Source organism: Rhineura floridana, chromosome 5 (genome assembly GCF_030035675.1).
Source record: "Rhineura floridana isolate rRhiFlo1 chromosome 5, rRhiFlo1.hap2, whole genome shotgun sequence".
NCBI lineage: Eukaryota > Metazoa > Chordata > Lepidosauria > Squamata > Rhineuridae > Rhineura > Rhineura floridana.
Genome location: NC_084484.1, coordinates 157,733,216 through 158,021,573, shown reverse-complemented (window position 1 = coordinate 158,021,573; position 288,358 = coordinate 157,733,216). Strand labels below are relative to the sequence as shown.

Below are 288,358 nucleotides of genomic sequence, written 5' to 3'. Positions count from 1 at the left end.
AACTAACAAACATTAATTAATATTATATAATAAAACAAGAGGAGATACATTACTTGATCAATAGCTTATAAAACACAGAAAACTCCACCTTAGCACCCACCCAGTCTAGACATGAATATCCGGTAAAATGCCAGAATGAACAACCATGCTTTCAGCTATACCTCAGAGGGAAGGCTGCATTCCTAATGTGATGTTCCTGTAGGTTAAGCATCTGTAAATATGGTAAGTGTGGGTCTATTAGGTGATGTATGGTAATTGACTGAGAGAGAAAGGGGGAGTACATGGGTGAGAAGCTGAAGTATGCTGGATGATGATTGGCTGAGTGGCTGGCTGGCTGAAGGTATAAATGGAGGTTTGTGAGTGATGAGGGGGGAGAAGTTGTTGAGTTGGTTGGAGTGAGGTTGTTTGGTGAGGGTTGGTTGGCAGAGTTCTGAGGGAAGTTTGGATTGTATTTGGCTGATATTTAAAGAGTATATATATATGAACAGAAACATAAAGAGTGACCATATATGAAACCATACGCTTGTGAAACATTCCTAAAGTAATCTTGTTATTTCCTGTTGTTAGTAAATAAATACTTATTTGGTTTACGAAAGGCCTGACCCTTGGCTGGGGGAATATACAGACCAGAAGGGAGGGCAAGGTAATTACCAAGGCTGAACAGAAACTGTATCTAATGGTGGCAGCGGTGAAGGGACATATTGTAACAAGTCAAGTATTCAGAGCAACCCAGAGTTGTATGCTTTATGTATAAAGATACAAAGGGGTTGGGAACAGCATAGGCACACAGTCACAAAGTAAAAAGCTATAGAGTGACTGAGGCAAGGTCTCTGGGAGTATTGGTTACAGGAAGTGACTGGTGGTGCTGCCTAGCAGTGGGATCTAGTGAGATCTGTGCTAGAGCGGAGTGAGAAACCATATAAAGGACGGTCCTGACTGGTGGTGTCCCTGGTGGTGCCTAGTGAAAGGCAATAGCCACAAGCAGGTGGGAACCTGACAGGGAAAACCAGGGAAGGACGTCACATGTGGTGGTAGTGGTGGGATATGAACAAAAAGAGAGGTAGGATACAAACAAAAGGAGAGTCCAGAATCAAATAAAAGAGAGTCCCTAAACAGTGGTGTGGCTGGAAAGAAATAACAAATAAAGATTACTTGTGAGTGTGTGGCAAAGAGTGAGTGAACTCTGAGAAACATGGCTGAGTTCATAAAGATGAGAAAAGAGGAGCTGGTGGGAAAATGTATAGAGTACCATTTACCACATGAGGGTAAAGGGGTGGATGAATTGAGAGTGGCATTAATAACATATATGACAATCCAAACCAAAGAACCTGCAAGAGAAGAAACCACAGAAGGATGTTTAAGTAATCCTGCTTATGTGGAGTATTTAAGAGAGAAGTTAAAATTGGAGGCTGAGAAATTGAGAAAGGAAACTGAGGAAAAAGATAAGGACAGAGAGATTGCAATGGTGAAAGTGAGAGTGGAGGTGGAAAGATTTAAAATGAAGGTGGAGGAAAAGGTAAAGCAACGTGTGATGGAGGCTGAAAGATTGAGACTGGAGGTGGAGGAAAAGGAAAGCAGCGAATGTTGGAGATGGAAAGGTTGAGAATGGATATTATTATTATTTTATTTTTTATTATTTATTAGATTTATATACCGCCCGACTAGCAATAGCTCTCTGGGCGGTGAACATAAATATGATACTGAGATACAAGTGGAAAGATTAAAATTGGATAGAGAGAAATTTCACTCTGAGGAGACAAGGAAAGAGAGAGTATGGAGCAAAAATAAAAATTACTCCAAAGGACTTTGCTGTCTATGAGCCTGGTCAAGATCCTCAAATTTACCTCACAACGTTTGAAAAGGCAGCTCAGATGTGGGGGCTACCTGAAGATAAATACATGCAGTATTTATCAAATCTGATTAAAGGGGAATTGGCTGAAGTTTATCAGTACTTCCACTCAGACAGGCCAGTAACATATGCTGAATTCAAAGAAGCAGTGTTTAAAAGATTCAGACTGGGGCCTGATTATTTTAGAAAGCTTTTCAGAAACTGCCAGATACAGACAGGGAGGTCTTTCATGGAGCTGGGGGCAAAACTGATGGATATATTTGGGAAATGGCTGACAAGTGCCAAAGCTCAGTCTGTGGAAGAGGTGAAAAGCCTCATGATATTGGATCAGTTGTACCATCAATTGCCGCCCAAAATTAGGTAGCTGGTGAAAGATCGTTCCCCTAAATCTGTAACAGAAGCAGCGGAGCTGGCAGATCATTTTGCCTCAAACAGAACTGGGTGGATGGCAAAACCACAAAGAGATTTTAAAGCTAGACCAAATAACAATGGCAGAAAAGATGTGGCACCACAGAGAGTAAACCCTCAAATAAAATCAGAACAGCACAAGACACCTCAGTTTGGGTCTGTGTTCCCTAAAACAGAGGAAAAAGTTTGCTACCCATGTGGGAAGCCAGGCCATCTGCATTTTCAATGTGAGAGTGTAAACCCCCTCAGTAATCCTGTTCAAGGAAGGACAGTAAAGAGTGAACTGAGAGAGGGAGAACTGAAAAAGATACAGTTCTGTCAAATAAGCTGGACTCAAGCTTGAGAGAAGAAGTGTGTGTGCAAGGGGCAAAATATTGGGCTTTGCTAGATACTGATGCTGCTCAAACCTTACTGAGGCCAGATTTAATAAGATCTGAAGAAATTTTACCTCAGGAAAAGCTGGTAATCCAAGGAGTGAGAGGCGAACCAGAAAGCATTCCCATGGCCCTAATAAAACTAAAATAGAGGGGAAAGGAGGAAACTTACAAAGTGGGTATCAATGCTCAGCAAGAAGAACCTGTGATTTTGGGCAGAGATGTTATGGGGGCAGGAGGAAAAATTTATGTGGTGACCAGACAACAACTTGGCAAAGCAGCAGAAGCCATTTTGTCAGAGGCTGAAGAAAACAGGGTGGAACCTGTGATCGAGCCTGAGGTTGCCATAACAACTGCTAGTATGCCTAGAGTGAATGAAACATTGTTACAAATGGGGTCTGCCACAGAGACACAGCAGTTCAGAGAGGAGCTGAAAAATGATAGCAGTTCGAATGTAATGAAGGAAAAAGCCCTCCAAAACAGAATCCCCTTTACAGAAACTCTGAGGGATCAAACTGTGTGGGAGAATGGTGTGGTGTACAGGCTGTGGTTGCCTAATGAACGGGAGAACCACTGTGAACCAGTGAAACAATTGGTGGTACCTAGCAAATTTAGAGCCAGATTGCTAGAGGTAGCCCATGATGTCCCATGTTCAGGGCATCTTGGAATAAAGAAGACCAAGAAAAGATTGGCTGCACACTATTATTGGCCAAATATTTCTAAAGACGTTAAACAATATTGTTTATCTTGCAACATATGCCAAAAGGTGGGGAAAAGTGGAGTAAAGACAAAAGCACCATGGAAGCCCCTTCCTATAATAGGACAACCCTTCTATGGAGTGGGAATAGATTTGGTGGGCCCTTTTTCCAAACCCACAAGGCATGGCAAGAAATACCTATTGGTGGTGGTGGATTTTGCCACCAGATACCCAGACGCTGAAGCACTAAGTTCCGTGGAAGCCCCTGTAGTGGCAGAGGCTTTATTAAAAATCTTTATGAAACTGGGTTTCCCTCATGAAGTGTTGACGGATCAAGGCAGTGTATTCATGGGAAAAGTGATGCAATGTATGTGGAGGTGTTGTGGACTAAAACATTTAAAGACAACTACTTACCATCCAGCAACTAATGGGTTAACTGAAAGATTTAATGGCGTTCTGAAGGGAATGATAAGAAGCTATGTTCAAGATCACCCACAAGACTGGGATGAACGTTTGGGATGCTTCTTATTTGCATACAGAGAAGTACCTCAGGAGTCTACAGGGTTCTCACCCTTTGAATTGATGTTTGCTAGAAAAGTGAGGGGACCTCTGGAACTGTTAAGAAATTCATGGGAAGGGACCCTGGGAGAGTACAAAACATCTGTGGTCGATTTTGTATTAGACTTCTGCAACAAATTAGCATCAATGATGGAAGTTGTGCAAAAGAATTTAAGTCAAGCTCAGCAGAAGCAATGTTACTGGTATGATAGAACAGCCAGAGAGCGTGTGTATGATGTGGGAGATATGGTTATGGCATTCATACCCAGGAAACACGATAAATTACAGGCCAACTGGGACCATATACCATAAGGGAAAAACTTGACACAGTGACTTATGTGATAACCACAGACCAATTAAAAAAGCATAAAGTGGTTCATGTAAATATGTTGAAACCTTATCACACCAGGGATGCAAAGGTGTTGCAAGTTACCTTATTCCCTGAAGGAAGTGGGCCTGATTTACCAGAATTAGTTCAAGAAAGTAAAGCAGAAAATGGGTTGGATCAGTTGGAATGGTCGGGGGAAGTCGATGGAAAAGTCCAAGAAGAAATAATGAGTGTGTTGTATAAATACAGGGAACTTTTCAGTAACAGACCTGGAAGAACTAGTGTGGCAAGGCATAGTATTGACACTGGAAATCATCCCCCTATTAGATCTGCCCCTTACAGAGTGAATGGGAAAGTGTTGGATGAGATACGAAAGGAAGTACGAAAAAAACAAGTGAGAGCATTTTTAGGTATGGCTGGTTTTTTTTTTCTCCAATTAATTTTTATTCCAATTTTCAAAACCAAAATAATACAAAAAGAAAACAACACAAATCAATAACTAATACAATACAAAAAAAATACATATATATATATAAATATTGACTTCCGATTTGTCATAGTTCAGCTATAAATCTATAACATATAACAAACCTATCTCTTAATAGATTATAAAATCACCTTCCTCCAGCGGTTATCTTAGTTGGTTTCAAATCTCATTAACATCATATCATTTTAATCTTCCACAAAAAGTCAAAGAGAAGTTTCCAATCCTTGAGATATATGTCAATCAATTTTTTTTCTAAATAAACATGTCAATTAATCCAACTCATCAAATCTACTAAATCCAGTAATTTCAAAACACTATAATTCAACTATAAATCTATAATATATAACAGACCTATCTCTTAATAGATTATAAAATCACCTTCCTCCAGCAGTTATCTTAGTTGGTTTCAAATCTCATTAACATCATATCATTTTAATCTTCCACAAAAAGTCAAAGAGAAGTTTCCAATCCTTGAGATATATGTCAATCAATTTTTTTTTCTAAATAAACATGTCAATTAATCCAACTCATCAAATCTACTGAGTCCAGTAGTTTCAAATCGTTCTTCTGTCATTATCCATATTGGGTCCATCTTCCATCTTTACGCACCCAAAAATCTTGCTGTCATAGTCATATAATAAAAGTCTGATAGGAATTTCCTCCATCACAGATATTTTCTTACCATCAAATCCAAACGTAACACTGAAGTATTGTTTCAAAGCCTCATCTCTGCTCCTCTTTTCCACATGATACACTAGTACATTTCTTGAAGGTTTTTCCATTGACACAAAACAGGGATTAATTCTATTAACTTTCTCCATTTCAAGTTCCATCAAATCCTTCCAGTCCAGGAATTTTTTTGAACCGATAATATCTTTATCTCCAATCTCTTCAATTCCTTCAGAGACAGCGCTGTATTCCAAACTGTAATATTTATCTCCAGGATCCGTCACAACCAGGAAATCCAAATCTTTTTTCATGTCCATATTTAAGCCAATCTCCATAGATTGAACCTTGCCTTTAATTTCTCTTTCATCCTTTTTTTGTTTTCCAGATCTATCTTTATTCTCCTTTCTCATAGAATCCTGAATTTCTTTCAGCTCCTGTCTCATTTCATGAAATTCAGTTCTCCACGCTTGTCTATTATTTCTCAGTTCTTGTTTTATTGAGTTAATCCCATCCATTATTTTCTGAAGCATGTCTAGAAATAAAGTCCCTTCTTGTACATCCATGATCTTCTTAATTGCCATTCTTAAAACCAAAAGAACAAAACTCCTTCAATTTTCAATGTCCCAAGCAAAGAGCAGTTTATTTCTTTATCCAGTTACAGTTAATCTTTCCAACCAACTAACGTCACACGCTAGACAGTCCTTATCTCTTAAATGTCCAGAAGCGCAAAAACAGCTTTTAGTTCACAGCGTTCAAATAACTAGTAGCAGAGAGAATGAGCTGATTCGTCAACAACAACAACAAAAAAGTAGATCAGAAAAAATAGTCCCTTATATATATTACACAAAAGTCTTGTAAATCAAAAAGATTTCTTATCTCTCCCAATCAGAAAGCTCTCATCCGTTGTAATCTTTAAAACGCAATTTTCCATGTCAGCTTTTTGCAATAAATAAATAAAAAAAGATAAGCTATTTATATTTTCTTCCCCCTTAGTTCCGTAAATAAAGAAGGAAAGTCTTACCTCATCTAGGTTATCTTAATTGCTGTTACTTTGACAAATCTCTTTAGCTATATAGATAAGAAAATAATAAATGTAGACAGGAGGTTTGCCTGCTAGTCCGTTAAAAAAAAACGGGTCACTTATCCAGCTGAGCTAGCATAAAATCCTCGCTCTGTCTGAACTGCTGGAAGACAGACAATTCTGACGAATTCCAGGCTCCAACAATCAAAACAAAACTATGTGGCAGATCTCACGCTTCTTCCTTATCCGGAAGAAATCATCCCCAGTCAGAAAAAACCCTTCTGACTGAATTTAAAACTAGATAAGTTTCATCCAAGACGGGAGCCCGTCTCAGAGGCAGCACAGGCGGAGGGATCCTCCTGGGAAGTCCAGGTATGGCTGGTTTTTACAGAAAGTTTATAAAGGGGTTTGGTGAGATAGCAACCCCACTGCATGAGTTAACGCAGAAAAAGTGCACTGAGTGTGTGAGATGGGATGAACGGTGCCAAAAGGCTTTCGACCAACTGAAGCAAGCGCTGTGTCAGGGTCCGATATTGATAGCTCAGGACTTTGAACAACCGTTTATAGTGGCAACAGATGCATCTGATTTGGCTCTTGGAGTTGTGCTGATGCAAGAGAGGGAAGGCATCAAGCACCCCATTGCCTACTTAAGTCGTAAACTGTCGTCAAGGGAAAGAAACTACTCTTCGGTCCAGAAGGAGTGCCTGGCAGTCGTGTGGGGCCTGGGAAAGCTGAGACCCTATGTCTGGGAAAGGAAGTGCACAGTCATCACAGATCATTGTGCATTGCTGTGGCTGGACACTATGAAAAATAGCAACACCATGCTGCAAAGGTGGTCCTGGGCTCTGCAGGAGTACCAGATAGACTTTGTTTACATCAAGGGAAAGGACAACGTGTTGGCAGATGGACTTTCGAGGCAGATGGCAGATACTGCAATCAAGTGAGCAAGATGTAACATATAAAGGACACTTTACCCCAAAGTGATGGGCACTTGTATATAAACGCGACATATTAGTCCTGGGTACAGGAGAAATACTCTGCTGTTATTTAAGGGGGGGGATGTGATGTTCCTGTAGGTTAAGCATCTGTAAATATGGTAAGTGTGGGTCTATTAGGTGATGTACGGTAATTCACTGAGAGAGAAAGGGGGAGTACTTGGGTGAGAAGCTGAAGTATGCTGGATGATGATTGGCTAGTGGCTGGCTGGCTGAAGGTATAAATGGAGGTTTGTGAGTGATGAGGGGGGAGAAGTTGTTGAGTTGGTTGGAGTGAGGTCGTTTGGTGAGGGTTGGTTGGCAGAGTTCTGAGGGAAGTTTGGATTGTATTTGGCTGATATTTAAAGAGTATATATATGAACAGAAACATAAAGAGTGACCATATATGAAACCATACGCTTGTGAAACATTCCTAAAGTAATCTTGTTATTTCCTGTTGTTAGTAAATGAATACTTATTTGGTTTACGAAAGGCCTGACCCTTGGCTGGGGGAATATACAGACCAGAAGGGAGGGCAAGGTAATTACCAAGGCTGAACAGAAACTGTATCTAATGGTGGCAGCGGTGAAGGGACATATTGTAACAAGTCAAGTATTCAGAGCAACCCAGAGTTGTATGCTTTATATATAAAGATACAAAGGGGTTGGGAACAGCATAGGCACACAGTCACGAAGTAACAAGCTATAGAGAGACTGAGGCAAGGTCTCTGGGAATATTGGTTACAGGAAGTGACTGGTGGTGCTGCCTAGCAGTGGGATCTAGTGAGATCTGTGCTAGAGCGGAGTGAGAAACCATATAAAGGACGGTCCTGACTGGTGGTGTCCCTGGTGGTGCCTAGTGAAAGGCAGTAGCCAGAAGCAGGTGGGAACCTGACAGGGAGAACCAGGGAAGGACGTCACACCTGTCTCCACCCATTAAGTGAGTTTGCTATTAGAGGGAGTGATAGCTAAATATATATTTAGAGGTATGTTGCCTCTGAACTATCAGCTGGTGAGAGACAAAGAGTGTTGTTTACCTTCATGCCCTACTGCATAGAAACATCTGGCTGGCCACTGTTGGAAGATGTATCCAATAGTTCTGATCCAGCATGGCTATCATGCTCTGATATGTAACTATAATGTAACTACAATTTCATGTTTAAAATACTGTTACTGTGAAATTCTCCAAATACAATTAAATATGTATTTTTAATTGGATGGAGACCTTTTGAGTGCTTTGTCCGGAGAACAAAGTCGTATTTTATTGCAACTACAGGGTTTCCTTTTCTTGGCAATTTATGTTTCTCCAGTTAAATATTAGTCAATAAGTAAATATTTCCTTTTTCAGATTTGCTTCATAGTATACTCTTGCTCTCAAAATCATTGTACTTTAGGGATCACAGGACCTTGGAACTACAAAAAAAATAGAATGTAACCTTAATTGGAAGGAGACTACTCTTAACAATATTTTCTGTTCTAAATACAAGGAAGAGACCAGGCAGAATAATTAGAGGGTTTTAACCCAAACATGCATTTGGGAGCCTATTTCTTAATTTTTTTAAAACATGCATTTGTACAGTGCTGCTGCTGTTGTTGTGATCCACCTTAGATTAGGCCATGACTTGCTAGTGGGTCCTGACCAGATGAAGACCAGTGATAATGGTCAAGCTGAATTTAGCTAAGCTCTGGACAGTGGACATCTCTTATCTTTCCACAGTGATATGCAGTATGTTCAACTTTTCACGGGCAGGCAAGAAATTGGAAGGTTGAGCAGGGTCGACTAGCTTTTTATTTGTACCCATTATTTTAAATAGCAATGTTTAAATAAATGTTTTACAAAGTAGCATAATTCTCTAAATCTTATTTTATTCCATTCTCAGGGAAAAGATATGCTACTTCTACACACAACAAAAAAATATTTATTTATTTATATTTATTATTTGATTTATATCCCAGCCTTCCTTCCAGCAGGAGCCAGGGCGGCAATTTGCTCATGCATATATGTCATGTGATTTTATTATCTCATTTTAGGTTCAAACTCTAGCTGTCCCAAGCGGGTTGAGTTAGAACAGGTAAGAATCAATAGTATGGTGATGGTAATTATACAGCTACAAGAGTGGCTGTATACTATAGCCAGTGTGGATTTTTCACATTCCACAATGTTAAATTGAAAATACCCCCTATGCTCATTTCAAAACAAAACTTATAGTCCTGAACTCAGAAATGCTTGCTTAACAACCCTCTCAATTTTAATGGTGATACACAAAACAGTCAGAAAGAATCGAGAGTTCGAAATCTAAAGAGAGAGAGAAAAAACCAGAGCACTTTTGGACTTTTTTTATCTCAGAGTTCTCATAATCTGTTGAAATTAATTAAAAATCAGCCATGTTCACAGAGTACCTGTAATGCTGTTACTGACCTTGCCCTATACTTTGACCTTCATCTTCTGCAGTTTAAAAGTTTTAAAAATGCCTGGCTGATTTTTAATTAATTTAATAAATTTTGCATTGAACTGAATGATAATGTCAGGCATGCTCAGTAAGAACCAACTATCAGTGTTCCAAAAGCCAAACTCACAGCTGCTTGGCTTGCCTAATCAGGGGGCTATAGCCACACCAGTCTTGATTTCACGTGAGACAGTCGTGGCTTTTCTGAGAAGTGTAGTTTGTGAAGGGTGCTGAGAGGAGACTTCTACAGTAGGGCCTCGCTTACTGGCGCTTCACATTCCAGCATTCCGCTAATGCAGAGGCTTTCAATTAGGGGAATTCCCGTTTTAAAGCCGTTTTTACGCTTTTGCAGCATTTTGCGGCATTTTTGCGCGATGCGCTCCATTATACTCAATGGGTTCTACTTTATGTCGATTTCTGCTTTACAGCGGCAGTCCAGAACGGAACCTGCCGTGTAAGCGGGGCCCACCTATATTCCCCTGAGAGAGCTCCAGTGGCCAGAGTGGTTTAACAGTCAGCTCAGAGGCACGTGTTACCAAATTCTTCCAAGCTACACAGGAAGTGGATTGGACTGTGAAAGACGAACCCAAATTGTGTTCGCATTTTGACAAATTTGTAGAGCAGTACAATATCTCAGAGAGGAGGTCAGGTCTCCTGCTCCCGTGGTACATTCACTATAGCTGCCCAATTTCCCTGCTTTTTAAAGTTTGATAGAAATATCTGTGGGCTAGAGGTACATTCTTAAACTGCAAGGTTTTTTGCCTGTTAGTATATATGATCTCCATTAAAATCTTGGTAGCTAGAGTGCAAACTACTTGTGCAACCAGCTTGCTAAATAATCATTTCCTAGTGATGAGAAAATAAAAAAGAGAGCAGGGATCCCATTTTTATTCATTAACTAAAGTGAATCTCTTCCACCACCTACTCTTCAGTTTTCTTTACCATCACCTTCCCCCACATCATAAAGAACACACATCATGTTTCAAGATGGCCATTTTCTTAAAATGTACTTCCAACAGTATTTCCAAAGTGAAAGATTTCCAGACTAGGTTTCTAAACGTTTGCCATGATCTCCTCCCTCTTCTATGTGCCTTTTATTTTCATAGGGTATAAGATCAGATTTTAAATACTTGGAATATGAGGTTGGAAGAAAAAGAGAAAAGTCTCTTATAACTTGAATGCCTGTGTATAACCTTTGCCCTTCTTTCCTCTTTACACCCTGCTAACCTTTGTCTGATTAATCCTCAGTGTAATGTCTTGTCAAATCCAGTTTCTGCAGTTTTCAGATGGGATTACATCCAGTTTACCTCTTTCTTCCGTACAGAAATACTTTGAGAATTGCATGTTATTTTTTAAAAATTAATACATTATTTTCAATTAGTACAATAAAGATATAAATGCAGATACAAAATGACAAGACAATAAATGAGGGATACTTCAAATCAATAGGATAAGGCAGTAGCCATAGTAAAGATTGTGCATTTGAAAAGTTTAATATACCATTATTATTGTACACCTAGTCATATGAAACTGAAGACTGTATCAGTGTTAGAAACTAAATTTCTGCACTTGACAAATGTTAACCCTACATACACCATTTTTAAAAATAAATGGTAGCATACTACAGACAAGCCATGGGGCAAATATTTGGAGGATAAAAGTTGAATTTCTATTAATAGTTCATTCATTGTGGGAAAGATGGAAATTATATGGAGGGAAAATACTGTATAAAAAAACATAGTGTGCATAATCCAGTCAAAATTAAACATTTTCACTTAGTGGCTTTGCTTGGATCATGTTTGCTATGTTTGATTTATGTAAACCTAATAATCTTTCTATAGCAGAGCTTATTCTATAGACTATATAATCTATAGAATCCTTGTGATTCTATATCTTACATGCATATCACTTCAGTGTAGGAAATCCACATGCAGGCTGCATGTAGATTGCTGCACCTGACATGTGCAGACATAGTTATTTTGATATATGTACATGCAGTGGAAAGCACTACAGCTTCTGAATGTATTCCACTGTACTCAGAGTCCAGACTCAGGAAAGTAAACATAAATATCCATCACATCTGGAACAGTACATGCAGTGTGCACTGATTTGTGAAGAAACACATAACATTCCTACCATGCAAAACATCCATATCTAAGACACACTAAATGACCAGAAAACCAACACTGGCACACCTCACTCTCTTTAAACCTTTGTTACATAAATTATTAACCTGTGAAAATAACTTCTCCCTGTCATCCAGGTGATAGTCATAATGGATAGGAGCGGATGCATTACTGAACAGAACAGGAGAGGTTTGGCAACATGGAGATCTTTCAGCGATGTCAACACCTTGTATAATCCTCATGGCTTCAATTCTGTCTAATGGTATTTGGAGAGATTCTGAATGTTTCATGTCTTTCCTTCATGGACTTACAAGTTTAGTGACAAGCTCAGAAACTGCAGAAGGCAAAGCTGTGCCTTAAGAACTGGAATAATAATATAAACTCTTCCATTTGGGACCATAGTTAGGAAACAGCAGAAGCGCAGTTTAGGCAACACTGGGAGCTTTTTGTGATTAATCTTCTGAATGCCACTGATGATTATGAATCCTCTTTAGTATATAACTTTTTTAAGACACAAACCTAGTTGTGAGATTAGTTGGATTTACTATGATATGCTTTCAAGCACTTGAAGGGAAAAGGCTGCAAGGCCTCTACAACAGCTATAAAGGCTCTACAAGGCTGTAAACTACACAGTATGGTGAGGGTTGCCATCTTTTTTCTTTAAAGGAGCTTCAGATTCCTAATAGAAGTGTGCAGTTGCTTTCTCTGTCAGTACTTCTTTCCACAGCAAAGGAGGAGGAGTGAAGTTGGGAATACCAAACTAATTGTCAAAGGAGAGTTCCATTGCTATCACTGTTTATTATGCACTGCAATTTTATGTAGGGTGCCATCTGCTGACTGAAAAGTAATAGAGTTTAGTTTACTACTGCATCTATTGTTGCTGTCACTAATTATAAGCATGCAATGATATACTGAGTACTTCAAGTTTGGGAATTATGAATAATGGCCAGAGACTGTTCAAAATGCAGTTGAGTTATGCAAATTCCCCAACGTGTGTTGGAGATTATGTACTGGGAAATGTGAAAAATGCCCTCAGATTATGTGCACATTCTCCATGAGGCCTAGCAAATGTGCACAGTGACTGGTTGTTATGCACATTAACCACTCAACTTACATTACTCCCAGCATATATCTCATATTGAAAAAAATTACAGGCCTCTCATAAATATATTTCAGACTGGTTTCCTATCTGGGCACCACAGGGGAATTATTCTGGTGTCACAAGCAGAGACAATTATTCAAATGCTGAAGATTCAAATGAAAAACTAATGTCATAGCAATGTAATCCTATATAGGTTTATTCGAAAGGAATTCTCACTGTGTTCAATGAGGTTTTAGAGCATTTAGGCCTGCACCTGAATCAGTGGATAATTTACATCTTGAAATCTTGAACTTTATAAATATCCTTTTTTCTTACTTAAAGTAAATAAAGCTTCTGTCTGGTACCATGATTTTGAGTATATATACTTAGAGATATAGATGGATGAATCTGTCCATTTTATTTAATTTATATATTTATTATTAAATTTATATCCCACCCTTCATTCTCTATTTCTATCTTAAATTGAAGTTGTCACATTTCTGCATCATCGTGATTATTTTTAAGTCCTCATCTAATTTGCACATTTTGTATGCTATTTTGCCTAATTACATATTTTTGCAATCAATTTCCCCTAATATAATGAATTCTGTATCTTATTTTTACTAATGTATGCATTTTATGTAGACTTTTGTTGTTGTTGGAGAAGTGCATTGCAAAATTCGGACAAGTATGAATTGTTTATTTATATCCCACCTTTCCTCCAAGGAGCTCAAGGCAGCATACAAACATGGTTCTCCCCTTCCCAATATTATTCTCACAACAACCTTGTGAGGTAGATTAGGCTGAGAGACAGTGACTGACCCAAGGTCACCCAATGTGAAGACAGTTGCATTTCAGTTCACATATTGTTCTGGGAAATGCAAATTAGGTAGGTGCACATTAAAATGTGAACTGAGTCAAATTTCTCCTCCTGCTGGAGGTATATCTCATTGACTTTAATTTGTATTGCACAATTTTGCCCTATTCATAAAATGCTTCTCCACACCCTGGACCTATTCAGATAAATAATCCCCTCCCCCTGAATTCCATTCAAATGAAAGGAGGATTGGTAGTAGATCTTGGTTTTGCAAGGTCTCTTCCTTGCTCCTCCATTTCCCTTTTCCACACTCAACACAGGAAGAAGTTGCCAAGTGGGCAGATCTTGCATTTATTTGAATGAAATATCTCCTTGATCCTGCAGGCAAGAACCTTCTTTTGTAGTGGGCACTGTCTTGTGGCATCAGGAAATATATATACTGTGGCATTGAGCAAGTACTTTCTAAGAGTAAAAAAAGAGGAAAATTTAACTGGTTGAAATTATACTTGTTTTGTAATGTTTTATTTTATTGTTAGCTGTTCAAAACTTTGAAACATAGAGTGGGATATAAACGTTTATTTGCATAAATAAGAAAATCCAGTACCACTGTTGAGTAAAAAACAATTCCATCCATAAGTCTAGAGTATAGTCATTATGGTCTATAGCAGTGGTTCCCTACCTTTATGAGTATGGGACCCGCTTTGTAAGCTCAAAAAAAATTCATGACCCCCCCCCATGTTAATTGCAATTTTAGTCTCTGTTAATTGAAAAACTGGTGCATGGCAAAATCACATCTCCAAATATCCCTTTCCATTAAAAGCTCCCTGTAGACAGGGAGGAGTTGCTCTGTTTTCTTAATGCAAAGGTACAATCAAATTGGTATCCCCCCCCCAGTCTGAAGAAGTACAGTCCTGTCTCCCAACACCAGTGGGTTACAGCATTGGACTAAGAACCAGGTTCAAATCCCCAACCAGCCACGAAGCCCACTGCATGACCTTGGACCAAACACAGTCTCTCAGCCTGACCTATCTCACAGGGTTGGTGTAAGGATAAAATGGAAAGTGAGGGAACCATGTGCACCACTTTGAGCAACTTGGAGGAAAGGTTGAATATAAATGCAATAATAATAAATTAATTAAATACATTTCTGCTGCAATACCAGAACCGTAGCCTCAGCCAACCTGCTGAGCTTTTTTCTTTTTCTTTTTTTTAAATAATAATCAAGAAACAGCAATGTGTTGGTGATGGGGATGCTAGATTGTGCACTGCAGACAACAAGGTGCACAGATTGAGGAGGGGGGTTAGTGCTTTTAGGCCTTGGACTGATGACTTGGTTAGCATGCACTTGGAGAATGAAAGCGGAGCAGAAGACAGATCAGCGCATGCACACACACATTTTATTGTGATACTCTGTATTTTAATCTTTTTGTACACCGCCCAGAGAGCCACTCGCTATGGGCGGCTTAAAAATGAAAGAAATAAAATAAATAAATAAAACACATCTGCCCCTCCTGCAAGCATCTGCGGGCATGCATGCACTTGGGCAGATGAGAGGGGGGAAGCCCTCAACTGCTGTAGCATCTTAGGAGTGTGTGATTGGGGGGGCGGAGTGTAGGTAGAAGAAAGGAGGGGTGCTGGCACACATACTTAGCCTCAGAAATGGAGGGTGAGCAAGCCCTGCGCTTCCTCACTGCTTCTTGGCTCTGTCTGGGCTGAAGGCAAGATCTGGGTGGCCTCGCAAATAAGAATGATTTTTAAAAGGAGGTGGCAGTGAAGCAGAAGCCAAGAAAGGTAGGCAGGCTGGCTGCCGGGAAGAAAGGAGGAAAACAGCCTTTCGTTGCAGCCTTTCTTCTTTTTGCTTCACGAAAAGCCTTCTCCTCTTGTTCTGAGCAAGGGGATTGTCAGCAGTGGCAGTGTGAGGAGATGGGAGTTGGCGATAGTAATTCCCTCTTCTTCCTGGTATCTCCGCCCTCAACCTCCTTCAGCATCTGCCATGTGTTTTATATTGATTTATTGATTTATTGTGTTTGTATACCACCCTATAACCGAAGCTCTCTGGGTGGTTTACAACAATATAGGCAGACACCTGCCCTTGGTGCACCTGAAAGACACTCTGCTGCTTCAGCAAAAGTCCTCCCCTCTTGTTTGGAGCAAGAAGGTGGTGTTGTCTGCAGCAGCCATCTGCAGGGAGGGAAGACTTTTTAAAAATAAATATATAAATAATACATTTCTTTACTGGTTGCAGCCAGCCCAGATTACTCCCAGGTTGGGAACCATTGGTCTACAGTATCTTCATTATGGTCTACATATGGTCTATAGTAATGCAAGCATTTAAAACAGATTGATATTATCAGTAGTACTTGTTACACATACTGTTTACTTCTTTAATTTTCAATTGGAAATTTTTCTATCTAAGCATTTTCCTTTCCAGTTCACAAAATGCTTATGCTGCTGTTCTTGTTAATAGAAGCTAATAAGGTGTCTGTTATCCTGGACTAAAAATAGCAGCAAGAGAGAGAGACTGAATGAAATCTCAAATTCTTTAACAGAAAACTGCACTTTGTACTGGTTTAGTATGGACACACCAAAGATATAGTAATAATGAAGTGATTCTTAAGTCACTTACATGAAGCTTTTAATATATTTTCATGTTGTTTGTGGCACTTAATTTGCTAATGCGAGAAAGCAGGAAACATGGAACAAGATCATGACAGTGTATAGGTAGACGGTTAGTTCTAATTTTTTCTTCGGACGGAATTTAATGCATTATCTACACTACTGTTCCTTTGTATAACATGAAATCAGGTCTGCAAGTGCAAGAGCTTCTCTCTTGGGCCACATGACTTCAAGATATGAACATATTTCTCTATATTCTAGAGTTTAGGTTATTTCAACCATCTCTTCTTCTGAAGATGAAGATCTCATAGTGCAATATCCCTGTAGCCTACTTAACTTTATTCACTTAACATAAGAACATAAGAAGAGCCTGCTGGATCAGGCCAGTGGCCCAGCTAGTCCAGCATCCTGTTCTCACAGTGGCCAACCAGGTGCCTGGGGGAAGCCCGCAAGCAGGACCCAAGTGCAAGAACACTCTCCCCTCCTGAGGCTTCCGGCAACTGGTTTTCAGAAGCATGCTGCCTCTGACTAGGGTGGCACAGCACAGCCATCACGGCTAGTAGCCATTGATAGCCCTGTCCTCCATGAATTTGTCTAATCTTCTTTTAAAGCCATCCAAGCTGGTGGCCATTACTGCATCTTGTGGGAGCAAATTCCATAGTTTAACTATGCGCTGAGTAAAGAAGTACTTCCTTTTGTCTGTCCTGAATCTTCCAACATTCAGCTTCTTTGAATGTCCACAAGTGCTAGTATTATGAGAGAGGGAGAAGAACTTTTCTCTATCCACTTTCTCAATGCCATGCATAATTTTATACACTTCTATCATGTCTCCTCTGACCCGCCTTTTCTCTAAACTAAAAAGCCCCAAATGCTGCAACATTTCCTCATAAGGGCTCCATCCCCTTGATCATTCTGGTTGCCCTCTTCTGAACCTTTTCCAACTCTATAATATCCTTTTTGAGATGAGGCGACCAGAACTGTACACAGTATTCCAAATGCAGCCGCACCATAGATTTATACAACGACATTATGATATCGGCTGTTTTATTTTCAATACCTTTCCTAATTATCCCTAGCATGGAATTTGCCTTTTTCACAGCTGCCGCACACTGGGTCAACATTTTCATCGTGCTGTCCACTACAACCCTGAGGTCTCTCTCCTGGTCGGTCACCGCCAGTTCAGACCCCACGAGCATATATGTGAAATTCAGATTTTTTGTTCCAATATGCATAATTTTACACTTGTTTATATTGAATTGCATTTGCCATTTTTCCGCCCACTCACTCAGTTTGGAGAGGTCTTTTTGGAGCTCTTTGCAATCCCTTTTTGTTTTAACAACCCTGAACAATTTAGTGTCGTCAGCAAACTTGGCCACTTCACTGCTCACTCCTAATTCTAGGTCATTAACGAACAAGTTGAAAAGTACAGGTCCCAATACCGATCCTTGAGGGACTCTACTTTCTAAAGCCCTCCACTGGGAGAACTGTCATTTATTCCTACTCTCTGCTTTCTGCTTCTTAACCAATTCTATATCCATAAGAGGACCTCTCCTCATTCCATGACTGCTAAGCTTCCTCAGAAGTCTTTGGTGAGGTACCTTGTCAAACGCTTTTTGAAAGTCTAAGTACACTATGTCCACTGGATCACCTCTATCTATATGCTTGTTGACACTCTCAAAGAATTCTAATAGGTTACTGAGACAGGACTTTCCCTTGCAGAAGCCATGCTGGCTCTGCTTCAGCAAAGCTTGTTCTTCTATGTGCTTAGTTAATCTAGCTTTAATAATACTTTCTACCAGTTTTCCAGGGACAGAAATTAAGCTAACTGGCCTGTAATTTCTGGGATCCCCTCTGGATCCCTTTTTGAAGATTGGCGTTACATTTGCCACTTTCCAGTCCTCAGGCACGAAGAGCACCCGAGGGACAAGTTACATACTTTAGTTACCAGATCAGCAATTTCACATTTGAGTTCTTTGAGAACTCTAGGGTGGATGCCATCCAGGCCTGGTGATTTGTCAGTTTTTATATTGTCCATTAAGCTTAGAACTTCCTCTCTCGTTACCACTATTTGTCTCAGTTCCTCAGAATCCCTTCCTGCAAATGTTAGTTCAGGTTCAGGGATCTGCCCTATATCTTCCACTGTGAAGACAGATGCAAAGAATTCATTTAGCTTCTCTGCAATCTCCTTATCGTTCTTTAGTACACCTTTGACTCCCTTATCATCCAAGGGTCCAATCGCCTCCCTAGATGGTCTCCTGCTTTGAATGTATTTATAGAATTTTTTGTTGTTGGTTTTTATGTTCTTAGCAATGTGCTCCTCAAATTCTTTTTTAGCATCCCTTATTGTCTTCTTGCATTTCTTTTGCCAGAGTTTGTGTTCTTTTTTATTTTCTTCATTCGGACAAGACTTCCATTTTCTGAAGGAAGACTTTTTGCCTCTAAGAGCTTCCTTGACTTTGCTCGTTAACCATGCTGGCATCTTCTTGGCCCTGGCGGTACCTTTTCTGATCTGCGGTATGCACTCCAGTTGAGCTTCTAATATAGTGTTTTTAAACAACTTCCAAGCATTTTCGAGTGATGTGACCCTCTGGACTTTGTTTTTCAGCTTTCTTTTTACCAATCCCCTCATTTTTGTGAAGTTTCCTCTTTTGAAGTCAAATGTGACCGTGTTGGATTTTCTTGGCAATTGGCCATTTACATGTATGTTTAATTTAATAGCACTGTGGTCACTGCTCCCAATCGGTTCAACAACACTTACATCTTGCAGATACAACAACACTGCGGAGCACCTAATTGCATCTTTTTCTAAAATGTAACAAATTCTATGTCCTTTTCATTGTTTTTACAGTAGCTATAACCCATCTGCAGCAGCTATCCTTTCAAATAATCCTTTCCTTTTCTTACACTAAAAGCTGCATTTGTGAAAATGCAGGTATATCACCAACACTTGTTATCAGCTGAAAGCTTAAACTTTAAAGAAAACCACATAACATCTTAAACCAGCAAATTTCCATTTTATGAAAGGATGGGGGGGGGGAACTAGCTTTGTTCCATGCTGTTCCTGTTGTCATGACCCCTCCAGTTCCACATACATAGAACAAAACAGGAATACAACCTTTCAACAGTTCTCTGGCGATAAAAGTTGCACTAACAGAAGGCATCTGCTCCTTTGAAATGATTACTTCATCTTCTACAATTGATAGGCAGACTTTACAAAACACAGTCTTAGGCACTTCTCAACAAAGAAAATATTTATTATTATAAGGATTTTACTCCACCCTTCAATCAAACAAGTTTAGACACTACCATTCCTGTTACATCTACTAGCCCCTGCATCTCTCCCTGACCCAGAACTATCCAATATTTTCTTCCTTGTTCTTGAAATGCTTTGTCGCTTTCATCATGATGTCTTTCTTCCTACCCATCATCGCTATATGGATGAATGATAAAGTAGTCTGGATCACTGTCTGGATGAATTATATTCTGGATAACAAAGCAAATTTTCCCAGGCATTGGTCATGTAGCACTGACCATTGTCTTGGAAGCAGAAATGAATTCAACACACTTGCCCCAAAAACCACATTTCTTTTACAGGTAATTTTGTCAATACTTTGTTCTTTCATAGGGATAAGTACAGGAGTTGATAAGTGGATTCCACACAAGAAATAGGAATATTCCCAGGCTATGGACTGAAGGCACATGAGACCTCCCACTTGCTGAAGCTAGCAGGTCTGGGTCTGGTCGGTGCTTGGATGGGAGACTGCCTGGGGACCACATCTATACTGCCTTGGGTTCCATGTTGAAAGAAAGGCGGGGTATAAATGTAATAAATAATATTCAAAGAACATGGGAGATTTTTAATGAATATTAACAAAGAACACAATCCAGCAAAAGCTAAGCTCTCAGATCTCCAGTTGCTGTTATTAAATGCCAGATCGGTATATAATAAAACCTCCCTCGTCCACGATTTGATTGTGGATGAGGCAGCCGATCTGGCATGTATAACCGAGGCCTGGGTGGGTGAGCAGGGAGGAGTTGGTCTCTCTCAGCTCTGCCCACCGGGGTACTTGGTTCAGCATCATGGTAGATCTGAGGGTCGGGGAGGTGGGGTTGCTGTCGTCTATAAGAGTTCCATCTCACTCACCAAGCACCATGTTCATTCAGTTACTGGCCTGGAGTGTTTGCACCTTGTGTTGGGCCAGAGGGACAGGCTGGGAATCCTTTTGGTGTACCACCCACCTTGCTGCCCAATGGCTTCCTTAACTGAGCTGGCGGAAGTGGTCTCGGATATATTGTTGAGGTCCCCCAGACTAATAGTACTGGGGGATTTCAACATTCATGCCGAGACCACTTTGTCTGGCGCGGCTCAGGACTTCATGGCTTCCATGACAGCCATGGGGCTGTCTCAATATGTTAGTGGTCCAACACATGTATCGGGGCACACTCTAGACCTTGTTTTTGCTACTGAGCATGGGGAAAGTGATCTGGATGTGGGGAGTTTTACAACACTCCCTTTGTCATGGACAGACCACTGCTTGCTGAAGTTTAGACTTTCAGTAACCTCTTCCCTCTGCAAGGGTGGGGGACCTATTAAAATGGTCCGCCCCGGAGACTAATGGATCCTGAAGGTTTTCAAAGGGCTCTGGGGGATTTTCCGGCTGATAGGACTGGCGCTCCTGCTGAAGCCCTGGTCGCTCTGTGGAATACGGAGATGACCCGGGCTGTAAACACGATCGCTCTTGCACGCCCTCTCCTGTGTAGAGCTCATACAGCTCCATGGTATACTCTGGAGCTGAGAGCGATGAAGCAAGATAGGAGGAGGCTTGAGCGGAAATGGAGACGAACTCCCGACGGATACAATTATGTGCTGGTTAGTGCTTCGACTAAGCTCTATGTAGGAGCAGTGAAGGCAGCTAAAAAATATCATTTTGCTGCCACTATTAAATCATCTCTTTGCCGCCCAGCGGAGCTCTTTCGAGTTGTCCGGGGGCTTCTCCATTCAAACCCTCCGGACACGGTGGAATCATCGGAGGCCCGCTGTAATCAGTTTGCCGATCACTTCCAGAATAAGATCTCATGTATCCGCCGGGACCTAGACTCTCAAGTTATAGCAGTAGATCCTAGTGAGATGTCCAGAGCACAGTCTTGTCCTGTTTTGTTGGATGAGCTTCAGTTGGTTCAACTCGAGGACGTGGACAAGGTGCTTGGACAGGTACGTGCAACCACTTCGGTACTGGATCCTTGCCCCTCCTGGCTGATAAAAACTAGTAGGAATGGAACAGGTAGCTGGGCCAAGGAAGTGATAAATGCCTCTTTACGAGAGGGAGTGGTCCCGGGCTGTCTGAAAGAGGCAGTGGTGAGACCACTCCTGAAAAAGCCTTCCTTGGACCCAGACAATTTTAACAGCTACAGGCCAGTGGCGAATGTTCCATTCCTGGGCAAGGTCTTGGAACGGGTGGTTGCTGGCCAGCTCCAGGCGCTATTGGATGAAACTGATTATCTAGATCCATTTCAATCGGGTTTTAGGCCCGGTTTTGGCACTGAGACAGCCTTGGTCGCCCTGTACGATGACCTATGTCGGGAAAGAGACAGAGGGAGTGTAACTCTGTTGATTCTCCTTGATCTCTCAGTGGCTTTTGATACCATCGACCATGGTATCCTTCTGGAGAGGCTCGCGGAGTTGGGAGTTGGAGGTACTGCTTGGCAGTGGTTCCGCTCCTACTTGGCGGGTCGTCTCCAGAAGGTAGTGCTTGGGGAACATTGCTCAACACCGCGGGCTCTCCAATATGGGGTCCCGCAGGGGTCAGTTTTGTCCCCCCTGCTTTTTAATATCTACATGAAGCCGTTGGGAGAGGTCATCAGGAGTTTTGGAGTGCGTTGTCATCAGTATGCTGATGACACGCAGCTCTATTTCTCCTTTTCATCTTCTTCAGGTGAGGCTGTCGATTTGCTGAACCGTTGCCTGGCCTCGACAATGGACTGGATGAGAGTTAACAAACTGAAGCTCAATCCAGACAAGACTGAGATGCTGTTGGTGGACGGGTTCTCTGATCGGATGGTGGATATATACCCTGTCCTGGACGGGGTTACACTCCCCCTAAAGGACCGGGTTCGTAGTCTGGGAGTCTTTTTAGACTCTTCCCTCTCACTTGAGGCTCAAGTAGCCTCGGTGGTTAGGAATGCGTTTTACCAACTTCGGTTGGTAGCCCAGCTACGTCCCTATTTGAGTAAAGAGGACCTTACATCAGTGGTACATGCTCTGGTAACCTCACGTTTGGATTACTGTAATGCGCTTTACGTAGGGCTACCTTTGAAGACAGTTCGGAAGCTACAACTAGTGCAAAATGCAGCGGCCAGATTGCTGACAAGGACCAAGCGGTCCGAGCATATAACACCTGTTCTGGCCAGCTTGCACTGGTTGCCAATATGTTTCCGGGCTAGATTCAAAGTGTTGGTATTAACCTATAAAGCCTTATACGGTGCGGGACCACGATACCTTGCGGAACGCCTCTCCCGATATGAACCGGCCCGTGCACTACGTTCTGCTACGAAGGCCCTCCTCCGGGTTCCAACTCACAGGGAGGCCCGGAGGGTGATGACAAGATCTAGGGCCTTCTCAGTGGTGGCCCCCGAACTATGGAACAGTCTCCCTGAGGAAGTACGCCTGGCGCCGACTCTGCTCTCCTTCCGGCGCCAGGTCAAAACCTTCCTATTCTCTGAAGCATTTTAAGTTACACTGATTTAATTTTAAAAATGTTTATTGTATTGGATTGTTGATTGTATTTTAGTATTATTTTGTTATTCATTGTATTTTTATGCTATTTTATGTTCACCGCCCACAGAGCTATTGCTAGTCGGGCGGTATATAAATTTAATAAATAATAATAATAATAAGTATTTCTATTAAGCGTCATTGAATGGAGTGTATGCTTGAATTTGTCAGATTGCAATCAGAGAGCATCAAAGTACTTGTCATTGTTGTACATATTTCCTCTTGCCACAGTTATCTCTAAACCTTGAGTCACAGACAAGAATTCTCAATTAATGGTATTTGCTTTATACATCTGGATATAATGTTTTATACCATCCAATGGACATGAATTGCCTTGCATACCATATAACTGAACCCCTAGAGTGGTTTAACAATCAACCCCTCTTCCCTGGAAACTCTGGAATTGTAGCTCTGAGCAATAGGGTTCTTCTAACAACTCTGAGTACCCAGGATTCTTTGAGGGAAGCCATGCATATTCAAAGGAGTATAATACTGCTTTAAATGTATATCAGAGATGGGGTCTAGACTTTTGGAATGCATTCTACATGGAGCTGCCTTCTGGTGGTACAGAATGCTGTAGCCCAAACACTTGTAAGGGTAAAGAGGACAAAACAAATGGCATCTGTACTGTACAAGCTATATTTGCCCAATCTAAATTCTTCATGACAAGAAGAATTATTATTGAATAAGAGTAAAACTACCACCACTGCTGCATTGATATTTATTCTTATTGCATTTCTTCTCCAAGCCATGAATCCATTGCAAGAAGTCAATCTACTGAGTAAATTCCGGTATTAAAACACTGCCTCAGCATTCAAGTTCATAGTGGGGGTTTTCATACCCACCCTTTCCACCCACCATGTTAACCAGAATTCAGGGGCGTTTTTCACAGTAATGGAAGAGTTAGTTAACTTTCTAAACTTAATCTCGAATTCTTCTCTTGTGTAGATATACATGTTAACAAAGTCCCACAGAGTTTAGCCAATGTTGTTGTTGTTATGTGTCTTCAAGTCGATTACGACATATGGTGAACCTATGAATCAGTGACCTCCAAGAGCATCTGTCATGAACCACCCTGTTCAGATCTTGTAAGTTCAGGACTGTGGGTTCTTTTATGGAATCAATCCAACTCATCTTTGGCCTTCCTCTTTTTCTACTCCCTTCTGTTTTTCCCAGCATTATGGTCATTTCTAATGAAGCCTGTCTTCTCATGTGTCCAAAGTATGATAACCTCAGTTTCATCATTTTGGCTTCTAGTGAGAGTTCTGGTTTAATTTGTTCTAACACCCAATTATTTGTCTTTTTCTCAGTCCATGGTATCTGCAAAGCTCTCCTCCACCACCACATTTCAAAGGAGTGGGTTTTTCTCTTACCCGCTTTTTTCACTATCCAACTCCATACATAGAGATTGGGAATACCATGGTCTGAATGATCCTGACTTTAGTGTTCAGTGATACATCTTTGCATTTGAGGACCTTTTCTAATTCTCTCATAGCTGCCCTCCACAGTCGTAGCCTTCTTCTGATTTCTTGACTATTGTCTCCATTTTGGTTAATAACTGTGCCAAGGTATTGATAATCCTTGACAAGTTCAATGTCCTCACTGTCAACTTTAAAGTTACATAAATCTTCTGTTGTCATTACTTTAGTCTTTTTGAGGTTCAGCTGTAGTCCTACTTTTGTGCTTTCTTCTTTAACTTTCATCAGCATTCGTTTCAAATCATTACTGGTTTCTGCTAGTAGTATGCTATCATATGCATATCTTAAATTATTGATATTTCTCCCTCCAATTTTCACACCTCCATCTTGGACCAATCCTGCTTTTTGTATGTTATGTTCTGCGTATTTTGTTGTTTTTATGTGCCTCCAAGTCGACTACGACATATGGCGACCCTATGAATCAGTGACCTCCAAGAGCATCTGTCATGAACCACCCTGTTCAGATCTTGTAAGTTCAGGTCTGTGGCTTCCTTTATGGAATCAATCCATCTCTTGTTTGGCCTTCCTCTTTTTCTACTCCCTGCTGTTTTTTCCAGCATTATTGTCTTTTCTAGTGAATCATGTTTCCTTGTGAATCATGTCATTATGTGTCCAAAGTATGATAACCTCAGTTTCATCAGTTTAGCTTATAGTGACAGTTCTGGTTTAATTTGTTCTAACACCCAATTATTTGTCTTTTTCGCAGTCCATGGTATGCGCAAAACTCTCCTCCAGCACCACATTTCAAATGAGTTGATTTTTTCTTATCCGCCTTTTTCACTGTCCAACTTTCACATCCATACATAGAGATCGGGAATACCATAGTCTGAATTATCCTGACTTTGGTGTTCAGTGATACATCTTTGCATTTGAGCACCTTTTCTAGTTCTCTCACAGCTGCCCTCCCCAGTCCTAGCCTTCTTCTGATTTCTTGACTATTGTCTCCATTTTGGTTAATGACTGTGCCGAGGTATTGATAATCCTTGACAAGTTCAATGTCCTTATTGTCAACTGTTAAAGTTACATAAATCTTCTGTTGTCATTACTTTAGTCTTCTTGACGTTGAGCTGTAGTCCTGCTTTTGTGCTTTCCTCTTTATGCTATTGTTTAATTGACTGTAAAAATACTTCAAGTAAGGGACACCCCAAATGGCTTTGCATCATACCCCTTTACAGTACCAGCTCTGTCAAAACAATGTACAATTGTGATTAAAGGGTGGAATCTAAAGGGTTGCAGAGTTGTCACATCTGAGAGATGAACAATAACTCTAATCTGTAACATTAACAATGGTCTTGTACATCACATACTAACTAGTATGGTTTCCACATAACACTAAGTCATGGTTTGTTTAACAAACCACAAGTTAATCATGAGTTGTCTGACAGAAGATCAAACAAATCATTGTGCATTTTTGTTTTCCAGGCCTTTGTAGCTCAGTAAGTGTCTGGGTGGGGTGACCAAATAAATCATGGGTTAAGGAAGGGAGCTGTGTTTGCACATAATGCCAAGCCATAGTTAAAACAAACAAAAGTTTATAAGCCAAAAAAAACAAGGCTTCAGATAATGGTTTGTTGGCAGTTAAAAAAAGATAGATAAATTGCTTGGCAGGGTTTCATTTGTACACTAAGCCATGCGCAAATCATGCCACAGTAAGTTACTTGGATCACTTAAGAGTATGTGTGAGCCAGCTGCAACTTTCTGCATTGATTTTTTAAAATTATTATTATTATTATTATTTATTGCACTTGTATACCGCCCCATAGCCGAAGCTCTCTGGGCAGTTTACAGCAATCAAAAACATTAAAACAAATATTCAATTTAAAACATTTTAAAAACAGTTTAAAAAACAATTTTAAAATTTAAAACAATATAAAAACAATTTAAAACACATGCTAAAATGCCTGGGAGAAGAGGAAAGTCTTGACCTGGCGCCGAAAAGATAACAGTGTTGGCGCCAGGTGCACCTCATCAGAAATATCATTTCATAATTTTGGGGCCACCACTGAGAAGGCCCTCTTCCCTTGTTGCCACCCTCCGAGCTTCCCTTGGAGTAGGCACCTGGAGGAGGGCCTTTGATTTTGAATGTAGTGTACGGGTGGGTTCGTATCGGGAGAGGCGTTCTATCAGGTATTGTGGTCCCAAGCCGTGTAAGGCTTTATAGGTCAAAACCAGCACCTTGAATTGAGCTCGGAAACATAGAGACAGCCAGTGCAAGCGGGCCAGAATCAGTTTGATATGTTCGGACCGTCTGGTCCCTGTTACCAATCTGGCTGCTGCATTTTGCACAAGCTTCAGTTTCCGAACCGTCTTCAAAGGCAGCCCCACGTAGAGTGCATTGCAGTAATCTAATTTGGAGGTTACCAGAGCATGGACAACTGAAGCCAGGTTATCCCTGTCCAGATAGGGACGTAGTTGGGCCACCAACCGAAGTTGCTAAAAGGCACTCCGTGCCACCAAGGCTACCTGAGCCTCAAGTGACAGAGATGGTTCTAGGAGAACCCCAAGCTACAAACCTGCTCCTTCAGGGGGAGTGCAACCCCATCTAGAAGAGGTTGGACATCCACCATCTGGTCAGAAGAACCACCCATTAGCAGCATCTCAGTCTTGTCTGGATTGAGCCTCAGTTTATCAGCCCTCATCCAGTCCATTGTCGCAGCCAGGCACCGGTTCAGCACATTGGCAGCCTCACCTGAAGAAGATGAAAAGGAGAAAGAGAGCTGCGTGTCATCAGCATACTGATGGCAACGCACTCCAAAGCTCCGGATGACCGCACCCAGTGGTTTCATGTAGATGTTGAACAGCATGGGGGACAGAACTGACCCCTGCGGAACCCCATACTGGAGAGTCCAGGGTGCCGAGTAATGTTCCCCAAGCACTACCTTCTGAAGGCGACCTGCCAAGTAGGAATGGAACCATCGCAATGCAGTACCTCCCACTCCCAACTCAGCTAGTCTTCCCAGAAGGATACCATGGTCGATGGTATCAAAAGCCACTGAGAGATCAAGGAGAATCAACAGAGTCACACTCCCCCGTCTCTCTCCCGACAAAGGTCATCATACAGGGCGACCAAGGCTGTTTCCATGCCAAAACCAGGCCTGAAACCCGACTGAAATGGATCCAGATAATCAGTCTCATCGAAGAGTGTCTGGAGCTGGCCTGCAACCACTCGTTCCGGGACCTTGCCCAGGAATGGAACATTTGCTACCCGCCTATGGTTATTAAGATTTTCTGGGTCCAGGGAGGGCCTCTTCAGGAATGGTCTCACTACTGCCTCTTTGAGGCAGCCAGGGACCACCCCTTCTCGCAGAGAGGCATTAATCACTTCCCTGGCCCAGCTGGCTGAGCTGAGGTAGTGCCTGTAGGAAGCTGACTATTGTCTGCTCATTTATTTATTTATTTATTATTTGATTTATATCCTGCCATTCCTCCCAGCAGGAGCCCAGGGGGGCAATGGAACAAAGCAAACAAAAACAAAAGCCATTACAGAACAATCCAATATTTAATTCACTCTCACTAGGTCAAAGGAGAAAGGCACCAGAGATTCTGTAGTTGTGACCCTTAGCTCTACACATTTGAGAGTAACCTATGAAGTAACATGTGTCAAAATATTTTTGGAGGCTTATTGTATGCATACATGCAAATGAATACTTCTCTGAAGATATTTATTGTCTTTAATATTACATTAAAGCACTAGACTAATATTAGACCGTACATAAGCCAGAACTAATTTTAAATTAACCTGCCCATTGCTGTGCATTGTACATACAAATTTCTCTCAAAAGTCTTAATTGTGTAGGTCCATTTCTTTTCTGTTCAGACACCATGGAGAACATAAAGGGAAAGAAAAGTCTTTTTTAATGATGAAGTCACTTTTGAACAACCAAACTAGGCAGTCTGCTAAGGATGTGTTCTAATCAGCACTATATTTTCTAGAGACATTTCCCAGGAGCTGTCATGAGCCCTGTTGAGAACTCCTGGCAAAGTGGGCAGGATGAGGACCCAGGGGAGAAGTTGAATGGGTTATCTGGACAGGAGGCTGAGGCTGGGGAGGATAGCAGCAGTTTGGTTAGGGACACTCCACCCCAGAGACTCCAATCACGCTGAAGACATGGAGCCAAACAAAGGGCTGCCGCTCTAAATGTCCCTCGACTCCATCCTACCCCCTGAGCTGCCTGCTCAGGCAGAGTCATCCCTATCGACTGGGGGGAGGAGTCTAGGGTGGAACCAGAGGCAAGGGAGGAGGTTCTGAAGGAGCTGTTCCATCCCCTTCACCAAGGATGTGATGGCAGCTGCGCAGACATGAACAGAGTGAGCCTTACCCCCAACCCCTGCAAAGGAGTGCCATTTGCTTGCCTAGTCCTGATCTGGGAGACAGTTCCAGAACAAGCAGAGATCCTACCCGGAGCCTACTTAAGTGGTCTCAGGTGGCATGTCAAGTTGCTGTGACGTCTCAGCTTGAGTAGCCATGCCTGGCAATGCTGTGTAGTGTCACAGACATCTGTGTGTTCTGTAAGCTATTCCATGAAATGTCTTAAGCTTAAATTTCTTATTAAACATAATGGATAATGACACACCAATGAATCCAAGTCTGAATCAAACAAAATTAGCCAGGACAGGAACAAAGGTAGTGCAAATGCACCCTTAAGAAAACTGTACACTTATGATTAAGCTAAATTCTATATGTAAGCTACCAGTGTCAGCTTGTGTATAAACTGCCTATGCTTGGTAATTATCACACAGTAAAATCTGAGTGAATTATCCCTTACATACCCAGTCGATCACTGCACTCTGCAGGTGAAGGCCTCCTGCAGATACCATCTTATCAGGTTCGTTCTGCACAATATAGGAAACGGACCTTTAGTGTGGCAGCACCTACCCTGTGGAATTCCCTCCCTTTGAATATCAGGCAGGCACCATCTCTGCTATCTTTTCGGCGCCTTTTGAAGACTTTCCTCTTTCAACAAGCCTTTTAGGTTAAGACCTATCCCAGTCTGTGTCTGTGTTAGAATTGCTTAATATGTTTTTAAATAATGTTTTTAACCCTTTTAAAAAGTTTTTTTAAATGTTTTTAACGCAATTTTGTTTTAATGTATTTTAAGATCTGTTTTTATGGTGTTTTAAAGTGTTTTTAGCGCTTTGTTTGCCGCCCTGGGCTCCTGCTGGGAGGAAGAGCGGGATACAAATTAAATAACAAATAAATAAATAAATAAAAAATAATCCGTCTGAATATTACATCAAACTGCAGTTTCAGATTCAACTGTGCCCAAAATAGAAATAGAGCATAACCTCCAGTTTGAAACAAAAAAGGCTATCTTCACCATCATATGACATCGACCAATAAAAAAGCTTTGAAATTAATAAAAATAAATTTGACACAGATTTCTACGATGACTCATGAGAGAAATATAATTTTCTAGGTTAAACTCTCTGTAGAAACAGTAGTAACACAGAAAAGCAAGGTAAGAAGAACACCAAGAAACATAAAAAATGTAATTCTCCATCTTTGGAGATGGCAGGTGTTGCCACCACTCACCATATGCTCAGAGGCACATGTTACCAAATTCTTCTAAGCTCCACAGGAAGTGGATTGGACTGTGAAAGACCAACCCAAATTGTGTTTGCATTTTGACAAATTTGTAGGGCATTCACTCTAGCTGGCCAATTTCCCTGCTTTTTAAAGTTTGATAGAAATATCTGTTGGCTATAGGTACATTCTTAAACCGTAAGGGTTTTTGCCTATTAATGAATCTTATTCTTTTCTTGTCTCCTACTGCCAAATATATGCTGCCCTGGGCTCCTGGTGGGAGGGAGGGATATAAAGCAAATAATAAATAAAAAAAGATGTAGTCCTCACTTCTTTTTCTGACTTTTAAAGTCCTATATTAAATTAAATTAAAATTCCCATATGTTTTCCAGTTGTATTATGATTGGAGTTAGGTTAAATAGCTACTGATGGCTGTGCTGTTTAGCTTACACAAATTAAGTAATGTAATTACTTAAAGACTCAGACTTTAACTCACTAGCATCTGTTCTTATCAAGTAAGGACAGAGCTAAAAAATAATAGAGTCTTTCTGGAAATTATTACACAAATAAATAGTGCAACCTGAAATCCTGGAAGTTATTTCACTAAAAAAAATCAAGGATGACATTTTGTTGTTATTTCACTGGGATTTTTATTGTATTGAATTTGATTTTTGTTATATATAAAATTGTTTTATATATATTTTATAGTTGATGTTATTGTTAAATCACTTTGATATTCATAAATGGAAAATTATGAAGTGATTCATACATGGAAATTAATAAAATAATCTCTCATCCAGTCATGCATGCCTGTCCTGGAACATAGTTCTTACCTTTCTGGCTATTGAACTTAAATATGATGTTTGGAAAATAGACTCATAACTGCTATTTAATAAAAATTAATAGGGTTTATATCCTGTCCCTATATTAATATATATAATAATACTTAGCTAGAAACAAATTATATGTTTATTTGATTATCTGTTTTTCTTTAATGTCCTGGTGTCAGACTTTTTTATTCCTGCAGTTATGTTCCTGTCATAAATGCTTATTTTGGTTAAATTACTGAAGTTCTGTTCTGGCTTGTTCTGTAATATATTATCCTATTCTACAGTAGCCTTTGTGTTTGGGCTTAAAATAGTAGTGCAGAACTCTGAGGGAGTAGGCTGGGAAAAGTTGGACTTCACTATGTTAAATGAAGAAGAGGGATTTATGCTTCTTGCCAGATTCCAGAAGACACCTAGTGATGTCTACAGAAGCTGGTATTTTCTAATAATTAGTGTGTGGTGGTAGAATCTGCCGTTCAGATTTGCTGGTATTAAAAATATTACTGTAGATTTGGTCCATAATAATTCATTGTGGGACTATGTCCAAGTGAGAGGAATTACCTTATCAGCACAACCCACTAACACACTCACAACTTGCTTGTCAGCATAGTTTAATCAAAATATTTGGATTTAAGGGAGTGTTACTTGTCAGGACCCTTCCTGTCAGGATCCCACCTCAGGCACCACCTGCTAGGATCCCGCCTGTGGTCACCGCCTTGTCACAGTCCCACCTCAGGGTCCTGGTCTTTAGGCTCTAGCAAAGATCTCTCAAGATCCCACTGCTAGGCAGCAGCACCAGACACTCCCTGTAAAACAATATTGCCTTGAGACTGTGCCTTAGTCTCCTCCTGGCTTATTGATACTTTGTGTCTGGGTGCACTTGCAGGCCACAACCCTCCTGTATCTTTGTGCCTATAAAGACTACAGCCCTGGATTGCTCTGGATACCTGATGATGTTACACTATCTCTTCACCGCTGCCACCATTGGTACTGTTTCCCAACCTTGGTATATGCCCTGCCCACCTTTCTGGTCTGTGTAAACCCAGCCAAGGATCAGGAGTTAGGTAAACCAAGAAATATTTATTTATATACATAGGGAATAACAAGGTTACTTAAAGGTATTGTTAACAAGCGTGTGGTTTCATAAGTTGCGTTACTCTTTATATTTCTAGCCATCAATAACCTGCCTCACTACCCGCCTAATCCAATCCAACCCACAAAACCAATTCCAACCTGCCTCAGAACTCCCACCAACAGAACTCTCTCCCCCTCCCTTCTCAACTGTCATCCTCTCATTTATACCTTCAGACACTCAAACACTCAGCCAATCATAATACAACATTCTCCAGCATTCCGGCCCGTGTACTCCCCCCTCTCACTCAGTCCACTTACCATATATACTCTAATAAACGCACTTACCATATTTATAGTAATATACAGAGCTTGGAAAAGTTACTTTTTTGAACTACAACTCCCATCAGCCCCAGCCAGCATGGCCATTGGATTGGGCTGATGGGAGTTGTAGTTCAAAAAAGTAACTTTTCCAAGCTCTGGTAATATATATACAGGGACATCACATTTCCCCCCTCCTTAAGTAAAAGCATAATATTATTTCCTGTATCCAGGAATAATACGTCGCGTTATACCGAAGTTCATGTCACACAGGGGTAGAGTGTCCTTACAGTCCCACTTCCTGGTCAGGTGACTGCAGTATCTGCAACATGTCTAGAAAGTCCATCCGTTGTCCTTTCCTTTGATGATCACAAAGTCTACTTGATACTCTTGCAGCGCCCACGACCATTATTATTATTATTATTATATTATATTTATTAGTCGCCCATCTGGCTGGTTGTCCAGCCACTCTGGGCGACGTACAAGTAAAATACATTACACATTACAATATTAAAATATAAAAACCCGACAATAAAAACTTAACCCAACCCAAAGGCTTGTCTGAAAAACCAGGTCTTTAAAGTCCGGCAGAAGCTCATTATCAAAGGGGCATGGCGGAGATCATTTGGGAGAGAATTCCACAGGGTGGGGGCCACTATTGAGAAGGCCCTCCCTCTGGTCCTCACCAGTCTGGCTGTTTTAACCGGTGGGATCGAGAGAAGGTCTTCTGAGGCTGATCTTGTTGAGCAGCATCCCTGCCGATGCTGGAGGCGCTCCTTTAGATAGACTGGTCCGAAACCGTATAGGGATTTAAAGGTCAGAACCAACACCTTGAATTGGGCTCGGTAAGCAACCGGTAACCAGTGCAACTCTTTTAGCACTGGGGTGATGTGATCCTGCTGGTGGCTGCCTTTAATCAGACGAGCCGCTGCATTCTGTACCAGTTGCAGCTTCCGGACCATTTTCAAGGGTAACCCCACGTAGAGCTCATTACAGTAGTCTAGTCTCTGAAGCATGGTGGTGTTGTTCTTCATAGTGTCCAGCCACATCAGTGCACAATGGTCTGTGATTATGGTGAATCTTCTTCCCCACACGTAGGGACGTAGCTTGCTCAGTCCCCACACGACTGCCAAACACTCCTGCTGCACTGACAAGTAGTTTTGTTCCCTCGCTGTCAGCTTATGGCTCAAGTAGGCAATAGGATGCTTGATGCCTTCCCTTTCCTGCATCAGTACAACCCCGAGACCCAGGTCAGAAGCGTCTGTTTTCACAATGAAAGGCTGTTCATAGTCTGGAGCTATTAACACTGGACTCTTGCACAGTGCTTGCTTTAACTGGTCAAAAGCTTTTTGACACCTTTCACTCCACATCACTCTCTCAGCATACTTCTTTTGTGTTAGTTCATGCAATGGGGTTGCTATTTCCCCAAACCCCTTGATGAACCTTCTATAAAACCCAGCCATACCCAGGAATGCTGTCACTTGCTTTCTGATCACATCTAGCACTCTTTCATTCACACAATAGGGGGTAGATATTGGAGGATGATTGCCAGTGTCTATAGTGTGTTTCGCAACACTGGTTCTACCAGGTCTAGTATTAAAGAGTTCCTCATGTTTGCTCAGAACACTCAGGATTCCCTCTTTGACCTTCTCATCCACCTCCTCTGACCCCTCCAATTGATCTAAACCACCCTCTGCTTTGCTCCCTTGCACCAAGTCTGGGAAATAGCTCTGTTTTTGTTGAGATTGGCTCATATTCTTTTGTACCACTTTCATCATAGTTTCAAGCTTGTTGCGGAAGTCTAGCACATAATCAACCATGGATGTTTTATATTCCACCAGGAACCCTTCCCACGAATTCCGTAACAACTGAGTGTAAATCTGTTTTGAAACAGCTCCCGATTTCCAAGTCCAAACTTATTACCTATTAAGCTTCCTTGGACATGCAATGGACAAGAAGATGCAAGAGAAACAGCCCCCCAATTAAAAAAACTACTCACAAAACAAGTGTTGAGATTAATACAATTGGTAATCAATATTTGACTCCTGCGCCTGTTGGATTTCCACTTTTTCAACTACAGCTTTAGCTGCTTTCAGGTATGGCAAATAATAACTTGTAGCTGTACAAAAATAAAATAAAATAAAGCCCAGCCATTTATGGTATTATGCAGGGTATGAGTCACTCATGTTTTGGATATCCAGAGACAAAGTAACTGCATCAGTAAGCAGCAAACACAGAAGGAAAATATCCAAAGGTACTGTAGAAAACTATATTTATTCTCAAAGTGGCTGATGGGGAACTGTTTTTCAAAGATACCATAATGAAACAGCAAAATATGCATGTTATAACATAAGAACATAAGAATATAAGAAGAGCCTGCTGGATCAGGCCAGTGGCCCAGCTAGTCCAGCATCCTGTTCTCACAGTGGCCAACCAGGTGCCTGGGGGAAGCCCGCAAGCAGGACCCAAGTGCAAGAACACTCTCCCCTCCTGAGGCTTCGGGCAACTGGTTTTCAGAAGTGTACTGCCTCTGACTAGGGTGGCAGAGCACAGCCATCATGGCTAGTAGCCATTGATAGCCCTGTCCTCCATGAATATGTCTAATCTTCTTTTAAAGCCATCCAAGCTGGTGGCCATTACTGCATCTTGTGGGAGCAAATTCCATAGTTTAACTATGCGCTGAGTAAAGAAGTACATTCAGCTTCTTTGAATGTCCACTGTTACGAGGCAGGGCCATGGAGCCTGCTAAACTACAATTCCCACCCCACACCCCACACCTAATGGTATGGCTGGTTATGCTTTCCCACGAGGTTTTGTGCGAAGAGTAACAAGGGCAGAAATTAAGATACAAACTAAAGCTACGGCATAAATGTTCTGCATAATTGTTATCTTGTTCTTTGGCAAATTTCCCTCACCCACAGTGAATCCCATTGTTTGTTAGGAGCCTTAGTTTTTCAGGGTCAGTTAGAGATACACACACACATACACAACATCACCAGACTTTCATACCCTCCTTGGCAGGAGGGGGAGAGAGGAAAAAAGTATTTTAAAACCGAGGCTTGAAGGTAGAAAGGAGGGAGGAGAGGAAGAAAGGAAAAAAGGGGGGCTGAGGAACATCAGAGCTCCGACACACGTGTACAACGCTCTCAAGGAACGCATCAAGGACTGCAGGGACAGAACCGGGGGAGACTCTGGGTCTCGGTGCAAAACCTTGAGACCAAGAGATTCCTTCCTGGTTTTGGATCAGAGCTCTTCCACATAGCTTCAGCTGTATTCAACCGCCCATTCCGGGCATAGGATAGGTAATATCTCCTACCTTTCACCTCTTATAGTAATAGGGTCCTTTGATTTCTTTAGTTTAAAGTTATGAATGGGTTAGGATATTAATGATTAATGCTGCCATGCACCCAAGTAATTCTGTAATGCTTTCCTACTCTTTCTCTAAATAAAATCAAGCTTTGCTTTATTTTGGTTTGGACCTGCATTTCTTGGGTTAAATATATACACCATTTAAGCACATTTCAGGGCAAAGCGCTTGTTTTTATCCCTAGCAAAAGATCCCCTCCTCTCAAGGAGGTGTGTTTCATGGGACATGAGGGTGGCAAATTCACACATTCAGGTTCCCAAGAGCACATGTCGTAACAGACTGGTGGAGAATCAAGCGGGCAGCAAGGGTTGCAGGAACAAAGTAACATGTGAACAGTCCTGCAATCCAGGGAAACAGGTAGCCAAGTTCTGAATGTGTCTGGAATGTGTGTGATTTCCTTTTATTTCTTACTATGTTTTGCTGTCTCTTGTTTTAAAAGTGAGTGGGGAAATGTGGTGACAACAGCTTAACTCATGAGTGACTTGATTTGGGGAATGTGGCATTTGAAGGTGGCTCATGCCTGAACTTATTCTTTCTTATTCTTTGCATTTGGCTTTTGGTGTTGGAGATTTCTAAAGTGGTAGCCATGGAGGGAATAAAACGCTTTATGAGTCCAGTAGAGTGCCTATCGAAAATAGAGAAATGGTTGATTAAGAAAGGAAGGTGTGTGTGGGATGATTATTGTTTTAAGACAGATGACCCTATGAAAACCATGACTGAGGCTTATGTGGAATATTGCAAAGAGTGCAGGCCTTCCAAATCAAAGAAAAGTGCTGCAGCCGACAGATGCTCTTGGAAGTAGCTGATTCATAGGGTCGCCATGTCATAATCGATTTGAAGGCACATAACAACAACAATTATTATAATTATTAATTACCCACCTTTCACCAGCAGGTCCCAGGGTGAGTTACAGCAGTTTAAAATTCAGTATTAAAAACAATTAAAACAAATAACAATCACAGAAATAGGGTGGGTCCTGAAAACATACAACTCAAGTGCCAAAGTCCAGCTGCATCTTTAGCATTCCCTGAAAGCTATACAATAAAAGTATATTAGAAATATTTTGTATTAACATGTATAATATTTTATGAGGAAGCCTGAGACAATCCTAAAGAGTTAAGCCCCAGCTGATAGTTGAGCCATCAGCCTCAATTAACACATCATTGGCTGGCAGCAGTAGCTGGGAGGAACCAGCCACACATATAAATTCAGAGCACCCTAGCGAGGGAGCCTGCTCCATGAGCTAGAGGGAGCCCCAGCTGATGAAGTGTCAAGGCCCCAGCTGACAAAGCGTCAAGGCGAGTTAAGCAGCAGAACGAGTTTGGCAGCAGGGCGAGGAGGCCAGGGCCCCCTACTCTGCCCGTCCGTTCCCTGACCTCAACTAAACCACAGTCCCCAACCCTTTAACGTAATAAACCTTAAACAAAACTATGCAGGTAAGAAGCCAGCAGGAGTGTGGGGGCTTTCCAGTGTTTTGCACTGCCTGCAGCATGTACGACTATCTGCCTGTTGGACAGAAGTCGTGGGTGTGCTCTCGGTGCAATGAGCTCCTGGCTCTCCGGGAACAACTTCATTTCCTTGAGGTGGCGGACCTGGAAAAGCTGAGAGAGGCAGAGAGGTGTGTGAAGGAGGCCTTCAGGGACGTTATAGCTGTGCCCCACTCCAACGATGATAGCTCTTCTGCTATCATGGAGAACAATGGTCTCGGGGAAGGAGAGCATCCAGCTGAGGAAGAGGGAAACGATCCCTTAGAAGGGACCCATTCCTTGGGGGATGAACAGCTATCCTCTTGTGCCGAGGATATATCTCCAGGGGGTGGAGGGATCCTTGTAGTGGGTGATTCGATCATTAGGAACATAGACAGTGGGGTGTGTGATGGGTGTGCAGACCGCAAGGTGTTTTGCCTGCCTGGTGCGAAGGTTGCGGATATCGCCCGTCGTTTAGATAGTTTGGTAGACAGTGCTGGGGAGGAGTCAGTGGTCGTGGTGCACGTTGGCACCAACGACATAGGGAAATGCAGCCGTGAGGTCCTGGAAGCAAAATTTAGGTTGCTAGGTAGGATGCTGAAAGCCAGGACCTCCAAGGTGGCTTTCTCTGAAATGCTACCAGTTCCACACGCAGGACCAGCCAGACAGGCACAGCTTTGCAGTCTCAATGCGTGGATGAGACGATGGTGTCGGGTGGAAGGGTTTGGATTTGTTAGGCACTGGGGAACATTTTGGGACAAGCCAGGCCTGTACAAAAGGGATGGGCTCCACTTGAACCAGAATGGAACCAGACTGCTGGCACTTAAAATTAAAAAGGTGGCAGAGCAGCTTTTAAAGTGACTGAGGGGGGAAACCCGACAGGAGCTGAGGAAGGTCCGGTTCGGAATAAACCTCCCCCCTGGGATAAAGACCAAAGAAATTATGACATTTTAAAAGGGGTAGGCCTAGAAGTAGGCATTGTGAGAGCAGGGGCACAGGATATAAATTCAGAAGGGCAAAATTACCACAGGCCAACCCACAAGTGCCAAAGACACTTGAAGAGAGACACTGCTTACAAGTGCCTTTACGCTATTGCTAGGAGCCTCCGAACCAAGGTGGGAGAACTGGAGTGCTTGGTCTTAGACAAGAGCATTGATATAGTGAGCGTAACGGAGACCTGGTGGAATGGAGAAAACCAGTGGGATACGGTTATCCCTGCATATAAACTATATCAGAAGGACAGGGAAGGACGTATCGGTGGCGGAGTCGCTCTATACGTGAAAGGAGGCATTGAATCCAGCAAGCTTGAAACCCCAAAAGAGGCGGACTCCTCCACAGAATCGTTGTGGGTGGTGATACCATGCCCCAGGAGGGATTTAATACTGGGAACAATCTATCGTCCCCCTGATCAAAATGCTCAGGGAGACCTTGAGATGAGATATGAAATTGAGGAAGCATCCAAACTAAGAAATGTGGTAGCAATGGGTGACTTCAACTACCCAGACATAGACTGGCTGCATATGTGTTCCAGTCATGACAAAGAAGCAAAATTTCTAGATATTCTAAATGACTATTCCCTAGACCAGTTGGTCATGGAACCGACCAGAGGGACGGCAACTCTGGACTTAATCCTCAGTGGGGACCGGGACCTGGTGCGAGATGTAAGTGTTATTGAACCGATTGGGAGCGGTGACCATAGTGCTATTAAATTAAACATACATGTAAATGGCCAATTGCCAAGAAAATCCAACACGGTCACATTTGACTTCAAAAGAGGAAACTTCACAAAAATGAGGGGATTGGTAAAAAGAAAGCTGAAAAACAAAGTCCAAAGGGTCACATCACTCGAAAATGCTTGGAGGTTGTTTAAAAACACTATATTAGAAGCTCAACTGGAGTGCATACCGCAGATCAGAAAAGGTACCGCCAGGGCCAAGAAGATGCCAGCATGGTTAACGAGCAAAGTCAAGGAAGCTCTTAGAGGCAAAAAGTCTTCCTTCAGAAAATGGAAGTCTTGTCCGAATGAAGAAAATAAAAAAGAACACAAACTCTGGCAAAAGAAATGCAAGAAGACAATAAGGGATGCTAAAAAAGAATTTGAGGAGCACATTGCTAAGAACATAAAAACCAACAACAAAAAATTCTATAAATACATTCAAAGCAGGAGACCATCTAGGGAGGCGATTGGACCCTTGGATGATAAGGGAGTCAAAGGTGTACTAAAGAACGATAAGGAGATTGCAGAGAAGCTAAATGAATTCTTTGCATCTGTCTTCACAGTGGAAAATACAGGGCAGATCCCTGAACCTGAATTAACATTTGCAGGAAGGGATTCTGAGGAACTGAGACAAATAGTGGCAACGAGAGAGGAAGTTCTAGGCTTAATGGACAATATAAAAACTGACAAATCACCAGGCCCGGATGGCATCCACCCGAGAGTTCTCAAAGAACTCAAAGGTGAAATTGCTGATCTGGTAACTAAAATATGTAACTTGTTCCTCGGGTCCTCCTCCGTGCCTGAGGACTGGAAAGTGGCAAATGTAACGCCAATATTCAAAAAGGGATCCAGAGGGGATCCTGGAAATTACAGGCCAGTTAGCTTAACTTCTGTCCCTGGAAAACTGGTAGAAAGTATTATTAAAGCTAGATTAACTAAGCACATAGAAGAACAAGCCTTGCTGAAGCAGAGCCAGCATGGCTTCTGCAAGGGAAAGTCCTGTCTCAGTAACCTATTAGAATTCTTTGAGAGTGTCAACAAGCATATAGATAGAGGTGATCCAGTGGACATAGTGTACTTAGACTTTCAAAAAGCGTTTGACAAGGTACCTCACCAAAGACTTCTGAGGAAGCTTAGCAGTCATGGAATTAGAGGAGAGGTCCTCTTGTGGATAAGGAATTGGTTAAGAAGCAGAAAGCAGAGAGTAGGAATAAATGACAGTTCTCCCAGTGGAGGGCTGTAGAAAGTGGAGTCCCTCAAGGATCGGTACTGGGACCTGTACTTTTCAACTTGTTCATTAATGACCTAGAATTAGAAGTGAGCAGTGAAGTGGCCACGTTTGCTGACGACACTAAATTGTTCAGGGTTGTTAAAACAAAAAGGGATTGCGAAGAGCTCCAAAAAGACCTCTCCAAACTGAGTGAATGGGGAAAAATGGCAAATGCAATTCAATATAAACAAGTGTAAAATTATGCATATTGGAGCAAAAAATCTTAATTTCACATATATGCTTCCCCCAGGCACCTGGTTGGCCACTGTGAGAACAGGATGCTGGACTAGATGGGCCACTGGCCTGACCCAGCAGGCTCTTCTTATGTTCTTATGAGCCCTACCCGTTTCCCCCACCATGTAGGTAAGTGGCAGCAACACCACTGTCAGAAGTGCACATCTGCAGTAGCACCCATCATGCCAGCATTGTGAATTCTCAGTGTAACCATTTTGCTTTTGTGTAATTAGCACTGTTTGTTTTGCATTTTTGCATTTATTTTTCCTCAGACATTTCCATTCCATTCTCACAACCATGCCTGCCTATTTAAGATTATACTTTATACATTTGATGAAAAGGACTCTGTGCCACAATACATCTGCTAGTCTTTAAGGTACCACAAGCCTCTTTGTTGTTTATCCTGTATTTAGGTTGATGGCTGTTCTGGGTTTTTTTCTATGGATATATTATTTAAAATTATGTATTATTAGGAATAGGTGTGTGTAGTTTTTTCCTAATTGTTATCATTTTAAAAGAAAAAAGAATCCAAAGACAAAAACTGAAAAGACAATTGTAGCTTTAACTAATTTTACAGTAGTGTTGACATAGTCCCATGAATTGCATTCCAATGGTTATACATGAACCATTCCCATCAGAGTGTATAGTTGCATAATGGTATTTTCCACAGTTTCATGCATTTCTTAAAAATCCGACATGGGATCTGTGGAAAAAACTAGTTGATATAATATGTGCAAAGGATGCATCATTATGCAGAATATCTGAACAGTCCAATTTATATAGAAACAGAAGTTCAGCCAGTATATCTTGCATATCATGAACCGATAAGGGAATAACAAAAAGCTAGAACCATTGGGTTGGATCCAGACTACATTATTTGAATGTAGATCTCAATGAAAAGAGTGTGAATTTCTTAGGCTGCAATCCTAAATCCACTTACCTGGGAGAATGCCCCATTTAATTCAATTGGATTTACTTTTGAGTAGACATAGTTAGAATTGCACTGTTAGTCATAGTCCCATTGGTTTCAATGGGACAGACATTCATTTATTTATTTAGATAGCTTATATACCACCCTTTGCACAAACCACAGGGCAATCTACATCAAGCAAATACAGAAAAATCCATAAAACAACAGAATCCTATAAAAGCACAAAACAAACCTTCAAGAACAATTACTAATACCAACAGCAAGGTCTCTTCTCCTTCAAGCACCCACCAAAAAATATGTGTCATAGCTAACTACCTAAAACTAAGAAATGGGGCCAGCCAGACACACCTTAGTAGGGAGGACTTCCACATGAGAAAAGGCCCTTTCCTGTGTTCCCACACCATATATCTCTTACACATATCTTTTACTGAGGAGAAGGGATGGGGGAGAAACTAGATTCAGTTCACATTTAAAGCCAAATCTATCAAGTTTGCACTATCCAAAACAACATGAGAACTGAAACACTGGCATCAGCGGCGTCACTAGCGGAAGTGCGGGTGTGTGTGCGGACTTCTGGCACGCGCCCTCCCAGGGGCATGGACAGGGATGGCTGGTCGTGCGCACACTCACCACATGCTCCAGGCTGACGGTGGAAGGCCCGTCCAGGCTTCAGCGCCAGCGAGCAGGCACCTGCTTTCGGCACGCACTGGACTGGGTGCCCGGGGCCCTTGGCAAGCCCCCAAATCTTGTTCTGAGTGCACACATGCATGCAAGGCCAGTCACCTCCATCCATGCCTCTGGGAGGGTGCACGCCGGAGGGGCACCCAGCCGGAGAAGCAGGCCTGGGAATGCTGGTGCGCCTCCCTCACCCCGCCGACGCTGCTCCCAGTCTCGCCTGCCCGCCTGCGTGCCTCTGAGGAGGAGTTGGCTGCTCCGACCGACCCGGAGTGCTTCTTGGCTCCTTTGCCGGGCAACAGCGCGGGGCGGGGCCGCTCTGGGTGTCACCCCCCTCATGGTGTCACCCGGGTGCGATCCGCACCCCCCACACCCCGGTAGTGACGCCCCTGACTGGCATCATTTGAAATTCACACCTCCAGATTTTCTGATGCAATTCTTCAACAAACCAATGTTTATAAAAATGCATATATTAGCGGGAAATGTGCATAAAAATGAATGTATCAGCAAAAATAACAAAAAAATCATATTAGGAGTAATTGCTTGCAAAAATGTGTTCATTAGTCAAAAATGCTTACAAAAATGTGTTTCTTCGGAGAAATTCACACTAGCATGCTGAAGAATTTTCATGAGGATTTTGTTAAATTGCAAATTGATGCAGAAATGTGGAGAATCAAATTTAAGAATGAAAAAATAAGAAACTGAGAACACTGAAACTGACAAATTCTTCCATCCCTACTGAGGAGAGTCCACTGGGAGGGCCTCATTTGTTGATCTTAGAGCACGAGCAGATATTTGGGTTCTAATCCTTTTAGGAATTGGGCCCAGAAAACAATGTGCAACCACTGTAGTTCAACTAATTTAATCTGGATCCTATCCATGGTCACCATTTCAAACACAGCCATAGTGCCCACAGGCATCATACCTCCAAAATCTCACAAAAATAAGGATGTGTACTTGTAATATCCCTTTCTGTAGCATCAAAGCTTCAGGTTTCCCACACATTACAGTTTTCACAATGCTCTTCTCCGCCTGCAGTACACTGTATTAATTTACTCTTCAATAAACCTTGCACTTATATCTGAAGCAGAATATCTTAGTCAAGTTATCAAAAACAGTTTGATCCACTAAATGGATCTAGTTGTTCAAGGAATATAAAGGGAGTAAGGCTGCTATCCTAACCCCATTTGCGTGGGAGTAAGCCCTACTGAATTTAATATGACTTGCTTCTGAATAGGATTACGTTGCTAGGCTGATATTTTGTGTTTCAACAAAGAAACAATAACAAACTGAGATTGGTCAGGCGTTATTTTGCTTAATGATATACTAGAAAAATATTAAATTGATATGTTATATCTAACACTTGTAAATGAACTTCACAAGCTGCAGTCCATAGAATGACAGGCCACTAGTGCCGTTATTGGGGGAGTGGGAAGAAGAATGTTACACACTGCTTTATAGCCTATAATGTGGAGTGTATGACTGACTTTAGTGTTCATGCACATGCATGTATCTGGATGCATCCTTCCCCAACTCAGGGCTAGACAATATGAGAAATCTATGCTTGCATTTCATGTCCCTTGTTTTTTAAAAAAGCAATAGCAAGTCTCAATTAACCCCCCCCTCCACCTGCCATTATATATATTGGTATAACTTTGGCTGCCTTAATTATTGAGAATGGGGCTTACAAACTATAGTTTTGCAAAACTAGACTCCTGATGGTAGACAAAATAGCTTAAAAGGCCTTAATGGCTGGAAATCTCTTTCATGTCTTGGAAAGATAATACCCACCAGCTAATGGATGGGACGGAGAGAGTCAAAGAGCAGGGAACTTTAGTTAGAGTTAGCTGCAACTGGGATGCATCCTTGGGAAAGTTGCATTTCTCTTTGGGAATATGATACAGGAATCAGTGGCTGTGCCATGTAGATAGATTAAAAAACAAGATTAAAAACATGCTGTAAAAGTAACTAGCAGAAGAAATATGAAGAACCTTTAGGGAAGATGGGCTAACTATTAACAAAAAAATATCCCTGCATAAACACATACACCTCCAAAACTAGTGATTTGCTTTGTCAAAGCAGTCCAGTGAAACTTTGCTGGCAATACTCATAAGATGCATGCCTGTGTGCCATATTCCAAGAATTTAAAGAAGCAAACACAGCACCCGTATTTTCCCACACTATACAAAGTATAAGCAGCCAGTTTTCCATATACATGGTATGGGTACTACTGTCAACTTACCAGCATTTTTTCAAGGGTTCACTTGCAGTTGCCCTCTGATTTGTTATACTGTAGTAAGAACCAGCAGAAATTGCTTAAGAGCTGGTTCATGATGATATATATGAGACACTGATAATGATCAGGTTCAGGTAAAGCAGTCTCCTCTTGGATACGACTAATGTGTTGCACACTGACATCTACTTTCCAGATATTTATGAAGCAGAAATAGTTTCCCATGGCATATTTAACATACAGATTATGTCAATATGTCTGGGGGTTTGATTCCCAGTTACTGTGTATCAGTGTGGTATAGTGGTGTGATGGACTAGGACCTGGAAGACAAGAGCTCAGATCCCCCACTCAGCCATGATGCTCACTGGGTGTCTTTGGGCCAGTCAGCCTATGTATCTCACAGAGTGGTTGTAAGGATGAAATGGGGAGGTGGAGAACCATGAAAGCCACCTTGAGATCCTTGGAGGAGAGGTGGGATATAAATAAATGAAATAATAAAATAAATAAATCCGAGACAAATATGGAGAGGCTTTTGTACATTTGACTCCATGATGTAACTGCAGGAAAACTGCAAATGTCTACATTATAGGTCAAAGGACTAGAAGACCAGACCAGAAGCACCCTTCTGTCCACGATGGGAACTCCAATACTTTATCATTCACTGACATTTATTAATAGTGAAACCTCTGTTTTAAAACCAAGTCAATAAATAGGGGAAAATCCCTTCCAATCTAACACTGTATTGTGGGGGAGGGGTTTATTTATTTATTTTATTTTATTATTTTATTTATACCCTGCCCTTCCTTCCAGCAGGAGCCCAGGGCAGCAAACAGAAACTCTAAAAACACTTTAAAACATCATAAAAAGACCTTAAAAAGCCCTAGACTGCTGCCTGGACTCGGTGGTGGGCTGGATGAGGGCCAATAGATTGTGTCTGAATCCTAGCAGGACAGAGGCGCTGTGGGTTGGTGGTTCCTGAGTTCGGATAATTGGTCAGTTACCTGCTTTGGATGGGATCGTACTCCCTCTGAAAGAGCAGGTCTGCAGCCTGGGGGTGCTCCTGGATCCATCTTTGTCACTAGAGGCCCAGGTGACCTCAGTGGCTAGGAGTGCCTTTTACCAGCTTCGGCTGGTGAGACAGCTGCAGACGTTTCTGGAGTGGGATAGCCTGGCCACTGTTGTCCACGCACTGGTAACCTCCAGCCTGGATTACTGTAATGCGCTCTATGTGGGGATGCCCTTGAGGTTGGTCCGGAAGCTGCAGCTGGTGCAAAATGCGGCAGTGAGACTGCTCACTGGAGCAGGGTGTCGCCGACATGTCACCCCGCTACTGAAAGAATTGCACTGGCTGCCCATTTGCTACCGGGCCAAGTTAAAGGTTCTAGTTTTGGTGTACAAAGCCCTATACAGCTCAGGACCAGGATACCTGAAAGACCGTCTTATCCCTTACATACCCAGTCAATCACTGTGCTCTGCAGGTGAGGGCCTCCTGCAGATACCATCTTATCAGAAGGTTCATTCTGTACAATATAGGAAACGGTCCTTTAGTGTGGCAGCACCTACCCTGTGGAATTCCCTCCCTTTGAATATTAGGCAGGTGCCATCTCTGCTATCTTTTTGGTGCCTTTTGAAGACTTTTCTTTTTCAATAAGCCTTTTAAGTTGAGAGCTATACCAGTCTGTGTCTGTGTCAGAATTGCTTAATATGTTTTTTAATAATGTTTTTAATCCTTTTTAAAAAGTTTTTTAAATGTTTTTAACGCTGTTTTGTCTTAATGTATTTTAGGATTTGTTTTTATGATGTTTTAAAGTGTTTTTAGTGCCTTGTTTGCCGCCCTGGGCTCCTGCTGGGAGGAAGGGCGGGATACAAATTAATTAAATAAATAAAATTAAATACATTAAAACAAAACGTTGTCAAAAGCCTTGCAGTATTACTTATTCTCACTCCAGCTATATAAAGAAATAAGAGCCAAATATTTGAATAGTTTGCTCTTTGTAGAGGACCATTGGTCTAATCTACAAACACAAAAACCTGAACTTCCACTAGCCAGTAGAAAGGGTTAGGTAATGGAAAAGGTGATTGTCTTTTTTATTCACAGCTGCATATGTGTGGGGGTAAAATTGTCAATGCATGTGTTGTGACATTACAATATTTTTTCTTTTTCCCATTTGATTTTCTTGTGAACACATTTGTTCTCACTTTGCTATAACCTGTGATTTAAAAAGTATTCTGATTTTGCTTGCTGACACTTTACCTCAGCTAAGTCTTATCTTCACTTATTTTGTCCATCCATCCATATAATATTTTTTTTAGACTGCCATCATGCTGTAATCACATGACGGCAGCCTTCTACATGCTGCAGGGTCATTGCAGCTGCAGGCCAGGCCCGGCCAGCAGGCAGGTTTCTGGGCAGCAGCAGCCTGGACAAGCTGCAGAGGTGGATGCAGCAGGAAAACAGGCAAGACAGGTGCGCAAGGCTAGGCGAGTGCACAAGGAGTGTAAATGGGCCAACATGAGGGGGGGGTGGGGAGAGAGAGGGTGCCTGGGACTCCTGTTCCTGTGGTTAGATGGTGAGGATGGCGTGCAAAGGGCACAGGGCTGGAAGCCCCTAGTTTATACAGTAGTGCCCCTCTCATACGGCAGGTTATGTTCTAGACCCCCGCCGAAAAGTGAAAACCGTCGAAAAGCGGAACTCATTGAATAGAATGGCGCATGATGCCCAAAAACCACCGTAAAAGCGGAACACGCGCCGTATGAGTGGGGGTTTAGTCTAATTGCATCTAATTGAGACCGCCGCATTAGCGAAGTGCCGTAAAGCGGGGCCCTACTGTATATATATGGATTTTTAGGTCACCTCAACAAACAACAAATTTAAAACCAATTCCAAAACAATTTAAAACAATGTATAAACTCATCTTGACTGGTTTTCTTATTGCAGCTTAATGTCTTTGAATACTTATTAAGGATTGCAAGGGCTGTATAGCATGATGCACGCAGTTGTGGATACATGAGTACACCTGTTGTACCTTTCAGCATTCCAGATAATGAATCCCAGGGAACACTGAACTAGATGAGCTGCTCATTGGTATTACTGGTGTTATCCAAATAAACAGGGCCCCACTGAGTAAAGTCAATTTTTAAATAAGCTGTTCACACACATTGGAAAGCAAATCAGGTGATGTAGTAACATTGAAAATCCTTCTCCTTAAATATTAGACATGCACCATCTCTGTTATCTTTTTGGTGCCTACTGAAGACTTTCCTCTTTCAACAAGCCTTTTAAGTAGAGACCTTATCCCAGTCGGCATCTGTGCTGGTATTGCTTTTTAGGGTGTTTTAAATATTTTTTAAAAAATATGTTTTTAAGATGTTTTCTTTTTAAGATGTTTTTAGTGTTTTGTCCCTTGTTTGCCACCCTTGGCTCCTTCTGGGAGGAAATGTAATAAATAAATAATATGAATAAATTGGCAAATGTTATGAAATTGGTAAAGAAATATCTGAAGGCATTATGAAATAGTTACTGAGAAAGTTTCAAGAACTGTTCTTAGAAGACTGTAGAAATTTTAAATAGAATCACTATAATGCCTTCAGAAATACATTCATTAAAATCTCTTTGCAAATTTGTGTTTAAGGTATCCCAATCCCTTTTTTGTTGTTTTTATTGTAAAAAGACTAACATAGTTACCCCCTGGAAATGGTTGTAAATTGGTGATGCAAAACTATCTAATTATTAAAGGAGATAAAACCATACACCCTTTCATTTCAAATGCATACAGAAAGAATACTTAATTATGGTGACCTGGGTAGTCTGCATTGTTGTAGTCTTAGATGTTTCTTATTTAAACTTCAGAGATAAGCACTGTTTGCTTACAAACATATTGCAAATATAAATGCTCAATGATCTTGTACATTAAAGTAAATGTGAACCCCCAAGCTACCTGGACTACTAGAAGTGGTGTGGTTAAAAAACACAGAAATAATGATGGCACCATAGCTGAGTTTTCCAGCACAGTATGTTAAGGTATGTATTGTCAATGACGTAAACTGGAAACACTGTGTATGTTGTGAAGTTCAAACCAAAATCCTGTACAGATCTAATCAAATGCCTATACTACATTCCTACACTGATCTCAAGAGTAAAATTTCTAACGATAACAGGAATTTGGCACTGGAATCAATAACTGAAAATGTTATGGACAACAATGTTTTATGTACACTATATCATGTTTCATGACGGGAGGTGTCATAGGTGGTCCACCTATTTAGTGTCGATTGTGCTTAAGGAGCGGCTCAAGTCTTATAAAAAGGCACTTCTAACAGAGTGATTATGGAAAAACTATGATAGGATTGCAGAGTTTTATTCTGAACATTTAGTATACCATTCTTCTTCCCCATGCTCAACAGATTTTCACCCTTGAATACCAGTTCTGATGTTTTGCCATCTGACCAGACGCCCCAGTAAAAAGGTTCATAGTAGTACTTGTAATATTAGGTGCAGGAAATGTATTATTAACATTAAAATATGCAACTTTTACAAGTATTAAGTAGCAATGTATTACATGTGCAACAAGAGACTAGAAGTTGAAAGAACATGAATAGAGTGCCATCTCTTAAATTTGCAAATTGTCACATCCATCAATAAATATGGAACACAGGAAGCTGCCTTATACCGAGTCAGACAATTGGTCCATCTAGCCCAGTATTGTCTACACTGACTGGCAGTAGCTCTTCAGGGTTTCAGACTGTCCCAGCCCTACCTGGAGATGCTGGGGACCAGTCATGTAGTGGCAAATTCAGAAATGCAGGGTCCCTTCATGATAGTCACAGCCACACACTCTCTACCTTTCTTTCTTTTGCTGCTGGGATGAGAATGAGATCCTTGTTAATGCCTTATCCCACCACAACAGACGCCCCTAGGATCCAATCAGCATGAAAAGGCAGAGAGTTAGCTACTGGAAAGAGTCTTCTGCATTTGTTTTGCATCCTTTATACAAGGCAGGACAATGCAATAGATTTTGAATCATGACTTTTAAAATTGGCTCTCTTGCTTGATCCACGTCAGGATAATTATATTCAACACTGTAACAATAATTTTAAGTCCCCCTTGAAGAAAAGCTATATATACCAATTCATTTTGAGAACAGTGAAGTCCTACCTCATAGATGATCTTCTCTTATGCACCTCAAGTTCAGGAAGGAGATCTCAGAAGACACAACTTTGTCTTCTTCTCAAAGGGATGGAGCAGCAATAATCAGGTTTCTCCTCCCAGAGCTCTGTCTAATGAGGGGAGGACAAAACAGTAATGGTAATCCCCTATGAATGCAACACTATCAGATGCTGCACCCAGAAGGGATTACGTGAAAACCCACCAAAAGCCAGGTTTGTCTGTTGGACGAATTGAATGTCATATAACAGGTTCTGAGTTGATCTTGCTAGTCCAATGCAAACTGCTAATACTGTTCTACTTATAGGGTGCTTCAAGGAATTAATATCTAAATAATAATTGAATTGCCCTTCAACTGCTTCACTCTTTCCCTGATATCGTTTTGCTCCACTCATGGTAATTTGTGAAATGATTTAATAAAGGGCTAAAACACTTTAAATGGGTTTGCTGCATGACTGCTACAACATTCACAATAATCTCAAAACATACATATTCAGTCCTCTGAATAGCCCTTTTTGATAGCATAAATGGAAGTCTCTCAAGCTAGAATAAAACTATCCCTCAGAATTCCAAGACAGGCATGGACTTTTTTTTTTAATGGCCATGGCAACTATCATTCCACTTCTGTGATTTGTAAAATTATGGTAACTTATTAACATGTTAGTTGCACCACTGAGCTAAAGGTAATATTGTCCAAGCTGAATCTTATGGATAGGGCAGAGTATAAATTTAAATCCGTAAATAATTATAAAAGAAAAACATTCTTAATTACCAGTTAAAGGAATTGTTCTTTTTTTTCCCATCGCAAGCAGTTTCAGGAATTACTTTAAAAAAGTTTTTTCTTTGTTTGGAATTGTTGTATACTGCTTTTTGTCAAGCATAACCTCAAAGCAGTTTACATAAAATAAAAATGAGCATTAACAATAAGATTCACAAAACCCATAGAATACAATTGAAACCGGCAAGAGCGTGTTGTTCATGTGCTGTTGTTTTACTTTGTATATTGTGAACAGTCTTGAACATAACTTTTTGTGGAAAGGTAGCACAATTTTTTGTGGAAATCTAACAAAGAAAGTTAAAAGCAACCAAGAATCCACTGAATAAGTTACATCAAATCTCACTCATTTACAGATATATGTTTGAAAAACAAACACAAAACAATCTCTCAAAGACCTTGCCCTTAAAAAAAAAAAATTAGAGTGATGATTTTGTTAAAGTGTTGCTTAGTTACAAAAATCACTGCTGTGGATTGATTGGCTTAATACATCCATTAACAAATAGGTTAGTTTAAAAGTTAAAGAAACAATGGTTTCTCCAGGTAAGACTGGGAGAGATGTCTGTCTGAAATCCTGGACCGCTGCTGCCAATCAGTGTAGACAATATTGAGCTAGATAGACCAATAATCTGACTTAGTATGAGGCTGCTTCCTATGTTCCTGCATCCTAAAGTGATTATTTGAAGGTAAAGCCACCTTTCTGAAATAAAAGGAGTAGTCGAATAACTGAGCGGGCCTAGGGCTCTGTCTGAAGGTATGCAGTACCTAGAGAAATTAGAAGCCCAGCAGAACTTTCTAAGAAGCGCAGATATAACACATGGCTTCGGATGGGAAAAGTTGATATTGTGTGAAATAGTGTTGGAGTGAAATGTGTGTAATAAAACAACTCTGGTTGGCTCAGGAACTTGTTATCGAGCTGCAAGATCCAGGGAACCATGACATTTTACTTAGGGTGTCAATATACTCAAAGCCATGTACGTTATAGAATCACAGAATAGTAGAGTTGGAAGGGGCCTATAAGGCCACCAAGTCCAACCCCCTGCTCAATGCAGGAATCCAAATCAAAGCATTCCTGACAGATGGCTGTCCAGCTGCCTCTTGAACGCCTCCAGTGTCGGAGAGCCCACTACCTCTCTAGGTAATTGGTTCCATTGTCGTATGGCTCTAACAGTTAGGATGTTTTTCCTGATGTTCAGTTGAAATCTGGCTTCCTGCAACTTGAGCCCATTATTCCGTGTCCTGCACTCTAGAACGATCGGGAAGAGATCCCAGCCCTCCTCTATGTGACAACCTTTCATGTACTTGAAGAGTGCTATCATATCTCCCCTCAGTCTTCTCCAGGCTAAACATGCCCAGCTCTTTGTCTCTTCTCATAGGGCTTTGTTTCCAGTCCCCTGATCATCCTTGTTGCCCTCCTCTGAACCTGTTCCAGTTTGTCTGCATCCTTCTTGAAGTGCGGAGACCAGAACTGGATGCAGTACTCAAGATGAGGCCTAACCAGTGCTGAATAGAGGGGAACTAATACTTCAGGCGATTCGCATTATGCCGAAGCCACATAGAACTAAAACAGCTGACCCACCTATCCTATAAAACCGTATGTTCTATATGTTCTATAAAATGTTAGGGAGTAGGTGGCTGGTTGTAATGTCCTAGTGCTTGCTTTGTTTTTAAGGATGTGCCAACTCAGTAGTGGCATCCTATCAACATTACATAATATACTAGTCTTTCTTGGTTAAATTTCTTCATTGAGTAATGTGTTTTCTGTGGTTTAACATCATCTATCCTACAATGTAGTATCTCACCTTTTTGGTCAGCATTCAGTGGAAAAACTCTGGTACTTGTTTTCCACTGCTTTGGAAGGAACCTCTTTTAGAACATTCTTGCTGGTATACTCTGTGCTGTTCTCACCACAATCACTTGTGCACTTGGTCATCAGCAACCAAAACCTTTTAAGATCAGCAGACTGTATTTGTCTCCTACATTACAGAACATATTTGTTCAGAACATTAACTACTGGTGGAATTAAATAACCACTTTTGCCTTTTTATGATAACCACATGATGGGGTGCATAAGGAGCTGAGTTATCTGCAGGGGTCCAGCATGTTATGAACTGAAATACATTTACCACTAAGCTGCAAAAATCTTCCTTGTAAAAACCACATTGGTATCAGCAGCCATCATTCAACAGAACCCTCCAGAGTCCAGGCCTACACAAGTGGTAACTTCAAAAGTAAGCTTCAAAGTGGGGAAATGCATTGTCTGAACCCATCCTAGGTTATCTCAAGCTCACATTTAATACTGGCATAAAATAACACAAACATAATGGAAACTTCATTACAGATGTTTATTGTCAAACAAAGTGCAGATATTTAACTGTGTTAAGAGAGTTTCAATATTTCAGAACAAAAGAAAGTTTAAAAAAATCACATGTAAAATGCTAATATTTAACAAAGCAGAATTAAAGTTATGGCAATTATTTATTTATAATTATTATTTATAATTCCACCATGATACAGTTTAAATAAGGAGCAGAAGTTGTCTTTCAATTAAATTTGATAATGGGGTTTTAAACATCATGGAGCTATTTGCATAATGGAACCCATCAGTTAGTGTAGTTTGTGCCTGGCAAAAAAATAGCCCCCAAAGCACCATACAATAATTAACAGAAACAACTGAAACAACACCATCATAAAAGGGTAGCACAAAAAACACCATCAGCAGCAACCAAGTATAAAACAATTATACAGGGCTGTGATTCAAGTTGAAGCTAAGCATCCAAACATAATGGTCTTCATGGATCTACAAAATGTCAAGAAAGAGGCGATGCTGGCCTCCCAAAGGAAGGAATTCCAAAGTCTGAGAGTCCCAGCTGAGCAAACCTTATCCCTAGCACCCACTAGTATACTGGAGGATGACGACCTTTGAGCAGGGTCTCCCCTGCTGAAATTTCTCTTTCATCTATAATCGTCTTAAAGCTTCATGCAGGAAAGTTAAGATACAAAGGAAACCCCAGAACCTTCCCCATGTTGCATAAATGTTATGCTGCAGGAGGCCCCCAGAGGTAACTACACTCCTCAGCTTTGTAGACTACAGGATAGCAAGCAACATCTGCAGAGGTGACTGGTGTGGTCTATAAAAGATTACTTTTGTCTCTCAGATTTTGGCTTCCAAACATTCTGGTCTCACAAAAAGATCAGCAATAGTGAAAAAAGATAATTTGTTTATTCATAGAAATCATTTAAACCTGATGTCATAATGTTTGCCAATGAGAATTTTTCTACTTCAGAGGACCAGAAATGGAAAATCTGATTTTAAAAATGCATCCCTGCATTTCTCATATGGTGCAGTGATTTATGGCTAATGTGTTTGTCTGTTGAAACTTTATAGAGGAAGAGAGACACATGACAGAGCACATGCTTTGCATTCAAAAGATCCCAGATTCAGTCTTTGGTATATCCAGGTACAAAGACTCCTGCCTGAAACTCTGGAGAGCCAGTGCCAGTCAGTGAAGACAATACTGTAGTAGATGGACCAAAGGTATGCCTTAGTATGAAATAGCTTCCTATGTTCCTATAGAATTCATTAAACAACGGTTCAGTAACCAATACACAGGCGTTAGAGGTAAAGCTTCTACACAAACTAGTGCAAGAAATGTGCCTCCAATCGATTTTGAAACTGGAATTATAGGCAACTGGACTAAACAGAAGGAGCTGATTTTTACAGAAACAGTGTTCAGCACAACAGCCTACACAGCTTATTATTTTTAAATGAGCTCCTCTTATCAGTGAACTGTATAGAACCCTGTAGATAAACCTGTTAAGTTACCAAACCAACATGGAGCCTGAATTTAGTAATCAAACACATTTTGAACAAGTAATCTAAGGCATTGTAAACCATAATTGTTTACTTGGATTTCAGGAAAGGCATTTTTAATCTCTGCAAGAATTACTGAAAGTCGTCCATTTGATTTGTCACCCAAGTGATAACCAAAGGAAGGGAGTTATGAGAAATAATTCAAGAACTGGGCTTTGCTAACCCCCCGAAGTTCCCTTACAATTGGAAAAACAGGTCAATGGAACCAGGTTAAAAACTACATCATCCTCCAGTCAATATAATTTCTTCCTGTGCAGATTTATTGCCAGTACGGACACCAATAATGCAACATACCAAAGACTATAATGTAAAGCACACTTATTTGAAAGTAAGGCCCTTTGATATTAAACAGGCTTCCAAATGCATTTCTTTATAACCTCAGTTGATTGTAAACTGTGGTGTGATGCCCATAGAAAGATAAGCAGAATTTAGCCCAGGTGAACAAACAGCCAATTCTTTTCTCCCAGCCTGATCTTGTACCCCTGCAAATACAACCACATCTTGGGCTAAATTAACCACAAAGCATGGTTATAAAAAGCATCGTAAATAATTATCATCAGTATTCTATATTGCTAACATTTAAGGAGATGCTGATAAGAAGCCATCCGACATACTTGACGTTACTTAATAATTAGTTATTTCTGGGGACGGCATAATCTGTGTAAATAGTGTTCTGAAATACAGCATGTTGCTCAAAATGAAGAAAGCCTTGCATTCCAGTTATCCAAAGCACTGAAAGCACAATCTACAACCAAATATATCCCTATTCAGATCCACTGAAATCAATGCACCTGCCCCAGGGGGTTTATGATTGTGCCTTTAAAATATCATTTAGCAAGTGGAAGTAGCTGCTGAACTTCAGATAAAAATATTCCAGCCTTAATTGACTACAGTTGTGCAGATCAGCCCGTTCTGGCATTTGACTTCCATGCTGCAACATTTGCCAGTGGAAGGGGTGCACCCATTCAAATGCCAACCTGCTGTGTATCATCAGGTTTAATTTCCTTTTTCAATTTGGACAGGCGCACAAGACACTCATCTCGCCAGTGTCTTCTGGCATTTAGGTGTTCTGGATCAGCTGGAGTTTTTTCACACATTGCCTGAAACAAAGGTAAACATTACAAGTCATGAATAGGAAAACTACAAGCAGGACCTGCAATAAAATGTTGTGCTGTTTCCTTTCACCTAAAATAAACGCTTCTGTTCAGGGTTCTAGATAGCCATTCCCACCAAACAGGACATTCCACTCCTCTACCCCATCCCTGCCCTGTGTTCCATTTTCCCCGAAACTACATCATGTAGGTACTGAACTGTCCTCATTGGGCTGTTTTTTTGCTTCCTTAGTTTATCCTTCCTCTTGTTTCTTAGTGGCCCCATCTTGGCTACACTTCTGGTAACACTCACTCCTGATTATTATGGGCTCTCAGACACTATATACGAGTGAATCTTTTGCTTTGCTTTGCCTTGCCTTGAATGGAGTTCTGTTACTTCAGTCAAAGTATCAGCCATTTTCCCACCATGTTTAAGTCTAGAACACCTGATGGGCACATGAAGGAAAATTTCTCTCATACTATGGCTACATTAAAAACCCTCTGCATGGATTTGGCTCACTTAGAGTTTAAAAAAGATTGAAGATTGGGCATGCTCAACATGAATCCTCCTTGAAAATAACGTAGGAAAGTGCAAGACAAATAGGGCAAAACAATTTCAGTTTGTTTATTTTATTTATTTATTATTTATTTATTAAATTTATATACCGCCCGACTAGCAATAGCTCTCTGGGCGGTGAACATAGAAATACAAAGCATAAAAAATACAATAAATAACACAATATGATACAAAATAACACAATCTAAATCAATGCAGTAACATTTTAAATTTAAATCAACTGGTCCTTTCCATACCAGTTCATAGAGCAACAAATGCTGAATCCAGACACCAACCATCCATCCAGTTAGGTCTACATTTTTGGAGACCTCACATATTTTCCCCTAAGTGTTACATTTTGTTACTGGAAGAATGTCACTCTTTTCCAGTTAGCACATTTGTTGTTACTGTATTATATAGAATGTGGTTGTGTCACAGATTCATATTGGATAGTGCCTGTGATATCACTAGTGATGGAGAATACAACTCATTCACCCCCAATACTTGCACCTTTTGTGAACTTTTTACGACAAATGGTTTTTTAAAATATGGCAGGCACCAATGGTGGTGTGCTTCCATCATTTGAGAAAAATATATCTTTATGCCCGTGTCTCCTGACTGATGATGCTAGCTTTTAACAGTGCTGGTACTGTAATTTTGATGTTTTACTCTTTCGTTGTTATGTTTTATTAGTACTGTTGTTATTATATTGTTGTAACGATAGCTTGGGACTTATTTTTAAATAAAATGGCATAGAAATGATTTTAAACAAAAAAGCAAGCAGGGAAACAACAAAGTTCTTGGTTGCTGTGTGCTACTATAGTACAAAGTTTTTAAAAGGATCCAGGCTATCACCACTTCATTTTTTTTAAAGTCCTTGCTAGCTGTGCTCATCCTATTAATTTTTGTTACCAGTATAACCATCTCCTTTACAACAAGACTAACCTGTCTCCATGACATGGGAACAGGATACTGGCATGGGATAGGAGAAAGCATAAATATAGTGTGGATGGCATTAGTCCTAGAGAAAGACGTTTGTGCTTGAATCATAATATGTAAACCAGTTCTAATGGCTTTAAAAATAAGATAAAGATTAGACAGAATATGATAAGCAGCCATGAGCTCTGCTTACAGGGTTGCTAGGTCTGCAATGAGGAGAGCCCTTTTGTTTCAAAGTAGGATGCAGCCATGGTTTATCCTGCTTATTCTCATCTGGCCCTGAACAGTGCGATTACCTGTTCAAACTACAAAAAAGAACTCTGACCTTGGTTTTTTAGGCAGGCAACTACACATTGGGCATTTGATCTCTTTTCTGTATCCCTGTACACGTTATAAAGCAACTTGTTTGTTTAGATGTCATTTTGAATGTATCCTTAAGTAAATTACAGAATAATGTAAGGCGAAGGAATTAAGCCACTGCTTTTGGAAGGTATAGAAAGGTTTCATTGCCTTGCAGGTTAAGAGACACTGGTGCCAGGAAGATAAGGAAAATGAGACAGGCTGTTCTCAGATTATGCATTAAGCGAATAGAATGGTGAATGTTAAATTGTCCTAGAGTAAAAAGATTTAAGTGTTTTGAAATGTATAATGATGAACTGTTCATACCATGTAAGCATTTTGCCAAATATACAACAGGATTTGCTCCATATGAAGACAGTTTACTAATTTAATGAGGTGGCTCAAATAGGTCATAGAATAATAGAGTTGGAGGGGGCCTATAAGGCCATCGAGTCCAACCCCCTGCTCAATGCAGGAATCCAGCTTAAAGCATTCCCAACTGGAGGCTGTCCAGCTGCCTCTTGAATGCATCCAGTGTTGGAGAGCCCACCACTTCCCTAGGTAATTGGTTCCATTATCGTACTGCTCTAACAGTTAGGTTTTCCTGATGTTCAGCCGACTTCTTGTAAGTTGAGCCCATTATTTTGTGTCCTGCACTCTGGGACAATCAAGAAGAGATCCTGGCCCTCCACTATGTGACAACCTTTCAAGTACTTGAAGAGTGCTATCGTATCTCCCCACAGTCTTCTCCAGGCTAAACAGGGCCAGTTCTTTCAGTCTCTCCTCAGGGCTTTGTTCCCAGTCTCCTGATCATCCTTGCTGCCATCCTCTGAACCTGTTCCAGTTTGTCCACATCCTTCTTGAAGTGTGGTGTCCAGAACTGGATGCCGTACTCAAGATGGGGCCTAATCAGTGCCAAATAGAGGGAAACTAGTACTTCATGTGATTTGGAAACTATAATTCGGTTAATTCAACCTAAAATATCATTTGGCGTTTTTGCAGCCACATTGCATTGTCGACTCATATTCCACTTGTGATCAACAATTCCTTGATTCTTCTCGCATGTAGTATTGCTGAGCCATGTATCCCCCACCTTATAACTGTGCATTTGGTTTCTTTTTCCTAGGTGTACAACTTTGTACTTATCCCTGTTAAATTTCATTTTGTTGTTTTCAATGCTCCAGTCTATCAAGATCACTTTAAATTTTGTTTCTGTCCTCCAAGGTATTAATTATTTTGTATCATATGTAAATTTGATAAGCAGTCCCTGTACCTCCTTATCCAAGTCATTAATAAATATATCACAGCTGAACATTTCAACCTATGTCTGACCAAAATAAAGTGTCAGGTATAGTAATACTTTTTTTAAATCAAGTTATCATGACTTTTGATGACAGCCATATTGACTTGCCCTTAGTGTGCATACAGTAAATGCAGAAAGAATGGCAGGTAAAAGCAGCTATGCTGGGGTGGCACCCAAAGTCGTAGCAGGCCACAACTAATTGCTCACTGAGTCATATGCCTGCAGCTCACACAAACCAGGCCCAGATTGACTCCACTGATCTCAACATCTATTAATCTGTATTAGAATTCATTAAAATTCCAACAAAGAGGCCAACTGATGTGAAAATTGCCATACCCTAAAACAATTGATATTAAATACTGCTTATGTGTTTTGTTAACTCTAAATCATGTTACTCCAATTTGCACACATACCTGATTGATTTTCTGTTCCGTTTCCCCTGCAAAATCTGGTATTGGCCCAAAGCTTCTCAAGACACGTATCATACCTTCACGGTATCTGTCACAATAGTTCAGCATGCCTGAAACAGAATTGGAGAACTCTTGTTGGTCTTTCCTAAACAGTACAATATGTATAATCGAAGAACCATAAAACCCATTGACTTTCAGACTTGAGAAGAAACTTATAGGTCATCTAGTCCAACAGTTTTGTCTGGAAAGGAGATTTCCTATATCAAAATGTTCCAAACAGTTGCCTGCTGAATCTCTTCTTGGATACCTCCAGTGAAGTTATAACTTCCTTTGAACACTCCATTTTGCTCCCCTGCTAAATGCTTCTTCTAGGTAGGACATTTTTCATAATGTTTGACATAAATCTGTTGTCTTGAAATTTAACCCAGACATGCAAACAAGTCTACATAATTTAGTAGCCCACTAAATTTTTCCTAGCCTGCCCATATACCTTTGCAATTCATGTGTGGCACTTTGAGTACCAGAAATAATGGCAAATTCTCTTTTAGTTTGTAAACCTCTGCTTAGTCAGATGAGAGCCTTACAGCACAATCATTAACACACTTACTCCTTAATAAGCTTGTTTAGGATTGAAGTCTCAGTCACCTAGGTGACCGGGCAAGGGGCTATTTTGGAAGCCTGGTTTTGCAGACCAGTCTTTAGTAGGCTGGGAAAGAAAGGTCTTACCCCGTGCTAAGCAGTATCACTTTTGAGATATTGGAAGTGATGCTCTTGTAAAAACAACCTAATATGGCCTTGGCCTTGTGTGCCACAGTATCTCATTATTGCTGTTAAAGCACTAATTTCAAGTACATAGAAGATATAATGTAAAAATCCCAAATTTCAGATAGTGATTGTATCATCTGAAGCAATCTGTTTCTCCATCGGTAGTTTGAAGGGAAGATGCATCACTGGGTAAAAGGGGGCTCAGAAATCAAAGGATTTTTGAGTTGTTCAAAGCATTAATGAATACAATATTGTCAATCTGTTAAAAGAGTCTTTCTGATTGCATTGTCCGTCAATTTAACAAGTTTCTTTTCTGTTCCTTCCCTCCCCACCCCCAAACTGTGTAGAACAGCTACATACATGGCTTGGTGAAATTCCTGTCCTTCACTTCTCTTCTCAGATTTATTGCTGAAAACAACTACTATTTCACAAGCTCAATTGTTATTTTTCAGTGGAAAATATCAGAATTCTCTGATATTTTGTACATCACACAACTGAGTGAAGAAAATAACCATTGACATGCATTAATCCCATATTTCTTGGTTTAAATAGCATTCTAAGAAGTTAACATTGTGAACATTGTTAACTTCTGTGAACATTTTTATACCATTTAGGTCCTCTCTGTTCTTCTCACTAAGCATAGAAGAGAATGCCTGAAGTAGGCGTTCCTACAGTTATTTGAATGCAGGATCTTCTCATGTGGTAGGCTGAAAAAGGGGAGCAGGGAGGGAGGAAGCACACAAGCCCAACGCTCATCCCATTTAGATTGGACAGTTCACATATGAGCTGTCCATAGAATGTGTTGAAGTTTGCAGAGGCTGCAAAAAGGGGGGGGTCTGTTGACTAGGATTGATTGAGGAATTTGTTCTTTGAATTCCGATAATAACTAATCTGCACCTCCTGGACTAATGTGCAGATCAGAATGTAGTTATCCTTTAACAGCACACTTCTTCTAATTTTGCAATGTCGTTCTCAGGTCAAAAATGTATTTTAAAAATTCAATTTTTTTAAAAAAAATCATTTTCATTTTATTAAAATATTAAAATACAGACAGCCCTTCACTGGTACAGATACCAAGACAGGGTACAATATAAAAGAAATTATTAAAATCATTAGTAAACACAAACTAAAGACAGTTCTTCAGACTATCAACAAAGACTAATCAAACAGCTAAACGGAGATTTATTATTAAAAACCTAAAAGATAGAGTAAACAGGTATACCTTCACTTGGCACCAAAACGACAACAGTTAATGCCTGATGTACCTGTATGGGGACGGCATTCCACAAACATGGCACCACCATGCAGAAAGTTTTATTATGTGTCAACATAAATGAATCTCCTGTAATAGTGGAACGCAAAGAGAAGCCCACTTATATCTTACTGATATAGGGGAAAGTGCTCAGGTTCCATGCTCTTGGGATTTAAAAGATAAGCACCAGCACCCTGAATTGGGCTCCAAAGTGAATTAGCAACCAATGCAGTGGTTTGATGATAGGGCTAATATGATCCTTCCTGGCTATATCACATTCTGCCATTGTGGCTAGGCTATCCCTACTAGTCTCTAGGCCAAGAGCCTAAAAATGGGGTGTCAGTTACCATCTGGGGTGAATAAAAGAGGCACACACACACCCTGTGCCCTTAGTTATAATTTTTAATTATTTTTTTAAAAATTTCAGCCACATTCGCTTTCACAAGTACATATGAGTGGTGCAAATGATATCTACACCTCTAGCAGAGCATCCTCTACAAAACATTATTGAATTGTGTCATACCCAACGCTTCATTTCAGCACAGGACATTATCAACAATGGAATCCCCATGCCAATAATAGCCAAAATTTGCAGCATCCACAATATACTTTAGGCCACCATAGATCATACATTTACATTGGCAGAAATGTGTTTATATATATTTTGGCAATTACTGGTGTGGTTCCAAGCATTGGCCAGTGCCCTGCACCCAAAGCACTAGACTGTACTTGACTCTGTGTCATCTCATGGAGGGCACTATCCTGGGATATATAATTTGTGCTGTCCCAAGGTTACTTTGGAGCACACTAATCCAGCTCTTGATTCTTTTCTACATAGTTTGACAATTATTGGCATTATTAAACAATTCAACATTAAATATTGTATTAAGCTATTATCAAAACACCCCAAAACTTACAGTTTGACATATTTTATGGATGTTGGTGCCATGATTCATGAGACAGATGCTACAGGAGAATGGTCAGTGGCCATTTCGGAAAATAGCTTCTGTAGACTTTTTCTGCATGTCTCAGGGCAACGTACAAAATGCATTAAAAACAGTTAAAAACAATACAGAAAATAGCAGCAGATCTTTTAAAAATACCAAATAGGCACCTATTCATCCAGCTAGGAAGGCTTCTTGAAACAAAAAGGCTTCCATTGTTTCTGGAAAATGCAGGTAGTAGATGCCTGTCTACCTCAACAGGAATGCTGTCCCACAGGACAGGGCAGGCGCATTGAAAGCCCTGCTCCGAGTTACTCTGCAGTAGACTTCTGATATCTTTGGAACTTGCAGGAGAAGCTCTCCCGCAGACCACAGTGACCTGCTGGGTTTATATGGGATAAGGCAGTCTCTCAAGTAAACTGATCCTGAGCTATATAGGGCCTTATTAATGGGGCAATTTATATATCCACACATATATAATCAGGCTCACAGAGAATCCAAAAATCTATAGAAAAAGCAGGCAAAGTAAACTTAGTTTGAACTCTTGGGTTCTTGCCAAATTGGCCAGTGCATGACTGACATTTATTAATTGGTCTATTGTTCTAATTCAAGCAACCATATAACTGGTAAGCAGTGATTAATATGATATTGGTTTTGATCCAAACAGATAGGTTTCTTGTGTAAAGCAATAATGCCATCTAGGGGAAAAATTATGAAAACATGTATTAGAAGTTATAATGAGACAAACAGTGTGATTTTACAATGATTTTAAAGTAACCCAGTGTGTTATGTTATATTTACAACTTTATAAGTGTGTTTTCATTAAGAAAAAGGTATTCTGGGGTGGCCTGCCTCCTCTATATCTGAGGCTGAAAGATACTACTTAGCCAGAGTCACCCAGTCTTTTCATGAGTCTGTGTGGCTTCAAAATGAAGCTCAAGTGTTTAAATAATCCCCTCTCTTGTATTTTATAAATAAGGAAATGGGATTTCTGAGAAAGTATAAGGACATAAGAACCCCTATGGCAAAGGAATAGAACTGGGGGTGCTCATACATTCCCAAATGCCCTAAGTTGAGGCAAACTTAACTCAGGGAACTTGTCCAAATATTTCCAGGTGTACCTGGGTCAGCCTGACTGATCAGGAACAATGGCATATGGAATGTACTGGGTATGCTTGAAGGCATATTCACAATGGTACTGGCCTGAAAATTCGTTAGTCAAGGTGGACAGCAGATCAATGGTAACATTAATGAGATGGACAGAATTTTGGAATCAGCATGGAGTTGCCTAATGCTTTCTGATTGGTTTGGAAACAATTGTAGAGGAGGAGCTGTGATGTTGGGTGGGCAGGAACTCATGAGATTGGTGAATCACTGTCACATGCTGTAACTGTACTCTATAAAAGAGCTTGCACACAGTGTCTCAGTGCAGTCTCTCCTGGAAGTTTCTGGGAGGCTGACCCTGCATATGCTTGTAAAGAATAAAGGCCTACCTTTTTGCTTCAAGCCTGTGTCTTTCAAAGTTCTTCAAGGACCCCCAGCAAAAGATCCCATGGTGAAAAATTCTCCATCATTATATATTTGTACCAACACTTTGATCTTGGCCCGGCAGCAAACTGGCAGCCAGTGCAAATTCTGCAAGCAACATGTTATATGCATATGCCAACTTGAACATGCCTACCCAATTCTTTCTCATTCCAAACTATGTCTTCTATGTCATCCAAGTGGGACTTATTGTCAGTAATGACTTTCCTACAGAAGTCTATTACAGGGACAGGGACATACAGTGGATGACTGGAAAACTAGCATCACAGTCCATTCTGGAATTGCTGTCTTGCAGATCTAAGCAGTCTTGTGAAGCACTCACATATACCCATATGAAAAATAGGTTGACATGCACAATATGCCATGTACAACTGTGACAACTAAGCTGACCAAGACAAAAAGAACTTTGAATCTGTCCTTGAAAGATAACGATGACAATGACTTTTAGGATTACTTAATACGTTTGAGGAAACATAGTTCAACTATGCTATTTTTGTAGATTTGTGAATGAAGCAACATACTGGCATAATAAAAAGCATTGTCGTGAAATAAAGTTCTCTTTCATTTTCATTGCCATATGTCACATTTGTCAAGTAGTTTTGTCATTTTATTTTATTATGTTATTTTTTATTTGCAGTAAAAAGTTCATATTGGCTTTTGTTTTGTTTTTACGCAACGAAGGTGTTTTTTCAGTGAAAGCTACTTATTACTGCCAACCATAATGGCTCATAATTTTACTAGGATCAAAGACTATAAAAAATAGTACCTAATTTGATCCCTCAAGATCTTAGTGGCCATCTGCTTTTTAGACCCACAGTTGGAACTATGCTGACTGATGAAATGCTTGTGTGGGAGTATTCCTTTACATAAGTAGTATTATCTCAACAGAGTTATGATCAATCACTGATCATAAATGAAGACAATTTTAATGTATACCAAATGTATACAGAAGATAGACCACTGCTGACTCACAGGTAGTAAAATTGCTTACTCATAATGTACAACACTAGACCAAGAGCTAAATGAAGGCTGCCATTCAATGCATGTTTACTCAGGAGTAAGCCTGAATTCATTCTGAGAGAGCATGGGTCAGGCTACAGATCTCTTCTCCTCAAATGATAGCCCTTCTGGAGGAAGGATGGGATATAAATTCAATAAATAAATAAAATAAAAATATCACAAACTAGTTGATGTAACTACATATACCACAAATATTTCTGATTAAACTTGATAACAAGAACCTATTTCAAAGTATGTTTGAATAACAAAAAAAGGTATATTAAACGGTGGTTGAAAAGGCTCTGATGGATTTGGGTTTTTTAAAAATAATTTAATTTTCAAAATAAATACATGAATGTTCAAACATCAAAGTGAAGTATCATTCTTACATAAGTTTACATCTTGTCCAACATTTGCAGTATCAACTAACAACTAAAAACCCTCAACAACAACAGATCCTCCCCACAACAACATGGTACAAGAAAAGGAAAAAAGGGGGAAGTAAAAATGGAGATGCCTGTACTGATAATGCTTGTGTAGATCCACAGGAGAAACCTTCATCATCCAGTAACAATGAGGCAAATACAAACAGCATTCATCATTCCAAATACTGGCATAGTGGTTCTTGATTGTGTTCTTTTTGATTAATAAATAGAAACAACACCGAAATAAACTTGTCTGTCTTAAATGTATATGGCTAATGTAAGTGATGAAATAATATGTTTTCTCCTTTCAAAACTACTGCTAGTGTAACATTGTACAAGGATCACAATGTCAACATATTTTTAGGGAGAAAGGAGGACCTACAGTGAATAAAATCAGAACTTTTTATATTTTTGTATTTAATTGGACGATAGCCAGCACTAGTAATACCAGAGTAGAGTCATTGAAATCAATAGATCTATTCTTACTAACAGATATCACCCATTGACATTTATTTCATTCACTATTTGAATTGTGATTCAAATTTGGAAGCATTAGCTATAAAAGGATTCATTCAGCTGGCACAAATCCTACTGAAATCTACAAAGTTTTTTGGTGGTGCAGCTGTTTGAAGCATAATATTCAAAACACCTTTTCCCCACATGTTTTGCAGCTGATTTTTATAAACTTAAAGTAATTCAGAAAGCTTGAAAACAAGCATATAATCTTACCACATAATGTGGAAACTCAAAAGATTAGGTGTGCACACAGGAGGTACTTTGTATTAAGATAATACTGTGACAGGTAAATGAGATGACTTTAGAAGCACTATATTGCTGGCAGATTTTTTCACTAAAAGGATCTGATAGCATTTCTTTTCTTTTGGGGCTCCTATGCCAAAGTTTTAAAATGTCCAGCTCTAGTATAAGAACTCGCTGAACCCGAAATCAGCATTCAGCATTATCATATTAAGTCAATTAGATATCGTTATAGTACTTCTCTTGTTAAAAAATGTTAAGGGCTTCCTTCTGTCTGTCAGCATTCAGTTCTCATGTTTCTCGCTCTCTGACTTCTCATTGACTTGCTGTTGGCATTTGTTCTGTAATTGCAAGGCTACTGGCATGGTGCCCTGCGGTCAGTTGTCTTCCTGTCTATGAAGAATTCTCATGGCAGAGCAAAGACAGCACAATCCTACACATGCCTGCTCAGAAGTAAGTCCCATTCATGGGGACAGGATGGCAGCCTTAAGCAATGTCATCGGGAGTAGCACCTAAATGGATTCATTTCCCAGCTACTGAAGTTAATGGGACAGCACAGAGAGGGAGGGCGGGAGAGAGAGAGAGAGAGAGAGGGAGGGAGGGGGAGGGAGGGAGGGAGGGGGAGGGAGAGAGAGAGAGAGAGAGAGGGAGAGATTCTTCATCAGGAAACATAAGACCTTGCAAGTGGCTATGGATTAGTATTTGCAAGTGGCTGTGGACAAAAAAAGTAGTAATGCCCACTTTATAATGGTTCATTTAGATAAATTCTAACCCTTCAGAAATGTTCTCTCTTCCAGAAGAAATAGAACAACCCAACAAGTTAATTTGTGCAGTATCCCCATAGGCTGAGGGAAGAACGAAACAGTTGGACTCTGCAAGCTTCAGAAGTCTAGTGACTAGAATGATTTTCTTTTCTCAGTCAAAGCGATGCAAGAATCCTCTTTCTTGCCTGTTCCTGGATGTGCAGCTGGAGTATATGGAAAGTACCAAAAGACTAGAACAGTCCTGCACAACTTTTGACAGCCCAAACAAGAGACAGCTCACCACAGGCTCAATATTTTTTTTGCTTTTGCTGTCTACTTAGAAATGTGAAAGTGTGTGTGTGCGCGCGCTCACTCCCTGCAGGTCACAATACATGGCTGAAAGTTTATGGTTGATTGGTGGATCAGACCTTGTCTTAGGGTGCTTCTATATGAATGGATGGTGGCACTTAAATGCTAGTCACCCAAAGCTGAATATAAACGTGGGAGATGCTGACAATCTTTACCAGAAATGAATTGGGGATAAAGCTAGAGTAATGTCAAAATAAATAATAATAGTTTAAACTCTGTGCAACAAGTGCCTTTTTAATGAAATACATCCTGTTACCAGATTTTATCGTTCATCATGGTGATGCTCGAAACAACATTTTGAAACTACCTGAAATATACAGATATTGAAGGTTGCAGTCTTATCTGATCTGTTAAACCGATATTCATGATGACTTTGTATCATGAAACTTGTGCCTTGGAAACTCCCATATTTAAATCTTAGCGGCAAAGATTACATACCTTCTGCATTCAGATGCATGGTTTCCAGAGGTCCAATAAAAGCATACCGCATTCCCAAGCCGTCAGACATTACAAGATCTAGATCAACAGGAGATATGACTCCCTCCTGCATGGCAAGAATATTATGAATGTTAAAGAACGTCACAAATTCTACTTGCTTGTTTGCTCTCTAATCCCTTTAGGGATAGAAAACATATTGAAAACAGACATGTAAAAAAATGGAAATAAACTGGTTACTATTATTAAATGAACCATTGTATTTAGATAGGTTTATTATAAACTCTAGTTAGATACAGAGTTGTCATCTTCTCATGGTACTGTTATGATCATATATAGTGTAGCATCAGTATTGTCTCTTGACAGCAGTGGTAGGGAACCAGTGATCCTCCAGATGCTGTTGGAACAACAGCTCCATAGCCAGTGGTCAGGGAAGATGGGAGTTGCAATCCAGGACCATCTGCAGGGTTCCCCACCCTTGCTATACAGAGTACAAGAAGGCAGATCCCTTCACTGAGGAGCCTACAGTCTAAACTTTGACACACGGGGAGCAATGGGAAGAGGGGAGAAGTAGAGGCAGGCGTAAGCAAGGAAGCAATATGTGGTTGTTTCAGTCACATGTAATTAGGCTTGGTTACAGGCTGAGTTACAGCAGGCTATGGGAAATGGGGGGTACCAAAGGATTCATGGAAAAAGTAAGTTTTGATGAGGAATATGAATGAAGTAAAAGAAAAGGTATTACACAGGTTTTCTGGGAGCCAATTTCAAGTATATGGGGCAGCAAGTGAGAGAGGGCAGAGTCTTTTGAGGGAGCAGGAAAAACTTGGATGGTGGTGGGTGGTGGAGCTGGAGGTGTAAAGACTATGTATGGAGATATAAGAACAAGGCAGGGAGGCAAGGTCACAGAGGACTTTGAAGGTAAGGGCAAGGAACCTTGGAACAGAGAGGAAGCCAGTTTACAGATTTAAGGATGGGTGTCACATTATCAGAGTCCCAAGAAAGTTTAATGATTTGGGCAGAATACTGGATAGGTGTGAGGAGACCAAGGTGGGACAATGGAAGATCCCAAAGGATAAAACTGTTATCTACAGGAGAGATGAATAGGACATGGACCAGAGTACTTGCCAAAGAAATGAAGAGGAAGAGCCCTATTTTTGCAATATTGTAAAGAGAGAAGCAACACAACTTGGCAATCGACTGAATATGGAGAACAAAGGAGAGGAGCCAAAAAATTAATCCAAGGCTACATGCCTGTTCAACAGGTTGACTAGTAACACTAGGGAGAGGAGGTCTTAGGGGGAAAGATGCGATGTTCAGGCTTTGATATATTGAGTTTGAGATGATAACAAAGCAGCTAAGTAAAAATATTAGAGAGGCAGCTTGGAGACGTGGGATTAGGGTGAGAGAGACCATTTGGGGTAGACAGCTGCATATGGGTGGTAACAAAAGCCATGGGATTTAATGAGGTTATCCAGTGGCAGTCTGTAGAGAGGACCAAATACAGATCAATGAGGGACTTCAACACAGAAAGGGGAAGCACTTCCACCTTGGAGGAGAGAAAGTCAACAGAACAGGAGTAAGCAGCAAGTTCCCAGAGTTTGGAGGTGAAGTGTAGGGAGAAATGGAGTAATCGTTGGAGATTTAAACACACACACACTTTGTCTCATCTTTTACATTGGCATGTTTGAATACAGTAGAGAAGAAGCCAGAGGAGAGAGGCATTGATTATGCAGAGGTGAGGAAGGACAGCAGGAGAGAAGACAAGGAGGAAGCCAGAGAGGATGGAATCACTTGGGGGGGGCATATGGAAGGGTTAGAGGACAGTAAAATAGTCAACTTATCAAGTGAGACATGGAGGGGGGAACAACTGATAGAAGGGCAGGAGCAGCAAGGTAAGAGGGAAAAGAGAGCAGAGTGCATGCTTTTGATACCAAATTGTATACTTTTGATTATTAGAATGAACATTATACGTAAGCAACTTTTCAGTTCATGAAAGTCTAAGACAATATTAGCAACAGCAGCCACTACAATGATCCAGAACTTTATTGGGCATGAGACATTATTACCATCTTTAATGCAATCCTGTGGGAGAAGGGAGACATTATAAGTAGAAATGAGTATAGCAGCAGAATTTCTGAGGATAGAGATATCAATGTTCTTGCTCCATTTTCACTTTTTATAAAACAATTTTCTTTCACCACAATACAGCATTAGAGGATGAGAACACAAGATGAGCCTGTTGGATTAGGTCGGTGGCACATCTAGTCCAGCATCCTGTTCTCACAGTGGCCAACCAGATGCCTATGTGAACCTCACAAGCAGGACCTGAGCGCAACAGTACTCTGCCCTCCTGTGGTATTCAGAAGCATACTGCCGCCAACAGTGGAGAATCTCATTGCTTTAAAACCCTTTCATCCAAGATGTTTTAAAATAAAATTCTCACTGGTATGTGTGTACGTGTGTTCATTCTAGGGTATGGCTAGAACAAGATGATTAAATACAGACAATGCAGGTGCCACACAACTGTATTAGAAATTGGTTGCATCATGCAGGCAATTAGCATGGCCTCAACATGCCCAGGTTTTCAAGTTCATTACTAGGAAACTCCCAAATCTCACATGTGGCATATATTACAAAGTGCTGTTCAAACCTCAGTTACATCCACAGTAAATCAGCACACCCTAAAAACAGGTTAGGGCAAGTTCATCATCTTGTTTGTTCTACAGGTTACTGCACATTTCTGTAAGGCTCTTCCTAATGTATTTACAAAGCTTCCCCCCCCACCACTTTTTATTCCATTCGGTCATACTGAAGTTTCTATAACATAACAAAGGAAATTATGGAAAGTCAAACCTCAGTTGCAGGTACCTCAATCCTTAGATTACAGATAGACATCACAGCTTTTTCCCTGTTCAGCTGGCAGTGCAGGATCATAACATCAAAAGTGGAAATGGCAATCCTGCATCACCAATTGAACCAACAAATAACTGCACATTCAGCCGTGTGGAATTGTGTGTCTGTAGCCATTCTGTGACTCCAGAGAAACAGAGCTGTGGTGGAAATTTCTCTAGAATTGTTATGCAAAGCACACAGCAATATATTCCTACAGAAATACAGTCCAGAAAACACAAGGTCAGTGACATATATCCATATGTATATACTCTCAGGATCATGTCATTACAACGTATTTTAAATGCCAAACGTAATGTCAGAAGTCCTTAACAGTTGTTTGGTAAAATTACAGTGAGTTATATTCTGTTCACTGACAACTTCCCTCAGTTTCTTTGCAGTTTGCAGATGTCAGGAACTCTAGAATTTTTATCATTGAGAAAATAAACTTTCCCGGCTTTCCAGCCAGTGCGTATATTGGCATGCCAAATGACAGTATGAAATTTTGCAGGTGTGATGAGCATCTGTTAGATTAGTGTCCAAACTTCGCAAGTGATGAGTAACTAAAAACTTCTTTAACTTATACATTTTATCTTTTAAAAATGTATTCTAAAGTTCTGCAAAGCTAGCACTATCGAGCTGCTTTCTTCAAAAAGCTGCACGACAATTGTCCCAATACAAGGCCACCCATTGCATGTGGTCAGAATGTTGCACTGTAGGTGCTGGATCAGGGCTAATGAAATAATAATGCTAGCTGTTCTTTCAGTTCAGGAATGGAGAACCTGTGGCCCTTCAGATATTGCTGGACTACAACTTCCATCATCCTTAAACATTTGCTGGGGCTGATGGGAATTGGAGTCCAAGGACATCTGGAGAGCCTCAGGTTCCCAATCCGTTTTAACTGTATGCAAAGTGGCATATTCTACTCCACATGTTAAAGGAAGTAACAATGTACTAATGACAGAAGGGTGTATTGTGAATGGAATTAGGAATCTACAAGTGAGACCCACAACAAAATGCCATTTCTCCTCACCCTTAAGAGAAGTGCTCTAGTTCCTAGAACTAGCCCAGCGCTAGCACACAGCCAGGCTGGGCCCTTGCTGACGGCCTCTGACGCTGCCACGAATTGTGGAGTGGGAGCTCCCAGGCACACACCCCATACAGGCAGCATGGGCTTAACTAAGCCTGCCTGCCTCACCTACCTGTCACATTAGTGTGTCAGTGTGTGCACCCCATGGAATGCGCGCTCATGCCCACCATCACCTAAGATGGCAGAAGGGGCGTCCCTAAGGGGTGCGGGGCATGCATACTGACACCAGAGGCAGGTGGGGCAGACTGGCCTATATAAGCTGTATTGGGTGTTGGGACGAATGGGGCTGCAGGCCCAGGCAGGCTGGTGCCCAGGAGCCCAGTCATGCCTGGTGTTGGCCTTGAATCCATAGTTCCTGATAGACTGGAATGGAAATCTTGTAGAGCTGTTCAGGCCTCTTGAGTGGGGATGGTGGGAGGGAAGGAGGATGGAGTTTCAGAAGTAGGGAAGGGCTGTAGGACACCTTCCTCCCTCCCTCCCTCTGGCCTGCTCCTGCTATACTAGATAGGCTAGAGGGCTGCCAGCCCCCAACTTAGCATTTTATAGCGAAATATCAGGGGACACAGTTTTAGAGATGTTCCATCTTCTGAAACAATCCTGTGTCGTGCAGGGAGCATTTTTTTTTTTTTAAAAAGTCAATGCACATCCTCTCAAACGTATTCCCCTTCTTATATTAATACTTAACATAAGCTGACAGGGGTTTGAGCAGGCCAGTTCTCACTCTTCTGCTGGCCTCCATTTAAAAATATTTTTTCTTCAACTGACACACAAACATTCCGCGTCTCAGTCACTGTCTCAACCACAGATATAACTCTAGGCTTCTTGACTGCTGCTTTCCTTCGACATGGGATAGTGTACCTCTGGCCTGCGGGCCAATCTTGGTTTGCAGAGGGGGGGATTTGGTCCAAAAGGCCATTTTTAAAAACCATGCCCATCTCAGACAGGGGTAATGCCAGTTGATTGGTGGGGCTTGATTATGCATTGACTGGTAACTAGGGGTTAAATCCTGCCCAGTTTAGCTGTGCGCATGCCTGTTCCCTAGTTGGGAACAGGCATGTGCAGCCAAAGCTCAGTGTGGGTATGTTTGAAAGTCCTTTTGCAAAAACCCTGCACTGCTCTCCAGTTTTCAGTGGTTCAAAGAGCAGCATGGGGCTGTTTGCAAAAGGGCTTTCAAACAGCCCCACACTGTGCTTTGAAGTCCTGACCGCCCCGCCAACCTGTCAAATTTGGCTCTCCAAGGGTGGGAAGATAAGGATCTGGTCTGCCAGCCAGAACAGGACTTTTCTCTCCATCCCCACCACACACATCACAGGTTCAACTACCAGGAGCATTCTGTACACTCACAAGCTCATCTGTTGTTGTTTTTTAATACCATGTTCTTTAAGTTCACAAACTTATGTACTTCTGTGTACACCTAGGGACTTCACAAAATATGTACAAGTCACCCCCTTATTTCTGGGTAGCTCTGTTTCACTTCCAAACTTATAGGCCCTCAACCTCCTGAGTTCACTATTAGAAGAAAAAAAGTACACCCTGCAACAAAATGTTGCAGTGTGTCCTCACCTCCTAGCAGGCCTGCTCCTGTTTAAGGCTCTTGCCAGCCTGCCACACTCTTTTCCAGGATACAAGAAACCCTCCCCTCCCCCACAGTTTTCCATTGTCCTTTTCCAACTGGCACTGAACATTCCATGGCTCGAACCTCACTAGGCTGTCCTTAGATTTTTTTAAAAAAGTTCTTTTTGTACTTCTGAAGCCACAGCCCTCAAGCATGCCAATTCCTCACTCTTATTTCTCAGTGGGCTCCATTTCTGTTGACACTCATCACCTGAGATCACTATTAGAGTGATGATTCAACTGTAGATTGTCACAATGTTCTAAACGTTTTTAGATTACATAATAGACAAAAGTCTATTTCTTAAATTTTGCTATAAATAGCTATTATGATTCAAAATGTTTTTTCCCTCTGTAGAACCAGGCCCTTATGTAAAAAATGCTCAAAAATCTGTAAATGGCCTTCTAATTGACATAGATGCCAGCTATTTACAAGGTCAAATTTCACATTCCCTTGGATCAGATGTTTCATTGACACACACAAGTTTTCCCCTGCTGCCAGAAGAGCACCTTTTAAAGACTACCCTTTATTCCCAATGGTTTTAGGAGTCCTTTACCAGTCTTACAACATACAAACACAAATCCTGTACAACTAATTCCCTTAGGAAGCAATCCTGCTCACATTTAGGCCACTGAAGCATCATAACAGAAAACAGCTGCTGTCAGAACGGTACCTTCCAAAGGCTCATTGAGAGCAAGAAAATAAGGGAAGAAAAAGAAGCCAGTCAGTTTCACACATTACAAAAGCAGTAGTGAACAAGGAAACTGGGGCAGCTTCTTCTTTCACCATTTCTGCTGCAATGTGGCAAGTTGGACTTATGGATCTCCTCTCCTGCAAGGTCTCTGGGGTCACAACTCACACTGTAGCAATGAGCTGCAAGTCCCATTCCCCACGTTACAGTAAAAGCAGTCCTCTTTTGCAATATCTTTGCAGTGTGGAAAGCGTCTCTCAGCCCATAGCATAACCTGGTTTTAAGATGGGTTTGGAAACTCATAGCAGAAGAGGAATCTGTAAAAGTGACTTTATTGATTTTTCAAGTTTCTTTCAATGAGGACTAACATGATAGAATTACATGAATGGATTATGTTCTTGGTTTGCTTTAATCTTATTTTGAGTGGTGCTCCACTTTTTTATTTGTACTGTTGTATGACTGGCAGTGGCTTTTGGAAAATCAATAAAGATTTGGATTTGGTAAAACTCTATGAAATAAGACTGCCCCTAACACTACAGAATGTATTCTTCATCAGGGATGAAAGCTCAGAATTACCATAAGATAGCTTTTAAAAAGTTATCTGTAGCAAGTCTTAGAACAATGCTCATATCTATTTTGCCATGTGCACATGTAGGTAGAAGCCACGGAGACTTCTTGCTGTGCATGCTTATGGTGAAATAAGACATGCATATTCAGTATATATGATAGTACTCTCAAGGAAGGTACATAGAATCTACTATAAAAAGTAAGAAATTTATCGTGAATGGTGGCTCTCATATGTTCAGGGCCAGCCCTAAGTAGCACAGTGTTCTAGAGGGTACTCTGTATTACATAGCTTGCCATACTTCTTGATTATCCTTCTTCATGATGTGGAACTAGAAACAAGTTCCCAGAAAGGTTGCTTCTTTAAGCTGGTTGACAAAGCAAGGACACGCTGGAAACAGTGTTAAGTGCTGCTCCATCAGAAGAGGGGCCTTCCACCTGTTGGGACGGAACATGCCCCCAGAGGAGTCCCCGTCACACCAGTGGAAAGCTCTGCTAGAGTAGATGTACCACTGAAGCAGGGGGTTCCATGGGCATGTTGACGGTGGCCTTCAATGAGAGGATCCAAAGCCTCATTGTTCCCTCAACATGTCCACAGGTCAGGCTCAAACCTACACCAGCTCCAGAGCTGGCCTAATCATATTTCCCTTCCCCTGCTGTTAATGGAAGGGGGAAACAATCCAGAAAAAAGGAAGAAAAAGCAATTTCCCCACCACACATGCACCCCAACTGGAAGAAGCTGGCAGAGCTTTGGTTGTGTGGAACAACCAGCATGGAATCTGCCCTGACTCCATGATAGGATTGTGGCCCTAAAATTTATCTCAGTAAGACACTAGAGTAAAGCCTTCATGATGCTCAATGAAAGAAAAGGAAAGGAAATAGACCCCTAAAGTGCCTTACATCTTGGTTTCTGCTGATCAAAATAAGGAGATTCCCCACCAGTCTAAAGAAAAATTGGAAAAATGCAGCCATTTGGCAGAGAATCCATATTACAAACAAACTTTCAGGACAGATGCCATAGTATTAAATATTCTGATACAATGTCATAAATTAAGGTAGGAAACCATGCATAACCATTTTTCCTATCTCTCTGAGGCAACAGACCACCCGTTCTTCTTGCAAGTTCTTTATGGAACACAGCACTAGGTTTCTCACAAGGAAAGACATAATTTTGCCAATATTTAGGATGCTAAGGGGACGCATTACACATTACATTTTAGTATAGGTGCAGACAAAACAATTTTTATAGAACTATAACATGAAATGTGTGGAGGTGATAAATGCATGGTTCTGGCCCTGTGCATTAAACAGGCATGTGCCAGAGAGTCAGGAGTGCTACACCATCTTGCATTCTTTTCTCTTCTACAGAAAAGCTATGGCCTTTGCCTTTGAAATTTAAGCTAATAAACAAGAACTGAGGCCTCATCTTTTTGTACAGCGATGTCGTAACTAGCACCACAGAATATGCAGCTGTGGAAAATGCTAATTTTTCACAACAGGTCATAATGAACTACAGTCCAAAAAAGCAGCAAAAAAGTATCACACAATTATCAAAGCTTGAGAGATGGGATTCCTGAAAGCTAAGCGTACTTCTGCTTAAAGGATTATTTTCACAACTATTTCATTGAGCACAAATGTTAGAAGCCAGCCCAGACAATTCTGAATGCAATCGGAAACGAAGAGAAACAACATGAAAACCAGTATTTCTCTTGCTGGCCTTTTCACCTTGTTTTCTGGCTTCAATGAAAATGGCATTGTTTTGGAGAGTTCCTCATATTACTTACTATACAACTTAGCTTCCTGTTCTTTTCTTTTTCAGGATTTGCTAGTGCACAAGCTACCACTTCTGAAAAATTTGAATACCAGTATTGATTAATGTTGTTGCATGGGGATTCTTTAGACAACAGCAGAAAAAATAAATACTTTAACACAAACTATTTCAAATAATGGAATATTTCTGATCCTATGCACCAGAAGTAAGCCCCGTTAAGCTCAGCGAGGCTGACCCCTGGTTCAGCGTGTTTCTGATTGCGTCCTAAGTGGTACGATATAGTCTACAGAACTGGAAGCATACGCAAGTCAGCTGAAGAATAAAATAATACATACACCAACAAGTCTCCATGCTTCACTAATAATTGCATACTGGAGTCGGTTCAGAACAAAACCATCTATCTCTTTTGTCAGCCTAACTGGAGATTGTCCAATCTTCTTCATCAGCGCATAGGTTCTCTCTATCGTAGAAGGTTCTGTTTCTGGGTGAGGAACCAATTCAACCAGAGGCACATAATATGGTGGATTTACCTAGATGCAAATAATATTTAAAAAGGAGAGACAGAAACATATTTATGAACAAATTGTTATGGTCAGTTAACACAATTTAAAAACAGTATTATGGAACTGAGACAAGCCTTCCTACAGTAGCAGTAGAAAATAATAATAATAATAATAATAATAATAATAATAATAATGATGTTGATGATGATGATGATGCATCATCGGTGTGCATAGCACTTTACAGAGTACAAGAGGATAGGCACCTTCCCTGATAAGCTTACAATTTAAAATTTAACACTGGAGGAAAAACAGAGGAGAGGGAAGGGTAAACAGGAAAGCAATATGCAGTTCCAGTTACACATGCCTAGGCTTGTTATAGTCTGACTTGCAGTGAGTCATCGGACCTAGGGTGGGTTTGTGCCACAGGTTTCAAGGAATAGGTGGGATCTGAATGTTGAATACACAGGGTGGAAGACCAAGTCTTTTCTGTCTTTTTCCCAAGCCCACTTTTTGTGCTTTTTTGATCTTGACAGTAGTCAAGACTAACCAAGGCCTGTCAAGCTTCTGATGGCTCCATTACTGCCAACCTCAGAGGCAGAATGCCTCTGAATGCCAATTGCTGGAGAGGGCTATTGTGCTCATGTCCAACTTTGGGGTTCCCATTTGGTTGGCCATTTTGGGAACTGAATACTGGACTAGAAAGTCCTTTAGTCTGATCCATAAGTCTGCTTCTTATGTACAATGAAACCAGCAGGGCTCCTCTTATGTAAACCTGAATTGTGTCAATACAATTGTGTCACATATAGGCTGCAATCCTATTCACTCTAATCACAAGTAAACCCCTTTTAGCACAGTGGAGTAAATATGCATAGGATTGTGCTGGTACTTTTATATCGCTTTCCAATCGTATGCCAAGGTAGCGTTGGAAGTGGGGCAAGAGCAACTCCTGTTTGGGTTCTTTTGTTTGTATTCCAAAGGGAAGATAGAGTTAGGGTCCTCCAGCTGGCCAAGCTTGCCGACCTTTACCTGTGCTGTTCTCTACCTAACTTCCTTCCGTTGTAAACTGATATGCTCATGCAGCTGACCTGCCCCTCCTTCCTTTGTCATCTTCTTCATCTGTCTGAGGAGAGAGGAGACATCTCTGTCTTTGTTCTCTCTCCTGAGCCATGAGGGCAATACTCAAGTCTGGGCATTGCACCTCCAACTTAGTTAGTTAGAACTAGGTATGCCTTTCCTATCTATTATGTATTTCCATCAATAAAAGTAGCTTTTCTTATTTTACTAAGTCTTAAGTCTCAGTGATCTAAATGCAGGATAAAAGCCTGCTACTTAGGTAAATACACACACTGGCACACACACAGCTCAAACATCTGAGTATCTCTGCATATTTCCATAACGGGTAGTTTATATAAAACTGTATCACCACAGATTTCAGGCAAAGCATCAAGCACCACCATATCAAAGTAACATCCCTTTGAAAAACTTCCATATAAATGAATAGGAGAATTCAAGACAAACAAAGCTGACCCCCACCCCAAATCCAGGCTTCAACAAAACAAAATTATCAGAGTATCTTGGTGTACTTACAGGATGTGCCACTATACACTGTTTAACGTGCTTTAGTCCAGTAAACAATTTTGTAGGTAAAAGGGTGGAGGTTGAGCTGCTTAGAATAACATCATTACCAACAATAAGGTCTAACTGGCCAAAAATCTTCTTTTTCAGTTCTAGGTTCTCGGGTGTACACTCCTAGAATACAAAAAAGTATTTATAATATTTCATTCAAACATTTATTTCCACAAATGTATTCATTTCACAACTTAATTAGCATTTTTTTTCCTTTTCAATATTTCAGTATACCAGAGTTGTATGGAGACCGCCTGGAAATCGCATGTATGCGGCCTCAGGTTCTATGATGAAAGACAGGCGGGGTGTAAATGTAATAAATAAATAATGGAAATAGCTTGATAAGGGAAGTTGTAAGTTAACACTGTACAGATCTCCAGGATCAGCACATCCAGGATGGTGAGCTTATGAAAAAACTAATACACCAGATAAGAAGGCTAGTCAAACCAGAATCTTTTTACAAATTAGCCTCCCTTTATTGCCTTTACAAAAACAATTGTTCTATACCCCCCTCATTATCAAAACATGTACCTTTTTCATCTGATGGAAGTACTATCTAGGTTGGAAGTAACAGCTATGGGTTGTATTCAATTAATCTTTACTCAAAGTAGACCCACTGATATCAATGGGCCTACGTTACTCATGGGACTGCTTTGAGTAAAAGTTAGTTGAATACAGCCCCGTGTGTGTATTTGTATGCCCTAATGATATGTAATATTTATTTAATACATTTATAAAGCACTTTGCAAGAGAAACTGTTCACAAAGCATGTACAAGTATAAAATATTTAATCTCTCTGACATTAACAATATTTTTATTTTTATTTCATCTTGTTCAATAGTCTACATCTGTACTGGAATTGCTTTTAGATGTTGAAAGGACAGGATATAAATTTAATTAATTAATTAATATATTTCTGATTATATAGAATGAAAAATCTTTTATATTATATTGTTTGTGCCTGAGCTTCATATTCCTTTGCTCAAGCACAAGTACTGTCTGGAACATAAAACATCTCCCATGAGGCCACTGATTTCCCAAAGCTTCACACCGCACATTTTTAAATGTTACCAGTTAACTGAGAAATCATTGGACTTGTGGCAAATGTTTTATGCTTCAAGAATTAACCAATCTCTCCAGATATGGGAGAAGGAGAGGAAGAGCCACTCAGGTTGGCACATAATGGAATTTTACTGAGCTTTTAAAGTCATGAAATTCTGAGTGATAAACAGGGCCATTTCAGAACAGAAGAGCAGACTGTAATACATCCCTTTATTGATGCAAAACAATGCTTTGCTCGCAATTCCTGGATCAGTTCAGTCTGCAAGGTGGTTACCTTTAAATACTTTCCTTTAGCAAAGTCACAAGGCTCAGAGAACTCTGTAGATACTTGTTCAAACTAATAAAAGAGCAGCAGTGAATAGTTTTATTGTGAGATTCTCCACCTGAAACCCAAAGCTTTCTTTGAGATCAGATGATAATCACAGAGGTGAAGCTCAACACTCTTGGAAACTCAAACCTACAATGATTATGCAAGGCCTCTGAATAGACCATTTGCTGAAGGCTTCTTTGATAGTGGCACAATTGTATTCAATTTGTTGGAATGGTGCAATAAAAGTTTCTGTCCTTGTCAAGCATGGATTTGTTTTCTGTCCTTGTCAAGCATGGATTTGTTTTCTATCCTTGTCAAGCATGGATTTGTTTTCTTGGTTAGGAAGGCTAACTCCCTGAAGAAGAGCAGGGGAATTAAGCTCTAAACCAGCTATTAATGAAGGGCTTCATCACTTACTACCAACTGAAAAGCCTCTAAAACTATTCAGATCACCCTGAGAAAAAGATCAAGCATGAAATGGATAGGGCACTGTACTGAAAAGTCAGCTCACCTCAATACAATTCCACCTGAGTGGATTTTAAAAAGACACTGTATATTCCTGTGCCCATTTCTGTTTTGGTGAGGATCACACTTCTCATCTGCACCAAAACAGTAAACCCTTATTTGAAAGCCCTAACACCTGAACGAAGGCTACTGCTGTAATCTGACTTTCAATTTAACTGACCCTTGTAAAAGCCCAATTACGACATGCCAATTGGTTGGTTTTTACACCTTACTATTGAGAGTTCCCGCTTCGTTTTTTTATATTAAAGCTCTACATGCCGTAAGCTTATTGTGTAAATGTAGACAATTCAGAGTAAAACGCATGCCAGCTGCATAAACACACACTGTCCCTAAAAGACCCAGAACTGCATCATGTGACAACTCCCACCTCAATGAACACTTGAATTGCTTCGATATCCTATGCAACACCAATAAAAAGTCTACCCTTGTTCTAACCTTTGTAAGTAGGTTTTGTACTGTACCAATTCATGTTCCCATGCCACAGCAGTCATCATCATATAGGATTCCTATCAGGGCAGTGCTTTGTATGTTGTACTCTTAACCCTGTGAATCCCCTTCCAAGGAAAGTTTGCCCTGCTTATGTCTTAAAAGCAGGAGTGGGGGATCTCAGGCCTGGGGGCCAACTGTAGTCTTCCAGGCCTCCCTTTCTGGCCCTAGGAACTCTTCTCAGGACATACCCCTCACTAACCTTGCTTCACACTCCTAGTGTTTTTGCCTGGCTGGAATGTATCTTTGAACACTGATAACGCCTCTTGCTTGTCTAGATGGAGGATGGAGAGAGGTCTAGGTACAAATTAGCATCTTGTAGAAAGGTAATATTTACACTGTTGCTCTCCCCATTTTGTCTCTGGCCCCGCCCACAACTAGCATGCGGCCCTCAGAAGATTGCCAATATAGGAATGCGGCCCATAAAAAAGGTTCCTCACCCCTGTTCTAGAGACATGGAAAAACCCTCCTCTTTAGGCCTACTTTCTGTCAGCGTAGTCCGTTTTGCTCCTCAGTTATACGTTTGAATCGGTTTTTGTCTATTTCCAATTTTCCAAGTAAAGTAAGTTTCCACTTTTGTTGACATAAAGCACTTTCGGGTTGAAACATGTAAGAAAAGTGGTACCGAAGTATTTTCATGTATGAAGAAAGAAGGTAAAAAAGAGCAGCAGCCTCTATAGAGAGCCAGTAGTAGCTAGCATAGCAGGGTGAAGCTGCTTACCTGGTCTCCCCACACATGAGTGGCTGCTGCTTACCAGGAAGGGTGAGGCAGCAACAAGGTCAGGGCGGTGCAAGCGGACTAGCAGAGCCAATCTGCTGCTCCTGCCAGGGCCTTGCACCATGCCAGCCTCCCTACCCCTCACCTTCCCAGTACACAGCAGCGACTCACCTGCCAAGAGGTCAGATAAGCATCTCTGCCCTGCCCTGCTCTGCTGTCCATTACTGGAGAGCACTCTTATGATGGTTCAGATTTTTATTTGGGGTATTGAAGGTATTTTAGGTTCCAAACATTAATAACAAATGTGCTTCAAATCAGGTTATTAATCTCAGTGGTTCCTGTAGCTCTAAATTGTCAGTAACCACATCTAGTCCCGTGCTTAGGCAAAGGAGCCAAATATTGAGAGGCAAAGTTAACCAAAGGATTAAGAAACACCATTAGATATTCTTACATTACCTAAACAGTGTAGTATAATGTTTAGAAGTAGACATGTGGCACATAAATACTTTTGCTGTTTTTAAAAATAAAACCTGGTTTGAAAATTGCTCATATATAGATCCACAGAGCTAAAGTTAGCACTCCTTTATTTCAAAAACATGTCTTTGTTTCAAGAACAATGAACTGATAAATACAGCCCTTATAAAACAAGTCTAAAGGACTCCATTTATCACAGTTCTTATAGCGGCATACACCATATTTAGAGAAGAGATTTGAAAGTGCAGTCAATTGTCTCTCTCAAGCTTCACATAGTTGAAACTGTGGATTATAACTACACATTATCTTTACACCAGTAGATTCAACTCCAAAAACATTCCTCTTAATTTTTAGGTTAGAAGAGTCTCCATCCTTAAATGTTTTAGTTCTGTGTTTTTTTAATTAATTCTCCTGTTCTTACATGTCCAATTCTCAAACAGTACTGAAAATGTAATTTAAAAGAAAAGCTATGCTTGAAGCCACAACTTGGAACTTTGATATGATCCTCTGTATCTGCTAAAGGGGAAAAAATGCACACAGATTCAGTTCTCAAACGGTGCTTACAGTGGCCCCCCTCAAATCCCTCCATGTCTCGTCTAAGAGGTATTTGCATGAAAAACATTTTTTCTGCATCGTGGCCATTTAAAACAGCTGCCTACTTGCATAGAACAACAGCAGCATGGGTCTGATCTTTCAGCTGTGAGTAGGGCTGCCTGGAGGAAGTGTAGCTTCTAAAGAGATCATTCACAAGCATACCACATTCGCACAGAGCAAATATACTTTCCTAATGCCAGAAAGTACGTCTTCAGTACAGCAGGCATGTGCTAACCCAGTGGTTCCCAACCTTTATGAGCACGGGACCCCCTTTATAAGCTGAAAATTTTTTGTGACCCCCTCCCCCCAGGGAGGCAGGCTGGCTGCAAGGAAGGAAGGGGGAAAGCAGCCTTTCTTTGCAGGCTTGCTTCTTTTTGCTTCACAAGAAGCCCTCTCCTTTCATTCTAAGGGCGTTGCCAGTAGCGGCAGTGCAAGGAGATGGGAATCAGTGATAGTAATCCCCTCTTCTTCCTGGCATCTGCCATGTATTTTATTGGCAGATGCCTGCCCTTATTGCGCCTGAAAGACGCTCTGGAGCTTCAGAAAAGGCCTCCCCTCTCATTTGGAGCAAGGGGGAGGTGTCATCTGCAGCGGCAGTGGAAAGCAGACAGTGTCGAGGGAGTGAAGACTTTTTTAAAAAAATTAATAAATAATTCATTTCTTTACTGTTCACGGCCCCCTCTGGATTACTTCGTGGCCCCCCTGGGGGTTCCGGCCCCCAGGTTGGGAACCACTGTGCTAACCTATCCATTTCAGGCCATTTTTTGTTTGTAATGCACATAATTATACTTGAAAGAATACAAGCCATGGACTTCCCGGAAGGAGTGCTGGCTGGTGGTTGTCTCTGAGGGAGCTCTGCCTCAGAGGAAGCTTTTTTCAGTTAAAAGCTGGTCAAGAGGAATCTTTGACAGGCGTAAATATTCTCCAAGATAAAGGAGAACCGAAGAGATTATCCATGAAACTTCGTTGAGCTGTAGATGGCTGGATTTGATCAGGAATCCCCTGAGATAAGAAGGCTTATCTAGCAGAGGAAGACGGAGTCCGGACTTCCAACAAGCTGTGCTGAAAATAAGTGAGACTTTTTTTTCTTTCAAAAAACGTTTTTAACAAGCGAGCCTCCTTCTGTCTAAATCTTATCATTTGACTTAAATTACTACCGTAAAAGAGACTTGTTTACGAATCAGCAATTCAGAAATCTGGGTGAGTCACACTTTTTTTCTTTCATATAAAGTTAAGGAAGAAGGGAGCAATTAAAAGAACTTGTTTTATTTTTTATGACAAAAAGCTGGTTTAAATTTGGAATTACAAAGATTAAAACGGATAAGAGGCAATTTATTAGATAAGATGATTTGATTATTTGAAGGAAATATATCTGAGACTATTTTTTTATTCCTTTTTTCTTGGACTATTTTTTTTTTGAGCGAATCTGCTGTTCGTGTATGTTACTAGCTGTTGGATGCTGAGAACTTCATTTGTTTTACATTCCTGAACGTGCTGGAGATAAGAACCGTGCTGGTTAGATCATACTAACAGGCCTGGAATATTAACTCTTTTATTGTTGGAGGAAAAAAAGAAACAGTTTGCCTCTAAGTTTGGGAACATTGACTAATAATAAAAAAGGGGTTTTTTTTCCAAGAATGACAACCAGGAAAGCAGCTAAAGTTTTAGAGCGAAGAGGTTCAATTGATACACAAGAAGGGATAGACATGTTCCAGAAAATCATGGAGGGGATTAATGATTTTAAACAAGAGATGAAACAAGAGATGAAACAGGACAGACAAGTTTTTAAAGATGAATTTCGTAATATGAAAAAGGATTTTAAAGATTTGAAAGATCATATCAAAACAGAAGTGGATCAGATTAAAGATACAATTGGGCAACTAACACAGGAAGTAAAAAATGTTAAAGACAAGGTGCAAACCTTGGAGAATAGAATAGACATTTTAAATGTGGAATTGGAAAAAAATTTGGGCTATATTGCCGTTATGGAACTCAGAGATAAACAACATTGCTTGAGATTCCGTGCAATTCCTGAGGAAACAGGTGAAGATATGAGAGAGAAAATTGTTAATGCCTTGGTAAAATCCTTGGATTGGGATGAAGACCGGATAGAATTTGAAATAGATAAAGTTTATAGAATTAATTCCAGATACGCAACAATGAAAAAAATCCCAAGAGATGTGCTTGTTTACTTTCTAAAAAAGAGGACCAGAGATATGGTTTTGCAACATCATTTTAACAATGTCTTCAAAATTGATGGTAAAGAAATACTGGTGATGAAGGAAATTCCTATTAGACTTCTACGTAAGAGAAAAGAATATGCTTTCTTCACAGAAAAACTCAAACAATGTAAAATTCAATTTAGATGGGATGTTCCAGAGGGAGTGATCTTTACATTTAGACAACAGAAGTATCGACTGAATACTGTTCAAAAAGCAAGGGATTTCTTGAGAAAAGCCTCAAAAGACATGGAAGAAGACAAATTCAAAGACATGGATACAATTCCTGGGAAACAAAGTCAACAGAAACAGGTAGAGGAAGAAAAGGATGATGATGAATTAAAGGGAGCAACAGGTACAGACTTTTCTAAAATACATGCCTAAAAATGGATTACAAATTTCTAACTTGGAATATAAATGGAGCTAATACGTCGCAGAAGAGAAAGAAAGTATTTCATTATTTGAAAAAATTAAAATTGGATATAATTTGTTTACAAGAAACTCATATTAAGAAGAAAGATTCTAAATATTTGATCTGTAAAAATGTGGGTGAAGAATTTATTTCGGCAGGATCTAAAAAAAAATGGTGTTGTTCTTTATATTAACTCACAGTTGTCTCCTAAATTGATATTATTGGATGATAGTGGCAAATTTGTGGGAGTTGAAATCACCATTCAGGGTACAAAAATTTTGATAGTGGGCATTTATGCCCCCAATGAAGATAAAACAAGGTTTTATACAGGACTCATGGAAAAATTATCAGAGTTTGCATATGATCATTGGTGTGTCATGGGTGATTGGAATGGGGTAATTTCACCAAAAATGGATAGACTTTCTGAGAAAAATATTAAAGAGACACAGGGCAAACTGCCAAAGATCTGCTTTGAATTGATGGGAAATTTAGAATTGGTGGATGCTTGGAGATATATAAATGACAATGCAAAGGAATTTACTTACTTTTCAGAAAGACATAAAACATTTTCGAGGATTGATATGATTTGGATGTCTAAAAATTTAGTGAAAGACATTTCCAAGATGGATGTATTACCAAAAACTTTTTCAGATCATAACCCTGTGATACTGACTTTAAAAAAAAAAAATCTTGGATTTAGATGGAGACTAAATGAATCTTTATTACAGAATGATAAAGTAGTGCAAGAATGTAAGAAGAAATTAAAAGAGTTTTTTGAACACAATTTATACAAAGGAACAGATGAAAATATTGTTTGGGATACAAGTAAAGCATTTATGAGGGGATATTTTATTAAATGTAATTCTGAACTAAAAAAGAAGAAACAACAGAAAATGCAATTAATTTTGGAAGAAATAAAACAGAAAGAGGAAGAATTGAAAAAGAATCCAACTAAAGTTCTCATTATAAATCAAATTAAAATGTTACAGAAACAAGTGTCAATGTTGACAGTTAGAGAAATTGAAAGGAAATTAAATTTTGCTAAACAAAGGACTTTTGAATTTGCAAATAAACCGGGGAAATGGTTGGCATATAAATTAAGAAAAGAACGACAAAAAAATCTCATTTTAAAGATACAAGAAGGAGAAGAGATGTTGACAGACAATGTAAAAATCCAAAAAGCTTTTCATCAGTATTATTCAATGTTGTACAAATGTCAGGAAATTCCTTCTGAAAAAATAGAAGAGTATATATCTAAGCAGAATTTGCCTAAAATCACAGATTTCCAGAGACAAGCTATTAATGGTCCTATTACGTTAAGAGAAATATCTGATGCAATAAGTAAAATTAAACTAGGAAAGGCACCAGGACCGGATGGATTATCGGCAGCGTACTATAAATGTTTGGAGGAGGAACTCTTGTTACCTTTACAATGTACAATGAACTCAATTTTGCAAGAGGGAAAGATACCGGATAGTTGGAAAAATGCTAATATAACATTAATACTGAAAGAGGAGCAGGACCTAACTAAAACAAAAAATTATCGGCCAATATCTTTATTGAATAATGATTACAAAATTTTTACAATGATTTTGGCAGAAAGAATGAAAATAATATTGCAACAATTTATTCAGGAAGATCAAGTGGGGTTTTTACCTAAAAGACAACTACGTGATAACGTCAGGAATGTTTTGAATGTGTTGGAATATCTAGAACAACGAAATGACATACAAGCAGCTTTGATTTTCTTGGATGCTGAGAAAGCATTTGATAATTTGAATTGGAAATTTATGTTTAAAGTTCTAGAGCAAATGGATTTTGGAGATAATTTTATAAAATGGATCAGATCGATTTATACATCACAGAAGGCACAGATAATTGTCAATGGGGATTTAACGGACTCATGTGAAATACAAAAGGGTACAAGACAGGGATGTCCACTGTCCCCTCTTTTATTTATTTTGGTTCTAGAAGTGCTGCTTAGAGACATAAGGCAAGACAAAAGGATTTCGGGAATAAAGATAAAAAAAGAGGAATATAAACTGAGAGCATTCGCTGACGACTTGATAATTGTATTAGAAAATCCCTTGGAAGGAATTAAAGTATTGATGGATAAATTAAAAGAATTTGGACCATTAGCAGGATTTAAGATCAATAACCAAAAAACAAAGATGTTGGTGAAGAATTTATCTTTAAGGGATCAAAAAGAGTTAATGGAGAAGACAGATTTTAAAATAGAAGAAAAGGTGAAATATTTAGGTATTATTATGACAAATAAAAATTCAAAGTTGTTTCATAATAATTATGAAAAATTATGGACAGAGATTAAGAAAGATTTGTTAAAATGGGATAAATTACAGTTGTCATTAATGGGTAGAATATCTGTAATAAAAATGAATGTATTGCCGAGAATGATGTTTCTATTTCAAACAATACCTGTCATATCCTCTGATTTACCTTTTAAACAATGGCAAAAAGATATTTCTAAATTTGTTTGGCAGGGGAAAAAACCAAGAGTTAAATTTAAATTATTACAAGACGCCAAAGAAAGAGGAGGACTGGGATTACCAAATTTGAGACTTTATTTTGCTGCTTGTTGCTTAGTCTGGATAAAGGAATGGAATGTATTGAGGAACAAAAGATTATTGGATTTGGAGGGCCATAATCTGAAGTGGGGATGGCATGGATATCTATGGTATGATAAAGTAAAAGTTAATGTGGATTTTAATAATCATTTTATAAGACGTCCTTTGTTGAAAATATGGAATAAATACAAAACAAGTTTTTTTTCGAAAATACCACTATGTGTTTCAAGTCAAGAAGCATTTTATAGAAGAGAAATGGCTGGAAAAGAGAAATGGTTAACTTACCAAGAACTATTAGAAAATGTGCATGGAGAATATATAATGAAAGAGAGAGAACAACTATTAAAGGAAGGATATAGTTCTCAATGGTTTGCCTATCTACAATTGTTAGAAAGATACAAATTGGATAAGAAAATGTATGGGTTTGAAATAAATAAATCTGATTTTGAAATAGGTTTGTGTACAAATGATGAATGTATAATTGCAAAAATGTATAAATTTTTATTGAAAATGGACATGGAAGAAGAACAAGTAAAAGAATGTATGGTCAAGTGGGCAAAAAATTTTGGTTATAATATACAAATGGATCAAAGGGAAAATATGTGGAAAAAAGGTTTGAAATTTACATTATGCTATAATCTTAAAGAAATTTTTTATAAAATGATGTATCGTTGGTACATGACTCCAGAAAAGTTGTCAAAAATGTATAGTAATGTTTCTAATGTATGTTGGAAATGTAAACAACAAGAAGGATCTTTTTATCATATGTGGTGGTCGTGTAAACAGGCAAAATTATTTTGGGCACAGATAGGTAGGATGATGCAAAAAATCTTAAAGATAAATATTCAGTCAAAGCCAGAATTTTTTTTATTGGGTTTTATGGATAAACAAAAGGAAAAGAAATATGGAAGAATAATATTATATATGATTACGGCAGCAAGATTATTATATGCACAAAAGTGGGAAATGGAATTAATACCAACAATGGAAGAATGGCTATTGAAATTAATGGATTTAGTTGAGATGGACAAATTGACATGCCTTCTCAGAGAAAAAACGACAGATACATTTCTTAAGGAATGGAAGCCTCTTTTGGACTTTTTGTTGAAAGAAAAAAAATGAAATGATGATAATGGGATTTGACGATTAATTAAGATAGACTATGGAAAAAAGTGAATTTCGTATGTTTTAGGGGACAGGTTTGATATATATTATATACTTATAGCTGATCTGTAACAAATCGGAAGTCAAGTTCTTCTTTTTATTTTTGTTGTATTGTTTTTGTTGTTTGATTTTGTTTGTGTTTGTTTTATGAAAATTTGAATAATAAAAAATTATTAAACACAAAAAAAGAAAGAATACAAGCCATAGAAGATGGTGCAGCTATGAAGCAGTGTAAAAAAGGGTGCTTATTTTTTTTTCCTTTTTAAAAAAGAAGGAAAAAGTTAGGAGTAGATAGTGACAGAGAGCTAGTGTCCAACAGTAGCTGAGCCCTTAGAGCAGATGATGGATGAATTGCTTGAGGACACTTTACAGCCACTTAAGTTTATTTATAAAAGTGTTTATATACTGCTGTATCTTAAATTTCCGGGCAGTATGTACGACAATAAAGTATTCAAACAGTACAAAACCATCACTAAAATCACTGGCTAATCAAAATGTTTTAAACAGCTGCATAGGCCCATCAGCGTAAAGAAGTCTTCAAGAGATGCCTGAAAACCAAAAGCGAGTATAACTGTCAAATCCCTGCAGAAAGAGAGCTCTTTACACGGCGAGTACAAAAGTGGGGCTGCCTGGAGGGACTAACCATTTATTAAAATATGACGCAGCCAAGTTTGCACAAGCAAAGTACAGTTCCCTTAACATCACAGTGTGTAAGATGTATGCAATACAGCAGACAAGTGCTGGCAAGTACAACAGACCTGAATTATCCAGTTTAGGCAACTGATGTCCTGGGGTTCTTCATCTAATGAGAAGGCACACAGAAAAAGGCCTTAGAGCACGGGTGGGGACCAGGGTCTGGATGTGGCCCTCCAGGCCTCTCTCTCCGGCCCTTGGGATTCTGCCTGGGCCACACTCCTCCCCAGCCCTACTCCATACTCTCCATGTTTTGCCTTGTTGGAACGTGTCCCTTGAACTGCAACAACATCTCTTGCTTGCCTGGATGGCGCTAATCTTGGATTTTTGCATGGCTGGAATGTGGCCTGTTGTACACATCCATTGTTCTGTCCACTCTCGCCACTGGCATATGTCCCCCAGGGGATTCTCTATGCAGGAATGTGGCCCTAAGATGAGTAACCATGGGAACTGCTGCAGGTACACGTTAGACAGCGTACGCAGAGCCCTTATTGCATTGATGCAAGCAGGCGGGACTGGAGAGGAGAACCACGATGGCCCATCCCTGTTAAATTCCCTCGCTGCCGGGAAGGATCGGATGGAGGGTCTTAAAGGAAATTGCAGGAAGGGTTCATTCCCCTCTTCCACGGGTAGGAGGGTTTCATGCAGGCTGTTCTGATGATACAAGCAAGGAGAGAAGGGAAAGAGCCCCTCCATATGTCAAGTGCCTTGCAGAAGGGGTGGCAAGAGGCTCTTAGGAACAGAGGGAACTGCCTTATACCAAGGCAGGCCATTGAGTACTAGCTCAGTACTGTCCACACTGACCAGCAGTAGCTGTCCTGGATTTCAGACAGGGTTCTCTCCCAGCCCTACCTGGAGATGTTGGGGATTGAACCAGGGACCTACAGCATGCAAGTACTCTACCACTCAGCTACAGCCCTTTTCCCATAGCTTACTACTGCTTTCATTGGCATTTCTGCCCCAGGCCTGCTACTACTTTCACTGGCCTGGACCACATTCATAGCAGATATTTATTCCGCGTTATAACAGTCACGGCTTCCCCCAAAGAATCCTGGAAAGTGTAGCTTGTGAACGGCGCTGAGAGCTGTTAGGAGACCCCTGTTCACCTCATTGACCTACAATTACCAGAGTCCTCTGGGAAGAGGGATAGACGGACTGTTAGTTATGTTTGACAGAGACTCAATTAGACTTTAGTTGTCTATTTTTAATCAGATTTATACTGATGTCAATAAAGTTAGGCATGAATACAGAGACTGTTAGTTACTAAGTAGCTACACTTTATTTACTAAATAAACCAGGGCTTTTACTAATCATGGTGAATTATCTTCTAACAAAGGCAAAGTCCAAAGAGACAACGTGTGCTTTACTTGCAAGAAAAAATTCTGACTTTCAAGACTCTTAATCTCACACTGGGGGACGGGAGTGAGTGAGTGAACATTTATATCACTTTGTAAAAGATTAAAAAAAAAAACGATCCTGCAGGTAACTAAGCATAACATCTATGTGCTCTTCTCCTATTAAACAGAACTGACGGGATGGAAGCCAATGTATTTGTACAAACCACTGCTCATAAAAACTGATATTTGAAGAGAGCATTGTTTTCAAAGACAACTGTCAAAAATTCTCTTATTTTCCCCAACGTTGTTATGACCATTGTATAAATTAACAGAATTATGATATCAAGTAGTCCATTCCTTAACAACTGAGAGCCTTTTAAAAGAGAATGAAGGCACTCCGAGATGGCCTATCTATTGACCAACAACTCAGTTTTGTTTGCAGGGAGGATAGAAGACATTACATAAAAGCCAGTTTGCTTCTGTGTTGGAATTGCTTTTTAATATGCTTTTAAACCCTTTTTTAAAAAAACAATGTTTAACCTTTTTTTAAAAAAAGTCTTCAAAGCTTTTAAAAAAATGTTTTTAAAGTTGTTTTGTTTTAATGTATTTTAATGTCTGTTTTTATGATGTTTTAAAGTGGTTTTAGTGCTTTTGTTTGCCGCCCTGGGCTCCTGCTGGGAGGAAGGGTGGGATATAAATCAAATAATAAATAAATAAGTGCATTTTCTACTACCTTTCCTTATCGCAAAAAGCCCAATCTTTTGAGGAAGCAGGTTTGTATATTTATTTGTTGTTGTTGCTGTTATGTGCCTTCAAGTCGATTACAACTTACGGCGACCCTATGAATCAACAACATCCAACAGCATCTGTCGTGAACCGCCCTGTTCAGATCTTGTAAGTTCAGGTCATAGAATCATAGAATAGTAGAGTTGGAAGGGGCCTAAGAGGCCATCGAGTCCAACCCCCTGCTCAATGCAGGAATCCAAATCAAAGCATTCCCGACAGATGCCTGTCCAGCTGCCTCTTGAACACCTCCAGTGTCGGAGAGCCCACTACCTCTCTAGGTAATTGGTTCCAATGTCGTATGGCTCTCACAGTTAGGAAGTTTTTCTTGATGTCCTGTCCAAATCTGGCTTCCTACAACTTGAGCCCATTATTCTGTGTCCTGCACTCTGGGACGATCGAGAAGAGATCACGGCCCTCCTCTATGTGACAACCTTTCATGTACTTGAAGAGTGCTATCATATCTCCCCTCAGTCTTCTCTTCTCCAGGCTAAACATGCCCAGTTCTTTCAGTCTCTCCTCATAGGACTTTGTTTCCAGTCTCCTGATCATCTTTGTTGCCCTCCTCTGAACCCGTTCCAGTTTGTTTGCATCCTTCTTGAAGTGCGGAGACCAGAACTGGATGCAGTAAACAAAATGAGGCCAAATGCTGAATAGAGGGAAACTAGTACTTCATGCGATTCAGAAACTATACTTCTGTTAATACAGCCTAATATAGCATTTGCCTTTTTTGCAGCCACATCACACTGCTGGCTCATATTCAGTTTGTGATCAACAACAATTCCAAGATCCTTCTCACATGTCGTACTGCTAACCCAAGTATCCCCCATCTTATAACTGTGCATTTGGTTTCTTTTTCCTAAGTGTAGAACTTTGCATTTATCCCTGTTGAATTTCATTCTGTTTTCAGCCCAATGCTCCAGCCTATCAAGGTCCCTTTGAATTTTGTTTCTGTCTTCCATGGTATTAGCTATGCCCTCCAATTTTGTATCATCTGCAAATTTGATAAGCATGCTTTGTACCTCCTCATCCAAGTTGTTAATAAAAATGTTAAAGAGCACTGGGCCCAGGACCGAGCCCTGTGTTACCGCCCTCGTTACTTCCGCCCAGTTTGAGTAAGGAACCATTGATAAGCACTCTTTGAGTACGATTCTGGAGCCAACTGTGGATCCATCTAATAGTTGTTCCATCCAGCCCACATTTAGCTAGCTTGCTAATCAGAATATCACAGGACACTTTGTCAAAAGCTTTGCTGAAGTCGAGATATATTATGTCCACAGCATTCCCACAGTCTACAAGGGAGGTTACCCGATCAATAAATGAGATGAGACTAGTTTGGCAGGATTTGTTCTTCATAGATCCATGTTGGCTCTTAGTAATCACTGCATTGCTTTCAAGGTACTTACAGATTGACTGCTTTATAATCTGCTCCAGAATTTTTCCAGGGATTGATGTTAGGCTGACTGGTCTGTAATTCCCCGGTTCCTCCTTCTTGCTCTTTTTGAAGATAGGGACAACATTAGCTCTCCTCCAGTCATCTGGCACTTCACCGGTCCTCCATGATTTTGCAAAGATAATAGAGAGAGGTTCTGAGAGTTCTTCAGCCAGTTCCTTCAATACTCTAGGATGCAGTTTATTGGGCCCTGCTGATTTGAACTCATTCAAAGTGATTAGGTATTCCTTGACCATTTGTCTATCAATCTCAAGGTCCAATCCTGACCCTTCTACTTCATGTTTCCCGGGAGGGTCACAGATCCTTTTTTTGGAGAAGACTGAGCCAAAGTAGGAATTGAGCACTTCTGCCTTTTCTTTGTCATCTGTTATCATTTTGCCATCCTCATTGAGTAGCTGTGCCACCGTTTATTTTCTCTGTCTTTTACCTGAAGAAAGCTTTTTTGTTGCTTTTAGCATCCCTCGCTAGCCTCAGCTCATTCTCAGCTTTAGTCTTCCTGACACCATCCTAGCAATTCTGTGATACCTGCCTGTACTCTTCCTTTGTGGCCTGGCCTTCTTTCCACTTCCTGAATGTGTCCTTTTTTGTTTTCAGGTCAGCTCTAAGCTTTTTGTGAAGCCACATTGGCTTCTTCTGTGGTTTCCCCCCCTTTTTCCTTGTTAGAATTGCTTGCCATTGTGCTTAGAATTTCCTTTTTTAGAAACTCCCACCCATCTTGTACTCCTTTTCTCATTAGGGTGGCTTGCCATGGAACTGTACTTACAGTTGTTCTGAGTTTATTGAAATCAGCTTTCCTGAAGTCCAGGGTATGCAGATGGCTACTCTCAGCTTTCGCTTCTGTTAAAATCAAGAATTCAAGTATGGTGTGGTCACTTTTCCCCAGAGTTCCCATAACTGCCACTTCATCCACCAAATCATCTCTATTGGTTAGAATCAAGTCCAGGATAGCTGATCCTCTGGTTGCTTCCTCCACTTTCTGTAGGAGGAAGTTATCTGCAACACAAGTCAGAAATTTCTTGGAGGGGCTGTGTTTGGCAGATATTGTCTCCCAACAGATATCGGGATAATTGAAACCCCCCATTACTATTACATCATGCCTCCTCGAAACATTGGCAATTTGCTTTTCAAAGTTACATTCTCATCTTCTCCTTGATTGGGTGGTCGGTAGTAGACTGCAAGCACCACATTCCTTTTGCTACTTGCCCCATTAATTTTAATCCAGATACTCTCGGTGGAGCCACCAAGCTCATCTTCCTGTATTTCTGTGCAGGGATATATATTTTTAACATATAGCGCAACTCCACCTCCCTTTTTATTCCTTCTATTCTTCTTGAACAAGGTGTATCCTTTAATTGCTCTATTCCAGTCATGGGAGTCATCCCACCAAGTTTCAGTTATACCTACCAAGTCATAATTGCCCTCCTGTATTAAGAGTTTAAGTTCGTCCTGCTTGTTTCCCATGCTCTGCGCATTATTATACAGACATTGAAGACCATGTGATTTATGGCTTGGCTTCCTTACTACATTTTTCTGAGGGTTGTTACTGGGCCCTATTACTGTGCATAAGCCTTCATCAGTCGTTACCACCAAGTTTACGTCTCCCTCCCCTTTAGGATTCAGTTTAAAGTCCTCCTGATGAACTTTTCCATGCTGTGGCCAAACACAATCTTCCCAGTCCTTGTGAGATGCAACCCTTCACTTGCCAGCAGTCCATCTTCCAGGAACCATAGCCCATGGTCCCAGAGTCCAAATCTCTCACATCTGCACCACCTTCGTAGCCATTCATTCACACGGAGTGTTTTTCTTTCCCTTTCTACTCCTCTTCTAAGTACTGGAAGGATGGATGAAAAAACTGTCTGGGCCCCAAAGTCCTTGAGTTTCCTTCCCAACTCCCCTGTCAAACTCCTGTTTACTCTGCCTGTTCACTTGCTCTCAGAAAGCTGGCTTGCTTTTATGTCCTCACCTGTAGATCAACTGAGACAGCTCCCTCTGCTCTGCTCTGCTCGGTTAGGAGTCAGGAAGCAGAATGGTCTGTGGCTTCCTTTATGGAATCAATCTACCTTTTATTTGGCCTTCCTCTGTTTCTACTCCCTTCTGTTTTTCCTAGCATTATTGTCTTTTCTAGTGAATCACGTCTTCTCATTATGTTTCCAAAGTGTGATAGCCTCAGTTTCATCATTTTAGCTTCTAGTGATAGTTCTGGTTTAATTTGTTCTAACACCCAATTATTTGTCTTTTTCGCAGTCCATGGTATCCGCAAAGCTCTCCTCCAACACCACATTTCAAATGAGTTGATTTTTCTCTTATCCGCTTTATCCCCTGTCCAACTTTCACATCCACACATAAAGATCGGGAATACAATGGTCTGAATGATCCTGACTTTAGAGTTCAGTGATACATCTTTGCATTTGAGGACCTTTTCTAGTTCTCTCATAGCTGCCCTCCCTAGTGCCAGCCTTCTTCTGATTTCTTGACTATTGTCTCCATTTTGGTTAATGACTGTGCCGAGGTATTGATAATCCTTGACAAGTTCAATGGCCTCATTGTCAACTTTAAAGTTACATAAATCTTCTGTTGTCATTACACTAGTCTTTCTGACGTTCATCTGTAGTCCTGCTTTTGTGCTTTCCTCTTTAACTTTCATCAGCATTCGTTTCAAATCATTACTGGTTTCTGCTAGTAATATGGTATCATCTGCATATCTTAAATTATTGATATTTCTCCCTCCAATTTTTACACCTCCTTCATCTTGGTCCAATCCCGCTTTCCGTATGATATGTTCTGCGTATAGATTAAATAAATAGGGTGATAAAATACATCCGTCTCACACCCTTTTTGATTAGGAACCAATCGGTTTGTCCATATTCTGTCCTTACAGCAGCCTCTTGTCCAGAGTATAGGTTGCGCATAAATAGTATATTTATTTATTAAATTTAAAGCCCACCCCTCCTCTCAAAGGAGCCCAGGCCAGCCAACAAGCAACAAAACAAGAAAAAGTCTTAAAAACATCTTTAAAATAATTCCAATACAAATGCAGAGTAGGAAAGATCTCTAACTAAAAAGCCTGTTAGAAGAAGAAGGTCTTCAGAAGGGGGTTGTGTATGATTTGCTTTTGTGTCTCTTAGTGGTTGGAGAGATATTTATTGTTTAATTAAGTCACTTAAAACGGATAATTATTATTCATACTTATTTTTAATGGGGAATTTCCATTGTGTTTATTATATTGATTCCTTTTTGTTCAGATATGTAAACCATTTAGCCTGCCCACTGTTGCCCATGCACTGTAATGTGCTCTATGTGAGGCTGCCCTTGACGTTGGTCCAGAAGGTGCAGCTGGTGCAAAATGTGGCAGCGCAACTGCTCACTGGTGCAGTGTATTGCCAATATGTTATCTGCTGTTGAAAGAATTGCACTGGCTGCCCATTAGCTACAGGGCCAAGTTCAAGGTTCTACTTTTGGTGTACAAAGCCCTATGCAGCTTGGAACCACAATACCTGAAGTATCACCTTACCCCTTATATACCCAGTCAATCACTGCACACTGCAAGCGAGGGCCTCCTGCAGATACCATCTTATCAGGAGGTCCGTTCTGCACAACATAGGAAGCAGACCTTTAGCGTTGTGGCACCGACACTTTGGAATTCCTTCTCCTTAGGCAGGCACCATCTGTTATCTTTTCAGTGCCTAATAAAGACCTTAGAGAGCCAGTGTGGTGTATTGGTTAAGGTGTTGGACTACAACCTGGGAGACCAGGGATCGAATCCCCACACAGCCATGAAGCTCACTGGGTGACCACTGCCTCTCAGCGTCAGAGGAAGGCAATGGTAAACCCCCTCTGAAAACCGCTTACAATGAAAACCCTATTCATAGGGTCGCCATAAGTCAGGATCGACTTGAAGGCAGTCTGTTTCCATTTTCAACGAAGGCCTTCCTCTTTCAACAGCCCTTTTAAGTAGAGACCTTATCCCAGTCTGTGTCTGTAGTGGAATTGCTTTTTAATGTTGTTAAAGTTGTTTTTTAAAAACATTTAAAAAAGATATTAAAAGACAAAATCTTTTGTTTTTATGATGTTTTAGAGTGCTTCTAGTGTTTTTGTTTGCCATCCTGGGCTCCTTCTATGAGTTTAATGAATAAATAAGTAGATAACATAAAATTTAGAAGTGTATACAATTAAAAATAGGTTCCAGGTACAATCCTGAGCATCTGCAGGTAGGCTAGTAATGTCCCCAATCTGAAACCTTGGAGAACCTCTGCCAATCTGGGCAGACAACACTGAACTAAATGGACTAATGGTCTGAGTCTGTATAAGACAATTTCCTATATTCAGTATTACATATTCTGACAGCAGTTCTGCTTTTGCCATTGTAGGGCAGCAACAGAAAGTGAATGGAGCAACAGAAAGTTAACAAAGTGCTCTGGATCCACTGGCCATACAGAAAGCCTGTGAGACAGATAACCCGTTTGAAAACTGGTCAGAGGTTAGCTTCAGACAAGTTAAAATCACCGCACAGTTGCTTCAGAAGTATCTTTAACACATTGGCTCCCTCTAGTGGAAGCAGAAAAGAAGAGGGCTTACTGAATTTCATTTGAAACCAATGCCACAGATCTGTCCACTTAAATATTTCAGGGCCAAACTACATGTATCTTAACTGCATAGTTCTGCCTTTGGTAGCATGTTCCCCACGCCAAATTGCCAGTGCAGGGCCTCAGTCCAGATGAAGACCATAGCACAGGAAAACAATTTTTTCTTCCTCTGGACTAATTCATTCTAAATTGAACAATAAGTTGGGAACTGAAAAAGCAGAGGCTGCCACATCCACTTGCAGTTCAGGAGCCTTAATTTTCTTAGACTGACCTTTTTCCCAGGGTAACTTATGCCTGAAGTGGGACTTGCAGGAGAACTCTGAACATGAGTTGGATGTGGCCTAAGTCCCCTCACCTCAGCCCCTCCTGACACGGCCACAGAATGCCCCTTTTGGGGGATTTACACCAGCTTCATTTATGTTGGTCTCAGCTACCAGTACAGGGCCCTGGTCCGGATCAAGACCATACCGCAGGAAGGAAGGGGAACTTTAAGCTTTGCCCCCTTCTGTAGGCCTAATTCAGAGTGGCCCTTCATGCATCTGAAATTTGCATTGCAAATGAAAGATCCCACTGAAATAAATGGGTCCTTTTTTACAATGCTAACTGAAGGTGCAGGTTGAGACAAGTGTGTGTGTGTGGGAAGGGTTAAAGTCCACACACACACACACACACACACACACACACACACACAGAGAGAGAGAGAGAGAGAGAGAGAGAGAGAGAGAGAGTTCTCTTATTAAGCTTATTTTCAGGGGTGCCCCACAGAAATTGAACAGAATGTCCATTTTCTGCACTTAAGCTATTGCCTATTAATTTAAAATTTGATGTATTCTTTCTGCACAACCAAAGCATCTCCCTTGGCCAGACTTCTGAACATTTTACATATTCAGTATGGCTGATTTAAACTGGTTTTAAATGGATTATTTATTTAACTGATAAACTGCCAATGAAAAGACATAGGATTTCACCTTATAAGATTGTTCTACTAAGCTCTATTCAATGCAAAAATATTGTTGGAATGGTAATGACTAGTTGCTGCATAGTAAGATTGGTTTGGTGCGTCATGACTGTAATAAGAGGCCAATGTTTTTAGTTTCATTTAACTGCAAGCCTTCTTTAGATGAATAAAGCACATGTTTACAGCATCAATAAACCAGCAGTTTTCCTACAAAGTCTCCTTCCTTTCACCGTTTGTGAAATGGTGAACAAGCACTCACCTGAATGTAAATGGCACCCTCTATTGCTGCTTTTAAATCTGTGCAGCCACTAATGAGAGAAAGCTGCTGGTCAGCTTTCAATGAACCTTTCAGCATTCCTGTCTTTTCTAGTTCTTTCATTTGTTTCCTGTTGGAAAACAGAAAAAAATGACAGTGGAATTATTGGTTTTATTGTGTTAGTTACATGTACACAGTTATAAAAAAGATTCAGGCAACCTGTTATTCCCAACTGCCACTAACATTTGTACGTGCACTTATTATGGGATTTTCATGAAATATGGTGCAATGTATGGTACTGTTCAGTTCTATACTTCAGAGCAGTGGCGTACCTAGTGTATGACACCTGGAGCAGATCATTTTTTAACACCCCCCTCCTCTATACGACAAAATTATTTTCAGTAATAATCATGAAATGAAATGAATAATAATGGCCAGAAAAGAAACGCAGACAGTGAAAATGTTCTTTTATTGAACTTTGTATATATAATCATGCCAGTAAAATAAATAAAAAATAAAATAAATATAACAGTTCAAAAACAATGGATTAATACTTTTTAATTACATTAATGTTCTCCCTCCCTCCCCCCTCCCCCTCCCCCTCTCTCAAGCCACTTTCTACCCTCAGTAGTTTTGCATGCTTTTCCTTGAGAATTGTGAAATAAGCTAGGTCAGTAGTTAAAAACCAAGAGAAAATGGGAAACAAAACTTGAAAAAGGGAGAAGAAAAAAGAGAATGAAATAGAAGAGAGAGCAAGAAATAGAGAGAAAAAGATTAAAAAACATCTGAGACAAAGAAAGAGGAAAGCAGCAGGAGGAAAAGAAAGATGAAGAGTATGTGTTTTCAAAAGAGCACAGCTGATAAAAGCCCCAAGGGCAACTAATTCAAACAAAGTCTGCTTTTCCCATGACTAGTTTTTGTGGGGCACAGCCTGGCTGCGAGGGGGCTTCAGAAGCGCTGCTGTATAGGAGTGGACATCTCCCAGAGAGATGGTGCCACATGATGTCTGATGGCATCACACACACACACCCTGAGCCCTTCCCAACGCTGCCAACCCAGTCATCAGCTCCACTCAGTGTGCGCAAATTGATGAAAGCCTCCGCGGAGTGAACCGGCAACATCTGTCCGGAAAATTCTCAGAGACGCAGAAGCATTGATGGCAAAGTTGCAATTTGCAAATTAGTTGCAAAATTACAGGGTTCCGCAAGGTCTGACGGTGACTACACCCCTCCCTCAGTTCCGGGGAGCTCTTTTTCCTCCCTCCGTATAACACACAAGTCTTTCTGATGTCCTACTTAGAATAATTGTGTGTTTAAAGCTACAAACCAGCTCCCCCCCCCACACACACCACACACACACACTAGAAGAACCCCCCTATCCCAACTGGACAGTGCCTTTGCTTTTGGTTAATTTCTCCCCTTCTCGTGGATGCAAAGTCCACTGATTACTAGGGGGTCGGGATGGTAACCTACCTACCACCTTTCCCCCAGGGAAACAGCAGCCACTTTGAAAACAGGAGGTTGGTTTTTTGTTTCTTTGTTTTGAGAGGGACGGGCTTTAACTCCAGATGCTGAAGCCCAACTTGGGCTGGAAGAGGGACTTGCATGCTCGGCAATGCCTCAGTACAATCGCTGGGCATGAAGGGGCGATACAATTTGAAGAAGGGGAAAGCCAAGAAAGAGGAATGGAAAATAAAACGTAAATCCACATGGAAGCAGAAGTACTGCAGCAACGCGTGCGACACACACACACCATCGCCCCTACCAATCCTTTAATCCGGTTTTCTCCACTGCCTCTCTCAACTCGAGGGAGACATTAAAAGCTCCAGCATTCTCGGCTGTGGCAAGAAGGAGAATATCTCCCTGCATTAGTGCTTATTCACAGGCTGGTTCAAAGGTGAAACTGACCAGACTTCCAGAGAAACTGACTAGGCTGTAAGATTAAGGAAGCAGGGGAATTGCTGGGATGGGGGCTTGGATTTCCTAGAAGATGCATTACCTTTCCAAAGGGGGAAAAAAGAGACCGAGCTATGAATCGATTGATCAGCTCCCACTCTCTGCTTTGTATTCTACCTGCTGATGCCTATGGCAAAAAGTGTCCTTTAGACAGGTCAGCACTTCCTCATGGGCAGCTCTGAGAGCTATCTGTCACAGGGAGGCAAGCCCTTACAGACAATGCACCCCCTTATTGCCTGCACCTGGGGCTGACCGCTACCACTGGTATGCCACTGCTTCAGAGCATAGTGCAAAGATCTTGTGTGCTGAAAGATGGCAACACGTACATATCCCACTGACTACAGGTGAAAGATTGCCAGGTTCAAGAGCATCTTAGGATTTAGCATACATTGTTTTGGTATTGCTCCAATATTGTGGTTTTTTGGGGGGGGAAGGTTTTTGGAAAAATATTAATGAAATGACAGGATACAACTTCACCTAGGACTCACTTTTTATTTTGTTTGGATACGTGAAGGGTGAAGTTCCCCAAGAGGATAGGGTGAAAGGATTACTCCATTGATGGCCACTAGAACTGCAGTTAGTTACAAGTGGAATTTAAAAAGGAATCCCTTCCTTGGGAGATTGGATGATGAGGGTACGAGATCAGGTGCTTATGCTGAGATTTATAAATTTATTAAAACTGGGATAGCCATGGAAATAAAAGCTTTATTAAAAAATGACTTTTTGTTAATGTTTTGGAACAATAAAGTGCAAGATAAGGGGAAACCTTGTGATTTATTTGGAGCAGTGTAAAATCAGAAGTAGAGGGAAAATATTACATTATGATGATTCCATTAATCTTTCTTTAAAAATTTTAAAAAATGATTTTGACTTAAATCGGATTTTTTTATTTAAATCAAATTTCAATTTTTTCTTAAAATAGTTAGTAAAAAAGGAGGCTATGTCCAAGATATCATCATGAATACTAATTATACAACTTCTAATTAATTATGTGAACAGCGCTTTATGGAGAATGGAGATAACCTGATCAGTCCTATTCTGCAGGTGGTATACATAGAGTGCACACTTGCTCTCTCTCAAGGCCTTGCCCCTCTCTAAGCACAAAGATAGGGAAGGTCAATCAATAGAGAATTTGGAAAGATGGAACAGATCTGAACAAGGAGAGGACCGCTGAAGCGGTAATTCAGCTCTTAACAGCAGTAGCCTCTTCTGCAGGTGTAGAGAGAATTTTTTCTTCCTTCAAAGTAATTCATTGTAAATTGAGAAATAAATTGGGATCTAAAAAAGCAGGAAAGTTTGTATTTCTTTTCCATACAATGAACAAGGAAGACAAAGGTGAAGAAGACTGAGCTCACTGTACCACCCAATATTTTAAGTTTCTCATGTTGACTTGGTTGAAATTGCCTAAATTTTATTTTTTTAAAAAACTTTACATTTATCTAAAAACTGAAATAGTTACAGAGACATCCAACTGAGGGGAAGCTGGCAGAAGTGGTGCCAGCACAAGAGAAGGTGGCATAAATTTCCGCTGCATCCAATTGCAGTTCAGGTGCCTCTGGGCTGGCTGAACACTGGCTCTGCCAAGAGCTGCATACAGGGACCAGAAAGTAAAAGCCTGCTCTCACAAATACCCCTACAGGGAGTAACCCCTCTCCATTGATTTCTATTGTATTAATTTTCTTAAACTGACCTTTCCCCCCCAACATAATGTTTGCCTGAAGTGGGACCTGCAGGACCGCTCCACACGTGAGTTGGATGTGGCCTAAGACCCCTCACCTCAGTCTCTCCCATGAAACATCCCCAGAACACCTTTTTTGGGGACTTACACCGGCTTATACCAGCTTCACTTACACTGGTCTCAGCTGAGCTGGCTGAGCCAGACTTACACCAGCATAGCCTGGCTGAACCGGGACAGTCTGCTCCGCTGGAGATCTGCCACATCCAATTTCCCTCAGCCCAGCATAAATGCAAGTTGGATTGAGCCCTTAATCATTCAAAAATCCATGTGCATGCTTTGTTAATGTTGTTTGAAGAAGAAAAACCAGAAGAATAAACAATCTTATTAATACAATTTAAAAGCCTGTTTGGACATGGTGATTCTGGTACATCGTGACAGAAAAATCATGATGAATTGAATGGTTGGAGCTTGTTCATCTCCTGAATGACTTCACAAATTCATTCTGCTTTAGTACTAAAATGACCAAATGTTCATCCCAGCTTTTGAACAAAATCAATCTGAAAACAATTCAGGATAATTGCTTAGTGTGTATCCACCTTCTAATGAAACCTACATCTCTGAATATGTATTAAGATTATATCAAACAATAATGTACTTCTACTGAAAAATGATGATTAAATAGAATCTTCCTCATTTGTGATTTAAACGGTGATATAAATAATTAAAATTGAGTCTTTCAGTGAAGCGATTTAAATCAAATAAACTCTGGTCTTTGGGGAACTATACACTAGGGCAGCCATATAAAATATTGGGAATAAAAACACCAACATTATGTATAGCTCATATATCAGTTTTGTTGATACCTTTTTGTGATTTGACTTTGTATTTATCTGTAAATACTACTACTACTGCTACCACCACCAATAATAATAATAGTAATAATAGAAAATTCAAAACTCTTGAGCCCTAAAAAAGGGATAAAAAATTATGCAGACTGGAGTAAACCCATTCTAATAATTCTATCATATCTCTCTAGTACTGGGCAATGGGGCCCATTGTGTGGGTGCGGTGTAAGAAAATCCTACCACAGCCCTTAAAGGCACATCATGGGCATCATCAAACATCTGCAACTCTACAGGCAGAGCTCAGTTTTCAACTCATTCAGGGCAGTATGGCAAAAGCTGCACCAATTCCATTGCTAAAGGTTGCTCTTGGCTGCAGATCCCTTCTCACCAGCAGTCCCGATGTGGGAGCACACCTCTGGCCGTTTATATTTATGTGCAAGAATCTCACAAGGGCTGATGTCTCACCATCTATCCATCCAACTAAATAAGTGGTATACATTTAGAACAAAAAGCAAAGCTTGGTTCAAGGCTGGGGGGCAAGGGAGGAAAATCAGGTTCCAGGAAATTTGCTACTGGGGTCTAAGGTTTTGAAACACTATCAGGGGGGTCACCAGCCCAGTGCCCGGGAAGGCCTCCAATGCTGCCCCTGGCAAGAGCTGTAAACTGAGCTTTCATTTTAAAAAAAGTCTGGGGGGGGGAAGTCTGTAGGTCTCCTAGAATGTTTAGTAAAATTTGCAGGTACCTTTGTAAGCAATTTCTGTGAAATAAGCCAGCCTGATTGTGTTTGCCTGATAATGTTTTTAGCCAATGAGTGAAGTCAGAGCTATGACTGATATGAGTTATTTGAACACCAGGTTATAGAAACCCCTGGGGTCCTAAACAGCTGCTCTTTCCCCCTCCCCTTTAGTGCACTTTTCCTGCTTCTGTCTTTTTTTCTAGTTCTTGGAAATTATATAGCTTGCCCTTCCTTTTCCCCTAGCAACCAAGATGCATCTTTTCTGTGTGGGTTTGTCTGAGATCAGGTAGTTCCCAGAAGGTATTTTATGCAAATACTATCACACAATAAGTGTGGGTGGACGTTAAAGAATCCTCCCCTCAAAAGGCAAATGGGTAAAACTTTGCAAAGAGGTTTACACATGTCTCCTGCGGTGCAAGAGCAAAAAGCAGGTACTCATTAAGAATTAGCTGTATAGTTAACTAATAGTACAATGGTATACATGTCCACTCAGAAGTCTCTGTGTTTAATGGGTCTTACTCCCAGGTAAGCCAGTACATGATGGCAGTTTAGGCTTTGGTTTAAGGTTGGCACTGGGGAAAAACAGGGCTATATGGCAGGCAGAAATTCAACCTTTTCCAGTATGGAAACACTTACAGAAAAAGCTTCATTATAACTGCTCTCTAATTTTGTGTTATGCAATCCTCTTATGGCAGCCATTTTGTAACTGACACTCATAGCACTTTCTCAAAATTTGAGATGTGCCCACTGGTCCAAAAAAAAAAAATCCTTTTTGATGCCAAAATAGAAGTTTTGCCATTACTGATCTGTACCATAGAAACCCATGGCATTTGCAGTTATTGCTACAAACAGCAGAGGGCTCCGTAATCTAGTTCCAACAGATTGAGATGCAAAGAAATATCTAAATCTTTACATTTGGAGGGTGTACACACACTAATAACCATCATCCAAGTCTACACTCAAATGGCAAACACGGAAGAGGAGGAATTGGACAGATTTTATGCAGAAGTACAGGAAGAAATTGATCACACACCAAAATAAGATGTTCTGATAATCATGGGGGAATGGAATGCAAAAATAGGGAACAGAGAAGAACTAGGAATTGTGGGGAAAAGGTTCTTAGGAGACAGAAATGAAGCAGGAAAATGGCTTATTGAATTCTGTGAAGCCAATAAGTGGTTTCTTGCAAACACATTTTTGAGCAACTGAAAAGACAACTGTACATCACCAAATGGTCAATATAGGAATCAAACTGATTATTTTATTTTATTTATATCTCACCCTTCCTCTCAGCAGGAGCCCAATTACATAACTGGTAGCAGAAGATGGAGAAGTTCCATACTTTCTGTGAAAACAAGACCAGGAGCAGACTGCTGTACAGATCATGAACTGGTCGTATCAAAAATCAGAGTAAAGCTAAAGAAGAAGAACAAAACAATCATAATGCCAGAAAACAATTTAGATAACATCTCAGAAGAATATAAAGATCAAATAAGGAACAGATTTGAGGCTTTAAACTTAGTTGATGGAGAACCAGAAGAACTATGGAGTGAAATCAGAGATGTTATCAGGGAAGAATGCAAAAGGACAATACCTCTAGTTAAAAAGAGAGAAAGACCTCAATGGATGACTGAAGAAACTCTTAAAATAGTTAGAGAGAGAACGAAAGCAAAAGAAGACAGAAACACAGTCAGAACTCTAAATGCAATAATACAGCGATTTGTACGTAGGGACAAAGAACTATTACAATAGTTATTGTAAAGAAATAGATGACAACAAAAAGGTAGAATAAGAGCCCTATTCCAAAAGATTAGTAAAGGGAAATTTAAACCAAGAGTAGGGATGTTGAATAATCAACAAGGGAACACACTGACTGACCGAGATGAAATAAAAGGAAGATGGAAGCAATACACTGAAGAACTTTATACAAGAGATGCATGGATGACAGATTCATTCATGGAGGAACTGTATGATGAAAAATGAGAAATTTTAGAATGCGAGGTGAAAGGTACTCTTAAAATACTTGGAAGAAACAAATCACCAGGAACAGATGACATATCAATAGAGTTGCTACAGATTACTGAGCCGGAATCCGTCCGTATTTTGACAAAAATTAGTTAACAAATATGGAAAAGAAAACAATGGCCCACAAACTGGAAACGTTCAATATACATCCCAATTCCAAAGAAAGGGGATCCCAGGGAATGCAGTAATTATCAAACTATTGTTTTAATATCCCATGCAAGTAAAGTAATGCTCAAGATTCTACAGCAAAGGCTCTTACCATATATGGAGCCAAAAATACTAGATGTCCAAGCTGGATTTAGAAGAGGAAGAGATACCAGAGATCATATTGCAAACATACATTGGATAATGGAACAAACTAAGGAATTTCAGAAGAAAATCACCCTGTGCTTTATAAGTTACAGCAAAGCCTTTGGTTGTGTAGATCATGAAAAACTATGGAATGCTTTAAAAGAAATGGGGGTGCCACAGCATCCGATTATTTTGATGCGCAACCTATACTCTGGAGAAGAGGCTATGGAGAAACCAATTGGTTCCCCATCGGAAAAGGTGTGAGAGAGGGGATTATTTTATCACCCTATTTATTTAATGTATATGCAGAATATATCATATGAAAAGTGGGATTGGACCAGAATGGAGGTGTGAAAACTGGAGGGGGAAAGATCAATAATTTATGATATGCAGACGATACCATATTACCAGCAGAAACCAGTAATGATTTGAAACGAATGCTGATGAAAGTTAGAGGAAAGCACAAAAGCGGGAGTACAGCTGAATGGCAAGAAGACTAAAGTAATGACAACAGAACATTTATTGGCCCGACAGCCAATGAGGACATTGAACTTGTCAAAGATTATCAATACCTCAGAACAGTCATTAACCAAAGTGGAGAAATAGTCAAGAAATCAGAAGAAGGCTAGGGCTGGGGAGGGCAGCTATGAGAAAACTAGAAAAGGTCCTCAAATGCAAAGATGTATCACTGAACAAAAGTCAGGATCATTCAGACCATGGTATTTCCGATCTCTATGTATGGATGTGGAAGTTGGACAGTGGAAAAAGGGGATAAGAGAAAAATCCACTCATTTGAAATGTGGTGTTGGAGGAGAGTTTTCACATACCATGGAGAGTGAAAAAGACAAATAATTGGGTGTCAGAACAAATTAAACCAGAACTATCACTAGAAGCTAAAATGATGAAACTGTGGGTATCATACTTTGGACACATAATGAGAAGACAGGATTCACTAGAAAAGACAGTAATGCTGAGAAAAACAGAAGGGAGTAGAAAAAGAGGAAGACCAAACAAATTGCTTCCATAAAGGAAGCCACAGACCTGAACTTACAGGATCTGAACAGTGTGATTTATAACAAATGCTATTGGAGGTCACCGATTCATAGGTTCGCGATAAGTGATGGACTGTTGGAAAGGGGGTAGCTGGTAAAGGCAAATTATTTTCCAGTTTGCGGCCTATTGCCGAAATAAAACACAAACACCATCCATTGGGTTAAATCATGGGCCACTTTATTAAACAGAATCAATTAGAATAATGAACCTGCAGAGGGGAAATCAAGTGCGGGAGCATTCTGATGATCCAGGCAAAGCCTGCTTGCAGCCATAGGGTGACCAAACCTTGCCTGAGCCTGGGGCTGCCCTGTGCCAGACCCTGGTTCAGGCCACACCCTGAAGATATGTAGGGGGTCCAACCAGCATCACCGCCCCCGGAGCCCTGAAACTCCCAGCGGATGAGGCACGTTTGCCCCAAAGGCGGCCCGTATTCTGCACCCGGGCCATATACCCCTGAGCTGCAGGCCTCTGGACCACCTATCACCCCCAAAGGTGCCTAAAGGTGTCACCTAGCTGCCCTTTCCCTTTTAACCTTTTCCCGCACTTCTTTGCCACAAAAGGGGGACAAGCCTCTGCTTAGTCTCCCTTTACCCCACACCCAATAAGAATCTCGTGCAGACCCCTCTGCAGGTCCATCAGGAAGATGCCATCATTGCCTCACCAACTGCATGTCCGCACATGCCTGCCACTGAGGGCCTTGCCCTCCATGTCTGACCACAGCAGACGACCCAAGGCTACCATGGCCTCAACTGCATGTCATCACGTGCCTGCCACTGAGGGCCTTGCCCTCCCTGTCTGACAACAGCAGACAACCAGAGGCTATTGTGGCCGCAACTGCATGTCCTCACATGCCTGCCACTGAGGGCCTTGCCCTCCATGTCCAACCACAGCAGACGACCAGAGGCTATCGTGGCCTCAACTGCATGTCCCCACATGGCTGCCACTGAGGGCCTTGCCCTTCAGTAACCAAGGTCATTCCCACCCAGGGGAATGACCACCACCTGCAGAACCTTCCACCCTGAACCCTGCTGGAACAACATGGGTAGGAGACCATCCCAGCGCATACGCTGTCGACCCAGCCACCAAACCGTGGCCCACCATCAGAGGCCCAGCTGTGAACCAATGTGCGTTTGCGGCCCCAAGGCCAGCCTATAAAATCATGCCATGGCTGCAGAGTAGGCTGCGCATCTGCTCCATCCCCATCCAGCAACCTGCCAAAAACAGAAACAGTTGGGTCCCGGACCTTCAGACTTGCCCCAGGGGTGAATGTATTCATGCGCCCCCTACTTCCACCTCCCGACGGCCTGCACCTGCATATACCAAAACCAAATAGACCGTCCCAGGTAGGCAATTCCACTGCCGGGTAGGCAACCCCAATTCCAGAGCAGCATGTCCCTCAAACCCCCATGGGTCTGCTCCCAGGCACTGCGACACTAGACTGAAACTTTATGAGGGAAGATCCCTCCCCCTGAATATCAGGCAACCAGGCCTGTAGCTTCAGGCCAAAAACACTATGACGCCGTCATGGGGAAGTGTCCAGTCCAGGGGGAGGGTAAAATAATGTGGAGTGACTCTTGTACCCCTGGTCTGCCTGGAAACAAACCTTGGACCGCAGGATGGCTCGAAGGGAAGTCTGACCTGGCCCCCAAACACCCTCGCCCCCCATCCGGAAGGCTCCAAAATTAAGTGTGAGGGCTGCTACATGCAACTGCTGAGCTTTGAAGCATGATGGTCACAGGGCACCTCCCTGATCAACAATCCCTGGCGGGTCAGGTGAACATGGAGGATGAGGATAAGGGGTATGGGGGTGTGCATGGGCCAGCTGGCCAGCACATGACATATCCCAAGACATCTGAATGGTCCTAAAGGCCCCCTGCCAGCCTCCCTAGCGACACTGACAGACAAGCTTTACTCCTACCATCCGTGATGAATTCCAGCACGTGATTCATAGGAATAGGCCACACTTTGCATAGCCCCTGCCATCCCCTAACTCCCAGGAATCCCCTCCTGCCCTCTGATAGCTGGTGAGCATGCTGGGGCAGCAGATAGGCATATGGCCATCTCTGACTCCCCTCTCCCATCTCCCAGTATGCGGTATGGGACTAGCAGAGTCGGTCCTTCCTCTAACTGAAACACCATTGACACACCGCAGGAAAGGAGGGGGCCACACCACAGGTTGGCGCATAAGGCAGCCAAAAACTTTGAACTTGTGGTAAGGCTGTGAAATCCCTGTTATGGCACCATAAACCCCACCGTAGAAGGCCCCCAACACTTGAAGGGCAGAAAGCAAACACCTTCCCCAGCCCCCGAAAACTCCAGGATCTTGATCTGCAACAGTTCAAGCTTTTCCCGGGCAGCCTGCAGCCCTGGGTCCAAAAGTCAATCTTAATACCCTGGAAGGTGAACACTGGGGCAGGATCCTCCATTTTCCCAGCTGCCAAAGGAACCCCCCAGTTCATAGCTACGCTATAAACTGTGCCATCAGGCGCTAACATGCACCCAAAGTCTGCCAGACCCGAGAACTGTAAATCATGAAAGTAGTGCCCCACTGCTTCTGAGCCCTCTCGTCTCCTGGCTGTCCCTTCCAAGAAGGGGCTGAAGTGCTCCATGCAAGAATACAGCAGCCCATAGGTAATGCTCTGCTGCATAGTTGACCTAAAAGGCAAAACTCAGCAGCTCAAAATCCACCGTGTGTAACAGCTGGCAATGCCGGCAGATTAGCTGCCACACTTGCCCATAAGGCATCTCTGCCACAGGTGCGCACTATATTTAATGAAGTGTAGTGCACTGTGCATAGACTATCTGGTATGAAGCCATCACTGACTGACCCCACTTGTATGACAGATGGTGAATCAAGTAGACTTCGCCCACTGCCACTTTGGGCACTATACGGGGGGGGCATTGTGAGAGCAGAGGTAGGGGATGATGGGAAGGGGCCAATAACCCTGCCCAACTGTATGTCTTTATCAATTCTCCTCTGGACCAGTGCATCCATACCTAAGACTGATTTAAGTTTGCTGGCCATAAGGGCAAGCCGGGGGCCACAGTATAGGATCCGGAAAAACCTCATAATAAAGAAAAACCTGCCTAATAAAACGAGTCTCCCCATAACTGGGCAGTCTGCAAGCAAGGTCCATAGCACCTCGAGCTTAGCTGGGAAGAGACACTTTTCTTGAGCAGCCTCTGCTGGGGGCTGCTTCCCACTCCTTTGAGGGGCCCTGGCCCCACATATCCTTCTAGCCTGTTGTTGTGCCTTTAATTGCAGGTTCGTATTCAGCAGTTATTAGATGGCATGGAGTTGAGCAATGTCATCTTCTAATGTCTACAGATCAAATGACTCTTAAAAGCACAGGACTAGTGGCCTGTAAAAAAGGTGGCCACCTTATCCACAGACCAGTTTGTAAACTAGCTAAAGAGAAGATGCAAGCAAATGTGCAGCCTGCACATGATTGCTGAAAAGAATTCCATTATGTTTAAATAATTTACTCAGAAAAATATGAATTGGACCAATTCTATGCATACTTACTTATGAGAAAATCCCCCTGAGTATATCGTTACCTCTTCCCACGGGAGGGTGCATGTGATTGCACACATACAGCAGAATCCTATGTATGGTTACTCAGAATATCGCAGATTAAATGGGTTTTAGGACTGAGGTGTATGGGACTTAACTGATGGAAAGGTTCGTATATTTTTACCTGGGTTTTGAAGAACGTATTTGGGGAGGAGAAGCTTAACAGTGAAAAAGAGGGGATGAGTTCCCTTTGCATTTTTGGGGTTGAGGTAGTTTTGGAGGTGAGGTTGCAGCACTAACTGGGGTCCCTACTGGCTCCTGCAGCCTCCTTTCTATCTCCGGCTGCCACCCGCCCTCCTCAAAAAGCCTCTGCTCTTTGTAATTACATAGCATTGCTCCCATCCAAATGGCCGCTACGTTATGACAGAGCATCTTCAGGGTATTCTGCAAAAACAAGTAGCGGCCACGGGCAGCAGGAGGGTGCGGGAGTGCAGGCAAATTTTGCCCCTCTCTGAACTTTCCTGGTTTGCAAAAACAGTGTGGAAGAGGAATGGCCTTCTCAGTACATCCCTTAATAAAAGCATCCCCACAGATGGCTGTCCGATAGCCCATTACCTCTCTGGGTAATTGGTAAATGAAAAGTAACATTTAAATTACCGTATATTCCGGCGTATAAGATGACTTTTTAACCCAGGAAAATCTTCTCAAAAGTTGGGGGTCGTCTTATATGCCCAGTCGTCTTATACGCCGGAATATACGGTAAAAGTAATTTGTAACCCAGTTTGCATAAACCTCCTAACACGACTTACTGTAGTTCCTCCCCCACCCTCGCTTTGCGCAGGAAGCAATTTACTGCAATCGCGATCCAGAAGTCGATTTGGAGCACCATTAAGACTGCAGCCCCTTAGGTTCGTTCGTTCCTGTTGCTTTCGTCTTCCTCTCAGCACGCAGGCGCGGCGTGGCGGGGTAGGGCAGGCCGAGCGTTCTGGGCTCCTGGTTTCTGAAGCGGCGGCGGCGCAGCAGCAAAAACTGGGTTGGTTTGTCCATGGCTGCACAGCCTTTTCCCGCAGCAGCGCTCACCCGCCAGCCCATCCTGCTCGGCCAGGTGGAGGGCTCGCAGGATGCGGTGACCATGGCGGCTATCGTGCCCAAGGAAGTGGGGCTCATCAGCATCGCGGAGGACAGGTGAGAAGGGGCTCTAATAAGCCGGCAGGAGCACCAGGACGTAGCTTCTGGTTAAGCAACGCAGTGCGCAATGGCCCCGGCACTGGCACTGAGGGAGGTTTTGTCCTGCCCCAGGAGGGCTTCCTGGCTCTGTGGCTCGTCTGGTGCTGTTTTTCCTTAGCTCGTGGAGTCGCAAAAGTTTGCGCTTCGCCTGACTCTGATCTGTTTTTTCCGGACTTGGTGGTAGACTGGAGCCTGATATAAGCCGTTGGCACCCGGGTTTCTTTTGCGGGGGTGCCTTGAGTGGCTAGGCTGCAGACCTGCAGGGGACTGGGGCAGCTCCGTCGCAGTCCAGCTACGAGGTATGGGGGAGGGGTGTTGCCCTGTTAAAGTCTTGCCCTGGAAGAGTCAGTACTGTATTTCCCTGAACATCCCGTTGTGGACCGGAGGAGGGGAGTTCTGTGGAGTATAAGGGCTGTCTGTATTTGGGGTGGGTGGTAACTCGGGGGCAGAGCAGCTGCTATCTATGCAGAAGAAACACTGCCATCCTGTTAATTTCACCTGCAGTAATTCTACAACTCGTGTGTGTGTGTGTGTGTGTGTGTAATAAGCGGTTTCAATTATTTAAGGAGACCCAGTTGTTAGAAAAGAAGGAATGGAAAGCTTGCCCTCCTTCTGGTCCTGAAGGGCTTTCAAGATTTGAGCAAGCTCTTCTTTTCTTGGGTAATTTGATATGGAAGCCTTGGAAAGTTGAAAAGCTTGTACCCGGTGTATAAGACGACTTTTTAACCCAGGAAAATCTTCTCAAAAGTTGGGGGTCGTCTTATATGCCCAGTCGTCTTATACGCCGGAATATACGGTAAACTAAAAATACACTTCAGTATCAAGAAAAGGAGTCTATTTCTATTTCACTTTCTGTAATGGGAAAGGGGACCCCAATAGAAGTATCTCCTGGCTCTAACTGGAGGCACTGAGGGCTGAACCTGGGAACCCTCTTCATGCAAAGCAAGTGATCTGTTACTGAGCTACAATCCTCCATCTCCAGGGTCCGAGATCCCTGTAAATGGTAAAATAATCCTAGCAATAACAGCACATGAAGTGCATTGGCTCTGTTCCACTGTTGAGGCATCTGCAAGCAGGTACAAGGTACATCCTTGTACAGGTACATCCTTGAGACATACACAAGGGACATTTAGGTAGGATAAAATTCCCCTTCATGTAGCTGCCCCACTCAGTGCACCAAACACACACACACCACCCGGCTGTACCTGCGCTCCTACGGCCCAGGCTTTACCCGCGCAGCTACTGCCCAGGCTTTACCCGCGCAGCTACCGCCCAGGCTTTACCCGCGCAGCTACCGCCCAGGCTTTACCTATGTTACCACCACCCCAGCTTTACCTGTGCTACTATTCTGCTAAAGTCGGTGGTGGGGGCCTGAGGCCAGCTTGACCGTCCCTTAGCACTAGCCTCCCCCCCCCAGCAAGAGCTCACGAAAACAAATTTAAATATCCTGGCCTGAGTGCCTGCTGTGCCACTCCCAGGGTCGCTGCCGTGCCTCGCCGCCGCCACTACTGCGCCTCTCCCAAGAAGATGAGGGATCGCCGCCGCTGCACGCAAAGGCCTGGCCTAAGGAAAGGCCAGGGAAAGCTCCACGTGTGCTGAAGGCGCCACACACGCTCTCAGAAGGCCTCACCACCGCCGTTGTGAGGCCTCAAGGCTGCCGAGCCGGGAGCCTCGCAGCAGTTGCCGGCACTAGAAGGCCTCACTGCACTGCAGGCCTTGCCGCGCCAAAAAGCCTCACCGCCAAAATTCAAAGGAGGGCAGGAGGCTGGTGGAGTGGCCTTAAATGGCCTTCAGCCACCCCGCCTCCTTTCTGCGTGTCACGCCGGTGCTGCGTGCACACACACACACCCTTGATGGCGGCCTGAGCTTTGGCTGCGGCCGCAAACTCGCCCCTTTGCCCGGCAAGTACCGGGCACTGAACGGGATTCCCTGCATGCTCACCCTCCATGTGCTTGGCAATTGCCATTCTCTTCTGCAAGTATGTTTATGCCCAAAGGCTTTTGGAAAGTTGGTAACAGGGGGCTGTGGTAATTCTCCATTCTCCTAATGTCCCACCCACCTTTCTGTTCTCCAAGCCCACAAGATTGCTATCATAAAGTTGGTAGGAGATGGTGGATCATTGCTCCAATACAGCTTTTGCTCCCTTGCTACATTTGCAATCTGAATCCCACTTACGTGGACGAAAGCCCTATTGAATTCAAAAGGACTTAGTTCTAAGTAGACATGGTTAAGATTTCACTGCAAGGTTATGACCTGCTGAATTAAAGACTCTGCTGTAAGCTTGTTTGTTCACAAAGGCTTTTGGAAAGTTAGGAGGAGGTTGCAGTAAGTACATATCCTGAAGTCTCACCAGGACTCCTCTTTCTCTTGTTTGCCCACAGGGGCTTTTAGGAAGTTCGACATGCTCTCCCATGTCCCATCACCTTCCTCTTCTGCAAGTTTGTTTGCCCATGAGGTTGTTGGTGGGGGTTTTTAAGGGTGTGTGTGGTTGCCTTCCTCCCCTGTACGTTTGCTTGCCCAGGAAAGCCATTGGAACGTTGGGAGAAGATGATGGATCATTGCTCTAGTCCAGTTTTTGTTCACCTTGCTAAGGCTGCAATCCTAATTCCATTTCCCTGGGAGTAAGTCCCTTTGGACGTATTTCTGAGCATACATGGTTAGGATTACACTATAAGCTGGTGACTTGACCAATGAAAAACTGTGGTGTTCCTTTCAGCTCTCTCTCTGCATCTAAAGTTTGCAGACCACTTAGCACAAATCAGTATTGTGGACAGAAAAAGTTGTAGTTTTATTATGCCACCATTCTTTATTCACTCAGTCATTTAAAAAATATCTGGTCCAGTGTGAGCTGGTTCATCCACTATCACTTTCATATTTACTTGTATTTTTTTTCATCGGCGATCACTCATGGCCGAGTAAAATTGTCTTCCAGGGTAAGGTCTAACAGTGGGTCCGTAAGTGACTGTGGAGGCCAATTCTGGATCCACACAGCCTCCCACAGTGAGGACATAGGTTTCCAGATGGAAGATGGTCATGATGAGGATTTGCTTGACATGCCTTCCGCTTAGCTCATTTGTCCCTTTCGCCCTGTATTCGTGCTTCTTCAAAGTCCATAGCACCTTTGATAATGGCCAACCTCCAATTGGGATGCTCAGGGGCCAAGGCTTCCCAGTTCTCGATGCCTATGTTACATTTTTTTAGATTAGCTTTGAGAACATCTTTAAACCTCTTTTGCTGTCCACTGATATTCTGTTTTTCATCCTTAAGTTGGGAGTAAAGTAGCTGAATGCTTTATTAGCATCATCACCACTAGTTCCTTTAAAGGTTTCAAAGAGTTCAAAGTATTGGCCTAACAACTAAGTGGGACTTGGTTTCAGACTTGTCAAGTAGGTGTTCAATTCAAGACAGAAGAACACCGCATGGTTGTTCACTGCTCTGATTTTCAGGGCAACTTCACACAATGTACAGCACATGACTGTATGTGCTGGCTGGGACTGATGGCAGTTGTAGCCCAAAACCTTTGGAAGGCACCAGGTTGGTGAACATTCATTTCAACCACGTTTTCTTTAAATGTTTAAAGATGTGTTCAGAGTGGCCACAGTTAACAAAGCAAACCAAATGTGAACCATGTACTGTAGGTGAGTGATCTTGGCAATTGTATCATGTTTTTTTTTTGTATGTACTTTGTTTAAAAGATATTTATTTCATTTTGTTACTTAAAACATGGACTTTTATTATTGCCCATAGCAGTACTAGCACTGTTTGGTTTTGAAAGTGGGATTTGTATTCTATTTCTTATCTTGATTCTTGCATTAATTCCTTTTCGTTGGGATTTGTAAACCACTTGGAGGTTTCTGTTGAAATACGAAGCGTTATATAAATTAATCAAATGAACAAACAAATTAAAAAAAATTGGGCGTGGGGGGGAAGAGCGGAGATATCTGGTAAAACCTGGAGGACAACTTTGTGCTCTTTCTCAAAGCCAGTACTTCTAGCCAGGTCCTATGTTGATTATTGTTAGAGCAGTATAGATATTGTGCAACAGCAGTAGCTACATCACCCACAGGCAGTTAGACACTTCCTCATATTGCAGACACGGAAATCAGGGTAAACAACCTGACAAAGGCATTAGAGTGAAATGCTAACCTGATAACAGAGTTTACCAAGGACTTAGCCCAGTCAAATTAATTCACAAGGAAGCAAACAAATCCTGTTCACTTTTAAGTATCGATTACCACCAAACACTCAGAAACCTGAAACTGCTTTCCCTGCAAGCACTTTGTTGTTGTTGCTGTTACCCAGACAAGACCACTTTAGTAGTGCAAAGAATCTCACATTTCCGTATGCAACCAATAAAACTCTTGCTTGTATAAATAGTAGGTACAAGATGAGACAGTGCTAGAAACATCACTTCCCTGTGTCATTCCAGTGGAACATCATAGATGTTATCAGCCCAGTGGTTGGAGATGGGAATTCAAGCCAGCATCAACACAATTCTTATTAATTTAGCATGGTTAAAGCATTGAAGTGCTTCACATACATAATCTCATTAATTCTTACAACAGCACTGTAAATAAGCCATATCTGTTATCGCCCAACATTACAAGGGGTGAGGCTGACACCAAGAGAATACTTGTCTAAAGACAACTACAAAACTCCTGAATTGGGAGATTTGAACCAGGAAACTCCTAGCTCACATGGTGAGTTATTATACCAGCTCTCACCAAGCATTCTGAAAAGAGAAGTACTCATCTACTAGTAGTGGAAGGAACTGGGCATCTCAAATAAGCCACCATATCATCAGACATTACAGATGGCAGAATATCTAGGGACTGCCTAACTATTTGGCTCCTTGCTGTAATATACTACCAGTTTTCGGGAACCCAATTCTGAATCTTAGTATTAACGTAGGAGCACAGGAAGCCTCCTTATACCAAATCAGACCATTGGTCCAGTACTGCCTACATGGATTGGGAGCAGCTCTTCAGGGTTGCAGACTGGGAGTCCCTCCCAGCCCGACCTGGAGATGCCTCCCTGTATATCATCTTGTTACAGTATTCAGAAGCAAATTCTAAAAATATAAGCATTCCTAGCATTATTCAATTGGTGTGGTGCAAATCTCTGACATGAAAAGCTGAAGAAGCATGAAGAAAGTTGGCTTTGTTGACCACATCTTCCACTTAGTCCACTCTCTTTACGGACCTGTCAGCAGCCCAAAGTCCCAGCATCAGTAACTATTTTGATTGCCAGGAAAAGCCTTAATGTTTGGGTTACCAAAGCCTCTAGAAGGTAAGACTTGCTGATCTTACAACATTAGGATTCGGTTGAAAAAAGGAATATGGAGATACAAGGGCACTTTTTAGTATTAGCTCAGAAAAGAGAAATAAATGACAGGTGGGATCTGCAACAAAATGATGCAGTGTGAAGTGCTGTAGGAATTCAGACCCTCCATTCCATCCTCCCCCACGCACATACCAGGTTTTCCTCCCCCGCCCCCTTTGGCCAGGATTCCATACATTCCAACCATGCTCAGTATTCAATGGGTTGTTTTAGAGGTTCTATCTCCATTTTATAGATCCTCCATGGTGCAGAGTGGTAAGCGGTGGTAACACGGCCAAAGCTCTGCTCACGGCCGGAGTTCGATTCCAACGAAAGGAGGAAGTCGAATCTCCGGTAAAAGGGGTCGAGGTCCACTCAGCCTTCCATCCATCCGTGGTTGGTAAAATGAGTACCTGGCATACGCTGGGGGGTAAAGAAAGGCCGGGGAAGGAACTGGCAAACCCACCCCATATATATGTTCTGCCTTGTAAACGTCGCAAGACGTCACCCTAAGAGTCGGAAACGACTCGCACTATAAGTGCGGGGACACCTTTACTTTTATCTCCATTTTGCTTTGTTCAAGGTGAGCAAGATGGATGCAACCAATCTCAGCTACACTAAAATCTTGGATATCTCCATTGATTCCTATGGGTGGCTCTCACTTGTGGCCCTAGGGACATTTAAAAATAGCTTCTCATTGTGAACCAAGAAATGACATAACCAGAAAATGAGATGGCTCATTTATTTAATTTATTAAAACTATTAATTAAAATTATTAATTTATTAAAATTTAGAGAGATTCGGGTGGTGGGATCTGTGGATTTCATTCCAGACCTAATACCTTTTCTTCTATAATTTTAGCAGTACAGTTAACAGATAATCTGAATGCATCTTCAAGTTTAGAATCAGAAGCTAACCCCAACAGTCAAACAATTATAATAGTGGCTAATCTATGTTAAAGGAAGTCAGATGACTCACCCAATTTTTTCCAGGGCTTTTGTTACCTGCTCTTGTACAATATCATAAAGTTTTACTTGGAAGCCACCAGAAGCAAATACCATGGCCCAGCTGCATCCAATGAGTCCACTAGCAAGGAAAGAGAAAGTGGTTAGCATGCATCTTTTACTGTTTTGCACTTTTAAATACTTATAATCCACTTTGTCCAGGCTAAGACTATCCAAAGCGGCTTATATCAACAAAATCTACAAGTATATAAAACAATATTACTAAAACAAAGAATAAAAACAGATTCAGAATTCCAATAACCTAACGATAGTTCAGTCTCCTTCCAGTAAGTGGGACAACAGATCTATCAACCATTACTGTTATACCCAACCCAATGGTTGATGTTAGGTTATCATAATCACCATTTGTTGAAGGCGGCAACATGGACACACACTCTCAGACACATACAAGCATACTCCTGATTAAACTGTCACTCAGATTCAGCAATGGACATTCAAGGTATGTTTTGAAAGAACTATGAAGAACAGGACAGACAAGTCAACATATTACAGGCATACCCCGCTTAATGTTGCTTCACTTAACGTTGCCTCGCTATAACGTACGTGCTCCATATGTCCCCATACCCCGCTTAACGTTCACGTGCTTCGCAATAACGTACATTTTATTGGCATGCTGCCGCTGCCATCTAGTGGTGATTGCGTGCAGGACAAGTGAAGACAATTGCTTCATTTAAAGTAGATTTTCACTTAAAGTATACTCTCCGGTCCCACTGCGAACGTTAAAGGGGGTGTGCCTGTACAAAGGAAACTGGCTCACCCCCTGCCTCTGGAACATTTAAGATTATTAGGCAGAGAGAGGATGCTGGGCAAGATGGACTGAAAATATTCATGCTTTAGTAGAGACTGTGGGATATTTTGCATGCTACAGTCCATTGCTGGCCTGAAATTCTGTTCATAGAGTGCTCCTCTATGTACTCTCTACCACACATATGCCATCATGCATAACATGGGAAGCATAAACATTCAAGTGAATATAAGCTTGTGAAGCTGCCTCACCCCCAAGTTAGGCCATTCGTCTATCTTGCCCTCTAGTCTAGACTGTGACAGTGGCTCTCCTGCCTCTCAGGATTCTTCCCCCGCCCTGTACTTAAAACTGAAGATCTCGGGATTGAACTTGGGACATTATGCATGAAAAGCATGCACTCTACTACTGGGGTACAGCTCCTCTTGGCTATTTCTCTTTTATTGGAAAATACTGCATTTACAGTTCAGATATTGTATTTTTTACAATCTGATACACATTCTATGCCATTCTATCTTAGATACTACTTATTAAATGATAATACTGATAAATATTTAAGAATTACAATTAAAATTTTCAAAATTCACATTTTATAAACTTGCATTCTGTGCTTATGCAGCTTACAAAGCAATCCCAACTATTTTTATTCAAAATTAAGTCCTACTAGCTTACGCACAGGTGAGTGGAGTTAGGATTGCAGCCTTATTTTAAAGTTGATCACCAGCAATTTTCTGATCTTAGTCCCAAATATTCTAGTGTTCCGTATACTTTGTGATTATATAGTGTGCTGAAAGCATCAGAGGTATGAGTGAACAAAGCTATGGGCAATGGAGAAGAAATTGTGCCCATGCCCTTTTTGCTCCTACTCTGAGGTATCTGAAGACAGATGCGTCTCCAAAGCCATTAGAAACTTGATTTCCACTGAGCTATGGCCCTTTTCTCATGAACTAAGAGGCTGATGCCTCATACATGCAGAGTTTTCAGCCACATATTGTGAAAGCTAGTGCTAAGCCATATTACTAGTCAGGGAATTATTTCTTTTTTTCCTACATGGTCAGCTTAGGAGTTTGTACACCCTCATGTATAGGATGCGGTTTGGCTTACTATGCAAGTCATCTGGGTTTTTGCTTGAACTGGGCAGACATTTCAGGCACGGGAAACTAGGGAAGTGCTAGAATTTTAAAAAAATCAAATTTCATACCAGATTTCCTATTTATTTTCTCTTTTTTTGTCCTTGCAGATCGGGTTTTTCTCTAGCAGTTTTCCACAGCTGAAGCATATTTGTTTAAAAATAACTGCCTCAAAAATATTAATATTAATATTTCCCTCAACATATCAATATTAACACTGATATTTCATTTAAAATACCAATACTTTTAAAAATCCATGAACAATGATATTTTTAAAATATCAGTATTAATACTGATATTTTTATGGAAAAACTGAATCAGTATTTATAGCAAATAGCAAACATTGATCCCTGACAAAGCAGTACTGGAAAGAAGTTCAACAGAGCGAAAATTGAACCAGCACCAAAATGGGGATCCCATCCCTATGGGGAACTTTGTTGGCTTTTACATATCATTAGTGAATAAAAATCAGATTGAGGTGAATTAATTTGTGGGGATAGAATATGAACTTATTGTGTAAGTATAGCTCGAATTAGAGGCTCAGGCCATGGGCAAGAGTTTTGCCTATTTGTCATTTGAGCCACTTCTATGATTTGAGGCCATGAAATATAGGATAGGTGGTTTTTACTTTATTTTTTCTTAAATAAAATATGTTGGAATTGAGACCAACGTTTAGCAATGAGAATTGCAGACAGCCAAGTCAGCTTTGTGCTCTTGTAACTTTGACCTCATTTCAAAGATCAACTAAACTCTACAGAACCAACAAACAGTGTTTTTCACTCTCTGCCTGCTAATGGGCACAGTTTCTACTAAATACTGGAGTGTTTTATCTAATTTGAGTTCTTGGATGCAAGTTTTCTGGTCCTACACTAAAATCTCAGTATAAGAGGTACTCCCTACCCCCATTTTTTAAATTCATTTGGTGTATAACTTGTCTATTTATAGTGATTTCCTTTTTTTAAAAAATCACCCTTTTACTCTTGCAAATAAGGTATACAAATTACTCATGTGCTCTTATTGTTTTGTGTATTTCTTTCATGTAAAGAACCAGTAAAAACCATGTTTGAAAAATGAACAATACTGTCAAGTTCTTTTCCATGGGCGGTAGTCGGTGCTAGACCTACTCAGAGTACACCCGCTAAAGTTAATAGACATGACTAACTTAGATTCATTAATTTCAGTGGGTCTACTCTGAGTAGGCCTTAGTTGAACACCATCCTGTGTCCCTGTATTACTATGGTGAAGGGGTTAATCTCATTTACGTTCTAGATATATTCCATCTTTGCTGAAGATAGAACTTGCTAAGATTTATATTCATTTACTTACTTGATCCTTCAAAGAAAACAACTCAACCACACTTACGTTTTAGACCAAGACCTATTATCATATTAAAAATAATCATGAACAGTCCTTAGATTGGAGATATGATGCTAGCATGGTTATGTTGTTTGGCACTGCTATGAGAAACCAAAGCCCAGATCTCTCAGTTCAGAAAGTATTGTCATTGCGTGGCTTTGCTATATATCAGCCTAATCTGTTTTATCTAGCTGCTGTTCTGAAGCCAGACAAGCTATAGCTTGTAGAAAGAGTGAAATGCGAATTCTAAAATCTAATCCTGTTTCCAGCAAATAAATTCATATTGCCTGGGAAACTGTTGATAGTTGGTGGTCTTGCACAAGTCTAAATTTTTTACTTGTGCAGACTAATAAAAGGTGTGTCAAATGCACAAGCTCATGCCAATCTGGTTGTATATACAGGAAACACTTTGTTCAATACTGAATTGGTTTTTAAAGAACGGCATTATGTATATATACACAAATGAACAAAGGATTTGTTACTTGTAGAGTAACATTTATTACTTAAATGGATAAGTAATTTGTTCTAGGATGCACACCTTAAGTGGTGAGTGGGTTTGAGAGTGGCAAAGAAGCTGAGAGCAATGCCGTCAGGAGTCTAGGCCCAGGGACATCCAAGGTGGAATGGTCAAAGCTGAGACACCAGGCCAAGATGTATCCAGACTCAGAGGAAGGCAATGGTAAACCACCTCTGAATACCTCTTACCATGAAAACCCTATGAATAGACTGCCCAAAATGCAACATGAGATAGTGCTAGAAGATGAGACCTCCAGGTCAGATGGCACTCAGTGAGCTACTGGTGTACACGTGCAACAAGTGCAAGCTGGTGGCACTGTTGGAAGAAAAAGTGAGGGGCCTGGAACAGCAGGTGGCCACACTGAAGAGTGTAAGAGAAGACAAAAAGTTCTTAGAATGTTGGAACAACAGCAGCAAGGAGAAGTACAGGAGGTGGAAGAACAACTACATGTTGAAGAAGAAGAGCAAACTGTTGTGGAGAGCAAATAGAGTAGAGGGAACTCCGTGGAAAAGGGTGACAGGAGTAGAAGAGCTAGAAGACACCCTTCACTTGTGGAACTACGGAACCACTTCCAGGCACTTGAGGATGAGACTAGAGGACAGTCTGCAGGGGAAGAAGTACAGGAGACCCCAGACGAGAGTTAGTGAGAGGCAGAAACTCAGTCAAGTACAGGAAATGAAACCATGCCCCACGACGAGAAGACAAGGAGGAGGAGGAGGAAGAGGAGACTCCCTCCTGAGTGTGATTGAAACCCAAGTATGCAGAGAAGATCCATGGACTCACCAGGTATGCTGTCTCCTTGGAGGATGGATTAGATATGCGACAGAACAGTTGCCATCACTCACTGACAAATATCCCTTTCTTCTCATCCATGTGGGAACTAATGATACTGCCCAGCGAAGCTACAAAGAAATCACATCAGACTTTGAAGCTCTGGAAAGGAAACTCAAGGACTTTGGGACCCAGATAATTTCCTCATCCATCCTTCTGGTACTTAGAGGAATAGACAGGCAAAGAAAAATACTCCAGGTGAATGACTGGCTACAAAGGTGGTGCTGACGCAAGATATTTCAATTCTGGGACCACGGGCTATGCTCCCTGGAAGATGGACAGCTGGCAAGTGATGGGTTGCACCTCACAAGGACTGAGAAGAATGTGTTTGGGCACAGCATGGAGAAATTCATCAGGAGAGCTTTAAACTGAATCCTAAGGGGGAGGGAGACGTAAATGTGTGGTAACGACTTAACAAATACTGTAAAACAAGAGGAACTGAGGGAACAGCTTTAATGGGGCCCAGTAATAGTCTTCATAAAAATGTAGGAAAGAAGCCTGGCCATAAATCACATGGTCTTCGATGTCTGTATACTAATACCCAGTGTATGGGAAACAAACCAGACAAACTTGAACTCTTAATACGGGAGAATAAATACTACTTGATAGGTATAACTGAAACTTGGCAAGATGACTGTTATGACTGAAATATAGCGATTGAAGGATATAACTTGTTCAAAAAGAACAGAAGGAATAGAAAGGGAGGCAGAGTTGCACTATGTTAAAAATATATATCCCTGCACAGAGATACAGGAGGATGAGCTTGGTAGCTCCACTGAGAGTATCTGGATTAAAATAAATGAGGCAAAGAATAAAAGGAAAATGGTGGTTGGTGTCTACTACCGACCACCCAATCAAGGAGAAGATGATGAAACTTTTGAAAAGCAAATTGCCTGTTTTTCAAGGAGGCATGATGTAGCAGTAATGGGGGACTTCAATTACCCCAATATCTGTTGGGAGACAAATTCTGCCAAACACAGCCTCTCCAAGAAATTCCTGACTTGTGTTGGATATAACTTTCTCCTACAGAAAGTAAAGGAAGCAACTAGAGGATTAGCTATCCTTGCCTTGATTCTAACCAATAGAGATGACTTGATGGATGAAGTGAGAGTTACGGGAACTCTGGGGAAAAGTGACCACGCTATACTTGAGTTTTGCTTTTAAAGGAAGCGAAAGCTGAGAGTAGCCATATGCGTACCCTGGACTTCAGGAAAGTCAGTTTTAATAAACTCAGAACAATGGTAAGGTTCTCTGGCAAGCATCCCTAGTGAGAAAAGGAGTCCAAGATGGGTGGGAGTTTCTAAAAAAGGAAATTCTAAAGACACAATGGCAAACAATAACATCAAGGAAAAAAGGGGGAAGACAGCAGAAGAAGCCGATGTGGCTTCACAGAAAACTTAGAGATGACCAGAAAACAAAAACAAAAAACACATATAATAAGTGGAAGGAATGCCAGACCACAAAGGAAGACTACAAACAGGTAGCACGGAATTGCAGGGTCAGGATCAGGAAGGCTAAAGCTGAGAATGAGCTGAGGTTAGCGAGAAATGGCAAAAACAAACAAAAAAGCTTTCTTCAGGTACATCCACAGTAAAAGACAGAGAAAAGAAATAGTGGTACAGCTACTCAATGAGGATGGCAAAATGATAACAGATGACCAAGAAAAGGCAGAAGCGCTCAATTCCTACTTTGGCTCAGTCTGTTGGGCTGGTGACCAGTAGGCATTACTGTCTCTAGTAGTTTTCCATGAAGCCTGCAAGTGTGAAGACGTAACTGTGGTTAAGGGGGAGTTATGTCTATGCCCTGTCTGGGAACGGACGGCCAGGGCCGTTGCTATGGTAGCCATCTGATAGCGACTGGGAAAGTTCTAACAGAGTCTATGTGTTGTCTTTTCTTCTGAATTATGCCTCTGAGCTGAGAGGCTGTCTTTTGTGTTTATCTATGGAGAGAGATGTACCAGAAGGGGGGTGACTGAAGAATCTCTACATGTATTTACTCTTAAGCCTCTGGCCTTAATGTCTTTCAATAAAGACTCTTAACATGCTCTGAAGAAGTTTCTTGCTCAACTTAACTCCAACGTAATGTATGCTGTTTCACTCAACAACGCACACATGCCAACAGTGGTAGCAGAGGATGGTTGCGCTCCACAGCGCATTACACCGGAGTAAGTTGCTGGTCTGAACGGCAGACGGAGTTCCAGAGAGGGCAGCTTGATTGATTGAACCAGACGGAGGTGAGCAACATGGCTGTAAACCTGTCTGGGGGAGGCTTGCCGATGGAACGACTTAATGACAAGAATTATGGCAGCTGGAAGCCGAGGATGCGGGCTTTCCTGATAACAGAAGATTTATGGGACGTGATTAAGGAAAAAACCCCGGCGGTACCGACCGCGGCCTGGAATCGTCGAGACCAGAGGGCGCGGGCGTTTATAATCTTGGCTCTATCGGATTCTCAACTGATGTGTGTGAGAGATGAGCCGTCGGCTAAACAGATCTGGGACACGTTGCAGGATTTGTCCCAGGAATGGCAGCGGAGGCAGGAGGCGCAGAGAGCCCAGCCGGTGGAGGCTGTCAGAAGCAAGGAGGAGAAATGTGCCGAACCGGAGCAGGCTGCCGAAAGCAGACAGGAAAACAAGCGGGAGCAGCAGCGGCTGAAGTCTTGTTTTGCCTGTGGGGCCCGTGGGCATCTCCGTAAAGATTGTGCAATCAAGCGAAACTCCAGGGACGGAGGCTTGAAGCAGGGCAGTGTGAACTTTGTTTGTAAACAGAAGTCTAAAGACTTGGAACAAATTAACTTTATTGTCGACAGCAGAGCAAGCCATATATTAATTAAAGACAGACGTTTGTTTTACGTTTCAGAAGAAGTGAAAGACTTTGTTTTACTTGCTGATGGATCACGGAAATCCGTAAAAGCTAAAGGTCTGGTTAAGTTTGACAAGCTTGGCATAATGTCAGACTGTTTGTTTGTTCCGGAATTGGCTCATAATATTTTATCAGTTAGCAAACTGGTAAGTTGTAATTATTCAATTTTGTTCCACAAAGACCAATGTTTTATAATGAGGGGAGATGAAGTGTGCATGCAGGGAAGCCTTAATGATTCACAGTTTGTAATAAAGAGCAGTCAAGCAGGGTGTGCTGTGTTAAACGCTGAGGCACAGGTACATCAGGGCTGCGTCCATGAATGGCATAAAAGGCTGGGGCATGCAAACCTTGACACGATAAGAAAAACCCCTTTGCACAGTGAAGACATGCGTTTAAAAGATTGTGGACAGTTAATGGATTGTGATTCTTGTAATCAAGCTAAAATGACTATTGCACCAATAAACCGGGAGGCTGAGAGAACCACAACAGCTCCCTACCAGCTAGTACATGTTGATTTAGCAGGGCCAATAAATGCTTCACGAGAAGGTGCGAAATTCTTCATGGTACTGGTAGATGATTTTTCAAGATTTTGTCATGTTTTTCTGTTAAAGCATAAAAGTGAAGCTGAGCAGAAGCTGAAACTGTTCATTAAGAGAATCGAAACTCAACACTTGGTCACGGTGGGGGCTTTACGCTCAGACCAAGGTGGGGAATTTACGAGTAAAGCATTGAGTGACTTTCTGGAGAGTAAGGGAATAAACCAGAATTTCACTGCTCCACACAGCCCGTTTTCCAATGGAATTGCTGAGAGAAAAAATAGGGTGCTTGGGGAAGCAATGAGAGCCACGCTGCTGGATTGCAGTTTAGGGAATTCTTTCTGGGCAGAAGCAATTCTTTATGCGAATTACATTCACAACAGGGTGTTACACAGTGCTATTGGAATGTCTCCTTATGAGAAACTTACTGGTAGAAAGCCTAGAATACAACACATTCAAAAATTCGGGGCAAGGTGCTGGATCCACATTCCACAGGGAAAAAGGAGGGGCAAGCTTGCGCCCAGAGCACAGCAAGGTTTTGTTTTGGGATTTGAGAATGCATATTACAGAGTTTGGTGTCCAGAAACACAGCAGTTAATTCTGAGCAGAAGCATTAAAGTCTCAGAAAAGCCTTGGGATCAAAGGGAGACAGTCCTTCTTACAGGAACAAATGACACACAAACACAATCACAGAAATTTAAGCCAGATGTTGACATTAAAGTGGAAGGTACACAAATTCCTCTCAGAGATGCTTTGAATGAGCTCATTTCTGGAAAACGCAGATCAAAGAAATGAAAAGCTGAGGAAATGGAAGCTCCTGCGCAGGTTGTGCCAAGCACAAGCACAAATGGGGGGGGGCAGAGAGAGCCGATGCTCTGGTTCCTTTAAGACGCTCCACGAGAGCGAATTTAGGCAAACCGCCTGACAGATTTACTGTGGGATTAATAACAAGTCCTGGAATGAATAAAGTTGTAGACATGGATCCTGAGACACTTTATTTGACATGTGTTGAACCAAAGTTTGAGTGAATAAAGTTTTGAACTGTACTGAGATGTAAGTTTGAACTGTACTGAACTGAAAATGCAATGTACTGAAATGTATGACTGTATGACTATGTATTATGGAGATGTATTTCATGTGTATTTTGCAGTCTTAATGGAAAAAAGGGAGGCTGTTGGGCTGGTGACCAGTAGGCATTACTGTCTCTAGTAGTTTTCCATGAAGCCTGCAAGTGTGAAGACGTAACTGTGGTTAAGGGGGAGTTATGTCTATGCCCTGTCTGGGAACGGACGGCCAGGGCCGTTGCTATGGTAGCCATCTGATAGCGACTGGGAAAGTTCTAACAGAGTCTATGTGTTGTCTTTTCTTCTGAATTATGCCTCTGAGCTGAGAGGCTGTCTTTTGTGTTTATCTATGGAGAGAGATGTACCAGAAGGGGGGTGACTGAAGAATCTCTACATGTATTTACTCTTAAGCCTCTGGCCTTAATGTCTTTCAATAAAGACTCTTAACATGCTCTGAAGAAGTTTCTTGCTCAACTTAACTCCAACGTAATGTATGCTGTTTCACTCAACAACGCACACAAGCCAACACAGTCTTCTCTCAAAAGAGGGTCTATGACCCTCCTGCCAAACATGAAGTTGAAGGGGCAGGATTGCAGCTTGAAATTGGTAGACAAATGGTCAAGGAATACCTAATCACTTGAATGAGTTCAAATCTGCAGGGCCCAATGAACTGCATTCTAGAGTATTGAAGGAACTGGCTGAAGAACTCTGAGAACTACTGTCTATTACTTTTGTGAAATCATGGAGCATAGGTGAAGTTCTGGATGACTGGAAGAGGGCTAATGTTGTCCCTATCTTCAAAGAAAGCAAAAAGGAGGAACCTGGGAACTACAGACCAATCAGCCTGACATTGATCCCTGGGAAAGTTCTGGACCAGATTACAAAGCGGCCAGACTGTAAGCACCTTGAAAACAATGCACTGATTACTAGAAGCCAACATGGATATATCAAGAACAAATCCTGCCAGACTAACTTTATCTTATTTTTTGAATGGGTAACCTCTCTCATAGACTGTGGGAATCATAATATATCTCAGCTTCAGCAAAGCTTTTGACAAAGTGCCCCATGATATTCTGATTAGCAAGCTAGCTAGATGTGGGGTGGATGAAACAACTATCAGGTGGATCCACAGTTGGCTACAGAATCATAATCAGCTTATTAATGGTTTCTTTTCAAACTGGGGAGAGGTAATGAGGAGGGTACCACAGGGCTTGGTCCTAAGCCCAGTGCTCTTCAACATTTTTATTAATGACTTGGATGAGATTGTGCCGGATTGCTTATCAAATTCGCAGATGATACAAAATTTGGAGAGACAGCTAATACCCTGGAAAACAAAAACAAAATTCAAAGAGATCTTGACAGGCTGGAGCACTGGGCTGAAAACAACAGAATGAAATTTAACAGGGATAAGTGCAAAGCTTTACACCTAGGAAAAAGAAACCAAATGTACAGTTATAAGATGAGGGGGTACTTGGCTCAGCAATACTACACGTGAGAAGTAGCTTGCGATTGTTGTTGATCACAAACTGAATATGAGCCAACAGTGCGCTGTGGTTGCAAAAAAAGGTAAATGCTTTACGTGAAGTATTGGTTCCCCTCTATTTGGCACATGTGGCGCATAGTGGTAAGCAGTGGTAACGCAGCCGAAAGCTCTGCTCACAGCCGGAGTTCGATTCCAATGGAAGGAGGAAGTCGAATCTCCAGTAAAGCGGGTCGAGGTCCACTCAGCCTTCCATCCATCCGTGGTCAGTAAAATGAGTACCCGGCATATGCTGGGGTGTAAAGAAAGGCCGGGGAAGGAACTGGCAATCCCACCCCATATATACGGTCTGCCTAGTAAACGTCGCAAGACGTCACCCTAAGAGTCGGAAACGACTCGCACTACAAGTGCGGGGACACCTTTACCTTTTTTTAGGCCTAATCTTGAGTACTGCATCCACTTCTGGACACCGCATTTTTAAGGAGGATGCAGACAAACTGGAACAAGCTCAGAGGAGGGCAACAAGGATGATCAGGGGACTAGAAACAAAGCCCTTAATCTCCGGACTCTTAGCTTTCATTTAAAAAAAAAAAGTTTCTAGGTGGTCTGGCTCAAAAGATATAAACCAAAATGTCAGTCGCAGCACTCCATAACTTCTATTAGTACCGGCTGTTCTAATCTCTGCCCTTTCAGGTTTTTAGCCAATAAGTGAATTATCCCAGTTCGGATAATTGGTCAGTTGCCTGCTTTGGATGGGGCCGTACTCCCTCTGAAAGAGCAGGTCCGTAGCCTGGGGGTGCTCCTGGATCCATCTTTGTCGCTAGAGGCCCAGGTGACCTCAGTGGCTAGCAGTGCCTTTTACCAGCTTCGGCTGGTGAGACAGCTGCAGACGTTTCTGGACTGGGATAGCCTGACCACTGTTGTCCACACACTGGTAACCTCTAGGCTGGATTACTGTAATGCGCTCTATGTGGGGCTACCCTTGAGGTTGGTCTGGAAGCTGCAGCTGGTGCAAAATGCGGCGGCAAGACTGTTCACTGGAGCAGGGTATCGCCAACATGTCACCCCACTGGTGAAAGAATTGCACTGGCTGCCCATTTGCTACTGGGCCAAGTTCAAGGTTCTAGTTTTGGCGTACAAAGCCCTATACAGCTCAGGACCAGGATACCTGAAAGACCGTCTTATCCTTTATATACCCAGTCGATCACTGTGCTCTGCAGGCAAGGGCCTCCTGCAGATACCATCTTATCAGGAGGTTCGTTCTGCACAATATAGGAAACAGTCCTTTAGTGTGGCGGCACCTACCCTGTGGAACTCCCTCCCTTTGAATATTAGGCAGGCGCCATCTCTGCTATCTTTTTGGTGCCTTTTGAAGACTTTCCTCTTTCAGCAAGCCTTTTAAGTTGAGACCTATCCCAGTCTGCATCTGTGTCATAATTGTTTAATATGTTTTTAATAATGTTTTAACCCCCTTTTTAAGGTTGTTTTTTAAAATGTTTTTAATGCTGTTTTGTTTTAATGTATTTTAAGATCTGCTTTTATGATGCTTTAAAGTGTTTCAGTGCTTTGCCGCCCTGGGCTCCTGCTCGAAGGAAGGGCGGGATACAAATAAAATAAATAATAATAATAATAAGTGAAGTCAGGATTATGACCGACAAGTTTTGTTGACCCCCAGGCAATATCTAAATCCCATTTCAAGTTCTGAGAACAGTTGCATTTTCCTGTTTGTCTCACATCAGGAATTCAGTAAATATATAGCTTTCAGCAGCATAAAGAATACTTTCTCTGTGGCTTTGGAGTCGGTACGCCAAACCTTCCACTCCTCTATTTTTCTACTGTCTGACTCTGACTCTGACTCCACCCAAAATTGCTTCCGACTCCACAGCTCTGGAAAGGGCTGTAAATGTCTTTTTAAACTGAAAGCTCTTGTAGGAGCATTTTTATCGCTGCCTGAATATGCGCTGATCTTGGCATCACAGCATTTGTCTTCACCTGGGTCTTGTGTCATACACTGACACACAAAATGTTTTCTATCTTGAGTTATGGTGAAATGCTCAAATACAGCTGACTTCATGGGAAGCTTCTTTGACATTTTGAATTTATATTTTTAAAAAATTGTCAATCAAAATTTATTTTGAAGCCAGAGTCTGTACATTTCTACCGATTCTGACTCCATCCAAAATTGCTTCCGACTCCGACTCCACGACTCCGACTCCACAGCCCTGATAGGATTGGGACTTGCTTCTGAGTAAACATGCATAGGATTGCACTACAACAAGATCACAGCAGGATCTTGGTGGATATACAGAGTAAACAATTTTAGTTATAATTATAACAGAAGTGTACATGCAGTTTTTTTAATTACTTGCAAGAATGGCATATACATTGTTTTTCAAATAATTTTTGAACAGAAGTTTTAAAAAGTGTACATGCCACAGTTTTATATTTTTCTAATTAAGGAGTCAAACAAGTTTAAATTTTACCGGACTGTTGAAGAGGGCAGTTTATTTGTCTTATTCATAACCTGTTTCGAAAAGCTGCAGTAAAGCTGCAATGCTAGTTCCACATACCTGGGAGTTAACCTCATTGAATTCAGTAGGACGTACTTTTGAGTAGACATGGTTAGGATTGCTCTGAAAATCAATGGGACTTTTGAGTGAACATAGAAAAGGATTGTGTTGTAATCTTTCTCTCCCCCTCTGATCCTTTTTTTTTTTTTTAAAGAAGTTAGGCAGGGCTTACTTAGGTGTCAACCTGCTTTTATTTGGCAGAAAACTCATACTTTGAATTTTGGATTGGGTGAGTGAAGTTCCTTTTCACTAAATTGCAGTCCTGTACATGCTTCCCTGAGTAAACCCCATTGAATACATTGTGACTTGCTTCTGAGTAAACATGTATAGGAATGCACTATAAATATCTTCACAGGTTTTGTAAATAAACATCTTTGACATTCATGCTTATATAAATATTTCTTCATACTATGTCTTGATATGTATCTGATTTCACACTATGGTTGTAAATTATTACTTACAAATTATTATTTCCCCTATATTTTAAGTGCACCCTTCTTCCTTGAGGTGGTCATGGTCCCCCTCTTGTTTTCACCCTGAGGAACAGATTAGGCTGAGTGATGGTGCATAGCCCATAGTCATCCAGTAGACTTTGTGGCTTATTTCCATTTTAAAGTTTAATTAAAATGGTTTATATGAAGTAATGCAGATCACATAATACATTTGAAGCACATCCAATTGGCATTTAAAGCATTATATCCCCCAAAGAATCCTGGGAAGTGTAGTTTCCCCCTCACAATTATAGTTCCCACCACCCTTAACCAACTACAGTTCCCATGATTCCGTGGTGGGATTCATGTTCTTCAAATGTTATGTTGAATGTGCTTTAAATGCATGGTGCGGATCTGCCCTAGTATGCTATGCCATTAGTGAATTGAAAAGAACAATTTTAAAAGATACTTTTTTAACCAGGCTGTAACTCAGTAGTAAGGCACATGCTTTGCATGCAAAGGTCCAACATTCAATTTCTGAAAGAAAATGTTGCCTGGAATCCTGGAGAGCCAATGCTAGTCCAGGTCATCAGTACTGAGCTAGATGGTATCAAATGGCCTGAGTCGGTATAAGGCAGATTCACTTGCGCCTGAAGGGGGAAAGAGACTCAAGAGCCACAGTGACTCCAAAATTTATGTATTTTATTTACCACATTTGTATACTGCTTTATTGTAAAAAACTTCAAAGCGGGTTACAGAAGGAATTAAAACAATAACATTATTGGCAAAAACATTTAAAAACAGGTATTTAAAAACATTCAAAATAATAAAATCAACAATGAGTTAAAAACATAAACATAATAGCTTCTACATGCCTGGGTAGGCTTGCCTACACAAAAATGTTTTAGCAGGTGCTAAAATGAGTACAATGAAGTGCCTGCCTAATGTCAATAGGCACGGCGTTCCAAAGCATAGGTACTGCCACACTAAAGGATTGATTTCTTCCAAGGGCAGCACAAGTACAATGTGGCACCCATAGCATGGAAAGCACACCTTGAACTTGGCCTGATAGCAAATCCGCAACCAGTGCAGATTTCAGAGCAGAGGTACTATGTGCTCATAGGGTCTCACTCATGTCAGCAATCATGCCACAGCATTCTGCACTAACTGCAGCCCCAAGGTCAGGTTGTGCAGCATGGGGATTTCTGTGACCTAGACTGATTGGCTGCCAGGATTTTTTTAGTTTTGGTTAGGAACCCTTACAGGTTGTGGGATGCTGAGTTTTCTGTCTTACTCATAGGAAGCTTGTTGTGGTTGGTATGGTATTGCATGTAGGAAGTCTTGTGTCACGGAGACCTGGTTGGATGAAGCTGGGGGGGTTAATCTCTCCCAGCTTTGCCCACCAGGTTTCACTGTGCAGCAGCAGGCAAGACCGGGGGGACGGGGAGGTGGAGTCGCAGTAGTCTATCGTGATGCCTTCCCCCTGACCAGGTGCCCTCTCCCACAGTCTTCGGGGTTCGAATGTGTATATTTGAAGTTGGGTGGCCAGGACAGAATAGGGATTCTGTTGGTGTACCGCCCACCCCACTGCTCAACAGTCTCCCTTCCTGAGCTAGCTGGGGTAGTCTCAGGGTTGGTGTTGGAGTCCCCTCGGTTTGTGGTATTGGGTGACTTCAACATCCATGCCGAGACTTCTCTGTCAGGAGTGGCTCAGGATTTCATGGCCTCCATGGCAACCATGGGTCTGTCCCAAGTATTATCTGGCCCCACTCATGTCGCTGGTCACACTTTGGACCTTGTTTTCTGTGTTGGATGGGATGATGGTGATCTTGGTGTGGAGAAACTTTCTATAGTTCCGTTGTCATGGACAGATCACTGGTTGGGTTTAGACTCACTGGGACTCAGAACCTCTGCAGGGGTGGGGGACCGATTAGGATGGTCCGCCCCAGGAGGCTGATGGATCCGGATGGTTTCCTGATGGCTCTTGGGGATTTTCCTGTCACCGCGGCAGGTGATTCTGTCGAAGCCCTGGTTGACCTCTGGAATGGGGAAATGACCAGGGTGGTGGACACGATTGCTCCTGAGCATCCCCTCTTATGGAGTGGAGCCAAACCAGCTCCCTGGTTTCAGGGAGCTGGCGGCAATGAAACGAATAAGACGGGGACTAGAGCGATGTTGGCGGAAGACTCGGTGCGAATCTGACCGAACACGGGCTAGAGCCTATCTGAAGGCCTACTCCGTAGCAGTGCAGGCTAAGAAGAAACTTTTCTTTTCTGCCACCATTGCGTCTGCTGGGAGCCGTCCAGCAGAGCTGTTTCGAGTGGTCAGGGCTCTTTTAAACTCTGGCCCCCAGGAGGGTAATATGGACCACTCAACAGCCCGTTGTCAAGAATTTGCACGGCACTTTGCAGATAAAGTCGCTCAGATTCGCTCCGACGTGGACGCTAACATTGATACAGTCTCAGGGGATGTAACTTTGGCCCCTGCTTGTCCAATAATAATGGATTCCTTTCAATTTGTACAGCCCGAGGATATGGACAAGATCCTTGGAGAGGCAAGAGCCACCACATGTCTGCTGGATCCTTGCCCTTCCTGGCTCATTAAAAGTGCCAGAGGGGGACTGGCCGAGTGGGTGAGGGGAGTAGTTAATGCCTCTTTACAACAAGGCAGAATTCCATCGTGCCTAAAAGAGGCAGTTGTACGGCCTTTGTTGAAAAAGCCCTCCCTGGATCCCTCCATAATGGGAAATTATCGGCCAGTCTCTAACATTCCATTTTTGGGGAAGGTAATAGAGCGTGTGGTGGCCACCCAGCTCCAGAGATACTTGGATGAAACGGATTATCTGGATCCGTTTCAGTCTGGTTTCAGGCCTGGTTACGGGACAGAGACAGCTTTGGTCGCCTTGGTGGATGACCTTCGCAGAGAGCTGGACAGGGGGAGTGTGTCCCTGTTAGTTCTACTGGACCTCTCAGCGGCTTTCGATACCATCGACCATGGTATCCTTCTGGACCGCCTTGCTGGGATGGGACTTGGGGGCACCGTGTTACGATGGCTCCATTCCTTTCTGGAGGGACGAACTCAGAAGGTGGTGCTGGGAGACTCCTGTTCGACCCCTTGGCCATTGACCTATGGGGTCCCTCAGGGTTCAGTTTTGTCCCCCATGTTATTTAACATCTATATGAAACCGCTGGGAGAGGTTGTCCGGGGGTTTGGGGTTCGGTGCCATCAGTATGCGGATGACACCCAACTCTATTTCTCCTTTCCACCTAAAGCCAAGGAAGCTGTCCTGGTCCTGAACCTGAACTGGCATCAGTGATGGACTGGATGAGGGCAAACAAATTGAAACTAAATCCAGACAGACAGAGGTGCTCCTGGTCAGTCGAAGGGCAGATCAGGGAATAGGGATTCAGCCTGTGCTCGATGGGGTTACACTCCCCCTGAAGACACAGGTTTGCAGTTTGGGTGTGCTCCTGGACTCAGCTCTGAACTTGGAGGCCCAGGTCTCGGCCGTGGCCAGGAATGCCTTTGCCCATTTAAGACTAGTGTGCCAGCTGCGCCCGTTCCTGGAAATGCCTGATTTGACTAAGGTGATGCATGCCTTAGTTACATCCCGTTTAGACTACTGTAACGCGCTCTACGCAGGGCTGCCTTTGAAGACTGTTCGGAAACTTAAACTGGTACAAAGAACTGCAGCCAGAGTATTAACAGGGGCTGGTTACAGGGAACATACAACTCCCTTGTTACAACAGCTCCACTGGCTGCCAGTTTGTTTCCGGTCACAATTCAAAGTGCTGGTTTTGACCTTTAAAGCCCTATATGGCCCAGGTCCAGGCTATCTGTCAGACCGTATCTCCCTATACGAGCCTGCCCGGGCCCTGAGATCTTCAGGAGGGGCCCTTCTCTCAGTCCCAACACCCTCGCAAGTGTGATTTGTCGGGACGCAAGATAGTGCCTTCTCGGTGGCTGATCCTAACTTCTGGAACTCCCTTCCTAGGGAGGCACGAATGGCCCCCTCCTTGCCATCCTTCCGTCGGCAAGTAAAGACTTTTTTATTCCGACAGGCTTTTGGGATAGAAGGTGTTTAGGATTGGGCTTTACAAGACTTGTTTTAATGTTTTATATTATTATCTGTATTATTTTAAATTGTTTTTAGATTTTTAAGTGCCTTTTATGGTTTTTAGGTTGTGCATAGTTTAATTGCATTTTAATTGTATGTTTTTCTATGTTTTTAACTACACGTAGTTTTATTTATAAGCCGCCCTGAGTTCCAGTTTGGAAAAAGGGCGGGGTAAAAATAAAGTTTCAATTCAATTCAATTCAAGTCATCACTGCCTTGTTTTTCTTTTTCTATTGGCATTTCATTTACCTCTGACCTTACTGCCTTACATCCATAGAAGCAACAACAGTGGTTCCATGTGGTCAGCTCAACACCTTTAAAACCATTGATGATGCACCTTGTTATTTGCATGATGGTTTGTTTCTTGCCCAATAGTGGTAAAAGAACATTCACATATTGGGAAGTGTGGCTCCAACTGCTGTTGTTCTCAAGCCACTGCCTGTGAAAGTGCACCAAACCATGTGTGTTTCCGCTCTGTCAGTTATTACTCACTGGAATTGGGTTGGCTGTCAAAGTGAATTTATCGCAGCCCACAGAGTAGGCAAGAAAGAGTAGAGAATCTTCTTAACTCTTACTCATTTCTTAAACCTCACTCTGTAGTGAAGGGTCTAGTCCGTAAAGAAGCTTGGAGCAGCCACGTTAAAAGGCAGGCAGGCCATTCCAGGCAGGGGGTTGCCAACCCTGCTTTGATATGGATATTGTTGCAAAGGATCCCTAGTCAAGCCTTACCAACAGCACCATCCTAACAATATCTACTCAGAAGTAAGTCCTGTTGAGTTCTATGGGGCTTAGTCCCTCCATAAGTGTGTTTAGAATTGCAGCCTTCAGGGGCGTCCATCTTTGCTCCTAAGTGCTCCCATCTAACATCTCCACAACACTACGCTTTCTTCCTGCAACGGCCTTCTGGTGACTGGCCTGGCCTGAGGGCATTTAAACTCTTCTTGAAAGAAGCAAGTAGGCTAGATTAAATGTTCCTTACCCAGGCTGTCTATGCAGGCGAGAAAGAATGATCCCATCACTTCAGACCTGGAAACACCCTCATTTAGGAAAGATTTCTATCTTAACTTCCAATCAGATGGTGGATGTTCATCCTGTTCTTGATGGGGTTACACTCCCCTTGAAGGAACAGGTTCGTAGCTTGGGAGTTCTTTTCGATCCTTCCCTGTCTCTTGAGGCCCAGGTGGCCTCGGTGGCACGGAATGCTTTTTACCATCTTCGATTGGTAGCCCAGCTACGTCCCTATCTGGACAGTGACGACCTCGCTTCAGTTGTTCATGCTCTGGTAACTTCTAGATTGGACTACTGCAACGCGCTCTACGTGGGGCTGCCCTTGAAGACTGTTTGGAAACTACAGCTAGTCCAGAATGCAGCGCCAGATTGTTGACGCGGACCAGAAGGTCCGCTCATATAACACCTGTTCTGGCCCATCTGCACTGGCTTCCTATTTGTTTCCGGGCTAGATTCAAAGTGCTGGTTTTGACCTATAAAGCCCTACACGGCATGGGACCGCAATACCTGGAGGAACGCCTCTCCCAATATGAACCTACCCGTACACTACGCTCAACATCTAAGGCCCTCCTCCGAGTACCATCCCATCGAGAGGCTCGGAGGGTGATGACTAGAACCAGGGCCTTTTCAGTAGTGGCCCCCGAACTGTGGAACAGTCTTCCTGATGAGGTGCGCCTGGCACCGACGCTACTATCTTTTCGGCGCCAGGTGAAAACCTTTTTATACTCCCAGGCATTTTAAAGTGTATTTTAAACAGCATTTCCGTATTTTGGATGTTGTTTGGTTCGTTATTGTTTGTTTTTTTATTATTATTATTTATTGTATTTATTGTATTTATATATTGTGCTTGTTTTTATCTTTTTGTACACCGCCCAGAGAGCCTTCGGGCTTAGGGCGGTATATAAATTAAACTAAATAAATAATAAATAAATAAATCAGAGATTGTTTTCGTTTGAGTGGAATGCTCTAAGCAACTATGGTTGATGCTTAATGTATCATGCTTAATGACTCACTAGGGCCCACCCCTTAAATCTTAGGGTTTGGGATGCTTCTGACCTGGCAACCATAGTGCAAACACCTCTACTGAATTTAAATGCAAAACTGTGTCATGAGAAGCAAAGCAATCTCTTAATATGTTATTATTCTTACTTTAGAGTAAGAAAGAAAGCTTTAATGGAAAAAGTTTGAGAAGTTTTTCAAAAGTATTATCATATATTCTTAGGTCGTTATTTAAAAAAACTGTAAATAAAAATGCTTTTATGAAAGAAATTTTGCAAGTTTTTGCCACAAAATAGCATGTGCTTTAACTATAACTATATAATATGGTTCATATGTGCATAATCTAGGCAAAGTTAAGCACATGCTATTGTACTATTAATTTCTATTGATCTCAATGGAAATTAAGCACATGCTCCGCTTCAGATGGTAAAATGTCTTGGGTGGACACTGACATTATTGTCAACTGATTGTCACAATAATTAAGCATAGGGAAGAAGAATTGTCTCTTTTTACAACCGGTAACACAGAGACATGGTCAAGATACACTTGCCAAGAATCGGCCAAACTCATTATCTGCCAATGTATGCCTTAGGAAGGTTAAGAGTCAGCCTTGATTGTTCATGTAAAGTGAATAGTCATGTGGTCACATCCAGAAACTGACAAATAAAGCAAAAAAAACATAAAGGGAAACGTGTCAAGCATACAGAAGCTACGGAGCTAACAGGAACCTATTGGGAGGAAGGACAGGAAATAAATCTATTAAATAAATAAATTAAAAAGTGGAAGTATATTGCAAATGTTGTTGAGTAAGCTGAAAATGTATTATTATATGCTATAATACTATATACTAAACTAGAAAGGCAAGATGCTTTAGCATAACTGAAATACCCAGATGGAATTTATGGCCCAGTAATCATAACCCACACAGGTGGAGCTTGGACAAAGCACAGTTAGATATTACCTTCTTTTGAATATGGCTTATAGTTCAGTGAATTAGTATCTCCATAAAATGCTTAAGCTGAATAGGACTTTAGAAAAGGCTTTCATGATACTTTGTATCAGCATAGTGTCAATAACTTCCCCCTAAAAGCAAACATAAATACAACAAACTTTTCACCATGCACTGACCTGTGGAAATTGAAGTTTTCATGCATGTTCTTTACCTTAAGGCCTGAGCAGCTCCTGACTTTCCTAGTAGTTTTGCTGATTTTATTAAGGGTTGGTACTTTGTCAGTAAAATTAATAGTCGTGTTAAAAATTGGCAATGAACACAATTTCTTTACCACTTCTTTGCTTGGCTAGTTAACAGGAATTCTACCAGGGCAGCTCGACATGAAAGTGACTAATGATACAGAGGTTATCTACTTCACTGTTCATTCAGACATACATTTAACATTCAAAACAAACAGGTACATTAATAGGTTGTGTTTATAAGAGGTCCTTCTGTGAATTAGGAGTTTCATGTATCTAATCACACACCACACAGCAATTTATAGCCCACTGTGTAATATTCTTGATAGCCTAACAACACACCTCCAGCACAGAAAGAATTGCTAGTTGACCTTTGTTCTGAGCTAGCTGAAGTGTTCCAATTTCTGACTTAAGCTTTTTTTCCAGTTGGTCCTACCATTAGGCAAAGCTTGACCTTACCCTCTACATACCACTGGTGACTAATGCATAACTGAGGCTGCTACCTTATCCACACATCATGTGACTATGTAAAATGCACATGCTCCGAACACAATTCACACCTCTTAAGTTCCACCGTGTGGACAGCAAGTGTGTATGGTGCAAGTGTTCATATCCCTTTGTTTGAAGAGTTAGGGTGTATCAGTGATAGGGCTGGAACATCCAACAGTAAAAACAAGAAGCAAGCACTTTATGTCTTACCTAATGAGGAAAACAGAAGCTTATACATGATTGGTTTTAAAGCAATTTATGGACTTATGCATCTAGCTATCCATTACAAGAACAGAATGCCGGACCAGATAGGTCTTTGGCCAGATCCAACAGGGCTCTTACAGTCTTAACTTTACACAAGCAAATCACTACAATAGCACTAATTCCAGGTACAAATTTGCTGTTACCTTAATTAGCAGCAACTGACTTACAGAAAAAGCATACAACCCGACAACTTCCACATTTCAAACAAGTTGTTACACAGAAAGTAAAAATTTAAATTGTGTATAAAATTTAAAATTAAATTTAAATTGTCTTGGCAAAATCTATATTTTGCTGTTTACAAAGCTTTCTAAAACATACTTCACACTGAATTTACATGTAATTTTTTTAAAAAAAATACTGGTAAAGAGTTTTACCCTTCTGTCATTCAACATTCTGTCCTTTTGTTCCATGCATTTCAAGAAAATTGAAACAGATTAAAAGTAAACAGATTAAATAGTTTAGGTAAGAGTTCTATTCACAGCGCACATAGGAAAGTTACTCATTTGTTTGTTTTTTAACACCTTGCTGCAGCAACACTAAATGCTTGTGTAAAGTTGTGTTTTTGTGGGTTTTACTGGCACATCGAAAGAAGCATGCCAGATCCTGAGGCTAAACAGCACATTTCATGCCCTTCACGTTTTCTTGGGGAATATTATCACCAGAGAGCCCCTTCTTGCATCAAACAACGTTCGCTCTCCTCTCTCTGAGCACCATAAGTAGGCGCCACTCAGGTGGATCAAGGAAGTTACCTGCCAACAATCACAACCCGTCCCTCTTCTATAGGATTCATCGTGCTAAGTTCAAGCGCAGCAACCCCGACAGGATGAGATCCAAGACCAAAACAGGTTCTAAAAAACTTGGGCCAACTCCTTTTTCAAGGAAACGCTCTCTCCCCGCCCCCCAACTTCAAGGGATGTCACAGCCACTCCCATTGGCTCCCAGAAAAGGGCAGTTTCCATTGGTTCCCCGAGTGCCCCAAGCGGCTGCTCGAGTAAGCGTCTCCGGATCGGGGGTTACCCAGTCAAGGAAAAAGAGGGCGGGCGGGCGCCGTAACCAGGCACGGGAGGGGATCTTCAGTTAAGGTGTGAAGGATTTTCTTTTCTTCTGCCTGGCTCCGTGTGGCATAAAATCGGGGTGGGGTAAAGGGAGAAAGAGTGCCCAGAGCGGCTTTATTTCTCCCTCATTCCACATAAATCTCACACAAACATTCTTATTTATTTAATTATTTGATTTATATCCCGGCGTTCCAACAGGAGCCCATTCTTATTCCTTCCTCTTTCGCAAAACCAAACGACTAATTCGAGCAGTGTCCCCTGCTCCCGTCAACCCTTTCAACGTCTGTCAGCTCACCCTTCGCCTCTCTCTGGGTGGGCGCGGGCGGGAGGATTGGACCCAGGGAGGGCGAGAGCGCGCATGAGCACTTCAGAAAAGGCGGCAGGAGCAACAGCTGTTTCGCTCGCTTTCTCAGAGAAGGATTGCGCTTCAAAGGGCCCAAAAGAGCCGCCTTTGTGAGACTGCCCCCCCCCCACTTCCCCAAGGGTTGTTCGGCTGGCCTCGTTGGCTGCAGTATTTTAAAAAAGGTTTTGAACACCCACTTGTTTCGAATGACTTTTAATTCATCTGTTTTGTTGCTGTAGCTCTGCAAATGGGTTTTATACCTGTTGAATTCCTTTGAAGTGCATTGTTGGTTTCTTTTTGTTTTCAAAAAGCAACTTTGAAGTTTTATTATAGCATTGGACTGTGTTTTCATGCTCATATTTTGTTTGCTGTCTTGGGTGGACTTGGTCCAGACAGGTGCTTTATAAACGTTTAAATAAACAGTGCTGGTTTTGCCCTTTAAAGTCCTATAGGGTTCAGAATACCTCAAAAACTGCCTTTCCCCATGTGAACCAATCTCCATTCCTGAGTAGGCACCCTCTGTGCCTTGCTTGGGTTAGGCACATGGAGAAGGGCCATCAGAGGTAGGCTCTTTTCCACGTGCCCTACCTGAGGGAGGTGCATTGGGCAGCCACATGAGAATGGGCCTTTTCAGTGGTGCTCATCTGTGGAATGCTCTTCCCAGGGAGTCGCACCTGGTGCCATCCTTCAGGCACCAGGCAAAGACCTTTTTGTTTTCTCAGGCCTTTGGTTACTTAAGTTGCCTCCTATAGTGATGCTCATCTTTTGGGGGGGAGGGTAGGACTTGTCATTAATATATTACTTGGTGAGCATTTTATGTATTTTGTTCAATTTTTTCTGGTTTTAAATTTACTTTGTTTTGTCTTTTGTCAAGTTGCATTGAGACTTGTATAAAGTGACTGATAAATACAATAAGTAATGATGTAATCGTAGATAAAGAGCTTTCAGAGATGTGACAGAACTCGAAGGCAGGCACTACTTCTGTCCAGTCACTCACCCTTTCTTTGGGCGGCCCAATATCCATTACCAGGCAAAGGAGTGAGAGGTGGCAAGCAGTTCCCTCCTCTCACTAGATCACCTTGCTCTCTGGGCAAGATCAACAATTTTAGCATACACAACACTTATATCATTTTATTAGTCTTTAAGATGCTGTAACTTTTTTTGACATAATTTAAAAAAACACAAGTTTCTCCAAATTTTAGCGTCATACTCCAGTTTTGGGGAAATCTAATCTCTTCTACCAGATTTGTATTCATTGAAGCTGAATATCCCTCCTAATACCACTTCCCAATACTGGGAAATATTGACAGTTACTATTTTAACTTAAAAATATTCTTAGTTCAAATTTTAATTCACTGGGTAGAATATGTTAACCCTACAATACTGAGTTACATAAGCAGAAATGGGTTTGAACTGATACAATTTTCCTTTTCCAAATTAAAAAATATCATTTTAAAAGGTAAAGTTCAGATATAAAGAACTGCTATTCTTCTGTTCAAATTTATTAATCTGTAATTCCCATTATCCTTGCATGATATTTTTTTTTAAATGACTCCACAGGAAAGATTCCTGCTATTTTGTTTTTGAGCTTCTCAAGATTTGGATGGGAGAAAAAGTCATATTGGTAACAATTCCAATATTCAGGCTGTAATCTATACACACTTCCATGGCAATAAGATCCGTTTAATTCAGTGAGACTTGAGTAGACATGCATGAGATTGCAGATATTACTGCAAGTGGGCTAGACCACTTATAACAGTTAGGGCTGGTTGTCTTGTAAGTGGATAAGGCCTTTCCTATACTGATTACACAAGAAAAGAGGATACACAAACCAATCCCTTTCGTCCTCTGCTGAGACAGAGGAAAGAGAAAGTGACATATCAGGATGCTACTAAACAGTCAATATTTACCTTGAAAGATCAGAGATAGGTAGCTGTCAGCAAGGCTTCTATGGACTATTGCCATATGCCATGAAAAGCAAGCAATGTTCAAGTCCTTTGATTTTATTTTACAGTTGTCCACATAGTTTAAAAAATAGAGAGTTTAGAGTGCTATTGAAAATATATGTTTTATAGTGTGTGTGTGTGTTTGCACTTTTATTTTTTGTAAGCTGGCCCAAGAACACTTTTTGAAGGGCAGGGTATAAATGCTTAAAATATTTAGGAAAAAAAGCAGTTAAAAGTATGCTTTCCTAGTCAATATAAGCAGTTTTGTTGAGAGCTCTGGATATATTTCCTTGCTGTCTCCTTTCCTTTGTCTGCTTAATGTGTACTATTATCATATACCTGTAATTCCCAAAGTGTGTTCCACAATAGAGCTGTTTGTGTGCCATGAGAAATGCATTAATTAATTAAAGGCTCCTGTGAGTCCAGAAGTAGCCAACCACAAAGGAAGCTGCCCATGACATCCCAGCAAAAGTGATTCACTCTTACAGCCTTATTTCCTTCCAGTCGCTTGTCTGTTGAGGATGGGCAATTCTGCCATCTCTGTGTCAAACTGGTAAAATTGGAGCACTCAGTCATTCTCCATACAGAAATGCAACAGGATTACTTGACAGCAGAGAAGACTGCCTGTTGCATCTCTATATAATTCACTGCTCTGCCCTTGCCTCCTACCAATTAGGAAGCACATATAAAGTAACTCAGATGAAAAGGGGGGGGGGCGAGCAGGCTCCAGTAAGGCTATTCATATTCTTACACACAGTAAAAGTAAACCTGCAAGTGTAATTCAGGGGAAAAGAAAAAACTAATGTAATGGAGCAAGGAGACAAGTTATGGGAGTTCAGTGATCAGGATCTCATTTTGTAAAATTTTAAAAAGCCATGGGGGTGTAAAAATGGGTTTAACCCTTCCCCCGTTACCATTTTCTCCAGTTCAAACCACTCCCCTTTTAAATGTGCACCATATGGCACCTGTCATAGGGAAAATAATTTGGATGCCATTTAAAATTGGGAAAATGGCACAGACATCGTTCTTTTAACTTTACCAAAAGAAATTACATGAGATCCTGATCACACATCTGCAGTACATCAAGTTGTGCCTTAAGATTAACTTCTTTTCTGAATTAAACCTGAAAAGGTTTGCATTTGAGAGTTGTGCCCTCACCTATTATAAGAGGCTATACACATAATCTTACATATTCTTCTAATGGCTCTTGCTGGTAGCAGGAAGAAATGTAACTATGAGTGAAGGTGCCAATAAAAGATTGAGCAAAGAGAGAGAACAAGCTGCTAACTTTCAGAAAGAGAAGTAGAAACAAACCATAGTATATTTGCACTGTAGGAAACAAGACTCATATTTTTAAAAACGAGAGTCATAAGTAAAAAAGTAATTAATTAGAAAGGGCAAAAGAGAAACCACAGTTCACATTTGTTAAATATTAATTTAATGTATTACTTAGTGATTACTTCCCTACATTGCTAAACAATACTGCCCATGAATATTCCATTAATTATAACAACACTCTATAGTCGTTGAGGAGGTGGTCAACTACTGTAGATCCAGTGATGCTATGTTATTAGGGGCAGCAGTGCTTTATGTTTACTCTAGATGTGGGGTTGACTCTTACTTCAGAGCTGCTAAGCAACAGTACATGTTTTGAATGAGTAAGAGATCAGGAAGGGAGCTTGTCAACATAGCTGAAAAAGTGCTGAGTCTCAAAAAGACTAGAAATTCTGTTTTGGAATTGTTTTTTTAAAAATATGTTTTTAGAGTTTTGTCTGTTGCTCAGTGCCCTGGGCTCCTTTTGGGAGAAAGGGCATGATTAAAATATAATAATAATAATAATAATAATAGTAATCATCATCATAATAACATTACTAGAAACCACTTAAAGAGTTAACATGGATTTGAGATTCCTTCATTACTCCTTCCTGTTCCTTTAACAATCACATAAATTGCTGTTAGTGTCGATGCACTCGCGTTTCCATTAATTAACCAGCTACAAATCGTTTCTTGTCATAAAACAGAATCTAAACATCAAAGTGGAACCAGTCCCATGCATCCGGTAGAGAAGATGTACATAGAACTTTAGATAAAGGTTAACAACTTACAATAAAAAAACGGTGGCATCATCCTATCATTATGTGCTGCTACACCTTCCCACTGTTCAGACCACTTCAGGGCAAATAACATCCTACACAACTTAAACAGCAAAAAAAAGTTGTTAGAATTTCCTAAATCACAGTGGAACACAAGAACCTGACTCTTATTTAAAATAATTATAATTTCTAATCAGGATAATTGTATGGAGGGTGCGGACTTATATGTCTTAAGTTCATCCTCACTGTCTGTCTCTGATTCTCCTTTTATGCGTCTTACTACGTCAAATTGTATTGATTTTCTTCCGTATCTTTGTTCGTACTCCCCCGGTGGCTGTACTGCATGATCCAAACACTCCCACAAACTCTACTACCCTTTTTTTTAGCCCGCCTTCTTCTTTCTCTTACAAAGCAGGATATGACAAAACCTGTGGGTAGGTGCAAGGGCTTCATCCCGCGCTATCACGCATGCTTTGATCCCTTCCCCTTCCCGAACAAAGCGTTCCCGTCTCTTAGCAACCTGAAGGGATGCATTATGGGCTTGAGGGTATAGGCCTTGCTGTTGACAACAACGCAGAGCTCCGTCGGTCTCCCAAAAAAAAGCTCGCCTCGCTCGGAAAGAACATAATGAAGAAGCCACGTTAAGGGCAGGGAAGCCAATGCGAACTTGCAGTCAGCAGGACAAATGATAAATTTCCTGAATGCCAGTTGTCTGTTACTACTGCTGCTGTTTCACAGATTTTGAAAATATTTTGAACAGTTTAACTCGTTTTTCATGTATGCTTTCATAGAAACGGACATAGTTGTAGTCATTAAGTGGAGTTCCTGTCTTTAGAAGAACTTACCACTCATTGAAGTAAGCACTAAATTTTAATGAGCTGTTCTTAAAATGCATATAAATTTTAGTAAGAAGAATAATCATGTTTGTGTTTTATTGTGATTTGTATTACGGTTTGTAAGAAACTGGTATTGCTGGTACTACAGTAGCAGTGCTGCAGATTAACTCTTACACAAGCTTGTATGCCTACTGAGTACCGATGCATATAAATGATTACTATTTGTTCAAAATACTGTCAGGAATTATGTCCCTGATTCGCTTTATTCAAAGTATATATGTGATCATTATCAGTCTGTTGTAGCCAATGGCCATTAATAATGTAAATCACAAAAAACAAACAAGGCAATCCAAGTAAGTTAAAACATACCAATTTTCAGGATGGAAGTTATCAAAACTTAACATTATAAAGTTCACCAAATCATTTAGATTTTAAAAATCTCCTTGGCAATCAACGCTGTTGTGGGTCAAAAAAGTAGCCTATGACTTTTCTCACTGCTAGTGGGTGTAAAGTTACCATATAGATAACAAACTTGTCTATGTTTACCAGTAGCCATCTAATTTTGAAACCATCTTGTTGACCTAGTAAATTATGACATGAATAAAGAAACCTTCCCTAAGTGATTTGTATAACAGGCAATACAGGATACAGTGCATAATGTTTTTGATCTGACCTGATCCACAAATGCAAAGACCATCATCTGTTGTTAAAGAATTTATTGGTTGGAGACTTAAGGTGCAGTCCTATACACTCTTATTTGGGAGTAAGACCCATTGAACAATAGGACTTATGTGAGTAGACACTGAATCACTTAATTGGAAGGTACCTCAAAGGTCATCTAATGTAACCCTCTGCAGGAAATAATAGAGGGTGATAGAGAAATGGTAGTTCTGAACATGTGTTCACTATGAAGGGGAGAGCCTTGAGTTCAGTCAGCGATTGGTCTGCAGCTTTCTGCTCCTCTCTGTCAACTCTAGACTGGGGATGGCTGTTTATGCAAGTTTTATATTTTCTAATGTAGCCAGTTAGTCAAAATGAAATGTTAATGCTTATGAACTTTGTGTACAATTTATGTTATTAGCCTCAGAAGACTGATTAGTACACTAACATTTTACATTGATAGACATTTACTGACTGCTGAAGATAAAAGCAAACATTTTAACATACTTTTAACATTTCAGAGGTTAAAATGATGAAAAATGTCCACCTGGCACCTGAAGCAGATGAAGATGATCTTTATTCTGGTTACAATGACTATAATCCTACCTTTGATACAGAGGTAAAAATATGGGGATTCCCAGTTTGTATTTGGATACCTTACAGTTGTATTGTAATGTGATAAAAAGATAGTAAGTTGCCTGTTTGCATGACCATCTGCTACTTTACATAGAAGTAGAAATGAAAATGTGCAGAACTATTTGGATCAGCATAATTCATTGTAAAAGGTTGTGAAGTCCAAACTTGTAACAAAGACTATTGGTGATATCCAATATTAGGCATACTCAGAGTAGACCAGTTGTAACTTAAGACCATTAATTTCAGTGGCTATGACTTAGGCTGCAATCCCTGTCTATTCAGAAGTAAGCTCCATTGGGTTCAATGGGACTTACTCCCAGGTAAGTGTGTATTGGATTCCAGCCTTAGTTGGGTATCACCTTATAAGAAAAGGTTTTGCATACCTGCATTACTTAGCTATTCCCACAAATAAAATGAATTGTAAAGTTAATGATTCTGTTGTTGTTTTGCTGTGTTTGTATTATTTTAGGATTTAGAGAATGATCCAGCTTTTCAACAGGCTGTGAGAACAAGTCATGGTAGAAGACCTCCAGTAAGTAAATGTTAAGAAAATATATCAATGTAAGCAATCTTAGGAGCTGTACTTACGTTGCAACAAGTTCAGCCCAGTCACATATGCTTATTTAGAAGTAGTGTCCCACTAAGTTCAGTAGGAATTGATACCTGCTAAGCATGCCTAAATGTTGTGCCATGACTTTCCACAGCAGTTCAACAGTTTGTTGAAGTCTTTCTGTTACGTTTGTGCCCTCAGGATTCCCCAAGTAGTTCTCTTCAAATATGCGACACTCCGTTGTGACTCTCAGTTGTGTACTCAAAATGTCTTGCTCAGAAAATCATGCTAATGTACAGAGAAACTGTAAGGAGTAGACAACATATTTTGATCAAGTACTGAACATATGTAGTAATTAGCAAACTGGAGGAACTCAGCAGAGATGTGTGCAAGAGCAGTGAAAGCTTACCCCAATAAGTGCACATGAGGAACCACTTGGATATCCATCTATCTTATCATTCATCTTGTTCAGCACTGTTAATACTGACTAGCCGTAGTTCTCAAACCCAGCTCCTAACAGTTTAGAACAGAAGTTTTTCTGAGACTAGCTAGCTACATGTGATCCCTTAATTGGAGATTCTGGAGGTTATACATGCAAAATACATGCTCTTTTGCTGAGCTACAGATAATTTTGCATCAGTGATTTTGTAATACAGTAATTCTATCTAGCCTACTGCTTTAATAGGCCTAACGTGTGGAGAATGCCTCCCTGTTTGGCCAGTAGGAGGCAGTCTGAATTTTGAAAAAGGTTCACCAGTTCTTGCTCTCCCATGGAGACTGCTTCAAAAAATAAGAGGTGATGACAATTAAAACAATTTTGTGTTTTGTCACTAATAAAGGGGAAATGGCATTTTTAGAAATCGGTATACAGGTTTAGTGTATTTCTGAAGTAATTATACTTAAAATAAGCTAGTTTTGTGCACTAACCCATAATTCTTATTTAACTTTTTTTTTCTTAAAAGCTTACAGCCAAAGTTCCAGGTACATCAGGTTCACGACCTTTAGCTACAGGATATGGGGTAGGCTTTTATTTCATTCTTAAATTTGCCTTGCTCTCCTTTCTTTGGCTCAACATTCTCTCCAGTGACCCATGCACAATGCTTCTTAATTTTGAAGGTATACTAATTCCAATCAACCAATGCATAGCAATGGGCCTCACATTTTGCATGGACATAACAGAGACTGAAGTCTGATAGGGATAAGTGAAGCTTTGTAGTTGAGGAATCTCAGTGTGACCTGCAGGTCATTCCCAAGAAAAGTCCTGCTACCTGTTGGCATTTGTCCTTCTCACAGTTTGTTTCATCTGCCATTCTTTGAATGAGATTTCTTTCCAACTTTAGAGAATATTAATGTGAAGCTACTGTTGCTGGTGCAAGTAGAAAAGGCAAGAAATAAAACATAATACTAGGTTGCTGAAAGCATGACTAAACAGAGTATTTGGCCTAAGAATGAAGTGGAAAACTGAGGCAAAATTGAGAGAAGGAAAAGATCAAGGCCACAGCTGCTGTTTCTGTGGCAAAGAAGGAAGGGAAATGGTTTGAGCCTTTGCCCTTTGTGAAGCAATGGCTTATGGAACCTGGAAGTGAGCTGGCCAGTGACAGCCGCCTTATTCAGACAAAGATGCCATTCTGCTCTCTAGCACTAATTTTAATTTTTATAGCACTTAGAGAATTTGTGTTGCTCCTTCACAACTATTTAAAAATCCGGTATCTGTAGTAAGAGTTCCTATCCGTACTTCTCATATTCTAGAATAATAGAGGAGCCTGCAGATGCTATTAGAGCAGAGTTCTTTGGGCTATACCCATTTTCTTCCCTTAGAAACAGAATATGCAGTGATTATTGACTATACATATTTTCTTACATTGTGCTAGTCAAAGACAACACTATCTTCATCAATGGGCAGACCAATGACAGCAGCTGTACAGGTAATATTGCTACAGTTATTTATAGTTCATAGACAGCCATCAGTGTAATGTACAGAGAAAGTCAAGAGACTGGTTATCATAGTGAAGAATTAAACTTAAATTAAGGGATGAAATACAAATTGAAAATGAGGATGTGTAATCAGGTGCTCAGGAATGGCATTTAACAATCGCATCTTAATAAAAGCACAATTATAATGCTGTGCAATTATTTACAACAGGCTGCAGATTTAAAAAACAAACATTAATAAGGTGATATCCAGTTGTGGCGACCTGCTTGCATAACAGACTTCTGCTTGAGCAAACAGAACTTACCCTTCTTCCCCTTTCCCCTGCGTTCCTCCGTGGACCCTCTGGGGATTTTCAGGACTCCCAAGAACAAATTGGGAACCATGATGGCTGGGACAGGGAGGAAGGGGAATCTGATTGTGTCCATTAGTATGATATTGGATATCACCCATATTCTGCATACTTTTTTTAAAAACAATAATTCTGGCTAAAATACTATGAGCACGTACCTGGGAGTGAGCCTCATTTTGCTCAGCAGGCTTACCCTTTAAGGAGCTAATGGTATAATTATTGGGGGAAAGTTCATTTCGGCTGCAATGCTATACTCAGCTATATGGGAAATAACTTAATGGAGCGTACTTCTGAACAGATCTGTATAGGATTGCACTGTTTTATCCCTTCCTTCCTGTTCTTTATATTGTTTGTTTGTTTATTGAATTTATAACACGCCGTTCCTCCCAGCAGCAGCCCAGGGCAGCAAACAAAAACACTAAAAACACTCTAAAACATCTTTAAAAAGGACTTTAAAAACATATTAAAACAAAACATCTTTAAAAATTTCTTTTAAAAAAAGCTTTAAAAAATCTTAAAAAGCAGTTCCAACACAGACTGGGATACGGTCTCTACTTATATGTTGTGCTGAACAGACCTCCTGATTAAGTTGGTATCTGCAGGAGATCTTCACCTGCACAGCGTAGTGATTGAGTGGGTATATAAGGGGTAAGATGAGCTTTCAGGTATCCTGGCTCCAAGCTGTATAGGGCTTTGTGCACCAAAACCAGAACCTTGAACTTAGCCCGATAACTAATGGGTAGCCAGTGCAATTCTTTCACCAGTGGGGTGACATGTTGGTGATACCCTGCCCCAGTGAGCAGTTGCTCTGCCGTATCTGGCACGAGCTGCGCTTCCAGACCAACCTCAAGGGCAGCCCCACATAGAGGGCATTACAGTAATACAGCCTGGAGGTTACCAGTGTGTGGACAAGAGTGGTCAGGCTATCACAGTGCAGAAATGGCTGCAGCTGTCTTACCAGCCGAAGCTGGTAAAAGGCGCTTCTAGCCACTGAGGTCACCTGGGCCTCTGGCATCAAAGGTGGATCCAGGAGCACCCCCAGACTACAAACCTGCTCTTTCAGAGGGAATACAACCCATCCAAAGCAGGCAACTGACCAATTATACGAACTCAGGAACCACCAACCCACAGCACCTCCATCTTATTGGCCCTCCTTCAGCCCACCACCAAGTACAGGCACCGGTCCAGGACTTGCACAGCCTCTCCCAGTTCAGATGTTACAGAGAAATAGAGCTGGGTATCATTGGCATATTGCTGACACCTTGCCCCAAATCTCCTGATGACTGTTCCCAAGGGCTTCATAGGCACCTTGTGGTACCCCACAGCACAACTGCCAGGGAGCTGAAAGACAATCACTCAATGCTATTCTCTGATACCCATCTCACCAAGTCAGCCCAGAAGGATACCATAGTCAATGGTATCAAAAGCCACTGAGAGATCAAGTAAGAATAACAAAGTCATGCTTCCCCTGTCCTCCTTCCGATAAAGGTCATCCACCAGGGTGACCAAGGCCAATTCAGTCCCATAACCAGACCTGAACCCAGATTGGAATGGATCGGGATAATCTATTTCATCCAAAAGTACTTGCAATTTCTGCACCACAACACTATCAATCACCTTCCCTAAAAAGGGGATATTTGCGACCGGCTGGTAGTTGTCACAAACCAATGTGTCCAGGGTGAGCTTTTTCAGGAGTGATCGGATCACAGCCTCTTTCAGGGCGGCTGGAACCACTCCCTCCTGCAATGACACGTTGATCATACCCTGTGTCAACTCGGCCATACCCTGTCGGCAAGATTTAATAAGCCAAGAAGGGCAAGAGTCGAGAGGACACATTGCTGGCTGCATCATCACAGGCACCTTGTCCACATCGTCAGGCCACATCAACTGAAACCAATCCCAAGAAATTGCAGCAGACATTGCATTGGACATCTCGCTGGGGACTACAGTAGATGTGGATGGGGCATCAAGATTGCTATGGAGACAAGGAACCTTACCCTCAAAGTGTCTTGCAAACCACAATGGGCGTCCGAAGGGTCTAAAACTCCAATTTCCTGGAGTTGATGTCCACAGACCCCTGACAATACGGAAAAGCTCCATTGGACTTGCTACTTGAGTGTGTGATGGAGGCACAGAAGTGGGCCTTCTTTGCTGCTCTCACTGCCACACAGTAGGCACAGTTATGATGGTTTTACTTGTGCCCAATCAGCCTCACAGCACATTTTTCGCCGATTACATTCTAGCTGTCATCCAGTCTGTTTTGTTGCCCTTAGTTCACTCGTGTACCGAGGTGCAAACCGGGCTCCGCAGTGCTGGAGAGGGTGCTCAGGGGCAACTGTTTTAAGACCCTGACATGTCTTCTTGTTCCACAGCATGACAAGGGCTTCAACAGTGTCACCTGCTCTATCTACTGGGAACTCCCCCAAGGCATTCAGGAATGTAGTGAATTACATTAGTCTCCGGAGGTGGATAATCTTAATCTGTCCATATACAAACCCAGAGATTGAAAATGCTTGTATTTATTAAAAAATAAAATGGGTAATTGGGCTTGATTTGGAGCACTTCCAGTATCTAAATGAACAAATTTCCAGACAACAGTCACTATTTTGTAGAGCTTTCTGTAGTGCTAAAATCTGAAGTAATGTTATGTTGCTGCCTTTTGCTATCAAAGAGCAAGGAGAGGTAAGCCTCTAGTTGCTCCTATAACTTGAACTTTGAATCACCTAATGTTACATGAATTCAGGTAATTGACAGATGGGTGGATCCGCCCACTGCCAAGATAGCCTACAGACGGTGGGCCAGTTCTTGGATCCAGCCCTCTTGCCGGATCCAATTCCCCACCCTTAGTGTAGAGTATTAGTCTTAATCAATATAAATTCAATCAATGTGTTATATAGTACCCAAAGAAGAATAAAAGTCAATGTAATACAATTTAATAAATTGTGCCTATGTTATAGACTTCCATCAGTTATTTTAAGCATTATAAATTCCTGCTTTCTCAAGGTTATCACCATAAGTGTCTTTGTTTATTTTTTAAGGATGGCGTTGCTCGACCGATGACAGCAGTGCAGGCAGCAGGTTACACCAAAGCAGCCTCAAGAGGTACAGTTTTAGGAAAATCCTTGACTGTAATGTTTTTTTTAAAAAACCTTAAGAAGGCACTTTGGTACATTTCTCACTGTTTACTAATCTGCAGGTTCTGCATTTGATCCTCTTGGTCAAGCAAGGGGCCCTGCTCCTCCTCTAGAAACAAAAAATGAAGATAGGTATGCAGACAGCTTTTGTCCTTTTCAGTTAAAGCCTTCAAATCTGTTTTTAAAATCATTATTCAAACTTTTTTCATTAAATTCCACCATTTGTGATGTCTAGATTCTGAAGAGAGAAAAAAGAATTTGATTAGATGAAGCTTTTTGCTATGTCTCAATTTTTCTTATGCTGCTACAATATGGCTTTAATTATGTATCAGTGGTCCTGGGTGATTTTACCACATGGTGTAATAGTACAAAGAAGGATTAGTTTAGACTGATTTCTGTGGGGAAATGCTTTGCGGTCACGTTTTGGTTTTTTATAAGCCAATAATTACATCAGAGCTACATTTAGTTACATATCTACTAGCATAAATGAATTCAAAAATATCATATTTATATGTTGGTGAATCTACAGATGTAAATCAGAGCAAGGTTGGCCAGCCTTGCACAAAAACATCAGAATATTTAAAATTAAGCGATAATAAATACAACGCAAAAAAATAACATTTATAAAACATTTCTCATGGCAAACAGATACAAAGCAGTTTGTTAGTTGAGGCTATTATTTATTTATTTATTTATTTAAAATATTTCTGTAACACCCTTCTACCCTATAATAGAGCACTCAGGGTGGCTTACAATAAAATTGAACATGTACATAATAAAAATTGTACACAATAAAGATCACAAAAACATTAAAATAAATTAAAATACATAAAATGCAATTAAAATACATAAAATACAACACACACACACACATATATATATATATACACATACACATATATAGAGGGAGTGGTATTACAGGGGTAAAAATTAACATAGACGGCATAAAGTCAGTGTTGGGCTCTACCCTCAGTCCCTCTCAAAGGCTCTCCTGAACAAGATCGTTTTCAGAAGTCTCTGGAAAACCATCAGGGAGGGAGAAGAGTGGACTTCTTGGGGTAGGGTATTCCAAAGCTTGGGGGCCACAACTGAAAATGCTCTCTCCCGCGTGCCTGCCAGTCTGACATCTTTCATTCCAGGCATGCAGAGGAGACTAGAGGCAGATGATCTTAAATCCCAGGCAGGTACATATGAGAGTAAGTGGTCCCTCAGGTACATTGGTCCAAGGCCATTTAGGGCTTTAAAGGCCAGAACCAGCACTTTGAATTGGGCCCAGAAACAAATTGGGAGCCAGCGGAGTTGGTAAAGCACAGGGGTGACATGCTCCCTGCGCCGCGCTCCAGTTAACATTCTGGTGGCTGCATTTTGAACCAACTGTAATTTCCGAACCGTTTTCAAAGGCAGCCCCACATAGAGTGTGTTACAGTAATCAAGCCTTGATGTCACCAATGCATGTGTCACTGTGGCCAAGTCAGCTGCTTCCAGGAACGGACGCAGCTGGTAGACCAGTTTGAGCTGGCCAAAAGCACTCCTGGCTACCACAGCCACCTGATATTCAAGCATTGTTGGCTCTCAGAGGCTGAGCACTGCTAATTGTGGAAGGGAACCGAATGCCTATTCTCAAGGGGTCTGCGTGGATTCAAAATCAGAAGGGCCTGGTGAAAGTAACAATTTTTTTATGCAAGGAACAAGGCAGCTTATAGCAACTGGAAAAGCTCATTGTTAAGGGCCACATCACCCATTTTGTTTTGTTTCTGCAACATAATCGTTTCTTTTTGTATTCCTAAGGTGGATTATCAATAATAAAAAGCTCTACTCTAATAAAATATACAAGTACACAAAAGTTAACAATAATAATTGCAACTTAAAAAGAAATGGTGTTATCAAAAGCTGGAAAATTAAAATACAAGTCAGAACAGAGATGAGAATAAAATATTATTCCAATACCAGAAAAAAAGAAATTGTTTTGACCTGGCACCTGAGGGTGGGCTGGAGTTCTGCTCATGCAACAAGGTGTTCCCACCCCCTCCTTCCCAATGAAACCCCCTGTGCCCACTGCAATCTGCTTTTGTGGGTTGGAGGACCCTCCAGAACAGCTTGGGATGGGCTGCAGAAAGCTACAGTGGGAAGGGAGAATAAGTGGAAAGGCGGGGTGAGACAACTTGTATGGGTGGAAGTGTCTTTCTGCTCATTCAAACCGCATTTGGATCCAACTCATAGATGGCACCAGGCAAATTTCTATTTCTGAGGAGTGTATCCCATAACTCTGGTGCAACTGAGAGGAGCCCCCCCCCTCCCCGAGTCACCACCCAGAGATCTAAACTCCAGATACAAAATATACATTGCCAAATGTGTTCATTTTTGCCTTGGTATTTCTTGATCTTCATGATAATTTGATTCCGTTATGTTCTCTAACTTTAGTCCAGAAGGAAAGATTAAACAGTTGGAAAAAAAAGTGAATGAGTTGGTTGAAGAAAGCTGCATTGCTCACAGCTGTGGAGACTTAAAGTTGGTAAGTCAAAGGCTTTCATGTTTCTCTTCTCAAAATGCAAAGAAGATCTGGGAATGCTGGAGATAATGTTGACCCAGTCTACCAAGTGTTGATTCTGCACACGGCGGTTGTATGTATGCTGTGATACTACACGTGTTTTTTTAAAAAAGCACAGTGTGGTTTAGGGTTTAGAATTCAGCTTCTCACTACTTACTACTCTTATTAACCAACCCACAGTAGCTTTCCTGGCCATTTAGCGTTAATGTGTGTGCATATGAGTGCATATCTATGTATGTTTGTATAATTTTGTTTGTTAATGTGTATGTGTGTGTTGTTTATAAGTTTTAATATGCTATTTATTATCAGTAATTTAAGGTATGCAGATGATACCATACTACTAACAGAAACCACTAATGATTTGAAACAAATGCTGATGAAAGTTAGAGGAAAGCACAAAAGCAGGACTACAGATGAACGTCAAGAAGACTAAAGTAATGACAGCAGAAGATTTATGTAACTCTAAAGTTGACAATGAGGACATTGAACTTGTCAAGGATTATCAGTACCTTGGCACAGTCATTAATCAAAATGGAGATAATAGTCAAGAAATCAGAAGAAGGCTAGGACTGGGGAGGGCACCTATGAGAGAACTAGAAAAGGTCCTCAAATGCAAAGATGTATCACTGAACACTAAAGTCAGGATCATTCAGACCATGGTATTCCCAGTCTCTATGTATGGATGTGAAAGTTGGACAGTGAAAAAAGCAGATAAGAGAAAAATCAACTCATTTGAAATGTGGTTTTGGAGGAGAGCTTTGCAGATACCATGGACTGCGAAAAAGACAAATAATTGGGTGTTAGAACAAATTAAACCAGAACTATCACTAGAAGCTAAAATGATGAAACAGGTTATCATACTTTGGACACGTAATGAGAAGACATGATTCACTAGAAAAGACAATAATGCTGGGAAAAACAACAACATGCTATTTCATATACTATTACTATTTCTCTATTGGTTGTATGTATGCTGTAGAAATAGGTTATATATTTAAAGAATGTGTTTTATGCAATATGTTTTCAAGAAGAGCAGAAGGTACTACTGAAATGTAATTTTTTTTTTAAGGCTCTTGAAAAGGCAAAAGATGCTGGAAGAAAGGAAAGAGCTTTAGTAAGGCAACGTGAACAGACTATGTCTCCTGCCAACATCAATCTAGATCTTACTTACACTGTAAGTGCTTATCTGTTTAACAAGATCAGTTATTGTCCCACCCCTTCTCAAGGTCTTGGCGAGGCTAACAGTTCAAAAAAAATATTTATACAAACAATATAACCAGATAATATAATTATGATGGACCACATGTCCAAAATGTGAAGAATTGTGGTGTTCACATCTAAAAGCAGATAATCCCAGATAAATTTTGTGAATGTTTAAAATTAGATATTTCCTTTCCCCCTCGTTTCAGGCATTCACCTGTGAATATAGTGATTATGTTCAGGAGACTGTCAACTGATGCTGCCTCTGAGACATCCACAATATAAGTTCAGTATTTTAAATATTCACAAAATGTGGACATTGACCAAATTTCAGCCATTCACAGGTCATCCTTGCAAGCTTCCCGTAAACATATGGGTTGGGCAAAGGTTGCTGGACTAGATAGGCCTTTGGTTTGATCTGCAGGGCTCTTCTAGTGTTCTTATATTCTTAAAACATATTCACTATATAGAAATTAGAATTTGCCTGACTACTGTGTGACAATGGCACAAAGGTGTGTCTTTGTGACCCTGTACATACATCATTTGTGCACCAAGGCAACATACTTTTAAGTAAATAACATTGTTCCTAGTTCAGAGGAATATAATTGCTGAGTATATTTCCAGCAAATTTTCCAGGTTTGACACTGTACTTGTGAAATATTTTCCCAAAAGGTAAAACAAATATTATTGTTAGATGCTCTTTCAAAAGCTTAACAGAACAATAAGTTTTATGTATAATTTTATTCATAATGCCTATCTTGTCCTGTCATAAAGGAGACAGCCAATGTGGTGTAGTGATTAGAGTGTTGAGCTAGGAGCTTAGAGACCAGGATTCAAATCCTCACTTTGCCATGAAACTCACTGGGTGACCTTGGGCCAGTCATCAGTTCTCACTCTAACCTATTTCACAGAGTGGCTGTTAGAATAAAGTGAGGTTACAAACCACCATTAGTGTATAAATGTAATAATAAATAAATAGAATATTTACAGTAATATACAGGAGTGATATCCTGATATTTGAAGGGGAGTTGGAGAGATCCAAACTATATCCCAAATCTGATGCCTGGCCCCATTGCTCAAAGAAAGCTGTAGTGGCAGTTTCTATACATGGCAGTATCTTCTAATGGCCACAGAAGCTATTGTCACAACATCTTGTTGTCTCAGGCGTGTTCAGCTTAGAGGGTCATTCTTGGCTGAGCACAACTTCAGAAGCCGGAGTCCATTGCCTTGCAGCTTCACTTGGCTCTGTGTGCTCAAGGATGTGTTAAAGGAACCATTGAGGTTCCACATCCTTTCTCTATCATGCTCATCCTATCACCTGGAACCCAGTGGGATCTAGGAGATGGAGTTACCCAGAGCTTTAATGAAGGAAAGAAGGGAGTCAACAGATCTCTGAAATATTGCCTCATTCACAGTGGACCCAGTTCCTAGACATGTCTGATCATAGTAATCTTCCAGTGTAACAAATGAGACAGGTAGCAATCTTTTATACACTTAGTTATATGATAAACTTGAATGATTTCAGGGAGAAATGTAGTGTTAATTGATGTTACTGCAGTACAATATACCTATCCACATCAGCGGTCAGTGAGTGGCACAGGCAGGGTGCCATTGCATACCTGGCTTCTGAACGCTGAGCGTTACTGCCACTTACTGAGAGAGGGAGGCCCAGGTAGCTCAGCGTGGTGTGGGTGCTGTGGCAGAGCCAATCCAATGCTCCTGCCACCATGCCCACACCATGCTGACCTCCCCATACTTCACCCTCTCCCTCTTTGTAAGTGACAGAGATGTTCAGCATTTGGACGCCATGTGTGCAACCTTGACACCACCTCGCTGACTGCTGCTGCTTGTTCAGCCTGGTCTGCCAACAACTTTCTGGGCCTCCGTCCCTTATGATGCTGCTTCTTCCTGCCCATCTGGGCGCAGACCCCCTCTACCTCTCTTCTTGCTGTACTGCCAGTATGGTTGCTTTTATCAGATATGTTCTCACTTCTTTCCTTTTAGGTGCTCTTCAATTTGGCCAGTCAGTATTCTGGTAATGAAATGTATGCAGAAGCATTAAATACCTATCAGGTCATAGTGAAAAACAAGATGTTTGTTAATGGAGGTAGGTTACATTCACAAAACGAAAACATGTTAATCAGTTATTGGGCACATCCTATTTTGTTTGTTTGGTTGGTTTGTTCGTTTAGATTTCTTAAACATCCTTCATCACAAGCCCCACCCTAGGAGATGGGAGCTCTTCATCAGTCTCTTCGCTCCCATTGAAAACTGAGAATTGGCACAGTCTAATGATCCGAGTCTGAATTCTGATCACATTTTTGTAATTTCTTTGGAATCTGAAGTCATATACATTTGTAAACTCTTTGATAAACGCAGTTGCCAAATACTTCTGTCCTTTCAACGGTACCTTTCAGCTATGATGAACTTACTCTGCTCCAGTGATTATAATATGTTTGCTGCAAAAATAATTAGATAAATTCATTGTGTCTCCCCTTTTCAAAGTAACATTTATTCCAAACACAAATGCACCCCTAGCACCAATTCAGATAGCGTTTCCCACTGGGTTAAAGAATGCAGGAAAATGCCTCAAGATCAGGTCCAGCCGGCCCCAGCCTGAATATTCCCCCACCCCCTTTTCCCAGCACAATCCCAGTTTGGTTTGAAGCTGAATTTGTCCTTAAACCACTGTCTCAGCTCTGGTAGAAGTCAGATATAGTTAATGGATTTGGGGCAAACCTGATTAAGTGAGCAAGTGAAGAGTTGTATGCTGTTCCAAGTCTGCTAATGCACTCCCTAATTTGGCAGAAAATGAACCAAACTTTATTGATGCCACCAAGACTAGTTCAAACAGTTACATAATCATTTCACCAGCAAATTACTCATGCTTACCTGTTAATTTCAAGGAAATAGGAGATACAGATTCTTCTGTATCCTGGGTTTCTATTTTATGTATATAATCCAGATTAAATCCTGTGAGATGCATGGGAGCCTGGGCTATTATCTCATTCAGTCTATTGTTAATAGGCATGCTGAAGGTGAACATGGCAAATATTTATTTGAAACAGAGAAACTATTCAAAAGCTATCAAATTTTATCGAATGGCTCTAGATCAGATTGCAAGTGTCCACAAAGAAATGAGGTGAGTCCTAACAAGAATAGCTTTGATGTGTTTTTTTAATTAATATACCCTCTTATGTTAAGGCTTGCTATTTTTTGGAGGCTAGTTCAGGCCTTTTTGTGTAGACAGGCCTTTCATTGATTTCATTACTATCTTTGTTTTATCATGGGGCCAAAGTAGACATGATGGAGGCAGGCATATTTGTACATTCACCATATCGAGGGCTGGCGCCAAAGGGTGGGCAAGTTGGGCCCTGGCCAAGGGGCCCCTGAGGGACCCCTTGATAGGGTGGGGGAGGAGTAGCTCTCCTCTTCTGTGATCCGCAGCAGAGTAGCTGCCACGGATCACTGGGAGGGAAATTCCAAGCCACCTACCCATTTGTTGGCTCCACCTACCTGTCTCTTCTATCTTTTGTGGCTGTGCACATTTTGCATGCAGGGCGTGCCATCAACCAAGATGGTGGCAGAGGCTTCAGCCCCTTAGGGAAACCTTGGCTGCCATCTTGGTTAATGGCAGCCCTGCGTGCGCAGCTGCAAAAGACAGGAGAGACAGGTAGGTGGAGCCAGTGAACTGATAGGCGGCTTGGAACCTTCCGACGATCCACGGCAGCTACTCTGCTGCGGATCACAGAAGGGGAGTGTGCGTGCGTGTGTGTGTGCTGGGGCCCAGGGCAGGCTGGTGCGACATGCCTGGCACCGGCCCTGATCATATCCATCCTGTTCATATATAAAGTGGAGATGAAGAGTGTCTGATATTAATATCAGAAGGGGTGCATGAGGGCATGTGCATGTGCCATCACTTTGGGCATTTTTCTTTCAGTCTGCTCTGATACTAGAAGTGAACCAGGCTGAGAAATAAAAAAAGCTAAAAGGTATGGTAAGGGAGGTAAAGAGGGAGGTAAGGCAGGGAATCGTTCAGCTCCATTCACAGTTGTGCCCCTTTTAACGTAAAAAAAATCCTATTCCTCCCCTTCACCCCTATTTATACTTAAATGGGACTGACACATGGCTGCTTTCGTCAAGACTAGTTGGACCCCTGGTTGGTGGTTATTCTGTTTTTAATATTGCTTCCACTGTTTAAATTGTATTCATTGTATATTTTAACTGTGTTGTAAGCTGGTCTAGTAGTTCTGGGGTATGTATTCATAAATCTAGTGTAATATAATAAGATTCAAACAATTATTTATTTAATTAGGATTAAAATAATGCAGAACATTGGAGTTGCGTTTATTAAAACTGGCCAATATACCGATGCCATTAGCTCATTTGAGCACATTATGAGCACATCACCAAATCTCAAAGCAGGCTTCAACTTGATCCTTTGCTATTTTGCTACTGGAGATAGAGAGCAAATGAAAAAAGCCTTTCAAAAATTGATTGCTGTTCCACTGGAAATTGATGATGACGACAAATATATTTCACAAGGAGTAAGTAGCAGCAAAGCCATATCTATGATTTATACAGCAAAGACGTTTGAAATGTTGATGAAAATAGTTCCTTGATGTTATTCTACAGTGGTAGCTCAGAGGTTCACCTCATGATTAGATATTGTACAACAGTGGGTTCATCACAGCAGAAATCTTATCTAAAAAACAAAGCTTTCAAATTTCTGGTACATATTCTGGTTTTAGTGGCTCTGAGTTGGATCAGCTCAGCAAACTAGTATATATGCAAAGTATGTACAGTTTTAACACAAACATACCAGATAAAGCCACTTTGTGGGCACAACAATTTTGGGATTAATACTAGGTGTCAACTGTGACCTAATAACTAGAATTCTGATATGATAGCAGTAGCCACCAGTCATGCCCTGCCATTAAGCAATAAATGCTGGGCAAGAGGATTTCTATGCATAAGTTGGTTAGGGATGGTGCTTTTGCTTGGAGAAGGCTGCTGGAGTTGTTGGTTCAAATCCCATGGGTGTTGTGCTATGCTGAGGGGGACTAAACTACTCTCCCCTCCTCAGACCACACCCCTCACTGGTCTTGCTCTGCCTCCTCCTTGAGGACGTTTGGTTGGCTGAAATGTGTCTTTGAACTGTGCTAATAAGAACATAAGAGCAGCTGCTGGATTAGGTCAATGGCCCATCTAGTCCAGCATCTTGTTCTCACAGTGACCATCAGAAGCCTGTGGGAGGCCCGCAAGCAGGACCTGGGTGCAACAGCACTCTCTCTTTCTGCGGTTGCCACAGCTGACAAATAAGGCATCTTGCTTGTCTGTGTGCAGCAGAATGTGTATAGAAACCTCTGACATTTCCAGAAGATTCCCCATGAGGGAATGCTGCCCTTGGGCTGAAAGTTCTTCCCTACTCCTGGTCTAATGGTATGATTCTCACTTTGGATGCAAAAGTTATAATTTTAGTCCCAGATAAAACCATGAAACTAGGGGAAGAAGGACCATATATTCAGGGAAGGGCTTTTGCTTAGGGGTAGAGAACATGCTTTGCATGCAAAATGTCCCATGCTCAATCCCTGTCATCTCCAGGTAAGGCTGAGAAAAGGTTCCTGTCTAAAACCCTGAAGAGCCACTCCCAGTCAGTTTTGTTTTTGTAAACAATCCCAGTCAGTTTTACTGAGCTGGATGGACCAATGGCATGACTTAGTGTAAGGTAGTTTTCTATGTTCCTAGCTGTGATAGCATGAGGAATGTAGCATTTTCCAGTGCAGTCTGGCAGTAGGAATTGATGCATCTAAAAACAATGTAACAGGTTTACAACAGATGCCTGAAATAAAGCAGGGGCTGCCAGCTCTGTGTAACTTGCAGGTTAGATCTTGCTTAAGCTACAAGCTATACTGTACAATTGCAACTAAGGATACACACGTACCTGGCATTATGTGCCATTGAACACAAATGGGACTTATGTCTCCATAAATGTGCATAAGATTGCACTTTAAAGGCTTTTTAAATGAATAGGCAGATCATCACCTCCTTGCCATTGACACACATAGGAACACAGGAAGCAGCCTTACAGTGAGGCAGACCATCTTACTCAATATTGTCTACACTGACTGAGAGCAGCTCTCCAGGGTGTTAGGCATGAGTGTTTCTCAGCCCTACTTTGAGAGGCTGGGGATTGAAACTGGGAACTTCTGCATGCATAGTAGATGCTCTTCCACTGAGCTACGACCCTTCTCTGCACTAGGGATGGGCAAGAATTTTGATTCAGTTAGCATTTCAAGGCAAATTTATCAAATTTGCACTTTCCAAAACAATATGAGAACTGAAACAGAGCCATCCTTTGAAATTCGCACTTAATTGAATTTTGTGATGCAGTTTGCCAACCAACCAATGTTTACAAACATGCGTCTATTATGGGAAAGTGCGCTTGAAATTGAAGATATAAGTGAAAATAACATGCAAAAATGCATTATATGAGGATAAATGGCTTGCAAAAGTGTGTACATTAGTCAAAACTCCCTAAAAATGTGTTTAGTAGGAAAAATTTGCACTAAAGTGCTGGTAATTTTTCATGAGGATTTTTTTAAAAATCGCAAATTCCTTTTGAAATGTTGAGAGTTGAATTTAAGATTGGAAAAATGAAAAACTGAGAGAACCGCAACTGACAGATCTTTCCACCCCTACCTTGCACACAGCTTGAATCAATTTCAGTCTTTCATTTGAAGCACATGTGTTGCTAGTTCTTCTAAATTCAATAAGACAAGATCCAATTACCTTTCTTGATTGGGGATGTAATTCATTGAAATGAAGTGGTGTGGTCAACTTGGTTACCATGATGAACAGTATGATGTTCGTGATGATTTTAATGGGATGAGCCTGGGCTCACTTATCCATGCTCTAATAACCCTCCATATAGACTACTGTAATGCACTCTTCGTGCATCTTCCCTTCAAAAAGTGTCTGGAAGTTGCAGCCAGATAGGATCATATCATTTCATTCCTGAAGCCACTGCCTTAGCTGCCAGTAAGCTACTGGGCCTGATTCAAGGTGTGGACATTAGTCCATAAAGTCCTAAACAATCTGAGGTCTAGATACTTGACAGAACTCCTTTCCCAATACGTGCCACTGTGAGCCGTACACTGTATCAGAGAGTTGAGTACCTGCTTGCGGTTCTGCCGGCCAGTGTGGTGGGCAAGACAGTGACACAAGACACAGCATTCTCAGTGGCACCTTGTTTATCGAGCTCCCTCCCAGTTGAGATATGACAATCCTCCATATTAGCTATATTTAGATGGCAAGTGAAAATGGCTTCTAGGCCTTTGGAACCTGATGATGTTGATGCTGGTTGGAATTTAGACTTTGTGTTGCTGTTTTTATAATGGGTGTATGATTTTATTCTGTTTTATTTTATGTTTTACTTTGTGTTGTAAGTTGCCTTGTGCTCTGATCCGGAGGAAGGGCAGGGTATAAAAAGTCTGGGGGAAAAAATCTACATTTCTAATGCTTGTTTTATTGATTTTATAAATCTATTTTATGTAAAGATGAAATGAAACATACATCTTTAACATATTTTAAACCCCTTTTAATAGAATAACAAGTTATTTGAGAAATTAAGAACGTAATAGCCCTGCTGCATCCAACCAAGGATCCACCCACTTTAGTATTCTGTTACCAACAATAAGCTTCTGGAAAAGCCATAAGCTTGTCATGAAAACAACACTTCTTCGCTGTTGCCTTTTTTTTAAAAAAAAAGAAAAAACCGTTAAGAGCTTTTTAGAAAATGTTGTTGTGTAAATTTGTATATTTGTTAAGCACAGAATAACAGCGGTCTGAAATGTTTGTGTGCCAGTGTGTGCGTTTACCTAAGAAAGTAGGCTTTTACCCTGCATTCAGATCACTGAGACTTAAGACTTAGTAAAATAAGAAAAGCTACTTTGTTTATAGAAATACATAGTAGATAGAAAGGCATACCAAGTTCTAACTAACTGACTAAGTTGGAGGTGCAACGCCCAGGCTTGGGAGTTGTCCCCATGGCTAGGAGAGAGAGAACAGAGACAAAGGTGTCTCTCTCAGACAGTGGAGAAGAGAGGAAAGGGCGGAAGGAGTCAGTCAGAGCATCACAGGTAAAGGTAATCAAGCCTATCCATCTGGAGGACCCTGACTCTATCTCCCTTCTGGAACATAAACAAAAGAACAAAACAGGAGTTCTTCTTGCCCCACTTCCAACAAATATGACACAACATACTGTAGTTTACTATCTATTTTAATGTGCGTATATGTGTCCGTATACATCCTTATCTGCTGTTTATATAGCTGTAAATAGGAATTTCTTTCCCCTTATCTAGGATGATCCACATACAAACCTACTGATTGAAGCTATTAAAAATGACAGCTTGCGTCAAATGGAGTGTGAAAGGTAAAGTTAGAAGTACTTTATAAGATGCATCATCATAGGATGTTCTGTGGACTTGTGGAACGGCTGAACAGAGGTCTGATCTAAATTATGGATTAAGCAAATGTTGAACTCTAGCATTTTCCTTCTTTTTCATTCTTTATGCTTATAGCATTTGACACCCAGATAGTGTTGGGCTGGTGATCAGTAGGCATTACTGTCTCTAGTAGTTTTCCATGAAGCCTGCAGGTGTGAAGACGTAACTGTGGTTAAGGGGGAGTTATGTCTATGTTCTGTCTGGGAACAGACTGCCAGGGTTGTTGCTATGGTAGCCATCTGATAACAGCTGGGAAAGTTGTAACAGAGTCTATGTGTTGTGTTCTTCTGAATTATGCCTCTGAGCTGAGAGGCTGTGTCTTTTGTGTTCATCTATGGAGAGAGATGTACCAGAAGGGGGGGGTGACTGAAGAATCTCTACATGTATGTACTCATAAGCCTCTGGCCTTAATGTCTTTCAATAAAGACTCTTAACATGCTCTGAAGAAGTTTCGTGCTCAACTTAACTCCAACGTAATGTATGCTGTTTCACACAACAACGCACACAAGCCAACAGATAGGGCTTGCAGACTTACTGGTAATAGTCAGTCTCTCTCATGCTTATCTCTGTTGTATGAATTCCAGTGACTCTTTTTGGCAAGTAAGCAAAACTGCTTTCCCCTCCAAATCCATGTGTTCTAATTTGACATCTTAATTTTATATCTTTACCCAAAGTAAGTTCATTAGAAGAAACTTACTTTTCTTGTTGCGAGGGTGGGATTAAAAATAGGACAAATGGGGGCTGCAACAAAGTTTCAGTGTGAAGTGCTCCTTTTCAGGGTTCTAGCCAGCCGTGCCCTCTTCTAGGATACTCCATTGTTTTCTACCACCACTCAACAGCCCTCTAGCATTCCATGGCTAATGGACATGCTCAGTCCTCATTGGACGTTTTGTTTTGCTTTCCTACTTTTTTCTTCTTCTGCAAACCCTGAGTTTTCCCCAAGCGTACTGATATGCCCCTTTTGTGTGTGGATGGGGCTGTTTTGGCTACATAAGGATATAAACTTGAAGAATGAATTATTCCCGATTAGTATATAGGATGTAAATGCTGCTACTATTAATGCGTGCGATGAAGTGGACTATAGTTCACAAAAGTTTATGCCATGATAAATCTTGTGTTTTAAAGGAAAGCTACAGCAGAAAAGTATATAATGACGGCTGCTAAACTAATTGCTCCAGCAATCGAAACGTCATTTGCTGTAGGCTATGACTGGTAGGTGCCTTTTTTTTTTAGCTGAGTTGCCTCTCTGAGATCACTTATTCCAGAAAATTTGATGGAAGTCAGTGATTCACAGACTACACCCTGTAGTAATTTGGGCAATAGAGCTGGTGCCTACTGGAAATGGTGGGGTAGAAACCAGGGACATCAATAGTAGGTGGGACCAGAGCCAATGACAGGCAGATCCAACTAATTCTAGTTTTGTCCCCATCCTCCTCCTTGCTGTGTTCTTCAAAGGCAACACTTGAGACTAAGGAGGAGGAGGAAGCTGATAGCCAGGGCCACCCCTGGACTGGCTGTGAGTAGGAAGGCAGGTGGGGACTGGCTGAGGACAGACTGAGTATGGTTGGGCAGTGCCCCATTTGCCTTAATGGACCTGCCTCCTCTGTTTTGGGGTATGCCCATCTCTGCTTCTATTACAGTTCAGCATTTTAAAATGTAGGCTTCACAAGAGTTTGCCTTTGGCAAACTATTACCTCCATGGTTGTGTACACACCATCCATTTAAAGTACATTATTTTCCCCAAATAATTCTAGGAACTGTAATTTACTTCTCATAGAGCTACAATTCCCAACATTCTTAACAAACTTCAGTCCCCAAGATTCTTTGAGGGAAATAGTGCGCTTTAAATGTATGTTGTGTACACAGTCTCAGTCGCTGTCTGTAGTATGATAGTAGTAACACTGAACTACAGTACAGGGTTCTTGCAAGGCAGGTTTATGCAATTTTCAGTTGCCAAGGTAGACACAACACATCCTGGTAGAATAATCCACTAAGTGCTCACTAAGCCTCCACTTTGCCTATCTGGGTCTGTAAACATCAGGGATTGTCAAGCACTTAGCAGGCTACATTTTGGAACCTAAAGCCAATTTATGGGGATTTACCTACAACTGCTGCTGGCAAAAATTGAACAGTTGCTTTCTTAACTTAGAGACGATCACTATAACAAAGAATTTCTCTGTTTTTGATTGTTACAGGTGTGTAGAAATAGTAAAAGCTTCCCCGTATGTGGAGTTAGCCAATGACCTGGAAATCAATAAAGCAATTACATATTTGAGGCAAAAGGACTTCAATCAGGTATAGTGCTTTTGTTAACTATTGTACTGGTATGAATTTCCTTTATAATATCCCACAACAAACTGAGAGCTGATAGTGTTGTTACCACATTGTAAAACACAGAATTCAGGTTGTTGCTGTTTTTTTTTAAAAAAAATAATCATTAGGGTGATTGTGATACATGAAAGCAAATGCAATATTAAACATTCTACCCTAATATACACAGTTTTGCCTCTTTCATTCTAGAAAATAAAAATTGATAGGATTAGGGTCAGACATTTGACTGGGTTTAGTCAAAAGACTGAGCAAATATTGGTTAAATATCAAATAATGGTAAAATATTTATGCATACTAATATAACAACAAAGAAGACACTCATCAAGAGGTTTTATATTTATGCTAATTACAAAAATCAAATAGCTGTTGTGAAACAATAAAGTAAAATTGAAATTTATTTTACATTTTATTCTATTTTTAGTCTGCCTTTCAACAAACTCAAGGTGATACACTGTACATTGCCTCCCCTCATCTTATCCTCATAGCAACCCTGTGAGGTAGATCAGACTGAGACTTTCTGACTGGTCCAGCATCACCTAATAAGTTTCATAGCTGAATGAGGATTTCAACCCAGTTCTCCCTAGTCCTAGTTTGACAGTCTGCCTACTAGGGTTAGGGGATGGCACATTTGCAAATCAGGGAAACTGTGCATGCACCAAACCACACACAACCCCTAACCTATTTTCTATTTTATAATAGAACAGAGGAGCCTGCTCCTTTAGGGCAAATGGGACATTACCCCACCAACAGTCTGCCCACTGCCAACCTCCTTACTTACGACAGTCCAGCGGGTGGCCCTGGCTGTGAGCTTCCTCTTCCTCCTCCTCAGTCTCATTGTTGCCTTTGTAGAACACAGCAGAAAGGGGGACAAAACTAGAATTAGGTGACTCTGCCTGTCATTGGCTCTGGCTCCACCAAATGCTGGCTTTCCTGCTGTCCATCCCATCTGGCTTCCTCTAATTTGAGCCCATTTTTCTGTGTCCTGCACTCTGGGATGACACCATAATGAAATAAAAAGGTCATGTGCCATCTACATACTGACGTTCTTGGAATAGTTGACAGTGAGGCAGTCAGTTGACTAATCTACTGACAACATTTCATTGGTCAGTTGACTAATCTACTGACAACATTTCATTGGTCAGTTGACTAATCTACTGACAACATTTCATTGGTCAGTTGACTAGAGTGCCAGCTCTTGATAGGACTGGCTTATGCAGTTTGTCCTAAATATCCACTCATATCTGATTTCTTGGTGTTCAGATCAGTTTATCTCTGTGTTTATAAAAGTGTTACTTTTCCTTTCCTATTTAATTATACCTTTCCTTCTTTTGTACTCTCCCATTTTGTTTGGTGCTGTAAGTATGGAGAGGTAGGTACAACACCACTATCTCTTGCAGTATAACTTTTTATAGGTTTAGTATAGTGTGTCAGCCTTTCAAAGAATCAGAAGTACCTAACTTTTCAGTGTGTACCAATGTACAGGCAAATTGTTGGCAATTGCTGCATTTTTTTCTCCTACAGCTCAAGCCCAGCTTTCCCCACCTATATCTTGCATCAATTGTCAAGTGAACTGAATGCAGTAGTCCTGTTTGTCCTCTCGTGCTTCAGGCAGGCTGTTTAACCATTTTAATTTTTAAAGTGTACATTTGTCTGTTTTTTAAACTGTCTATCCATACTCTTAAAAAGAGCTGAATCGGTTTTTTAAAAATTGAAAAACTTTCAGGGAGGAGAAGAAAGGTGAACTAGTGATACCACCAGTTTCCAGCTAATCATCACTGTGCACAGCCAGCTCCTGCTGTAAACATATAGAAATGGTTTCCTCTGGGCTTGATCTGGGAGAAAGGCTGCACATCTAAAACAAAACACTGTGAGTGCACCTCTACAGCAGGCTCTGTACTCATCCTCCCTTCGCTAACGTGTCTTATGAAATTCAGGTCCTTGGTTAGGCAAAATACACTTAGTTTCCATTCTCATTGCCATAGTTTTACTGTAGTTGCATTGCTTTACTTATGTTGCTTTATCAGTAGCACTCTTGGTCTATATCTGCTACAACTCATGCTATAATGTATTACTTCATTCTTGATACTTTTCCATATTTTTATCCTGAGAGAAATTATGCTTATTTTGAAGTTTTCAGAAAGCCATATGAGAACCAGAGACTGAGAAAACCATGCAAAAACAGTCCTTTGATGGTTTTTGGCTTACTGCCCAGGTTGCCTCTCAGTTTTTTTCTGTTGAATACTTGTCAAGAAAACTGAGGAGGGAAATCAAATAAGAAGGATCCCCCCTCAGTTTTAGGTCTCTTTTACACAATGCTTATTAATATTTTTTATCACCTTGATATAGAAAAATAGTAAGTACACCAAATTTGTAACAACACACACATGCATAAAGAACTTTAAGTAAGTTGTGTGAGCATAGAACCTGAGCCAAGAGTACTATATTTTTCTCCATGTACTAGAAATTGGGGATAGCCCTGCTGTGGAGTAAGGAAAGGAGTTATTGGTGGGCACCTTGCTTTTTAACAAGGAGATTTATTTTTATTATTATTATTAAATTATCAGCAGCAGCACATGCTGCTGCATTTATTGCCTGCCCTTCACCCAGAGGTCCCAGGGCAGGTTACAACAACCTTAAAGTACAGTATCAGAAACAATCAGAATCACAAAAAAGGGTAGGTCCTAAAAATATATGCGTCAGGGGTCAAAGGTCAGCACTTGCCCAAAGCTATACGGAGAGGTTGCCAGATGCATGTCGCTGGGAAGGGGATTCCACAACTTAGGGGTTGTCGCAGAAAATGCACTACCCCAGCTTCTGAGGGTGGCAGAACTACAAAAAGGGTCTCCTCTGGTGATCCCAACACCCAGGAGGGTTTGTAGGGAAGCAGACGGTCTTTCCAATATTTGGCATCTAAGTCGTTTAGGGCTTTAAACAGCATGAGCACCTTGAACTGGGCCTGGAAACAAACTGGCAACCAATACCGCTATTTTAAAACAAGGGTTATATGAGATCTAAAAGGAACCCCAGCCAGTAATCTGACTGCTGCATTTTGGACCAGGACAGCTCGGAAATGTTGTCTTCAAGGGCAGCCCTACATAGAGCACATTTCATTAATTCAGTCTGGAAGTTAACCAGAACATGGAGTACCGTGACCAAGTCTCTGTTATTTTACATTAAGCAAAAATGCTCAGAAAAGTTGATAAAATGGCACGTGGCAGGAAGGGTCAGAGACATCTGTAGCAATGCTATAGGCACCGTACAGTAGGTGCCCATGAAGCTTGGAAGATCACATTCTACATGTTATTCTATCATGAACTTGGAGTCTAGCAGTAACCAAGACACAGAGTGTGAGTCTGCAGTGTTCAGATGTTCAGGATAATGCCATGGTTTTCAAGTCCACACATATTCTCTTGTGTCTTGTTCCTTGTTTGTGAGACTTTAATTTAAAAAGAAAACTTTCAGCTATGTGAAAGACAGCAAAAGTAAATTAAATATATGCAGTAGATGACTGAACTTAACAAAATTTGCTATGCCAACATATAAGTGATCCAGAAGAAGCATACCAATAGCTTTGCCTGTGCAACATCACAAAGCATAATGTTGCACCTAGGAATGTAAGAAGTAACTATTTTTTGTTCAAGCCCATGTTTGTCACATGCAGTGCTATTTCTGTTCTGCTGAGTTTTCGCTTCTAGCAAAAACTGTGTTATTTGTCTTACTGTCTATTGTGGCAGAATTGTACATAATTACCTAATTATTACATTATTCCACACCATTCATTTCAGTGCAAAGGCAGATCTTTTCAGTGCACAGGAAACAATGCAAATAGGCAAAGGGTCATCAATTACATATTTGCAGACTGAGAACTACAACAGCAAATACCGATTGTATTCATTGGATAGATTCTGTTCCACGTCTGGAATGGAATAAGCAAATATTGGCAATTCCCATTAGAATTCTCTGACATCTCTAGTTACACTCACATTGTAGTAGCATATTGTTTTGCTACTACAGGCAAATCCCTTACTGCAAATGGTTACGATCAAGGTGCCAGAAGCGTGCAGAATATTTGCATCTATAGAAGGATGTTAAAATCCAAATTTTTAAGAGTAAACCACTTTAAGAAATTTACATTTGAAATATAAAATATATACAACAGATTAATTTGTTTCAAATTAATGATCCAATGATATCTACAAATATATTTTGTTTTAATGTATTTTAAAGTCTGTTTTTATGAAGTTTTAAAGTGTTTTAGTGCTTTTGTTTGCCGCCCTGAGCTCCTGCTGGGAGGAAGGGCAGGATATAAATCAAATTATAAATAAATAAATATAATCAAGGGCAGAAAAAATCACAATGTGAACCAAAATTAAACAATAAGATTAAAACAACATAAAAATACAGTAATATCTAAAGGAATTCAATGTTGAAGATATCAGTGGTGCTGCCCTAGGGGCTGGGACATACCCTACATTTATTCTGTTTTATGCCTACTGAACTCTCATAGCTTTCCCCAAATCTGGGAATTATAGTTTCCAGTACAATTTCTACATTGCCCCTTGTCCTATAGAACCTCTGGAGAGAGGGAGTGACTGTAGTATACATACCTCTAAATACATTTTGAAGAAAGTGACTTTGATTTCAGTGGAACATACTGAATATAAATGAGGTTTTTTATTGTAGTCAAATATCTGTTTTATACTATGATCTTAAACATGGCAGGTATTATCATGCTTTGTAATGTTACAATGGCAGAGAGTCACCATTCATTCATTCATTCATTGGCGATCACTCATGGCTGAGTAAGACTGTCCAAGATAAGGTCTTTAACGGTGGGTCCATAGGTGACTGTGGAGGCCAATTCTGGATCCACACAGCCTCCCACAGTGAGGACATAGGTTTCCAGATGGAAGATGGTCATGATGAGGATTTGCTTGACGTGCCTTCCACTTAGCTCGTTTGTCCCTTTCGCCCTGTACTCGTGCTTCTTCAAAGTCCATAGCACCTTTGATAATGGCTATCCTAAGCATAGATTTTGCCTTGCTCCTCACTAAAGAAAAAGTGCATCAACCCAAGTTTATTTGAATAATGGGTTACAATGTGAGTAATTTGATTATTACTTGTTTCTAGGCTGTGGAGACTTTAAAGATGTTTGAAAAAAAGGATAGCAGAGTTAAAAGTGCAGCTGCAACAAATCTTTCATTTCTTTATTTCTTGGTGAGTGACTGCTTGGCAGTGTCTTTCAATTAATTTAATTAATCCAAACCTGAGGGCATGTGGTCTCCCTATATATTTTTTGTCTTAAATTTAATTAAATAGTAGTTGTGAAGAGAAATAATTGTTGAACATTTGAATTAGTATCTTAAAACTGTACACTCTAACGTCTAATTGTTTCTTAGGGTTGTATCCAACAAAGTTGTCTCATTGGCACAGGGACTTCTTCCTGTGCAACAGACTTTCTCTCTCTCCCCCCCCCCATACCTCCAAATCTGCTCTGGAGGGTTGGGGAGAAACCCAGAACAGATTGGGGGGGCGTGCCCTAATGGAACAACTTTGTTGGTTATTCTTTTAATAGTAAGGTCAACAGTGCAAATTTATAGCTCAGTTAGTGTGAATTACAACTCATCAAGAGGTTCTGTAGGGTCTGAATAGAGACAGTATTTCCTTTTCCATTGTAGGTGTTAACACAATCAACTTAGCAATGCTGAGTAAGTTATCAACAATGTGCTGTTGTACAGGGTTATTGTGTCTGTTTAGCATACAGTTAAGATCCAACTGAATTATCGCCATTTGTACGTTTTGCATCTCATTGCTGTTCAGTTCTCTTCTAACATTTCCCCTTCCACATCCTTGTGTGTATGTTTTCCTGCCTATTGAGATTTCACATTGTGCATTACACAATAGCTTTTAACATCTGAAATAATTTTTAAGATGCCACAGGACTCTGTAAAAACAAAAAAGAATAATGAATCCATTGGCATTTTTGAGATCAACTGGTTTGTTGTGGCAACTGGAATGACAGATGCTTTTGAAACCAACAGACCTTTTCATTAGATGCCAGAAGTAGATTGAAGATAGAAAAGACAGAGAAAAACAATCATTATCTATTTTTTTTAAAATAGCACTAGCACAGTTTTTCTCTTCCTTTATGTTTCAAAACTCTCAGGGCTTATCCACATGGGAGCATTTCTTTGTAGCAAATACACTGCTTTTACCATCGTAATAGATTTGCAAGGTCCACACTTTGTGCCCAATGGTAGCTTCAAATCCATTATTTTCCATTCATAAAAGCAGGCCTTCCTCTAGGAAGGATTAGTGTCGCTGTTTCCTTGTGGCCCTGCCCTCTAATTTTACATTTTTACTCCCTCCGGTTGCTCAGTTACTGGGCATGTGCAGATATATTTGACTTCCACAGTATTTCCACTCCCTCCTGCCCCCACCACTTCCTGAAGTTTGGCGGTTGAAAAAAAGTGGGGTCATCTGCTCCCCCTTTCTCTGCTGCCCCTTGCTTTTTCTGAGTTAATTTTTTCCCTGCTGGAAAAACAAAATATCGATATTTTAAAGAAAATATTGATATCAATATCTTGAGAAAATAGCAATCTCAATATTTTCTCAAAATATGAATACCAATATTGATATTTTCTCAAAATATTGATATTTTGTTTAAAATACCGATATTGATATTTTGAGAAATATCAGTTTTTTGAGGCGACTTTAAAAAAATGCACTTAAGAGTTTTTAGAAAAAAATCAGAAACCAGGCATGGAGAGGTTACTTCAAAATTCTGTCAGCAAAGATAGAGAATATGAGAAAGAATGATAAAATCCAATGGCAATTCCCGTCGCTTGTTGCAAGGAGTGAAGGAAGCTTACTCGGGGAGAAAGGAGGAAAGAAGGGAGAGCTGCAGCAAATAGTGAAGGGGGGAGGACATGTTGCGAGTGTGTGTGCGTGGTTCAAATGAAGATTCTGATACAGGTTCAACCGCAAATGAGCCAGACCAGGCAACGTATTTTTTCAGAGTCTTTACTGACATTAAGATATTCATACACAAGTCTTTCACCATGCTAAACTCCCCACACCCACTAACTGAGTGCTCTGCTTTTTATCTAGATGGTTGCCCTTGTCAACCAGCTGTCAATCTTGGTAAACCTGGAACCGCTCCAGTAGTTTTTAACCCCTTTACTGCAGGTTTTTCTTTTTCTCTCCTGTCTCTCTTTCTGTGAGGAACACAGAAGATAGAGTGGTTCAACAGCCCCCACCTGTTTCTCACAGAAATTAGAAACCTCTTTACATCATTGTTTACATTTGCTTTTCGTACACAGAGTATTTTGACATACGTTACATTATTACTTAAGTTGCCGGTTTGATACAATGTTTTTGTTTTTCTTTCACTTACAAATCATTTGTTATCTTTATTTGACATCATTTCTTTCAGAATGAATTATGTTACATACACCAAGCATGTTCACCAGATTTAGATATTTTCATCCTCACAATATTTCCACAGTAAATTCAATGTTCCTGACTCTATAGGCCCTTCTTTCACCCATTCTGTTTGATTTGCCTGTTCTATTTCACTGTTAACATGTTGAATTATACCAACTGTGTATCTTTGAGGAGGTTGTCCTTTGTTAGCTCTTTCAGAGCGTCTTATACTGTCGCGCATGGTTTCTGTGTTAACATCTCTGTCTACACTTATTTCTGTACTTGTCCCTGTTGTTTCTGTGTCTTCAATGCTAAGTCTCTTAATGTTACGTTTTTCATAACCTTGTTCTTTTACAGCGTCTTTCAAAGGCATTTGCAATATCTCCCCTTCACTACGCCCTGGATGTCTTTGCTCCTCTTTTATCAATTGAGGTTTGTGTGCTTCACCTAGATCAATTGTTTGACTTTGTCTCCATGTTGGATCTGCAATTTTGATACTACGACTGAGTATTACTTGTTTCCACTCAGGATTCCAGATCCTATAATAGGCATTTTGAAAACCCAATACACGTCCTTCCTTGGCTGTTGGAGCTATTTTGCCACGTCTTTTAATCTTGGGAATATGAACCCAACATTTGGCTCCAAAGCGTTCAATGTGTTTTACTGTTGGCTTTCTCCCTGTTAGTTTTTCATAAGGAGACATTCCTATCATCCTATGCAGTAATCTATTCTGTATATACACTGCATAAAGAATACATTCACCCCAAAAGTATTGTTTAACTCTGCATCTGCAAGCATGGCTCTCATAGATTCTTGCAGAGACTTGTTTCTCCTCTCTGCCACTCCGTTAGCAGATGGAGTAAATGGGGCAGTAAAATTCTGGACTATTCTCTTCTTTTCAAGAAATTCATGCAGCGCATGACTAGTGAACTCTCCCCCCTGATCTGAGCGGATTTTCCGTATAGTGACTCCATGTTGAGTCTCTATTTTCTTTACAAATAAATGTAATTTGTCTTCTGCCTCGCTTTTCCTTTTTAGCAAGTATACGTGAGTAAACCTTGTAAAATCATCCACTATCACCATGAAAAATCTCGCTCCTCCCTTTGAACATTGCAGGGGTCCAGATAAGTCAATATGAATTAGCTGATATGGCTCAGTGGTTGTGCATTCAGCTCTCTTATTAACAGGTGCTACCGTTGTTTTCATCTTATAGCAAGCATCACAATCATATGCATACTCACAGCCTTTTAGTTTTAAGTCCTTGCTGTGTATTGGAGTGTTTTTAATCTTTTCAAAGTTGGCATGACCCAGTTTTCTATGCCATTCATGAATGCAATTTTCATGCACCTGTTTATTTAAGCTCAACCAAGCACATTGTGGTTCGTTGTGATTGTTTTGTATCACAAACATAGAATTCTGCAATCTCCCTGTCATACATATTTCATTGCCTCTTTTTATAATACATTTACCTCTTTCAAATACCACATTAAAACCAATTTCTGTTAATTTCCTAACTGAAAGCACGTTACATTGTAAATTAGGGACTAACAGAACATCAGTTAGAATAGTTTTAAGTTTACTTAGCCTCAAAGTTCCCCTAGCGATGATGTCCCGTTGCGATCCATCAGCTAAACAAATAAACTCTTTCACAGCCTTTGATGTGTGAAACAGGCTTGCTTCGGTAATTAGGCAATTTGACGCTCCACTGTCAATAAACCATTTACAGTCATTTGTTTCATTCTTCTCTTTCGTTATAAAGTTCACACTCGGGTTTTTCCATCCATTGTCTCTATTTTTCCATTTGTTTACACAGTTTCTCTGTATGTGTCCTTGAGATCCACAAAAATAGCATGTTTTAAGTCCATGTCTTTCTCTGGAGTTAAATTGTTTCATTGTGATGGCTTCTTTAGTCTCAGTCTTTTTGTATTCTTGTCTCCTGCTCCATTCCTGCTGCAGTTTCTGTTCGATGAAATCCAAATTTAAACTGCCATCTGGTAATCGTTCCATGGCTGTCACTAAATTATCCCATTTCTCACTGAGTGATAACACAATATACGATTTCTGCAGGTTACTGTGTTCCACATCCCGGTCCTGTAATTCAGCGAATAGACGTCGAAACTCAGCAAGATGCTCTGTCATGTTTCCATCGTCTGTGAAACGAAGTTTATACAACTGTCTGGCTAAACATAGCCTGCTCCCCGCTGTTTGCTGAATGTGAGCCGCTTTCAGAGTTTCCCACATTTGATGTGCAGTCGGCTCATCCCTCACGTGCAACAGCTGATTATCATACAGTCCCAATGTAATGAAGGCTTTCGCCTTTTCATCTCTTTTCGTCCAAGCCGCTGACGGAGCAGCCGGTGGGGCGGTTTCAACTACTTCATATAAATCTTCTCTGACTAGAACCGCTTTCATCCTCAATTTCCAACTGCTATAATTCACTTCAGTCAGTCTTTCCATCGGCATCCCGGCTGACAGGTTTATCGCCATTCTGTCTCTGCTTTTGTTTACCGCTGTGCCTTCCGATGTATCGACTCACCCTGCTTCTCAGCTCTGCTGTTTCGGGTTAGAACCGGCACCAGAACCTCAAAGTAAACTGGATCCTGGGCCCATAACCCCTGTTGCGAGTGTGTGTGCGTGTGCGTGGTTCAAATGAAGATTCTGATACAGGTTCAACCGCAAATGAGCCAGACCAGGCAACGTATTCTTTCAGAGTCTTTACTGACATTAAGATATTCATACACAAGTCTTTCACCATGCTAAACCCCCCACACCCACTAACTGAGTGCTCTGCTTTTTATCTAGATGGTTGCCCTTGTCAACCAGCTGTCAACCTTGGTAAACCTGGCAACCGCTCCAGTAGTTTTTAACCCCTTTACTGCAGGTTTTTCTTTTTCTCTCCTGTCTCTCTTTCTGTGAGGAACACAGAAGATAGAGTGGTTCAACAGGACAGAGCAGTCAGAAGTTGCTAGATAAACCACCAGAAACAAAATGGAATTCATGGGAGAGTTAGTGGGCAGAGAAGGGGGAAGAGGTGAAAGTGTTGATTCACCCACCCACTAAAAACCATAGAAGCAAACCGTCTTCAAAGACGTGTAGAGCAGAGTGCAGCTGTATTGTTCTAAACTTTTCGTATTATCAGTGGATTGGGTTAGTACAGATTTACAGGGGGGAAATTATATGATAGCTTCTGTTTACCAGTAACGTCATGTGAACCATGCGAATTACAAAGAGATGTAAGTAGCACCAAACACACACTAAATCACCGTGTAGATGAGCCCTCAGTGCTCATCACCAAATTCAAAAGTCCAAACAAAAGGCTACTGTTTAGGGTATGTAGCTGCAAATCCAGTACCCAAGATTGTATGAGCAATGCTCCTAAGCTACACACACCATCTGAGATGTGATCTGCCATCTGCATTATCATTTCTTAGGGTGGAGTATGGGAGAGGAAAAAAGCAGGTGCTGGCTCAAAAAAAAAGTCCTTCCCTTGCCCTCCACAATAAGTGTGATTAGCTTCAACAATTCCCTAATCACATCTTAGGCAGGCAGGGGATATGGAAATACTCTTTTCCCTATGTGTCAGTTAACACCCTATTGGAAGAGAAATATCAGTGCTTGTGTATTTAACATTGCCCTATCATTTTTCCTTATTTTTGTAAAGAACTTACAATGCCTATCAACTCAATAACTGGAGAGCAAGTGTGATTTTTTTCTCTAATATAACCTGACCTCTTTTCTTACTTTGTAAATTCCTATAGGCCACGTATTTAAGCAACATGTTGTATTTCAGTTGCTTATCATTGTTTATCTATTAAAAAAAGTAGGTGTGAGTTGGGGGAGTCTTGACGTATGGGGAGCCTGATTTGGATCAGGCATGAGGCATGGGGTAGGATTTGTTAAACCCTTTCTTCTTACACAATTTTTGTGACTAAAATCCCTTTCCCCAAAGCTGCTACAGAATAGGACATTTGGCATCCAGGTGTTAAGCTTGTTTCACTGGTTAATGTTTTTAAGTGGATTTCAATGCTTTTTAAAAATGAAATCTACACGTATATGGGCAGAGCAATCCAACTGCTGGTCAGCCGGCAGAGTGGGAGATGGTGGAGGATGAGCTGGCGGAAAGCTCCACGGGATCCTCCTCCCACTCGGGAGCTTCTGGCCTGGCTGAACACTGACTCCATCAGGACCTGCATGCATGAGCCAGCCGGAAACTGTTGGCTCCAGCCAATAGGCCTCCCGAGGAGAAAGAGCTCCTTTTAGTCCTGGATGGGAAATAAATTAAATTGTTTTACTCCTCCAGCCTTTTCGCTGGTGGAGCTTGAAGGGGGATCAGGACTCGGAGGAGGAATCCGAATGCGAGAAGGATCTTGTGCAAGTCCCCAACCCCCACAGCTTCTCCCCCGCCACACCTCCAGAGCTCCTCGTGTTCAGGCCTTCTGCCAGCTTCTGTTGGGCTGGCTGTCCCTGGAGGACCCTTGGCAGCTCTGGGAGGCTCCTAGCGGAGCCACGTACCTGCAGTGGTGGAGGGCTGCTTCCGGCAGAGGCTGACACAGCCAAAGCCTCCTGGTGCCACCAGAGATCCGTGGCATCCAACTCACCCCAGCCCGGCAGAAGGGTGACTTGGGTAGTGCCTGTAGCTAGTTTCAGAAGGGATTTCAGAAATGAATCTCTTCCATTTCTGAGAGGTTGATCACTGTACTGCCTATGCCAGCAAAATATATAGAATACAAAATGTGTTGTTTCATTGTAGCGAAATATAAGTTAAGCATTGGAATGACTTGGATTTTTAAAAACAAAATGTATAATAATAAAATAAAAACTGAAGACTGCTTCTTATAGGCTATACTATAAAGAGGTGGTTTGCAAAGCAAGAGATTGGTGTGTGTGTGTTATGTGCATTCAAGTCAATTATGACTTATGGCAACCCTATGAATCAGCTACCTCCAGTAGCATCTGTTGTAAACCACCATGTTCAGACCTTGTACGTTTAGGTCTGTGGCTTCCTTTATGGAATCAATCCATCTCTTGTTTGATCTTCTTTTTCTACTCCCTTTTGTTTTTCCCAGCATTGTCTTTTCTAGTGAATCATGTCTTCTCATTATGTGGCCAAAGTATGATAACCTCAGTTTCATCATTTTAGCTTCTAGTGATAGTTCTGGTTTAATTTGTTCTAACACCCAATTATTTGTCTTTTTTGCGGTCCATTGTATCTGCAAAACTCTCCTCCAACACCACATTTCAGTTGAGTTGATTTTTCTCTTACTCACTTTTTTCACTGTCCAGCTTTCACATCCGTACATAGACATTGGGAATACCATGGTCTCAATGATCCTGACTTTGGTGTTTGATGATACATCTTTGCATTTGAGGATCTTTTCTAGTTCTCTCATAGCTGCCCTCCCCAGTTATAGCCTTATGATTTCTTGACTATTGCAACTCTTAATATACTATTTGCTTTCTATGTTTAATCTAGGAAAATGAATTTACACAGGCAAGTAGCTATGCAGATTTAGCAGTAAATTCTGATAGATACAACCCATCTGCACTCACAAATAAAGGAAATACCATTTTTGTAAGTGGAGACTATGAGAAGGCAGCAGAGTTCTATAAGGAATCTCTAAGGAATGATTCTTCATGCACCGAAGCACTCTATAATATTGGTAAGTCAAATATGCTTGCATTATGACCTGTGATAAAGCTTGTGCTTGATATTCTGGCTGTTGTATTTGTCCTTTTAGAAGGATTGAGGGGTTACTTTTAAGCTTCATTATATACTGTATTATCTGAATAGCAATGTGGGCTGTAATTATAATTGTCTCTTTTCAGAGCCTCCTATTGACACCAGTGCTGAGACAGAGCTGCTCTCTGAGCAGGCTTCCTTATTTATTTCAGTGGAGTAGATGCATCCCTACACTTTTTATTTTTGTGCTTTATAGTTAATAAACTATAAATATATATATTAAACTTTGTGTGCTGGGTTGGGGAACCTTGTTGGCTCCATGGGGCAGATCCTTATCAGGATCGGCCGTGCATGCCAAATTTGACAGTTGTGTGGACCTGTCGACCTATCAGTCACATGACACCATTGTGACATCACGATTGACAAGTGGGTTGTCCCGCCCAGCTGTCAAAATCCTATGCACAGTTCGCAAGCACCAGCTGCCACTGAGGGAAGCCAGAAAGAAGCCTGCATTTTTAAATTGTCACCAAATCACTCCACTGGGTCACCCTGAAGATATTTCAAAGATGAAAGTTGTTTGTAGGGTAAGAGCAGCTCATTCTTGTGGGCATGAACTCAGAAAGCTGAAACAGTGGCTGGGTCACCATCATTCATATCCAGTTTTCAAAGTTCATCTTCATGTTTACCATATTTTCCACTTTGGAAATGATCCTTGTATATGCATGCAAGTGGGGAAAACACTCCCATGGTGGAAAACGAAAGCTCCAGAAATGCTCTTTTAGGAAACACATGCCCTCATCCAGTGCTTCTAGGCAGCGTCATGGAGTCATGGAGCTCTGCATTAGTCAGAACTATGTACAAATCATTCCTGCGTATGCAGAACTCTGTTTGTGTGTGTGTGTTAAATTGTACTCTACGTGGGACTTCCTTTGAAGATGGTTTGGAAACTGCAGCTTGTGCAAAATGCAGCGGCCAGATTGGTAACAGGGACCAGACTGTTCGAACATACAAAACCGATTCTGGCCCACTTGCATTGGCTGCCTGTATGTTTCTGAGCTCGATTCAAAGTGCTGGTTTTAACCTATAAAGCCTTACACGACTTGGGACCACAATATTTGATGGAACGCCTCTCCCGACACAAACCCACCTATCCACTACGCTCAACATCCAAGGCCCTGCCTATTCCGAGGGAAGCTGGGAGTCTGGCAACAAGGGAGAGGGCCTTCTCAGTGGTGGCCCCCAAATTATGGAATGATGCTGGTGACAAGGTGCGCCTGGCACTAACACTGTTATCTTTTCGGCGCCAGGTCAAGACTTTCCTCTTCTCCCAGGCATTTTAGCATGTTTTTTTAAAAAAGTGTTTTTAAATTTGTATATGTGTATATTTGTTTTTAATGTTTTTAATTGTTGTAAACGGCCCAGAGAACTTCGGCTATGGGGCGGTATACAAATGTTAATAGTACTACTACTACTAAGAATAAGAATAATAGTTCAAGATAATGTTTCTTCCTTTTGCTGACAACATTTGTTTTGCTTTCTGTTTATGCTCCCATTTTATAACAGTAGAAATTTGGAGTATAGTTATAGGTCAGAATGGTAAAGTTAGTAAATTAATGCTGACCTATAACTTCCTCAATCCCATTCTAATCAGTTTGTTGCAGTGTGTGGTTCAATGGGAATGAACCATATGAAAAAATTGTTCTATTTTTTCCTTTTTATTTTTTTTCACACTTAGGCTGCAATCCAATAAGCACTTACCCAGGAGTAAGGCCCATTGAATCCAATGGAGCCTACTTCTGAGTAGATATTATTGGATTCAGCCTTAGTCTCATTTCCCACAACAAATATGTTCTTACATTTCTATTTCTTCATCTTATAAAGCTGTGACATTTGAGGCTTCCCATTTAGAATGCCTTTGTTTTTAGGTTTAACATATAAAAAGCTGAACAGGTTAGATGAGGCATTGGATTCTTTTCTGAAGCTTCATGCTATCCTTCGGAACAGTGCCCAGGTTCTCTTCCAAATATCAAGCATGTATCTTTTCAACAATTGTAGAGTCAAGCATATTGAATATTAAATGCTCTGAATTTAGCAAAGTATGTGTTCATGTAAAGATTGCAATTGAATTCCCATGCATCAAACTCATAGTGAGAAGTTCCTTAACTGGTGATGTCTCAGATATGAATTAATGGAGGATCCTAATCAGGCCATTGAGTGGCTTATGCAACTCATCAGTGTTGTTCCAACAGACTCACATGCATTAGCAAAGCTTGGAGAACTCTATGACAATGAAGGGGATAAGTCTCAAGCTTTTCAATATTACTATGAGGTATGTGCTTTTAAAATTATAATTCCATATGCATTTTCTAATCTTATACAACAGTCAAAGTAATAGCTACAGAAGTGTTGAATCTAATTTGACAGTCAATTTCATGTTTACATATGGCACAAGTACTCAATCTACATAAATAAATCTGTTGCCTATGGATTGCAATCAGAGAACAGTGAATGGAACTATGGTACTCCAGTTACACAACAGGACTTTTGTGTGTGCGTCTCCCTCTCTCTCTCTCTCTCTCTCTCTCTCTCTCACACACACACACACACACACACACACACACACACTCTCTCACTCACTCACTCTCTCTCTCTCTCTCTCTCTCTCTCTCTCTCTCACTCACTCACTCACACACACACACACACACACACACAGAGCTCCTCTGTCAATGTGTAGGATGAGGTATGGCAGTGGGATGGGGAAATCAGAACACTTTGATGGGGCTGCCTGCAAAAAAGAAGTGCCTTTCCATTCATGCAAGATTCTTTTGGATCAAAGCCACTACGTGCTGCCAAAGGGTATTAGGGGCGATCTCCCATCCTAGCTCCTTCATCCATGCCTTGCATGTTTCTCAAATGCTCTAAGGCTAAGCACAAGTAACTTGCATTGGGCAGAGATGGCCGAATGCACCACCCCAATATGTATTACTGTTTACAACCCTCAGCCTGTTTATTCTAAATGTGTCCTTTTAAAGTCTGTCAGGCTGTTTCGAAGTGTGTGGGATGTGGTCAGCTGATCCACAGAACAAATGTGATCCCACTGGAGGCTAGGGATGGGATCCGTTGGCTGGTGCCAGTTTGAAAGCATTCCATCAACCTGATAGGCTAATATCAATTTCCCTCACAAAAAACAATATTGATAATTTTAAAGGAAATATTGGTATTTTGAAAGGAAATACTGATAGATCAAAAGACATATTGATACAATCATTCTTAATGTCAATAATTTAGAGGTGAATTTTAAAATATATATTTTTGAAAATAGCCGCAGAAAATCTCTACATAAAAATCCAGTCTGTAGTGATAGAGAATAAGCAAGTTAATGGAAAATTAGGTACCAATTGCGAATTGGCGAGAATTATAGCACATCCCTGCTGTTGTTGTTATGTGCCTTCAAGTTGATTTTGACTTATGGTGACCCTATGAATCAGTGACCTCCAATAGCATCTGCTATAAGCCACCCTGTTCAGATCTGTGGCTTCCTTTATGGAATCAGTCCATCTCTTGTTTGGTGTTCCTCTTTTTCTACTTCCTTCTGTTTTTCCCAGCATTATTGTCTTTTCTAGTGAATCATGTCTTCTTTTTTTTTCAATTAATTTTTATTCTAATTTTCAAAACCAAAATAATACAAAAAGAAAACAACACAAATCAATAACTAATACAATACTAAAAAAAATACATATATATAAAAATATTGACTTCCGATTTGTCATAGTTCAGCTATAAATCTATAATATATAACAAACCTATCTCTTAATAGATTATAAAATCACCTTCCTCCAGCGGTTATCTTAATTGGTTTCAAATCTCATTAACATCATATCATTTTAATATTCCACAAAAAGTCAAAGAGAAGTTTCCAATCCTTGAGATATATATCAATCAATTTTTTTCTAAATAAACATGCCATTTAATCCGGCTCATCAAATCTACTAAATCCAGTAATTTCAAAACACTATAATTCAACTATAAATCTATAATATGTAACAGACCTATCTCTTAATAGATTATAAAATCACCTTCCTCCAACAGTTATCTTAGTTGGTTTCAAATCTCATTAACATCATATCATTTTAATCTTCCACAAGAAGTCAAAGAGAAGTTTCCAATCCTTGAGATATATGTCAATCATTTTTTTTTTCTAAATAAACATGCCAATTAATCCAACTCATCAAATCTACTAAGTCCAGTGATTTTAAATCGCTCTTCTGTCATTATCCATATTGGGTCCATCTTCCATCTTCCATCTTTACGCACCCGAAAATCTTGCTGTCATAGTCATATAATAAAAGTCTGGTAGGAATTTCCTCCATCACAGATATTTTCTTGCCATCAAATCCAAACATATCACTGAAGTATTGTTGCAAAGCCGCATCTCTGTTCCTCTTTTCCACATGATACACTAGTACATCTCTTGAAGGTTTTTCCATTGACACAAGACAGGGATTAATTCTGTTAACTTTCTCCATTTCAAGTTCCATCAAATCCTTCCAGTCCAAGAATTTTTTTGAACCGATAATATCTTTATCTCCAATCTCTTCAATTCCTTCAGGGACAGCGCTGAATTCCAAACTGTAATATTTGTCTCCAGGATCCATCACAGCCAGGAAATCCAAATCTTTTTTCATGTCCATAATTAAGCCAGTCTCCTTAGTTTGAACCTTGCCTTTAACTTCTCTTTCATCTTTTTTTTGTTTTCCAGATCTATCTTTATTCTCCTTTCTCATAGAATCCTGAGTTTCTTTCAGCTCCTGTCTCATTTCGTAAAATTCAATTCTCCACGCTTGTCTATTATTTCTCAATTCTTGTTTTATTGAGTTAATCCCATTCATTATTTTCTGAAACATGTCTAGAGATAAAGTCCCTTCTTGTACATCCATGGTCTTCTTAATTGTCATTCTTAAAGCCAAAGGAACAAAACTCCTTCAATTTTCAATGTCCCAAACAAAGAGCAGCTTATTTCTTTAACCAGTTACAAAGGAGTTAATTTTTCCAACAAACTAACGTCACACGCTAGACAGCCCTTATCTCTTATCTGCCTGAAAGTGTAAGAACAGCTTTAGTTCACAGCGTCGAAATAGCTAGTAGCAGAGAGAATGAGCAGATTCGTCAAAAAAAAAGTAGATCAGGAAAAATAATCCCAACCATAGATCAAAAAGATTTCTTATCTCCTTCAATCAGAAATCTCTCGCCCGTTGTAATCTTTAGAATGCCATTTTCCATGTCAGCTTTTTGCAATAAAAAAAAAAAGATAAGCTATTTATATTTTCTTCCCCCCTAGCTCCGCGAACAAAAAAAGGAAAGTCTTACCTCACCTAGGTTATCTCAATTGCTGTTACTTTGACAAATCTCTTTAGCTGTATAGATAAGAAAATGATGAATGTAGACAGGAGGATGTTTGCCTGTTAATCCGTATAAAAAAAAACGGGTCACTTATCCAGCTGAGCTAGCATAAAAATCCTCGCTCTGTCTGAGCTGCTGGAAGACAGACAATTCTGACGAATTCCAGACTCCAACAATCAAAACAAAGCTAAAGTGGGAAATCTCACGTTTCTTCTTTAACCGGAAGAAATTATTCCCAGTCAGAAAAGAGCCTTCTGACTGGATTTAACCTGGATAAGTTTCATCCAAGGCGGGAGCCCGTCTCGGAGGCTGCGCAGGCGTAGGGATCCTCCTGGGAAGTCCGTGAATCATGTCTTCTCATGATGTGTCCAAAGAAGGATAACCTCAATTTCATCAGTTTAGCTTCTAGTGATAGTTCTGGTTTAATTTGTTCTAACACCCAATTATTTGTCTTTTTCGTGGCCCATGGTATTCGCAAAGCTCTCCTCCAACACCATATTTCAAATGAGTGGATTTTTCTCTTATCCGTCTTTTTCACTGTCCAACTTTCACATCCATAGATAGAGATCGGGAATACCATGGTCTGAATGATCCTGACTTTGGTGTTCAGTGATACATCTTTGCATTTGAGGACCTTTTCTAGTTAATCCTTGACAAGTTCAATGTCCTCATTGTCAACTGTAAAGTTACATAAATTTTCTGTTATAAGAACATAAGAAGAGCCTGCTGGATCAGGCCAGTGGCCCATCTAGTCCAGCATCCTGTTCTCACAGTGGCCAACCAGGTGCCTGGGAGAAGCCCGCAAGCAGGACCCGAGTGCAAGAACACTCTACCCTCCTGAGGCTTCCAGCAACTGGTTTTCAGAAGCATGCTGCCTCTGACTAGGGTGGCAGAGCACAGCCATCATGGCTAGTAGCCATTGATAGCCCTGTCCTCCATGAATTTGTCTAATCTTCTTTTAAAGCCATCCAAGCTGGTGGCCATTACCGCATCTTGTGGGAGCAAATTCCATAGTTTGACTATGTGCTGAGTAAAGAAGTACTTCCTTTTGTCTGTCCTGAATCTTCCAACATTCAGCTTCTTTGAATGTCCACGAGTTCTAGTATTATGAGAGAGGGAGAAGAACTTTTCTCTATCCACTTTCTCAATGCCATGCATAATTTTATACACTTCTATCATGTCTCCTCTGACCCGCCTTTTCTCTAAACTAAAAAGCCCCAAATGCTGCAACCTTTCCTCGTAAGGGAGTCGCTCCATCCCCTTGATCATTCTGGTTGCCCTCTTCTGAACCTTTTCCAATTCTATAATATCCTTTTTGAGATGAGGCGACCAGAAGCGTACACAGTATTCCAAATGCGGCCGCACCATAGATTTATACAACGGCATTATGATATCAGCTGTTTTATTTTCAGTACCTTTCCTGATTATCGCTAGCATGGAATTTGCCTTTTTCACAGCTGCCACACGCTGGGTCAACATTTTCATCGTGCTGTCCACTACAACCCCGAGGTCTCTCTCCTGGTCGGTCACCGCCAGTTCAGACCCCATGAGCGTATATGTGAAATTCAGATTTTTTGCTCCAATATGCATAATTTTACACTTGTTTATATTGAATTGCATTTGCCATTTTTCCGCCCATTCATTCAGTTTGGAGAGGTCTTTTTGGAGCTCTTCGCAATCCCTTTGTGTTTTAACAACCCCGAACAATTTAGTGTCGTCAGCAAACGTGGCCACTTCACTGCTCACTCCTAATTCTAGGTAATTAATGAACAAGTTGAAAAGTACAGGTCCCAATACTGATCCTTGAGGGACTCCACTTTCTACAGCCCTCCATTGGGAGAACTGTCCGTTTATTCCTACCCTCTGCTTTCTGCTTCTTAACCAATTCCTTATCCACAAGAGGACCTCTCCTCTTATTCCATGACTGCTAAGCTTCCTCAGAAGTCTTTGGTGAGGTACCTTGTCAAACACTTTTTGAAAGTCTAAGTACACTATGTCCACTGGATCACCTCTATCTATATGCTTGTGGACACTCTCAAAGAATTCCAATAGGTTACTGAGACAGGACTTTCCCTTGAAGAAGCCATGCTGGCTCTGCTTCAGTAAAGCTTGTTCTTCTATGTGCTTAGTTAATCTAGCTTTAATAATACTTTCTACCAGTTTTCCAGGGACAGAAGTTAAGCTAACTGGCCTGTAATTTCCGGGATCCCCTCTGGATCCCTTTTTGAATATTGGTGAATATTGGCGTCCTTCCCTGGCTCTCCCTGTCAGGTTCCTACCTGCTCGTGGTTACTGCCTGTCACTAGGCACCACCAGGGACTCCACCAGTCCGGACCGCTCTCTCTTATGGTTTCTCTCCCCGCTCTAGCACAGATCTCAACAGATCCCCCTGCTAGGCAACCACCAGTAACGTCCCAATACTAGTATTCCCAGAGACTCTGAATACTGGTATTGTTATTCTCTTCACCGCTGCCACCATTTGTTACAGTTCCCCTTCAGCCTTGGTCATTACCTTACCCTCCCTTCTGGTCTGTGAAACCCCAGCCAAGGATCAGGCCTTTGGTAAACCAAATTAAGTATTTATTACAGATAACAAAGCTAACAAGATTAACAAGATTTCTTCTTAAGGCACATAAGCATATGGTTTTACTCAATACTAATCCGAACTCCACCTCCCTCCTGGTAAACAACTCTCTAAACCCCACCAAGCAACTCACTCAGTTCTCTTCTCCCCCCCAATTCCACTCTCACTCTTCCTTTTATACATTCAGCCATTTTAAACACTCAGCCAATCATCTCGCATTCTACTGCCCACTCACTCCCCCTCCTCTTTCACTCCACTTACCATGTATCTTCTAAAACAACAACACTTACCATATATACATTAATATAGGAACATCACATTTCCCCCCCCCTTAAATAACAGCAGAGTATTATTCCTGTTCCAGGATTTATACGTCGCGTTAACAAATAAAAGTCTCTATGGGGAAAATGTCTTTCTTTGTTCCTCTGTCTGGTCACGTCACTGCAGTCCCAGCCACTTGCCTGGAAAGTCCAGCGGCCAGTACATTGTCCTTGCCTTTGATGAACTGGAAGTCCACTTGATAGTCCTGTAGGGCCCAGGACCACCTCTGCAGCATAGTGTTATGGTTTTTCATAGTCTGCAACCATAACAAGGCCCGATGATACGTAGTCACTGTGAATCTTCGTCCCCACACGTATGGGCGCAACTTGTTCAGTCCCCACACGACCACTAGGCACTCCTTCTGGACCGACGAATAGTTTTTCTCCCTTGGCGTCAGCTTGCGACTCAGGTACGCCACTGGATGTCTGGTGCCTTCTCTCTCCTGTAGCAAGACGACTCCCAGCGCGAGGTCCGATGCATCTGTAGCCACGATGAATGGTTTCTCATAGTCTGGTGCTATTAATATGGGTCCTTGGCACAAGGCTTGCTTCAGTAGATCAAAAGCCTTCTGACATTCATCCGTCCATACCACACGCTCAGAACACTTCTTCTTTGTTAATTCATGCAAGGGGATAGGCCACGATTGCACTGCCTCTACCTTGCTCCATAAGGGGGTGATTTTCCCACTCCCCACCTTATGTCCTAAATAGGTTACTTCCTTTAGCCCAAACTGGCATTTCTTAGCTTTTGTTGTGAGGCCTGCTTTTCTTAAGGCCTCCAATACTGTTGTCAGGTGTTGGACATGCTCAGGCACCGACTTGCTAAAAATGGCCACGTCATCGATATAGGCCACTGCAAAATCTGACATGCCTCGCAACACAGTATTGATTAGCCTCTGAAATGAACTTGGTGAGTTCCTTAGTCCCATGGGTAAGGTCACAAACTCATATAACCCATCTGGTGTACTGAAGGCAGTTTTGACTCTGGATTGCTCGTCTAGTTCCATTTGCCAAAATCCTTTACAGAGGTCTAATGTAGAGATAATGGTTGCTGCCCCCAATAACTCTAACTTTGCGTCTACCCTAGGCAAAGGATACGCATCTGGGACAGTAATTTTATTGATTAGCCAATAATCAATGCAAAACCTTGTTCCATCTTTTTTCGGAACCAGGACAATACTTGAGGCCCAGGGACTGATGGATTCCCTGATCACTCCTAATTCCAGCATATCTTCCACCTCCTTTTTGATCTCATTCAAAACTTTCCCATTCACACGGTACGGAACAGATCTGATTGGGGCATGATCTCCAGTATCAATGGAATGTATAACTATACTGGTTCGGCCAGGTTTGTTGCTTAAGAGATTCCTATAGGTTTTCAAAACTCTCAGAATCTCTTCTTTTACTTCCTCCTTCACCTCCTCTGACCATTCCACTTGATCTACCCCTCCTTTGTCTTTGCTTTCCTGTACCAAATCTGGAAGTTCAGGCCCACTTCCCTCAGGGAATAAGGTAACTTGCAACACCTGTGCATCCCTGGTATGGTAAGGCTTCAACATATTTACATGAACCACTTTGCTTTTGTTTAATTGGTCTGTGGTGATTACATACGTCACTGTGTCAAGCCTTTCTCTGATGGTATATGGTCCTTCCCAGTTAGCCTGTAATTTGTCATGTTTCCTGGGTATGAACGCCATAACCATATCTCCCACATCATACACACGTTCCCTGGCTGTTCTATCATACCAGTAACGTTGCTTCTCCTGTGCTTGACTCAAATTCTTTTTCACCATCTCCATCATTGATGTTAATTTATTGCGGAATTCCAATACAAAATCTACTACAGATGTTTTGTACTCTCCCAGGGTTCCTTCCCATGAACTTTTTAATAGTTCCAAAGGTCCCCTCACTTTTCTAGTGAACATCAGTTCAAAGGGTGAGAAGCCTGTTGACTCCTGAGGGACTTCTCTGTATGCAAACAAGAAGCACCCAACCGTTCATCCCAGTCTTGTGGGTGATCTTGAACATAGCTTCTGATCATGCCGTTCAAAACGCCATTGAATCTCTCTGTTAACCCATTAGTGGCGGGATGGTAAGTAGTGGTCTTTAGATGTTTTAGACCACAACATTTCCACATACATTGCATCACTTCTCCCATGAATACACTGCCTTGATCCGTCAGCACTTCATGAGGGAAACCCAGCCTCATAAAGATTTTTAATAAAGCCTCTGCCACTACAGGGGCTTCCATGGATCTTAGTGCTTCTGCGTCTGGGTACCTGGTGGCAAAATCCACCACCACCAATAGATATTTCTTGCCATGCCTTGTGGGTTTGGAAAAAGGGCCCACCAAATCTATCCCCACTCTATAAAAGGGTTGTCCAATTATAGGAAGGAGCTTTAAGGGTGCCTTAGTCTTTACTCCACTTTTTCCCACCTTTTGGCATATTCCACAAGATAGACAATGTTGTTTTACATCTTTGGAGATGTTTGGCCAATAATAGTGTGCTGCCAATCTCCTCTTGGTCTTTTTTATTCCCAGATGTCCTGCACATGGGACATCATGGGCTGCCTCTAGCAATCTGGTTCTGTATTTGCTAGGTACTATCAATTGCTTCACTGGTTCACATTCATCCTTTCTCTCAGCAGGCATCCACAGTCTATATAAAATCCCATTCTCACACACAACTTGATTCCTCAGTTTGTCAGTGAAAGGAATCTGTTGGGTCAGAGCTTGTTCCTTTATCTGCTTCAAACTTATATGTTTTTGCAGCTCTTCCCTGAATTGATCTGCCTCATCATTATCAGAGACCACTTGATACAGTTTGTCTCCTTCAGCAGGCCTGCTAGTGGTTGCTATGGTGACCTGAGGCTGGTTAACAGATTCCACCCTGTTTGTTTCAGCCCCCCTTAATATGGCTTCTTTTTCTCTGCCAAGTTGCTGTCTGGTCACTACATAGATCTTTCCTTGGGCGCCCATTACATCTCTTCCCAGTATTACTGGTTCTTGTTGCTGGGCATTAATGCCTACTTTATATCGGCCCTCTTGGCCTCTCCAAGTCATTTCCACCAGGGCCACAGGCAAACTTTCTGGTTGACCCCTCACTCCTTGGATAGTCACAATTTCCTGAGGTAATATTACCTCAGATTTTATTAAATCTGGCCTCAGTAATGCCTGAGCGGCACCAGTATCAAGCTATGCCCAATAATTTGCCCCTTGTACACTCACTTCCTCTCTCAGACTTGAATCAAGGTCTGTTACTTCTGTCCAGTTTATCTGGCAGAACTGAACCTTTTTCGCTGTTTCTAAAGCCTTGGGCTCTGTTTTCACTGTCCTTGTCTGAGCAGGATTACTAATGGGGTTGGCAACCTCACATTGAAAACGTAGGTGCCCCGGTCTACCACATTTGTAGCATAATTTCTCCTCACTTTTAGGGTACACAGATCCACTCTGGGGTGTCCTGTGCCCTTCAGATTTTACTGGAGGACTCACACTCTGTGGTACCACATCCCTTCTGCCAGCATTATATGGTCTGGGTTTAAAATCTCTTGTTGTTTTCCCCACCCAGCCAGTTCTGTTGGAGGCGAAGTGATCCGCCATCTCTGCGGCCTCCTGCACCGATGTAGGGGAACGGTCTTTGACCAGGAGCCTTATTTCTGGTGGTAACTGATGGTATAATTGATCGAATATCATGAGGTTTTTCACCTCCTCCACAGACTGAGCTTTTGCACTTGTCAGCCATTTCCCAAATATGTCCATCAGTTTTGCCCCCAGCTCCACAAAATACCTCCCTGTCTGTATCTGGCAATTTCTGAAAAGCTTTCTAAAATAATCAGGCCCCAGTCTGAATCTTTTAAACACTGCTTCTTTGAATTCAGCATAGGTGACGGGCCTGTCTGAGGGGAAATATTGGTATACCTCAGCCAATTCCCCTTTAATCAGGTTTGATAAATACTGCATGTATTTATCTTCAGGTAGCCCCCACAACTGAGCTGCTTTTTCAAAGGTGCTGAGGTAAATTTGAGGATCTTGACCAGGCTCATGGACAGCAAAGTCCTTTGGAGTAATTTTTATTTTTGCTCCATCTCTGTCCTTTCTAGTTTCATCAGAATGAAACTTCTCTCTTTCAAATTTTAACTTTTCTACTTGTAATTCGGCATCCACTGCTCGTTGCTTCTCCCTCTCCTCAAACCCCATTCTCAACTTCTCAGTTTCCAACTCCCTCTGTTTGTCTTTTTCCTCAGCCTCAAAGACCCGCTGTTTGTCTTTTTCCTCAGCCTCCATCCTCATTCTCTCAGTTTCCATCCTCAACTTCTCTCTCAAGTACTCTATATAAGCGAGATTGCTTAAATATCCTTCTGGGGTCTCTTCTCTGACAGGTTGTTTTTGCTGGGCAGTTGCAAATCCTGTAAGTGCTACCCTCAATTCATCTACCCCTTTACCCTCGTGAGGTAAATTGAATGTTACGCACTTCTCCACCAGCTCCTCTCTTTTCATTTTTATATATTCAGCCGTGGTGTTTGAGTTCACTCACTCTTTGCCACACACTCTTTGCCAGTCACTCTCACAAGTAATCTTGTTTTGTTATTTCTGTTTGCCACACCACTGGTAGGGATTCTCTAGTATTCGTATCTCACTGCTACAGCCAATACCTGTGACGTAGTCTCCTTTGTTCGGATCTGGATTCTCTGTTGTTCGTATCCCACCGCTACCACCACATGTGATGTGTCCTTCCCTGGCTCTCCCTGTCAGGTTCCTACCTGCTCGTGGTTACTGCCTGTCACTAGGCACCACCAGGGACTCCACCAGTCCGGACCGCTCTCTCTTATGGTTTCTCTCCCCGCTCTAGCACAGATCTCAACAGATCCCCCTGCTAGGCAACCACCAGTAACGTCCCAATACTAGTATTCCCAGAGACTCTGAATACTGGTATTGTTATTCTCTTCACCGCTGCCACCATTTGTTACAGTTCCCCTTCAGCCTTGGTCATTACCTTACCCTCCCTTCTGGTCTGTGAAACCCCAGCCAAGGATCAGGCCTTTGGTAAACCCAATTAAGTATTTATTACAGATAACAAAGCTAACAAGATTAACAAGATTTCTTCTTAAGGCACATAAGCATATGGTTTTACTCAATACTAATCCGAACTCCACCTCCCTCCTGGTAGACAACTCTCTAAACCCCACCAAGCAACTCACTCAGTTCTCTTCTCCCCCCTGATTCCACTCTCACTCTTCCTTTTATACATTCAGCCATTTTAAACACTCAACCAATCATCTCACATTCTACTGCCCATTCACTCCCCCTCCTCTTTCACTCCACTTACCATGTATCTTCTAAAACAACAACACTTACCATATATACATTAATATAGGAACATCACAAACGCGGCCTAGACATGTCATGGCTGTGCCGTGTTCCGGTCCCTCCCACACCCGCAGGGTTGTTGGTTGTCCTCTCAGCCAACTCTCGGATCTCCAGTTGCTGCTTTTAAATGCCAGATCGGTACTTAATAAATCTTCCCTCATCCACAACTTGATTGTGGATGAGGCCGCCGATCTGGCATGCATAACCGAGACCTGGGTGGGTGAGCAGGGAGGAGTTGGTCTCTCCCAGCTCGGCCCACCAGGGTACTTGGTCCAGCATCATGGTAGATCTGAGGGTCGGGGAGGTGGGGTTGCTGTGGTCTATAAGAGTTCCATCTCACTCACCAAGCACCATGTCCATACAGTCACTGGCCTGGAATGTTTGCACCTGGTGTTGGGCCAGAGGGACAGGCTGGGAATCCTTTTGGTGTACCGCCCACCTTGCTGCCCAATGGCTTCCCTAACTGAGCTGACGGAAGTGGTCTCGGAGGTATTGCTGAGATCCCCCAGACTATTAGTACTGGGGGATGTCAACATCCATGCCGAGGCGACTTTGTCTGGGGCAGCTCAGGACTTCATGGCTTCCATGACAACCATTGGGCTGTCTCAATTTGTTAGTGGTCCAACACATGTATCGGGGCATACTCTAGACCTTATTTTTGCGACTGGACATGGGGATAGTGATCTGGATGTGGGGAGTATTACATCTCTCCCTTTGTCATGGACAGATCACTGCTTGCTGAAGTTTAGACTCTCAGTAGCCTCTTCCCTCTGCAAGGGTGGGGGACCTATTAAATTGGTCCGCCCCCAGAGACTAATGAATCCTGAAGGTTTTCAAAGGGCTCTGGGGGTTTTTCTGGCTGACAGGACTGGCGCTCCTGTTGAAGCTCTGGTTGACCTGTGGAATACAGAGATGACCCGAGCTGTTGTCCTTTCGGCGCCAGGTTAAAACCTTCCTCGTTCCCAATGCATTTTTAACTTAAGTTATTGATTTCTTTTTGTTGTAACTGATTTTTGATTGTTTACTGTTATATGTTATATGTTTTTATTGTATTATATGTGTATTTTACTATATTCTCTGTTGTTCACCGCCCAGAGAGCTTTTGCTAGTTGGGCGGTATATAAGTGTAATAAATAAATAAATAAATAAATAAATAATAATAATAATAATTCAGGGTGCTGGTTTTGACCTATAAAGCTGTACATGGCTTGGGACCACAATACCGGATGGAGCACCTCTCCCGATACGAACCCACCCGTACACTACGTTCAAGATCAAAGGCCCTCCTCCGGGTGCCTACTCCAAGGGAAGCTCAGAGGGTGGCAACAAGGGAGAGGGCCTTCTCAGTGGTGGCCCCCAAATATGATGTTGGTGACAAGGTGCACCTGGCGCTAACACTGTTATCTTTTCGGCGCCAGGTCAAGACTTTCCTCTTCTCCCAGGCATTTTAGCATGTGTTTTAAATTGTTTTTATATTGTTTTAAATTTTAAAATTGTGTTTTAAATTGTATATTTGTTTTAATGTTTTTGATTGCTGTAAACCACCCAGAGAGCTTCGGCTATGGGGCGGTATACAAGTGCAATAAATAAATAAATTCGCACATCATGGTAAGCAAAACTGTAGCTTAGCACAAATGCACGAGCGTTCAGACTCCAAGAGAGGAGATGATGGCTGCTTGGCTCCTCCCCAGTTCTGCAGCCTTGCTAAGCTACACAATGATTTGGCTTAGCAAAGGGGTAGCCAAGGTGGTGCCCTCCAGATGTTGTTGGACTACAACTCCCATCATAAATTTTGTTATTGGTGTTTTTAATCTTTTTAGTCTATTGCTGTTTTAATTGTTTTAAAATGTTTTAATTTCTTGTTTTTAAATGTTTTTATTTATAATTTCAATGTTTTTTGTAAAAACCACTTAGAGGCTTTTTACAATCAAGCTGTATATAAATTTTGTTAAAGAAAATAAATAAATCATTCCAACAATTAGGCATGCTGGCAGGGCTGATGGGAGTTGTAGTCCACAAACATCTGGAGGGTACCACCTTGGCTACCCCTAGCTTAATATGCCATCCAAACTTGGGCTTATGATTTAGTGTTCTCTAGGTTAACCACTAGCCATAACTAAGGTTTCTCCTATAGTTCAGAGTTTGTGATTTGTCTGGAATAGCTAAACCAAGGTCCCGGGCTCGGATGACATGCTAAGCTGTGGTCGCCAGCACAGTAGCTCCAGGTGCCATGGTGCCCACATAGGCCTTCATTGGTGGCCCTGAGTAGGGCCCCAGACTCTGAGCTTTCATTTTTTTAAAAAAAATTCTAGCTCTTCTAGATATAAAGTTATGAAACAAAATGTGTGGGTACACTTCCAAGCAATTTTTGTGAACTGAGCCAGCCTGGCTGCTCCCCTATCAGTGTTCTTAGCCAGTGACTGAAGTGAGAGCTGTGATAAGTGAGTTATTTAGACACCAGGCAATAGGAATCCCTGGGATCCTAAAGTGTGGGGTTTTATTCAACAAAGTCCTACTCAAAGAAGACCTGTTGAAATTAATAAGCCTATGTTAGTCATGTCTATTAACTTCAATGGGTCTACTCTGAGTAGGACTAGCACGGAATACCACCCCTACTGTTTTCCCCTCCCCTTTAGTGCACTTTTCCTTCCTCTGTTTTATTTTCTATTATCTAGGGGTAGGAGGAGAACAGGGTTCTTTTGGCTTTAATAGCTGTGTGGCAGGCAGAAATTCAACATGTCAAGCCTTTTTTACTATGGAAATACAATTATAGGAAAAACTTCACCATGACTGTGCTCTCTTTAATTTTGTGTTATGCCATGCTCCCCCATGGCAGCCATGTTGTGTTATGCCATGTCCCAGTGGCAGCCATTTTGTGACTGGAATCCACAGCACTCTCTCAAAATTCAAAATGTGCCTGCTGGTCCAAAAAGGGTAGCAACTACTGTGCAAAGCCAGGCTCAGTGCAGCAGCAGAACAACCAGAAAGGAGCAAAGCAGCCGCAGTCTCCTCTCTGGGAGCACACACATTTGTGTAATCGCACTAAGCCATGGGTTTCACTTCGTTTGATATGCAAACCAAGCCATAACATACCAGCTTTGAAAGGAGTTTTATATTTATATGAGAGAAAATGCATTAGATATAGTTTCCCATGAGCTGTAGTGCTCAAATAATGGCCCTCTGTTTCGCTCCTTGCTTTTAATTGCAGGATTACTAAACCTAGAAATGTCCCTATTTTTCTTTTAACTACACAGTGGGCCTTTGAATTACCATTTTATTCAATTCTTTCTTCTGGCAGCAATGATGTTGTTGCCTTTTGCTTGCACTGGGAGTGATGGGGATGGCATATTCTGTGCTATCTAAACTTTCAGCATAAGTAGAATGAATGTGATCTAGCATTTTCGCTGCAGGCTTAAATGTGGTGTTGGAGGACAGCTTTACGAATACCATGGACCACGAAAAAGACAAATAATTGGGTGTTAGAACAAATTAAACCAGAACTATCACTAGAAGCTAAAATGATGAAACTGAGGTTATCATACTTTGGACACATAGTGAGAAGACATGATTCACTAGAAAAAACAATAATGCTGGGAAAAACAGAAGGGAACAGAAAAAGAGGAAGATCAGACAAGAGATGGATTGATTCCATAAAGGAAGCCACAGACCTGAACTTAAAAGATCTGAACAGGGTGGTCCATGACAGATGCTATTAGAGGTCGCTGATTCATAGGGTCGCCATAAGTCATAATCGACTTGAAGGCACATAACAACAACAAAAGAAAATGAAGGTATTTTTGTGAAGTGTATTTTTAATTTAACAAAATGAAAATGTTTGAAAATGGGGCATGTAGAAGCTTGTCTCAGCAAAGTTTTCTAAAACAGTTTCTGTTAATTGCAAGACATGCCACATTCTCTTTAGGGATTAGTTTGTGTATTAGCACACTGCTCTCATTCATGCATTACATATTTTCAGCATCTGGAGAATTAATCACATAAATGAGTAAGATATTCCAGAAGCAAAATAAAGATGTTGTTTATTACTAATGTTGTGTTTCTTTCACTTTCTTTATTTTGTCAGTCGTATCGGTATTTCCCTTCAAACATTGAGGTCATTGAATGGCTCGGAGCCTATTACATTGACACACAATTTTGTGAAAAAGCCATTCACTACTTCGAAAGAGCAGCACTGATTCAGTAAGTAACTGTTGTTGTTGAGTGTTTAGAACACTATTATTTCCAAGAGGACTTTTTGCAATAGTTATGATGGACACAAGGGAAGCGAATTGGCATACATTTATGTAATATGCTACATGTAACTAGTAGAATGATTTGTTTGGCACTCTTAAGGAATGATAAGACTTCAGCTTAAACAGAAATGCAACTGCATCTACTTAGGTGGTCTAGAAGACACCATTCAAGTAATCAAAAGATCCAAGTACTCTGGATGACTATTTTCCTAATAGTGCATTTTTATGAGGCACGAGGCAATACCCTTGAACAATCCCAGGGTACCCAAAAGTGTTTGATATACAATAATGTTTTGATATATTTCTACTCTGCTGTGCAAGCCACATAAGAAGAACAGCAGCTGCAGAAAGAATCTGAGAAGCTGCAGCCATCATGTTCGCTCAGCATCTATTGTGGCTTGCCCACCGAGAGATAAATTGTTTTGTTTTGTTATAACTTTAAGATGCCCTTAAAGTAAATAAAACAATTCCTTAGTGAAAATGCACATATAAAAAAGGCTACTGAAAGAAATTTCAAGGTGTAAATTTTATGATACTAACTGTGCACCTTTACTTGGAAATAAATTCACCTAAAGTCAGTGGATTTTTCCAAATAAATGTGTGTTAGATAGGATGCTAGGCTACTAGCCTGTCTTTTAAAAAAAAGGACACAATAGTTCAGTCACTCTTGTGTGTCCAGTATAAGAAACGTGCACTCTTAGATGTGCAAATAGGACAGCAAAAACCTTCTATGTATAGTATTATTTTTGTCTTCCAACTAACCCCAGAGTTTCTTTTAAGAATCTTGAAGGATTCTAACCACTTGTTCATAAAAGAGAAGCTTAGGATTTAGTGTCAGACGAGTCTTGAGGACAGTGAGGTGGTACAGCTCACGAAGCTGCGATAGGAACTTGGCTGTAGCATTTGCAGCAAGTCTAAATGTACTTTTAATGCTTTGTTTTTTAAAAAAACAGCATCGTACTCATACTGCAGCTAACCTAGATTTTACAGTATCTCAGGTTGCATTTGCTATTGTAATTATGTATTGGCAACTAAAATCTGACAGTTTCTTACCTCCCTAGTTTTCCAGGAAGAGCCCAATTTCTTGGACTTCATTTTCTTAAGTGAAAAAAAAATTGATTTGTTTTTTACATGGATATAAACCGCTAAAAATATTTTAGAAACAACAACTTGAAGCTTTGCTGACTGGTCTAGTTATTGGATCATTCATACTGGCACTCTTTGCCTATTGAAAATGCACAAGGCAATTCAGTGAATTCTGAAATTCTGGATCTTAAAGTATTTTTTTCCTGGCACAGACCCCTTAGCATTTGGAACCCAATGTGGCAACCATGTGTGTTTATTTGCACTTTGAAAAAAATTCTAAAGAGAAAAGGTATTATTGAACATCTTGTTTCCTTTTAGATAATTATTTATCGTTTAACCTTTGCATACAAAATTACATGTTAATTCAGAATTAAAAATAGTAACATAAAAACAGAGTCAAAATTATTTTCAGCAAATAAGCTAGTATTTTATTTCAATTCCTGATCACTAATCTTTCATACTGTTTCAGTCTGGCAGTTATTCTATTATTTTTGTATAAATAATTTTCAATAAATTAATTTATACTTTTAAGAAATTTTCTGATTGCAGATATTTTCAACAGGTGGATTGTACAATGCCTTTCTGAATTTAAACACTATGGGTATGATCTTGCCAAAGTTTAACACATTTAAAAGTTCCATTAAGAGGGGAAGGGCTGTATCTCAGTGGTAGAACACATGCGTTGCATGCAAAAGGTTCCAGGTGCAATTCCTGGCATCTCCACATATGACTAGAAATGACCTCTGTCTGAAATCTTGGAGAGCCTTTGCCAGGCGCCAATGTAGACAAATAGCTACATTCACACATCATGGTATACCATGATTTTTCATGGTGTGCATGAGCTGTAATGAGACCTAGCTTGTGTGTTACCCTCTCTTCTTTTCTCCTTGGCTGGAAGGAGGACTTCATTTTTACTTTCATTTTTAGTAAACCATACTTTCCTGTTTCATCTGAACCTGGGATTATAGTTTACACTGGTTGGGTTTTAAGCAAGATATTTTCATAGCCTGTGGTTTGAATTTGGCTTGTTTTGAAACTGCACAGAGTTGATGTTAACCCACTCTTTCTGGTTCAGACAAAACAGGAAGCCATGGTTTACTAAAACCAAAAGCAAAAGGTTATATAGTCTTCTTTCTGCCTGCATGGATGGAAGAGGGTGAAATGCATGAACCTGGGGCTTGCTGCAGCTCATGCATAAACCAATATTTAGCAACACTCAGTTGGGCTCCTTCTGGGAGGAAGGGCAGAATATAAATCTAATAAATAAAAACACTGATGAATGGTCAGAGTTTAAGGCAGTTTCCTTATTTTATTTTTTAAAATTCTTTTATATGTACTTAATTCTTTCCAGCTGAAATAGTTGGAACTTGAAAATGTTTAACTTTAGCTTGACTATGCCTTATATGTTAAAAAATGTGTAAGGCTCCACCTGCTAAGCGTACTGTACAATCTTCAGTACTCTTCTTGCCAGATTAAAAACTGGCATGGTAACTTAATCCCAATGAATAACATTTCTTGCTCATATTAGAAAAATATTACTTATCTGCTCATGCATGAAATGATTCATTTGGGTAAAATTCACTTGGTGGTGAGTTTCTTTCCTTTATTTATTTAATTTCTATCCTGACCCTCTTCCCAAAGGGGCACAGGGCAGCAAACAAAGAAACAGCAAACAATACAATTAAAATATGTATGTAAAAACACTAATTACATCTAAGACTGCCTCCTTCCTTACAGCGCCTCTCGGGTGTTGCAATTGGCAAAAGGGGCCCTCTTGGTTGCACCACTGCCCTCAGAAGTTCGGGGGTGAGTGGCCTGGGAGAGGGCATTCTCTGTGGTGGCCCCTAATTTGTGGAATTCCCTCCCCAGAGATGTGTGTCAGGCACCTTCACTGGACAGCTTTCATCATATACTGAAGAAACTCCTCTTCATTCTGGTTTTTGACACTTGATATACAGTAGGGCCCCACTTATACGGCAGCATAGGGACCAGACCCCCACCGAAAAGCAAAAACCGCCGAAAAGTGGAACATAGATCTGCTGTCACGTGGGGAGGTCCAGCTGACAGCGCTTGGTCCCTGAAGCGCCCCATACTATAGCTGATTGATGTTCCACTTTTCCATGCATCACCTGCCCGCCCGCTCACTCGCCCTCATTATGGTGGGGGAGTAGTGCTCCCCTTCGCCAAGGATCGCAGGGAGGGAGCTGCTTGCTCACCCGTGCCTGCTCGCTTGCCCTCCACCAGCTCCCTTTCTTATCCCCCCTTGCCCGCTCACCCTCCCTCCTGCCTGTTCACTCCCTCACTCGCCCTCCACCGGCTCCCTCGCTCGCCCTCCACCAGCTCCCTCGCTCATCCCTCCTTGCCCGCTTGCCTTCCCCCCTGCCTGTTCACTCGCTCAGCCTCCACCACCTCCTTTGCTCATACCCCCTTGCCTGTTCGCCTTCCCCCCTGCCTGTTCGCCTTCCCCCCTGCCTGTTCGCCTTCCCCCCTGCCTGTTCGCTCACTCACTCTCCCTCCACCGCCTCCCTTGCTTGTCACCTGCTTGCCCTCCCCCCTGCCTGCTTGTTCGCTTGCTTGCCCTCCACTGCCTCCCTCGACAGTAAAATGGCACCTGACGCCCTTCTCGGACTCAGCTGCTGAGCGCATCGTCAGAGCTTGGAAATGTTCCATTTTTGAACTACAACTCCCATCAGCCCAACTGTAGTTCAAAAAAGGAATGCTTCCAAGCCTGATGACACGCTCAGCAGCTGAGTCTGAGAAGGGCATCGGGCGCCATCAATTTGTGCACTCAGTGTCTCTCTGTATTCTGGCAATTTTCCGCCGCAAAAACGGAACAAGCGCTGAACATATGGAACATGGATACAATTCAGAACTACCGCATTAGCAAAGTGTTAAGAAGCTAATATTGTATATTAGGACCCTCTCTAATTGTAAATGTGATTTGTTTTAAACTGTTTCTAATGATGTATTTTATATTGTTGTGACCTGCCCTAGAACCTGATGAAGGGCGGGTAATAAATTAATAATAATGACAACAACATTAAACATTTTATGAGTTTTGTAATACATTGATATATTTATCTGTAGACCAAGTCAGGTGAAGTGGCAATTGATGGTTGCTAGTTGCTACAGAAGAAGTGGTAAGTCCCCATGCAAATCTGATACTGGCTTTGATATTCATCTCTTCCTTTTTCACAGTGTTTCTCTGTTATTGCCAGTCAGTCTAATAGTTGGGGAGTATCTTTACAACCTGATCCAGTGCACGTCTACTCAGGGATAAGTTCCATCAGACTTACTCCCATATGAGTATGTATAAGATTGCAGCCTTAATATCTAACTGGTTTCATTATGTGTTTTTATTTTGCATTTAAATTTTGAAAGAAGCTGTTACAATGTTTAGTGTTCTAATTTACAAATAGTCCAAACATCAGCGGTTGTATTGAACAAAGTCATCCCATTAGCACAGGGACTTCCTCCTCTCCCTGAACCTCCCTCAGTCTGTTCTGGGGGCTTCCCCAACCCTCTGGAGCGGATGGGAGGGCACGGAGAGGGAGGGGGAGGAAGCCTCATTGTGCAGGTGGAAGTCCTTTTCCTAATAGGACAACTTTGTTGGCTACAACCCTTGGTCTCATTTTCCACATGTTTTTCAGGACACTGGGCCTGATCTTCCCTCAGTAGGTGTACTGACAAGGATCCTTTGCCTGAATAACACTGGTCCTGTTTCTGGAAAAAACACAGGGTTCTTGCTTATAATTATTTTTTACCGATGGGTAACAATGGAAAATTGGATACATTTGACTACTTTACATTTTAATGCCTTGATCTCTGAAAAAGACCAAACTAGATGAGATGTGGAAAATCTGATCTGATTTCTTAGCATCTTTTTCTTCGGTTTAAAAACAGCCATGATGGGGGTGGGATTTGGATTAGGGTTGCAATGCTGGGAGGAGGTGTTTAAATTAGGAAACAGTATGGGGGGAAAGGGTAAATTGTCCCTCCAAAGCTACTATTAGCTGCAGAGGAGGAAAAAGACAGGTAGCCACGTTTGTCACAGCTTTGGGGGGGGGAGACAATTTTAAGCTGGGGAAACAGTGTGAAAGGAAAGCATTCAACTCTCCTTTCACTGGCCCTTCAGCCCTGATCTAACCGTCTCCCCCCACAAAGGGAATGCTAGAGAACCTACATTTTCTGATGCGGTTTGTTTGTGTGTTTTTATTCTGGTGTCAGGTAACTACCAAAAAGCTCTTGATACCTACAAGGCAATTCACAGAAAGTTTCCCGATAATGCAGAGTGTAAGTGATTTTATATGATGCAGCTTTTATCCTAGACATACTTTTTATATTGGATAGCGTAAGGCAAAGGTGTCCAACATAATGCCCTCCAGATGTGGTGGGTTACAACTTGGGATGGGGTTTGGTAGCTGGTTCCTATCAGTTTGAATTTTAACAGCCCGGCTTTCAGTACCAATCCGCCATTTTTGTTCCTGATTGTGCAGTTGCCAATTTGGTAATGTAATTGCTAACAAAAATGCTAATGAAAATGCTTATGCTATAGGCGCTTGTTCCATTGAGTTAAGAATGCATCAGCTTAGAGGAAAGCTGATTACAAAGACAATACCATAAAATTCGGAGCTGATTTTTTTAAAAAAAACTGATGACAGCTGCGACCTGCCACAAGAAGTTATGCCAGTCTGAAGATAATGCAGATTGTCAGGGTATATCAAAATCTAGTAATAAATCCAATTTAGCCAACATTCTCCCCCATTCCTAGTTACAACTCCCATCATCCCTGACCATTCTGGCTGGGGGGTTGAAATCTATAATATCTGGAGGGCACCATGTTGGCTACCCATGGTGTAAGCTATGAATGATAGCCTTACTACTTAATGGTAATCATGATTCATCTATGGCAGGTTAATGCCATTTATGTTGCTTCTCAAAATAAACATATAGCCATCATTCAGAGTCCCATGTGGCATGGTGGACACACAGCTCCTCTATGAGTAGGCTTCCCAGTTCTCTTCAGCAGAGGGAGCCTCTCTGTGTGAGCATTCCCTGCATTAGAGTGAATTGGAAAGATGTGGAGAAAGGATTTCTCATGTTGAAATTTGGAAGTCCTATACCCACAAAAAATAATTGGATATAGGGCCTCTCTGTAGTGCATTAAATTGAGGGGGGTTGGCAGAGAGCAGATTGCATTGGTTGGATGCATATGGGCCTTGTCTGACTTGTGCAGATAAACAGGTGCAGATATTCCTTAAGTGTAGCTCACATTCATGAACATTCAGTAAGTGCAATTTATGACAATTTTCAGCATGCTCCAAAATATTAAAGAATTGTAGTACTCTGCTCACCAAGAGCTATAGGAGCTGACCGCCTCAAATATATTCCATAGCTGTTCCTCAATGTTCAGCTTTCTTTTCTTTTTAAGAAAACTTACTTTTTACTTACAGAAATATAAGGAAAACTTGTAGACACCATTCCATTCAGTTCTGGCTCCCATCATCCAGCGTTCTGATCAGTGAGTTCAGATGCATTGGAATGATTAACAAGTACTTGTTATTTTTTCAATCATCTGATGAAATGGACTCTAGCAACGAAAGCTTATGCCAGAATAACTGTGTTCATCTTTAAGGTGCCACAAGACTCATCATTTTTGCTATTACAGACTAATGTGGCTACCCCATCAAAATGGCTATTTTTATAAAAATTATCAAACTGATATAGTAAATTAAATATATTTCAACATATTAGGCTCTTTTGTATTTTGTTTTTCCCCCATTGGGTTACAGTTGCCCCCCAGTATACCATTAGTTTCTCCCCACCCCCACATCTAGTTATTAACTTGAAACTTATTATTGTATTACCGTTCTTCATATAGAAAAGTATTTTTATAAAATCCCCAACAGCTTGTTTTTCTTTAATTGCCTTTTTCCCCCACAGCTTTATTGATAGACATTTGGAGCAAAAAATTAGTTCTTTTAACTACAGTGCTGTCATGTCTGTTCAGTCACATGCCACTCTATAAATACAGCGGTTACAACTCAACACCATATTAGTACTTAATCCATTGGAATCACTGGACTTAATTGCAACTTTGTGTTGGATTGTGGTTATTGTTGCTAGGCAGTGTGCTCTGCTTATTTTTTCAGCTGCTTTTAAGTCCAATAATGGCCACTAACTGTATGACCATTATACCACAAGGTTTACGGTTTTTGGTACGACTCTGCACAGACATGGGCTTGAAAGAAATCCAAGAGTATGCAACAAAGCTTAAGAGAGTAGAAAAACTGAAAGAAATAAGAGAACAGGTATGTTGGGTCACTTAAAAAACAACTGAATTTGTACTTGAGATATGCAAAGAATGTTCTCTTACACTGTAATTGGTATAAGGAGCCCAGAGAGAGGCTGATTCTTTATTATAAACTCTACCCAGAAGACCCATTGAAATTATGATATCTTACTGTTTTAAGTAAGTATGGTACGGAACAGGTAGGTGATATTTTCCACAGGTAGCCTGCCATCAAGCGGGTATCATAGCTCCACCTAGCGTCTGAAGGCAAGAATGTTCTGAAGGCAAGACTAGGGGCCTCAGGCCCCTCCCACTCTCCAGTTCATTCTTGCCTTCGTCTGAGGCAGTTGGATAACTAGAATAGCGTAGCATATAGCTAAGTTTTCTGTGTTTGTATTTTGTGTGACAGAGTGTGTGGGACTGATTGTTGTCGTTTCCTCTTGTTCTCTTCCCTCTGTCATTGCCTTAGGAGTGTGGTTCTGATCGTTTGTTCACTTCGTTCATTTTTATTTTTAGCTAGGAATTTTGGGGGGGGTTGCGTGCGCGTTTGTCTGCACTCTCCCCCTTGGTCCCTTTGTTGGGGACGGCCGCTGCTTTCCCTTCGTTGGCTGAGAGATTTCTTCCGCGGTTCTCCCTTACTCATATGGCGGCAACTTGTATTTTCCCAGCTGGGAGTCTACAGCTGCGGCTCCCTCCTTAGCACCACCACTAAACTGTTTTTGTGCCACCGGCTTAGCGGCGGCTCGAGCTGTTTCCTTTTAGGGGCCAAGATCCTGCAGCTGCGGATCCCCTTTTTCCCTGAAGCTCTGCTTCGATGCAGCGGCGCCTTCTTTGTTGGCACCCCTCCCCCGGCTTGCTACTGCGGCCGTTCGGAGAGCCCGCGACTGCTATCAGTCTAGGAGCACGTGCGGTTTTTTCTGCCGGGGTGACTGTGGCTGCTTTCCTCAGTCCCTCCCACCTCCCTCCCCAGCTCGCTATTGTGGCTGTTTGCACTGACCACAGCTGACCTCTCAGCTCTTGGTGGCCGTTTTTTCTCTAGACGGCAGCCGTTCTCCCAGCTGGCCTTTAACGTTTCTGGTGATCTCGATCACCGCCATTGCTCCTTCCTCTCCCTGGCCGCCATTTTGTTTCACTTTTTCCCCACTCTTTTGGAGGGCGCCATTTTGTTTTGGCCTTTTTCCTGCTCTTTTTCTCTGAAATCTACTGGTTTATCTCTCTGCCTGTGCTAGAGCTGTTTAGACCTGTGTTTTTCTTATTTTGTTCAAGTACAGATATATCTTGAGTTTTTCTTATTTTATTCAAGTATAAATAAAGCCTGCACAAGGTCCTTCTGCATAGCAGCTGTACATCCTGCTGTGTGTGTACTGCAGTGTATTCGAATCTGTACATTCTCCCCCATCCGTGGGCGTGTACTAAAGCCTTCAAGTTTGTACATTCTCCCCCATCCATGGGCGTGTACTAAGGCTATTTGGAACTGTGCATTCTTCCCCATCCGTGGGTGTGTGTACTGAACCCCTCTCATAGATATCTGATGGCGGATCAACAGCCAGTGGCAACTCAGGCGACCAGGACACAACAATCAGGCAAAACTACTTCGCACAAGTCAACTAAGCATAAGCAACCCAGATTACACGCCAAGACTGTTGCTAAAACTAAACATCTGTCAAGCCACAGCGCTTCCAAGCGAGCACGTTACGTGTCTTCTCCAGCTTCTGAGGATGTGGGCCAAGAACAATTAACAGCCCTTTTTCATTCCCCTGCTGGGTCGTCTGGGGACGAATTTGAGGGGTTCCCTGCCCAGCCATCAGCCAGTTGTCCGCCTCCACCTATATTGCCCCCTAGGGCTTATTCATCTCTTCAGTCTGATGAGCTCCCTGTAAATTTGCCTCAACAGGTGCAACCATCATTGAACTCAGACCATCCTCCCCCACCGGGTCTGCAGTTGTCTCCTGAGTTTCTCTCTCAGTTACAGGACATGCTATCATTCTTTTCTCAAGCGCAGTCACAATCACAGGTGACTGCCCTTCATCAACAGAACGTACACAGTCAATCTGGGACTTGAGGACACTACGTAGCCAATGAGGCAGATCCATCCTGCTCACCAAACCCTTTTGACGTTGCCAGGGGCAGGTTTGGCTACGAGATTACCGGTTTGGAGGATCCATCGTATTCTATGCAAGCCAAAGGAGACGAGTGGAGTGATCAGTCAGAACAGGAGGAGGATGCATCCTATTGCCTGTTTGATGCAGCCGATTATCATCCCCTTGCTCGTAGAGTTTTGAACACCTTAGGCCTCCAACCTCCACAACTTGCAGCTGCCACTCCCCCTGTTGAGGGGGCCAAGGTTTTGAAATCTCCTAAATCAACAGAGCACTACCTCCCTGTGCCAGATCCGATCGACAAAGTGGCCAAGGATGAATGGTCTCGCCCGCTGCAGACATGCCGTTTTACGGCCCTTGCTGACAAGCTTTACACCTTGGCTCCAGAGTTTACAAATCGGCTGGCTGTCCCCGGTATAGACGAGCCGATTTCTAGTTTAGTTTCTCGATCCCTCCTGCCGAGGGAAGGGGACTCACAGTTGAAGGACGCCTCTGAGCGGAGACTAGACTTTGCCTTAGGTAAAAACCATGAGACTACCACCTTTGCCATGTGGGCTGCTGCTTCAGCTTCCATCTTCTCAGGGGCGTCAATGATGTGGCTAGATGACCTTTTAGATGACCCCGATCCGGTCTCTCTAAGACGGACCCTGGTGAAACTATGCAAGACAGCGGCATTTGTAGCTGATGCCACCTTGGATTCAACTCAGCTGGGAGCAAGAGCCATGGCTGCTCAGGTGGTGGCTCGGCGAACTCTCTGGCTCCGTCAGTGGGAGGCGGACTTTACAGCCAGGGTCAACTTGTCAAGGGCACCACCTTTCGCTGGATCATTACTCTTTGGGGAGGAAGCCCTAAAAGCAGTATTAGTGGACCCCAAGGATGCTCGGAAGCCTGTCTTGGCCACTGCCCGAAATGATGATCACAGGCAGTTCAGACGTTTCGCCCTATACTGCGTTCCAGCCCTTTCGAGGAGCGCTGACCGGGGGACGAGGCCACGATTTTTGAGCCACCAACTTCAGTTCCTCCAGGGGAGTTTGGCACAGACAACATTACCCGGGCAGAGGTCAGTACCAGGGACATAGAGGTACCTCAACATCTTCATATCATGGAGGGGTTCACCAGCGCAGACAATACTGACGCGATCCCTCTCCTTGTCCCAAGGCTCCATCCAGACACTGCATCATGCAGAAAGCCATGTATCACCTCTTGGACATAGTGGCAATAGAGCCAGTCCCCACAGCAGAGAGGTCAGAAGGGGTGTACTCCCTCCTATTTGCAGTGCCCAAACGAGATCTGTCATGGAGGGCGGTGTTGGACCTGAAGTTCATCAACCGTTTCGTAAAGTATCGCAAATTCAAAATGGAATCCCTCCACTCCATTACAGAAAGCCTTCACGAAGGAGATTTCCTGGCTTCTGTCGACCTAAAGGAAGCGTACCTCCACATGCCTATTTCCATAGCTCACAGAAAGTTCTTTTGGTTTGCCCTCGGCCCCCAGCATTTTCAATATCGAGTGATGCCATTCGGTCTCTTGTCCGCCCCGAGACTCTTCACCAAGGTGCTACTCATCTTGATGGCTTACCTCCGCCTACAAGGGGTGCATATCTACCCCTACTTAGACAATCTATTAATATGGGCAAGTTCCATGGAGCTGGCTCATCTCCATCTGACCCTCACACTCCATGTTTTGCGGACCCATGGTTGGCTAGTCAATCCCGACAAAAGTCATCTCCAGCCAACCCAACGACTACAACATCTAGGGGCAATGCCAGACACCTTACAGGCGATGGTCTTTTTGTCTTCAGACCACATCACAGCCATCAGAGACATGGCACTCCTTTTGATGCATCGTTCAAGCGCAGATGTGATGCTTCTAGCAAAGGCTCTGGGAATGTTGGTGTCCACCATCCACATTGTACCATGGGCTCGAGCTCATACTCGCCAACTTCAGTGGGCCTTATTACTATTCCAGCAGGACATTGCCAGATCGAACCACCGAACAATCTTCTTGGATCATGCACTGCGTCTTTCCTTCCGCTGGTGGATGATAGTCCAAAATCTCAACAGGGGCACTCCATTCCGAGAACCCCACAGGACTGTTATAACCACAGACGCCAGTCTCACCGGCTGGGGAGCCCACTGCAACTCCCAGTTTGTTCAAGGGGTTTGGTCCAACGTTGAGCGGACTCAGAGCATCAATTGGCTGGAACTGAGAGCTGTCCACTTAGCTCTTCTTCATTTTCAGTCTCTATTCCCCTTGGACCATGTTCTCATTGGAACGGACAACACATGTGTGAAATCTCATTTAAACAGACAAGGGGGAACCAGGTCTTGTTCCCTACAGAACCTAGCCTACCAAATATTCGAGTGGGCAGAAGAACGTCTGAAATCCTTGAAAGCAGAACATCTCAGAGGAATTTGGAATGTGACAGCTGACTGGCTCAGCAGACAACAGGTCTTTCCGGGAGAATGGAAACTTCATCCGACGATATTCCATCTTCTTCAACGTCGATTCGGCGTTTTCTCAGTGGATCTGTTTGCCTCCAGTCTCAATTTCCAGCTGCCCAGGTATTTTGCCCGGTACCTGGACACAACAGCAGAAGCAATGGATGTGCTATCTATACCATGGGCGGAAGGCCTGCTGTACGCATTTCCTCCAATACCACTTCCGGCCAGAACTCTGAGGAAGGTTCGACGCGAGAGGGCCAAGCTGGTTCTAATAGCCCCGCGTTGGCCCCATCAACCGTGGTTTTCGGACCTCCTTGCCATGTCAGTGAAGGACCCTTGGACGCTCCCAGTCAGGCCAGACCTCTTATCACAGGGTCTAATATGGCATCAGGACCCCAATTGGCTCAACCTAACAGCTAGGCTTTTGAACGGGGACATTTGAGGTGCACAGGCCTATCTAAAGAGGTTATTGACATTATACTGGCCTCTAGACGTCCGTCTACCACTTGTATATATCAGAATACTTGGGTGGCATTCTCCAGGTGGTGTCAGTCCCAGACCTTCCATCCTTCTCAATCCACAATACAACAGGTGTTGCAATTCCTTCATAAAGGCCTAATGATGGGGCTTAAACCCAACACCTTACATCGACACGCGTCCACTTTATCGTCCATTCTCTCAGTTTCATCCACTGATACTCCTATTGCCTTGCACCCTCTTATCAAACGTTTTCTGAAGGGAGCCGCTCTATGTTCGCTGGCTGTATCCCATAGCTTTCCTTCATGGAGTTTGTCAAAGATTCTGCAGGCTCTACAACGCCCTCCATTTGAAACCCTTAGGACTGTGCCATTATGTCTGTTGTCGTTCAAAGTCTTGTTCCTGATAGCGATCACCTCTGTGAGAAGAGTCTCTGAATTGGGCGCATTGTCTTCTGCCTGCCATCTTTGTGTTTTTCGTAAGGACTCTGTTGTACTGCAGACAGATCCCTCCTTCCGTCCCAAAGTCAATTCAGCCTTTCCTTGCAACCAGGACATGGTTCTTCCTTCCTTTTGCCCGAATCCCATCCATCCCCTGGAGAAGGCTTGGCATTTGTTTGATGTCTGGAGGGCCCTCAAGACCTTCATGTCTCGAACCCAATATATAAGACTGAGTCCTTGTTTGTATCCTTTCATCCGCGATCTATGGGGGAAAAAGTAGCTAATTCTACCTTATCTCGCTGGTTGCGCGCATGTATTACCTTGGCTTATGAGTCTCTTAAGCTTCCTATTCCTTCTAGAATAACAGCGCATTCTACTAGATCAGCAGCCACTACGGCTGCTTTTGCAACCAACGCTCCCCTTGCAGACATTTGCAGAGCAGCTGTTTGGTCTACCCCAGATTCGTTTATAAGGCATTACAAAATAAACCGTTATGCCTCTGCCGATGCCTCCTTTGGTAGGCGGGTGTTGCAACAGGTTCTTAATGATGATTAGGATGTGGGTGGTCCCTCCCTGTTATGGGCTGCTTTGGTACATCCCGCTTGATGGTAGGCTACCTGTGGAAAATGGACCATTGGTCTCACCTGAAGGGTGATTTTCACAGGTAGACTGCCATCACGACCCTCCCTGTTGGAGGATATCTAGGGGTTTTCCATCTGTTTCTATATATTTCTGTTTACTCCATAAGGTTTAGGTTCTATGTAATGAAGTCAAGACCTTCTGAATCTGTTATATTGAAATGTTAGTATTGTATTATTATGGAATCGCAACCTTATCCATTGGCCTTTTTTCATACATTTTTAGATATCTCTTTCTGAACTTGTCGTGAATGAACTGGAGAGTGGGAGGGGCCTGAGGCCCCTAGTCTTGACTTCAGAACATTCTTGCCTTCAGATGCTAGATGGAGCTATGATACCTGCTTGATGGCAGTCTACCTGTGAAAATCACCCTTCAGGTGAGACCAATGGTCCATTTTTTGTATCAATACAAATTAAGAAGCAGAGAGTAAAGTATCAACTTTTATTGGTCTATGATTGTAATAAATCTATGAAACCAAAATTTCACTTTGTATCCCAAAGATCTGCAAAGACTATTCTTAACTTAATCTTTCACACAGAGGTCTTAACTGCACCTTATTGAGTCTGCTGGACTGCCTGATACTGTGATCCCACTAGTGTGCTGCTACTTGTACTGGCACAAGCAAATTGGTGATCTGTCTTTACTCAGTAGAAATATAAAACAGAAAGAAAAGTAAACCCACCTGTGTCGCATCTGTGACACAAACCAATCCGCATCTGTTGCAAATCGCACATTGTCCACTCTCCTAACTCGTTGCATATAAAAAGGATCAATCAACATGCACCATATTATGAATGAGTGACTGACAACACTTTATTCCTTCCCTCTTCCTCCTACACCAGAAGTGGGGAACCTGTAGCCCTCCTGCTGGTTGCGCTGATAGGAACGTAGGAAACTGCAGTCTCACTCACTAGGTGTAGGCTTTAGTTGTTGTGATTCTCAGCGGTGCCTTCAAGTGCCCTACTGCTCAGAACATAGGTAGTGCAAAAGAGGACAGGCTGCAGACTGTAGAGACTCTCTCCCGTTGTCCTCTCTCCCTGCTTTTGAACAAGTTCTGCAATAGACTGAGTCTGGGAAATTATTAGAATTCATTATTCTTAAATAGGGAGGGACAGTCGAATTCAGGTGCGGAATGGTAGCAGCAAAATACCACTTCTACAAAATGGCTGGTGATGCAACAACTTCAGGTCATCTTCTGATGAAGTTTGTACCACTGGGAAGGGTTAAGGAAGAGGCTCCAGATACCTTGGAAACTGCTAGTGCTGTTCAAAGATAGCCTGGATCAAATATTCATAACTGTTACTTTAGTATAATTACTTCAGTTGAAAACATTAATAGTCTGTGTACCTGCACAGATTTTGTGGACTTGCTCATGCTTTTAAAGAAATTTCCATCTGTCCACAAGTTCATGACCTGACAGATCCTACAGCCAAACAAAACTCACCTGCCTGTTTTTATGGTACCTACATCAAGCTGATCTAGCAGTTTCTTTGCAAGAAAATCCTGAGGAACAGCTTTTTTAACACTGTAAATTTTGTGATTTTTAAATGGAACACGCTGCCCACACATTTCTTTTTTAACAGGTTTGTAAAATATGCACTGGGATTGGGGTGTGATTTTTTTTTAAAAGCTAACAAAAAAAATTCAAATGTTTATATTTGAACACAATTTGTTGTGGAAAAGTGGCATACAAATAAAAAGGATGGTGATTTTTTTATTTTGTGCGGAGTGGGAGTGAAAAATGGGATTTATAATTAAAACATGACATTCAAAAACACTTCTTGAGCAAAATTAGTGATGCAAAATTGATGCAACAAGGAAAAATCTTCCTTCCCCATTCTAAAAAAACTGCAGCTTCCAAATAAGTTTTAAAGTATTTAAGTTTTCATTTTAGAATTTATAGTTTACAACAAATTCATTAATGTTTTTTAATTCATTGCCAAATATATTAGAAACAGAAAATGTGGAAGGTGACAGTTTCTTTTCATACGTTCCGTATAACTATTTGACTGTTTGCCATAATAAAAATTTGGATTTACAAGATTTTAATATGCAAAAGTTTTCTTGAAGTGCTGTTCAGGAATACCTTTAGCCGAACTCTTCCAACTTTAATGTAAGATTTTTTCTTCATCTGTTTTGTATCAACCTGATCTAAAGTATAGATTTTATTGAAATAGCTTTGCTGAACTTTCCAAGTCTATGCAAGCATTATGTTAGATTGAAGGTTTTTACTACATGCAACTTTAATTAAGCACCATTGTTTAAATTATGCCATAAAGTGATAACATGCCAAGTCCACTTCAGTGCAATTTTTATTATATATTTTCACACTCTGGATTTTGCCAGTTGCACAAAAGCAATTTAATTTTTTTAATCATCTTACATTTTTAATCAGCTTAAAAAACTATTTTAAGTTCTCAATCAGTTATGCAACTGGAGGTATAATCTTACGGATTTCTTGGATTTACTTGGAAATAAGGTTGATTCACGCATGTATATTCATCACTTGCTGACTGCTGTGTCCAGTGATGACTTACTACTTGTATGAATAGGTCATGTGTAGATAGACAGTATAGTGTAGTGATCAGAGTTTTGGACTAGGACCTGAAATTTCAATTCAGTCTTGAAGCTACCATGAAACTAACTGGTGAATTTAGGCAAGTGACTCTTTGTCTCAACCTAATCTCCCTCACAGGGTTGTTGTGAAGATAAAATAGGTAGGGCAGAAAATAATTATGTACACTGCCCTGAGTTCCCTGGAGGAAAGATGGGATATAAAATGCAATAATAGAAATAACTCCATTGCTGAGAAACCCTAAAGTCCTACACAGCTTTGTATGGAAAAACCTGTTGGACTTCCTTCTCTGTTCGGATGCAAGCACTAACCTCAGCAGAGCAAACGTATCCTGGACAGCTCCATGCAGGGCCCAGGCTGAATGCTACACGACAGCAGAACTCAGATGTTGATTCAGCAGCTCTTCTTTTCTGACTGAGCCTTCTATAGGAACTGCAGCTGTATCTCAGTTGCTAGCTCTGCTGTCACTGAGAGGTGCCCCTTCATTTAAAGGGGCCAAGCCTTCTCCAGGAGACCTTTACTCCAGTGGAGCAAGGGAGTCTCTGCTTGCACTGGGACTTCTGAGGTGAAGTCCTCTGAATCAGAGGACAGAATGTGACATCCTTGGGTTGGAGGGGTACTGGCTTCATAGGCTCTTCTTGCATAAATGCTACTGGTAGATAAGGTGCTCCTGGGGTTATCCCTGAGGGTAATTTTCCCTCCCATTCTGAATCCTCAGCCTCACCCACAAAGAAGGGGAGTCTGACCCCAGGGTCATGACATTCTACTGCATCAGTCTGAACTACTAATTTTAGTTTTTTTAAACTTTGATATTATTAGAACTGCTCTATTTCAATGGTGAGGAACACACAGCCTACAGGCCTAGTTAGGGAGTTGACCCACCAGGCAATTCTGGGTGAACCACAGCAACCTTTCCTATGCCTGACATTGAATATGACATAAGACGCAGGGAAGTTCAAGCCATGGCTAATGAATGATGAATTGGGAGTACACTCAAAGTGTGCTTCTGATTGTTCCTCTGTAGCCCCAGCTTGACCTTTCAATGACTTAATGTCATATAACATCAGGTGGACAGCCCCACCTACTTGTCAAAGTGGTCTATGATCCTGTCAAAGTAGCCCCGTTCAGGGTACCCTTGCCCCCCCCGCTGAGGTCAGTGCTTGCATCATCGTTTTCCCCGATTGGTTCTGACAATCTGACTGTTGCTGCTGTAGTTTGTTGTTTTAGTTTGTGTGCTTTATTATTTTCTGTTGTTGCTCTTTAAATTACTTTTATTACTGCTTACTGCTTTCACAGCCATCCTGGGAACATAATTTGTGTTGACGATGTTGGATATAAAATATATAAATAAGTAATAGGTAATCACAAATCTAATAACTGCCAGTCATTAAGAATACAGCAATCCAGAATAGAAAAATCAAGTAAAGCAATGCAGGTGTGAACCAGATGAATTTACAGGAATTAAAACCTCAAGGCATTTTCACAAGTGATAGTAAGAATATATCTTATTCTGGGATGTGTCATTTGTGAAGGTTGTTCATGAATATAGGAAACAGAAGAGACATTTTAAAATTAAAAAAAAACTAGCTAATGTAGCTTTTCCCCATTTCATCTATTTATAGATGCAAGAAACAAAGAGAGAACATTAATTTGAGGGTTGCATTGGAATAGCCTTCCAGGCCAAATGAGTAGAGGAGGAGGTCTTGAGATAAAAGCATGCTTAGGATTTTGGCTTTAGGATACAGGTCACTGGGAAGTTTTCCTCTGAAACAGTGGAGGAGATACTGCAAGACTAAGACTGTGCCATTTAACTCCCATTCATTTGTACTTGAAAACTTTCTAGCTTGCTGTGCCCTTCAGAGTGTGTCATAAGTACGAAGCCACTGAAGTACAGTTAACAAAATATTTGGCTTGTTTATTTGTATATTTGGTTCTCCCAGTCCAAGAAGCTCTGAGAAGCAGACACAAAACAAAAACTAGCTTTAGACACAAATATAGTGTGCAAGACCTGAAAGCAAATCCCAACTCGGCCATGGTGCTCCCCAAATGGCCTCCAGGAGAAGTGTGAGGAATACTTTCTACATGAAAAGTGTTATAGAAATTATGAATTATGGTATCAAACAGCATTTCTGTCTATTTCTTCCACTGCTCCCTAGCGTGTCAAGTCTGGCAGAGATGGTAGTGCTCGCGCCCGCAGAGAAGGGAGCGCTGGTGGTGGTAAGTGCTGCTGAAAAGATGCCATACTTAAGGTTTTTGAAAGCAAAGAAAATGTGATCTGTGTACCATTCTGTGGTCCCAGCCTGCAAGTCATTTATGCCCCACGCAGGAGCAACTTGCAGGCTGGAGCCACGTGGAGGTCAGAGATGGGCAGATGAGTATGTGAGGCATGCCCGTAGGCCTCCAGTTAAAAATAATGGTTGTCACACTGTGGTGTCTATACCAATCTGCTGAGAGAAGACTGTCATTCAAGTCGTACTGCTCCTTTATAGAGCAGGTTCTCTTTGTGTTTTTGGGGGGTTGGGTAACTGAAGCCAATTCAGCATAGGGCTACAGATCCAATTAAATTTCAAAGATTAGAAGCCCAGTCTTAAGGTCTGCTGTGCAGAAGACCATTAGATGATGCTTGGGTTCCCAAGTGCTGGTGCAATGAGAGACCTTAATCTGATTATGGCAACCAGCCCTGCCTTCTTTGCCATAACAGCAGGTACCATTGATTTGATTCACATCTCTGAACTATCTGGACTCAACTTGTTTCCCTGCAAGCAGAAGTTATTTGCAAGCTTATTTGCTGGCATTTCTTATGTGAGGAAAATATTGTACATTCTAATCTTTCAAGTATATTACTTGCCAGCAAAAATGGACAAAATATAGTTTCCATAGATTTCCCTTTATTATCCTTTGCCATTATGTTTAAGATGTTCTTCTGCATGCTGTATTGTCTCTCATTCTGCATTTATTTGTGCTCTGCTGTTGGTTTCCCTTTTTCTTGTCTCTCTCATTCTTACTTTCTCTTGCTGCCCTCTCTTGAAAGTAGGCATAGTTCAGCCTCAGAAACGGTAAGAGGTCGGTATAAGAGAAATGTACAGTGCAACCCTATACATCTTTACTCAGAAGTAAATCTTGTTAGTTAAATGGGATTTACTCCCAGGTAAGTGTGTATAGGAGGGATGGACTTTCATGTAAGGGCAGGGATCAGAGCTAAAAAACTGCATACAGGAGATATGATTAGGCTCACACATACTTCTTGCACTCATCACCTGTTTATATTTATATTATATACTTATGAATTGCTTTTATAAAAAGTTTTATTATAATTCAGCTATAAAACTCACACAGAAATAAAGCACAATTGAAACTTATCAGAATGAAATAATGGTACACTAAAACAGCATAATTCACTACAGTACTATGAAAAATCACCAGGAACAGATGGCATACCAATAGAGTTGCTACAAGCTACTGAAACTGAATCTGTCCAAATTTTGACAAAAAAATTATCAAGAAATATGGAAAAGAAAACAATGGCCCACAGACTGGAAGCGTTCAATATACATCCCAATTCCAAAGAAAGGGGATCTCAGAGAATGCAGTAATTATCAAACTATTGCCTTAATATCTCATGCAAGTAACGTAATGCTCAAGATTCTACAACAAAGGCTCTTACCGTATATGGAGCGAGAAATGCCAGACGTCCAACCTGGATTTAGAAAGGGAAGAGGCACCAGAGATCATATCGCAGACATACATTGGATGATGAACGCACCAAGGAATTTCAGAAAGAAATCACCCTGTGTGTATAGATTACAGCAAAGCCTTTGACTGTGTAGATCATGAAAAGCTATGGAATGCTTTAAAAGAAATGGGGGTGCCACAGCATCTGATTGTCCTGATGCGCAACCTATACTCTGGACAAGAGGCTACTGTAAGGACAGAATATGGAGAAACCGTTTGGTTCCCAATCAGAAAGGGTGTGAGACAGGAGTGTATTTTATCACACAATTAGTTTAATCTATGCTCAGAACATATCATATGGAGATCAGGATTGGACCAAGATGAAGGAGATGTGAAAATTGGAGGGAGAAATATCAATAATATGCAGATGATACCATACTACTAGCAGAAACCAGTAATGATTTGAAATGAATGCTGATGAAAGTTAGAGGAAAGCACAAAAGCAGGACTACAGCTGAATGAAAACTAAGGTAATGACAACAGAAGATTTATATAACTTTAAAGCTGACAATGAAGACATTGAACTTGTCAAGGATTATCAATACCTTGGCTCAGTCATTAACCAAAATGGAGACATTAGTCAAGAAATCAGGCTAGGACTGGGGAGGGCAGCTATGAGAGAACTAGAAAAGGTCCTCAAATGCAAAGATGTATCACTGAACACTAAAGTCAGGATCTTTCAGACCATGGTATTCCCAATCTCTATGTATGGATGTGAAAGTTGGATAGTGAAAAAAGCATGTAAGAGAAAAAAACTCATTTGAAATGTGGTGTTGGAGGAGAGCTTGCATATACATGGATGACGAAAAAGACAAATAATTGGGTGTTAAAACACATTAAACCAGAACTATCACTAGAAGCTAAACTGATGAAACTGAGGCTATCATACTTTGGACACATCATGAGAAGACATGATTCACTGGAAGTCAATAATGCTGGGAAAAACAGAAGGGAGTAGAAAAGGAGGAAGGCCAAACAAGAGATTGATTGATTCCAGTAAAGGAAGCTACAGACCTGCCCTTACAAGATCTGAACAGGGTGATTTATAACAGATACTATTGGAAGTTGCTGATTCATAGGGTCGCTGTAAGTCATAATTGATTTGAAGGCATATAACAAACTATGAAAAAAGCAACCATGAAAATTAAAACAAAGCCCACCATCAGAAAAATTAAGATGTCACTTGATCTGCTGTTTAACTATAAATTAAGCAGTTCAAAATGCTATTTGAATTGCAGTCTTCACCTGGTAACAAACTGGAACAAGAGAAGAGGCTGAATGAGCCGCTCTAGGAAGATAGTTTTACAAAGCGGGTGCCATCACTGAAAAAGCTTTGCTCCAAGGGAGACATGGATCAATAAAGCATCAGAGAACTGCAGGGAATGAGGAAGGACAAGTGAGAGGAGGTGATATGTAATTAAACTTACCTGCCATAATTTAATTTGTTACAAGGGAAAAGTTTCAGAGCCAGTGAACTGTGGCTAAGACTGAGAGCCAGGAAATTCCTGGTTCAACTGTGACATGAACAATACTGACACTGTAACCTGTGCATGGGGGGGGGGGGTACCTGTAAGGATTACTGAGTTACTGGCCCAGCTCACACTTAACAATCGGAATTCACTCATGGTTTCATGTCTTGGTTAGTAAGCAGGGATTAAGCCAGTAATGGGAAACTGGTTTACATCTAAACCAGGCCACATTTGTATGTGGAATGTTTTGAACCCTCTTAAGAAGGTGACAATGTTGAACAGGAGCATAATGTTTTTGCTCTCTCATACCTTTATTGTCTGATATTTTCTCTCGTCTGTCAGATCCTGGTAGCATCACTCTTAAGGGGGAGCGTCTGAGTGCTAAACTGAAGTCTTTGCCAGGGACATATGAACCCTATGAAAGCAGCGTTAGTAAAGAAATAGGTAAGCGATGTGTCTTGCTTTAATATAATTGGGCAGAATCAGGAAATAAGCAAAGCTTTAAGTTTTCAGAAAAAAGCAATTGTTCTGGTGAAAGTTCAGAGAACCAAACACAACTTCAAAAACCATTTGCTCAGTATATTCTTTCTGTCCCCTATTTTGGCCTTTAATGACACTTGCTGTGCTATACTATGTATGTTTACTCAGAAGTGAGTCCCATTGATTTCAGTGAGACTCATACCCAAGTAAATGTGCATTGCACTTTAGGGCTGCAATCTTATGCAGATGTATTTTGGAGCAAGCCCCATTTCACGCAATGGGAGTTACTTCAATGTGAACATGAGCAGGATTCATATCCTACTTACACTGTTCTCCGAGTTTCACCATTACAAAAAACCATTCCTGTAAAAGTATAGTTCCACTAACCATTCACAAGCTAATCCTACAAACATGCAATATACCAAGAGTGCCATGCCAAATATGTTTATGCTACTAAATGTGTACATTGTGCAGTCCACCAGAGGTGAAATGTTCCCTTTTGCAAGCAGTAACGTGCCTGGGAGTGAATGGTGGGAAATGGAGCTAAGACACAGGATGGGGAAGGATTTCATAATTGATGCAGAAGAGAAGGGAGGATACCCTGTCACTACTGGAAAGACTTCTGCATTTGGCAAGTTTTAACACAGAATTTTAGTTTGGCACAGAGTATATGACCACTCTTGACAGTAAAGCATGACTTTGGACCAGAGCTTGGAGAAGTTACTTTTTTTGAACTACAACTCCCATCAGCCCAATCCAGTGGCCATGCTGGCTGGGGCTGATGGGAGTTGTTTAAAAAAGTAACTTTTCCAAGCTCTGCTTTGGACTCCTCTAGGTGACCAATTCATTGAATATTCATCCTGATTCGCTTGCACAAAGCCTACTTGGAAGTTAGGTTATATCTGCTCTTTATTGAGCATTCATTCATTCTAATTTGTGGGATGGTTTTATGCCAGCATTCATCCTGCATTCATCATAATTTTATTGCAGGGCGTTGACACGTTTTCCCATTAGGGTCCCTCCAGACATCCTTTTTATTGTGCATTCATGATTATTTGCACTCATGATGATGGCAAGACAGTTATACCTGATCCAACTTTCAATACTGTTTGCATCTGCAAATGTTTCAAGGAGGACTTATTGCTTTGTTTCCAATCTGTGCATGCCATATAGCTTCTTGCTGAAATCCTGTAACTTTTCATACCATAAATGTTCGGGGGGGGAATCCATTTTTGTTGTGCTATAGCATCAGAGTGCCCATCCAGATGGCAATAATGTGGTAACACTGGGAAACCATCACTGAACAACTAATGAAATACTGAAACAATGAAACTAATGTGTGGATGGTCCAGTATAAATCCGCCACTAATGTACTATTATTGCATCAGTGACATGTTGCAGAATAGACCTGCCAAAAAACAAGAGTCTGGAGGGGACCTTAGTCATTCGTGCACCCCACACTTTTCAATGCATTTCCCCATCACTTTCTAAACAGCAAAAAGCCCAGATTTTTTGAAAGTGGATTTGTTAGGCTAAGGCGACGGAGCTTTTAACCCACTTTACTTACACAAATCTGAAGTTCCAGTATGCACTTGAATCCCTCCCAGAGAATACTGACAGCCAAGAGCCATCATTCTTCTCATGTAATTATTAAAAGTTAGAGGCAGTGTTGCTGTTCTTTGTAAAAATGATGTACGTTTTTTCTTTTTTTAAATGTAGATGCCTCCTATCTTGACCCACTTGGGCCACAGGCCGAGAGACCGAAAACCGCACTGAGGAAAAAAATGGATGAAGATGAATTTGCTGATGAAGAACTTGGAGATGATTTACTTCCAGAATAACTTGTAGTCCAGTGTAGTAATCTTAAAAACTTTGAAAGAAAAAAAATGTTTTGAGAAGGTTTTGAAATTCGTATGTTTGTTTTAGCAGTGTGTATAAGAACTATGGATTTTGAGCAAACCATTTTTATAGCAATAACTTCCACCTGCACATAGATCTTATTGAGTCAGCACCAATCTCACATTTCTGTTTTATGTCACTTTTGTATGCCCACCTGAAGATCCTTAAAGAGTTATGATGGTGCAAGATATGAACCAATAGCCTGAGGCTGAAATGTTGTTTGGGATCACTGATTGAACTTGTATGCACCATGGCAAATAGTCATAATGGACAGTGCTCATGCTAAGTGTCCATGTGGCTACTTTGGGGTGGCATGTTAAAGCACTTACACATACATAGGAGGTGGGGCAAGTCATGAATATCAGATTATGGACATCTTCAGGGCAGGACATGAGGGATCATATTTAACAATATTGGTTTGTTACTAATCCAGATGATCCCATGAGGGGGAGGCAAAGGTTTTTCTGGGTATTTGGGAAAGAGGGTTAGGTAAGGATCTGGCAGGACAACATGTAATGAGCACTGTAGCGATAAGAACACTGCTGAATTGGACCAAAGCCCTATCTAGTAAAGCCAGCCAGATGCCTTGCTTCCTCTGATCCTGAAGAGTATACAGTCAACTAGTAGCCACATGAATTTGCCTAATTCCCCTTTTAAAGCCTCTTATGTTAGTGGCCATTACTACATCTCAAGGGAGCAAATTCCATAGTTTAACTCTGTGAAGAAGTGTTTCTTCTTTGTCCAAATTTTTCTAACATTCAACTTCATTCTAGGTTCTAGTATATTGAGAGAGGGAGAAAAACTTCTCTTTATCCACTTGTTCTACATCATGCAAAATTTTTATACAAACTGACATTTTTTGAAGAAAGCCTTCTTGCGTCTGCTTTTTCCTTGAGATTGGGAATTTGGAAGTGATTGCAGAAGACTGACTCGACAATTTGCAGTTATCAATGCTAGAAATTTGGAAGCTGCCACCACTTGCCAAGTTTGTAGCTCTGAGATTTTACTTCAGGGGTAGCCAACATTGTGTCCTGTAGATGTTTTTGGGCTACACCTCCCATCAGCCCCAGCCAATGTGGCCAAAGGTAAGGGATGAGAGTTGTAGTCCAGCAACACCTGGAGGGCACTATTTGTGCTACCCCTCTTCTACTTGTGAGTTTTTCAACAATTCATCATCACTCTGGAAGAGCTCATTTATCCTTAAAAGCTATTTTATTGTATTCTGTTTGAATTTCATAGCAGAGTGTATGAGTTTCTTATATTGACTGTGGAGCGCTCTGTATATTTGTTGCACTTCAAGAAGCAGAAGGAAAATGAATGTAAGAGATGTTTCCATGCTCACATCACCTAGGGTTGGCACATTATTCAACTGCCTATAAAGTCAAACATTGTCAGATATTCCAAGGTTCAAATTCTTACTCTGCTCTGAATGATGCCAGACCAATCACAAACTCTCAGCCAAGCCACCTCACATGCTTATTGGGAGGGTCACAATAAGTTATCTCATGTTTGCTTGTTTTGTACATATCTTTAGATGTTACCTATATTCTTACACATAATACAAGAATGATACAAGCATATCAAAATCTATTCAGTACAAAATAAACTGAAGGTAACAATTACAACTAAACACTACAGGCCAGCTACTGTAAAGACCCTCATTTGCTTTTGTTAATCATCATCAACAAGTTTGATGCATCTTCTTTGTTCTCCTGATATAAATACTTTAAAAGTACTTGACCATTGTTTGACAGTATGTTACATAAGTTCCATAAAGCTAAAGAACAACAACAAAGTAATCATAATGCCAAAATACAATTTAAATAACATCCCACAAGATCAAATAAGGAAACGTTTTGAGGCTTTAAACTTAGTGGATAGAGAGCCAGAAGAACTATGGAGTGCAGTCAGAGACATTATCAGGGAAGAATGCAACAAGAGAATACCTCTAGTTTAAAAAAGACCTCAATGGATGACTGACAACTCTTAAAAAGGTTAAAGAGAAAAGGAAAGCAAAAGGAGATAGAAACACGGTCAGAACCCTAAACGCAATAATACAGTGACTAGTATGTAGGAGCAAAGAACTATTAAAACAGTTATTGTATAGAAATAGAACAGGGCAACAAAAAAGATAGAGCAAGAGCCCTATTCCAAAAGATTAGAGAAATTAAAGGGAAATTTAAACCAAGAGGAGGGATGTTGAATAATCAACAGTAACACAACTGACTGACCAAGATGAAATAAAAGATGGAAGCAATACACTGAACTCTATAAAAGAGGTGCAAGGATGATAGATTCATTCACAGAGGAACTGTATGATGAACCAGAATCTTTAGAATGTGAGGTGAAAGCTGCTCTTAAAATACTCGGAAGAACCAAATCACAAGGAACACATGGCATTACCAACAGAGTTGCTACAAGTTACTGAGACGGAATCTGTCCAAATGTTGACATTTGTCAACAAATATGGAAAATAAAACAATGGCCCACAGACTGGAAGCATTCAATATATATCCCAATTCCAAAGAAGGGATCCTAGGGAATGCAGTAATTATCAAACTATTGCCTTAATATCCCATGCAAGGAAAGTAATGCTCAAGATTCTACAACAAAGGCTCTTACCATATATGAAGTGAGAAATGCTAGATGTCCAAGCTGGACTTAGAAAGGAAAGAAATAACAGAGATCATATTGCAAACATACGTTGGATAATGGAAGAGACCAAGGAATTTCAGAAGATCACCCTGTGCTATATAGATTATAGCAAAGCCTGTGATTGTGCAGATCATGAAAAACTATGGAATGCTTTAAAAGAATAGCATCTGATTGTCCTGATGCACAACCTATATTTTGGACAAGAGACTACTGTAAGGACAGAATATGGAGAAACTGACTGGTTCTCAATCGGAAAGTGTGTGAGACAAGAGTGTATTTTATCACCCTATTTGTTTAATCTATACGCAGAACGTATACGGAAAGTGGGATTGGACCAAGATGAAGGAGATGTGAAAATTGGAGGGAGAAATATCAATAATTTAAGATATGCAGACGATACCATACTACTAACAGAAACTAGTATGATTTGAAACAAATGCTGATGAAAGTTAAAGAGGAAAGCACAAAAGCAGAAAAACAGCTGAACATTAAGAAGACTAATGACAACAGAAGATTTATGTAACTTTAAAGTTGACAATGAGGACACTGAACCTGTCAAGGATTATCAATACCTTGGCACAGTCATTAACCAAAATGGAGACAATAGTCAAAAAATCAGAAGAAGGCTAGGACTGGCGAGGGCAGCTGTAAGAGAACTAGAAAAGGTCCTCAGATGCAAAGATATATCACTGAACACCAAAGTTGGGATCATTCAGACCACGGTATTCCTGATCTCTATGTATGGATCTGAAAGTTGGACAGTAAAAAAAGCAGATAAGAGAAAACTCATTTGAAATGTGGTGTTGGAGGAGAGCTTTGTGGTTACCATAGACGACGAAAAAGACAAATAATTGGGTGTTAGAACAAATTAAACCAGAACTATCACTAGAAGCTAAAATGATGAAACAGGTTATCATACTTTGGGCACATAATCAGAAGACATGATTCACAAGAAAAGACAATAATGCTGGGAAAAACAGAAGGGAGTAGAAAAAGAGGAAGGCCAAACAGGGATTGATTCCATAAAGGAAGCCACAGACCTGAACTTACAAGATCTGAACAGGGTGGTTTATAACAGCTATTGGACGTCGCTGATTCATAGGAGCACCGTAAGTCAAAATTGACTTGAAGGCACACAACAACAACAATGTGACTGGTCAATTGACCAAGGGTAGAAACACGTTCATTGTTCTGCCAATTCCAATGCATCTCCTCCCCTTTTTACTGTAAAATTTGGTGGGAGCAGCTTGAGTGTTGTTTTTTTAAATTCAGCTTCAAAGAGATTTCACAACTGATCAGCAGATCAACCCATTCCCTCTCCAGGTATGGCTAATGGAAATGTTTTGTTCTGGCAACTAGTGTGTTCAAATCGTTTTTGACTGGTGAAATGCTTACTTCATCTTTGACAATTCTGTCACAGTGAGGGTCTGTAGGCTCTTAGGTGTTCTTACTGCAGATCAACTGTGTATTGGATCTTTTCAATTGTGCCATGCCAAGTACAACAAAGTGCCTTTCTTTTTTAGACCAAGCACGTTGCTCCTCATAGTTGCTGGAGCAATTTTCCATATACTTTCCATCTTTGTTTCATACCTGTAAGAGGCCTCTATCATAATGATTGTCTGCAGTAAACAATCTAACAAAAATGGGGCGGGGTGCATGCAACTCTCCAGCTCCAGATGTTATGCCATTCACTAGCATTGAGATAACTGCAATTGCTCTAGTTTTAAAGAAATTGGTGTTAAGTAATAATTATTGCACAAATTTCAAAAATGACAGATTTGATAGCAGGTTACCATTATTGACCTGAAGGGTGTTTCAGTTTTTCACTTTTCCAGTTAACTGAATGACTTAACATACCATGATGAAAACCCATGCACATTTTTCCCCCATGCACACTAGAGCTGCCCTTTAGCTGTAGCAGAAAAATGTGCTAGTCAGATCCAGCTCAACAAACCTTTGGGGAATTATAAATTATGTGTTTGCTTCTCCTGTAAGCTAACAAAAACCCTTTCAGCTTGTAGAGGCCCCTTGTTTTCCTCTCTGCATTTCTGTCATGTTTATTTGTAAAAGGCAGCAAGTTTGAAAGATACCCTATAGTGAGGAGAAACTCCAAACATGCATTTGTTTAAATAATCTTGAGTTTTTTGCTACCTAGGGATAACTCATGTATGTTTTGAACAAGAAAAGAGCTAAAAAGATAAATTAAGCTTCTGTTCTCCATCCCCTCTATTCCTTTCAATTCACAAATTAATTTGATTTTACCAATGGAGAATGATGCATACCCCAAAGCAACACTTATTGCTGTAATCTGTCCTGTGACCTTATGTTAAAAGAAGAAAGCTAATAAACACCGCCTTTGCAGGTGTTGCTTTCCATAGCTGCATCGCGGTGCAGTTTTTCTTCTTCTGAAAATTTGCTTAGAGAAACAATGATGGTGTCATTTAGGGACAGAAAGACAGAAAGATTACTAATGCTTAGTTCATCAGTACTGGCCTTATTTGTCAATACTGGCCTAATTAAATACCCTAGCAGAATTATAGAACACATGTTGCAAAGGCTCTAGTTCAAAATGCCAGGCACCAGAGCTGTAAAAAAAAAATCTTTCTGAGATCTTGGAGGATCATTACCTATTAGAATTGGCATCACTGGGCAAGACAGACGAGTGGCAGAGCTTGGCAAAGTTACTTTTTTGAACTACAACTCCCATCAGCCCAATCCAGTGGCCATGCTGGCTGGGGTTGATGGGAGTTGTAGTTCAAAAAAGTAACTTTTCCAAGCTCCGAGTGGTCTGACTCTGCATAAGGCAGCTAGCTGTATGTTCAATTCTGAGAAGAGTTATGGGCTGAAATAGCTTCACTGAAATAAAGATGTTTGGGTGCATCTCTTCCTGCTAAATTTAGGAGAGAACTGCTTCAGTGTGAATCTCTTGAGGATATTCACAGGGCTCTACTCATAATATTTATGGGAGGACATCAGAGACCTGGGTCCCATTACCTTTTGATGCTACCCCCTGCTATTTTTAGCAGTTTTACAGTTTGGCTAAAAGTGGGAGGAGATTGGGTTGGGCTTGTGGATTTCATTAAGGGCCCTCCCTATTCTGCCCTCATAATTCAAGCATTGGTTAAGTGCAATAGCAAGTAGTCTGTTGGATCTAGAAGGCTGGTAGAATCAAATATCCTGTTGAATTCACATTATTTTATTATACTATCAAATCATACTTGACATCCTTGGCCATGGACTGCATTACAAAATAAGAATCATTGTACCTTTACTGTGCTTCACCACACAGTTGTGCCACAAAAACCATCTGAGACATGGAACTTCTCATAGATTGTATATGGGGTCACCCACTCATCAGACCACACTTCGCATCGTGCCCAGAACTACACCATAAAAATCATGGATCCAGCACTTTATGGAGTTGCTGCTGTTGTGCAAAAATCCAAACTTTTGGATAGGATCCAAAGCACCTATCTACGTAGTTCCTATATATTGCATTCCCATTTGCAATTCACTTTCATATCACAGAACATATTTCTCCAACTGCCATGAATCATAGAGGCCTGTCATGGTGTGAGCTTTTGTTGGAAGATTGGGGGGGGGGTAACTTTTATGTACAAACTAAACAAAGTCCCATGCCTTGATTGCATCCATGTGCATGCACCACACGTGCTAGATCTTTCCTTTTTGTCAATGGTGCAGCCCACAGAGGATGTGGCCTGTATTTTGATGGTGGATTTAGAGGAGTATGCAGTGGAAATATGAACGTCCATGAAACTCTTTTGCTTTTTGTACAGTGTGCTATATCTGTACACTCCTGGGAGGAAGGATGGGCCATAAATTTAATAAATAAATTTGTTTTTTACATTGCAATCTGCTGATGGATTAGGGCACATAAAAGCCACGAGGAGGCATGGTTCTGCACCACCACAGCCGAAACACGGTCATGCCCATAGGCATGATGAGCGGGAGCAAGGAGATTAGATCTTTGACGGTGGGAAGAGGGAGTCTCAGGTCTCTGACAAGGGTCAAGAAGCTTCAGGCCTGCGCCTATTTTTTCTCTTTGACCACCAACTTGCCCGGGCGGCACCGATCCGCCTTCCAGCATTCTGCACGAGGAGCCCTTAGGCTGCCCCGCCGCGTCCCACCCCCTCGCTAAAGTCACACACCCCAACTCAGGAAAGGCTCCGAGCAGCAGCCCCGCGGGGCCGGTGTTGAGAATGATTTTGGCACCGGCAGGCAGGGGCGACGCCGCGAGAAGCGGGGGCACTCTTCCAACTTTTCCTCCCGCGCCCCCACCGCGAGAGGCCAGGCCGCCCGCGCCTAGCAAAACGACGCTTCCCACCGGCTTGGCGCGCCTGGCCGGACTCCGCGTCCCCACCATGCAGCCGGCCGAGGTAAGGAGGACCGGGTGGGAGCGGGGTGGAGATCGACGCGGCCCCTCTCTGACCTGCCGCCGCTGCTCCCGCTGGCGGGCTCGAAGCTTTGGCGTGGTGGCTCCGCAACTCCACAGCCGGCGCCGGAGCCAGCGGGAGACTCCGAGCGAGGCTGGCGAGGGGGTTACCGAGCTGGTCCCAAGCGTGTGGCGGCCAGGTTTCGTCCGTCCTCCTGCGGAGCGGCGCAGCACCGGGTTGAGCAAGAGAGAAAGCGAGGCGGAGCGCGCGGGGCGGGGGGCAGTTCGAATCGACTTTTACATTTGATCAAACTGGGGAGCGTAGCCGGAGGTCAGCGTACCTTCGCAGAACCTTCTCTCGGGTTAGAGGAGAGACTCGCTAAAGGAAGCGCTGCTTGGGGGGGGGATGCACAATCGCGCAGCAGGGGAGTCCAACAGACACACCCCACAAAATAAATTAGGGCGGAGGGGTGGAGTGTAAAAGCTTTATAGAAGCACAGAATAGTAGAGTTGGAAGGGGTCTCTAAGGCCATCGAGTCCATCCCCTTGCTCAACGAGCAAGCTCCACAGCTAGAGGGAGTCCCAGCTGAGGAAGCATCAAGGCCCCAGCTGACAAAGCGTCAAGGCGAGTTAAGCAGCAGAGCGAAAAGAGGGTAAGTAGCTCCCATTTATTCCGTTATTTAATTGAATTAAAACAGCTCAGAGCAATAAGTAATAAGGGCAGCCTAAGGTCACTCTGAGCTAGGAGCTAAATCCTGAAAGAACCTATATCTTAGGAGACAGATCCTAGGAGAAGGAAGCGTATAGAAAGCTAGTTTTCAACACTACCCTAGCAGGAAAGCTTCAGGGGACACTGTAAAAAAGGCTAAATTCCAGTCGGAGAGAAGGGGGAAAAGGAAACTCCACTGATACATACAGGGAGAGAGTCAGCTCAGTCCTTGCTAAAAAGGGCAGCTTCAGCCTTCCTGAAACACAACCACAAGCTCTGTTTCCCTAGGTTAAAGAAAGGTCAGGCTGTTCTAGGTGGGAAAACAACAAACATAAAAGACTTGCCTGGAAGGCGCAGCCCCTTGATTAGATTAAAAGCAGCCAAAAGCTTAAACAGCCCCGCCCCTCGCTCAGGAAGGAAGCCTGAGAGAATACTAAAGAGTTAAGCCCCAGCTGATAGCCATCAGCCTCAAGTAACACATCATTGGCTGGCAGCAGTAGCTGGGAGGAACCAGCCACACATATAAAGTCAGAGCACCCTAGCGAGGGAGCCTGCTCCACGAGCTAGAGGGAGCCCCAGCTGACGAAGCGTCAAGGCCCCAGCTGACAAAGCAGCAGGGCGAGTTCGGCAGCAGGGCGAGTTCGGCAGCAGGGCGAGTTCGGCAGCAGGGCAAGGAGACCAGGGCCCGGAGACCAGGGCCCCCCACTCTGCCCGTCTGTTCCCTGACCTCAACTAAACCGCAGTCTCCAACCCATTAACGTAATAAACCTTAAACAAAACTATGCAGGTAAGAAGCCAGCAGGGGTGTGGGGGCTTTCCAGTGTATTGCACCGCCTGCAGCATGTACGACTATCTGCCTGTTGGACAGAAGTCGTGGGTGTGCTCTCGGTGCAATGAGCTCCTGGCTCTCTGGGAACGACTTCATTTCCTTGAGGCCAAGGTGGCGGACCTGGAAAAGCTGAGAGAGGCAGAGAGGTGTGTGGAGGAGGCCTTCAGGGACGTTATAGCTGTGTCCCACTCCAACGATGATAGCTCTCCTGCTATCATGGAGAACGATGGTCTCGGGACAGGAGAGCATCCAGCTGAGGAAGAGGGAAATGATCCCTTAGAAGGGACCCATTCCTTGGGGGATGAGCAATTATCCTCTCGTGCCGAGGATATATCTCCGGGGGTGGAGGGATCCTTGTAGTGGGTGATTCGATCATGAGGAACATAGGCAGTGGGGTGTGTGATGGGCGTGTAGACCGCAAGGTGTTTTGCCTGCCTGGTGCGAAGGTTGCGGATATCGCCCGTCATTTAGATAGTTTGGTAGACAGTGCTGGGAAGGAGTCAGTGGTCGTGGTGCATGTTGGCACCAACGACATGGGGAAATGCAGCCGTGAGGTCCTGGAAGCAAAATTTAGGTTGCTAGGTAGGATACTGAAAGCCAGGACCTCCAAGGTGGCTTTCTCTGAAATGCTACCAGTTCCACGCGCAGGACCAGCCAGACAGGCCCAGCTTCGCAGTCTCAATGCGTGGATGAGACGATGGTGTCGGGTGGAAGGGTTCGGATTTGTTAGGCACTGGGGAACATTTTGGGACAAGCCGGGCCTGTACAAAAGGGACGGGCTGCACTTGAACCAGAATGGAACCAGACTGCTGGCACTTAACATTAAAAAGGTAGCAGAGCAGCTTTTAAAGTGACTGAGGGGGGAAACCCGACAGGAGCTGAGGAAGGTCCGGTTCGGAATAAACCTCCCCCCTGGGATAAAAACCAAAGAAATGATGACATTTTAAAAGGGGTAGGCCTAGAAGTAGGCATTGTGAGAGCAGGGGCTCAGGATATAAATTCAGAAGAGCAAAATTACCACAGGCCTAACCACAAGTGCCAAAGACACTTGAAGAGAGACACTGCTTACAAGTGCCTGTACGCTAATGCTAGGAGTCTCCGAACCAAGATGGGAGAACTGGAGTGCTTGGTCTTAGAGGAGAGCATTGATATAGTGAGCATAACGGAGACCTGGTGGAATGGAGAAAACCAGTGGGATACGGTTATCCCTGGATATAAACTATATCGGAAGGACAGGGAAGGACGTATTGGTGGCGGAGTCGCTCTATACGTGAAAGAAGGCATTGAATCCAGCAAACTCGAAACCCCAAAAGAGGCAGACTCCTCCACAGAATCGTTGTGGGTGGTGATACCGTGCCCCAGGAGGGACTTAATACTGGGAATGATCTATCGTCCCCCTGATCAAAATGCTCAGGGAGACCTTGAGATGAGATATGAAATTGAGGAAGCATCCAAACTAGGAAATGTGGTAGTAATGGGTGACTTCAACTACCCGGACATAGACTGGCTGCATATGTGTTCCAGTCATGACAAAGAAGCAAAGTTTCTAGATATTCTAAATGACTATTCCCTAGATCAGTTGGTCATGGAACCGACCAGAGGGACGGCAACCCTGGACTTAATCCTCAGTGGGGACCGGGACCTGGTGCGAGATGTAAGTGTTGTTGAACCGATTGGGAGCAGTGACCACAATGCTATTAAATTAAACATACATGTAACTGGCCAATTCTCAAGAAAATCCAACACGGTCACATTTGACTTCAAAAGAGGAAACTTCACAAAAATGAGGGGATTGGTAAAAAGAAAGCTGAAAAACAAAGTCCAGAGGGTCACATCACTCGAAAATGCTTGGAAGTTGTTTAAAAACACTATATTAGAAGCTCAACTGGAGTGCATACCGCAGATCAGAAAAGGTACCACCAGGGCCAAGAAGATGCCAGCATGGTTAACGAGCATAGTCAAGGAAGCTCTTAGAGGCAAAAAGTCTTCCTTCAGAAAATGGAAGTCTTGTCTGAATGAAGAAAATAAAAAAGAACACAAACTCTGGCAAAAGAAATGCAAGAAGACAATAAGGGATGCTAAAAAAGAATTTGAGGAGCACATTGCTAAGAACATAAAAACCAACAACAAAAAATTCTATAAATACATTCAAAGCAGGAGACCATCTAGGGAGACAATTGGACCGTTGGATGATAAGGGAGTCAAAGGTGTACTAAAGAACGATAAGGAGATTGCAGAGAAGCTAAATGAATTATTTGCATCTGTCTTCACAGTGGAAGATATAGGGCAGATCCCTGAACCTGAACTAACATTTGCAGGAAGGGATTCTGAGAAACTGAGACAAATAGTGGTAACGAGAGAGGAAGTTCTAAGCTTAATGGACAATATAAAAACTGACAAATCACCGGGCCCGGATGGCATCCACCCTAGAGTTCTCAAAGAACTCAAAGGTGAAATTGCTGATCTGCTAACTAAAATATGTAACTTGTCCCTTGGGTCCTCCTCCATGCCTGAGGACTGGAAAGTGGCAAATGTAACGCCAATCTTCAAAAAGGGATCCAGAGGGGATCCCGGAAATTACAGGCCAGTTAGCTTAACTTCTGTCCCCGGAAAACTGGTAGAAAGTATTATTAAAGCTAGATTAACTAAGCACATAGAAGAACAAGCCTTGCTGAAGCAGAGCCAGCATGGCTTCTGCAAGGGAAAGTCCTGTCTCAGTAACCTATTAGAATTCTTTGAGAGTGTCAACAAGCATATAGATAGAGGTGATCCAGTGGACATAGTGTACTTAGACTTTCAAAAAGCGTTTGACAAGGTACCTCACCAAACACTTCTGAGGAAGCTTAGCAGTCATGGAATAAGAGGAGAGGTCCTCTTGTGGATAAGGAATTGGTTAAGAAGCAGAAAGCAGAGAGTAGGAATAAACGGACAGTTCTCCCAATGGAGGGCTGTAGAAAGTGGAGTCCCTCCAGGATCGGTATTGGGACCTGTACTTTTCAACTTGTCCATTAATGACCTAGAATTAGGAGTGAGCAGTGAAGTGGCCAAGTTTGCTGACGACACTAAATTGTTCAGGGTTGTTAAAACAAAAAGGGATTGCGAAGAGCTCCAAAAAGACCTCTCCAAACTGAGTGAATGGGCAGAAAAATGGCAAATGCAATTCAATATAAACAAGTGTAAAATTATGCATATTGGAGCAAAAAATCTGAATTTCACATATACGCTCATGGGGTCTGAACTGGCGGTGACCGACCAGGAGAGAGACCTCGGGGTTGTAGTGGACAGCACGATGAAAATGTCGACCCAGTGTGCGGCAGCTGTGAAAAAGGCAAATTCCATGCTAGCGATAATTAGGAAAGGTATTGAAAATAAAACAGCCGATATCATAATGCCGTTGTATAAATCTATGGTGCGGCCGCATTTGGAATACTGTGTACAGTTCTGGTCGCCTCATCTCAAAAAGGATATTATAGAGTTGGAAAAGGTTCAGAAGAGGGCAACCAGAATGATCAAGGGGATGGAGCGACTCCCTTATGAGGAAAGGTTGCAGCATTTGGGGCTTTTTAGTTTAGAGAAAAGGCGGGTCAGAGGAGACATGATAGAAGTGTATAAAATTATGCATGGCATTGAGAAAGTGGATAGAGAAAAGTTCTTCTCCCTCTCTCATAATACTAGAACTCGTGGACATTCAAAGAAGCTGAATGTTGGAAGATTCAGGACAGACAAAAGGAAGTACTTCTTTACTCAGCGCATAGTTAAACTATGGAATTTGCTCCCACAAGATGCAGTAAAGGCCACCAGCTTGGATGGCTTTAAAAGAAGATTAGACAAATTCATGGAGGACAGGGCTATCAATGGCTACTAGCCATGATGGCTGTCCTCTGCCACCCTAGTCAGAGGCAGCATGCTTCTGAAAACCAGTTGCCGGAAGCCTCAGGAGGGGAGAGTGTTCTTGCACTCGGGTCCTGCTTGCGGGCTTCCCCCAGGCACCTGGTTGGCCACTGTGAGAACAGGATGCTGGACTAGATGGGCCACTGGCCTGATCCAGCAGGCTCTTCTTATGTTCTTATGTTCTTAATGCAGGAATCCTGCATTAAAAGATCAGGCGTTGCCATTGCGGGTCTCCCAACCTGTACTTCTTTAATAGATACAAGGATGGGCGTTGTGTACAGGTTACTGGTGCCCCGAGAATTTGTATCCAGTACTAGGGCATAAGTTGCTTGCCAATGACACCAATTTAAGCTGACAAAATATTGTCTTTTTTGCTTGGAAACTGGATTCCTAATGCAAACCAAGTATTTGTACACCATGACCTACCAAGGATAAAGTCCTCTGTGCTGGGTCAGATCCCACATGCCAACGACTTTTAAATCCCACACCCAGCAACCCACGTTTGTGCATGTCAGGATCCATGCCCCCCTCCTTTACCTCTGTTTGGAGGATGGATGGATGCCCTTTACTGCTGAAGTGAATGCTGAATGCCCTGAAGGCTGCCACTGATAATGTAATCTGTTTGCCAAGTATGCACGGAATCTGGGCTCATCTCCAAAATTGTTTGACAAAACATACCACCCCACAGTGGTTGGCTGGCTCACTAAGGGAATCTATATACACTCACCTTGGAGTATGTCCAACCAACTGAACACATTAGGGCTTACTTTTGAGTAGGCCTGTATAGGATTGCAGTGTAAATCTGTTTGCGAACTAAAACCAGGGTACCTGTTATCGTTATTCAGATGTGGAAAGTATATGAAAACACATACCTTTCTACATTGTCATCTCTCATCACGTATAGGTATGGATGCTTGCTTGGCTTCTATTGTGTGGTCTTCCTTTCCCTGGATCAGAGACCTTCAAGGTAAGCAAGCGCCCAATGCGGACTCGAACCTGCGCTGACCGGCCTGAAGAGCTTCTGGAACAGCTGTATGGGAGACTCACGGCAGGCATGCTCAGTGCCTTCCACCACACCCTGCAGCTGGAGCCGCTGGAGAAAGATCGTAATATCAGTTGTCCAGCAGGGGGCAGACCAGCTACGGACAAGAAGTACCAACTCCCCATCAATCTCAACAGTGTCTCCCCTTGGTCTTATAGGTAACTTAAACTCAGTTCATTCCCACCCTTTAAAATCTTAATGAGGGTTGTGTGGTTATTATTATTATTTATTGCATTTATTAGTCACTTAGCACCCAAAGGTCTTCAAGCAACTTACAACAATGTTAAAAAACAAAACAAATTTATCATATTATAATGGTTGTCTTATTTCTTTTTCTTAAGGCCTATAGTACTATAGCCAGGATGAGAGATCTATAGTCCTCTATATGTTGTTGAACTCCAGTTACCATCAGCCCCAGCCAGCATGGCCAATCGTCATGGAGGATGGAAATTTTAGTCCAGGTGTGGAGAATCTTTTGCCCTCCAGATGTTGTTGAACTACAGTCCCCATCATCCCTGGACATGAGCCATACTTGCTAGGGCTGATGGGAACTGTAGTTCAACAGCATTTGGAGGGTTAAAGATTTCCCACCCCTCTTCCATAGCTTGAAGAAAAAAGGAGGAAACCACACATGCAACCTGTATTCAACTGGGCCAACAATATGGAGGCCATGCTAGGGACACTCCTTAAGAAAATGAGCCACACATATACCTTGCATAGTGCTGCTCTTTTTTTCATTAGTGCAGCACTATCAGAGCTACCTTGTAGCTGACTCACTCCCCCCCCCCGATTTCATAGCTAGTATACCCTTACAGTTAGATAACAGGTTGAAGCAGCTCCATAGGTGGACAGAGCAAGGGAGGGATGTCCTGTCCTGCTTTGCAGCAATTGGGCTGTTACATTTTTAGCCTAACCTCAGGGAAGGTGTTCTTTTAAATGTGCATACTGGTATCACAAGAGACAAAATAGAATTCAAAACAGATGCATCCAAAGTGGAACAGTTTTCTAATTTTAAAAAGACGAGTTCTTATTATAATACTCTGAATGAACAGCAGCTTTTGTGTTGTGTTATGTACCTTGCATGGGAAATGCAAATACTGCTTTTTAATAGCCACTAATAAACATTTGCTTTGTGGCTTGTCTCCCACCCAGTTTAGCTTTTTTTAAAAAAATAACTTTGAAATAAAAACATCTGTTTTCTCAGTATAGTATTTTTAACCTAAATTAATGTATTTAGAAATAACGTTTACAAAAATGACAAATCAAAAGTCAGTTCTGTATATGTTGAAATACCTAAAATAGTCCTTATGTTTTGCCTAAGTAGTTAAAAAAAATTATACTACCACTGAAAGTCACATAAGGTTGACCCACAAAGACCAGGCGTGGGCAGAAGATAGATCTGAATCCACTGGTAGATCACTGGGTGATTTCCAGTAGATGTACAAGGGTTTCTGGCTCCCAATTGTTTAACAATAGCAAAAGGGAAAAGGTATCCCCTCTCCAAAAAAAAAAGGGGGGAGCTGCTGAAATGAAGAAAGCTTGGCAGAAAACCAGGAGTAGATTTTTGTATGAAAGGAATGTGAGCTCAGTTCTGGTATTGTCAGGCCCAGGATGTGACTCAGGAACCAGACCAACGGCTGTAGTTAATTCGTGTTTTATTAGGGTAATGTCCAAACAAAGACTGCGTTTTCTCATGAAGCAATACAGGGATACAGGTCCTGCGGCATTGGGAGAAAGTTGACAGAGCAAGGGACTTCTTCCCGCCTGTTCTTTAAGAAGGGGCCAAACGGGCGCGCAATCTTTCGCTCCTCCTTAACTGCCCCTCAGGTACTGCCCGCCTTCCCCCCCTTCTCTCCTGTCTTTTCAGCTGTCTGCGTGTGCGCGGTGAGGGGGGAAGCATCACCCCCTCCTCTTCTGAAGTTTCCGATTCCAGGATGGGGGATAGGGGAGGGGCTGATGGTAAACTGCCTCCCTGCTTTTCGGCTGTGAGCAGCCCTCCCTCTTTCCCCTCTTGCTCTGAGCCTGAAAGAGGGGGAGGCGTGAGAATGTCCAGGGAGGGCTCAGGCTCCCCATTGCTAAGCGACCTTATCACTGGCAGTTCCTCTGTTTCGTCTTCGCTCCAAAGGGGGGAAGTTCCTCCCCCTTCCCTCTGCCATCCATCCGAATACTCTTCTCCCAACTCTCCGGGATCCAGCTCCCCGGGATTGGGACCCCAGCTCTGCCTTCCGACACCATCCCCCCTCCCAGGCTGTGCCCCCCTCCCCTTGTCTGGCTTGGGACGGTGGGGAAAACGTTGATGGAAAAGTTTTACCAATTCTGGAGCATGCACATCAGCTGCATCTTCCCATGATCTGTCAGCCACCCCATAGCCTTTCCAGTGAATCAAGTACTGCAGCTTGTGGCGTCTGATCCTGGAATCTAAGATCTCCTCAACTTCAAACTCAAGCTGCTCATTTACCAGGAGTGGAGCTCCGGGAGGTTCCTCCGGCCGTAACTCACTGGGAGGGGCGGCTTTCGTTAAGAGGGATCGATGGAACACAGGATGTATTTTAAAAGTGTCAGGCAGCTTCAGTCGGTACGCCACGGGATTGATTTGAGTTTCTATTTCGAAAGGACCCACCCTCTTGTCTTGTAATTTTCTACATTTGCCCGGCATCTGGAGGAAGCGGGTGGACAGCCATACCTGGTCTCCTGGTCTCTCCACACTTCCTGTGCAGGTCAGCAACTCGCTTGTACTCCGTTTTGGCTTCGTTTAACTGCTGTTTCAGTGTCTGTTGTGCCGCTTGCACTTCCTTAAGGAAGTTCTCAGCTGCCGGTACCAGCATTCCTTCTGAGCTGCTTGGAAAGACTTTAGGATGGAATCCATAATTAGCGAAGAACGGGGTTTGTTGAGTGCTGGAGTGCAGAGAATTGTTGTAGGCGAACTCTGCAAAATGCAAATATGATACCCAGTCAGTCTGTTGATAGGACACATAACTTCGTAAATATATTTCCAAAACGGCGTTCAAGCGTTCCGTCTGCCCATCTGTCTGGGGGTGATGGGCAGAGGAGAGTTTTAATTCCGTCTGCAACTGTTTCCACATTGCTCTCCAAAATTTGGCTGTGAACTGAGTTCCTCGGTCTGAGACTACGCTGTTTGGCAATCCATGCAGCCGGTAGACTTCTTTGATGAATAACTTGGCCGTTTCTTTAGCCTCTAAGGCCCCTGCACAAGGAAGAAAGTGTGCCATTTTGGTAAGTAGATCCACCACTACTAAGATGGCTGTCATTCCTTGGGACTTGGGTAGATCAGTTATAAAATCCATGGAGAGGTCCTTCCAGGGTTCGTGTGGGACAGGCAACGGTTGTAACAGTCCTGCTGGTGTCCCTGTTTGTGTTTTTGTCCGCAGACAGACAGAGCAGGACTTTACATAACTCTCAATATCCCGACGCATTTTAGGCCACCGGAAGTCCATGGCCACGTTCTGAATGGTCTTGTAAATCCCAAAGTGTCCTGCTGTGATGGAATCATGACACTGGCGTAGGATTCTGAGCCTTAATTCCCCTTCTGGCACATATCTGGCGGTTTTGAACCATAACAGTCCATTTCTCCAGTGAAAGGTTACTTCTGAGTCTTGACCTTGTCCCGTCTCCTGCTGATATTTTAGCATGTCTGCATCTTCTTGTTGTGCCTTTTTGAGTTCCTCTTCCCATGAAGGCTGGCATACTCCCAACGTTAATTTCTCTGGCGGGATTACGTACTGAGGCTGGTCCTCGGATTCACTTTCTTTGTATTGTGGCTGTCTGGATAAGGCATCCGCTCTCTGGTTTTTGGCTTGGGCATGGTAAGTAATCTGGAAGTTAAACCTAGTGAAGAACTGGGACCATCTTATCTGTCTCTGGTTCAGCTTTCTGGCTGTTTGGAGGCTTTCAAGATTCTTGTGGTCGGAGCGCACTTCAATTCGATGAGAGGTCCCCTCTAGGTATTGTCTCCAGTTTTCAAAAGAGTCCTTGATGGCCAGCAGCTCCTTCTCCCAAACTGTGTAGTTCTTCTCTGCAGGCTTTAACTTCCGAGAGAAGTACGCACAGGGGTGCAGCTCCTTCCCTTCTTGGTCTAATTGTAGCAGGACCCCCCCCGATGGCAAAATCTGAAGCATCTGCTTCCACTACGAAAGGGCGGTTCGGATCAGCAAAGCGCAGAATGGGCTCAGTAGCAAACCTTCTCTTCAGCTCCTCAAAGGCCTCGGTGGCGTTCTCTGTCCATTGAAACTTCTTCTTCCCCCTTAAACAGTCAGTCAGAGGAGCTGTTAATTTGGAAAACCCTGGAATGAACTTTCTGTAATAATTGGCAAACCCCAAAAACCGTTGTACATCCTTTTTGGTGACAGGTTGGCCCCAGTCCAATATGCAGCTTACTTTCCCTGGGTCCATCTCCACGCCTTCCGCTGAGATTCGATATCCAAGGAAGTCTAGAGACTTGAGGTCAAATCCACATTTCTCTAATTTAGCATACAGGTGATTTTCTCTCAGTCTCTTCAACACCGTCTTCACATGCTGGTCGTGGTCTTCCTGGTTCTTTGAGAACACCAGGATATCATCTAAGTAACAGATTACATACGTGTCCAACAAGTCTCTAAACACGTCGTTCATGAATTTTTGAAAAATTCCTGGACTTCCACAAAGCCCGAACGGCATGACCAGGTATTCATACTGTCCATAAGCGGTCAAGAATCCTGTTTTCCATTCATCTCCCTCCTTCATTCTGATCAGATTGTACGCTCCTCTCAAATCCAACTTCGTGAAGATTTTTGCAGAGTGCAGTCGGTCCAGCAACTCTGAGATCAGGGGCAGCGGGTAGCTGTTGGGGATGGTGATCTGGTTCAATGCGCGATAGTCGTTACAGGGTCTGAGTTCCCCCCCTTCTTTTTCACAAACAATAGTGGTGCTCCAGCAGGGGATTGTGAGGGGCGTATGAATCCTCGCCTCAGGTTTTTATCCAGGAATTCCTTCAGGGCCTCCCTGTCATTCTCTGTGAGAGAGTAGATTCTCCCTGATGGGATGCTGGCTCCTGGCACTAGGTCAATCGCACAGTCGTAAGGGCGGTGGGGGGGTAAAGTCTCTGCCTCTTTTTCATCAAACACATCTTTGAATTCTTCATACTTTGGCGGCAGGGTCACTTGCTCGATCTCTTGCACTGCCCCCGCTAAGGTGTTCTTGATTCCTTCAGGTTGACAGTTCTCCTGGCAATACTGTGAGGTGAACCACACCACCGCCTCCTTCCAACTTATTTTGGGTTCATGCTTTGCTAGCCAGGGCATTCCCAGAATCACCTCAAAGTTCGAGAGATCTGACACGTATAGCAAAATGAACTCTTCGTGCCCAGGGATTTGAAGTTTCACTTCCTCCATGGCTTGTGTCACCCCTCCTGACTTCAGGGGTCTCCCATCGATAGTCTCCACAGCTAGGGGAGCGTCCAGTTTCCACCGGGAAATTCCATGACGCTTGACTAACTTTGCATCAATAAAATTTGTGGAGGCTCCACTGTCAATTAAGGCAGTGGAATTAAACACCACTCCTCTGGAAGTTGTAATCCGAATAGGCAAGACCAACACCCCCATTGAGGGAGGTTGGATCATTGGGGGGCCTTTATACAACGCTGCCCCCAGTCCACCGGCCTGCACGTGGACTGGGTGTTCTAGTTTCCCGACGGCTCGGCTTTCCCCCCTTTCAGTCCACAGTCTCTGGCCACATGGCCCAGCTTTGAACAATAAAAGCATAAACGTTCCCGGCGTCGTCTTTCCTTTTCTTCTTCCGACAGTCTTGGCCTAGCCCCTCCCTGTCCCTCAGTTGCATTACCTGCCATCCCTGCAGTGGGAAGGGTCTTGTTGCGGGATGCCGAGGCTGAGTATCTCAGGACCTCCTGCTTCCTTTCCAGGCGCCTTCCTTCCATCTGGTGATCTATCTGTAGGCATAGCCGGATGAGCCCTGGTAGGTCAGCGGGGGGGGAGGTCCTGGCCAACTCATCCAGGATTTCAGCATTTAATCCACTCCGGTACATAAACATCAGGGCGGCGTCATTGTAACCATTTTCCTGGGACAGAATTTTAAAAGCGTTAGTGTACTCGGAAACAGTCCCTTTAGCTTGCTTCAGAGCGCCTAGTTGCCGCGCTACTGTTTCAGCCCTTTGCGGGTCTTGAAACATCTCGGTCATCTCCTGTATAAATCCTCTGTACCTTCCTAAGACAGTATCCTTTCTCACGAGATACGGAGTCACCCATTTTGCAGCTTCTCCCTCCAGGAGGCTAATCACGAAAGCTACTTTAGCCCCATCGTCTGGAAATTCTGTGTGCCTGACATCCAGATATAACTCACATTGAGCCACGAAGGTTGCCAACTGATCACTTTGTCCCGCGTATTTTGGGGGCAATCCAATGGGAACCTTTACTACGGCAGCTGGAGGGGCTGTTCGCATCTGGTCTATCGTGGCCTTCAAGGTTTGATTATCCGTCTTCAGCGCCTTGACTGCTGCTAGCAGGGCTTGAACATCCGTCTGCAAATCAGCTACCTTAGTCCTCAAGAGTTCCACTTCTTCCGTCTCAGAAGTGGGGTTCGTCCCCCCCGCTGCTCCCTTTGACATCTTGTCCCAGTCAAGTGAAGAGAGCGTTGAGGGTGATTTAGGTGGCTCTGTCAAGCTGTCAGGCCCAGGATGTGACTCAGGAACCAGACCAACGGCTGTAGTTAATTTGTGTTTTATTAGGGTAATGTCCAAACAAAGACTGCGTTTTCTCATGAATCAATACAGGGATACAGGTCCTGCGGCATTGGGAGAAAGTTGACAGAGCAAGGGACTTCTTCCCGCCTGTTCTTTAAGAAGGGGCCAAACGGGCGCGCAATCTTTCGCTCCTCCTTAACTGCCCCTCAGGTACTGCCCGCCTTCCCCCCCTTCTCTCCTGTCTTTTCAGCTGTCTGCGTGTGCGCAGTGAGGGGGGAAGCATCACCCCCTCCTCTTCTGAAGTTTCCGATTCCAGGATGGGGGATAGGGGAGGGGCTGATGGTAAAGTGCCTCCCCGCTTTTCGGCTGTGAGCAGCCCTCCCTCTTTCCCCTCTTGCTCTGAGCCTGAAAGAGGGGGAGGCGTGAGAATGTCCAGGGAGGGCTCAGGCTCCCCGTTGCTAAGCGACCTTTTCACTGGCAGTTCCTCTGTTTCGTCTTCGCTCCAAAGGGGGGAAGTTCCTCCCCCTTCCCTCTGCCATCCATCCGAATACTCTTCTCCCAACTCTCCGGGATCCAGCTCCCCGGGATTGGGACCCCAGCTCTGCCTTCCGACAGGTATTGAGCATGTTCTCATATGTGCTCTGTTCCTGAATTTTATATGTGTCCACCCTGAGTCACTATTATGCACCTGGCTCCTGTTGAAGGATGTTAGGATTCTATTAGAAACAAAAGTAGACCCCACAATCCTGACTCCTCCATCTGTCCTAAACAATGTTGTCTAAACTATAACACTTTGGTGTCCTCCTGTTATCAGAGGAGATGAGTCCCCCTCCCTGATTAATCAGCACAGTTACAAAATCAGTAATGCATGCTGAAATGAGGATTAAGTTGTTTTGACCATTTTTAATAGACCTTTTTCTTTGGCTAAAGGAACGTAGTCTCCCAAGATCCAAGAGCAGAGCTCAAAAAGTTTCCATTTTCTTTCATAGGTAAGACCTCCCAAAAATACATTTGCACCTGAGTTACCAGTTGAAATGCCATCATGGTGTCCTCCCATTGCCCACCTTTGAGAAAGCTGCATTCTGTCCCATCCACTTGCATATGCTTAGATGTCTTGCTCTGGAATTTTCCTACCTTTGTTTCCTTTTGGAGTGGGCCCCTTCTTATTACTTTTCATCCCCTCGTTGACGAGTTTGCCAACTCCCCTTATGATTTCACCTCCAGATGTCATTAATATGACCTGTTTAGATTCCAGATTATTATTAGTAATGATGATGGTAAATAAATCCAGGCCTAAAGTCTTTCCCTGCAGTTCTTTCCTGGACACCTAACCCTGGTTTGATGTGCTGTTATTTATCACTGCTCCCTGTTTACAATCTTCCTGTCCATGTGGTTGCATTCGCAGCTCAGGCAACTGGATTATGTCACGAGAGAGATTCAGGGCATCTGCTGAAATCCACGTGCGGATAGTCATGCTGACCAGGTCTGAAATAAGCCCTTGGACCTGTAGTGCAGGCCAGTGGGCCAGATCATTATCTTTCCCCATGTCCCCTATGGGCCAAATGTGATAGAAGGGTGGGGCTGCCTGTCTGTCAGTCACCTGATGTCACCACAATGCCAGGTTGGGCCTTTTTTGCCTAGATGGTTTTAAATGAAGCCATGCAGGCGAATGCACAGCACTCAGAGCACCTTTCAGAGCACTCTGCAAAACCCATTACAAAGCGCTCCACAAGATCCCATTCTCAAAACCCAGGAATCGGCTGATTGTCGAGTCTTGAGAAGCCCATTGCAAAGGTCAAGTGTTTGTGAACAGATTGCAAGGGGCTTTGCAAGACCAGACAATCAGCTGATTGTCAGGCAGGGGGCTCAGCAGGTGCCACCAATCAGCTGATTGGTGACATCTGCAAACACCTTTCAGCTGAGGCTGACATATAGGACATCAGGTGTAGGGCAGGCCCACCCTGCTACAGCGGCATGTGCTACCTTTGATTGTGTCTCTTTTGATACACTTCATTACAGCTCATAGACAAATAGAGTTCTTAAGATTCTGGCTGTGTAAAACCATACATTTAAAGCACACCCACACCCACAAAAAAGAACCCTAGGAACTGTAGTTTGTTAAGGGTGCTGGAAACTGTAGCTCTGTGAGGGGTAAACTACTGCTCCCAGGATTCTTTGTGTTAACTGTTTAATGTGTACACAGCCTATGTCATCAGGTTGATTTCGCTCCATTGAAGACTTATTCCATTGAAATGGCATCTTTATGTTAAATGCTGCATTGAAATGGAACACTGACACTCCTGGAAGAAGATTAAACTTGAAGTTCTTAGGTCTTCTAGTAAAGGAAGAAGGTCACTTAGCATCAATTCCCATGCAGAAATCTTCATCTGGAGCATTGCAGAGCTATGGGCAGCATTTAAGAAAATGCACAGTTATACATTGGGACAAACTGCATGTCAAGAACAGTACTCTCGTGCTCTGCGTTGACAGTTCCACCTCCTCAAATTGGATGGGCAACAGTATTTGTGCTGTATATACTGTAATTATGACCTGGCTTTACATATTGATCTTAAGCATGCTTGTTGTTGTTGTTGTTGTTACGTGCCTTCAAGTCAATTACAACTTATAGCGACCCTATGAATCAGTGGCCTCCAATAGCATCTGTCGTTGCATTTTGGATAGTCTGTTCATAGGGTTTTCGTGGTAAGAGGTATTCAGAGGTGGTCTACCATTGCCTTCCTCTGAGTCTGGATGCATCTTAGTCTGGTGTCTCAGCTTTGACCATTCTGCCTTGGGTGCCCCTGCTAGGAGTCTAGCCTCTTGGTCTAGACTCCTGACGGCATTGCTCTCAGCTTCTCCAGTACTCTCAACCCCCCTCACCACGTTAAGGTGTGCATCCTAGAGCGGGTATTCCTAGAGGAAGCATGCTTATTCAATAATAAACACCAATGGTTCCAGTGGAAGAGTCTTCTGGTGGGCATGCTTAAGATTGCAGCCTCTGTCCTCTTTTTCCCCCTTCCATTGGACATTAGTTTGGCTATAGAAAGGAATCAAAATGCTAGAGGTGCCTGGAGGTAAGGAATAGTTTGCTTAAATTAATCTGAATGACTCAAGTAAGTAAGCTGTTACAGGAGAGAGCAAACCACAAAAGAAAAAAAATCAGGCTGCTAACCTATGGGAAGATACCTTCTTTATCCCAAATCCGTTAAAGCATATTCTAATTCCTAAAAGTTGAATTAGTTTAAGGGCAAAGACTATAGCTCAGCAGTAGAGCTCATGCTTTGCATTCAGAAGGTCCCTCCAACCCCAGCATTTCCCGGTAGGGCTGCGGATGTCACTTGCCTGAAACCCTGGAGAGCCATGGCTAGTCAGTTGTGGCCAGTACTGGATTAGACACATCAATGGTCTGTCTCATTATAAGGCAGCTTCCTATGTTCCTTTCAAAGACCTAATTCCATACAGGTTTTAGATATCACGTAAAGAGTTTTAGAACCGTTCAAAGATTTAGGAGATCCAGCTTAAGACGTAACTTTTTACTTAAAGTTTCTCAAGGGAGACGCACAAGCATTTTGCAACGTTAACCTCTCTGACTTGTTAACCCCTACTTTTGCAAAACCCCTTCTGTAGAGCCCAAACTGGCATGGGTGCTTTTGCTTTTTTCTTCTAGATAGAATAAGAATTTTAACTGCTAATACCAGACATCCTGAACAGAGTCCAAGTTGTAGGAAGTTTGTGCAGACTACAGTAATCTTGAATCACTATTAATTCACTCCTGACACTCTGAGCAACAAAACAGTTATGGACTGAATTGGGTATAATTTTGTTAACAGCAACTGCAGTTGGATAGCCTCTTTGGACCTGGTCCTGTTTGCCTTTAACAGATCTGTATGTGTATTTCAAATTCTAGAAAAGTAGTAAATTCTCTTTTACATTCTAGACTTCTTTGTACAATTCAGTCAGTCCAAATACAAATTCCAGCTATATATATTCTGATCAGCCCAGTGGGTCAATGGGTGCCCATCCCTACCTAGAGTCCTGGTTTGCACCACCTAAGAATGTTTTTTAAAAATAGGCTTTTCCATTTATGACATAATTTCCATTTAGAAAATTTTCTGGGTGTTTTTTTCAAATCAATGGCAGACGGTCTCTTCTCCCCCCAGTAAAAAAATAACCTGTTAGTGCTCCACACTCCTCCCCATCTAACACACTTAAACAGGCATGTACACCCTTTAAATATGACCGAATTTACGTACTATAGGATAACGCCTAATGAACCGTCAAATTTCTGGAACGATGGTCACTATGTATTATGGTTTGGAATGACAAATTTTCACAATGAGATACAGCCATTTAATGTTTTTGCAGTAAGGACAGACATCTACTTTATATATTTTGCTGCCCTGGGCTCCTTTTGGTAGCAAAGGCAAGATATAAATTTAATAAATAAAAAAAATACAGCCATATATATTTACTTTTCTTTGTTGGTTTCATTCTATACATATTGTGAATGATCATGAAATGACATTTTTTTCAAAAAAATGTTTTGTTTAAGTGTTAAGAGACATCTCAGGGCCAATAAAAGGCTTGGAAGCTGTGCTTGGCTTCTGGGCTGAGACTTGCCACCTTCCACTCATAATTAATATACGAAGCCCAATGGAATTCGAATAAATTATGCCCTCCAAATGTACAGGGGCAAATCCATCACGAAATCCTGGTATGGGCGCATTTTGGTGGCATGCATAGCATAGTTGTTCTTGCACATTGAAGTTTAAATGGGTATGAGCCACAAGTGTGCCACCAGGATACTGGACTAGATGGGCCCTTGGCCTGATCCAGCAGGCTCTTCTTATATTCTTAAATTATCTGAAACTATCCAAAATGTTGGCAGCTTGGTTTCTGACTTTACTTAACACCTGTATGGCAGCAGTTGACAGCCCTTGTTCTCTGGAGGAGATGGGGGCTTTATTCTGTAAACGGTCATTCAGATATTGCAAACGGGATGTTGGCAACAGCTGGCTCTTAACTTACCAGATTGTTCGCAGAAAAGGTAAATTTGGATTAATTGGAGATGGAAGTGGCTGGCATTATGATGTAAATGGCATGATGTGAATACTACCACAGCAACACCTGTCTGGAAGTGCCCACAGTCTATGATCTTAAAGGTTGGAGTTTTTAGGCTGCTGCAGACCTTGGATACCTCCAGCTAGAGTGTGGATGGTGCCATTTGGGCTACGTGAGGATCCACATGCAAAAAGATTTTACATTTAGTGCCAAGTGCAAGCTCCACTGGGACTGGTTCCACTCTGGAGCTTCTGATCAGAAAGAGCAGCACTGATCCCTGCCAAAAAAAGAGTTTGACGTCTGTGTGACTGCAAGCCTCTTTTGGTGGGGCTTCCTTTGCGTCCTGGCTTGAGTTTGTTTGTTGCATTTGTATACCGCCCCATAACCGAAGCTCTCTGGGCTGTTTATAACAATTAAAAACATTAAAAACAAATATACAAATTTAAAAACACATGCTAAAATGCCTGGGAGAAGAGGAAAAGAGGAGGAGAGGAGTTCAAAGAAAGAACAGACAGAATCAGGAGCACCCTTAGAGTTTGCTTCCAGTTCTTTCCTTTGAAAGATGATTGATAGGTGGGCAGCCCTGCCCATTTGTCAAAGTGGCCCATGGTGTGGGGGGGTGTCAGATCCTGTTTCCCATCCCTGGCCTAGATGGATGCAATCTCACATTGTCACTCAGCCAATATATAATATTCCTTATCTCCTAATCATGGAGGTTGTGCACTACTACTCCTTTCCTCCCTTCTCCGTTGTGCATAAATGTCCCCTTTCCTAGCCTTTTTGGATCTAACCACAGTTCAACACTGCTATTAACAGTTAACTATGCTTAGCTTGACATCAGACTTAATCCTCTGGTTAACATCAGCAACACTGCACTGTGGTTAGCTCTGAAAATGGGAAAGGGAAATTAGCAAGCAAGGCATTAGGAAGGTTAAGAGTTTGAGACCATTATGTCCGCACTGTGCCTGTCACACACAGAAGCTAAAAAAACACTCTTTTAATGAGAAGGTTGCTGCCCTCTGCATGTGAAAGTCTGAAAATTGGAGATGCAGTTGTGGCAAAAGCTGCACCAATTGATTTACAGTCCATCAGGCAGGCTTTAGTTGCACCACCAACCAAAGAAAATTAAAAATGGGGTAATAAAACCCTGCCCATTTTCTTTACTGATGTTAGCTGGTGACCCTGTGGACAAGAGTTGTCTCCTATTTACTACGTCTAGAATGCTGTACAAATATTAATATTATTACATCAAATATCATAGAATCATAGAATAGTAGAGTTGGAAGAGTCCTATAAGGCCATCAAGTCCAACCCCCTGTGCAATGCAGGAATCCAAATCAAAGCATACCTGACAGATGGCTGTCCAGCTGCCTCTTGAATGCCTCCAGTGTCGGAGAGCCCACTACCTCTCTAGGTAATTGGTTCCATTGTCGTATGGCTCTAACAGTTAGGATATTTTTCCTGATGTCCAGTCGAAATCTGGCTTCCTGCAACTTGAGCCCATTATTCTGTGTCCTGCACTATAGGACAATCGAGAAGAGATCCCGGCCCTCCTCTATGTGACAACCTTTCATGTACTTGAAGAGTGCTATCATATCTCCCCTCAGTCTTCTCTTCTCCAGGCTAAACATGCCCAGTTCTTTCAGTCTCTCCTCATAGGACTTTGTTTCCAGTCCCCTGATCATCCTTGTTGCCCTCCTCTGAACCTGTTCCAGTTTGTCTGCATCCTTCTTGAAGTGCGGAGACCAGAACTGGATGCAGTACTCAAGATGAGGCCTAACCAATGCTGAATAGAGGGGAACTAATACTTCACGCGATTTGGAAACTATACTTCTGTTAATGCAGCCTAATATAGCATTTGCCCTTTTTGCAGCCACATCACACTGTTGGCTCATATTCAGCTTGTGATCAACAACAATTCCAAGATCCTTCTCACATGTCGTATTGCTGAGCCAAGTATCCTCCATCTTATAACTGTGTATTTGGTTTCTTTTTCCTAAGTGTAAAACTTTGCATTTATCCCTGTTGAATTTCATTCTGTTGTTTTCAGCCCAATGCTCCAGCCTATCAAGGTCCCTTTGAATTTTGTTTCTGTCTTCCACAGTATTAGCTATGCCCCTCAATTTTGTATCATCTGCAAATTTGATAAGCATGCTCTGTACCTCCTCATCCAAGTCGTTAATAAAAATGTTGAAGAATGGGTGAAAATATATTACAAACTTGAGCAGAACAGCAACTCCTTGCTATAATAGGGACTGTCTACATGGACAGATAGCCCAAGGTACTAAATGTGTTGTCTTTAAAAGGGCAAATTTCTGCAGCAAGGCAACAAGGCTTCATTTCGCAAAGAGTAAACTTTCTCAGAGAAGATTGTTGCTGTTTCACATATCGACATGAGTTGTAGAAACTTGGGTCTCATTTTGTGTTCCATTTGAAGTCAGGGGTCACTTTCAGCCTCTTTCCAGAGCAACGATCATGCAGGGCACCCCCAAAGCATAGACCTAGAGCTTGGCTTTCAGTTACACCTAATTTCTTCCATTTTGCATGTGTTAATGAGCTTCCAAGCAGCAACAGCTAGCTTCCACAAAGGAAACGCTGTCCAAAACTTTTTCTCCTATTTAAACCTGCTTTTGCTTCCCTGACTTTATTGCCTGTGAGTTGACAAACACCCCTTGTTATGACTGAGAGCAGGATGACACATTTCTTGCAGCTCCGTGATTCTTCGCTTCCCACTCTATACACCATTTTTACAAGTGGCTTCAAAGGGTGGGGATTTTTAACCTTTCCCTTCTTTTTGCCCACTCAGAATCGTCCTCGCTGCAAGCTGATTTCCTCCCTAAGCAACAAAAGACACAGTGACTCTTGAGGAAAAAAGCAACGGGGAGACGAGAAAGCAAGGACGATCTTACCTTTAGGCAGAGTGAGGCAACTGCCTCAGGCAGTCAGTGCTGGGTATGGGGGGGGTGTATCAGCGGCTACTCCCCAGCCGTTGCTCCTGAGCCCACTGGCCATTAGAGGACAGAGCTGCCTAAGCTGGCCTTCTGCTCTCAGCTGCAGTGGAGGATGCTTTCCTGTCACCAGTGTGGCCATAGGAGCCATGTGCCAGTTCAAGCGGCTTCTGGCCATGGAGCTCAGAGGTGGGGGGGGCAGCTTTTCCTTCACCTCAGGCAGTAAAATATCTTTGGCTAGCCCTGCTGGAAAGGAAATTGGTGAACAGCCACTTCTGCTCCCCCCTTCCCTTTTGTTCACTGGTCCTCCGTTCTTTTGGAAGTTACCCACACGGTCTCCCCCGCCCCCCGCTGCTGTCCCCAGCCAGGAAAGAGAATCACAGAATTAGCTGCACCTTGAGCTATAGTGAAACTGGTACAACAAGGAGGAGGCGTGAGCTTGTGCTATTTCTAGCTAGCATCACAGTTGCTGGTTTGGCAATAGCGATATACTGAGGAAAGTGTGGCCTAATACATAGTTCTCTCTCTTTCTCTCCCCTCTCTCCACCACATCTTGCCTCACTTCCATTGGTACAGAAGGCTGCTAAAAAAAACATCCCTTGGGTGGGCTCTGTCCCAGCTACTCCTTAAGTCAGGTGTGAGGATCCTTTGGCCCTCCAGATGTTGCTGAACTACAACTGCCATCAGCCCCAGCCAGCATGGCCAATGACCAGGGATGATGGGAGTTGGAGGGCCAAAGGTTCCCCACACTTGAGAAGCCAATATAGACTACCCCATTTTGCTTTCCAGGTCAACCTCAAAAGTCCCTAGTTCAGATGGTCAGGCAGTTTTTCCTGAGATGGTGAAGGATGGAGATGAGTGAGGAGATTTGGAGAAGAAGAGAGCTGCCTCCTTTATCTCTTTCATAGCGCATTCAACAGTGCCGGCTTTGTCTCTGGGACAGAGCCAGTGCTCAGCTGAAGGTGCAACAGGCTTATAGCATCTACACTGAAAACATCAGGGAGCCAGAATGGGTGCACAGCTTTAAAGAAGGACTAATGTCCCCTCTCAAAGCCATTATTTAGAAAGATCTATAGATGTCTTAACCAAAAAACTCTCTAAACAGTGAACATAATAAAATTGCTGATAAAACGCAGCTAAAATCCACAAATTAAACCAGAGCTATCACTGGAAGCTAAAATGATGACACTGAGGTTATCATACTTTGGACACATAATGAGAAGACATGATTCACTAGAAAACACAATAATGCTGGGAAAAACAGGAGGGAGTAGAAAAAGAGGAAGACCAAACCAGAGATGGATTGATTCCATAAAGGAAGCCACAGACCTGAACTTACAAGATCTGAACAGGGTGGTTTACAACAGATGCTCTTGGAGGTCACTGATCCATAGGGTCGCCATGTTGAAATCAACTTGAAGGCACATAACAACAACAAATTATCAATAAAATAATTATCAATAAAAACAGAGCCAGTGTGGCGTAGTGGTCAGAGTGCTGGACTACAACCTGGGAGACCAGGGTTCAAATCCCCACACAGCCATGTAGCTCACTGGGTGACCTTGGGCCAGTCACCGCCTCTCAGCCTCAGAGGGAGGCAATGGTAAACCACCTCTGAATACCACTTACCATAAAAACCCCATTCGTACGGTAGCCATAAGTCGGAATCGACTTGAAGGCAGTCCATTTTTCCCCATCAAAATCATTAAAACTGTTAACACAAACATAGTTAACTAATATATCTGGATAGGCTTGCTGAGAGGGGAGTTTTTCAGCAGGTGTTGCAACAATACAACAATGTAACAAGGGTGTCTGCTTAATGGCAATAGGCAGGGAGTTCCAAAGCACATGTGCTGCCATGTTAGAAGTCTGCACCCCTGCATATGTGGAGAGATTGGACCCTGTGTTAATTCTATGTGCTGCCATTTTGATGGCTTCTCCGTATAGGCCAAAAAGATCTGTTCTGTTCCACCTTCGTTTCACCTTGCTTTATTTGTCCATTCCACCTGCATTAAAAATATTTGGATTCAGACTGATCAGTTTTCCAACATCTTGCTATTTCTAATCTTGTTCTTTGCAGAATGGGGCAGATCATAAGGCACCCAAAAACAATCTAGCCCAACCCTTGCCCAAAAGGCAAGACTGTCCACCCACAGATTAACTTTTGGGATCCAAACAACTTATTCCTCAAGCAGAGATCAGGTGTTCTTCAAAAGGAGAATGGAGCTAAATAGTGCCCTCTGAGAAAAGGCAACACCCACCTATATCCCGTTCTAGGCCTGCATGAAGCAGAAGACATGTTCAGTAAATCTCATTGATCCAGTCTTGGTTCTGAGTCAGGTGAACTCGATACAGAACTGAGATCAGATCAGCTTGCCTTACTGAGTCTGTCTTCCTGTTCCTGGAGATTGCCCTTTAAGTTACTACTTATTTTCATTTTATTTTAAATGTATAAATTCTGCCCTTCTAAAAACTATTCCAGGGTTGCCCTACAAAGTAAAATCTGGGTTACTGTAATAGCAGTAAAGGTTGTCAATATGAACTATGTGAGCTGGTTCCTTCCCACTTTGAAATATGGGGACATTTTAGAGAGAACACAATTTTGTATCATTCAATATCTTGTTTCTAGTTGTGGCAGTGCCAAATACACGAGAAGAAGAGAAGAAAACTCAAGACCACCTAAGAAAACAAATTTTGTAACCCCAAAATGGGTCTAGTGAAGCCAGCTTTTTATTGGCCCTGCTCTTGCACTTTTAACAGCAGCCTGATGTACAGACATTCAGCAGGCAAAGCTGCTGCTTCTTTTTTTTGGCATAGAGTTAATAAGTTAAACAGGCACAGGAGCAGGGTCAGGAAAAAAGGTGGCAATTCTAGCCACAAGAAAGGCACTGCATTAGCGCAAAGGATGCGTGTAAGATTAGGGACTACATAGAGTCTACAGCTAAGAATCCCAGGCAGGAAGGCAGGCATATTTTTGATGTGCATCAGCTATGAGAATTGAGCCTCATGCATCCATTTTACCATTTGATAAACAAGGAAATGGAGCTTGCAGTTATTACAGATGCTGATCCATTTAGGGAGCCGTCCAAAGGATTTCTTTCCAGTTTTCAAATAAGCAGGTTGACTTTGAGAGCTGCAGCTGTTTCGCCCCCTCCCCCTTGGCATAATAACAAAAACATTGTATAATGCAAAGCAACTGTCAACATTTTACTATAAACTTTTCCAGCTGGGATCAAATGAGCCGTTGGGAGATGGTAGGGGGAGAGCTATGGAACGGAATGCACAAACTGAACCCTTACTCTTTTCCCTTGGCACAGAATGTCTTACGATCCTGCAAGGTATCCAAAGTACATTCCTGAAGCCTACTGCCTGTGCAAGGGCTGTCTCACTGGTGTTTACGGTGAGGAGAATTTCCACTTTCGGAGTATCCCCGTGTTTATGCCGACTGTCATCTTGCGCCGAACCACGTCCTGCACTGGAGGCCGCTATGTATACACAGAGGATTACGTCACTATCCCTGTGGGCTGCACCTGTGTACCAGAGCACGAAAAGGAAGCAGAGGGTGTCAATTCCAGCATAGACAAGCAAGCAGTAAAATTGCTGGGGAATCAGAATGACAAGCCAGCATCAGAATGAAGAATGCAAAAGAAACCTAAGGACAAAGGTTGCTTTGCATGTCTTTTTTAGTTTCAGGGGATTACAGAACTCATTCACACACATGCCTGTAACATGATGAGTGCCGCAGCCTTAAGTGATCATCTGTGTGAATGAGCCATTGAAGAATAATACACACACACAGAACACCTCAAATATAATTCATTTCAGTGGAGTCAGCTCAACAGATGCAGCTGTGAGGCACCAGTTTTTGGGAGGTCAAGTCATGCATGTGCATAGGTAAAGCCAGCCCACAGAATAAGTGTGCTTTGAAAATGTATAATTACAAATGTTGAAGACAGATGTTGAAGCCAGGTAAGTCCCATTGAGTTCAGTGCCCCATGTAAGTGGGTAATGGGATTGTAGCCCAAGAAGTTTGCTTTAAAAAATTATACATGTATTTTTCTCCCTACTATCAGATTTTTAAAAAAAAGAAAAATACTGTTTATTTTTTAGCATAAAATAATAAAATCGGGCTATAACATACGCCCATTTGTGCACTGTGCAATATTTGGTTTCTAAGATGCTGAACTTTCAGAATACTCACAAGAAAGTACAATCCAATAAAAGCAAGTTCAGCATCAACCCCATTCAAATCAGTAGAAATGCAACCCACAGTTAAATGATTAAATCTCATTTATTTCAGTTGAACTCAAATGTGGTGAATGGATGGAGCCCATAGTGGAGTATGGCTGAGTCTTACTGAAATCTGAGAGTACCAGCATGAGCCTAAGCATACTTACTTGGAAGTAAAGCCTGCCGTAAGACTTGCTATCTAATGTTTTGAAACTGCAACCTTACACACTGCATCATTCTCTTCAGCTCCTCTCCACTGAAGACCAGTTCATACTTTGGGGAGCAAGTGCACTTCCCACTTGTGGATTAGTGTTTGCAGTACCAGAGCCTATAAAGGGTGAAGAGGAGATGCCCATCTCCAAACATGATGGATGCACGCTGCAGACCTGCAATTGTCCTGGGGTTCCCTGTTACAGGTCCACCATTTTGTGACCCAACTGTTTAGAGGTGCATGGTATACAGTGTTTTGCATCATACTTTACAATGAGCAACTGCCAAATCAGAGGAATGCATATACAGCAGGCATTGTTATCATGTACACTGTAATAGTGTGAATTGGTTTTTATGTACTTATAAGCTCGGCTACAGCCTCATGTTACTGAGGGCAAGTGAGGACCACTGAGAGTGAGGGAGAGTGAGGGCAACATAAGAATAAGATGTTTTTCCGAGAAGTGCTGAAAAATGCTACTTTATGACTACGTGCAATTTTTCCCTCAGAAAACCCTGACTAGTTTTGTTTCAGCTTTAATTGTTCTTTCTGCATTCAAAGGGAGAAAACATTGCACAAAATATCATTTCAAAGCAGCAGGATCACACTCCCTGAAAAAGTAGTGTCACCACAATGCAAAGAAATTGCAGTCTATAAACAGTTCACTAAAGGGGCAGTGCAAACTGCAAGAAGTCAAGTACTCTACTGATGTTAATTGGAAGTAAACTACTGGGGGGGTTTCCTGGTGTACCCCACAAATCTTGACATGTAATCACAAAATACCTCTGCTTGCACAGTTATCCAAAGGCACAAACCAGGGCAGGCATCTTAATGTAATGATTACATTACACAATCTCGTCTGTTTAGTGGGTGTGCATCAACCCTATATAAGATATGCTTGTTCACATAGCATTGTGGAAAGGGAACACATTCCTTTTAACAATCTTCTGGTTTATGACCCCTTTCAAAAGTATGGAAAATTGCCAGTTGCCTTTCTTAGCTTTCAGCTGTTCTTAGCTTTCAGCTTACAAGCCTTATCAGTTCTAGATTTTTCTGGCTGCAGGAGCCTTTGGGAATAAAAAGGATGATGAGAGATCAGATAAATGAAACCAAACTACTTGGCCAGTTCAGACAAGGGGGAACGAATGTGCCTTGGCTTCCACTGGTGAGTGCAGAGCAACTGCCAAATTAGAGGCATGCATGAGCTGAAAGCTGTAATAGCAAAGGTTCAATAAATTGTGTATGCCAGAGGCAGCTGCCTCTATAAACTCCAAGAAACAGACAAAGCTCCTGGCTCTGTTTATAGGTTAATCCATGTAGAATGCTTTCTTCACAACTTTCTGCATTGCAAGCACCATCCTTTACAGATATTCCTTGACTCTGCTCATTTCCCATCAGACATTTTACTTATCAAGGGTGCGTCGTGGTTTTCTAACTATTAACATTAACAAACGTCAAGGTGTTTCCAAACTGCTGTATATTTTTTCATTTATCTTTCTGGCACAGCTATAAGGCAGATTGTTTCTGATGTATCTCCAAATTACATGCGACAACAGATCTGTGATCAGATCTTCTCATCAGTTGCACTTTGGTCTTTGTATAGGGCAGAGGTGGAGAACTTTTGGCCCTCCAGATGTTACAGGACTACAACTCTCATTGTTCCTAACCAGTGGATGTGCTGGCTGCAGCTGATTGCAGTCGGCATCCAACAACATCTGGAAGACCAAAGTTTCCTCAGCCCTGGTATAGGGTGACCAGATGACAAAGAAAATGGGGGTCATGGACCTTCAGTAGTTTAGTAGAAGAAGTGGCAAATTTCAGGAGTGCAGCTTTCACCCATTTTAAGGAGGATGCTGCCCTTGGAGCACACCTAGAGGTGGGTGATTAGGCTGAAGAGGGGTCTGCAAACCCAAGTCCTAAGAGGAACAGTTAAAGATCTGGGTGTATCTAGCATAGATGGGAAGGCATGATAGCCAAATATCTGAAGTGCTGCCATGCAGAAGATGAAGGAAATCTGTTTTCTGTTGCTTCAGAGGGCAGGGTTGTTCATAGTCTAGAACAAATGGGTGGAAATGGTGGGGAAGCCCATTTTGGCTTAACATTAGGAGAAACTTTCTAAGACTAGTCAAACAGACAGCCTCAGGAGTGGTGAGCTTTGCTGAAGGTATTTAAGCAGAGGCTGGATGACCATCTGTTAGGGATGATGTAATTGCACCCTACATTGTAGGTCCTGCATTAAGCAGAGGGTTTGCCAAGATGATCTCCAAGATTCCTTCCAACACTTAGCTCTGCCTCTGCATTACAAGGTACACCTGCCAAAATGCTCTCATCTTCACAACAAAGGTAATGGAGTCTAGGGATGAGAAGATTATTTCCTCTGGTGTGCTCTGCCCCAAACCTAGCTCCTCCTGATCTCCAGTTTAACTAGGAGAATTTCTAAAATCTGAAATTAGAACTTGTGCAATTTACCTCAGATTTCAGCTCATCTCTTGTTCACCTTCTTTGTATCTCCCCATTACATTCTTAATGCATATTACTGCAAAGAAAAAAAATTAATTATGGGTTCTATTCAGCTGTGTTCTACTCACAGTAGACCCATTGACATTAATGAACCTAAGGTAGTAACACTTCTTAACTTCAGTGGGTCAACTTTGAGTAGGACTACCATTGAATACCACCCTGTGTGATCGTAATTTTTGACAGTTTTACTAATGTGTGCATAGGTTTTGGCACATTAGTAACTACCACACAATACAATCATGTAAAATCACATCTCGCTTTTTAGTAGTATGCCCCCCACAAATGTTTGCATGCACCCTGGTAAAACAGTAAAGATATCTTGAAGCAATCATTACCAAGATTGCTTTTTCTGTAGTGTTTTATTAATACATATGGAGAAGTGACATGAAGGAACTGAAAGATCAGAACCTGCACATACACAGTACTCTCTACTACCACTTCTGAAGGGACCATTCATGGAAGACATGATTTGCATGTTGAAGGGTTCCAGGGTCAACTGCTGGCATCTCCAGTTAAAAGAATCAACTACCAGGCAACATGAAAGATCTTTGCTTGATCTTTAACCCTGGAGAGCCACTGCTAATCGGGATAGGCAGTGCTGCGCTAGGTAGACAAATACTCTGATCTGGTATAAGGCAGCTTCTTATGTTCCACTGTAAAAAAAAGAGAGAGAACAATGGTGAATTTCTAATGCATTGGAACTAACCAGTTCATTCTTCTCCCAAGCATTTTAGCATGTGTTTTTAAATTGTTTTTTTAAAATGTGTTTTTATATTTGTATATTTGTTTTTAATGTTTTAATTGTTGTAAATCGCCCAGAGAGCTTCAGCTATGGGGTGGTATACAAATGTAATAATAAATAAATAAATAAATTCAGATTTCCAAAACCCAGGGCAAAATTCAGAAAAGAACTCCAGAAACATCGCTACTGGAGCTCTGCCCACCTTGGCCTCCATGAATGTCCAGAGGTTAAATCCTTAATATGTCCTGGTTCTAGAAATCATTCCAAATGATGAATTTGGTTTCTCTCTCCATTGCTGCAATAGACTATATAGTATGGCTCTTCCAACCATTTTTTTTAGATTACTTCACAGCTTCAAGTACATGGACCCCTACAGCAGCCCAACATGCCATATATTAGCTCGGGGGAAAGGGAAAGTTTGAAAGTGATGGAATGGCTGGTTGAATGCAATCCAGACCCAATTTGCGAGTGCATTTCTAAGCCAAACACTCTGGCAGCTGTATATGATTTAAGAGAGCTTTTGTGCCATGAGTTCCACCAGCACCACACTACCATTCCTTTTGTTGAGGGTCACCCCAGAAACGAGATGCAAAATGTGGAGATAGTTCACTTGTGTACTGAAAGTCATCCAACACAGAGGGTTTTCCATACATCAGTAATGTGGTATATTACAGTACAACCAGAGTATCACACTACATAGTATCCAGCATGAAGCTAATCAGATGTCTGTGACTACTACATGGCAACTAATCGGAGTCCACTATCTAGAGAGCAACAACAGTTAATATACCCACTCAACCACAGATCATATGTTTAGCTGGGTGAATTTTGTATATCTGTGAGTTAGCTATGCAAATCTGAAAGTGTCTTAGTAGCTGTTTGCAAATGTCCTTGGGGAAACCTTTCCACATTAACTAGCTTGCCAATGACTGCTGCGCATTTTGATTGGAGGCAATTATTCGTATTAGGAAAGAAGAATTTGCATAGGGAATGCCTCTATTATTGCATAGGAAACTGTTCCATTCAAAGAGCAGAGTGCTTGGTGGCTTAAATAAGGGCAAGATTTCAAAGAAGAGGGAATATATCTGCTCTGTCTGGAGTTCTGAGATAATGAATACAAACCAGACTCTGCTATAGAAGGTTTTGTGCCAATGCATATGTATCCAATGTTCTCTTTTACTCTCTTCTTTCAGAATGTAGTTATATTAAAATCTTTGCCCATGGAATGCAGCCTAAAGGGATGCTGAGCAAGTGAGAGGTGCTATAACCATGAGAATTGCAGAAATACAAAGATTATACAAAGATCCAGAGCATTCAGACTCAAAAGAACATAAGAGCCTGCTGGATCAGGCCAGTGGCCCATCTAGTCCAGCATCCTGTTCTCACGGTGGCCAGGATGGAAGTAAAGCACTCACCTCCTTCTCCTTATGCAGAAGACTGAGTTAGAATAGAGATGACTTTAAGCCCCTATTCATCTCAGACAACAGGCTCACTAGCTGCTCCAGATCATAGCAATGACCTATTGAATAAGCTCTTGGACTGAGCCTGCAATCTTGTTTTTACTCCAGTGTATCAAGCATTCATATGAAAGATGACTGATAAGTGTTTCCAAAGGGGATCACTACTGCACTGTTGAGAGAGTATGTAAGGGGGGGGGGAAGGCAGCAGTAACTAAATGAAGTGGTTGCAACTTTCCTCCCGCTAATTGAGTAGCGTGCTAGACTAAAGAGGAAGGAGCACACAGACCCACCCCACTCCCTTCAGCCTATCATCACTACCATCGTGTAGCCTTCACTGGAGCCAGGGGAGATCTCATGATCAATAAAACCATGGCACTACTCTAGCAGCTAGGGCTCTGTAACATCACTGCAGCTCAGCCAATTATTGGGACACTACCAAAACCTATCCTTTCCCACCTTCAAAGGAGAACAAGATTCAGGCAGTTTACAAAGGTTGTCAGGTCTCCCTAATCAGCAATATATGTTGCCCGCTTTTTAACATGCCAAGGCTAAACTCCATGTCCCCCACTCCCAGCTAGGCTAGCACTGCCTGTCACTGGGTTTTGTTTGTTCTACCTGTAAGGCTTGTGTCCTACCTGTGAATCCTGATCACCTGTGTTAACACTTCCAAATGCCTGGTAATTTACCACAGGACTGTCTCTACAAGCAACATTTTATAGTGGCCTGCACATTGGTATTTTTAAGAATGCTTCAGGTCAGAATACAGAATGCTTTTAAGTTGATGTCCACCATCGTAGGGGCTAGAAACTTGCTGGTTTTATCCCACTAAAAGCTTGATCTAACCATGGATCTAACTATGGATCTAACCATAGCTCCTGTGGCATAAATAACTAGGCACATGGAGTATGACACAATGTGGACAAGAATCATATTTTGACTATGACATATTAAAAGAACTTAAATTAGGTTCCAAATACTTTCATGATTGAAGTGAAAATGTCAGTTAAAGTTCTGCCATTTGTCTTCCCATGCCTCAATGTTGGATGCATGAAAGAGGAATAGCAAGGCCAATTTGTTCTGATATTTGGATAGCAGTAGTAATTTGGTTCAGACAAGAAATACTACACACTAAAACAGGTAAATGCAAACATTTGTTTATAATCAACCTGTGCCATAATAATGCATACAAGTGAGACTTTCAAAGAACATTTTATGGCACACAAGCACAGCAAAAGGAATTAAGTTCTGTGCATACAGTTTCAGCTTCCATTTTTAAAAAGTCAACAAGGTTATCCAAGTGTCTCTTTGAGATGAATGGATGTTATGCTGCAAGAGCGCTTAATGGATTAGTCAGAGAAAAATGTAATTTGTTCTTATTTTGTAGAGTAAAATGCTGTGATACGTCTTGAGTATTTAATGAGGGTCATGCTCTTCCTAATTAGGAAATAAGTATTTTGCAACCAAAGCACATGAGACAGTCAGGTTTACCACACATCTGGAAAATTAATATGGCAGCCTAATAACCTAAAATACACTTTAAAAACCTCTGACCTTCTGACATACCATTTCCACTGTATAGTCTCTAATTTCTGTGTTACACTTTAACAAGTTAAGAAAGTGTTTCCCCAAAGAGAAGCTGTAAGGCACCACTTTCTAAACAAGCAATAATCTCCCACAGACCAAATATACAAAGTGGCAATTAATAATGAAAAATATGTATCTTGTTATGAAAAGGAAACTGAGTATTAAAAACAAACATGTTGAAACACTAGCACATTTCTAAATGTTAAATTAAGGAAGCTCTTGCTGAAGGTATACAAGTACATTTTTAACCTGAAATATTTTCAAATTTAATGCACCGAGGAAATAGATTTTTAGGTGAGAAGAGGATAAATTATGGCAAATGTTACATGGTTCTCTGCCTTTTATAATTAATTCACAGAAATAAGAGTTAAGCACCAGCTTTACTCAAAAGGACAAACAATTTTGAAACTGAGTTTTGGTTAGTACCAAACCGAAAACTTTGCAAATGCTAATATGTGAAAGACACTAGCATGGTTCAAAGGACAGAGTGCTGGAGTTCAGATTCATGCTTACTGTGAACTCATGAAGAGGACCTTTAAAAAGTTATTTGTTCTTAGCCTCAGTTGCCCATTATAAAAGATTATAAAAGAGATAGGTCAGACCTGTCAGTTTGGTTGGCAGAATACAGAATCATAGAACAGCAGAGTTGGAAAGGGCCTATGAGGCAATCAAGTCCAACTCCCTGCTCAATGCAGGAATCCAACTTATACCTGACAGGCCGCTGTCCCGCTGCCTCTTAAAATGCCTCCAGTATTGGAGAGCCCACCACCTCCCTTGGTTTGCCTGTCATACTGCTCTAACAGTTAGGCAGTTTTTCCTGATGTTCAGCCAAAATCTGGCTTCCTGTAACTTGAGCCCATTATTCCGTGTCCTGCACTCTGGGGTGATTGAGAAGAGATTCTGGCCCTCCTCTGTGTGCCACCTTTCAAGTACTTGAAGAGTACTAACATATCTCCCCCTTAGTCTTCCCTTCTCAAGCCTAAACATGGCCAGTTCTTTCAGTTTCTCCTCACAGGGGTTTGTTTCCAGTCCCCTGATCCTCCTTCTTGCTGTCCTCTGAACTTGTTCCAGTTTGTCTGCATCCTTCAAAAGTGTGGTATCCAGAACTGGAGGCAGTACTCAAGATGAGCCCTGTCCAATGCTGAATAGAGGGGAACTAGTACTTCATGCAATTTGGAAACTATAAATGCAGTCCAAAATAGCATTGCCTTTTTTTGCAACCACATCGCACTGTTGGCTCATATTCAGCTTGTGATCAACAACAATTCCTTGATTCTTCCCGCATGTAGTATTGCTGAGCCAAGTATCCTCCATCTTATAACTATGCATTTGGTTTCTTTTTCCTAGGTGTAGAACTGTGCACTTACCCTGTTAAATTTCATTCTGTTGTTTTCAGCCCAGTGCTCCAGCCTGTCAAGATAAATTTGAATTTTGTTCTGTCTTCCAGGGTATTGTTTATCCCTTCCAATTTTGTGTCATCTGCAAATTTGATAAGCGTTCCCTGCATCTCCTCATCCAAGTCATTAATAAAAATGTTGAGGAGCACTAGGCCCAGGACTGAGCCCTGTGGTACCCCACTCATTACCTTCTTCCAGTTTGAGAAGGAACCATTGATAAGCGCTTTTTGAGTACGATTCTGTAGCCAACTGTGGATCCACCTGATAGTTGTTCCATCCAGCCTACATTTAGCTAGCTTGCTAATCAGAATATAAGCACTTTGTCAAAAGCTTTGCTGAAGTCAAGATATATTATCTCCACGGCATTCCCAGTCTACCAGGGAGGTTACACATAGGATGCGTTTTGGTGAGAGAAAGACAATCCAAAATCACTGCATCCATCCCATATCTTCATCTCTGGGCTACTACTGGGAGGAAGGGTGGGATATAAATCAAATAATAAATAAATACATAAATAAAATATCTCACTTGCTCCATCCCCTCCTCTCATCACAGCACCCCCATCACATTAGCACAAAAACTGTGGAATATCAAAAAACCAATGACAAATATTCACACCTCCTGAGAAGAAAAAAAGGCCCAGACTGAAATATTTTGCCAATTCTTTATGAGTGATGTCAAGATACATAATCAGAATCTAGTCCTGAGTCATAATTCACATAACATCGAAATTCATTGGCTAGGTTTCGAGTATGTTTTGGAATAAACTTGCACATCTTCACACCAAGATACTTCGCAGCATATTCTTCCATAACGGCACCTGAAGCAGAAAAACAAAATATAGTGTCTTTGTGGAACAAAAAAACCTAAGAACTCAATTGCAGGTCTATCCTCTTTTCAACAGTGACCAACTATATCCTTTTCTGAAACCCAGAAGCAGGGCACAAAGGTGATATAAATGACAGAAACTCATATTTATTATTGTGGGCTTCCTATTGAACTGAGAATTAGCTTGTTATGAAGAGGTTTACAAGGTAATCCATAGGGGGGAGAGTGAATGATCCTGCTGAGATACAGATAGCATCTCTTAGATTATAAAATACATTATCTGTATCTCACCAAGATCATCCACGGAACACATATGGATGACCTTGTATGATTGCATGTCTTTAAACTACTTGAGCTCTGCAATGTATTCAGTTATACATTTATGAATATTTATAACTACTAACTGAACGACACAGACATTTACTTTCTGTCTCATGGAGAAACACTACTTTGCCCAGCATCCACCAGCTCCTGGATTCTGGAAAGTTCTGAACCCTTGTTACAGCCCTATGCTGGAACAGTTACTATGTAACAGAGAAAAGACCTTGCGGGTGATTCCACAACTCCAAAATGCCCTCTCCAGGGAGGCTTGCCTGGTGCCTACCTTGATGTCATTTTGGTGCCTTTTTATTTTCCCAGGCTTTTTTCTCTCTGCCGATTATTTTTATGCTGTTTGAATTTATTTCTGCTGACTGCTTCTATGCACCCTGTTTTAAACTGTGTTGTTTTAATGTTATTTCTTTGTAAGCTGCTCTGGGAACTTGTTGGAAGAGAGGGGTATAAATCCTTAAATAAATGCTTTACTCAACGTAAGTCCCACTTTGTTCTAAAGGACTTGCAAGTGTGCATAGGATTGCAGTCTCAGCTTTCAAATAAATGTTCTTACTCTGTATCCTTGTACATGTACAGACAGGGCGAAACAAACTTATGTCTAAACAGGCATAATTCTAAAGAGAAAAAAAACCGTATACAACATGACTAAACAATTTGGACTGATTTATTCATTTTAAAACCACTAGCTAGTATACATGATCTATGTTGGTACAATGTGATTCAACTCCTATAGCAGCCATTGTATGCATCTTTGTTCAGAAAATGCACACCAACTCCAGGATAACTGTTTCCCAAACTCCCAATGCAGTCCTTTTTCTCAAGATACTGTCCAAGGTCATGAGCATTATAATTTAACATTAATGCAGAAACTATAATATAGATAATAATATATTAGGAACTGCTGTTGCAATGCTTATACCTGTACAAAGCAGAATCTTTCCTTTAGTTAAGAATTTTATGGTTTCTGCAGTTTTTCTAAGACACTCTTCAGACAAGTAGGGTGGATCTGCTATGACAATGTCAAAACTGTGTGCTGTGAGGCTAGCTGGAAGATTCAGAGGATTGTTGTAATCATACAGAACATATTCAGCTCCATACACAGAAAATCTTTGGTCATACTCCAATATACACGTTGAAAAATCTTTGTTATCCTGCTCTTTCAGTTTTTGATAAACGCTGGGTGCACTAACACATGCTATTCTGAAAATATAAAGAGACAAATAAAGAAAAGGTTCAGATAGTACAGATATAAAATATTTTATTTATTTATTTATAAAATTTATATCCTGCCCTTCCAGTAGGAGCCCAGGCAGCAAACAAAAACACTAAAACACTCTAAAACATCATAAAAATAGACTTTAAAATATATTAAAACAAAACTTCTTTAAAAATATCTTTTTAAAGAATGCTTTAAAAACATCTTAAAAAGCAATTCCAACACAGACGCAGACTGGGATATGGTCTCCACTTAAAAGGCTTGTTGAATGAGGAAGGGCTTTAGTAGGAGCCGAAAAGATAACAGAAATAGCGCCTGTCTAATATTTAAGGGGAGGGAATTCCAATGGGTAGGTGCCACTACACTAAAAGGTCCATCTCCTATGCTATGCAGAACGGGCCTCCTGATAAAATGGTATCTACAGGAGACCCTCACCTGCAGAGCGCAGTGATCGACTGGGTATATAAGGGGTAAGACAATCTTTCAGGTATCCTGGTCCCACGCTATACACCAAAACTAGAACCTTGAACTTAGCACGGTAGCTAATGGGCACCCAGTGCAATTCTTTCAGCAGCAGGGTGACATGTTGGTGATACCCTGCCCCAGTGAGCAGTCTCGCTGCTGCATTTTGCATGAGCTACAGCTTCCAGACCAACCTCAAGTGTAGCCCCACACAGAGCGCATTACAGTAATCCAGCCTGGAGGTTACCAGTGCATGGACAACAGCAGCTATCTGTTGATGTGTGAGCGTTGTTGCGTGAACAGCATACGTTACGTTGGAGTTAAGTTGAGCAAGAAGCTTCACAGAGGCAGTAGATCAGGTTAAGAGTCCTTATTAGACATTATGGCTTAAAGCTTAAAGGTAGATTACATGTAGAGTTTCCCCCCCCTTCAAGGAGAAGCTCTCAGTTCAGAGACAAGACACAGAAGAAGGAAGGAAGAACTAACAGCAGGCTGTTACAACTTTCCCAGCTGTTATCTCCCATTACCATGGCAACGGCTGGCCTTGGATTGTCTGCTCTCAGGCCAGCAAAGACATAACTCCTTCTAGCTACAGATTTCAAGACTTTCAGACTTGATGGAAAACAACCAGGCCTAATGGGTCAACATGTCCCCCTTTTCCCATCATGTCTGTCAATTACAAATAAAGCTCAGCAATACATTTCAACAATACAAAGGTAATACATTTCAATACATTGCATCATACAGATCCAGTTTACATTTCAGTACATTTCAGAACATCTCTGTACATTTAGCTAAAACTTTATTCAATCAAACTTTGGCTGAACACAGGTCAAATATAGTGTTTCTGGATCCATCTCAACCTGTTTATTCATACCTGGGCTGGTAATTACCCCCACAGTAAATCTTTCAGGCGGTTTGCCAATGTTCGCTCTTGTAGAGCGTCTCAAAGGAACTGGAGTTCCTGCTCTCTCAGCCCCCCCACCCCCCCGTTTGACCTGGTACTTGGCACAGCTTGATCAGGAAATTCCATTTCCTCAGCCTTGCGTTTCTTTGATCTCCGTTTCCCACAAATGAGTTCATTTAATGCATCCCTAAGAGGAATTTGTGTGCCTTCCACTTTTATGTCAAGGTTTGGTTTAAATGTTTGTGCTTGTGTGTCAGCTGATCCTGTAAGAATGACTGTTTGCCTTTGATCCCAAGGCTTTTCAGCAACTTTAATGCTTCTGCTCAGAATTAATTGCTGTGTTTCTGGTAACCAAACTCTGAAATATGCATTCTGAAATCCCAAAACAAATCCTTGTTGTGCTCTGGGTGCAAGTTTGCCTCTTCTTTTTCCCTGTGGAATGTGTACCCAGCAACGTGCCCCGAATTTCTGAATGTGTTGCAATTTCGGCTTTCTCCCAGTGAGTTTCTCATAAGGTGACATTCCAATGGCACTGTCTAACACCCTGTTGTGAATGTAATTCGCATACAGAATTGCCTCTGCCCAGAAAGAATTCCCCAAACTGGAATCCATTAACATGGCTCTCATTGCTTCCTATTTTTTCTCTCAGCAGTTCCGTTGGAAGGTTTAAGTGCTATTTTCTTACTTGCAAGCACTTCATGCAATGCTTTACCCATGAATTCCTCCCCCTGGTCTGAGTGTATAGCCCCCACCGTGATGCCGTGTTGAGTTTCGATTCTCTTAATGAACAGTTTCAGCTTCTGCTCTGCTTCACTTTTATGCTTGAGCAAATAAAGATTAGTGTATCTAGAAAAATCATCTACGATTACCAAAAAGAATCTCGCACCTCCTCGTGAAGTGTTTATTGGCCCTGATAAATCAACATGAACTAGCTGATAGGGAGCTGTTGTGGTTCTCTCAGCCTCCCGGTTTATTGGTGCAATTGTCATTTTTGCTTTATGGCAAGCATCACAATCCATTATTAACTGCCCACAGTCTTTCAACCGCATGTTTTCACTATGCATAGGGGTTTTCTTAATCGTGTCAAAGTTTGCATGCCCCAGCCTCTGATGCCATTCATGGACACAGCCTTGATGTATCTGTGCCTCAGCGTTTAACACAGCACACCCTGCTTGACTGCTTTTTATTACAAACTGGGAATCATTCAGGCTTCCCTGCAAGCACACTTGATCTCCCCTCATTACATAACATTTGTCTCTGTCAAACAACACTGAAAACCCACAACTGGTCAGTTTTCTCACAGACAATATGTTATGAGACAGTTCTGGTACAAACAAACAATCTGACAGTATTCCAAGTTTATCAAACCTCACCAGTCCTCGAGCCTCCACATTCTTCTGCGATCCATCCACTAGTTGCACAAAGTCCTGCTCATCTGTAAACGTGTAAAACAAACTCCTGTCTTTGATTAATATATGGCTCGCACCACTGTCAAGAATCCAGTCAACAGGTCCTAAATCTTGAGACTTCTGTTTACAAACAAAGTTCACACTGCCGCTATGCGTCTTCCAGCCTCCGTCCCTGGAATTGTGCTTGGCTGCACAGTCCCGCTGAAGATGCCCACGAGCTCCGCAGCCATAACAAGCCTTTAGCCGCTGCTGCTCCTGCTTGTAATCCTGCTTGCTTCCGACAGCCTCCTTCGGCACGGCACTTTTCGCCTCCTCTTGTCTCCGCTGCCATTCTTAGGTCAGCTGTTCTTCAATAAAAGCTACATTCAGCCCCCCATCGGGCATGGCTTCAATTCCCATGACAAAATTATTCCAAGTCCCATCGAGTGAAGCCAGGATCAGATAGGTCTTCTGAAGGACAGAGTGTTCCATGCCTCGATCCTGCAACTCAGCAAATAGGCGCCTGAATTCCGTGAGATGCTCACTCATGTCGCACTCACCCGTGAAGCGCATCTGGTACAGCTTCCGTGCCAAACACAATTTAGATCCCGCGGTCTGTTGCACATGAAGGCCTTCCAACACGTCCCACATCTGTTTGGCGTTTGTAACATCTCTCATGTGTAGCAGTTGAGAGTCGGATAGAGCCAGAGCAATAAAAGCCTGCGCCCTCTCATCGTTCCGTACCCAAGCCACTGAAAGGGGTGCAGGGGGTGTACCTTCAATAGCTTCCCATAAATCCTCTTTTATCAGCAAAGCGCGCATCCTTGGCTTCCAACTGCCATAATTCTTTTCATTAAGTCGTTCCATCGGCAAGCCTCCAGACATGTTTACAGCAGCCATCTCTGCTCACCTCTGTCTGGCACAATCAATCAAGCTGCCCTCTGGATTTCCGTCTGCCATTCAGACCAGCCACTTACTCCTGTGTAACGTGCTGTGGATATGGGCCCATAACCCTGTTGATGTGTGAGCGTTGTTGCGTGAACAGCATACGTTACGTTGGAGTTAAGTTGAGCAAGAAGCTTCACAGAGGCAGTAGATCAGGTTAAGAGTCTTTATTAGACATTATGGCTTAAAGCTTAAAGGAAGGAAGAACTAACAGCAGGCTGTTACAACTTTCCCAGCTGTTATCTCCCATTACCATGGCAACGGCTGGCCTTGGATTGTCTGCTCTCACGCCAGCAAAGACATAACTCCTTCTAGCTACAGATTTCAAGACTTTCAGACTTGATGGGAAACAACCAGGCCTAATGGGTCAACACTATCCCGGTCAAGAAACGTCTGCAGCTATCTTACGAACTGAAGCTGGTAAAAGGCACTCCTAGCCACGGAGGTACGAACTGAAGCTGGTAAAAGGCACTCCTAGCCACGGAGGTCACCTGGGCCTCTACCGACGAAGATGGATCCAGGAGCACCCCAGACTACGGTTCTGCTCTTTCAGAGGAAGTATGACCCCATCCAAAGCAGGTAACTGGCCAATTATCCAAACTTGGGAACCACCAACCCATAGTGCGTACCACTTGCTAGGATTCAGACTCAGTTTATTGGCCCTCATCCAGCCCACTACCGAGTCCAGGGACCAGTCCTGGGCTTGCACAGCCTCTCCTGATTCAGTTGCAAAAGAGAAAAAGAGCTGGGTATCATCAGCATACTGTTCACACCTTGCCCCCAATCTCCTGATGACCGCTCCCAAGGGCTTCATATATATGTTAAACACTTTTAATGTAGAACTTGTCTGAAACATATTTTTGTGACAACTTGAAGACTGCTTTTGCATAGCAATTTTACACAAATTGTTGTTGTTACGTGCCTTCAAGTCCATTACGACTTATGGCGACCCTATGAATCAGCAACCTCCAAGAGCATCTGTCGTGAACCTCTCTGTTCAGATCTTGTAAGTTCAGGTCTGTGGCTTCCTTTATAGAATCAATCCATCTCTTGTTTGGCCTCCTCTTTTTCTACTCCCTGCTGTTTTTCCCAGCATTATTGTCTTTTCTAGTGAATCATGTCTTCTCATTATGCGTCCAAAGTATGATAACATACAGTGGAGGCACCTGCCTGATGTTAACTAGCAGGGAGTACCAAAGTGTAGGTGCTGCCAAACAGAATGATTTGTTACAAGTGCAGAGTGAGTATTATGTGGCACCTGTAACAGTACCAGTTCTGTAGATCAATGTGGTTGAGTGGGCACAAATGGGGTAAAGCAATCCTGCAAGTAAACTGGTCCCAACCTGTTAACGGCTTTATATACTAATAGTGAGATCTTGAACTTGATCCAGTAACAAATCTGCAACCAATGCAGATCTCTGAGCAGAAGTGTTATATGCTAGCAGGCTCTCATTACTGTCAGCAACCATGCTGCAGTATTCTGCACTAACTGCAGTTTCTGGGTCAAGCACAAGGAAACTCCACATAGTTCATTGCAGTAATCCAATCTTGAAGCCACCAGTGCCTGAACTACAGTGGTCAGGCATATTATAGTTGTATGCTGCTCAACTGTTGATATATTAATGTACTATGAAAAACTAGAAAACAGTATTCTAACAATATTTTGTTGATCTTACAAGATCTGAACAGGGTGGTTTATAACAAATGCTATTGGAGGTTGCCGATTCATAGGGTCGTCATAAGTCATAATCGACTTGAAGGCACATAACACACATAACATTTTCAGAAAGAAGAAAACTCATTGCTTAATTTTTAAAACTTACCTGCCACCTCTTCCAACTGCTCTTGTAGCCTCGTTAGCTAAATGGAGTGCAGTTTCAGCATCATACCAAAACTGGCTCAGTTGCTGGGAGTAATCAAGCACAAATATCAGTAATATACTTTTCTTATATAGTATATGCCTACTTAGCTTGCACTGAGTAACAGAATGGGGGGAAACGTACAAGACAACTAAACAAAATAAAGTTCATGACCATTTATGTATTTATTATATCCCATCCTTCCTCCCAAAGAAGCCTAAGGCAGCACTACAGATGGCCAACACTGCAAATATTCAATAGTCGCGTCCTTTTTACTTTCCATACCATTGTCCCCTAAAGTAGACAGGACACAGAAGAAAAAGGGGACACAACACGTAGTTATCAAGGTAGAGATCCTTGAAAGGTAGGATTGTGGAAGGAAGAAGATGAGATGCAATGGACTGAGCAGTCAGTACTGAGTGTGGAGGCTGCAGAAGGGACAGAGAGGAGGAGGAGGAACAGCAGCAGCAGCAGGAGTTACATGTCAGCTGTTGGATGTGGCAGGAGATACAGCTATAATGGACACATAACATCAGCAGTACTATTGGGGACTATGTTTTCCATCCATATGAACAATTTTACCTGCCGTTCCTAAACTCTGAACAATTTGTTGAGAGTGGAAAAGTTACTTCTCAAAAGTCTCCTTCTAATTCTGTAAATTCATGTTTCACTCTTTTTATTAGAGTGAAATAGTTCTTACTGAATTACTGGGGAAATCTAGTTAGATGTCTACAAGGTAAGAACAGAATCTAGAAAATTAATTCACATGTTTAGATTATATTTTATTTTTATTTTTTAATAAGAAACCAATAGTGGGCACACATTCATGAATACATTCATGGCAACAATTCATACTCTGTGCTCAGTATTTAAAATAAGGACAGGTGTGCGAGTTAGAATTATTTGATCCATCAGAAACTAGGAGCCAAGAGATCAGCCAAGAGAAGTGAGCAGGGAAACTAGAATGGAAAACAAATAGTAGTGCAGGTGGGTGGGGAGGTTTGCATGTTCGATGCTTGGAAGAAATAAGGATGAGAATTTGTGTCCCCAATTGAGACCAGAGATGCAAGTAAGATTTTTCTGGCTCTTCTCTTGGCTCCCCGTCCTCCAAATAGCCAGTTCACAACCTATTATCAGCCAAGAGAAAAATGGGGAAGTACAGGTTAGGTAGAGAAAAGCTAAGGCAAGGATAACTTTGTTTCTTAGTATTAAATTAGGTCTTGGGTTGCACTTAATTTTTTCACTGAAGGAAAAGAGATTTCTCTCCCAAGTTCCTGAACTGGGAGTTTCCCATTAGAAACAAGATAATCAATGGAATGATGAACTATACCGAAAGAGACTGCGTCTAACAAACAGAGGTACAGCCACCAGCATAGAGGATTTGTTTTCCCAACATTTACATCCTCCATACTGGTAGGTGTACTTCTGTCTCTCAATACAGCAAGCTGATTTAGAGTCAAAACAAAGTAAAAAAATTGCATTCGAGTTGTAACAGTTATGGTATATTCAGATGTTATTTGGCTCTCCTGTTGGGAAGCTCTCACTATTTTCTCCTGCATTGTGTGATCCTGTATCACTCTATATGGTGCTATCACTAAATGTATATTAGTCAAAATGCATCTGCTTACCCAGTTCTCTTCTACTGAGCCAAAAGAATAGTTATTAAATCTTTCTGTTGTCTTAATGTCTTCTCTCTGCTGTTGCTCAATATATAACTCCTGTAGAGCAGATAAGGCTTCGAATGAAAGCTGAGGAACATCATCATCATTGTCACTCATTTTCTAGATGCAAATCAAATCAAAAACAAAACAACCCCTTTGTCAATTAACAAGAATCTTCAAAAGATACATGGACTGGCAGTAAAACTAAATTTCTTTACCATGAGAGGCAAAGAGAAGAGAGCATTTTATCATTTCCAGCAAATTGGGAATCAGGGCAATGGAGTCTTTTAAATTTCAGACATTTTAACTGTCAATATAGCATTATACATTGAAGCAGACACCAGAGAAAGCATTTTGATAAGCATCTCAAAACATCTTCCTTAAAGAAAAGGAGTTTTCATTTTCATGGTGAAGCTACATTTTAATTGGTAGAAAAAAAGAGCAAGAGAACTTTGATTTCACTTTTAAGGTGTCAAGCAAAATTATTATGTTTAAACTGTATTTCTTACTATTTTCTTCCAAGCCAATATCAGCACAGCCACTTACACCCAAAGAAACATGTTTTTATGTCTACAGACTTCCAGCGGTGTATATTTATGTTAAACGTGCTTCATAATGAAAAATCTCTTATAGATTAATATCATACACGCCAAATGCATGCTAGCAGCTATTTTTCTCAAGTGTTTTAAAAGTATTTCTCTGGTTCACCACCACTCTGGGTCTTATGTGAATACCAGAAAAGTATTACCAGTTTGGACACAATTTCTTTCACTTTGTATAGTGGTTGGAGTGTCAAGACTAGGCCTCGGAAAATCCAGGCTCAAATCCCCACTCACAGAAGACCATACAAGGAGCCCTGCTAGATCAAGCCAATGACCCATCTAGTCCAGCATCCGGTACTCACAGTGGCTAACCAGATGCCCACAGAAAGCTCATAAGTAGGATCTGAATGCAACAGACTTCTCTCCACCTCTGATTCACAGCAACTGGTATGTAGAAGTATACTGCATCCAATAGTGGAGGAAGAAGACAGCCACTGTGGCTGGTAGCCATTGATAGCCTCAGGGTACAGACACACTTACTGTTCTGATGGTTCCAGTGCGTCTCCACCCGTTTTCTGAAAATGGGGACCCAATGGTAGTCAAACCCTACCCCTTTGTACTGTAAAACCTGGTGGGATCAGCTCAAGTGCATTTGTTTTTAATTCAACTTCACACAGAATTCGCAACTGATCAGCAGATCAATCTGTTGCCCCTCCAGGTATGGTCAATAGAAACACTTTGTTGTAGGAGACTAATGTGCTCACAGACTTATTCTCCATGAATTCATGGGCCAGAAACTATTTTACAGCTTAACCTACCTGGGGTGAATATTTTTTTATCTCAGCCAGGGATGGAGAGGCTATGGCCCTCCAGATTTTGTAGGACTACAACTCCTACCATCCCTGACTATTGGCTATGTTTGTTGGGATTGGTGGGAGTTTGAAGTCCAACAATACCAGGAGAGCTGTAGCTTCTCCGTCCCCAGTCGAAGCAGTTTGAATATGGAAGCCATCATACCTTAACAGCCACTTCACCCATTACATTTTCAAGTGTACACCTAAAGATGTATGAGTGAGGCACAATATCAAAAACTCTACACCCAGAGAGTGAAAACTGTCTGCAGCCTCCTGTCAATTGTATACTGGGAAAAAGCAAACTGATGCCATGTAATGTGTAGAACAATCCTTAACATTTGCAGATCTAAGCAAGGTACCAGTGTGAGGGCTTATCCTACTCTTGAAGCATTTTTTATTAACTCTTCCCAGTAGACACATGCAGAGGTATAGTTGTCCGGGGTCACAGGGGGGTCATAGACTCATTATCAGGGTGGAAGCAGGGTCCCAGCCAGGTCCCTATGTATGAGCCAATCAGAGTGAAAGGAGATGAATTGACCACTGAGAAGACTCTTCTCAGTAGCTAACATACAGCCTCCCCTTTCATGCTGATTGGTTCCTAGGTGAGTCTGATGTAATGTAGTGGAGTCAGGAGTGACAGGGAGAGCAAGGGAGATGAGGAAAAATAGAAAAGGGGACATAGCTGTGAGGACATGAAGGGCCTCTGCACTTCTGAATTTACTTATTTATTTTATTTATTATTTTATTTATTATTTGATTTATATCCCGCCCTTCCTTCCAGCAGGAGCCCAGGGCCACTATGCTACCGCTCACGTGCTCCCTTTTACTGTTCTTTCATCACCTTCCTTGACAGGGCAATAAAAGGACATTGGGCTAGCTATCTTCGCCAGCATGCCCCAAACACCATTCCTACTATTAATCGTAAATCAATGAATATTGCGTAAGGAAATTTTGGCTAAAAGAGCAAGCTTGCCACTGACTGCAGACACAAGTTTTTAAAGGAAGTACGTTGGGAAGTGCGGCACGGAGCAACTCTAAAAACCAACACATTTGATCGTTATAAAGAAAGAAATGGTAAAGTAAACATTTTTTAAAAAAACCTCCACAGCAATATTTGCCGGATCACCCAACAAAACACAAACACACACAACCCCTTCCACGATACTGCGGATCCAGAGACTCCTCCTCACAACCGTTCCCGACGCAACCCTCCCCCTTCTTCCAGCCTAGCTCCCCTCAGACGCAACAGCCTGACGCCGAGAGCTGCCCGGCACGGGCTCCCCTCTTTCGGGACTCCATGAGGCGCTTTCCCTCCTGGGCAGCCCTTCCTCCGTTCTTCCGCTCCCAGCCACTCCACTCACCCACAGCGCGGCCTCTGCGCCCGCGGCCTCCCTCGCCTTTCCTCGCGAAGAGCAGGCCCGCCGGGCCGGGAGATCTCTCTAGCTCCCTCTAGCTTCGGCTCTCGCGCATCAACAATAACAGTTGCTTTCTTCACCCGTTTTTCCTCAGCCGCAATCCGATTCTCACCTCGCTGCCTACGTTTATTATTACACCTTTTATTTTATTTTTAAATTGATACTTTATATTGCAGGAGAGGGTCGGCCACAATGAAAGGTACAAAATCGATAAAGAAAACCAACCCACAGATGAAGGGCAATCGATTTGGGGGCACGAGAAGAAGACAAGGAAGAAATAAAATACGGTAACAAGGAGAAGGGAGCAAAAGCACGCAGGGATGGCCTGCTGGAGCAGGTAGGGTGAAACCTGAGGGAAAGAGAAAAGAAAAAGGAAAGGCAGGGCGGGATATCAACTATAGACAGCAACTTTGTTCTGCTTTCTCTCTTGTAACCAGTAGTGTAGGGGCAGATTCAGAAGTGCACGATCCCTTCACGAGAGTCATGCCACACCCCTCGCAGCCACGTCCCCTTTCCACTTCCCCTCCTCTCCCTTGCTCTCGCTGCAGTCCCTTGAGTCCACGCTCCCACTACAACAGACCTGCTTAGGAGTCAGTCTTCTCAATGGCTGGCTCATCTCTTTTCCCTCTGATTGGCTCAGACATAGGGACCCAGTTCCCCAATAAACAATGGGTCTACTACCCCCCAACTGCCCCTGGACAACTACACCCATGTTTTTAACAAATTTCAAATAAATCATCTGTTACAGAAAAAAAAAAGAGAAAAGAAAAAGAGGAAGGCTTGAGTCGCTTTACAGACTGAGAGGTTTCTTTGGGACTTGCAGCACAATCCTATGGTTTACTTGGAAGTAAGTCCCATTGAGTTCAGTGGGGCTTGCTCTCAGGTGAGTGAGTTTAGGACTGAACCCTTAGTTCTGAGAAAGGTTTTCTCTCTCAGTTCCACCTTATAAATTGGTGTAAGACATCTAATGAGATTGTGTGACTTAGAGCTGTTGTAATTAGTCACTGTGTTCACATAGAAGTGTCTCTGCCTCTTACATTTCATGGTCTTGGTTTGTATTTGGAACGTGTAAGCATCTCTGTTCAGTGGCCAGATACTGTGATAGGAATGTTCTTACTGATGTCTTTTTATAGATGACGAGTAAGAAATCTCCAATTTTAAAGGCCGTGTAAGGCAGCTAGCATTGTTTCTTACAAACTTTGATGAATTATTCCCAGCACTTCCACACACACTTCCTCTTAAAAGCCCACATTTAGGGCCATTGAAATTAATCAGGCTGCTGCTATCCCATCCCAAGAATGTAAGAATGGATTTGCTATATTAAAAAGTCTGTAGACTGTGGGAATGCTGTGGACATAATATATCTTGACTTCAGCAAAGCTTTTGACAAAGTGCCCCATGATATTCTGATTAGCAAGCTAGCTAAATGTGGGCTGGATGGAACAACTATCAGCTGGATCCACTGTTGGCTCCAGAATTGTACTAGAAGAGTGCTTATCAATAGTTCCTTCTTAAACTGGGCAGAAGTAACGAGTGGGGTACCACAGGGCTCAGTCCTGGGTCCAGTGCTCTTCAACATTTTTATTAACGACTTGGATGAGGAGGTACAGAGCATGCCTATCAAATTTTCAGATGATACAAAATTGGGGGGCACAGCTAATACTGTGGAAGACAGAAACAAACTTCAAAGGGACCTTGATAGGCTGGAGCATTGGGCTGAAAACAACAGAATGAAATTCAACAGGGATAAATGCGAAGTTCTACACCTAGGAAAAAGAAACCAAATGCACAGTTATAAGATGAGGGATACTTGGCTCAGCAACAGTGGCGTCACTAGGGTTGGTGTCACCCGGTGTGGTAACTCATGGTGTCACCCCCCATGGACCTCCTCCCATACCAGACCTAGGGTGCCTAGGGGCGGGGCAGCTCTGGGTTAGGGTTGCCATATTCCAGTTCCACAAATCCGGGCAGGCTAATTTGCATATTATGCAAAATATTTGCATATTAATATTTGGATTGTCCAGTTGTTTTGTTTTTGTGCCTAGGAATTACCACCAAAAACTGGAGAAAGATGTGAGAAATCTTTTTTTAAAAAAACATTTTCAGCCTTAAATGCCTAGACTCTAGTTTCCAACACTATGGAGTGTTGATTGATTGATTAAGAGGATTTATATTCTGCCCTTCTGCTGTTAAAAACGGAGCTCAGGACAGCTTACAAATATAATAAAAACAATAAAAATGCACAATCAATATAAAAACATAATAAAAACACAAAATAGCAACAAACATAAAGTAAGTCAGGGTAGCAGTATGGTTAATCATTACATATACGATATATTTCAGAGATGTGGTGGGTGGAGAAAAACAAGCCAAATGTTAGGAAAAGGAGTCTTTCACACCACATGCTCAGTTCTAAATACTGTTGCAGCAAGCTTTACAAGTTCCTCCAGTATTCCACTGGTGCAGGCACTCAGACATTCAAAGTATCTGTATGTTTCTTAGGTTTTATAAAAGCAGAGCTTTGCTTAACTCAAAATTTCTTCTCCCTTTGATCAACCACATCTACACAGGTTCCACCTCCATACTCAAAATGAAACTAGGCCTGGAAGTGTGCAACAACCCCACACATACCTTGCTAATTAGATTACCAATGCCAGGATGTCTGTCTTATCGACTACTCTCTTGCTCCCTCCCCCCCCCCCGGGCATCATGAAAGACCCAGTCCTGGGCTCAGAAAGAAAATAAATATCTGGTCCTCTTCAAAGTACTCATAAGCCTCTTGTTTTAATTAAAATAATAATTATAAGTTCTTGCTCTTATCACTAATGGGAGTTAATTATCTTGCATATGCTGCTGTTGCTTCTATGGCTGTAACGGAGTGAGGTTAAAGATAAGTGAAATGCAAATAGGAAAAAAAAACACAGAAGGCAGTAACACTTTCCTAAATGTAATACCATACCAACCACAACAAGATTCCTATGAGTAAGGCAGAAAACTAAGCATCTCACAACCAGTCAGGATTCCTAACCAAAAACCAAAAATATGATAAATGAAGAAATATTTATATAAGCATGACTATCAAATATATTTATTATTTACACAAACTGTAAAGATATTTATAGTGCAATCCTAGGTTTATTTATTCAGAAGCAAGTCCCAGTGTATTCAGTCAGTGGAACTTACTCAAACAGGGACAGAACTGCAACCTCAAGTGATAAGCAACTTCATTCACACAACCCAAAATTCTGAATCATGCCACTTTATGCTGTTTTGCAACTGTTTATACTTGTTTTTATGGTTATTGGATTTTAAATGGCTTTATTTCTTGTTGTGAGCTGCCTTGGTTTCCAACCCTACCTCACAGGGTTGTTGGAAAGACTACACACACACACACACACACACACACACACACACACACACACACTGCAGATGTATAAATACATACAGCCCATATAATAGTTTATTGTCAAACCAGTTGGTCATTGCAGAAAAATCAGTATTAGTTTTTTAAAAAATCAGTATTAGTTTCCTACAGAATAAAAACTGTAATACCTAAGTAAGCCCTGCCTACTTGCTTTAAAATAGGACTGGGGGGGGGCAGAAAGAGAACACAAACACAATTCTTTTTTACATTCACTCCAAAGTCCCATTGATTTTCAGCACATTCATAACCATGTCTACTCAAAAGTAAATCCTATTGAATTCAATGGGATTTACTCTAGACATATGGGATTAGCAATGCTTTTACCCCCACAAAAGCAAGTATTGGGAAGGTTTACAAAACACTGCCCAGGATCTGACTCCTACACATAAGAGGGGAAAAAACTGAAATGTATATACTTACCCAATTTATGAGATTTTCAGATAAACGGGGGGGGGGAACCACCATTTTCTGGCCTTGCAATGAGGTTTACTAGACACTGCCACAGGTCAACCAAACACTTCACTGATTGGCTGCAATCCTGAATGGGCGGGGTTAAAGCTACGAAGTGCTATACAGTAGTTTAAAAAAAGATTTAACGGGGGGTCTGACATTTTTATGTATATCTCAAGAACCGGACCACCTAGAAACTTAATTTTTTTAAAATGAAAGCTGAGAATCCAAGCCAGCTAAGGGGCTAAATGGGAGCCGGGTGGCATGCAAAGAATCTGGGTAAAACCCGGCTAATCGGGCAATATGGCAACCCTACTCTGGGTGAAACCCCCCTGTCATGGTGTCATCCTGGTGCGGTCCGCACTCCGTGCACCTGGCTAGTGACGCCGCTGCTCAGCAATACTACATGTGACAAAGATCTTGGAATTGTCGTTGATCACAAGCTGAATATGAGCCAACAGTGTGATGTGGCTGCAAAAAAGGCAAATGCTATATTAGGCTGCATTAACAGTAGTTTCCAAATCGCATGTAGTATTAGTTCCCCTCTATTCAGCACTGGTTAGGCCTCATCTTGAGTACTGCATCCAGTTCTGGTCTCCACACTTCAAGAAGGATACAGACAAACTGGAACAGGTTCAGAGGAGGGCAACAAGGATGATCAGGGGACTGGAAACAAAGCCCTATGAGGAGAGACTGAAAGAACTGGGCATGTTTAGCCTGGAGAAGAGAAGACTGAAGGGAGATATGATAGCACTCTTCAAGTACATGATAGGTTGTCACACAGAGGAGGGCCAGGATCTCTTCTCGATCGTCCCAGAATGTAGGACACGGAATAATGGGCTCAAGTTGCAGGAAGCCATTTTGACTGAACATCAGGAAAAACGTCTTAACTGTTAGAGCCATACGACAATGGAACCAATTACCTAGAGAAGTAGTGGGCTCTCCGACACTGGGGGCATTCAAGAGGCAGCTGGACAGCCATCTGTCGGGAATGCTTTGGCTTGGTTTCCTGTATTGAGCAGGGGGTTGGACTTGATGGCCTTGTAGGGCCCTTCCAACTCTACTATTCTATGTTTCTGTGAAATCAAACAGATCATGACAAGGTTTGACCATTGATCTCTTTGCATCCCAAAACAACTACAAGGTGAGCTGCTTCTTATCCAGGTTCTGGATTATGGAATCTGAGGTCATGGATGCCTTGTTGGCATGGCCTCCAGATCTGCTGTATGCCTTCCCACCCACAACAGTGCTGGCCAGAGGAAGGTTCATATAGAGAGAGCAACGTTTATCCTAATAGTGCCACATTGGCTCAGAAGAACCTGGCATTAAACCTGAAACTACCAACCGCCCATAGGTTCCCTCCTTTGGACCTCCATAAGGTTTTGAAGGCCCTGACATGTCCTCCTTTTGAGCCCTTGCAATCTAAAGTTTTTGAGTTGGAAGATTCTTTTTATAGTGGCAATTAACTTGCGCACATAGAATGTCTGAGTTTGGGACCCTCTCAGCTAGGAAGGATCAGGGCTCTGTTGACTCATGTGCAGGTTGCAGGGGGTCATAGACCCATTGCTTTTTTAGGAGTAGGCTTCCAGCCACGCCCCTATCTATGAGCCAATCAGAGTGAAAGCTGAGTCAGCCACGGAGAAGGCTCTTCTCAGTAGCTAACACACAGCTTCTCCTTTATTATTTATTTATTCATTACATTTATATCCCATCCTTCCTCCCAGTAGGAGCCTTTCATGCTGATTGGCTCCGGGGGGGGGTTCTGTTGTAGTGGAGTGGACGTACAGATGACACGGAGAGCAAGGGAGTTGAGGGAAAATGGAAAAGGGGTGCTGTGGGACTGTGAGGGAGTGTGGCATGACTTTCATGAAGGGACTCGGCCCTTCTGAATTTGCAACTCCACTATACACTCAGGACTAAATGCATGGCTCCTTGGGTTTCTATGATGAAAAGAAAGGCAGGGTGTAAATGTAAGAAATAACTATGGACTCTTCTCTCTCTCTCCCCCCCCCCCAATTCCATGTTCCACAGGGCTCAAGAGGTCGTTTTACCATCATTTTCCCCCTTACCTGAAAGCTATCAGGAAACAATGGCACAAACTAGTTGTTTGAAGGGACATCAAAATTTATCTGACAAGAATTTTAGGGTATCCAATTACCTGTGTGTCCCTTTACACCCCAACATCATGGAGAAGGAGGTGTTTACAACCACACTGGCATACCGAATCAAAGCATGTATTGCTATGAGGTGTTTGCTGTTGCTGTGTCTGGGACAGACCTTGGAAGTTACTTTTTTTGAACTACAACTCCCAGCAGCCCAATCCAGTGGCCATGCTGGCTGGGGCTGGTGGGAGCTGTAGTTCAAAAAAAGTAACTTTTCCAAGCTCTGGACTGGGGGTGATACTGCTCACTCCACCTCTACCTCAGCTGTATTCAGGATTTATAACTTTCTGGCTTGTAGCTGTAGGGTGGCTACCCGGGCCTATTTCCTTCTTTACCAGGCACTATAGATTGGACACCTTGGCCTTAGCCAAAGCAACATTCAGCAGGAGGGTGCTCCAGAAAGAAGTCTCAGTTGAGAGAGCTGCCATGGCAAGTTCCTGACCCATAATGGGACAGGTATTGAGCGTCCCATCAGAGGACCTCCCCCTTTCTTCCGCTGCAGGAAAATGAAATGTTGGCTCTTCTTGTAGCAAGTTCATTTTCTTCAGGCATGGAAAGAATCCTGCCCATCCAGTCATTTTTTTTTCACTGCCGGTGGAAAGTGAAACACTGTAGTCTTGCTTCTAGTAGTGTCTTTTGGTCTGGGTAGGAGCTGTTCTCTTACTAGTTTTTTATTCTTGTAATGTTTTTGGAACTAGGTTGTTTCCTGGCTAAGAGCCTATGGGGGTTGTTGGTCAGACAAAACTTGTGTATCTTAATATACTTTCCCTCCAATCTTGGTGCTGTGATACATCCTGGAACATAGGGAGGGGCTCTTGCCCTTAGAGAGAGAGACATTATAGGAACTGTATAGTCCTGGCCTGGTAGAGCAAATGCTAGCAGTAACCCACCTGAGGATCACCTCCACTTCCTGCCAAAAAGGGCTTATCACATTACACACCAACATTTAATTTTCCTCAGCGGATTTAAGATTTATTGCTAGTAGGATCACTGTACTTGGTTTAAAAGTTCTCCGTAGTATTTGCTAGTTTTGTCTACACATATAATTTAAACAACCAGATCTATAATTGTTTTGTTCTGTGCAGCTATGACAGGGGCTGACAGAAGGGAGGGGCACTGGCAAGAAACGCATGTGCATGCTACCCCCCCCACCACTGTTGGACCCCTGTAGTTTTATGAAGGTATTTTTCACATACAAATTTTAACAATCGCAAGCTGGATATTCAGATTTAAAAAGGGAGATGCTACAGTATAGCCAACTCCTTCAGTTCAGCAGAGATCAGCTCCCATTTAGCTTTCCTTCCCAATATTCGATTGTTAAACTTTTAATGTAATTTTATGGAAAATTAGTATCTCAATTTGCTCGATTTCCTATCCCCCTCTACTTTTTTGTGACAGCTCTTACCTTGTTAACATAGGTTTTAAGGTCTTTGTATAGCACCTGAACAAGGCACATCATTATCATAATCATGGATACAAGTTCTAAGCACATGTCCTTGAAAGTTAATAAAAATCAGTAGTACTTTCTTCAGAGAAATTGTTTTGGAGAGGATGTGCTAGTATGAAACAGTTATTTCTCTTACAGAACTTATGACTTAGTTCACACTCCTCCCAAATGCAGTCTTCCCTTTCTGTGCCTCCCCAGATTTTTTTCCTTCTGCCAGCAGAGGCTGTTATAGCTTTTGCACTTTTTATTTGGGGCTAAGAAGAGAATCAGAGATCCACGAAAGTGGATGAAGCATCACACAGAAATGTAGACTAGATGATGCAATGCAGGGATGATATGCAAGAAAAATTTATTCAGCTTTCCCTTTTGGATCCCAGAGTTTTAAGCAAGCATTGCTCGCTACACAATTATTCCCCATTTAGTCTGCAGTGTGCTACATGAGGCTTACCTCTCAAATGTTGTATGGGTACAGAATGCTGCTGGAATATGAAAACTTTGGATGGCCATTGTGAAGTTTTGAAAAGAGGCAAAGTAAGTGGTTTCCTTTTGGAAAAAAAAACTGAGCAGGCTTCCCTTCAAAAATTCTTATGTTGATCTAATTACACTTGGAAGCGAGAATTATCAAACTGAAAATGGTCTCCAATATTTACATCAGTTCATATGTATACCTCTCTCGGTTTTCCACATTCTTCATATGCGTACAGTCCTTACATTCCAACCGAATAGTCTATTCAAATACCTTGGCTACACACTGTGGAAAGACCCCTCCCCCCAAATGAACTGCAAACAAACTGGCCAGTATTACAAACAGCTTTTGAAATTCCTCTGTTTCACAAATGCTTTGGTATGGGCTGTACAGACACACAAACTCTTCCCTGGTGATACTTTGATGAGTTTTGTTCAGTCTGGACTGCAGAGACGTTTTAGTAACTATTCTTCTCCAATCATACCTCATGTTTTTAAACCACAGAAGTGTGGCAACAGAAACCACAAAGTAGTTGTATAATGACTGACAGACAAAAATATTAGTAAGTAAAATCTCACCTTCAAAATACACCACTGCAATGAAATAGAATTCATCTACTGCACTATCTTTGTTGTATCTATTCTGCCCATCAGTAGGTTATAATTCCATGCACCTTCTGTTTAGTTTGTAGCATTCATTTCCATTATTTTTATTACAAGTATTAACTGCACTCAGTTTGGGATCTAATAGCATCAGTTCAGTTCCCCACCCCAGAGCATATGTGGCTCTGCTTCAACAGCTGTTATGAAAACAGATACACATTTTAAAGCGTGTGTGGCTCGGGTAACCAATGCATAATTTAGGGCATTTCTCCAGCAACAATACCACCTAATCCAGACGTTAGGAGTACTATTTTATAGAAGCAGCACTGGAAATTTCAGAGTTTGGGAAGTAACTTTGCTAGTTTTGAATGACAGCCATGTTCTCTCATGCCAGTTTTGTACAGTTGTCTGGACTGTAGGCATCATGCTTGTCGAACATATTGGTCATCCATATGATCAGTGCAATTTCCTGAGAAAGCAAATGTTTGGGAGTGGCTAAAGATACTGCTGCATATGAAGAACCAACCAATTAAAGATTCCCATATAAAGAACATAATTGTTCCAAGAAGGTTCAAATAGCTGTCTTTCTCTAAATTGTCCCTAGTTCCACTATGACATATATCAAAATGTAGAATTGGCAAAATAGCCTCCTTTTCCATAACTTTGCAATAGTCAGACTGCTTTCACAAGATGCAAAAAGGAAAAAAAGATGTATTTTAGCAAAACCAGTAAAATTAGAAGCTGAAAAAAATGAATTCAATAGCAAAACCATTTGTACAGCAAGAGATTTCCCAAGAGAAATGGATTTCCTGTACACACCTATGACTTGCTTATTTTTTGTTCTGATGTTCCATTCTGAAAGGAAGGATGGAAGGATCCAAAAAGAGAAATTAACATTATGAAAAAAAAATTTTTTAAGTGAACAAGGGTTTGCTTTTTCAGGTTAAACTAGTAATCACTGGTGTTTTGGGTGTTTTTTTAAAGTTACAATTCTGGCCTCTAAACATGATCTGGCTATTTTAAATAATATAAATGAATATATATTTCCATTAAAATAAGAGACAGGTATCTATTGTAACTTGCTTTCCTGAGGCAATTAGGTTTTGTTTGTTTTTAATACATATGCATTTATCAAAATATTTGCAAGACAATTCATTTCAACGGCCGTAAAATCACAAAAGTGCATAAAAGCCTGAAGGCAGTCCAAGAGTACTTCAGCAGAACAGTCTTTCCTTAAGATGGTAGAAGAGTATAAGCATTCACTGAAGCAAGTGTTGATCTTATGAGAAGAGATCTTCCTAAGATGTTCTAGTAAATGCAACAGTTCAAAGTAGCAAAATGCTGTCTGAAAGTAATGGAGCACACCAAGAAAAATGGATCGTAAACAATACTTAAAATAGAGCAGGCATGACAAACATTGGAGGTTGATTTTCAGCTTTTTTGCAGTGGTGATTTTGACTCACTATGAAACACTCAAGCAAGTTTGCTGAAAGAATCGGATAAAAATATTTGTCCTGTAGTCTCGCTAGCAGCAATCACCCCTTAGTTCAGCACAGATAGAAGACATATTAAGCCTGTTACATAATCCCACTTTTTGGTAAAAGGCAATACAGTGCACTTTAGAGTTGAAAAGCTCAGAGAGTCAAACATTCATGTAGAAGCAAGTATCAGGTGTAATAAGAAAAAAGTTGCAATCTATATTCCCAGAATTCTGCAACAAAACATTTGACTAGAGTAAAAAAAAAAATCTCAAACCCAAATACTGAACCACACATATTGAAGGACAAAGATTATGGTGCTCTATTTATGGGCAGGTTTCAAATGTAATTAAGAATGTCGCTGTGCTGCTTTCTAAAAGACCCACTGTCAATTAAACCAAAGTTCAGACTATCCAGCTATCCAGCCAGCATTAAAATACTGAGTTTCCCCTCCCCCCCAATACTGTTCTAGAGATAATTCCTTTTTTAAATAAGGCAGGTTGTTTTATAACTGACAGCAACAATTCTTCATTAACTAGTAAGATAAAAATGCAATCAAAGTATGAAGCAGAAAACATTGGAATGAGCAGAGGAGAAAAAGCAGTGATTGGTAAATCAAGGTCTTTAGGTGACGATGTTCAGCTCTGAAAAGAAGTATTTCTGAAATAGGAACTATCATTCAGTCAAATGCCAGCATTAGTAATTTGAGTTTTAGTTGTCCAAGATACATTTTAGTTGTCCAAGATGAATATGTTTTCTGGCTCCTATAACTGACTTTGCAATAGACAGGAAAACAAATGACAAAATATCATCTGAAGTCTTAGGAAGGTGATGGCATTTTGCAATATAAATTGCAACTTATTAACTTCAGACAACCAGTCTCCCCCCAATATTAAATGCTCTTTTAATGCATTACCAAGAACAGGTGGTCCAGAATCTACTTGGATTCTAGTGGCATAGAAGCAGAATGCTGGTTAACCCCAAACCTCAGTTCAGAATTTGCTATTATACATTTATCTTGAATAAAAACAATGGGAAACCCATTTTTCAGAATTCAGAGCAAGGGAGATTATAGTGAAAAAAGCAAGAACACAAAGAAGTTGTTACATAAGGACTACCTAAGATAAGATAAGTCTTCTGGCTTATCAGGCGATTACATCACATAGCCAATGGCTTCCAAATGTCATCTTACTCTCTATCATGGGATATTCAATTTACTCTTATATGCAATAGGATTTGGGAACCCTTATGCAATTTCAGCACTGTCATTCCATTTTTTGTTTTGTTCAGACCAGGCTGAAACCTGAAAAGATTTCAGATTCTACAACAGTCTTATGCCGAGTATATTTGAAGGTATAACATATACAGTGCAATACTTTACATATCTACGCAGAAAAAAACCCCACTGAATTCAGTGGGGATCACTCCTGGGAAAGTGGTATGGAATTGCAGCCTTAATGACACATTTTATAGAAATTCAAAATTATGTCATTAAAGCCTGTTTTGCATCATGAAAAAATGATTTTGCGTATTTGCAAAAGTTTGCATAGCATGAGAGTCCAGAAAGAACACCGAGGACTTCTCAAAATAAGCATTTAAGTGAAGTTGAATCTCAGGTTACAGAGACAACCCCACAAGATAACTCTACAACTATCAGTTACCAACTCAACAAAATGCATACTTTTCCAACAGGCTCATTCAGGAGAAGCAAGTTTCTGTGAGTTACCAATAATTTCCAGATGATTTCTATTTGCTTCGTCTGTGAGGTTCTTTTGCACACACAATAAATTTCTGGTATAGAGGTGGTTCATATAATAACCCAGCCTACCCCCAAATTAAATAGTATACTTAATTTTGTCCTATTGCAAGACTGGGAAAATCTACCATACTACTACTTCCAATTTTAGTATTATTATACAAATATGGACAATTAGTGTACAATAATCACTGCTAATGGCTTTGCTGTACGCTTCTGTGATCACAGGGATTTATAGTGCCTTGCAAAAGTAATCAGACTCCTGACCAATGCTCTCATATTACTGAATTACAAATGGTATATTGCAATTTCGTTCTATATATTTTATTTTGAAACACTGAAACTCAAAATCAGCTATTGTAAGGTGACATTGGATTTATGTTGGGAAATGTTTGTAAGAAACATAAAAAACTGGAACATGTTGCTTGCATAAGTATTCAACCCGTGCTGTGTTTACACAGATGAAAGGAATTGTCCTATCGAGGGCAGAATTATTTTACCATTGGCCTCCACCTGTGAACCATTAAAGTTGCTCTCACATTGTCAGGATAAAACCCCCACTGTTGAAGCATCATTGGTCAGGCTGTGGATCTGAAGGAAAATGAAGACCAAAGAGCATTGTGCAGAAGTGAGAGATAATATAATACAAATACATAGATTAGGAAAAGGATATAAACTAATATCCAAGTGTTTGGATATTCCAGTGAGACAGTTGGATCAATAATCTGGAAGTGGAAGCTGCTTCACACCACCCAGGCACTGCCAAGAAAAGGCCATCCCTCAAAACGCAGCACTTAAACAAGGAGACTTGTGAGAGAAGCCACAGAGCGGCCAACAATCACTCTGAAGGAGCTACAGAGTTCAGTGTCTGGGAGTGGAATAATGGTGCACCAGTCAACCACATCAAGAGTTCTGCATAATACTGGCCTGTATGGGAGGGTGGCAAGAAAGAAGCTGTTACTCAAAAAGTACTATCTGAAAGCATGTCTGGAGTTTGACAGAAAGCATGACAGTGCCCCAGCTGCCATGTAGGAAAAGGTTTTGTGGTCAGATGAGACTAAGTTAGAGCTTTTTGGCCAAAACTCAAAGCGCTATGTGTGGAGCAAACCTAACACTGCCCATGCCTCAAGACACACCATCCTTACAGTTAAGTGTGGTGGTGGCAGCATCATGCTGTAGGGATGCTTTTCATCAGCAGGGACTCAACATCTTGTTAAAATTGAAGGAAGAATGGATGCAGCAAAATGCAGGGAAATACTGCAAGAGAACATGCTTCAGTCCACAAAAAAACTCAGGCTTGAGAGGAATTTCACTTTTCAGCAGGACAAGGATCCCAAGCACAAGGCCAGAGCAACACTGGAGTGGCTCAAGAACAAAAAGGTGAACGTCC

The 288,358-nt window shown here is 41.7% G+C and overlaps 4 protein-coding genes across 11 annotated transcripts; 2 read left to right on the top strand and 2 right to left on the bottom strand.

Annotated features, from left to right (window-relative positions):
- Positions 1 to 52,614: 52,614 nt before the first annotated feature.
- On the bottom strand, positions 52,615 to 140,529 carry CRYL1 (crystallin lambda 1). Its single transcript, XM_061628592.1, has 8 exons — positions 140,383 to 140,529; positions 118,001 to 118,108; positions 98,383 to 98,509; positions 77,729 to 77,890; positions 75,974 to 76,168; positions 67,025 to 67,130; positions 58,792 to 58,898; positions 52,615 to 55,250 (listed from the first exon to the last, which is right to left on the bottom strand). Exons 1-8 carry the CDS (start codon positions 140,421 to 140,423, stop codon positions 55,116 to 55,118), a joined length of 981 nt encoding a protein of 326 aa, XP_061484576.1. The 5' UTR covers positions 140,424 to 140,529; the 3' UTR covers positions 52,615 to 55,115.
- A 167-nt stretch (positions 140,530 to 140,696) lies between these two features.
- Positions 140,697 to 224,148, top strand: IFT88 (intraflagellar transport 88). 6 transcript variants are annotated; one of them, XM_061628588.1, is made up of 27 exons: positions 140,697 to 140,715; positions 145,862 to 145,926; positions 147,088 to 147,185; positions 147,672 to 147,734; positions 148,715 to 148,771; positions 149,624 to 149,677; positions 153,073 to 153,136; positions 153,231 to 153,300; positions 155,590 to 155,680; positions 156,786 to 156,890; positions 158,921 to 159,023; positions 159,944 to 160,058; positions 161,232 to 161,463; positions 165,280 to 165,350; positions 166,549 to 166,635; positions 167,619 to 167,718; positions 172,885 to 172,971; positions 180,653 to 180,839; positions 182,785 to 182,893; positions 183,038 to 183,188; positions 198,613 to 198,728; positions 202,955 to 203,007; positions 204,095 to 204,160; positions 206,072 to 206,178; positions 216,990 to 217,050; positions 220,377 to 220,478; positions 222,234 to 224,148. In XM_061628588.1, exons 3-27 carry the CDS (start codon positions 147,096 to 147,098, stop codon positions 222,353 to 222,355), a joined length of 2,463 nt encoding a protein of 820 aa, XP_061484572.1. In that variant the 5' UTR covers positions 140,697 to 140,715; positions 145,862 to 145,926; positions 147,088 to 147,095; the 3' UTR covers positions 222,356 to 224,148. The 6 variants fall into 6 exon arrangements, with proteins under 6 accessions (XP_061484572.1, XP_061484570.1, XP_061484573.1 ...); XM_061628586.1 differs by lacking the exon at positions 140,697 to 140,715 and adding an exon at positions 141,058 to 141,213; XM_061628589.1 differs by lacking the exon at positions 140,697 to 140,715 and adding an exon at positions 141,123 to 141,141.
- A 5,039-nt stretch (positions 224,149 to 229,187) lies between these two features.
- Positions 229,188 to 255,960, top strand: IL17D (interleukin 17D). 3 transcript variants are annotated; one of them, XR_009762887.1, is made up of 4 exons: positions 229,188 to 229,465; positions 235,795 to 236,090; positions 253,950 to 254,601; positions 254,933 to 255,960. XR_009762887.1 is itself a non-coding variant. In XM_061628584.1 (4 exons), the coding sequence occupies exons 2-4, from the start codon at positions 232,585 to 232,587 to the stop codon at positions 254,266 to 254,268; spliced, it is 684 nt and encodes a 227-aa protein (XP_061484568.1). In that variant the 5' UTR covers positions 229,412 to 229,465; positions 232,574 to 232,584; the 3' UTR covers positions 254,269 to 254,691. The 3 variants fall into 3 exon arrangements, 2 of the variants coding, with proteins under 2 accessions (XP_061484567.1, XP_061484568.1); XM_061628584.1 differs by lacking the exon at positions 254,933 to 255,960 and adding an exon at positions 232,574 to 232,653 and having other exon boundaries at positions 229,412 to 229,465; positions 253,950 to 254,691; XM_061628583.1 differs by lacking the exon at positions 254,933 to 255,960 and having other exon boundaries at positions 253,950 to 254,691.
- Positions 255,961 to 263,423: 7,463 nt separating this feature from the next.
- On the bottom strand, positions 263,424 to 275,623 carry EEF1AKMT1 (EEF1A lysine methyltransferase 1). The gene is made up of 5 exons (XM_061628582.1): positions 275,130 to 275,623; positions 272,340 to 272,492; positions 270,676 to 270,758; positions 264,854 to 265,134; positions 263,424 to 263,593 (listed from the first exon to the last, which is right to left on the bottom strand). Exons 2-5 carry the CDS (start codon positions 272,487 to 272,489, stop codon positions 263,451 to 263,453), a joined length of 657 nt encoding a protein of 218 aa, XP_061484566.1. The 5' UTR covers positions 272,490 to 272,492; positions 275,130 to 275,623; the 3' UTR covers positions 263,424 to 263,450.
- Positions 275,624 to 288,358: the final 12,735 nt, after the last annotated feature.

What these genes read in the sequence shown, in the direction of transcription:
- IFT88 (XM_061628588.1), top strand. Translation starts at nt 147,096, where the DNA reads ATGATGAAAAATGTCCACCTGGCACCTGAAGCAGATGAAGATGATCTT. An exon ending in GCTGTGGAGACTTAAAGTTG is followed by an intron (nt 155,681 to 156,785) that starts GTAAGTCAAAGG and finishes TTTTTTTTTAAG; the next exon opens with GCTCTTGAAAAGGCAAAAGA. An exon ending in GAAAGAGCAGCACTGATTCA is followed by an intron (nt 198,729 to 202,954) that starts GTAAGTAACTGT and finishes ATTTATCTGTAG; the next exon opens with ACCAAGTCAGGTGAAGTGGC.
- IL17D (XM_061628583.1), top strand. Translation starts at nt 229,289, where the DNA reads ATGATTTTGGCACCGGCAGGCAGGGGCGACGCCGCGAGAAGCGGGGGC. An exon ending in CCACCATGCAGCCGGCCGAG is followed by an intron (nt 229,466 to 235,794) that starts GTAAGGAGGACC and finishes CATCACGTATAG; the next exon opens with GTATGGATGCTTGCTTGGCT. An exon ending in GTCTCCCCTTGGTCTTATAG is followed by an intron (nt 236,091 to 253,949) that starts GTAACTTAAACT and finishes CCCTTGGCACAG; the next exon opens with AATGTCTTACGATCCTGCAA.
- CRYL1 (XM_061628592.1), bottom strand. Translation starts at nt 140,423, where the DNA reads ATGAATCCTATAGAAGAGGGACGGGTTGTGATTGTTGGCAG. An exon ending in AAAGCCCTGGAAAAAATTGG is followed by an intron (nt 98,510 to 118,000) that starts GTGAGTCATCTG and finishes GTTTTCCAACAG; the next exon opens with GAAACAAATGAAAGAACTAG. An exon ending in AGGGTGCCATTTACATTCAG is followed by an intron (nt 77,891 to 98,382) that starts GTGAGTGCTTGT and finishes TTTGTATTCTAG; the next exon opens with GAGTGTACACCCGAGAACCT.
- EEF1AKMT1 (XM_061628582.1), bottom strand. Translation starts at nt 272,489, where the DNA reads ATGAGTGACAATGATGATGATGTTCCTCAGCTTTCATTCGAAGCCTTA. An exon ending in GCAGTTGGAAGAGGTGGCAG is followed by an intron (nt 265,135 to 270,675) that starts GTAAGTTTTAAA and finishes TTATATTTTCAG; the next exon opens with AATAGCATGTGTTAGTGCAC. An exon ending in AAAGATTCTGCTTTGTACAG is followed by an intron (nt 263,594 to 264,853) that starts GTATAAGCATTG and finishes TTTCTGCTTCAG; the next exon opens with GTGCCGTTATGGAAGAATAT.